At 55.4% G+C, this 278,802-nt stretch overlaps 8 protein-coding genes across 28 annotated transcripts; 1 reads left to right on the forward strand and 7 right to left on the reverse strand.

The window, feature by feature from the left end:
* Positions 1–16,566: 16,566 nt before the first annotated feature.
* WFIKKN2 (WAP, follistatin/kazal, immunoglobulin, kunitz and netrin domain containing 2) lies at positions 16,567–21,019 on the reverse strand. The gene is made up of 2 exons (XM_075559637.1): positions 20,813–21,019; positions 16,567–18,087 (listed from the first exon to the last, which is right to left on the reverse strand). Exons 1-2 carry the CDS (start codon positions 21,017–21,019, stop codon positions 16,567–16,569), a joined length of 1,728 nt encoding a protein of 575 aa, XP_075415752.1.
* A 34,332-nt stretch (positions 21,020–55,351) lies between these two features.
* Positions 55,352–82,159, reverse strand: LUC7L3 (LUC7 like 3 pre-mRNA splicing factor). Of its 6 annotated transcripts, XM_075561605.1 has the most exons (13): positions 81,924–82,159; positions 73,248–73,314; positions 70,273–70,312; positions 69,898–70,042; positions 69,507–69,581; positions 68,442–68,546; positions 66,096–66,257; positions 65,200–65,483; positions 64,607–64,767; positions 60,973–61,113; positions 60,762–60,867; positions 60,251–60,316; positions 55,352–59,432 (listed from the first exon to the last, which is right to left on the reverse strand). In XM_075561605.1, exons 1-12 carry the CDS (start codon positions 82,020–82,022, stop codon positions 60,292–60,294), a joined length of 1,410 nt encoding a protein of 469 aa, XP_075417720.1. In that variant the 5' UTR covers positions 82,023–82,159; the 3' UTR covers positions 55,352–59,432; positions 60,251–60,291. The 6 variants fall into 6 exon arrangements, 5 of the variants coding, with proteins under 5 accessions (XP_075417720.1, XP_075417717.1, XP_075417721.1 ...); XR_012786481.1 differs by having other exon boundaries at positions 60,251–60,867; XM_075561602.1 differs by lacking the exon at positions 60,251–60,316 and having other exon boundaries at positions 55,353–59,432.
* A 6,363-nt stretch (positions 82,160–88,522) lies between these two features.
* ANKRD40 (ankyrin repeat domain 40) lies at positions 88,523–100,852 on the forward strand. Its single transcript, XM_075561622.1, has 5 exons — positions 88,523–88,829; positions 94,560–94,708; positions 95,183–95,659; positions 97,929–98,110; positions 98,537–100,852. Exons 1-5 carry the CDS (start codon positions 88,696–88,698, stop codon positions 98,681–98,683), a joined length of 1,089 nt encoding a protein of 362 aa, XP_075417737.1. The 5' UTR covers positions 88,523–88,695; the 3' UTR covers positions 98,684–100,852.
* Positions 100,853–101,406: 554 nt separating this feature from the next.
* ABCC3 (ATP binding cassette subfamily C member 3) lies at positions 101,407–153,411 on the reverse strand. Of its 2 annotated transcripts, none has more exons than XM_075561620.1 (31): positions 153,258–153,411; positions 139,082–139,258; positions 138,573–138,698; positions 138,209–138,346; positions 136,843–136,968; positions 136,605–136,666; positions 135,875–136,000; positions 133,879–134,064; positions 131,041–131,218; positions 130,793–130,954; positions 129,516–129,608; positions 127,961–128,164; positions 127,682–127,828; positions 127,257–127,344; positions 126,931–126,997; positions 126,585–126,711; positions 126,324–126,500; positions 123,321–123,488; positions 122,873–123,062; positions 120,790–120,895; positions 120,548–120,695; positions 120,249–120,456; positions 119,722–120,032; positions 118,383–118,582; positions 118,135–118,261; positions 117,046–117,147; positions 112,369–112,515; positions 112,127–112,285; positions 111,564–111,730; positions 107,850–108,044; positions 101,407–102,811 (listed from the first exon to the last, which is right to left on the reverse strand). In XM_075561620.1, exons 1-31 carry the CDS (start codon positions 153,300–153,302, stop codon positions 102,703–102,705), a joined length of 4,566 nt encoding a protein of 1,521 aa, XP_075417735.1. In that variant the 5' UTR covers positions 153,303–153,411; the 3' UTR covers positions 101,407–102,702. The 2 variants fall into 2 exon arrangements, with proteins under 2 accessions (XP_075417735.1, XP_075417736.1); XM_075561621.1 differs by having other exon boundaries at positions 139,082–139,204; positions 153,258–153,350.
* A 9,605-nt stretch (positions 153,412–163,016) lies between these two features.
* CACNA1G (calcium voltage-gated channel subunit alpha1 G) lies at positions 163,017–227,347 on the reverse strand. Of its 12 annotated transcripts, XM_075561619.1 has the most exons (37): positions 226,346–227,347; positions 219,180–219,291; positions 218,894–219,027; positions 218,239–218,336; positions 216,174–216,333; positions 215,399–215,699; positions 215,145–215,237; positions 212,355–213,147; positions 209,454–209,824; positions 196,198–196,349; positions 195,085–195,270; positions 194,874–194,988; positions 194,635–194,790; positions 190,614–190,698; positions 190,339–190,532; positions 188,949–189,380; positions 188,121–188,221; positions 187,848–187,971; positions 186,174–186,242; positions 185,884–186,068; positions 185,034–185,160; positions 183,223–183,348; positions 182,327–182,416; positions 181,569–181,761; positions 179,718–179,771; positions 174,941–175,092; positions 173,990–174,099; positions 172,122–172,255; positions 171,817–171,887; positions 171,620–171,698; positions 171,410–171,531; positions 170,786–171,136; positions 170,002–170,145; positions 168,321–168,455; positions 166,775–166,952; positions 166,318–166,487; positions 163,017–164,310 (listed from the first exon to the last, which is right to left on the reverse strand). In XM_075561619.1, exons 1-37 carry the CDS (start codon positions 226,579–226,581, stop codon positions 163,576–163,578), a joined length of 7,068 nt encoding a protein of 2,355 aa, XP_075417734.1. In that variant the 5' UTR covers positions 226,582–227,347; the 3' UTR covers positions 163,017–163,575. The 12 variants fall into 12 exon arrangements, with proteins under 12 accessions (XP_075417734.1, XP_075417724.1, XP_075417733.1 ...); XM_075561609.1 differs by lacking the exon at positions 168,321–168,455 and having other exon boundaries at positions 181,548–181,761; positions 212,355–213,096; XM_075561618.1 differs by lacking the exon at positions 179,718–179,771 and having other exon boundaries at positions 181,548–181,761.
* A 5,098-nt stretch (positions 227,348–232,445) lies between these two features.
* On the reverse strand, positions 232,446–241,290 carry SPATA20 (spermatogenesis associated 20). Of its 3 annotated transcripts, none has more exons than XM_075559292.1 (16): positions 241,099–241,290; positions 240,107–240,286; positions 239,955–240,019; positions 239,637–239,791; positions 239,411–239,554; positions 239,131–239,332; positions 238,255–238,385; positions 238,054–238,158; positions 237,755–237,829; positions 237,457–237,666; positions 237,184–237,376; positions 236,535–236,703; positions 236,081–236,292; positions 234,465–234,664; positions 232,926–233,006; positions 232,446–232,757 (listed from the first exon to the last, which is right to left on the reverse strand). In XM_075559292.1, exons 1-16 carry the CDS (start codon positions 241,137–241,139, stop codon positions 232,587–232,589), a joined length of 2,334 nt encoding a protein of 777 aa, XP_075415407.1. In that variant the 5' UTR covers positions 241,140–241,290; the 3' UTR covers positions 232,446–232,586. The 3 variants fall into 3 exon arrangements, with proteins under 3 accessions (XP_075415407.1, XP_075415409.1, XP_075415406.1); XM_075559294.1 differs by lacking the exon at positions 241,099–241,290 and adding an exon at positions 240,839–241,090; XM_075559291.1 differs by lacking the exon at positions 241,099–241,290 and adding an exon at positions 240,413–240,823.
* Positions 241,291–245,062: 3,772 nt separating this feature from the next.
* Positions 245,063–255,155, reverse strand: EPN3 (epsin 3). Of its 2 annotated transcripts, XM_075561623.1 has the most exons (10): positions 254,917–255,155; positions 250,935–251,599; positions 249,966–250,084; positions 249,317–249,397; positions 248,964–249,089; positions 247,971–248,058; positions 247,267–247,536; positions 246,976–247,098; positions 246,620–246,859; positions 245,063–246,467 (listed from the first exon to the last, which is right to left on the reverse strand). In XM_075561623.1, exons 2-10 carry the CDS (start codon positions 251,458–251,460, stop codon positions 246,133–246,135), a joined length of 1,908 nt encoding a protein of 635 aa, XP_075417738.1. In that variant the 5' UTR covers positions 251,461–251,599; positions 254,917–255,155; the 3' UTR covers positions 245,063–246,132. The 2 variants fall into 2 exon arrangements, with proteins under 2 accessions (XP_075417738.1, XP_075417740.1); XM_075561625.1 differs by lacking the exon at positions 249,317–249,397.
* A 1,201-nt stretch (positions 255,156–256,356) lies between these two features.
* On the reverse strand, positions 256,357–277,634 carry MYCBPAP (MYCBP associated protein). The gene is made up of 19 exons (XM_075559295.1): positions 277,492–277,634; positions 268,972–269,099; positions 268,002–268,155; positions 267,786–267,889; positions 266,876–267,068; positions 266,589–266,704; positions 265,783–265,933; positions 264,699–264,814; positions 264,508–264,623; positions 263,931–264,042; positions 262,934–263,123; positions 262,309–262,496; positions 261,159–261,305; positions 260,207–260,569; positions 259,713–259,834; positions 258,861–258,976; positions 258,247–258,392; positions 257,879–258,049; positions 256,357–256,494 (listed from the first exon to the last, which is right to left on the reverse strand). The coding sequence occupies exons 1-19, from the start codon at positions 277,565–277,567 to the stop codon at positions 256,414–256,416; spliced, it is 2,790 nt and encodes a 929-aa protein (XP_075415410.1). The 5' UTR covers positions 277,568–277,634; the 3' UTR covers positions 256,357–256,413.
* Between the last annotated feature and the right edge of the window lie 1,168 nt (positions 277,635–278,802).

The raw sequence follows: 278,802 nt of genomic DNA on the forward strand, positions 1-278,802 counted from the left end.
CCACCCCCTGCACAGAGGGAGAGAGCGGTGGAACTCTGCTTCCTTGAAGATGAGGGAGCCTTGGCCCCTTCTTCCCAGAGGTCACTGGCCCGGAGCAGATTTGTGAAGGTGAACCAAAAGGTGTTCATGCGCATATAAACTGAGACACAAGAGGGCTTGGGTCTTTTGAAAATAAATCAATAGGTTGTCTTTAAATTAAGTCTGCCAAACAGGGATATTCCCGACACTGTGGGTGCCAGGCATGGGAAATGTGCTGCTGTAGATGTTCTCAAGCTAATGGCGTGAAATGCTGGTGGGAGACCTTCCTTCGCACCTTTCTTCTTAACACAGAACTAAGAAGCGGGCACATCAAAGGCTGGCCTGGAAGGTGTGCGTGTCAGAGCAGGATCATGCTAGGGCTTGGTCAGTGAGTGGAAAACAGCATTCTTAGAAAGCAGAACGGTAAAAGGATTGCTGAATGAGACTCATGAAATTGCTTAATAGATCAGTCAGGTGATGTTTAATGTTTGCCCCAGAAGGTCGCTTGAGACCAGAGTTGTTCTGCTGTGAGGGTGTATCAGGAAGATTTTTATTTTGTTTTAAGGACCTCGGATTCGATTGCTAGTATGATTGGAAGACAAATACAATTCTTGTGTCGTTGAAGTCATTCTTTGATGTCTTCAGTTATGGTCAAATAGCAAAGCGTAAAGTGCTAGGCTGCTCACCGAAAGGTGGTCAGTTCAGATCCACCAGTTGCTCTGCAAGAGACCAGTGTGGATGTCGGCCTCCGAGAGTTGATGGCCTTGGGCTCCCTCTGAGTCCGAATCAACTGGACAGCACCAAGTGCCTGCCCACCCCAGCTCTGCCCGGTTCAGGATGGAGGACTGAGGCCGAGAGCCTAATGAACTCATCCAGGCTGCATGTTTCCTGTGCTCAACCGCTGAGGGGTGTGGCCTCAGATGGTCTGGGGGGGGGGGGGGTGTACCCTTTCTGATAGACGTCCCCGCACTCAGCACTCATGAGATCGCTCCAAGAGTTCTCAGTGACCGCAAGGCTGCACGGGAAGGGTCTGGTGGAAGGCCATTAGCCGAGCCAGAAAGGTGCTTGGTGGCTCCTTGCTGTGACCTATAATCACAGGCTCTCAAAGTATCCTCAGAGATCAGGAAATGGCATCCATGCTCTAAATCCGGGGCTGTTGTGATTCAATCACGCCATCTGCTTCTCTCCCTGGAGCCATTGAATGGCTCCCTTGGCCTAAGGACTAGATTGGGGGGCCCACTGCTTCAAAGCAAAATTGTAAACACGGACCTCCTGTGGCTGATTTCACACACATTCCTGATCTGTGTTTATTGAGAAAGGCCAGGTGAGCTACCGATCCCCACCAGCGTGCTTGTGGTGCCTATGATCTGTGTTTACATGATTCTGAAAGCTACCTTAAAGCAAACCTTGCTGTTGCAGGAGCTCCACACTTACACAATCCAGGCTCTTTCTGCGTTTATTTTAGACCATTAAGGAAACCACAGGAGCTCATATTTCAAACTGGTTCTGAAAGCCTTCCTCAAAGTCAAAATATATTTTGGCTTGAAATAAGCCACAGTTGCAGGCGCACCCACCATTAGGGACTTTCAGAGTCCCTCAGTGTTCCTACCGAGCTTGTTTCAGTGCAGGGGAAACAAGGCCCGACTTAAAAACCGCTCAGCGGAAGATCTGTAGTCTTTATGGGGATTAAATTCTATTAATACCAAATGTCTACCCTTTCCATTTGGGGGTGAGGATCCAACTCAATTGGGCCAAATACTGCTAAAATTATGAGATGGTTCTGGGAGGCCTCGTTATACAAAAAAAGACTTATTAGAATTTGAATTACAATTAGTAAGCCTCTGGCAGCCATTTCTCCAAGTTTCAATTTTAAGAGTTCACATTTTAGAAACTTACCTTAATACATATACCACACTCTATTAGTACTTTGAGATCATCTCATAATTGGACAAAACTTAGAAAACATTTAAGCAGATTTATGTCTGGAGGCTGCTTGAAATGATGGGTCTGTTTCCCTGGTTAACATAGTAATTTTAAATCATTTAACTCTTAGGTGGCTCATTTTCCTCAACTGCAAAATGGGTCGAGCGTTATCAGAGTGTGTCCTTGGAGAGCCCTGAGGAGGAATCACTTGGGAAGGTTGCCAGTGAAGAATCGAACGCGTGTTCGTGTTCACAGGGGCTTACAGTCCTGGGAACTCAGGAGCTCCGAATCTTATCCATGCATACTGCTCTTTGAAATCTGAAAACAAAATGATACAAAAGTAAATTGTATCAACATGTTGTTATTCATTCATTTGTATCAAAGGGGAATTGAATCAAAATTCTGTAACAATATCCCAAACATTTTCCTGTCCACATTTCAGTGAAACACACCACTAGGTTAGTCTGTTTAGCTCTGAGGCACTGAAGGGAATTGGTGTTTCGACATTCTTTTTCATACAATCAGCACATTGATTTAAACCACGGGTCCTCCAACTTTTTAAACAGGGGACCAGTTCACTGTCCCTCGGACCCATTGGAGGGCCAGACTATAGTTTAAAAAAAAAAAACCAACTATGAACAAGTTCCTATGCACACTGCACATAGCTTATTTTGAAGTTAAAAAACAAACGGGGCAAAAACACCCACCAGGCCGCATAAATGGTGGCCCGCCGGCCTTAATTTGAGGACGCCTGATTGAAACAGCCATTAATGCAGAGAGGTTTGCTAAGAGCGCCGAGACTGTTGTAAAACAAAGGGAAGTGATGGCTTCAACTTAAACAACTGTCTGAGCAATACCACGTGCCCCCCCCCCAAAAAAAAAAACAACCCCAAACCAAACACTGCCACTGAGTCCATTTCAGCTCATAGTGACCCTATAGGACAGAGTAGAATTGCTCCTTCGGGTTTCTGAAGTTATAAATATGTATAGGCATAAAAATCCTAGTCTTTCTCTCTCGGAGTGGCTGGTCTCAAACTGCGGGCCCACTCGCAGCCCAGGAGGCCACCAGAGCTCCTTGGCTGACCGACAGGAGGCGTGACCATGTGGCTCTGGTGGTAGGCCCGTGGTCAGGATAATGGCACCGCTGCATTTCGCAGGAAGGGAAGAGGAGGAGGCCTGTGCCGCTGGAGGGGAAACACTGAGGACTTGGAAGGCAAAGCCCACTCGGCCCGGCATTCTGAGCACACTACTCCACTGATAGAAGACGGCTGTCTGCAGAACAGAGAGCAGGTGTGAAATATTTTGGGACCGCCCTGGGCGTCCATTGCAGGTCACCTCCCTTCCGCATACGCTCCTCAAGGGTTTCACAAGCAGTGATGGAGAAACCACAGCGACAGAGCGCACTGCATGCTGCGTGGTGGTTGCTGGGCTTTGCACTGAACGGTAAAGCCAGACAGAAACCTCCCGTCCAGTCATCGGGTGGCAGCTGTCTGAAGGCTGATGCCCTACATGTCCTCCCACAGCTCTTGAGGTCTCCGTTCTCCTTCCTTGGTACTGTCGAGAGAACAACGGAAAACGTGGAGCCCGGGCTGCTTCCGGAGCCCACAGCTGGCTTGAGACAGCCCTCAAAGCACTCTTAGTGGGAGCCACGGCCTGCTGCTTTGGGCCTGGGAGAAAGTGGGACGTGCACATCAACGGCACCAGCATGCCTTCTGGGCACCGGCAGAGGAAGGTAGTTCAGTTGAGGGTGTGGCTTACGAAACGGAATTATATTAAACTCAAACTCACCGCGGTCAAGTCCATTCAGACACACAGTGACCCTATAGGGCACAACAGAACCGATCCTGTGGGTTTTCGAGGCTGTAAATCTTTACAGGAACAGAAAGCCTCGTCTTTCTCCCATGGAGCAGCTGGTGGGTTCAAACTGCTGACCTTGTAGTTAGCAGCCCAATATGTAAACCCCCTATGGCACCCAGGCTGCAATGGAATTAATGATGAATATCAACCATCTTGGTCTGGGGTTGGATAACCCCATGACACATGTTCAGCAGTTCCTAGCCACTACTGGTTTCTCTTTTATTTAAACACCTTTATTAGCATGTAATCTACATAGCATACAATTCACCACGTTTCTGTTTTGAGCTCAGTGTAGACAGCCTCCTCAGATGGTGTTTCCTCACTCCAGCCCTTCATTCTGGTGAGGATGAAGCTGGGGGCTTTGTTTTGTAATGAGCATGCCCTCCCCTGCCCACCCAGGCGCGCGTCTCCCCACAGAGCTCACCGCCTCTTCTAAGTTACTTGTTACCCCAGGTTCTGGTAACTCCTTTCTGTTTCCAGGAAGCACAGTAAGGGTCAGTACCATTTCAGTACAAGCTTCGATAGCTGTAAGACCTGGGCGGCCGTGCTCAAACCTTTGAGGACAGTCCGATTTTTGCAGGGCGATACCTGTGAAAAGGGCTTCCTTCACCCAGGGAAGCATCACATAAGAGTCTTATAAAAGATTAGAATAAGAGGGGCGGGGAGAGAGAGAGAGAAATCTCCCTGGGCCGTAAGTAAGTGTTGGACTACTGACCACAAGGTAGGCAGTTCAATCCTACCAGCTGCTCCACAGGAGAAAGATGAGGCTGTTTGCTCCCATAAAGACAGACAGCCTCAACAGAAAGAAACAAGACCCATACCACATACCTATATACAAAAACAAATTCAAGATGGATTAAAGGCCTAAATATAAACCCCGGAACCATAAAGATCGTCAGTGAAAAAATAGGGATAGACTTAAAGGCCCTAATACAAGGCACAAATACAGTACTGGGCATAATGAAAAATATCCACACGATGGAAGACAAGAGAGAACTGGAACCTAAAAATGTGACATTTATGCACAACAGAAGACTTCATCAAAGAGACCAAAGAGAAGCCACAGATTGGGAAAAAACATTTAGCAATGATTTATTAGATAAAGAGCTAATTTAAAAAATCTAGAGAAACTAAAACACCTTAATATGAAAAATACAAGGAGGGAGGGGGGAAATGAGGAGCTAATGCCAGGGGGCTTGGATGGGGAGTGGATGCTTTGAGAATGATGAGGGCAATGGATACACAATGATGTATGTATGGATTGCGATAAGAGTTGGATGAACCCCTAATAAAGCAATTAAAAAATAAGAAAAATACAAATAACCCAATAAAAATGGGTACAAACATAAATAGACATTTTATCAAAAGTGATCAACAACCATGAAGAAATATCCATTTTGTTAGCAATGAGAGATACTACCTCACACCACTGTTAACAAAATATTTTAAAAACCGAATAATAAATTCTGGAGAGGATGTGGAAAGGTTGGAACACCCACATATTGTTGGTGGATTGTAAAATCGTACGATCACTGTGGAAATCAGTATGGGACTTCCTTAAACACAAATCCTGCATTTTCTCTACTTGACAACAGAACACGAGTAGACACATGCACACCTGTTTATTTCAGCAATTTGTATAACAGCAAAATATGGAAGTAATTAAAAACTGACGATAGAGGGATGGATAAACTGGTACAGTCATCCAATGGAATATTATGCATCCATTAAAAATGATAATGAGTGTCAAACACCTTCAGAGGAGGACAAAATTAGAGAACTGTATGCTTAGCAGAGTCAGTCAGTCTCAGAGAGAGAAATGTCTTCTGACATCATTATTATAAAGGAAAAGAAAAGTGGTTTTCACACCAAAGGATAAGAATTTGGGGACAATACTGAGGGCAGGGTCAGGGGAAGGGGAGGACGGAGGGACAGGAAATTATGGAGGATGGAGGGTGGGAAAAGAAAAAATAGATCTAAATACAGGCATATATATATGTAAATATGTATATATGTGATGATGGGGAAACAGATCTATGTACATATATTTATAGGTTTAGTATTAAGGCAGCAGATGGACCTTGGGCCGCTACTCAAAGTACTCCCTCAATGCAAGAACACTTTGTTCTAGTAAACTGGCATTTCATGATGCTCACCTTCCCGATACAATCACTGAAGACAAAACAGGTGCATAAGCAAATGCGGTGAAGAAAGCTGATGGTGCCCAACTATCAATAGATATAGCATCTGGAATCTTAAAGGCTGTAAGATAAACAAGCAACAAAGCCCACATGGAAGAAGCACACCAGCCTGTGTGATCCTGAGGTGTCGATGGGATCAGGTATCAGGCATCAAAGACCCAGAGCAAAAATTATAATGTGAATGAAGGGGAGTGCGGAGTGGAGACCCAAAGCCCATCTGTAGGCAATTGGACATCCCCTTACAGAAGGGTTGTGGGGAAAAGATGGGCCAATCAGGGTGTAGTGTAGCAACGATGAAACATACAGCTTTCCTCTGGTTCTTTAATGCTTCCCCCCACCCCCCACAGGGAATACAAGACAGATAAACTCCTTGGGATCAATATTGAGCATACCAGAAGGGGAAGGAGAAGGTGGGAGGAGAAAGGGGGAACCGATCACAATGACCTATCCCAGGGGGATGGAGAACAGACAAGGAGGTAAAAGGAGACATCGGACAGTGCAAGACATGAAAAAATAATTTATCATTATCAAGGGTTCATGAGGGAGGGAAGGGGAAGAAAGATGTGTTAGTCTGGGTACTTTAGAGAAACAAATCCACATAAACTCATGTATAAGAGAGAGTTTTATATAAAGCTTACGTGCACATCAAGAAAACATCTCAACCCAGTGCTGCCCAAGCCCACAAGTCCAACATTAACCCATTAACCCATATATCCAATACCAATTCACAAGGTCCTCCATCTCACAAAACAGGCTCAATGATGCCGACTGCAAGAGGAAAGCCGAGTCAGTGAATGTGTAAACATCCCAGTGCTGGCAAGGGTCTCCACACGGCTGCTCCAGCACCCAGGGCTCCATCGGGGTAGGTCCATGTGGCTTCTCTTCAGGGATGTCTTGTAGGAAGTGAGCCTTGCCAGCTGAAGCAGGGAACTGGCTAAGGCAGCTGCACCCTGGTCTGACCATCAGAAAGCAAGAGATCAGAGAACTAAAAAGGTGAGGCTCACTGAGCCATTTATCTCTCTGCCCTTCAATTAACCCCACATGTGTTTATCTGCCAGGTTGGCGCAATAAACTAACTAACTCAGAAGGGAAAAAATGAGGAGCTGAGACTAAGGGCTCAAGTTGAAAGAAATTGCTTTGAAAATGATGCTGGCAACCTATGTACAAATGTGCTTGACACCATGGATGGATGGATTGTGATAAAAGTTGTATGAGTCCCCAATAAAATGATTTATAAAAAAGAAAACAAAAGCAAAAACAGGAATACTGTTTCCTGGAGTCCTGTTCCTGCTTCCATTCGATGAGCTGAGCTGAGCTGTGCTCATCTTTGTAGGCGTTATATCTCACAGAAAGGAGAACAACAGACATACATGTAAATGAAGAAAACCCCTCAAAAATCAAAGAAGGCCACAGCCTTGAAAACCCTCCTGACCTCTGACCCCTCGGACCTAAACCTCCCTCTGGGTAGAAAGGCAGTGAGTGGCTTGCGGTGAGCGTGCAGAGCCCTTGATAGGCTCAGCATCTGGAAGGGTAGCACTTCCACTCCCAAAGTTCATGGTCCTTCACCGCTGTTGCACCGTGTGACCTCAACGGTAGGTGGACAACAGCCCTTGGCCACAGCCATCAAGTCAATGCCGCCTCTTGGTGACCCTATAGGACAAGGCAGAACTTCCCCTGGGAGTTTCCCAGACTGTAACTCTTTACGGGAGTAGAAAGCCTCATCTTTCTCCCAAGGAGCTGGCTGGTGGTTTGAACTGCTGACCTTGTGCATCACAGCCCAACAAGTAAACCACCATGCTGTAAGGACCTAAAATGTACTTTCATGCTTTTTACACCAAGCATGGCCTCCCACTGGCTCAAAAATCAAAAAGAGCCTATTGCCACATGTCCATTCAACACAGTGACCCTATCAGCCAGAGTAGACCTGCCCCTCGGGTTTCCTAAGCTGTAACTCTGTAAGGAGTCTGCATCCTTCTCCCACAGAACGCCGGCTTTGGTTAGCTGGGGAGTGGCTAGCTCCCAAAGCACCAGGACGCGTTCTCACTCCAGGCACTGCTAGGAAAGAGGAATCTGCTCCAAGAATACAGTGGACTAAGAGATCAGCGTTAGGGAGAACGTGCAGTTTTGTGGATCCACTTGATTTGAAAAGCAACCACTGACAGACATCTGGCATTCCCAAAGTCATTGGCCCTGGCTTTTCATGATAACCCCTGCCTGTTCCTTTGTCCTACTGCAGTGGATCACTGAATGACTGGTGTTTCCAAAGCAGAGCCACCCATGATGGAGAGGAGTCAGCAGAGATTAGCTTCCAGCAGACTAAGACGAGGAAGAAAGGGCTGACAAAATGAGCTGGGAAAACTATGGTACAGCAAACACTTGTCTGCTGTAGCGCCAGAGGTAAAGCCCTTGGGTGGCAAAGGGGATTACAGCAGTTGCAACAAGGGAGCCAACATACAGGTAAGGGCCCCCTTGGCTCAGGGCTGGGTAATGCCCGTTCTGTTCCCAGGGCACCGACTCAGTGGTAGCTAACAGCAGCGCCCATGTGATAGTCCAGGGGTAAAGCCCACACAAGCAGTGCTCCTGACTGATCATCCAAGCAGGTTCCTAAATTCTTTCTCCAACCAGGTGTGGCCTGAAGAAAAGCCATCAGCCAGGTGCGTCGGCCAGGTGAGCTAGGGGCAGAGCCCTAGGGAGCGTCTGGAGAAGCTTAAAGGGAACACACAGGTAGAAGCACCACGCTATTTCAGAGAATGAAGCAGATGGAAGGACAGGCCATCTCCATCCAAGGAATGATCGGATCCAGTCATGAAGAGCAGTGAGGTGTGGGAAGAGCTGGGAGGGCACAGGACCCTGGGATTCCCAGCCCACTGGAGGAAGAACGTCTTCCCTTCATCTGAAGAGAAAAGCTTTGGGTGGGGGTGGGGGTGGGGGGTAGATAAAAGGGGCAGAGGAACTCAGAAAAGGAAGTAAACCCTCCTTGCCAGCCCTTCATCCCAGGGAGAGAGGCTGCCTTTGAATTGAGACAATTGGGGTTTTTCACTCTTTCCAACTTTGTCCTAGAAAAATAGACTCATCCCACCCTGGGGGAGGGGGAGGGGGTGAGAGGACCGGCAAGAAGTCCAAGGGAAAAGTGTTTGGAGGGGCGCGTGGGTGGGGAGGAGGGGCGGATAGGAGAAGCACTGGGATGACTGGGTTCCTCTTCCAACATAATGTTTTTCCCTTTAGGGCTCATGCTAGAACCCTCCTCAGGCTAGAAGCTCCCTCTAGAGGTCATCTTATTTGTTTTCCTGGCTTTATTGGGAAAAGAGAGAAAGAAAGAAAACCGAAAAAAGAGCTTTTCTAATTTTTGGTTTGAATCGTAATCACGGAGCTTCCCCACAGGGAGTGCTGGGGCACAGGCTGCTGTCCTCCGGATGGGCTGTTGAGTGCACAGACTCAGAGAGCTGCTGGCTCCCAGCTGTCCCCCATCACTGCACCTCCCGGGCCCAGGCCGCCAGGCGGTGTGGAGCTCAGCTGTGTGTGTTCCAGTCAGGCCTCTTGGGTGCTTGCCAGACCTTGCAGTTTGATATGAAGCAAAGGACCAGGCCCTGGAGGGAGAGATGGGTGCAAATCTAAGCCAGAAGTGAACAGACGCAAATAACTTGTCTCCTGGATCCCTTCCCCAGGCCTGGCTGACGCAGGCTGCCCTAAGTCTCTTTTGTTGTCATCCACCGAGAATACCGCCACCAGTGGGCCAAGCGCCTTCACGTGACCTGGGAGTGCTCCAAACAGCTCCGGGGCCTGTCGGAGCCGTGCCTCCCACTGCCCTCTCCAGCAGACACGGAGAACTTCCCTCCCTGAGGGAGAGGCTCTGAGCAGGAGGCTCCAGTCCACTTTCAAATCCCAGGAGTCTAGTAAGCCTGACTCCTGCAGCATCCGACTCTGCGCTTTGGGGTCAGACTTGGAATTGAAGCCCAATTAGCCTGTAGTAGCTTTGCCCTGTTAGCTTCAGTTTCCCAAAACGTAAAAGGGGCTGAAAAGGCCTACGTGCTAGCGTCGCTGTCAGGCTTGTGTCTGCTATCGGCTACTCCTGGTGAGAGGGGACTTGAAGACTCTTTCTCCCTTCCTATGGCTTCGCCTGAAGCCATCTGTGCAGCCTATTGGGGCAGGCAGATGTCCCCAGACCTGGCTTTCCATGACGGCCTCAGGAAGGGAGCGGGCCTGGTGGGTCACCAGTGAGCAGGGAGGAAGGCGGGTGGGAGCACATGGTACAGATGTGGAGGACAGAAGCCCAAGGCTCGGCCCTCTAAGCAGGACTGGATTTGGTTCCCTGGTGGTCAGGGACCTGGGGCAACTTCACCTGAGCTTCAGTTTCATCTCCTCTGAACTGGAGCAAATACTGAAGGAGGTAAATCATAGCTAGCTCGCAGCCATCAAGTCAATGCTGACGCCCAGCAACCCTGTAGGACAAGGTAGAACTGTGTCTGTGGGTTTCTGAGACTGTGACTCTTCAGGGGAGTAGAAAGCCTCTTCTTTCCACTGTGGAACGGCTGGTGGTTTTGAACTGTTGACCTGTGGTTAGCAACCCAAGGCAGACCCCACTATGTCACCAGGGCTCCCTATAGCTCCTCTAGGGTTATACATATTCACGTGGGGGGTTGAGCTCCTGTTAAGTTGTACCCCATTTTGGCTGCGATCCACATGGCCAGCAGTTCAAAGCCCCCAGCGACTCTGAGGAAGAAAGACCGGGGGGCGGGCGGGGGTATGTGTGTTCTACTCCCGTAAACAGTTACGGTTTCAGAAACATATAAAGGGGCACTGTGAGTCAGCACTGACTCTGTGTCAGTGAGTGTAAGTGGTACTCAAAGTTGATGGCGGGCATTAGCCCTGCCCCTGGGCAGCTGATTGGTGAAGGGTACCCACCTTCTAAATGGGAGCCCAGAAGGCACATCTCCCTGCCATGTCCCGTGCCAGCTGCCGTGTGCTCATCCATCACCAGCTCTTCCTCTGAGGTCACAGAGGAAGTGGGCGCTCCTGGTGGGCATGAGGATGCGCTGCGGCTGAGTCAAGGACCGCCTCCCGTGCCCCAGGGTCCTGTTGACACGGGAGTGGTGCTTGAAATGAGGGACTAGCTGGAGCTCAGCCCCTCGCTCTAGGCTGGGGAACTGAAACCAGGAAAGAAGGCGTCCTCTTCTCTTCAGCTGCCGAATCCTGCCTCTCACCTTGCTGTCCAAAGCCAGCTGTTAGGGGAGCGGCCATGGCCAGGAGCATGCAACAATGACCCCACCCACCCACGCCGACCTGGGAAGCCCCAGGACAGTGACTCCTGATGATCAGACAGGACACGCTGGTGACAGGAAGGCGGCAGGTCTGGTGGGATCTGCCACGCGTGAGGTGAGCTAGCCCAATAATCCAGAGCTGTAGGGCGATGTGAGGAGTCAATGGACACGATCCGGTTGCATGTCAACACCCACTCAGAGCTGTCAGTGTTCAACGCCCACCCTGCTCTTCACTCCTGCTGAGGGTCCTCAATAACACCCAGCCCCCTGCCGCCTTCCTGTTGCCCACAGACAGGAAACACACATTCCCTTAGCCTCTGCCTCCTTTAGGTCAGAGCAAGAAGTGGCCATGTCTCCCATCCCAACGCCCCCGTGAGCCACCAGGCCGTCGCCTTGAGAGGTGGAAGAGGCCAGGAAGCTCCAGAGCCCCCACTATCCTGACAGCCACCCTGAGAAAGCCCCTCTTCTGGGAGAGCCTGGCCTTGGTTTTGTCTCAGGGGTGGGGAGTGGGGTGGAGGGGAAGGTTGTGTGTGTGAGTCGGAGCTTAGTCCTATTTCCCACTTGTCTGAGTGGGCAGCTGGGGGCCTGCGTGCCAGCTTTCTGGGCCTGGGATACACAGACTCCAGCCTGCCCCGGAGGCAGAAGTACTGCGGGGCTCAGGAGCCAGAGCAGCCAAAGGAGAGAGGAGGTCCCCTTGCTCACCTGCCCATCCTCACCAATGTCCCTGCTGCCAGCGGGAGGTTAGCAGGAGGGGCATTTCTTCCTCCTGACACAGTGCTGCAGAGGGGACTGTCACTTGACCCCGGGCACATACCAGAATGAGGCCATGGCCAAGAATAGGACCCAGGATCCCTGCCGCCCTGCCAGCATGACTCACACATTCCCCAAGGAGGAGGGAGGTGGGTGGAGGAGGTATGAGCAGTAGAGGGAGGATTAAGAAGTTCTCAGCAAGGACAACCTTGTTGTCTGTTAGCCAGCAGCACAGCCCAGCCGCTGCTCCCAGCTCCACCCCTCGGCCACCCACAGGACCCCCAGGAGCAGAGCCTCCCACCACTGCTCTGCCTTGCAAGGGGAGAAGGAGACGGGGACTTGGAGAAGTGGCCTCAGCAGTTAGGAACAGCCAAGTCTTCCCCAAGGAGCCAAGTCCTTTGGGATGAGCAAGCCTGGGCTGATGTCTCACCCAGGAATCTAGGCCATGCCTGCTTCTGTGTGTGACGACACCATGTCACATGTGAGGCGGTAAGCCAGCCTTGGGGTGGGAGGTGTGGACGGCCAACCAGAAGGAGACTCTTTGGGGACATGTGGGGCCCTGATGAGATGGCTGCTCCTCACATGTCCTGGCCCGGAGTGCGAGCCTGTTTCATTCCGGGGAGGGGAGTGAGGGCGGGTGACATGCGCCTGGAGCACTCTGAGGTCAGGCTGTGTTGTGTGCCAACAACTCTGACCCGAAGCAACCCTATAGGCCAGAGTGGAATTGTCCCCCACGGTTTCCTAGGCCTCAGCTACAACTCAAAAGGTCAGTGGTTCAAACCCACGCAGTGCTTCCTGGAAGCGAGAGGCGGCAATCAGCTTGCATAGGGATTTGCAGCCTGGGAAGGCTTCTGGGCACTTCTACTGTCCTACAGGGTGGCCATGAGCCAGGTCTGTTGTACCCTTCACAGGGAGGGTTGCCAACCTTTCCCAGCAAGTCTCTGCTCACCACTGGTGTTTCGGTTACAGTCAAGTGCTGCACCATTGCGCCACCAAGGGGCCCAAGTCTCTTTGTCTAGGTCCCAACTCTGGCTCTGCCACTGGCCGGCTGAGTGGCCTTGGGCAGGTTTCTCAGCCCCTCTCGGCTCAGTTTCCTCATCTAGACCGTGCTAACGGCCCTGTGAGGAAGACAGCAGGAGACGCTGGCCGGTGCCTGGCACACAGTGGCACACGCTCCTTGTGGATGTTGGCAGAGACGCGGGACAGCTGGGAGGGGCACTTCTCCCGGCTTCAGGAAGTCACCACGGGGCGATGTATTTATTCCGTTCCACCCCCTGTCCCGGCACTCAGGCCCCACTGTCGGGGAGGGGTGACATCAGACTCAGCAGCAGCTGGCAGACAATGGGCAGAGTGTCCTGGGTGGCTGGAGGTGCTGGGGGTGGCTGAGAGTGGAAAAGCCAAGCTCAGGTGCCCTGGAGGCCTCTGGGCCAGAGACAGCCCACTAGACCAGGAAGCTGAGAGTCGAACAGAGAGGGTTTGGGATGGGAAGAAGAATGGGGGGGTTGTGGAGCCCAGTTAGATACAAGAAGAGGAAGCCGGTGTCCGGGGTGAGCTGTCCTCTGGGGCCAAGGAGGCCTTGGACCTGTCAGAGGCCCAGTCTCACGGTACTTCAAGGCCCAGCTTCCTACACAAGATGCAGTGGTCTCCCGGGGCTGCCTGGCCACCAGACACAGGACAGCAGCTCCACCTTTACGGAACACAGTGTAGATGCCAGGCGCGTGCACGGCCCGGGGAACAGAGAGGACTCGGACTTGGTTTTAAGGATGAATAATAGGTAAAGACCACACAGTGGGCTCAACCTTCTAACAGATTCTAAACCAGTGTGTCCATGTTTTCTGGGCCTGCCATCAGCCTGCGAGGCTGCTGGGTTGGATGTATCTGAGAACCACACAAGAAACCATCTGAAATAAAGACGAGCCCTGGGTGGACTCTGATGCTGGGACACCCAGGCGCAGAGGGAGGAGGATAGGGCTGGAGGTCCTGGGCCTGCCTGACACCAGGGGACTGTGAAGGTGAGGAGCAGGCATAGGGCAGCCTGCCCGGACCAGTCTTGTTTCCTGACTTTACAGGTGGACAAGGTTCATGGGGTCTCACTCCTCCAATGCCTGTAAAGTGGTCTCACTAGGCCTGCTTTACAGACAGGGAGACAGGAGGCCCCGAGCCCAGGGTCAGGCCTAGGTCTGACCCCACAGGCTGGGTTTTCTCACTCCACCAGGCAGGCTGGAGTGTAACAGGGACCCCAGTGTGTGTGGGTCAGGGTGGGGAAGAACTGTGTGTGGTCAGTGAGTTGTGAGCTCACAACCCTAACAGAGAAACAGAACAGGGCCTTGGCCCTGCTGTCCAGCCTGGCCCCAGGGCTCAGTCCTGTATCTGTGCAAATCACAGGGGGATTCGGTGACAGGCGAGGATGTGAGGACCCAGGGTTCGAGGCTGATGTTCACACCACCATGGTGGCCAAGTTCTGTGGCCAGTGTTTCCCCACGGCCCCTTGAAGATCCCCAGTCCTCTGTCTCCCTGCTCCAGGCCTCCCTCAGGCCCTGTACTAGGGATCCCCTCTCAAAGGGAGATGGGCTGGGTTGGACCTGATTCCACCTCTGGGCTGTGGCCTGAGAAGACCCAGGAAACTGTTGGGGGCAGATATGTCTTGTGTGACGCCGGTTTGCAGCCTGGGCCTTCCCAGCAGCAGGGCACCATTTCCTGAGAGGGTAGCGGGCACGCACAGGGCTTTGATCCAGGGTCTCCTCAGGGCTGGGCCTCACCCAGCAGCCCCCAAGGAAGGGAGACGGGTGCACACCCCTTCTCAGCCGAACCACCCTCCCCTCCCACCACCGTCTCCTCCACCTTGTCACCCCCAGACCCAGCTCCCTCTGTGGCTGGGGTTGGTTTCTGTGCCTAATTGTCATGGAGTGGGGGAGCACCAGGGTGACAAATCGGAATACCGACTCTCCACTCCACTGCATCCCACTCCTGCGCCTGTGCTGCGACCAGTCACTGGACACCCTTTTGCTCTCTTGGGCTTAATCCAGTGCCCTAGAGACCCCACATCTAGAGTCTCTGAGCTGTCAGGCATTCCTAAGGCAGGGATCCATCCGCCAAGGTCGTCCCAAGGCCAGGCTTCCCTTCCTCAAGATTACCAAAGGCAATTCCGTGCAGCCCATAACGCAAATGAACCACACCAGGACTCTGGATACAATGTAGCCTTTTAATGGGATGCCTTGCCAGGACCTGCTGCAGCTGTGGAGGGGCTTGGACAGATGAAGGGCTGAGGAGGGGACAGCATGCGGAGCTGACAGTCAATTCCCCAAATCTTCCCCCCTAGTGATGGGGTCCACACAGGGAGTCTGGAAACACACACACACACCACACACACCACACACACACACACACACACACACACACACACACACACACCACACACACCACACACACCACACACACCACACACACCACACACACCACACACACCACACACACCACACACACACACACACACACACACACACACACACACACACACACACACACACAAAAAATATCCCCAGGAGCTGCTACATCCGGGAAGGGAACCCATCCTCCCAGGCCAGCCCTAGCGCCTCTCGCTAGATCCCTCTGAGTACCACCAGATGGCAGTCTGGAGTAAAGCGGCTTCTCTAACCTGCCCCCCCTCTCCTCCCTTCCTGCTGTCTTAACTCACTCCTGCACTGCCCTGCACCCTGGCCCTCTCTCTTCCTGGACCGAAACAGATCCACTGACTTTCATCTGCTTGATTTCTAAGGAAACCGGCCGCATATGAAAGCATGCTGTCTGTCCAAGGGGACCCTCTGACAGCCATGGGCTGGTCCTGGGGGGATTTGTGCTGGGTCACTCGGAGTTGAGCCGGATGTAGACTCTCTCTGTGGTCAGGGAACTTGGCACGTAGGCAGGGTTCCGGGAGTAGCCATTGAGTCAGAGGGAATGGAGCTGGACCAACAGAGCATCCCAGGCAAGAAGTAGCCTGTGTCCTGCTAGTGGGTTGGGAGTTTCAGAGACTGTGGGCCGACAGTGCAGACCCCTTGTCCTAGCAGCCTGCGCTCGCGGAAGCTGTGTGCCTCGTTAGTGATGCCTGTCTCCTGCTTCCCACTGTCCACAGCCCTTAACGTGAACGGGCTGTCTGACCATTAGGGTCTGGGGCTGTGGGAGAATTTGTCCAGATGGGTTCATGGGACTTCCTTTCTGTCCCTGCCTACCACCTTCACTCCCCGACTCTCAGTCAACCCTTCCTGTGACTGGGCGCAGCCATCTCTAGAACCCTGGCGGGGGATACCTGGGGGCAGTGGCCAGTGAGTATGCCAGCAGCAAGGAGGCGGTTGTATGTGTGGTGGTACACAGCTCTTTTTGCCCCCTCAACTCAAAAAGACCCCAGGACAAGAAGTTGACCTGGATCCCTGTGGTGACGTTTCTGTCCAATGTGGGTTGAGATTTCCTAGCTACTCTGACCTTGCGTGGTTGTCCGACTGCAGGTGTTGGGCGGGGCGGGATGGGAGCGGGCCAGGTGGGAAGAAAGCAGGCAGGGTGGGGGCTCAGGGGGTGTCCAGGAGCTCCTTGAGGACGTCGCAGGTCTTCTTGTGCACGATCTCACGCAGCTTTCTGACCCGTCGGGCGCTGGACATGCCCACGAAGCTGTCGGGACGCAGCACGGCCATGCCGCCATCCACCTCGCCCATGATGATGAGGGGCGTCTCTCCCGCCGTCACGTTGGGGCAGGGGCAGGCCCAGTCCATGTGGAGCATGGTCACCTCCAGGGGCTCCCGGCCCAGGAACTGGAGGCCCATCTTCTCATCCTTGAGGACCTCGTCCACGGTCACCAGGGCTCGGCCCGCATCCGGCTCCTCGGTCAGCTCAGACACTCGGCCCAGGATGACAAAGTCGCTCCGGCAGAAGCTGGTGACAAGCTTCTGCCGGGGCTTGCAGGCCCGGCAGCGCTGGTTGCCCCGCGGGAAGGGGCAGGACTCCTCGCAGGCCTCCCGGCTCTCGAAGTTGTTGCCATTGCCCTCACAGCCGCCGTAGACAAAGGACTGGCACTGGCCCGTCTGGCCATTGTAGGCCCAGCGAGGGGCATAGGCCTTGCAGGGCCCCTGCAGTGCGGGCAGGCTGCACACGGCCCGCGGGCCCCTCATGCAGGCCAGCTCGCAGGCCTCGTAGGTCTCAAAGTGGTTGCGGCCATGGTCGCAATGGCCGAAAGTGAAGGCGAGGCAGTTGCCGGCCTGGGTGTCGAAGTACCAGCGGGTCTGCTCCTCACCACAGTCCTCGCTGTCCGGGGGCTTCAGGCACTCGACGGCGGGGACGGCCGTGCCATTGGCCCTGCTCTCCGAGGTGCCCGCGGCCTGGCCAGCCCTGACCACGGACAGCGGGAAGTCCGCGCGCAGGACCCCGGCAGCATTCCGGGCCGTGCAGGTGTAGATGCCAGCGTCCTGGGGCTGGGCATTGTAGATGACCAGCTGGGCAATGTTGGTGACCACCACGTTGCCACGCACGTGGTTGGGCCGCAGGATCACGTTCTCCCGGTCCTCCAGCTGCTTCTCCCAAGTGACCTCGGGCCGGGGCCGGCCCACCACGTCGCACAGGAAGCTCACCGTCTCGCCCACGGTGACCGACTGGTGTGCGGGGTGGTTGAGCAGGGCCGGGGCTGCCGTGTCCAGCGCCGGCGTCTCCGGCGAGGCTGTGGTGGGGTGCACAGTGGTCTCGGGCGGCGGGGGGCTGGTGTTGGGCCAGGTGAAGTGGTAGCGACAGGTGACGACGGCCAGGGTGATGCCCTTAGAGCAGGCTTCGGCGTCCATGTAGCAGCGATTGTAGTAGGTGAGCCCATCAGAGGCGCAGGTGAAGCTGGGCTCCTTCTCGCAGCGATCCCTGCACTTACACACGGGCTGGCCGTCCCAGACGTCGCACTCGGAGCCCTGCTGCAGGCACATGAAGCGGTCGCACGTGGCCTCCCTGGGCATGCCCACCGGGCCCTTCTTCCTCTTCACGTCCATGTAGCGGGCCGCCACGCAGCTCCTGGTCCCGCAGACGTTGGGGCAGCACTTCTCATAGGCCTCACACTCCTGGAGGGAACGAGGCAGAGGCTTGAGCAAGAAGGGGGAGTAGGAGACCCCGGGTAAGGGGATCAGGAAGCAGCAGTGCTTACCAGGAGCCACGGGCAGGTCAACACACTGGCAGGGGGCCTGCCCGCAGCACCTACTGTCAGGAAGCATTTGCTCACCTATTTCACCTTCTTCACACGCCTCAGAGGGGGTACAGCCATGAACTCCCCTTACAGGTGAACGGGACTTGTCCCGGGTCACACGGGCAGCAGTGTGGGAAGAGATCAGCCGCAGTTGACTGAACGGCGGCGTTTGTACAGAGGAGAGTGCAGCGGCTTAGAGAGGGGACACCCAAGTCGCCGCAGTGGGAAAGTGGAAGGCAGGCTTCCATCCCCAGATAGATGTGATTCCAAAACTCCTTCGTCACAGAGCTACCACAACAGGGCCCAAACTCGCTGCCATCCAGTGGATGCCGACTCATGGCGACCCTACAGGGCAGGGTGGAACTGGCCCCGTGAGTTTCTAAGACAGTCCCTCCCTATGGGAGTAGGAAGCCCCATCTGTCTCCTGCAGTGCGGCTAGTGGGTTTGAACTGCTGACCTTCCAGATCACAGCCCAACACACAGTCACTGCACCACCAGAACTGGAGGTGTCAGCAGCATGGCCCGCATGCTTGTCTCTTTTCCGTTCCCTGGCCAACTTGAAGTTACCATGCCAGCCACAGAGAGGGCAATGTCCGAACCCGCAGGGGCAGGTGTTTGAGGCGTTGTGCCCTGCCCTCCCCTCCCCTCAAGGAGACACACTCCACAGTAAAGACTGATGAGTGCCTTCCCCCAACAGCCCCCTCCCCCTAACTAGTTGGCCCCAGGTCTGTCTGATAGAGTGGAACTGCGTCCCACAGGACGATCTTTGGAGATGGCTGCTGATGAGAGGTGCCTCTGAGTGGATTCCAACTGCCAGTTTTTTGGTTAAGAGTCGAGCGCTTAACCACTTGTGCCACCACCCAGATTCTTCCAAAGCAGGTGTGCGGGTCCGAGGATGCCAGCTCTGGGCACCATGGGCCATCCTAGGCACGGGTTTCCAATGCGTGGGAGCATTTCACAGGGGAGAAAGAAACCCTGTGTGGCAAAGGTCAGCAGGACCGTCAGCAAGGACTTAGCGGCCGTAATCCCCTCTGCTTTGCTGTGGAGCCACGTAAGGCATTAGTTTAATTCCCTGAAATTAGCAACGTCCTCCTGGAGCTGGTACAAACAAGGATCTCACGAGATGCTTGCTTTCAACAGTAACGCGGGTGCCCGCTGGGCAGGCGGCCTGGCCCGCTCCTAATCCTCAGGCCTGGTAGTAACTGTGAGTCCCTCCCACGGGGGGGGGGGGGGCTGGCCTCCTGTCCTCTGGACTTGACTTTCATTTCAGCCTCTCTGACATTCCACATCGGCTAAGCAAGGGGACAGCCCCCGCCCCGACGGAGTGGAGCCGGTCCGCTCGACTTGTTTACTGTTTCCCCCTCCAGCTCAGAATGGGGACTCTGTTTTGCAGCCCTTGTTTGGCATGGACTTCTGGGTCACCCCAGGGGAGGCTCTGGGGCAGGGATGGCAGATTTCAGAGCTGGGGCCTGAGGGGGTAAGACCTGGTATGGGAGTCGGGCGCTGGAAGCAGGCCCGGGGTTCTTCTGTTGTTAAGAGACTGAGCAGGCAGCAACTTTGAGACTAAGAAGTTCAGTTAGTCTCAGGACCCCAAAGACGGGGTCCTCGGGCCTGAGGAAACCTAGAGGGGCCCTTGACTGTCACTGTGCATGTCAGGACCAGGGATATACCGTAGGTGTCCAAGTACGCAGCCTCACACAGAATCAGGCAGCGCCTCCTCGCTGCCCCCAAGTCCCTGCCTTATCAGGCTGTGCCCTGCAGCTGGCTTTGGGCCCAGGCAGTGGGCTCATGACATGACCTCCAGGCAACGGGAACCCTCGGCCGCCCTTGACTCCTCCTCTCTCACCCCCCTGCCCACTGGCAGCGCGTGGCCTCAGAAACCTGAGAACAGGACTCTGGGCACTGCCAGGCAGAGGTCTTCTCTCGCCTGGTGCCCCGGAGCCCCCTGGGGTGGGAGGAGCAGAGGGAGGTCTCTGCAATGCCCAGCAGCTCTCGGGGATTTGGTGCCATTCAAGAGCTGCGGAGCTGGCCAGACCATCCCTCCAGGAAATCCTTTGCCTGGGCAGGTGCCAGCCCCACCCAGGCCCTGGCGTGAGCAGGCAGCAGCATCCCTTAGCCTCAAGAGCGACCACCCCATAGCCCAGTGTGGTGCCCTGCGACGAGGAGGATGCAGGAACCGGGAAAGTGCACCGCCCCCGCCCACCACCAGGCCGGCCATCTTGCCTGACCAGTAGTAGATCACCTGCGGGGGGGCCATCCCAGGGGAGGTTAGGGTGCAAACAGGGCCAGGTGGCTGGGAGGGCAGGATGGAGCCTCAGCCTCGTTGGCTGTCAGGCTGACGGTTCCAGCCCCACCCCTCCATGGCTGACTGGATCTTTCTAGTGGCCACTCTCACTTGTAAAGGGGATGCCGGTGCCTGGCTGACATGTCTCTGCCAGCCCATGCTGCGTGCCCAGTGCCACGCTGGCTGGTGAGGCCAGGAACCCGCGATTCCCAGCCCCCCATGAGTGTGGCCACCACACCGCCCCTTCTTCTGGGCCGCAGGTGCCAGACAGGCACACTCCTCGTGTTCCCCTGTGGGCACTGCCACAGCCCCCACTCACCTGGTCAGTCTCACACTCGCGCTGGCAGGTGCTCTGGGCATCCACCCACAGGTTAGGATTCATGTCATTGGGGCAGATGCCAGCGTGGGAGTAACGGATGGGTGGCAGGGCCCCGCCTCGCGGGGGCACCCCCAGCAGCAGCAGCAGCAGCAGCGGCACCACCTGCCCCCAGCAGGACAAGAACCGGCAGGGACCCAGGGCCCACATGGTGTGGTTCGGTAATGGCCAGAGACCTCCCTGCGGATGCCGAAGCCCAGGGCCCACTCAGGTCTCCTGCTTCTCCAGGGACCGCAGACACCTGCCCTCGATGCCCCAGCAGGCTCCCTCCAGGCGGGGGTAGGGGTTGCAGCTCAAGCTGCCTGAGTCCGTGCAGCCTGCTGGGCCTGCCGGCTTCAGATAAAAGGAAGATCTGGGCGGAAACTCCCTCTCCTGGGGGTGTGCAGCCGCAGCAGGGGCCCCGGCTGGGTGGTTCTCCTGGGCGCAGCCAGGCCGGGAGGGAGCCAACCTGACGCCTGTCACAGGCTGGCTGCTGGAACCTGGTCCGTGGCCGGTTGCAGACTTGTTGCAGGAGAGCTGGAAGCAGTTGAGGCGGCTGTATCTGGCACGGTGGGGCACCTGCTTGATTTTGAGCTCCAGGAGGCTTTTAACCCCTTCAAGGGCCAGAAATGGCATGTGCTTTGGGGGGAGCTGGCTCCAGGACACGAAAGCTCCCAGTAAAGCTGGGATTTATTTCCCTTTCCCCACCCCACCTCCCTGTGGCCGGGCCCCCTCCTCCCCTTCAGCCACCTCTAAAGAACACACAATCGCTTGTTACAAGGAGGGACCTGCAGCCGCTGCGGGGTTAGCATCGCCAGGCCTGATAGTACATTTGAGAGCAAATGACGTGGAAAAACAACAAGTTCACGGCCACTCCAGGGCGGGTGTGAGCACTGTGCTCTGTAAGCAGACGCCTACCCCAGCAGCTAGGCCTTGGTAGGGGGCGTGGGCGCCGACCGACCGCTACATATCTCCTGGTCCCAAGCAGTTCGCGTCTCAGGTTCCAACCTCCGTGTGCATTTTCCCCAAATCATTCCAGAGATACATACCAGATATGCTCCGCTCCCTGGCTGCCCTGCCGGGAGGGATCACATTCCTTGCTCCTGGGGTGACACACTTGTTGGTTCCAGGAAAACCTACATGGTACCAGGGTCTCCAGAGCGAGCGGGGACCACCCAGCTGCCCTGGTGAATGACTGCCTTGGCTTCCAGGTATGACCCCTCTCCCAGGGACCAGCCCTCTGCGGCTGTGACCCCTCTCTCCCTCCTTCCACAGAGGCACAGGCTCAAGGTCACACATGTCATAATAAGGCCTTATTTATTGGACTCTTACAAATGTGCCAAAGGAGCCCTGGTGGCACCCTGGGCTAAGCATTGGGCTGCTAATCAAAGGGTGGGTGGCTTGAACACACGAACACACCACCGCCCCACGGGAGAGCACAGTGGGGGTCTGCTGCTGCGAAGACGGGCAGCTTTGGAAACCCCACGGGACAGTCCTACAGCGGGGTCTGCCCTAGAGAGTGGTCAAGAGCTGAACACACCAAATGGCCTGGAGCTTGGTTTCTGGTGTATGCGTCCTGCGCTGTGGGCCATTTGCTTCTGTCCTCTGTGTTGTAGATTTGAAGATGCATGAACAGAGAGGGTAGGCAACTTTGCCCATGTCACACAGCTCCAGGATCCCATCAGGACCACAGGTAGTGGGCAAACCAACCTGCAGGGGCCCTTGGGAGGAAGCCCGCTGACTCCATTCATCTGTCCGAACTGCCCCACGGGGTTTTTATTGGTCTGCTTTTGTCTTTTTGCAGACAGTGGGTTGCTGTATGTGTCGAGGGCCCTGCAAGAGTCAGAAGCTTTCAGGGAACTGGCACGACTGCGCCACCACTTGGCAGAGAGGAGTTGTCTGGAGCACACCACAGGCAGGTGAGCAGACTGGGTGCCCCGTCACATGGCGCGGTGAGGTGAGGTGGCCACATTCCCCCGAAGAATGAGGGGCCTTTTCAAGGCCAGACCTCAAACCAGTAATGGAGGAACCAGCTGCGAGTGCGGCAATGGAACTGCAAGTGACCGGGAAGGCCCCGGGCCACGCTTCCATCTACAAGACGGGAAGCTGAGCGCTGAGTCCCGGCTCCTCCTTCCTTCCTCCTTCAGGGCTGTGGGACCTGACTTTGAAGGGGCAAGACCTTGTCCACCTTGCAGCCTTCCCTTGCAGCTAGAGCCGGGGTTTCTTCACGCAGGGCCGATTCCTCCCCAGCCTGCGGGTCCTGCGTCAGGACCTGCCTCTTCTGCGCCTGTAGAATAGCTAATGAAAAGTGTCAGACCCTAATCCTCTAAATTATTGGAATAAACTTCCCTCTGAGGCCGGTCCCCATAATGAAGCCAGACAGCAGGCGACGCCGGCTGCTTTGACTCTCCTGTAATTTTATAAACCCGTGTTCCAGCTGTTCTGAGCAGGGCTGCGCGCGGCCTCCTTTGATGTCTCAGAGGGAAATAGACGGTGACATATTTCCAGGCAGGACTGAGAAAAACTGTCACAGCCCCCTTACGGGAAGATGAGGATCCGGGGAGAGGCAGTCGCTTTCTGAAATGCCAGGCTCGGGGTGAGGGGCTGGACTGGTGGAGAGAGGGCCCTCCTCCAGCTGGAGAGGGGGGTGCTGCGCCTCAGCCTCTCCCTCCCCAGGCCTCTTCCTGGCTGCCCTTGCTCTGAGAGCTCTCGAAACAGGGTCGGGGGCCCCAAGAACACTCCCGACTCTCCCTCTCAGTCCGTCCAAGTCCCACCAAAGCACAGCTCAGAATAATAAATAACATCTGAAGAGGGCTGGGAGCACACCCTGCTTCACGGGCGGGCGGGCGGGCGGGCGGCATCATTCTTGACCCTCACGCCAGCCCCAGGATGCAGGAGGCAGGGCGTGGTGCTTCCCTTGTGCAGAAGAGGAAGCTGAGGCAGGAGGGGTGAGGCTGGGCCTGTCTGGGTCCCCTGGCCTCGTGGAAGTCCCCGCTCACCCAGCATCTCCCTGACCCCCAGCCCAAGGAGCCCCCAGCTGCTCCCCACTAGGCCCCTTGGCGCCCCTAGACCACTTGTAAGCTGCTTCAGGCACCCTTTGAAGTCTTCTGGGGGGCCTCCCTCAGAACTGCTGCGCCCCTCCATTGCTGCCCTATCCCTCCTGTGTCTGTGTGTCTGTCTGCCTCACCCTCCTCTCTCCGTGGTCCTGAGGGCCCAACCTCATCAGTCCTTGCTCCCAGCAAGGGTCTCCAGCAAGGCTTGCTCAGCTGCCCACTCCCACTATCCACTAGGCCTCCCACTCCTCAGGCCTTGCAAACTGATCAGTGGGTGTCCCCTGTCCTTCTTCTGCCCCAGGAACATTAGGCACTGCTTAGCCCCTTGTGGTGAGAAGTCAGGAAGGGGGCTGGCTCTGCTTCCCTCCACCACCCACCTCTACCCCCTACCCCACACCATTATGAGAGAATCGAGGGACTATGGGTCCCTCATGCCCTCCGAGGTTCAAGACCTAAGCTAGGTGCAGCCAGCAGGAAGTTACACCCAGAGGAAGAGTGAACTTAGGGTGACCCTCACCCCCAGTTCACCCTGAGCATAACGCCACAGTCACCAGGGCAGGGTCTTGACAGTAAGGCTGACACCGCTTCCAAACCAGCCGGGCGGGAGGCTTCAGCTAGGCCCAGGGCACACACAAGCACACAGCCTCAGGGCGCCTCCACCAGCCTTCCTGTGGCCCTGCAGCGGACGACAAGCCTGCAGAAAGGAGCCCGGGAAGGGTGGGAGCCGAGTCCCCGCCGCCGACCGAGAGGTTGCCAGATCTAACCCCATGGCCCACTCCTAGGAGGAAAAGACTTGGCGACTTTTTGAAAACCAAACAAGTCTGTTGCTTTCTGAACAGATCCCAACTCAGACTCACTCATGGCCACCCTAAAGGCCAGAGTAGAACTCCGCCCCACGGTTTCCAAGGCAACAGTGCCTTTCCCCAGGGGGCACACACAAGTGCTTTAACCACTGGGACATGGGGGCTCAGTGGGTCTGCTCTGTCCCATAGGGTCAGGGTCTCTGCTGCCAGGCACATGGACAAGCTGTGCTCCAAACACCCCCCCCACTGGCCCTTACGGGCTGGGGCACACAGGAGGAAGGGGTATGGGTGTGGGATTTGCTACACAGACGTGGGTTGGGTGGACCTTGCAGCCCGAACAGGGAGGGGTCTGTAACACCAGGGTGAAGGTGGTCCCCCAAACTCTCTCCTTCAAAGGCCTCACCCGCAGCATGGCCTCCAGGAGGTGCCAGGGAGGGGCATTCCTAAAGTTAACCACCAGCAACCATTCTTGGACCCTCCCTTCCTACAAATAGATGAGGGAGGTCCACCCTCCTGCTCTAAGCACACTGGGGGGACAAGAACACAAGGAGCAGGAGCTGGGGTGCTGGGAGAGGTGAGTGCCCAGGGACTCAGAAGCAGGGAGCTCAGAGGGGTTTACAGAAAGCCCAGGCTCCTCCAGGGGTGATTAGACAGACCCTGAGCGGAGCTGGGGAATTCAATAAGGCAGCTGGCTCATTACCCAGCTGGGGACCCCCTGCCGGAGCCGCCCAGGCCTGGGTTACATTACAGGCCCTGTGGTGAACTCTCCCCTCAAAGCTAGACTGTCCCGGCGTTGGGATAATTACTGGGGCCTCAGCAGATGGTGGAGGTGGACGGGGGAGGCCTTCAGCTGTGGGACACGTGAGCCCCAGCATCTGTGCAGAGCAGGACATTGGAGGGTCCACATCGACCCCAGAGGAGGCGGCCTAAGAACCACAGGGCTGATGGGGTGGGGCAGGGCCAGGCCCCGGGCCTGCCCTGGAGCCAGGCAGTGAGGGTGCAGGTGTCTGAGTGGGTGAGGGGCACCAGCAGAAGGCACGCTCCAGTCCTACACAATCCCAGGTATCTTTGCAGCCTCAGACTCAAGGAACCCCACTGTGCAGTGGGCTGAGCGCCCAACAGGAACCCGGAGTCCAGAGGTGGCCTCCTCCTCCCTCCCCCTCAGAGGCCCCTCCGAGCTCCACCTCTGTGAACCCATGCTCTGCTCGCTGTCTCTTCCAGTCCGGCCTCGGTGGAGTCGGCTGCAGACATCGGCCAAGACAAACATGCGCTGCTCCGCTTCACACCACTGGCTCTTGAGGTGGTGTCTCAGCAGTGGACGGACTGGTGCGTCATAAGGGAGCGTGATGGAAGCCCTTCAGCTGACCTTGTCTTCGGGCTTAGGACGAGTCAGGACTCAGAAACAAGGGCGCCGCCTGGGCTGCCTTTGGGCTGGGAGATGGGCCGGTCTTCTGAGCCAGAGGAACGTAGGCTTGAAGGAAACCGCCTTCAGCAGACCTAGACCAGAGGTCTGCTTGCTTACCCAGTCACTCAGCAAGCCGTGATGGGCACCTATGGTGTGCCCTGACAGATCCCTGGCATCACTCTGCTGCTAACTGACAGGTTGCCCGTTCTGACCCAAAAGGCACTCCCTGGGAGGAAGATGGCACCAGCTGGATGTAAAGTTTACATCCTTGAAGCCTAGGAGGGCGCTATTCGTTAGAAGCGACCTCATGGTGGTGGATTTGGTTTAGTGGATGGCCTGCCTTACACTGGAGATGAGACTCACTGCCATCGAGGCAATGCCAACTCATAGCGACCCTATCGGACAGGATAGAGCTGCCCCTGTGGGCTTCCGAGACTGTCACTCTTTGCACGAGTAGAAAGCCACATCGTTCTCCCAAGGAGTAGCTGGTGGATTTGAACTGCTGACTTTCTGGTTAGCAGCTCAATGGGTGACCCATGATGTCATCAGGGCTCCTGGGAAAATGGTTGTAAACAAGACCCACTGGCCTCCGTTCTCGGGGGTTTGAGGCTTGGGTGGGGACACAAGGATAAGGCACACACGCACAAAAGCAGCGGAATGACCGTGGCGAGTGCTTGCCACTCGGCATCTGGGGCCAGGTCACCCTCCTCCGCTTGGTCCGCGTCCCACTGGGGCCGGGTGCAACGTCGCCCGGAGGCCACGCTCACCACCTGTCCAGCTCTAGTTTCCGGGAAGCGGGTGGGGGTGGGGTGGGGTTCAGACCCTCTTTCCTATTTCGAGGCAGTGATGGTAAAGCTGGGACACGGAAGATAAACCGCAGCTGGCTGGGCAAAGAGGGACTGGCGCATGCAAAGGCTCTGAGGCAGCGCGGGGTGGGAGACGGTCAGGTGCCTGGAGGCAGCGAGGACACACCAGGCCAAGCCAGACTCAAGGGGGCCATTTCAGATCCATGCTCTACGCCACCCTTCGTGGGAAGTCCTGCTGTTCCCCTCATTGGTGAGAAGGGCTTCTTGCATTTTGACCTCTGTTTTGAGTAGGGGTTGGGGTGGGGCTGCCTAGTGAAGAGCTACAGTACAAGAAATAGCAGAATTGAAAACATGCAAATAAATTATGATTCACGACAATAAACATTATGCATTTGAAAAAAAAGGATCCATTATGAAATCTGTGACGGTTGGCGACACCGATGGACACTGAGCTAGGGATAGAAGCGGGATGGGTCCACTCATCAGAAACCACCCCAGGGCTTTCTGCCAGGGAGGGCCAGGTGGAGGTGGCCACCAGATGGTCTCTGGAGTCAGCAGCAGGAAAGGGGGTGTCAGCTGGAGGATGGGGAGAAGGCAGGAGACACCTCCAGGGAGTTCCCATCCATACCTTCAGGTTTGAAGCCACGGCAGTGACCTTAACTCCACCACCCTGCCCAAAGCAGCCTGAGGCATGTGAGGATCAGGGGAGGCAGACCCCACCCCTGAGGGCTGAGGGGATGAAGGTGTTGGGGTGAGCGTTTCGGGGTGCTGTTTCATAATCAGGGGGGTTACTATGGTCCACAGCCACTCCTCTCCTCAGTCAGTGACCACATCTCCCTTGGGTCCTCAGCCTCTCAGTCACGCAGTCCCTTGACCTCTGCCTCTGTGCACTGGGACGCCAGCCTGTGGCTGTGTCTCTCACTCCCACAGCGTAGGCTCTGCTCCCCTGTTCCGGCTCCTGGTGGCCTGGCCTCAGCCCCTGGCCTCAGCCCGGGTCCTCTGTTCTGCTCCATAGTGCCATGCCACACAACTTTGTGTCTCTGGTCTCGGTTGCTGCTGCTTCAGACAGAGATCTCGGACGTGATCTCCTGATGGTCTTGGGCTTTCTCTGTGCTCGAGATGGCTCTTATCCCTAGAGGGATGCCCTGGGACATGGGGTCAGGGCTGACTCTTGACCAAGGCTGCTCCCTCTGGAGTTTCCCAAGTGTACATCTAAGACAGCATGGCCGATGGGCCCCCGTCTGCATGGTGTCAATCCAGGGCCTCGGGAGTAAGCTAGAATGGTGACCAGTAGAGCGTTAGAGCAGGAGGTTCCGCCAGGCTTCCGGCTTCCTGCGCCTGGAGATCAGCCGGACACACTTTCCCTCATGGACTGAATAGGGAAAGCCTAAGCAAGACCTTCCTAGTCCATCTAACTATTGTCGCGAGGTGGGACGAATGGGCGGTCTGCTTCAGTGCATCGTTAAGCATTTGCTATCTCTGGAAACATGAATGAGGAAAGGGACTCTAGACCGCTAACCCGTGTGGTTGCTTGCTTTCACAGAGTCAAACCCCAACTCCTGGGGGTCTCCTGTGTAACAGAGCAAGACGCAGGAGAGGCCGAGCCAGCTCTGCGGCCATCAGCATGCTTGAGTCATTGCCGCCTTCCACTCTAGGGGACTCATTTTCCAGCGTGACAGCAGACTCCAGTTCATTATGATCCGTAGGGCTTTCATGGGCTGGTCTCCAGAAGTAAGTCACCAGGCCTTTCCTCCTGGTCTATCTTCGTCCAGAAACCCCCTGTGTCATGTCCATTCTGACTTAGTCCGCTTGACCCTGTGGACCGTGGACGATGACCTTGCTGGTAGGTGACACATCGGTGGCAAAGCTACCAGCATCACAGCAACAAGCGAGCCCCCGCAGAGCCACAGGACCAGGGCCAGGAGGTGTGGCCCACCAAATAACCCCACCCACCGCTCTGATTGCTGAGGAGGAGACAGGGGTCCACAGACAGGAAGCTGTGGCTCAGCAGGCAGTGACACTGTCTATACAGAGTTTTAGCTGTCTAGAACTCCGCTTTCATTCACGATTTCAGAGATGCGCTCAGGGTACGAGCCCTGAGCACCAGACAGGCACCTGGAGAGTTTGTTCCACTGGCCCTGATCCCCTGGGGTGAGCGCAGGATTAGTCTTTTCACGCACACCCCACCGGCTGCAGACTTGAATCGGACAGTCCAGCACTCTCCAATGACAAGGTTTCCGTCCCTCAAACATTTGCACAGTAGCCTGAGGAAGAAGACATGCCAGCAGGGAGGAAATGCACCTGCACCCAGGGAGCAGGCAGCCTCCAGCAACTGGATTCGCCCCCAGCTGGGGCAGGGAACCCCAACTGGCTACATAAGCTCTGCTGCACCCTGATCTGCATCTCCCCTGGGATGGGTGTTTGGTGGACGGAAAATGCAGAGGCTCTGGAAGTAGAGGCCCAGGCATGGAGTGTTCTTAGTTGAAGGCCAGCACCGAAGTTCTCCTGCAGCCTCGAGGACCCTCCCCACAGAGCCGGAAACCACAGGTGGGGCTGACAGGCGCTTCCAGCAGCCACAGTGTCTATCCCTGAGAAGCCCCGCATCGCTTGTGCTCCGGGTCCTGCTTTCCAGGCTCCAGAACACACCCACCCACCTCCCTGGGGACTCCACGCCCTTCCAGCTTCCCCAAGGACAGATGTAACCACATGGTTCATCCAACGAGATATGATTTAACCAGGAAAAAGGAATGCGGGTCCCTGCCTGCCACCACATGGATGGACCTTAGAGATGGTGTGCTGAGTGGAAAAAGCAGTACACAGAAAAGCCACGGGCTGCATGGTGCCGTCAGTATGAAAGGCCTACAGCAGGCAAGTCCACAGAGGGAAGGAGACTGATGCTCACCAGGCACTGGGGGGTGGGGGTGGGGTGGCGGAGACAGGTGGGAAGATGGGACCCATGGCTTCATGGGTGGGGTTTCATGTCAGGGTGACGGAAGTCTTCTGGGACTAGGTAGTGGCGATGGCGGCGCATGTACGTGCATGGAAAGCCGTGTGTCCACTCACAAAGACCTGCTGTCAGTACTCACACACCCTGTGGCGAGTGTAGGGATCTACAAGCAGCCACGCGGTTCGACCCGGAGGAGAGTGGACCCATGGATCTGCGTCGCTTTCACAGAGGATCCTTGTAAGGATAGGCTTACTGTTGCTGCCACTGTACCCCTGAACACGGTGGAGCATGTAGGAGACAGTCATGAGAACTTCTGAGGCAGGACCAACGACCTGGAGGAAATGGGTTGCTGGACTTGAGGGATCAGGGCCATACCCTTGAGGGGCGCAGGGGGTGAGTCTCACAGAGCTCACAAAGACAGAGCTCTTCCCCCTAGCTTGGTGAGTATGACAGCTTGTCAGCTGTCATCTGAAGTGCAGCCCTTGGTCTCGCACATGCAGAGGAAGGAGGCTGGTGAAACTCACAATCCACACGGAAACAATGAGCCTCATGGACTACTGGACCACATCCGTCTCCACAAACCTGAGAGGAGAAGAACTAGACAGTGCCCGACAGGCACAGCCCACTGCTCTGAAAGGGATCACACGGGAAAGGCCTGGAACAGGACTTGGATCACAGATGGTCCCAGGCTGATGGTCAGATAGAGACCGATGGGCCTGGGACTGAACTGCCCCCTGGGGTAGAATAAGCAATTTATTCCAGATCAAAAGGGCAGCGTTTGCCTGAGGACAAAGCTCAGCGGGTTAGCAGAGGAGGGATGGAAACGGGACCCACAGGGGGATACGGGCTGAGTGATGGGGCACTGAGGCAGCAGCAATGGGCGATTCAAGTCAGAAGGTGTATGAATTGCTGACCGCAAAGCACTGATCTGGCCTGTAAACGTTCCCCTAATGCACAGCAGCAAGTGCCGTCGTCTGTTTCCTGTAATTGTGCAGCCCTAGAGGGAGGCTATGCCGAGGAGAAGGACTGCCAGGTGATGGGCCACTTTTCAGTAGGCTTTCTCACTGGAGGCTCCTAACTTCCACCAAGAGACTGGGTGGAACTGGAAAGTGCATGGCATACCCTTTCTTGTAGGGGTGAGACCATGCAAACAAGGTGTGTGGGACCCTGAGAAGATTGCTCAGCTTTGCCATCCCACTCAGCTGACAGGGAGCCGCCCCACAGGTGGCGGGAGGACCTCACGCCCATCGGGAAAGATGAGCTGGGAGGGGTCTCTCCTTTGGACGCGGGATCCCGGGGTTGAGAACCTCCCAGGCCACGGGGTCAGCAAACTTTGAGACAGGAAAGCCAGCCCTGTGCCTCACAAGTTTTCCATTTTCAGAACCACATGTACATGCCGAAAGAGCCGAATATGGCGGGCAAGCCGATGTTTGCCGGGCCTACCCTGGACCCACGAGGCAGAGAAAGAGCGGTAACACCAGAGGCCGTGAAAGAGAGCAAGCAGCCCAGCAGAGGATGAGCAGCAGCAGAGGCAGGAGAGAGCTTTGTGACACTTGCCCAGGCAGGACAGAGGCCAGGCCAGTCAGGCAAAAAGGCCCAGCAGCCGGAGACCAGGGAGAGGCCTGCCTGTGAGCCTGACTGAGACATTGTCCTGACTGAAGAACTGTATCCAGAGACATTCCTGACCCTGAACTGTGTCCTGTTAATTCCCTAATAATAAACCCCATCATTGCGAGTTCTGTGTGCCCACTGCTTGAAAAGGATCCCAGCAGAAGGTCCTGGGTAGGGTGGGAGAAAAAGCGTGGGGCAGAACACAAACTCGTGGAAGAAACCAGGCTTACTGCTTGGAGAGGGCAGATGGGACCGTCAAGACCATGGCCCTTTGTCACCCTTCAGGTCCGGACCCTGGCTGCCCCTGCGTTAGAATGATCACGTGTGAGCCTCCACAGGAGCACAAGGCCTCCGCTTTCCCCTGTAGAGTCGCTGGTCACTTTGAACACGGACCCCGTGGCAGGCAGCTCACCACGCAGCCCGCTCTGTCATCAGGGCTCCGTAGGCGGGAAATGCTTAGGACGGCAGTCAGTGAGACTTGGAGAAATTTCTACCAAGCTTCTTTGGACAATGGCCTGCGTGCGGACTTCAGGGCGTTCCCAGTGACCAGAAGCACCCCCCCCACCCCCACCCCTGGGCTATTCCAGGCAGAGGGCGGACAGGGCTGGGGGGCTCTGGGCAACCAGATGGGGAAGACCACGGACTGGATTTAGAGAACAGCAGGCCCGGGGACAGTGCGTCAAGAGAGGGGCAGGAGCCACAGTAGGAAGGGCTTTGTGGCCCCTGATGAGGGCATGCTCTTCAATGCTCACCCCCTCCTTCCTTCCGGCAGCCTCTGGGGCCCAGTGGCCATCAAGTCTTGTTGCTGTGGCCTCCGCCCATGCTCGTGTCCGCCTTGTTAACAGCCCAGCTCCTGATGCCCAGGACGAGCTCGTCCACTGGCTCTGTCTCCTGTCCAACTCAGCGGAGCCCCTCAGCATCACTGCAACCAAGAGTCATCTCCAGGTGTCCCCCAGGGCCTCTGGCTCTTCCCTGGGACGATGGGTGTGACCAACCAAGGGCGTCTGCAGAGCGGTCACTCTGTCCTCATGGTCGGGGACCCGCCTGCCCAGAGAAAGGACTTGTTAACGGCGCTCTGCAGAGCAACAGGCCATCTCTGGCTCACATTGGACCACATGTGTCTGAGCATCTCTGTGCTCCACTGGGCTTTCCGGGGTTGATTTTCCAGAGTAGATCACCAGGCCTTTCTTCTGAGGTACCTCTGGGGGGCCTTGAACCTCCAGCCTTTGGGGGAGCAGCTGAGTGTGTTAGAGGAGGAACAGGCCTGGGGTAGTCTGGCAGAAACTCCCTGAGTCTGAGCTCAGACCTGTGTGTAGCTGAGCCCCTCCACCCACCCTGCTTGTGAGGCTCTGGTGGCTCCTCCCACACGGGGGTGGTGAGGCCGCCCCTCCCCCAGGCCCTCTGTGGCTTCTCTCTGCTGTGCAGTGGGAGGGGCTGTGAGACCACCCTGATCATGGCAGGGAGAGAGCAACTTTCCAGTTGAGTGACTACCCACAGGGTCCTCCCACTGTGCAGGGAGCCAGGACTCCAGGTTAACCCCTCCCTTCCCGCCCCTGCAGCGGCCTATGCTTAACCATTTCCTGCCCAGTGTACACACAGGCCGCTCTGTTCTCTGCTGCAGTGGATGGAGAGAGGTGCCCATCCCCCTAAGCCATGCCATTCTCCACAAGGACACTGACCGCAGGCCTGCCTGCATGACTCACGGCAGAGCAAGCGGTTGGCGCTTGACTACTAACCTAGAGGTTGGTGGTTCTAGCCCACCCAGAGGCCCTGCAAAAGAAAGATCCAGCAGTCGTGGGGGGAGAGAGGACTGCATGGAGCCATTCTAGTCTGAAACGCATGGGATTGCCTCGAGGCAGAACCAACGCCGGGTAGCAGGAGTTTCATTTCGTTTCCTGCCTTTATGTCCAGGCAATCTGTCCATCCACAGGCCCCTCTGTTGCAGCTAGCACCACAGTGACAGGCTCCAGGGACCAGGGCCAAGGGTCATCTCAGGAGCCTGGGAGGCTGCCTGCTCACACGGGTGACTTTGAAGTGTCCTACAGACCCGTGCTGTGTACAGACCACTGCCAGGTCTGCGGGTGTTCTTTATCCAGGTGTAGGGCAGGTCCCGAGGCCCAAGGCCAGGCTGCTTCAAAGCCTCTAACAAGCCGCTGGGGCCACCCTGCTCCAGGGAACCACTGACGGCTTCAGACCGTTCGTGCAAACCACCAGCACCAGTCGCCAATGTCCAGTCGATCTGACCCGAGGCCCGGGGATGTCAGAGTGGGACTCCCCGGCCCTACTCAGATCCTCCTTTGTCAGCACCACACCCGCCCCGAAAAGGCCCCAGGGCTGGGGTATTGGTACCTCAGCCCCCATGGGGACTCATGGGCAGTCCCACATCCTCACATCAAGCTCGTGTGAAAGAAAGTGTGGGAGAGGGCAACGAATGTATAAGGGTGCTTTGCTCAATTGATGTATGTATGGATTGTGATAAGAGTTGTAAGAGCCCCAATAAAAAGATTTATTAATTGAAAAACGAAAGAAAGTGTGGGAGATAGCAGGTGCGTGAGACAGTGCATGTGTGTGAGTGTGAGGCAGTACATGCATGTGTGAGTGTGCGAGAGTGCCTGAGGGTGAGAGGGACAACACCCTTACCACAACAGTAACTGTGTCTGAGTGCACAGCTCAGTGGTATCCAGGACATTCACACACTGGGCTCCAGCACTTTCTCGTCGTCGCCCAGGAAACCCTGTCTCTCCGGTGTGCCTCTCCGGTGTGTCCTGCAAGTTTGGAGCCGCCCTCTCATGGTGGTCCTGACCAGTTTCCCTTCTTTGGAGCGATGTCCATTCAGGCCTTTGCCTATTTTGTAACTGGGTGGCTTGTCCTGTCTGTCTGTTGCGTTGTGGGGATCAGGGTGCTGTCTTGTGTGACTTGGGCCCTGCTAGGGTGTCTCAGGAAGTCAGCCCCACAGCACTGATGTGCATCCCAGATCGGTGCTGGTCCTCACGGGCCATTTGCACAGAGCCAGGCCCCACCTCTCCTCCGGAGGGTCCTCACAGCTCAGACCCTGACACCCAGACTGGGTGCCGCACTGCTGATGGGTGAGGAAAGCCACTCCTGATGCCCCCGGGCTCCACCGCAGGACCATACCATTCTGCCCTGCTGAGAGCCCAGCCTCACTCAGGACCAACTCTGGTCCCACGGCCCCTGCTGTTGCTGTTTGCTGGCAAACGCCATTTTATCAGGGGAAGACACTCAATCCCTCCCTAGTGTCGAACAAAAGTGCTTGAGCCCAAAGCCCGCAGATGTCCCAGGTCACGCAAAGCACAGCCATTTCCCGTGGGTCCCCTGGCTGAAGTGGCCCTGGGACCGGCTCCCTCCCAGGGCCGGGTTCTAACACTTCCTGCCATCATTGTCCTCAGCCATTTCTCTTTGCAAGTTCTCATTGTCCTGGCCTTGAAGCGGCTCCCACCCACTGGGTGTGTTTCCTTAGTCTTGGTGGCCCTCAAGATCCCGGTTCCATTGGTCCCTGGGGGTTCTCCAACCTCTCTGTAAGTTAGAAGACATGTGGGAGACCCTCTCTAGACGTCTCCCTGCCAGGCCCAGGGCAGCTAAACAGCCTGACACGGCACAGTTGCCCTTGAGATTGCACGGGAGCAGTAGTTGCTAGGGAACGTTGTGCATGTGTCCACACGCGGGGGGCCACTGGAAGAGGAGGACCTGCTCTGAGGGGGGCTGTCGGGTGTGCACTGGCTCTGAACATGGTGGGCCGGTGTGCTCACTTACTCAGGTCAAAGTTAGTGGCTGAGGACAACCCAGATCTGTTAGCTCACTCCTCTGGATATCAATCCCCAATCCATCTACTGGGCTGACGTGAAGAGGCAGGATAGTGTTCTTTCTTGAGCCTTTAAGGGCGCATCTGTGGCCTTGCCTTTTCCAGCCTCTAGTGACCACTGGAATTCCTCGGTTTGAGGCCCCCTGTGTTAGTCCTGGTGGACTAGAGAAACAAATTCATAGACACTTACATGTGTATAGGAAAGAGCTTGATATACAAGAACAAATGAATATTGAGAAAACATCCCAGCCCAGTCCAGATCAAGTCCATAAGTCCGATCTTAGCCCATATGTCTGATACCAATCTATAAAGTCCTCTTCAGACTCATGAAACACATGCAATGATGCTGGATGCAGGAAGATCACAGGCCAGAGAGTGGATAGTCTTGTGGATTCAGTGATGGTAGAAGCATCCCAGTGCTGGTGTGGGTTTCCACGTGGCTCCTCCAGGTCCAGGGTTCTCACTGCCATCAGCATACCTCCATGTGTCTTGTCAGTAGAGAGTCTCTCAGGGAGTGAGCCGAGAGAGAGAGAGAGAGAGAGAGAGAGAGAGAGAGAGAGAGAGAGAGAGAGAGAGAGAGAGAGACTCCCCTACCAAGGAGGAATACCAGAGTTCCCAGAATCCTCAGGAGAAGACCATGTCCACACAGAGGCCTCATTGGCTATATCCTGATTGACAGCCTAGACTCCACCCCTTCGCTTTTAATCCTCAAATTGACACCAGATTATGTAACACCCCCCCCCCTCTCATCTACCTTCATAGGTGGCAATGGCAGGGTGAGTCCTGCTCACATTGTGTCACTCCAAGCCCTTGTCTGTGGTCAGCTCTCCTGTGGGCCCCTCTGACTTTTCAGGACCTTTATCAGTACGGGGAGAAAGGCCAGGCTTTCCACTCCTGTACAGAGTTACCGTCTGGGAAACCGAGAGGGGCAGTTTTACCCCATCCTGCAGGGGTGATACGTCTCGGCATCCACTCGGTGGTAGTGAGTTTTCGTTCTGTATTCATGATTACGTAGGAGCCATCTGGACCATGCAGGCTGCTGCCCCCAGCTCATGAGACTTCATCACACCGGCAGAGTTTTGCTGGCGTGTGAGGTAACATATTCACAGGCTCCACCGATGAGTGCGTGGCCGTCGGCAGGGCTCGTTATTCCACCTCCCACAGGCTGTGTTAAGCTGCTCCTTCCTGGAAAACTACCCAGTCCCCCACACCAAAGGTCCTGGCCAGGCCCACTCTGCCCCAAGTGGAGGGTCTTAGGTGCCCCTCTGCAGACTCGCCAGGCAGACTCGGGGTCCTGACTTGGAGCAGCCCCGTGGGCTGGAACAGGGTCGCCCACAGGGCTTTCAGGACTCCAGGGTGTCCGGCAGCTAAAGCCCTGGGCCTTCTCCCTGGGAGTTTCTGGGTGTGTTCAAACTGCCAATCTTCTGGTTACAGCCAAGGCACTTAACCACTGGGCTACTGGGATTTCTTCAGGTGTCTAAAACCAGCGAGATAAGCCAGGGCTGGTCCAACAGGCTGAGATGTCCCACCCAGTCCAATCCGATTTGTGAGAAAGGGCCTCAGCCAGTGACCGAGGGGCTCATGCCGCTGTCCCTGTGAAGCTGCGCCTGGAGGTCTACGACGGAGGGGCACACAGCGGGGTCTCCCTCCCATCCCACCAGGGTGTGCTGCCCTGTGCCCACAGTCAGACCTGACATCCTCACCTCTCAGTGGGCCAGCAGTATGCCCTCAGGCCGACGAGCTTCGGGGTCAAATCAAGCAGAGCATGGCCTTAATCCGACCCGGAGAGAATGTGGCCATGAGGAAGCGGGTCCTCAGGGAGCCCCAATCCATCTGTCCAGCTGTTCCCGCTTTGTTTTAGGGACTGTTTCTCAGACTAATCCCAGGTGGGGCTGTCAGGCGTCCTAGAATCTGAGTGGAGCCAGAGGTCTTGGTGTTTCCCACAAGTGGAGAGGCTGGGTCTGTAGGGGAGAGAAAGCTGGCTGTGGGGGAGAGAGTGGCAGAGAAGAGTCCAAGTGGGCTGGGGCTGTGGGCACTGCCAGGCACAGGAGCTCAACTTGCTGCCCTGTGGTTGGGTGACTCCAGTCAACTCTCCTTAGCTCCTTCCTGTTGAGTTTCTGTCCATTTGAACCCAAAGCATCCTGACATCACCGGCCCTCTTCTTCCCCAAGACCGAGGTCTCTGTGAGACCAAGACCACGCGGAGTTCCCCCTTTGCCCAGCCCCCGACCATAGCTCCGTGGGACCCCTAGGTGTTTCATTTACTTCCAACGTCCTGGAACACAGCTCTTCACCAAGCCGGCCCTCTGGCACACAGCTATGAGGAGACCCTGGGTCCAGAGTTCAAGGGCCCCCCCCCCGCCTCCCCTCCCCCCCGCAGCACTCTGACCCCTGGTGGTGGACTGACCTTCAGCAGAGGGGATTCCCCAACAACCTCCCACCTGAAATACCTGTACCTTTGAATGTCTCCTGAACGGGATCCTGCAGGGGTCACACACCACCCACCTCAAGGACGTCCTTGGGTGCCGCTCGCTCCATGTGGTCTTGAGGGAGTTGCCGACGTGGGAAGTCAATCCAAGGGCGGTGCCTCCCAGAGCATTGGCCGGGCCCTGTTCTGTGTAGCCAGGTATTTAGCAGGGGGCGCCTGGTGAGACCCGGCAGGGGCGCACCAAAGGACGCATTGAGTGCAACTGTCTGATTAGCAATCCTCTCTCGCTCCTTCTCATCCCAAACGGTGGCAAGCGAAACTTGAGAAACAACAGTTACAAAAATATATTTTTAAATGTCCTTTAAAAGGGAACAGTGGTCCAAACGATAACCTTGGTTAAAAAGAAACAAAGCGTTGTGGTGAAAGATGGTTTGACTTCTGCTGATGGGAGCAGCTGACACCCTGCTTGCCCCGGTCTTTAAGTACAGTGAAAGCCAACTGGTCTAGCCTGGGCTGTAAGTGGGAAGTGCTTCGCAGGCTGCACAGCCAGGCCACATAGAAAGCATCCCTTACTACCTTCTCCCCACCCACCATGTGTAGCTCCTGTAGGAGATGGAAGACTCTATGAAAGGGAAGGCTCCTATCTTACCAATCAAATGGGTCCAAGAGGGTGCTATCTGCAGGAGAGAAGGGATCCCCCAATGTAGACACCCCAGGGCCTCAGGCTTTCTTAGAGGCAGGCTTACATGTCTTTCCTGACAGGTTCACACAATAGGACAGTTCACGGTCTTTGAAGGGTTACAAGAAGCATTAACACCTCAGCCAAGTTATACACAGATCGGAGGGGAGGATGGGGCCAGGAACATGAAGGAACTGATAAGTTTGCAGACTGCTGTCTTCTGCAGCTTTGGTCAGGGAACAGGAGGCAAGTGTCCTTTATCTCAAGCGGAGAGACAGGCCACCCACAGCTCCATCAGCTCCCACAACTGAGCCATCAGCAGGCTCCACGGGCCATGAACCCTGGCAGGTGGCAGTCCCATTTGCCTAAGGAGAAAACAACTTCCTGCCCCACAACTTCATACCTCGATGCCCTGGTGGGACGGTGGGTAAATGCCCAGCTGCAGGTCCAAAGGTTGGGCATTCTAACACACCCAGCAGCTCCAGGAGAGGCAGGCCTGTCCATCTGCTTCCCTTAAGATGACAGCCCAGGAAACCCAATGGAGGAGGAGGATATGGGATGTACGGCTAATTGCCTTCACGAGAAAACACCATATGTGCCATGAGACCAGGTGAACTGGATCGTGCCCAGCTCCATTCCTGAACATCCTGATCAAAATGGGGGCGGGATGCAGAACAGAATTTACCATTCCCCGAGACTCCAGACTCTCTTGGGCCATCAAGGCGAACCCCCTGAAACTATGATCCTGAGATAAGCTTTAAATCTCAGAGCAAAAATAGCCCCTGGTGTCTCCTTAAAGCCAAACATCAGGTCAGCTTAACTAGTAAACAATGTCTGCTGTCAGTCTTGTGCTCTTTCCAGAACGCTCTATCTGGCATTGGATTGACAACAGCAACTCAAAAGATGAGACAGGCCCCTCGGGGCAGCGAGTGTGTGTTGATAATGACAGAACGAGAATGGTGCTGCAACTCAGAGTGTCACCGGTGTCCCTGAACAGGAAGTGGATGTCTTCCTGTGGGCATCTCTGAGTTCTCACCGCTAGCACCTGTGAATGGGGCGTGATTTGGAAATAGCACCACATGGTCAGACTCGAGTAGGGTGGGTCCTCACCCTATCTGACTGTTGTCCTTATAAGAGAAGAGGAGATGGAGGGACACACAGCGCCATGCGGGGACCAGAGTCTGGAGTGATTCATCTGCAAACCAAGCAGTGTCAGCCATCACTTGAAGCTTGGGGCGAGCCAGCCGTGACAGCTTCTCCCTTGGCAGGAAGCTATGCTGTTACACCCTTGACTTCAGACTTGCCCTCCACAGATGGATTGGCACGGTGGGGGCAACGACGGACTCAAACTTGGTAATGAGGGTGAGGATGGCACCGGACCTGGCAGTGGTCACCATCAGTGGAACCACCTCAGTGGCCTCAACCAGCACCCACAGCCTGCACACTGCGAGGGGAAGAGAGGCTGAGGTGTGTATACCTCTGGTTTTTGGAGTTTGGTGGCATCCACCCGTTTGAGGGGAATACAGTGGGTGAGGGCACCCCCAGCATCTTCTCACCCAAGTCCCGATGCATCTGTGTCCTGGAGCCCCTCTGCCTGTTCCACAATGTGGACTTGGGATTCAAACAGGCCTGAGCTCTCAGCCTTCTTTCTGCCACTTCCTGAGTGAGGACCAGTCTAGCTCCATGCCCGCCATCTGTGAAATCAGACCCCTAGGCCGGCCCGGGATTGGGACAGACGCCGATCCTCCCCTGGGACTTTCCTCACAATGACTTGCATTTCCCGAATGCCCTGTGTTCTCTCCAGCACGAGAGGCTCTCCAAACATCCGGCTCATCAGCTCAGCTAACCCACAGGTTGGCGGTTCAAGTCTACTTGAAAGAAAGGCCTGGCTTTGTAGTTTCCAAAACTCAGCCAAGGAAAGCCCCGTGGAGGACAGACCTACTCTGACATGCACGGTCCACAGGCCTCAGGATCAACTCTAACCACTTTCTGTGCGTGGGTCCAAATACCCACCGGCCCCTCCCCTATGTCCTTTGCAGACCGGTCCCTTCAGGTCTTTTAGGACAGTGACTTCTCTGGACAGCTAGACAGCCCTGTTCTGGATTGCATCTGAAACCCAAACTCCTGGACTGGAAGCCCTAGGGTATCAAGGCTTTTTAGCCGGGCTGCCAGCCACTGGGCAGCAGTTTGATGCCACCAGCGGCTCCCTGGGAGACAGAGGAGGCCGTCTGCTCCCATAGAGGGACAATCTCAGAAACCCACGGGGCTGTTCTAGCTTGTCCTGTCGGGTCGCCATGAGTCAGCACCGACTGGGTGGCGGTGGGTTTTGCTCGGTTCCACAGGAGAGGTTTCCGTTTGCTGTGTTAATGAGCTCAGACCAGAGCAGGTACATCCTAATCCTACTCCCTGAGTTACAAAAAGAGCAGAGCAGAGGAAGAGACACACCGGGAGACGACAGGCACCAAGGAACACCAGGGAGCCCCACGGAGCAGCGTGGGCAGACAGCAGACACCAGGAGCTCGCCTCCAGACTGAGAAGAGTCCTTCATGTTCCTTCAAGCCACCCACTGGGGGTCCTGGGGCAGCACCAGGTCAGGAAGAAGACAGCTCCTATAGGCTCTTCACAGAAGGGTTTGCCAGCCCCAGGAGCCGGGCATTGACAGCGTGGGGGCAGGGTTTGGATGGTCCCGGCATGGAGGTGACATCCACAGTTCATGCATTTCATTGGCCAGAACTTAGGCCCCAGCACCCCCTTGGTAAAGAAGGCCGGGGAATGTGCTCTTGGTATGCCACTGAAGGGCAGAGAGACAGGCTGGGTTACCAGCTGGCCAGTCTCTGCCACCAGCACTGTCCGGGCTGGCTTCCCTGCTTCAGAAATGCCCACCCCATGTCCTCAGACATCACCTGACACCTTCCCATGCACACCTGCTCCGTCTTTCCATGGCTCATCATTCAGTCCATAGTCCATCACTTCCTCAAGTTCCCAAACCAGAAATCCCAGGAATATGCCTAAAACTTCCCAAGCCCTCAGCTCACATCCAGTTGCTCATCAACACGTTTGATCTGAAGTCACCCAACTCCCCCTAACCCTACTCTGTGCTCCACCCTCCATGGTCCCAGTCCAATTAGTCCCCCAAGTTGTCTCTGCCTCTGGGTGGTGGCACTCATTTGACTAATGCTCTTAACTGCTGGCTAACCAAAGGCTGACATTTCCAGTCCCCCAGCAGAGGTGTCTCAGAAGGAAGGCCAGTCAGTGAACAGCCTGTGGGGCACAGCTCTGCTGGGGGCTGGGGGGCTGGAAGCCTGGGGGCGTGCCAGGAGTTGGAACCCCTTCAATAGCAACAGAGACAGCCTGTCTCTCTGCCCCAGCCAACCAGGGACCTTGTGCACAACTGCCTCCCTTGGCACACCTTCCAAACCCCCCTCACCTGTGGCTCCCCCATCCTACAAGTGGGATAGGAGTCTTCAAAGACCAGGGCTCCACTCCCCATTCCTGGCAGGATAAAGCACCAGCAGCACAAAGAACATTCTTTGCATAGCACAGACTCAGGCCAGTCCAGAGAGAGGAGCCCCTCTCCACACATGGAGACTTGCCCAGTAAACAGAGCAGCCACGAGCGGCTCCCAGGCGCTCTGTCTTCTGGTGCCTCCACGGCTGCCTGTCCCTTCTTGCTGGATGGAGAGCTCTGGCTCCCAGAGCTTCATAATCAGGATACTTTCACAGATGTCACCTGCCCTTCAGTCTTCCTGGAGGACAAAAGATCCCTGCACCCCCACCCAGGAAGGTCCCTGTGGATCCACCCCTCCCTCCTGCCTTCCAAGTCATACTAGCCACCTTGTGGGACAGAAGAAAAAACGGAGGCAGTCCTCAGAGCTGTGAGGGCGGGGTCTTCCTTGTCCAGCCCCGCTCCATCTAGAGCAGTCCGTCTCCATCAGGCACCCGAAACACAGATTTTTCTGTGGAGCGCTGGGGCAGACTGCGTGGGGTCAAGGCCCTGCTCGGCCCAGTTAGACTCCCAAACAGCCCTGATGGTGCAGCCATTATAGCGCTCAGCGGCTAACCTGAAGTTCAGAGATTCAAATCCACCAACCTCTCCACAGGAGACAGAGGTGGCAACCTGCTTCCATAAGATTGAGAGCAGCGGTTCTCAACCTGTGGGTCACCTGATTCATAACAGCAGCAAAGTGACAGTGATGAGGTAGCAACAAAAATGTTATGGTTGGGGGCCACCACCACATGATCAACTCTGAAAGGATCGAGGCATGAGGAAGGTTGAGAACCACTGACTTAGAGCCTTGGAAACCTTACGGGGCAGTTGTGCTCTGTCCTACTGGGTTGTTAGGTAGCAGGCCTGGTTTTTTGGTTTGGTTGAACTTGGGCAAGCTACAAAGCCAGGCAGCCTGGTCTCATCCTTGGAAAATGATGCCAGTGAGAGGCCCAAGGTCCTGAACCCAGCGCCTGGCACACAGTGCAGTAGTCAGCCACTGCGCTTCCTTGCTGAAAGGGAGGGGGACCTAAAGTATTCATTGATGAAGATCAAGGACCGTAGCCTGGTTCACAACTCAATGTGAAGAAAACCCAAATCCTCACACCTGAACCCCTAGGTAACATCATGAAACAGGGATGAAAGACACAGTTCATCCTGTTTGGCTCCACAACCAATGCTGGTGGAAGCAGCAGTCAAGAGATCTAATGGCATGTTGCACTGGGTGAGTCTGCTGCACAGGCCCCTTTGGAAAGTGTTCTAAAACCAGGAGTTTTAGCCACTTGAGGACTACGACGGCTGACCCAAGCCAGGGTATTTTCAATCACGTCACATGTACGTGAAAGTTTATTCAGTCACATGTACTGAATAAGGAAGGCCGGAGAGGAACTGCCGTGTTTGCATCGTAGTGCCAGCAAAGCGCACTTAAAGCATCACAGACTGCCGAAAGGACGAGAAATCTCTCCGAAGGGATACAGCCGGAGTGCTCCTTAGAAGCGAGGCTGGCAAGACCGTGTCCCAGAGACTTGGGACCTGTTGTCAGGAGAGATCGCTCCTTGGAGAAGGACGTCGTGCTTGGCAGAGGGGAAGGCGGCAAAGAGGAGGAGGAGATGGACTGACACCGTGGCTGCACCAACAGGCTCAAACATAACAATTGCCAGGCTGGCGCTCAGCCGAGCAGGGTTTCACTCTGTTGCACACTCCCGACGGCCTCCAAAGGAGACTGGTGTCGGAATGGCCTAGAAACCCTTAGTCTGTGAGATGCTGTCACCCACCTGGCGGGTTTTCCAGGCAGCCTGCGCAGTACTCGAGGTATCCAGCTGCCTCGACAAGCAGGTTTGAAACGGCCTCTTGGCAAATGCTCTTGCGTGGAAATAGGTGTGTACACATTTGTGGTTTGGGGTTGCTTAGCATCCCTACACTGTTGATGGGGTGACAGGGATCCACCCTGCAGAAGCCAAACCCCCACAAAACCAGTACACTGCCTCTGATCCTGACTCACCGTGATCCTGCAGGGCAGAGCAGAACTGCCCAGAGCTTGAGGCTTTAAATCGCTACGGGAACAGACTGCCACAGCGCGTAAGTGTGCAACAGCATTATGAGAAAGATCCAACTATTGTGAGAATCACCGAAAGGTGACCCACAGACGCGAGATGAACACGTGCTGTTGGAAAAATGGACTTGCTCAAGGCAGGGCTGCCACGACCTTCAGCACACAGCACTTCATCACCCGGTGCCTGCAGGGAGCTTGGGAGCTCCTGGTCCACGCCGACAATGTCCCAGACTAGGACTTTGACCATGAGATGAGACACCATCTGGCAGTCTGGTGGTCAAGGCCCAGCAGCTCACTGGGAGGAACAGCTGTGGCCGTGATGTTGACAGGATCATCTGAGCTAGCTCCTCCCTCAGCTCTGGGCTGTTTTCTGGGGTCCTGCCCAGTTGCTGGTTCCCCAAGCCTACCTCGACTCGATGAGTCGCCTATCCTCCTTTTAGAAAATTCCTCCCAGGCTGAAGCTCAGCAACGTTGTTTTCTGCAGTTTGCAACCAGGAACTCTGACTCACCTCCCTTCTCCCAGGCACTCAGCACTCACCCTCAGGAAGGCTCGCTGGCGCCCATGGCCCCACCCCATAGCTTCTGAGGAACACAGACCTGCCCTGGGGTGCCAGGTGACTCAGAAACAGAAGGCGAGGTGTGGCAGGCGGCTCTTGGCATTAAGTAGGGTGCCATCCCGCCCCAGCTGTTCCCTCCACAGGGCAGCACCGGGCTCCCAGGGAGGGGGGCCTGGAAGCGGAGAGAAGCAGAAGCATGCTCGGTCTTGAATGTTGGTCCAGAGGGATGTGCCCCCACCACTCCATCCCACCTCCAGAAACATGGACGATTCCCAGAACACCCCAGCTGAATTTGCATGTGAAGTGGGCATGGCTTGTGACTTGTCTGGGCAGAGAGGGTTGCAGACAGCCTCCCTCCAACATTTCCCACAGAAGTGGTTGACAGGGGGTTGATTCTCAGGCTGGAAGAGGTTTAGGGTCAGGAGGAAGTGGAGCCAGAGCCAGATGGACTCTCTCGGTGAATGCCACCAGGTATGGATGCCAGCTGTGATGGGCACCAGCTGACATTAGCAAACTGGCTAGTGGACTCCAAAATCATCTTTCTGATGCCAGCAGAGGGAACAGTGGCTATGCCTGACGTCCCCTCTCTATGAACAGCACTAACCAAAACCCCAGGGACAAAGAGGAGGGACAAAGAGGACTTGGCAAACCCTGAATTCTTGAAGAAAAGGTTTCTGCCCTCATGAAACTTGGGAAACTGAGATGGAAACTGAAGTCACTTGCAGGACATTGAAATGCTCACGTGTCCTGTGAAGTGTGCCCGGTACAAAGAGGTCCTGTCCGAGGAACCCAGCAGAGAACAAGGGCAGGCGGGCTCATGCTCTGGAGAGCTCCCGTGACCACTGTGGAGAGCAGGCCTTGAAAGTCTCGGGAAACTGACCTGCCTTCATCAATCATTCAGTGAGTCAGGCGCCACGCCACATGCTTTGTGCGCCTTATTTCTGCAAACTGAAAATTATTGTTTCCGCTTTACAGATGAAGAAACTGGGGTGCCTGCCGAGGGATTCCAGGCAAGTGGTCAAAAGGCTCTCCCCCAAGGCAGATCAAAAAAGGGCTCCCTTGGGCAAAGGGGAAGACCGCTCCAGGGCTTTAAGCAGGAAGAGTTTGTTGGAAAAGGTGGGAAGTCAGAGATCAACAACAACAAAAACAACTCCATTCTGACTGACAGAGACCAACATTAGACTGGAGAAACAGGGTCTGGGAGGAAACTCAGGTGGGAGAGGGCGGCCCCTGGTGTTGGTAAGGAGAATGGCAGCTCAGCAGGGCTGACCTGGCCCACCAGCGGCCCTGCTGGGGGAAGGCAGCTCCAGGAAGTGCCACTCTAGGGGACCTGGGTCTGTGGGGACAAAGGAGGAAAGAACCCAATCTTCACCGAGCTCTTACTGTTTGACTAAGAGAAACAAGCCTCATATGAACGAGTGGGCAAAGATAGGGAGGCAGAGGCAAGCCCAGGGCTGGCAGCGGCCACATAGGGAGATGAAAGTGGAATTCACCTCGGGGAGAATGACCTGGGAAGTGGCAGCTCTGCCGACAATGCTCCGGGGACTGAAACAGCACCACGTGGCAAAACACAGAATACGCAAGTCCAAGAAAGAACAAGGCAATCCAGAGGACAGAAGAAGAAACGATTTGCAAATCCTATGTCAAGCCAAAGGGCTTGGATCCACAAGATACAAAGAACCCATACAATTCAACAATCCAAAGGATGAGCCCATTTTAGAATGGGCAAGGATGTGTGTTCTCATCTATGTGTTGTGCCCTGGGTCAAGGCATTGAGTGCAGATCATCGGGTTGACCCATCAACTCAGACGCCCCCGTTTCATCTTCACTGCAACCTCCTCAGTGTCCTAGCGCTGACCTCCCACCCACTACCTGTCTGCTTCCTAACCCTTTCGCATTCTGGTAACATTTTTACATATATTAATGATACAGTATTTATATATACTAATGATAGAGTGTTTATATATACTAATGATACAGTATTTCTATATACTGATACAGTATTTACATATACTAATGATACAGTATTTCTATATAATGATACAGTATAAATAGGTACGTGGTGGATGGACCAACAAGTTGAATGGGCATCAGAAGTGAAGGGAAAATATACCCACAAAGATATATGTTTATATAAACATGAGAACTTATCTTCAATGTAAACAGGTCCATGAATGTGGTGGAGTAAACAAATGGCAAAGCTATGACATAATCCAACACCTACAGGGAAAGAGTTTCTGGGCCTGGGGGCTCAGGACCACGGCCTCAGAGGACACAAGGTCAACTGTCCCAACACTGCACAAAGACAATGTGCGACACCCTATTGGGTGGCGAGTGGCAGGTAGAGTATTGAACATAAGCAGTTGGCAGCCTAAGTAAGGCACACCTATTGGTTTCTCCCTGCCCGAAAGAAGGGGGAGGAAAGTGCAGACACGTGGAAACAATCCAATGTACTAATGGACCATGGACCACGAGTCTCCACAACCCTGAGACCAGAACTAGATGGTGCCCAGCTACCACTGCCAACTGCTCTGAAAAGGATCCCATTAGAAGGTCCTAGATAGAGGGGAGAAAAAAGTGGAACAAAGCTCAAAATCATACCAAGAAAACATGCATACTAGTCTGACTGAGATTGGTGGAAACCAGCCCTACCCACGCCACCCCCCCCACCCCACCCCCGCCACCCGACTATGGCTTTAATCACCTTTTCAGTCTGAACCTGAACTCACTCCCATGGCTCAATTTCAGTTAACAGACAGACCGCTAAGGGGGACAGTAACACTAGCAAGGTATGTAAACTTTCAAATAATCAACCATTTGTGATCAAGAGGGCAGTATTTAGTCAAGAACCAATTTCAGAAGGATTGAGAAGGCAGGTGGGATGAGCAGTACGGAGGTGACTGCAGAGAAATGGGATGGAACGCACAGGAATATTGAATGCAAACGTGACCATCTCGTCTGTAAACTCCCAATTCACAAATGGGGGGCGGGGGTGGGGGTGAGGAGCCAAGAAAGTTCTCAGAAAACACAATCACTCCTGACTACCCTGTGAGGGAGAGGTTCCTAATGCCTTCCTTTCCAGCTGAGAACACAGGGACTAGAGAGACGTTAAGTAAGCTAGTTCAAGGTGTCATGGCTACTAAGAGGCAGAGGAAGACTCAAGTCCACATCCATTCCACATTGTAGCCACCCTTTAGGGCAGGGTACAATTGTCCCTGTGGGTTTCCAAGGCTTTCTTAGTTTTAAAATAATTTTACTGGGGCTCATACAGCTCTCATCACAATACATACATCCATCGTGTCAAGCACATTTGTACACTTGTTGCCATCATTTTAAAAACATTTTCTTTCTACTTGAACCCTTGGTATCAGCTCATTTCCCCCCTCCCTCCTGCTTGATAAATTGTTATGTGGATCATTGTGACAGGTTCCCCTTCTCCCACCTTCCCTTTACGCTATTGGTCCTGAGGCATTTATCTGCTTTGGATTCTCTGTTTCCAGCTCTTATCTGTACCCATGTAATGCTCTGGTCTAGCCCAAGTTGTAAGGTAGAATTGGGATCATGATAGTTGGGGGGGGGGGGGGAAGCTTAAAGAACTAGAGGAAAATTATATGTTTCATTGGTGCTACACTGCATCGTGACTGGCTCATCCGTTCCTTGTGACCCTTCTGTAAGGAGATGTCCAGTTGTCTACAGATGGGCTTTGGGTCTCCACACTGACCTCCCCCTCACTGGAAAGCCTCATTTTTCTCCCAAGGAGCCACTGGTGGTTTCCAACTGTTGACCTTGTGGTTAGCAGCCTGATGTGCACCCCATTCTACCACCAGGGCTCACACCTGCATTACAAGGACGCTTTTCAGTTTCTGGGTACCCTAATCAGATCCATGGGGAAGTGTTTGTCAACACAGCTGGCCAGCAAGGGGGGTGGTGCATTCTTGAGCTCTGTGTTGGGTGAGCAGCAGAGGCATGGGAGGCATCAGGACAGGCCCAACTGCTAGAAAGCCTTGCCCGGAGGACTCAATTACCAGGCTATAGCACCAAGCTCCCTCGAGGGCCCAAGCTCTGGAAGAATGGTAAAACTGTAGCCCTGGGCACTGAGACCAAACTCAGGCATACACCGCCTGGAGACTGGACAAAGGAAAAGAGGGTTTCCAGAGCTCTAGTTCCTCACCAGAGCAGAATGCACATTTCCTTCTGGGGAGCCACACTACTTGGGCTCTTGGTCAGCAGCCAGCAGCACCACCAAAGCTCCTTGCTTGTCCTGGGAAGGACCCCATAGACATTGAATTTCTAGCAGACATGGAGACTAATTCCCTTCAGTGGAGGAGCACTGCTGGGGCCCACTAGGAAACCCTGTGCTCACCACCTGAAACGCTCAGTGACTTGATCTTTGGGTCTGTCAGTAGTCAGATGGAATAACGGAGCATGTGCTGGAGGCTCAGAGCTTCCCTCACCTCCAGAGCCTGGTCATCCCGGCCTGTCCCTCCCTGACGCACACCTGCTACCACCCTTGGACTAAGTCCCTTGTTCTGCCGTTTCTGTCCCTGGTAGGTGCACGGAGGAAGAAGAGGCTGGGCCAGGCATAGTAAGGCTAGGTGACTGGGTTGGGAGCAAGACTGTTCCTCACCCAGGCACCCAGCCTCCAGATGGAGACTGCGAACCCTCTGGGGATCTGGTCCTTGATAGGGAGACTGAGATCGAGGACTACTTCCCTTTGGCACGGGGCTCTGCAAATCCCGTGGCTGGCCCTGGTCACATCCAGCCTTCCACGTCCTGGATGGAATAAGTTCCTTCCCCTTCGGCCTCAATGTTCGGATCTGAAAATGGGAGTAAAAAATGTCCACAGCCCCACTCGTTTGAGGACAACCTTCTTCAAAATTCAAGTCTGATTATGACGTCCTCCTGCTAAAACTTGACTAAATAGCCTGGCAAAAGACCCAACGCTATCATTAATAAATGCAAAGCAATTCACATGATTTTTAAAGTATCCACATTAGAACGTAAAGACTGGTAGCTTGATTTTAATAATATATTTTATTTAATCCAATATAGCCAAATGATTGTGATTTTTAAAATGCCAGTCTTCAAACTCCGGTGTGTATGGCATGCGTGTTGCACGTGTGTCCTTTCGCGTGGGGCAGGGCTGGCCATCCGCATCTCATGCTGGCACTCCCTCTTCCAGGCTCCGTGCCCTGCAGCCAGGGACCTGCGTTGGCATTTGTGCCCTCAGCGGCGCCTTTCTCCCTGCCTACACGAGCCCTGCTCCAGCTGTTCCCATGCTCTCGTCCACCTCGCGCCATGGACCAACTTCTCAAGCGGCCAGACCTTCAGGAAGCCACTCTGGCCTCCAAATCTGGCATTCTTTATCTCACCCACTACCCAACATCTCACATTTACAATTGTAAAATGTCTTCTATTGTTTGCATTAGTGATGCATGTCTGCAGTAAGAAACACAGATGTGAGCCAAGAGGAACACTGGGTGCATGTTAACTTGGCAGTAATGTCATTTGGCAGTTCACTAATAAGTTACCTTCCATCTTGTGAGGTGATGTGCTCAACCTCCATTTTTGCCTAACACCGATTTTTACAGAACAATTGGTACTTGGGACCTAACCATGTTGCTAAGTGATGAGTGGATGTCTTCATCATGCCAACGTTGTTGTAACTTCACACCTGTCTCCTGTGCTAGCCTCTAACCTCAATGATAAACCACCAGTTCTGTCTTCTCTACAGGGTTGAGCACAGGGCCCAAGTCCATTTTCAATGTGTGGAATAAAACTGGGTATTAAATAGAGCTGGGTGCTAAAAAAGTATTCAACAAAGGTTCATTCCTTTCCCCTCCCTTCCTGCTAGCCACAAGGTCAGCAGTTCAAAACCACCAGCTGCTCTACAGGCTAGATAAAGCTTTCAACTCTGGTAAAGACTTAAGTCTCAAAAGCCCATGGGGCAATTCTACCCTGCCCTCTAGGGTCACTGTGCCATCAACTCGATGGCAGTGAAGTCCCTAACCATGTAATCCTGAGCTAGAGAACCAGAGACACAAAGCACTTAGAATACTTAAGTAGAAACCTTAGTTAAGTGCACAGATTATAAATATTTCTTCCCCAGATTATGCACCATTTAAGAAAATCGTCTCAGCTCATTTCCCATGATTTGAGTGATTAAGGAAAATTACTCTTCAAGTCTTAAGGTAATTGCCTTTCCTGTGACTTTCCCCTGCACATTGAGAAGGGAGGCAGCACTGTTCCGGAGCAGGAAGTGAAGACAGGGCACCATTGTCCCTTGTCAACCAGCAGACCTGGCAGAGAGCCAAGCTTTCCTCAACTCTTCACCTTTCAAATTCTTTTCCAGGTGAGTAGAAACACAGCAGTTCAGATCCAGTTGCCAAATAACCCAGTTGATGACGTCAAACCCTCTATTGGTACCACTTGTCTAGGTGAGAACTCTGCCTCAAGGCCATGTTGTAAAGTCAGTTCAGTGTTTGGCTTCTTCCACCTATAATCCATTCTGCTTCCTCTCAGAACACTAAGTTTGAAGAATCAGATTCAATCTCAATGTCCAAAAAGATGGTAGACGATCTTACTTCTCAGGAACTACGGAGCCACCGAAGGAAGTCTGAAGTAGGAACCACAGGAACTTGAACTTGTGCACAAAAGCTTATAAAAGGATGCAAAGTCCCAAGGCCGCCTATTTCCCATAAGCTTTCCAATAACCAGCACGCTCTTAACAACGCCCACGTATTGCCCAAGAGTGACCCATTTAAATAAACTTTGGATATTTTAAACCCTAGACTGGCTTCAAACCAGATTTTGTTTGTTTGTAGTGGGCAAGCACCCAGCATTTGAAGAAAAGCTTCCAAAAATCAAAGTGCACATTGTCTAAATTACCATTCAAAGATGGCCTGCAGCGTTTTAACAAGATTGAAGCGCCATAAAAGGCATGCGTTTTTATACACTGCCTTTGAGTCTGTCAGAGCTGGTGCTTAACATCAGCATTCAGCCGCCAAAGAAAAACTACACTGAAATTAAACTGGACAAGAGCTATTAAAACCTGCCAAGAGTGGCTGCAAAATCCCCACACAAGTGGACATGAGTTACCACTCTGCTTAGAAAGCTGGAATGCCCATTCCTGAGACTGGCCTTTGCATGGATAAAATGACGTTAGTGAAGCCAATCATCCAGTACTTGTGTCTCCACATGGAAACAAAACTGGCAGAGGCTAATTCTCTTCAGTGTAACCAAGAGGAGAGGTCATCCTCAGCCTGGTGCTGGTGTAAACTGTGCACACCCTATTCATCAGGTCTTCAAACAAGATGACGTCATGGTCAAAGTGTGACTCTAGGCGGCAGTCTATTGATTTATGAGCAAGTGGGTCTTTGCAACCTCGGCACTGTTCCCATCTCTCAGGTTCAAAGTTCCTCTCACAGTAACTTCACAAGCGCCATCTCTCTTTTGGGGCATTACTGAGTGCCCTCCCAGCACTCCTATATTCTTGGGAGAACAAACGGAGGGATGCTCTCTGTTGTAAGGGAGTTTTGAGTCCACTGAGCTTCCAGAAGTAGCTTTTTAAAAAGGGCATCCGTTGGCCAAGTCTTTGGAACAGTATTCAGGCTGGTTCAACAGTCCCTTAGAAACCTCCAACAGGGACAAAAAGAATGGAGGAAATGAGTAGCTGGCCGATGGGATAGAATAGAAAAAAGATACTCTCAACTGCTACCACGAAGACCATGTTCAGAAGTTAGTAATACAGAGCTGGTGAATTGTTAACAAGTCCCCGGAAACGCAGGCATTTCATTCTGGAGCGTGGCAGCCACTGTACCCACCCCAAGTCAGAGGAAGATTTTATTTAGACAGCAGAGATGACCTGTGGCGTCCTGTTTGAAATCAGAATACATAAGTATCACCTTTGGCTTTGGAACTTACATTCTAAGTTAGAGTCGGGTGCAGATGCTGCACATTAACTCCGGTTTCAGGATAACCCACGGAGACAACTGTTGACCATAGCAAGTAAAGACTGTAAGGTTCCTACGTCACAAGCCAGACACAGGTTGTCTCTGGTGACTGACGAGGTAGCAGAACTTACCTTTTTAAAATTACTAACAGGTAAGTACAAGATCTCTCAGCATGACCTGGCCCCCTTAAGTGACATCTGCATCCAACCTGCTTTTAAGCAATGAAGCAAGTTATAAAAAAAACCCAGAGACTGCATTAAAGTACTCTAGGCTACCTGCACTTTGCAAGGATTTTTCTAACTACATCAGGTAAAATTACCTGGGCTACAAGACCCCCAAACACTGACCACAAGTATTAACACTTAAGTCTTTTACTTTAAGAATTTGAAGGTATTTCTAAGTCATTATGCATCATACAGACTCACGTATAAACTGAGTTTTTCAGCACTTTAATGCAGTTTTTGGTGGTAAAATTAGGTGCCTTGGCTGATGCTCGAGTATATTTCTTTCTCGCATTAAGGATAGACATTCTTGGGCTGCAAGATTTTCAGGAAGCAAACACAAAAACCCTAACAGTAACACTGTAAAAACAAAAAACAGAACAAAAAAGATCAGGAATTGGGAACTGGAATCAGTATTTGCTCAGTAATGTAGCCTGAAGCACATGCCTATTTTGCCCATTTCCTTGCATGAATTCTGGACTTGTCTCCCCAATGTCTTTGGGGTTAGGAGGGACCAGCAGTTCACAGTGCTTTCACAAAGCCAAGGTCTGCCACCTACCAGCACATTAACTTGGTGGGACTGCACCCCAATCTTGGCCACTGGCAGGCCTGATTCTGTCGGGGCAGCCAGGTCTCTCACCCACTGTGGGCAGGGTGAGCTAACAAACCGGAGGACTGGCTTGTGGCATCAGCTCAATCAATGCTCCCGTCTTTAAAAGCACTTAAAGGTGCTCAGTGCCTGTTGACTTTGAACTCCCCAATGTACGACTAGAGTAACTAACGATGTTGGCAGAAGTTCTCTTTAACTGAACAAACCTTGCAGAGCCGTGAAGGTAGAGAGAGGATTAAAAAGGAGGTGCCCTCACTAGCATCTAGCCGAAAGGCAGGTTGCAGTCATACCCTGTGCTGGGTTCCTAACAGCCTTCCTGAAATTCTTCTGGGCGCCCTCACACTAACTTCTAGTTGGTAACTACTTTGAAGCTTGTCCCAATATAGCCACCACTTTCGCAGCCCTGCTGATACAGTGGCTATTCTTCTGTGCTGTTAACCACAATGTCAGCAGTTTGAAACCACCAGGCAGGAGAAAAATGGGGCTTTCTACTGCAAGTCTTGGAAACCCACTTGAGCAGTCCTACTGTCCCAGTGTTACTACGAGCTGATATCAACTTGATGGCAGTGACTTTTTATCCACCCAAGTCACACTCGTTGTCATTTACACATACTGTGGCGACCTCAAATCCGTGAAGACACTAAGCTTTCCATGAAATAGATTGCTCTTTAACTCAATAAGCCAGCTTCATTGTAGTGGGGGATAAGCAACACAAAGGTTGATACCTGAACTTGTCTTCTGACCCAATCAACCCACTGCCCTTAATTGCCAACTCATAGGGACCCTACCCATCTAGTCCCCAATACTGTGACTTTAACAGGAGCAGCCAGCTTCAATTTCCCCCACCCCAGAGCAGCATGCGGGTTTGAACCCTGATCTTGCTGTCAGCAGTCCAACACTTAACTCACCACCACAGGTTCGCTAACAACAAAAAGAAAAGCATTTTCTGTGGTACAGAGCGCCTGGACCACCTCAAATCCTGGATGGAAAAACTTCCAAACCAAGCCCGCATCTGCTGATGTCAGAGGATTTCAATAGACAAGCTAGTGCCAATGACACCGCTGAAAATATTTCCAAAATCACTTAATTTTCCACTCTTTTCTAAATGTGCAATTTCATATAACATGAAGTATTCAGGGAGATATTCAGGATGGATATTAATGGCCTAAATCACCATTCATTTTAAAAAGTTTAAAAATAAATATGGGTGTAAACTTTTATCACTTAAAATATAAACTGTGAGGAACTACATCAATTATAATTTGAATAGGAGAAATTTCACTGAGGTTCCAGTAGAAAACGTGTTACGACACAACCGACCCACATTCCTAACAAGGGGCGGCTCTGAGTCAGTACGTGGCCACTTTTCCACCCTGCTCCTGGAACTCAGAACAAATGCCTTAATACCCGCCTCCTCAGGCATTGGTGGGGAAGTCTCACTGTCTTCTCCATCAACTTTTGGAAGCCTCCCCATAAAGGCTGGATGAGGGAAGTGAGCTGCCTGTCTTGTAGCCTGATGTCTGAATTCAGATTCACAAGCAAGGAATCCAAGTCTCACATGAGGGATATGTTGGGGAGGGGTGGGGGTAGCTTGAGAACAATACTGTTAATTGATGGTATGGTTTTATTTGAATCTCACATGTCTAGAAGAAAATCTTAACCATCTCCTTGCTTTAAAAGTAAAACCATTTTTTCTTACCACACCTCGGTACCTAAGATTTAGAGCCTGGCCATTATCCAGGGAAATGGTTCTCTAAGTGTGAACAAAGGGGAAGATGTGCTGACCCAGGGCTAGGTCCCTGGGTCTTCTCAGCTTAGCTCGATTCTCTTACTGGAATGGCATAAACCTAAGAGGAACGCTTCCGTGAAGGCTGCTCAGACCGATAAAAAGCATCAGCTCCCTGGCTGGCACCCAAAGGAAAATATTGTCAAGATACAGATAAGATCTCACAAAGAAAACATCCACTGAAGTCCTGTCTCTGCACTTCAATAGCATCTTTTAAATTTGTGACTCAGACAATTTCATGACATGCACTGCTTATATTTCGATTAGTCACTACCAAGAGCTTTTCCCATTTAAATTTTATTAAGAAATACCACACATACAAAGCACATATACAATTTAAAAATGCCTGCCCACATACTTCCCACCTAGCTTCAGAAACAAACATCGCCAGTTTCTCTCTAAATGCCCTCTGTCCCCTCCACCCCAATCCCCAACAACAACAATGAACTCCATGTTGATCATTTCTTTCCAGTTACCATGTACAGAATTGGCTTGTTTTTGACCTTCACAGAGATGGACGTCATAGCAGATGCATTCTTCTCTGATTTTGGGGGGTGGTGGGGTGGGGGTGGTGGCAGCATTGAGATTCATCCATGTCCACTGGTGTGGCTGTAGTCCACTGTAGAAATACACTAGAATGTCTATCCGACGAGCTGCTGACGAGCACGCGGCTCTTCAGGCTGATTGCTTTCTTTTCCTGTTACAAACGATGCTGTTGTGAACATTCTCACACAGATCCCCTGGTGCGCTTTTGCATGAGTTTTGCAAGACTATTACTTAGCATAGACCGCCACAACCAAAGAGATGAAATGCTTGTTCTCAGTTATGCCAAATTCTTCTTCAAAGTAGTCATTCCTAAACATTGATGTGAAACCTGTTGACACCGGCCCTGCTTGGAATGGCTGAGGGGAAGATCAAGGAACTCATTCAAGCTCCATTTTAAAAATAGAAAGTTCAAAATTGCAATACAACAATGAAAACCACATCTATTCTGCTTTGGCTTCTGTGAAATGTACTTTAAAAACTACATGTGAAACTTTTAAAAGTGCTGTGTCCTGTGTTCCAAAATAAATGTTTCTAAATATATTTGGTGAAAACAGCAAGATTCAGAACAGATTAAACGATCATATAGTTAAAAAACCCTCTACATACTCATGTCCCTCCTTATTTGGAAGACGAGATTAACAGCAGAAGCACTCCGAGCAGGAGGGCAGGAGTGGAGGGGAGACATCCTTTGCTGAGCACTTCTAATGTTGACGACTTCACCATGTGCAAACATTACAATTGTCATACAAAATTCCAAAAAAGTAGCCACCTGGGGATCTTTCACAACCAACCCAAACTCCAATCTCAAACGTGAAAGCCAACCTGAATGAAGTCCCAACCCGCAGTAAGTATATACAAGAAATTGCTCAGGGTTTTTATTTTTGTTTCATGCACATTAGATATTTTAAAAACATATTCACATCTCATCTACAATGCATTGCGTTTTAAAAACAGAACGGATGCAAGCTCAAAAACCCATCACCATAAAATTTTCAGTTTTTCTCTCTAGAAACTTTAATCAGAATGTGGCTGAACACAACTCTTATGAGGTCAAAGCGTTTGAAGACCTTGAACTTGGTTATCTCTGGGACATTAACTATATTAAGAAACAACAAGTGCAGGTGAGAAACGCTCTAAGCAATGGTCTAAGTACAAACAGCCCCTGGCTTGCAAACTAGAATTGATCCCCTATGTGTGTCTTTAGGTCGAGTCTGCAGGTAACTCGGCACGGGTGTATGTAGTTATTTTAGTGCAAGAAAAAGGCTCGAAGCCTTTTTAGTGACTTACAAGCTGCCTGTGCAGATGACTGGTGAATCTGTTTCATATGTGCAATCATTTAAAAATGAGACAAAACTACACGTTAACAGGGCAAGTCCAATTTATCTCATTTTTGGGAAACGTCTATATACACACCTAAAGTAGGTCATATGACTAGGTTATTATAATCCAGACCAAGAAGGCAAAACAGACACTTAAATCCATACACGGAAATAAACGTATGGAATGCTTGAAGGAAAGGGGTCTGGTTTTAACATGGAGAGTCCACTTCTACATGATCATCTCCTCTGCTTTGCCTGGTCCCTTGAGGCACAATGGGAATTATACTATCAGATAAGTATTATTTATACCTCGAAGACTGACAATTAAGTCCATTCAATCTTATTTGATATTAAGGGGTCCTAATCTTTTGGAGATGCATGCAGAAATAGGTACAGATTAAGTATTGTATCTGAGACCTGCTTCAAATAATTCGGGAAACAGGGCAGGGGATACACACATGCATACACACGAAGACTGATCATGAGCTACTGTTCTACTTGTTTTAAATTACCTAAAATAAAATTGAAAATAACTGATTCCATGCTTAGGTTAACTTGCTCCTCTAGACTGCTTTCCAAAGGGAAAATAATGCATGGTAGAAACACGTATTTCTTAGATTAAATTAGCACCTGCCCTCTACATTGGATTCCTGTGAGTTTGGTTAGCAATTGTCAGTTCCTTCTGAGCCAGTTCAACTTTGATGTAGTGGGAGGAAGGGAACACAACACAAATCCCATCTCTCAATCTCCTGTGTGTGTATGTGCACGCATGTACACATGCACTCACAGATCCTAAGCACAGATGCCCTAGAAGACCAGGCCTTCCCCCTTCAAGTCCTATGTAAGTTCAGTAGTTATCAATGGATTTATTTGCTGAACTTCATTAAAGCTATAACTGCTCATTCTAAACGAAGCAGAGCAGAATAAATCTGTCATCTTAATGTGTTAATAAATTTGTCTTGTTTTTCTAAATACTTAGTAGTACAATATAATAAGCTATCATTTACTCTTAGAACTACAATTTTGTCAAACTACGAAAAGCAGAAATTGGGAACTTTGTGGTTTGTTAAGATTTTGTCTTATTCGTGTGAATCATCTCTTACAAACTCAGGATAACCCGCTCACCTACAGCTGCATCTCTCCAGGTCAGCTAGGAAAGCCGGGGGTGCTCAGTGCCCAGTGTTTCCTCAGACACGGCCCCTGAAGTCAGAGCTTCAGAGTTCTCCAGAGCACAGGAAGGGGGTGTGCCAGTAATTTCTGTATGGTCATTAAGCCTATTAAAGCAAATACAGTGGCATAACACTGAAGTAATAGACTACGAAGCACAGCCTGGATTACTTTACCTAGTTACCTCTCCATCAACATGAGACCAAACGACCTTGGTAAAGTCACTTAAGCCATGAACTACCCAGATTCCCTACTTCTATAAATGGATGCCAATATCTGAAAATTATAAACCACTGGAATTTCATACTATTATTGTACAGTTGGTGTTGGTGGTTATAAATAGAAACATACTGCCGACTTTCCTATGTGACATAAAATGGTCAGGGGCTAAGAATCAGATTATTTTAATATCTGCTACGTTGCACTACACACCCCACACAAATAAACACATCTCTAAGCTGACAAAAGATTAGAAGCTATATCTTGATACAGAACGTAAAACGGCCCAAAACCAGTTGAAAGTTCTTGAATGCTCTTCTACCCCATTAATGCATAGCTACAGAATGATAGTGTTTGTCAGCATATTTTCGATTTTGTACTATTAAAGAAACCTCTCAGGGATGTAAAAATATATTCCAGTTCATGGTATGTTTTCATCATTAAAAGTAAAATTAAAATATATTTATAACCACCCAGAATTGAAGCACCATTATTTAAAACATTGAATTGGAAATTCTGTAAAAATTAGTCTTAAACAGAACAAATCGGATAAAACTGTACACCAACACCTCTAGTAATAGTGTATCTGTTATATTTAAAACAAGGGACTACTTCAGAGTCAATAACTTTATTAGAAAAAGATTAATACTAAATCTTTCCAATGACAGAGACAATCAAGTTTGTAACAGAAAAGTCAGAGATACTTTATTTTCACGTCTAAATCCAAAAGCTAGGTATAGCAGTTGTAAAAATGGAATCTCACTTAGTCTGATTCACACAAATACTAACGTTTAATCCTGTTTTCAAAGTCCAAGAATGAAAACTTTTTAATTAAACACTGAGCAAGCCACATGTTTTGGGTAATATTTCTTAAAAAGTCTTAAGGAAAAAAATATGATACAGGACCTAAGTTTTCAGTGGCATATATTCTATTAACACATGTTCTGAAATCTGGTAGGTCACTTCAGTCCTGAATTAATTTTTAATAATTAAAAAAAAAAACCCTAACTGAGCTTTATACTTTTTCTATGCCACTATAGCTTTCTTTCACCTCATTTTAATGTCGATCTTCACACTCTGCCGTTTTCAGTATTCTTGCAAAAATCTTCGAACGGTAGTCCTACAATGCAAAATTTTGGGGAAAGTGATAATTAGACAACATGTAAAAAGCTAATTTTTATGACTAATTATTGGCCCAATCACTAACTGCTAATTAAAATTACCATACGAATATGGGATGTTTGTATTCTTGTCAATGATCAAGGCATCAGTGTGGTCCTAAAGTCACGTGCCTGCCCATGTACCTGCCTGTGCGTCAACAAGACTCACAAGACTTAGCACTAATGCTTCCCGAGAAGGGGAATGCCAATGACTAGATGACTAATTGGTACTTCCTTTCATTAGAATCACGTGATCCCAGTAGCCCAAAGAATGAGATTTATAGGTTTTAAGAACACTTATTAACATCTGGCTTTTAGTAGTTCTTAAAAACCTCAAATTCATTCTAGAGTCCATCAGTGCCTTGTCTTCCATACTGCAGGTGTCTATCCTTGCTAGTCACTGTTGCTTTAAACACATCAGCCAGTGACTGTTCCTGTACATCTAGGGCTGATTGCAAATTCTCCTACACAGTAGGAAATATTAAACACATACCTCTTAAAGACTTGAGAATTGCAATGAATGTAACAAGGCGAATAAAATGAAGTGTTTATTGTATGTAAAATTCGATAAAGAAATCTAATTCTGGCACCACTGCATCCCTACATACAGTCAAAAAAAAATTCCATTCTGTTAACATTTGACTTATCGTTTTCACACAATCCACAAAAAACCCCTCTGCGCTTCTCGTAGAGAACAAAAAGATACAAACATTAAGATCACAGGCAACAGCATTCAAACATGGATGTGGGTAGAGAAAGGAGTACCTGGCATGAGTACCTGCTTAGTTTGACTGAATCCTTGATTTTTAATTTGGCTTTTCATGGGCCGCTCACAACACCAACGCTGTGTGAGGTATGGTAGTCAGCTGCAATAATTCATAAACCCTACACTTCCATCAATCCAATGCTACTGGCTCTCGAGTTACAGAACAAACTGCATTAGAATGCAAGGCAATAAAGCAAAAAACTAGAAACATCCTTGACAAAGAAATACTAGCAGTTTAATTAAAGCAAAGTAGTCCAACATGTGCCTCAGAAATATTTAAGTTTTTAAAGCATGTCTCTGCCAATGTACCAACACAAGATGGACTCAATACCAAAAAGAAAAAAAACAGTTCAACCTTTTCATTAAAAAAAAAAAAGAAAGAAATGACAGCAAAATCCCTAAAAAAAAGGATAATTTAACTTTTCAACGGTGACTATATTACAAATGTGGGTGGATCATTCCCAAAGAGGCACACTAATGGGGCACGAGTCTGCTACAAAAGAGCTGAGACAAAACAATGTACCTCAAAAGGTTTTGCAGGACTACACTGTCTTTTCCTTCAGAAGAGGCTTTTGTTTGTCTTCTCACTCGGCTTAGCTCCATCTTCGTCTGTGCATACTTACGCTGCACTGTCAAACAGTAACAAAAAGCCCTAATCAAAGTGAGAAACAATACACTTACCTCCGTCTGATCTGAGGTCTTATCAGATCAGTTTTAATTGGACTGAGTGTCACCTTCAGATTTAATGTCTTCACTGGTCCCATTGACCTCATTCTTAGTATCACTTTCCTTCAAGTCTGTGTTTGTGTCTTCACTCTGCGTTTCCCGACTACTGGACTTCACACTACTCTTTTTATCATCAGTTCCCCTCTTTTCTGTCATAAAAGAACACATTGACCATGGATTTTAAAACAAAATACAATACAGACACAAAACTTTGAAAAGTGAAACAATCAAAATAACAATTCTCACACACTGCAAGTGTTTAACACAATTTGGTGAATTTGTCAAAAAAGTTTCAAATTTAAAACTTATTGAGGAGGGAGGGGGAAAGGAAAAGAGTTAAGATGATCAGAAGGTAGAACAGTAGGAAAGGTCACACAAGCTGGTGGAAACCTCTTACACGTAGGTAACTCCAAATCATTCCGTCTTCCATTAAATTTCATTTTGAGTAAAAGTTATAAAACAAATAGGGGCAAGGAAGAGCACATAAAAAACGGTGTTGACATGGGGTTAACAATTAAGCTAGAAGGGTAAAAGTAGTAATCTCAAAAAGTGAAGAGTTGGCATGTTTTCCCAATTATAGTTTTTTAACTGCAAGAGATTTCTTCATGAACATATTTCAGTATTCAAGAGGAATAAGCTTTAATTGAGAAAATGGACCTAAATCCCAATCCAAGCAACCCAAGTAAATCTACGACCTGAAAGTTGTTTTCCCAAATAGACAAATTAAAATTCAACTCAGTTGCTGAAAACAGTAAAATTCACCTTTTTTCACTACAAGGGAGACGGATATCTCCGGACAGAGGCAAAAATGGCAGAGCAACAACAGTCTAGCCTCTTAAATTCTAAGCACTGTCCTAACAGAAGATTTCTAATGAAAATGTTAAAGTAGTAACTTTCCTGATAAAAATTTCCCTTTCAAACGAAAAACATCTGGAGAGTAGTTAATAAGAGACACTGAGGGCATTGCCTTTTATACAGATCCTGGAAAAACACCTGGGAGAAGAATGGAAATGCAAACAAAACATGGTGTAGGAGGGTCAATGATAAGAATTGAAGGTCTAGGGGTGTGAGTGGTGATACTGGGAGGGTAGAGGGAGAGGGGGTTGGAAAGAGGAAACTGATCACAAGGATCTACATGTGACCTCCTCCCTGGGAACAGACAACAGAAAAGTGGGCGAAGGGAGACGTTGGACAGGGCAAGATATGACAAATAATTTATAAATTATCAAGGGCTCATGAGGGAGGGGGGAGCGGGGAGGGAGGGGGGAAAAAAAAGGACCTGATGCCAAGGGCTTAAGTGAAGAGCAAATGCTTTGAGAATGATAAGGGCAATGAATGTACAGATGCGCTTTACATAATTGATGTATGTATGGATTGTGATGAGTTGTATGAGCCCCTAATAAAACGCTTAAAAATAAATAAATATAAAGAAATAAATAAAATAGATTTTTAAAAATTGAAGGTCTTATTGTCCACCACACTTTTAAGAAGCACAATCCAATGTGCAAGCAGATACATGCAGACAGAACTTGCACTGTGGGACCTGGGCCAGGCTGTGTGCTCTAACTGACCTTGTGGGAAAGTCCTCCCTTTGTGCCTTATGGGCTTCTCCATGCACAGGTAGCTTCACTGAGGAAGGGTCATCTTGTTGCCCCGTAGAGGACTAGTAGTAAGTTCACTAATCTTTATCTTCTGCCCTATGTAAATGTGGTAGATTTTAACAGTCCTAAGGACAGCCACAATTATGTGGCAGATTTAGGACTATGGACAAAAAAATAAAAACTCTCTTGTCAACAACAAGTACAAGGTAGGAAAAAAAAAGTTCTAGAATTGAATATGGTGATAATTGTAGAACTCTTCTTGATAAGACTGAATTATTGAACTGTATGACATGGGGAAGTGCTAATAAAACTGTTAAATAAAAAAAAAAGAAACCACTCCCATTTGAAGATTTAAATACATTGCTTTCATCACAACACCTGGCACAAAGAACTTGCTCTTTACTCATTTGCCATTTTCAAATGCCTGCTACTGCTAGTATCTGGCCCCAAATGCTAGGGCTTGCTGTTATTTATATACTTAGGACTATGTCAATGGCTATGTGGCATTTTCCAAAGCCAATAAATTACTGCACATCTAAGAGAGATCCAAAGTTAAAGATTAAACCTACAAAGGCATGCCCAATCTTTCAAGACAAGCCTGACACAGAGCTTTCTGTGTCAAATCTTTCTCAAAATTCCATCAGGAAAATCCCCAACTTTCCATGGTCACATTCTAAACACTACTCAATTTATTTTCCTTTAAAAGGTGTTTTTATCAAGCTCTGTTATGTCACTACTACGGACAATTAGGATTACACGTATGTAAATGCAAGACATTTTGTTACATCCAGAAATTACACAAAACCGCTTGGTTTTGAGTCAGACCCAGTGCCAATTACTTCTTAACATGGATTGCAGATCATTATAAAGGCTACTTGCCATTTTTCCATAAACTCAATTATTTTAAGTAACTAAGTGATGATATAAAAAACAGCAATCAAAATGACAACAAAATTATGGGATTGAAAACTTTCTTAGAAGTTTTAAAAATTTGATCTGACACTCATATCTGGCTCCTAGAAGCTGAACTTGCACCTCATCAACATACTATACAAAAAGGTCTTGCAAAAAAATTAGGGGAAACTTTCTGAAACAAATATAAAACCAGTTAACAGTTTATAGCAGTTTCTAAATTTACATTCTTAAAATATTAAAGTTTTAAAGAGACACCCATGTTTCCAATTGCTACATTTTACAAAAGCAAGGGTTACACATATAAGTATTTTTAAAAGAGAGGGAACATTTAGGGAATAAAACAAAAACCAAAATTATATATCCACTATGCATGCACAGTCCACCTTAGTCTAGGAAAAACCTGAGGCACGAAGGTAGTTCTACCAATGATGCCAAGCACCACATCCAACTTTCAAATGCAAAGCACAGTCACGTATGATGTGACTGATCACACGCCACACCACAGGTAAGTAGAACAAACTGATGCATGCATAGGTAAGAGGATCAGAAATAGGCCCTTTCTTATTTCTATAGAAGCCATGCAAACAGCCCAAAAATATTTTTAAAAAGCAAAGAATGGAAATGCAGAAACGAGAAAAAAAGAAACGATTTTTTCAAAATGGCCAATTAAATTAAAAATGAGAATACACACTAAAGACAATCTTTAAAAAGTGCATTAATAGTACTAGCGGCTCAGTAAACCAACTGCTGGGAACCCACAGCAACCGCGGGAAAGTGGTTACTACTGGAAATTCAAAAGCTAATTATGAAATAAATTGATTGCTGTACTACAGGACCAATGCCATAATGTACATTAACTTTGCAAGGCACACAGTGAAATAAATTTGAAAGAAAAAATATCGCATGGGGGTGGGGGGAGCATTAGAGCTGATTGTGATGATGTAATGTAACCCTTTTAAAGGGCAACTTAATTACAGAGAAGTATGATATGTGAACATTACATCAAAAAAAAAAAAAAACACAACTACTTAAAAGCAGTTTTGCCCACATCCCGAAATAAACTAAGTGGGAGGCAAGAATATGATAACACAATGTCTTACTGAACTAAATTCACATGTAAACGAACCTTTTTCCTTGGATTTCCTATCTTGTTCTCTGTCCCGACTCTTGCTTCTGTGCTTGTAAGACTTTCGGTCCCGGCTTTTGGACCTTCTTCTATCCCGACTACGAGATCTGTGTTTTCTTTCTGATCTATCGTGGCTTCTGCTTCGTCGTCGATCTCGACTTCTAATTTAAAACACAAATAAAAGCAATTTCAGCTATTACAATGAAAAAAAAATTGTTGAAAAATTACCTACCACTGAATAGTAAGATTACATAAAACTGAACCTCAAGAAGCAAATAATATTAAAACATTTATATTTGTGACTCTACAGAATTTAGACTTTCAAATCTACTTAGACCAGTCAAAGAGCAAAGAAGTTGTCCTGAAGACAGAATCTTATTTCTCATGAAATCCATGCTAACGTGCTTAACTCCATTTAGTTTCTCTTCCAAGGAGTGGGAGAAAGATGGGGCTTTCTACTTCGGTGAGTTACAGCCTCAGGATGGTTCCCTGTCAGTCAGAATTATGTAGGTTTCATCCCAAGGAGTTATATGAATAATCACGACCACTCAGTGTACACTCACCATGTGCTACCTTAGGGTTTTTTTATATACCTGCTTCTCCTCCTTTCGCGACTTCGTGATCGCTTGTGGTCCCGAGATCTGCTGCATCTCCGGTCAGAAGTTCGGCTGGAGTGTCTGCTTCGTGAGCGACTTCTCTTTCTTCTTTCTCTGTCACGAGCCCTTTCTTTTTCTCTTTCTTCCTCCTCTCTTCGTCTTTTCCTTTCTCTTTCTTCCCTTTCTCTCTCCCGCTCCTTCTCTCTTTCTTCTCGTTCTTGCTTCTCCTTTTTCAAACGTTCATCCCGATCAGGCTCTTCAGTTCTTTTTCTTAACTTTTCCTGAAGAAATGGAGTTGATTTTATACAATTATAACTTTAAAGACACTGTCAAACAAAAGTCCTCTAGTGCGAGGCTATTTGTACTAAATTTACAAAATGTATCCAGCTCCTGGTGATGTAGTAATTAATTACAAGTGGGGTTGCTAACCACAAAAGTCAGCAGTTCAAAACCACCTGGAGAAAGGCAAGGCTTTCTATTCCAATGAAGAGTTCCAGGTTCCAAAACATTCAGTTTTACATTCCAGGATACACAGGTGTACTATTTGGGTGAAGGGTAAAACAATACTCAACAAGAGATGGGGGAGAGGGAAGGAAAAACGCAAAACAATGGGAGGTTTGATGAATTGAATGTAAAACTGATCGATGATCTGCCCCATAAACCTTCATGAATTCACAGTATTTTAAACAACGAAACAATCTTTTGAAACAATTCCAATACTGCATCTAAACAGAAGATCACCATTACTTGATTAGACCCCCTTAGGAGTATTTCTCCTCTCAAATTTCTGGCACTAAGAACAAGACACAAGAAAATGCAGTTCTGCCAGGAATGACCGCCGCTTCAAATAATCACACACCAACAATGGTTGGCTATAGGGCTTAAACACTCACCTTCAACTCTTCGACCGTAGCTTTGATTTTGGCATAGCCCATGTGCTGCTTCCCCATCAAATGATCGTCTACCCGGGACTGGGCATCCCCAACTATCAAAAAGGCCCCACATACTTCACAAACTTCCATTTGTTTCTCTTGTGCAGCAAAACTTTCAATTGTCTGAAACAATACATTGGTTATTATAAGAATATCAGAGGAAAAGAGAATAAAGTACTCAACAAAGAATATTTAACATTTAGAACATTCACCTTTCAGAAAGCTGCTTTTTGTTTATTTTTTTAATGCTACCTATTTTAGAGGCTGAATTCATTTCTTACGTCAGATCAAATGGCTCAACGTAAGGCCTCCACATTAACTACTAAAGATATCTTTTGGAATAAAAGTCATTAATCACAATTCTTATGTTCTCTATTCAATATCTAGGAACCAATGACCGATCTTACTCTATCAACAATATCCAAAGCGTATATATTACCTTCTCTAATTAAAACAGAAAAAGGAATATTTTGTGTATAACTTTGAACTAAAACATGTTCTGAGAAATCATCAACAAAAAAAAAACACAGGGAAAAAGTTCCACTGGGTAGAGCTATCGTAGCGTGCATTTTTCCCACTAGGCAAGCACCAAGGAACTGTGCTCAGTGACTGCGCCCAGTGGTGTCACCTGGGAAGGTTCTCTCTGGTCATGAAAGCAGTTTCACTCAAACCTTGTTTTTTTGTGATGGCTGATTGAAGAGAACAGCATCTGGCTGTGAAATTTTGTTTCCTGCTTGAGAAAAATACCGGAGAAACTGTTGTGGTATTAAACAGAGCTTACAAGGACAGCACTATGGGAAAAACTCAAGTGTACAAGTGGTTTTCTTGTTTCAAAAAGGTGAAATCCTGATGGATGACAAATCTCATTCTGGACATCAGTAAACTTCCTAAAGGGGTGAAAATCCTGACAAAACTCATGTTCATGTGCTCATAGACTGACGACTGACCACTGAAGAGATGGGGGTGTCATCTGGACTGTCTGGGAACAAGAAGGGTTGCTGAGCAATGTGTCTTAGGTTCTGACAGACTAGGAACAAAAGGGTACAGTGGAAACATGCCGTGCTTTAAAGGAACAGCTCTGAAGCAACCCAGACTTCTCCCCCCAAGGGTATTACTGGTGATGAGACCTGGTGCTATTCTTACAACCCGAAAGCAAACATCAATCAAGTCAGTGGAAGACGCCATTGTCACCTCACTCAAAAGCAGCTCATCAAGTGAAATCAAAGATCAAGATAGTGCTCATCTGTTCTGTTCTGAATGTGAGGTAGATAATGAATATAGAGTTTGTTCCACTAGCTCCGACTGTTAATCAAGCTTTCTACTTAGAGGTTCAGAAAAGATGATCTAACTGTGCGACAAGAGCCTGGTTTGTGGCAGACGGGGAACTAGTTCTGTTACCAGGGCAATGCACCTGCCCATGCGGCCAGCTCTGTGCACCAGTTTGAGGAGAGAACAAACAACAGCATGCCTCTCTTGCCACACACACCTTACTCACCTGACCTCGCTCTGTGCGACTTCTTTTTGTTTCCACCAATGAGAGGGACATGAAAGGAGATTTGAGGACGTAGAAGAAAAAAATGAGGGGGAGGTGCTGTCAGCCATCCAAACAGATTAGTTTGAAAACTATTTCCAAGAATGGAATCACAGATTTGACAAATATATTAAGTGTAATGGAGAGTACTTTGAAGGTGCTAAGGCTTTCTTTAAAAAAATGTAAATACATTGCTTGGAAAAAATTCCAGTTTGGGGGTATCCCCTTGTGTATGTAATTTAAACAGACTGAGTTGATACTTATGATTTGAAAAAGGGTTGGCAAACCAGCAGCCAGAGGCCTGATTTTATAAGTAAAATAGCTTTATTGGAATATAACTCCACCCATGTATTTAAGTATTGTCCATGCTGTCATACCACCACACACTCAGTGGCTGTCAGGGACCTACGGCCTGCAGACTTAAAACGCTATGTGGAGGAGACAGTGGTTGGTGTAAGATATGAAAACAATAATAATCTATAATTTATCAAAGTGTCACAAGGGCAGGGGAAGGAGGAGCTGATACCAAGGACTCAATAGAAAGTAAGTTTTTAGAAGATAACGATGGCAACATATGTACAAATATGCTTGAAACAATCAATGTATGTATTGTTCTAAGAGTTAAGCGCCTCCAATAAAATGATCTTTAAAAAACAAACAACCCCCCTCCATGTGGATTACCAACTCTCTGATTAAAGGTGCTTGAACAATAATAAAAGTTCCAAGTAATTCTACTGAACAAGCCGAGAAACTGAGAGAGATTGTTAGTTACTCACCGAAGTTGTGGATCTAAGTAATTCTCTCTCTTCTTTTAACTGTTCAACTAATTTCATCATTCCCTGGGCTTCTTCTACCTTTCCCTCAGATCCTAGTTCTTCAATCTAAGGGAGGAAAAAGAAAGAGCACAGTCAACCCTCCTTCCTAATCAAATTATCCCAAGTATTTTCTTTCTTTCTTTCCTATGTTTCTTCTTCTGTCCCCCATTCTTTACTTGCACATAATGGTTGGTTTAGGCGTTTTTTGGTTTGGTTAATTTTGTTTTTGAAGTCTTCTTGGGTCTATCTAACCCTCTTATGGTTAATGGATCGGTGCATAGCCCACGACACCACCAGGGCTCCTATCTACCCCCTCTTATGTAGGTAGTACAGCTTTGCTGATGTAAAACTGACTTACAGTAAACTGAACATTTTGATAAATATTTTACATATACCTAAACTTGTGAAATCATCACCACTCATATACAGAACTTCTCACCCCTGAAAAGTGTCCCTATACCCCTTTTGTCCCCCATACCAACTCCAGGCAACACTGATCTGCTTTCTATCATTATAGATTAGCTTGCCGTTTTCTAGAATTTTATATAAAAGGATCGCATAGCTTGTATCCCTTTATTCCTGACAAGTATTTGGAATTGCATAATATATGCCATAATTTATCCATTCTCTATTAATGGACATTTGGATTGTTCTAGTTTGGCCATTTTTGTTTGCTAATTATAAAGGTACTATGAGGATGGATATAAAATTCTTTGTGTAGACTTGCTTTCTTTTCTCTTTGGCAAACACCTAAGGTTGAAATGGCTGGTGGTATGTTTTAACTTTCAAAGAAGCAAGCTCCTTTCCAAAGTGTTTCCTTTCCCTCCCAGCTGTAGAGTTCAATTATTCCCAGTTGCCCGAGCATCCCTATCAACTTGACACGGTTAGTCTTCTTCATTTTACTCATTCTGTTGTATGAACAGCATCGTTATGGTTTCGTTGGAATTTCTCTAATGAACAGCAATGCTGGACATCTTATTAGTTGACATTCTTGTACTTTTAACGTGACTGCATCATCATGCTCACCTGCTGCAGGAGGACATCAATTTTGTCTGTTAGAACCTGGATTTTTTCTTCATTTTTGCCTGTTGGGCCAGCTGCCTGTTAAAGGTAAGATAATGTGTTATCAACAAGTAAAATTAAGACATTATACTCAAGCCCTCCTCACAAATTTGCAACTAATGATTGAAATGTTCAATTATAAATTATCTTTAATTTGTTAATATTTCATCAGTTACTACTAAGCATATTCGAGAGAAAATCTTACAATGAGCAAGATCAAATTTACATTTAGTAATAAAGATAGAAAGGGGGGTACAAAAGAACGCAAAGTGACGAGTAAAACAAATCTCAAATATATAGGAGGCTGGGTTTTCAGAGACCAAGAGTATTTTGCCAATGTCTATTTCTTGCTTACCCCAGATGACTGCTGGTTCTGAGACAATGCCAAACGAGCATGGCCTCGTCTAATTCGCCGTTCCACTTCTGCAAGTAAGCTCTGCAAGTATCGGAGAAAATCTCTCTCATAGCCAACTTTCATAAAACGAGAACTCTTCTCATATCTGATAATAACAAAAAACAAATTCTCACATATTTTAGCTAGCCTCGATTTTTGGCTGACAATTAAGCTCAGTATATATATAACATAAACTGTTAAGAGCACAAATTTTACAAACAGGCACATCTAGAGGCTTGACTACCTGGGATCTCTGTGAGCCTGGACTCGGATCAAGTCCTTAAACTTTACCTCTTGTTATAAGCAAGTGACAATATTTTAAAAGCAGAAACTTACTGTTTTCGTAAATTTTCATCATGAATTTTTTCGCATGGACCTTAAAAAAAAAAAAGAGAAATAAGAATACATCTACTGATTGTGGTAACAACCTCTACACATTATAATTTTTTTAAAAAAGGAGAAAAGGTACACTTGACCACAGAATAGACAATACACTAAAATACTAATACTAGACAGTGAAGCCATATGCCAAAAATGCATGTGCATTCAACTCCTAAAGTTCAGGTCAGTACAATGGGGAGCAGAAAACATTTTAAAAATAGAAAACTATTCGTTATTGTAGCTACAGAACACTGTGAAGTGAGTAGATCACAGGTTTGAAGCACCGATAATTCATTAATTCAAACATGCATGGTATGAAGTTGAAAGGAAGCAAAGAGGAGCACTCTTGAGAAAGTAGACTGACACAGCAGCTGCGACACTGGGCTCGCGCTAAGAACGGTGGTGAGGATGGCGCAGGACCAGGCAGCGTTTCCTTCTGTGGTGCACAGGTTGCTATAAGCAGAATGGACTCAGCGGAACCTAACAAAACATCATTTACAATTTCTTCTGAACTACTGCAGTTCAGCTATGAAAATTATTTCTAAGCCTGCAGTAAGTCCAGTAGCCGTCCTAAGAAGTTTCTTTTCTGCTCTGTATTGGATGCAGTTGGCTGGGGTTGTTGACTTAGTTTCCACGCAAATTCTGAGGTTGTTTCCTAAGAGGTCCATCTTGAGACCTTAAAAATGTCTCTTTAAACTTTATACCAATTTTTGGCTATATAAACAACCTAGGTAAAATATTTATTTCACCGAGAGAGAGCCCTGAGGGTACTTCTCCGACCTCATGAGTCCATTGTTGCTACTTACATCTGAAGCCACTTGGGAGTCACAACCCTGTGACCTCCATCCTAACCTGATACCTCGTTTGACTCCACTTCACTTTTAGTGTGCTTTGCAAATGGCACTTTTAAAACAAAAATGAAGGTTTATGTCAACCATGAATCCTATGTCCAAAAAATCTACAAAGTGCTATTTTTTCCACAGCATGTGCTCACTGTCTCTGGGTCACATTTTGGTAATGTCAAAAATATTTCAAACCTTTTCATAATGCTGTTGCACACTTAACAATATAGTGGAAACACAACTTGTACATGCACTGGGAAACAAAAAGTAAATGTGACTCACTTTACTTCAGTGGCGTCTGCCTATAATTTGAAGTTCTACAGTGATATGCCTACACATGAATCTCATCATTCAACTGTTCTGGGAGTTTGAAAGATACATTCATATCTTCTTTTCTACAGAACATTTTTCTTACACCATTTCTTAATTTCCTCTCTTTCCTGATATCTATCTAGAATTCAACAGGCATTAAAATTTCTAAACCGATTCTTTTAATCTTTTCTGTCAACATTCCAGCAAATTTCTGTGGTTTCATTTTCAAGTTGTTCCACTTGTTTCATATTTGTCCATTTCAAATTTCTAAGTTCTTTTTAGTGTCTTTTGATAGCATCTGATGCTGTCTAACAAAGAGCTCTGGTGACACTGCGGGCTCAGTACTGGACTGCCCACAGGTGGATGGCTTATCCCCATCAGCCACTCCAGACAAAGATGAGGCTGGATGTTCCTATAAAGATGCCAAGTTCAGAAACCCTATACAGACCAATGAGTCAGAATCGACACAAGGGCAGTGGGTCTGGTCTGTTAATATTCTTTCTGATAAGAGTATCTTATCTCTGAGAATATTTAGTTTTTTTGTTTTGAATTTTTTCTTCTGCTATCACTTTTATCTCCAATTCCACTAAATTACTTCTCTGTTGATTTTTCTTAATCTTCCGTATCGTAGGTTTTCTTCAAATGGCTGGCTGGAGTTCCTTGGTTGGCAGATCTAAAAATTTGACTCGAAGTTGGTCTGTATAGTGTATACAGGATTGGTCAACCTTGGTTTTATTTTCAAGTCCTTCCACTGCTTCTTCTCTATGGATTTACCACAGGAAGGCCAGGCAGAAAAAGACCTGCTTTCAGGAGCTGATTTTCTAATGTGATCCTAATACGTAATGGCAAGCAGCCTGAATAGGAAGTTCTCTCTTATGCATCCAAAATGGTACTAGTTATACACTATCCTTAGAAAATACTTATTAATCTCTAGTAAAAACAGCCTTGGTGGCAACTGTCAGATTAACTGTTGTCAACCACTAAGGCTAGTGGTTCAAACCCACTAGCTGTTCCTTTGGGGGGGGGGGGAGCGGGGGGAGGGAGAGGCTGTATACTCCCATAAAGATTTACTAAGACTCAGAAACCCTAGCTAAATCACTATGAGTCCTTCCTTCTCCAGTAGAATATATGAGTTGGGAAGTAGGACCACCCGATGCACAGGACCAGGGAGCCTAACCAACCAAGCAGTTAAGTAGTTCTCCAGCAGATGTTTGGCAATGTCTGGTAATATTTCTGGTCATTGTAACTGGAAGTTTCTACTGGCATCTAGTTGTTTAAAGGTCAAGGATGCTAATCATCCTGTACACATGACGAAGAATTACTCTATAGTCAATAGCCAAGTGAAATGCTAACCTAGACAAACCTCTCTTCTTTTCAGCCCCCATAACTCAACACTGCCTTCTATGGTACCTGGTGCCTCCAAATTCTGAGCCTGTCCAGGGTTCTGCTGATCAAGGGCTCTCTGTTCTGTTGAGTTTGCTGTTAACACTTCCATCCACTTGTCACTTTCCAAAATTTGTTGACATCTTAAAGATATCCGCTTCCATTTACACTTTTTTTTCTTTTTCATTTTATTGAGGTTTGGGGAGGGAGTGGAAATAAACATGTATATTTAAGTCACTAAGTTCAATCAGACTGGCATTTATTAATACATTAAAAATTTTAATCCAAGAAGCAAATTATCACCAAACCTTAAAAAAAAACTTTTCAGAATATAAAGAACCAGTTAAAAAACATAAATTTGATGAAACATGCGAGGGAAAAATATGCACTTACCAAGATCAGAACGTGTATTAGTAAACAATTCCGCAGGGCAAAATCCACAGAGATAGTATTTACAAACCTAGTGGGGGGAAAAGAAAGTACTTAACTTCTCTATTTTAATTATTGAGTCTTAAAAATTATAGTACAGAAGGATGCTAAGTAACTATTTTCTTTGTTACCAAAACTGTTAAAACTATCAGTTAAGCAAACTGAGTAATGACTTTGAGACTGCTAGTTTCAGGAAAAGAAAAACGTGCATTAACTGGCTGTTGCCAGCATTTTCTACTGTAAACATTCACCCCCCCACACACTCCTCCCACAAAAATCAATAACAAATACAGGAAAGAAAACTAAATATAACAGAAAAACTTAATTATAAAAACAAAAGGCTTTGTTTTCCTTTGTTATTAACCAAGATCAATGTACAGATTGGAACTTTAGAATCAGTCTAAAACAGCTAGCACTCAAAAAGTCTTAATTAAGTTCATAAATATTTAGTTTATGTGAATAGTACTTGTTTGTAACCTGTCATTAGTATCTTTATACAATTATCTTTTCCTCAGAATCTACTCCATGGCAGCGAGTTTTTAAAATACATTAAAATATATTTAATAAGGAGTTATGGCTCAAGCTGCTAAGCCCAAAGTTGAAGGTTCAAGCCCATCAGCCACTATCGCGAGAAAGAGAAAGCGTTTTGCTCCAGATTTAGCCTTGAACACCCTATTATAGGCCATAAGTTTAGTTTTTCTTGGATATACACTATACCTGAATAATTTTTCAAAATATTTCTATACTTTTCTTATGTGAAATGTTATTAAACTTTGCGTTCACTTTAAATTTATTGTGATAAAATGCCAATATTCCAATTAAAAAAACTATTTAAGAATGCATTTGACAGAGGAAGAACAGGAACAAGCCACAAACTCCTGTCACCATGTATGCCTACTGTCCCTGATTACACAGCTCACAATTACCTACCAACTTGTCCAAACTAATGTGGTGCTGGGAACACAACACTAACAGGTTATGGGACAATTTTGACAGCATCTATGAAAATGTAAAATGTACAAGCCTTCAACCTAGTCATTATCTTTCTAGGAATTTATATTACATGTGGCTTAAAGACGTATATATTCTGTTCATCAAATTTTCGTTGCTAAGGCAAAATACTTGACAATTTGTAGGAAATAAGGCTAATTTATGGAAGATTCATAGGTACCAACAAGGCAAAGATTCCTACCGTGTATCTGAAAAAAGTTGTTTGAATATATTTTCAAATGGTTTAGGGGGAGGAGGAAGGGACTCTCACGTTTTACTTCTAAGTTAAATCTACATCTGTTTTGGCAAAAATGTTTACTTTCCTTAAAAGTTTAATAGTTTAAAGGTGGGGGGGGACCCAGAAAATAAGCAAGTACAATTAACTTTCTTAAATACTAATGAAATAAATTTTCATGTGATGGGTTAGAGGGTAAGGTATAAATAACACTTTTAACTGGAGAATTGCTAAGGCTTAAGACTTTAACAAAAACCATCCCTTTGGGTTTTATTTAAGGCCCAGGTTTTGTGGTCTTTCCCCCCCCCATTTCTTTTGTGTTTTTTAAAAAAAGTATCTTGTACATTATACAGTTAATCTCAACAAATTAAATCACTAATAATATACCAATAAGCCTCCCATAAATGAGTCTCTTTCCCTCCCATCCCTCTATTCCTATCCCTTCCCTCTCCCTGTTTCCACTCCCACTACTGGCCGCCTTGTACTCCTCAGTCTTGTCCTTTGGTGTGAAAACCATGCTTCCTTAAAAGTGTTGATGCACAATATTCCATTGTATGGATGTACCAGTTTGAGTGTCCACTCTGCTATTAAGGAAATTGCTCCAAGAAATACACATATGCGCCTTTTCCGGCGCTGACGACCGCTCGGCGATCATGCCTCTCGCAAAGGATCTCCTTCACCCCTCTCCCAAAGAGGAGAAGAGGAAACACAAGAAGAGCCTGGTGCAGAGCCCCAATTCCTACTTCATGGATGTCAAATGCCCAGGCTGCTGTAAAATCACCACAGTCTTCAGCCATGCACAAACAGTGGTTTTGTGTGTTGGCTACTCTGCTGTCCTGTCAGCCGACAGGAGGAAAAGCAAGGCTCACAGAAGGATGCTCCTTCAGATGGAAGCAGCACTAAAAGGCCCGGAGTCGAGATGAGTGGGAAGTCATTCTAATAAACCCATTTTGGATAAAAACAAACAAACACACATATGCATATGTCTGTTGGTGTGTATTCCCGCTTTAGGATATATACCCAGGAGAGAAACTGCTAGATCATAAGATACGTGGGCTTATATTTGCACTTGTTTAAGAAGTGCCAGGGCAGGAGCCCCAGTGCCATCTATAGTGCGTTACACGTTGGGCTGCTAAGTGAAAGGTCAGCAGTTTGAAACAGATGATGTCACAGGAGGAGGCAGACAGTAACTGATGTGGGGGAGGGGAGAGGGAGTATGGGCAGCATGGTGAAGTTTCAGGAGTAAACAATGAAGGTGGAAGAGGGCACTACAACGGAATGTGATTACACAACTCGTTTTTTGAAAAGGCTATTTAATCATGGGGAGAAAATGTTCTAAAATTAATTATGGTAATGATTGTACAATACTATGAAAATTGAATTGTATGATACATGGATTACATGCCAATACAACTGTTAAAAAGTTCGTCTCAGAAGCCCAGAGATTATAGGGTCACTAGAAGTCAGAACTGACTCAATGGCAGTAGGAAGTGCCATACTGATGTACAAGAAATTCTACAGTCCCACCAGCAATGTTAGAGTGCTTCATCCAATCTCTCAGCACCCCTCTCGCATTTATTATTTTCTACAAACTAAGACTGCGTTATCATTTTATCTTTCTATACCTAGCTGAATATAACAGTAAGCATGTAATTTCTAAGCTAACCAAATATTAGAAATATTGCCTACATTATTTTCGTTAAATGGGAAACAGAATCACTTGAATGCTTGTCTACTTATTTTATGCCCTAATGTTCAGATCACCTACATTACTGAACCTAGCAACTATGTCACATATAAATGTCTTTATAGACATTCACAACCAGAATAGACACGCCAACTAAAATCTAGAATCTTATAGAAACCATAGAATTTCAAAACTAAAAATGACCACCCTTAATCGGCATGTATTTCTCCATGATTATAAAATACTATTTCAACACTTGAGTGGTCCATGTATTTATTCATTTAAAACTGAGGAATATTGGAAAATAAAGAGCTTTAGTTTTCAGTCACTAGCATTAATAGTTTATTCTAATTGCAACAGGTTAGACGCAAGTATCTTATTTTTAGTTAAAAGATGTTAATTTGTTTTAAAAAGATAAACCCAAAAAACTAATTACATTAATATTTATAATAAAAACATTCAGCTTCTGATGACGTTTTAGTGTAATGTTTCAACTACACCATGATGACTTGCTAACGTCATTGCGTGCCTATGCATTTCTATTTTATTACACATCTTGGCAGTCACTCATGTTCTACTGATTGCTACACAACCTTTTGGTGCAATTTCATGTGATTATCCACAGCAGTGAGATAGCAAACTTCTCTCCTGCTGAAAAGCTTCAATTGTTTCCCAAAGTAAATTCACCTTTAATAAGGCTCAAAACCAAGGGTCCTGGTCCTGCCCACCATCTACACTGCCCCCAACAAAATAAAACTCCAACTGTGACACTGCAATTTCCAGATGCCCATTGTCTCCAACTCTTTCTTCCCGCAAGCAATACCTGTCTTCTCTAATTCCTACTGAATTCTTTAGAATGTAAGCAGCAAGGAACCTGGTTAGATACAGTGATTCAAAGCAGGCAGCTGCTTAGCAAAGGGTTGGTTGTTTAAACTCATTGGCTACTCTGTATAAATAACTATGTGGCAGCGTGCTCCTAATCCCTCCTCTCCTCCAGCAAAACAACAGCAACAAAACAAAACAAAACCCACAAATTCTAGTTTCTACTCTATGGTTTAGGCACTCTTTGAATAAGCATTGACTTAACAGCAGTGAATTTGGTGTCTCGGTGCTGTTTTTGGGGTAAGGATCACTGTGGGAGTGACCTGAGTAACTCACTTTCCCTATGTGTACCAGTCTAAGTGTCCTGCTTTCTGGGCCGTTTTCCCCCACTGTGGCAGTAGGACACCAAGCTATGAAGGCACATTTACTCTTTCATACCCACCACCAGACCAATGTGCTTATGTCTAGACTTATTCTGTTGCACATACCATAAGAGTACACTTCTGTTGAACAAATGAATACAGAAATTTTCCCTTCTTACTGGAAAGAAATGATAGGAAGCACTGTACTAGTTTTAAAAGTCAGTGTTAGGCTACCTTTTTCCCTGTGAGAAAATCATGTTGAATGGCCAATACAAGTATATTTCTAAGTACATATTTTCAATAAACTTTATGGTTGAACTAACCTAGTGGTATAAAACCAAGCACATTGCTCTAGATAGAGTACATTTTAACTCCTAGTACAACTACCCTACCGCACAGGATTTCCCAAGGACGACCCTTGACAAAAGCAGCTATCTTCTGCCCTAGGAGAGGCTGAGGGTAAAGAGCCCAACTCTCCATGATTAGCTGCAGCTTTGACCACTGCAGCACAACCTGGGCTCTTTCCTAGTAGCACAGCTACTTTTATATTCTTGAGCAAAACACAGAAATCTCCCAACTCAGACCCTAAGTGAAAAGTACTCTAGGAAGGCAATGACAAACATATGTTCCTTGTTGTTGCTGTTATCTGGAGGTTAACAGTAATAGTTTCATGCAAAATACAAATAGGTGGATAGTGGGTGTCAGTGAATCCCTGGAACCATATTAAAGCCCAAAATACCTTTAATCTCTGAGCTGTAGAGGCAGCAATCCACTATACCCACACTCACACAAACAAAAAACACAAGCCACAATGGGGGACTTGCAGAGACTCAGCCTTGATAGTGGTTGTACATATGCACCATTACAGACAAAGGCATTTGCATTCCCGATCTAGCCCTCACTTAAACAACTTCTCCAAGCCCCACTTGAGACCCAACTGCTATCAGTCAGATAGTACTCAGGGTGACCTAGTTCCATTCAACTCTCACTGCCATCTTGAATTCCAACTCAAAGGCACCCTACAGAGCAGAGTAAAACTGGGTGCCTGAGAGGAACTCTTTTTAGAGTCTCCCTGGGGGTGGGGACTGGTGGTTCCCAACTGCTAACCTTTCAGTTAGCAGCTCAATGAATAACCTACCACACCACCAGGGCTACCAGTGACCCTGTAAGGCAGAGAACTGCCTCCGAAGGTGGTACGTCGTGCTACATCCGTTTTTCTACAGAGCAGCTGATGGGTTCAAACTTAAGGACCTTTCACCTGGCGGCAAAATGGCTAACCACTGTGCCACCAGGCCTTCTTGATCCGGAAGAGGGGGTAAAAATAGTTTCAAAAGCCACTACCATTTTAATACATTTGAAAGTTGACAAGGAAAACGAGGAAGGTCCTCAACAAGATGGACTGCCAATGGGCTTAAGCACAGGAACAACCGTGAGGTTGGTGCAGGCCGGGGCAAGTGCTTCCTTCTGCTGTGGGTCAGAACTAACTGGATGGCACCTAACAACAACAATTTAATTGTGCACATCTACAAAAGTAAAAGTACAAAACCAATTGAGGTAGTTAGTTCACTGTGCCAACCTGGCCGATACCAACACAGATGGGCGGAGGGATAAGAGGCTCGGTGAGCCTCGACTTTCTAGTTCTTAGGGTCTCTTGCTTTGATGGACCAGGGTGCAGGCTGGCTTAGCAGTTCCCTGCTTCAGCTGGCAAGACTCACTTCCTGCAAGCCATCCCTGAGAAGCCACATGGACCTGCCCCGATGCAGCCCTGGGTGCTGGAGCAGCCGTGTGGAGACCCCTGCCAGCGCTGAGATGTTTACACATTCAGTCGGCATCATTGCGTGTTTTGTGAGCTGGAGAAGGACTTTGTGGATTGGTGTCTGACACATGGATTAATGTTGGACTTGTGGGCTTAGGCAGCACTGGGTTGGGATGTTTTCTTGATGTGCACTTAACCGTTATAGAAAACTCTCTTATACATTACTTTCTGTGGATTTGTTTCTCTAAAGTACCCAAACTAACACACCAACCAACATAAAAACCCTAAAAAAAACCAAAAACACCCTAAACCCAGGAAGTAGTGGTCCACAAACTTTAGAACACAAGAGGAACCTGGTTTTAAAAAAAGGTAATCTCAGAGAGTGAGGTTCAGATATCTGCAAGGATGACTCAGATACAAATAACCAGCTACCACTTTTAAGACTATGGAAACGTTTCCTTCTCTAACTTTCTAAAGATGCCAACCTTTTTAAATAAACCATTGCACCTGGTCATCGCTATTTCATCAGTCACGGCAGGAAAAAGACCTGGTGATCTGCTCCCTCAAAGATGACCATTTTTAAGGAAACCTTGTGGGGAAGGTTGCAGAGTTGAAACTGGACAGCACACAAAGGACTCCACCGCAGAAAGGGCGGGTTCATCTACCTGGAGCAATGTGACAAAGAAGAAGCTGCAGATGAAATTAACAGACCCTCACTCAGTGAAGGTGAAGCCTAGAAGGTGTGCTGGGGCTGTAAATCCCTCAGGGTTAAAGTAACAACCAACGGCATACCAATACACAATGACCTGGCTGTGATATCATGAGCTTGTACTATATCCCAGTTACTTTCCTTATTTAGAAAAGGCTGTGTGCTTTACTAGTTAACACCACCAATTTCCCCTGAAGATAAGCATATGATAGATTAGTAACTGAGTTTTTCCAAATCTGGAATGGATGCAACCTGTCATTAAAGGCATAAAATACTCTGGTGACTAGCACTAAAACAGAAAGGAAACAGATTTCCTATGATTCTGGCAGACTTAAAACCTACATTGCCTCATCCTAGCCAATGTGAGCCCACCACATACAATGAAATACAATCAAAACGGTTTCCCCCTAGCAAATGCTGTCCAAGGCCAAAGGGGCCCCGACAGAAGACTGTTGCATTTCTGTGCAGGACAATTAAAAAAAAAAAAAAAAGGCATCCCAATGAGTCAAAATTGATTTGATGGCACTGAGTATTGGTTTCCAGTTTACTGAAAATACATAAATGGCCTATCTGTATACAGGTAATTTTTTTGGGGGGGTGGGGGTTTGTCTTCACCTTTTCAAAGTTTAGGTTACCGAGTTTGGTGGGGGGAGGAGGGCTTAAGTTAAAATCACTTTATGGTGGCAGACAGATGCCAGACGGTGAAAGTAGAGAGGATCAAGACCAGTCAAGTCACTTAGGATTCTGACACTGAGTGGGCAAAGCCAAAAAAGCAGACCACACCATTCAAACTTCTCCTCGAGGTCAATGACCAATGTGATTGAACACAGTAAGTAATGCACACAGGTAATTCTACCCTAAGAACACTTTCACACTATTTTGGAATCAGGTAATAAAGGACTCTCTGGTAGCAACTTCTTTTCCAATACTGCCAAAACAGATACTCAGGCAAAACCGCCACCTCACTGCCACCGCGTCAATTCCGACTCATGGAAACCCTACGCGCCAGGGCAGAACCCAGACTTGCAGTAACTCCTCACAGGAGTGTAAAGCCCAGGATCCGTCTTTCTCCCGCGGAGCTCCTGGTTTCGAACGAGTGACCTAGCGATTCTGCCCCAACACGTAACCACTACGCCACTCATCCCAAAGTCCACCAGAAAAAGGGTAAGCAGCTGATTTTTAAAAATCATTGTTTTGGGGGCTCTTACAGGTCTTACAACATTCCATACATCAATTGTATCCAGCATAATAGCAACTAATTTTTTAACCGTTTTGTTAAGTTGCTACCTTTATATTGCGATTAACAACGCTTTAAAATTACCAAGTGGTTTGAGTATAACGGCAAAGTAAGAACGAAACATTTTGCAGCAAAGACCGGAAAATCAATGACACGTTGAAGGTTCGAAACCAGAGTAAAACATTTGCAACACCTGAAAGTTATTACCAGAGGGCCGGTTCCAGAGTTGTGAAGAGTGTCCAGCACTAGGGGGCAGGAATTAGGTCTAGTTTCGCCAACGTAACTTATCAAGGGACCCGGCGTGAGCCTCCAAAGCCTCACCTGTGGGACCAGGCTTATGCTATTTACCCAAACTTCTCAGAATAAAAAAAAATCCAAATTGAGTTTGATGTGGAAAAAAAAAGATACCGTTATCACTAGTTGTTGTCAACACCACAAATCTCGGAAGTTATTTTAAATTTCCATGTCCTCACACAAGGGCCCCAAATAGGACCTCACTGACCAGCCCCACTACCGCGCTTTTGTCTCGCCAAATAACGGGAGAACTTGCCCTCTCCCCTATTTCATAGGGGGGTGAACACCCCGAACCCGCCAGCTCCAGTCCCCTTCCCGCGTTCCACAGCCTCCGCAAGGCGCTTTTTCAACGCGACCAGGGCATCGCTTTGGTTTCCCGGGTACCAAGACAACCACCACCCACCCGCTCGTCCCCACGTCGGGGCGAACTTCGCCCTCGGGGCCCACACGCCCGGTCCTCCCGAGCCACAGCACACCGCAGGCCCGGCCCACGCCTGCTCCCCTCCCCCACGGAGCGCGGGCACAGGCTCAGGGCCCACGGGACTTACGCTCTCGTGGTCCCACCGCACGTTGCTGCGCTTCTCGTCCGGGGCCAGGTTTCGGTCCCGGCCCATTAACTCATCCAACAATTGCGCGGCCGAAATCATGGTGCTTTTATCGGGCGGCTGCTCCCACCAGCCCTGGCACCCGTCAAAGAAAACACCAGCGACTCGACTGGCAGCCCCCTAGGCCCGCTCTCAGGCCGAAAAGCTTCCTCCACAGAGAAGCCGACAACACAAAATGGCCGCCGCGCGGCCGCCTTCCCAGCATGCCGCGCGAGCACGCGCGCCCGCGGAGACGTGCCCAATCCCGGGCGGCGGGGACCCGCCCAGTTCCCGCCTCCCCGGGGGCGGGGCCCGCCGAGGCCGGGCTTGGCCCCGCCCCTCCGGGGGACCGACGCGACCTGCGCTCGGAGGAGCCTGCGCATGCCAGAGGCTTCCTCCTAGCGTAGCGCTCCCGCGACCCGAGCTGCTGCACAGTGAGCTATCAGACGCTACGTCTAGAAGCTTCGTCCTCTGCCCGAGCAGAAGAAAAAGGCCGTGCACACTCTCCTTTTGTCCCACGCGGAGCGCAGGGTGCCATCTTCCAGTGGAGGAAGCTGATCAACACTCTGATTCCGTGTTCCAGCTGCATTCTCCAGTCGCCGGGCTTGGCGTCTCTTTTTACCCAGCTTTCTCCTCCCGCCCTGAAGCTCCGGGTGGGACTTTCCGCGGTGGGAAAACTAGTCAAGGAAGGAGACGTCAGTTGCTACAAAATTACGCAAAATGCGGATATGCAGGCCTAAACTCACTGCCACCCGGTGTGGAAGTTTTGTTTTAATTATTGATAAAATGTATTCAACTAATATCCGGATACTGTGCTTGGAAGGAAAAAAAAAAGAAGCCTTAGCGTGGTGAGTTGAGCATTGAACTGCAAGCCACAAGGTCAGTTATTGGAAACTGCCAGCCGCTCTGCCAACAAAGAGTTAAAAGGCTCAGAAATTCACAGGGACACTTCTACCCTGCCCTTAGGGTTTCTATGAATTGGAATCAAATCAATGTCTGTGAACTTGACATTCCTACCCCTCTTCCCCCCCCTCCCCCGGTTCTGGAGCCTTGCAGGGGTCCTCAAACTTTTAAAACAGGGGGCCAGTTCACTGTCCCTCAGACCCGTTGCAGGGCCAGACTATAGTTTAAAAGAAAACTGAATAAATTCCTATGCACACTGCACATATCTTATTTTGAAGTAAACAACAAAACAGGGCAAAAACACCTGTGGCCCACTGGGCTGTACATTGGGTTTCTAATCAAAAGGACGATTGTTCAAATCCACCAGCTGCTCCTAGGAAGAAAGAGGAGGCTGGCTGCTCTGTAAAGGTTTTACTGTCTCTGAAACCCTATAGGGAGTCTCTGAGTCTGAATTAACTAGGTGACCGTGGATTTAAGTTTGGATTTTTGGTGCTTGCAAAAATCTCTGAATCATTCAAATACAGTCCATATAAGAAGTAAATCATGGAGGAAGCACACCAGCCTACGTGCTCATGAGATGCCAAGGGGATCAGTTAGCAGGCATCAAAGAACAAAAAAATCATATTGTGTGCTCACCTCCATGATACGATCGCCGAAGACAAATAGATGCATAAGCAAATATGGCGAAGAAAGCTGATGGTGCCTGGCTATCAAAAGATATAGTGTCTGGGGTCTTAAAGGCTTGAAGGTAAACAAGTGGACATCTAGCTCAGAAGCAACAAAGCCCACATGGAAGAAAGCACACCAGCCTGTGCGATCACGAGGTGTCAAAGGGATCAGGTATCAGGCATCAGCAGAACAAAAAATTATATCAGTGAATGAGGAGGGGAGTGCGGAGTGGAGACCCAACGCCCATTTGTAGGCCAATGGACACCCTTACAGAAGGGTCTCGGAGAGGAGACGAGCCAGTCAGGTTGCGATGTTGCTACAATGAAAAATACAACTTTCCTCTAGTTCCTAAATGCTTTTTCCTCCCCCACTGTCATGATCCCAATTCTACCTTACAAATATGGCTAGACCAGAGGATGTACACTAGTAGGAATAGGAACTGGGAATCCAAGGCGGATGATCCCTTCAGGATCAGTGGTGTGAGCGGCAATACTGGGAGGGTGGAGGGAGGGTGGGTTAGAAAGGGGGAACTGATTACAAGGATCTACATGTGACCTCTTCCTTGGGGGATGGACAACAGAAAAGTGGGTGAAGGGAGACATCAGATAGGGCAAGATATGACAAAATAATAATTTATAAATTATCAAGGGTTCATGAGGGAGGGGGAGGGGAGAGAGAGGGGAAGAATGAGGAACTGATGCCAGGGGCTTAAGTGGAGAGCAAATGTTTTGAGAATGATGAGGGCAATGAATGTACAAATGTGCTTCACACAATTGATGTATGTCTGGATTGTTATAAGAGTTGTATGAGCCCCTAATAAAACAATTTTAAAAAAGAACTAAGTCACATTTGGGGCTCACACTTAAGTTCTAGCCCCACTCTAAGAAAAGTTAGTTCTTGGGGGGAGGGAGCACTGTAACTGGCTGTGGCTGCACTTCTCATTTTAAGGCAATTTAACCATGGGGGGAGGGGATGCTCTAAGATTGATATGGAATGATTGCACAATTCTCCTTGCTATGGTTGAACGATCAAACTATTGAATTGTATGACATGTAAATTATGTGTCAATAAAAATTATGTGTTATAGAAAAAGAAGAAAACTTACAACATGGCCCTGCTCAGTGCTGTCCTCAGGAAGATATCACTGAAGATAATAGGTGCTGTAGCAACGTGTGATGAAGAAACCAGAGAGTGTCAGGCTATCAGAAAGAGCAGTGTTTGGGGTCGGACAGGGTATCTTAAGACAGGCAGCCATCTAAGTGAGCCGTCAACTAAGTCTACATGGAAGCAGCACACCAGCCTGTGGATCCCTGGACCATACATAATAGCATCCAAAGGATGGAATGGTGTTGAAGCTTCGATTACGGACACCTGTTTGCAGAAGGCCATGACAGTGGAAGACCAAAATTCATTTGCAAGATCCCCACATGGATTGACTCCAGTGAATCCCCTCTAACCTTAGCCTCTGGGAGTGAGCAGCCTTGTTACCAGAGAGAGCATTGTAAAGTCTATTGTGACAGATGTAGTTTGGTTAAAATGTAATACCTTATCCTTTGATCGCCCTTTTGACCCATTTTAAAGTTGTTTCAGTTTTTAATATTTTCTGTTTTCTCTCTTTTTTTAAAAATCATTTTATTGGGGGCTCGTACAACTCTTATCACAATCCATCCATCCATGGTGTCAAGCACATTTGTACATTTGTTGCCATCGTCATTCTCAAAACATTTGCTTTCTGCTTGAACCCTTCATATCAGCTCCTCATTTTCTCCCCTCCCTCCCCCATGAACCTATGATAATTTATATATTTTTTTCATGTTTTACACTGTCCAATGTCTCCCTTCACCTATTTTCCTGCTGTCCATCCCTGAGATTCCAACACAGTACCAGGAAGCTTCAGAAGTTCATGAAAAAAAATGTCATTATCTTTTAATTCGCGACCCCCCTCCCCCAAGCTTTTGAAGCCCTCTCACCTGTAACAGGTGGGAGGTAGCTCTTATTCACTCCTGAGCCCATCACAGTCGGGCTGCCAGTCCCACCATTCCACACCACTTCCCTCTCCAAGGCCACTAGCAGTTTTGGGGGATCACATTCATCTCTACCTTTTAAGTGCTTTTCTGTCTGGACCTTTCTGGAGCAGTCAACCCTGTAGGTCCTTTCCTCCGAACCCTTCCATCCTTTTGGGTTCCTTACCATCTGGCTGCTCCTCTTCAGTTCTGTTGGAGGGTGTCTCCTCTTGGGTGCTTCATTAACACTGGGTCTTCTTCAGAGCTCCGTCTTTGTCTTCTCTCAGTGGTTAAGAAGGCACTCTCATGGGGCCATCTCCGCCATTCCCATGACTTCACCTAGCGCCGTTTGCTGGTGACGGCTATCGCCGAATCACCAGCCCAGATCTCCTGCCGGAAGCCCTCACTCCTGCACACAACTGCTGACCGGGCGTCGTCAGTTAGGTGGACGGAAGTTGGACACAAACTCAGGCGCTGGAGCTGCGCTGCCCGAGCTCAGTCTTGCTCAGGCTCGCACTCCAGCTGTATGGCACTGGGCCTCGCATGAAGTGATGGATCCATCTTACAGGGTTATTGTGAGGCTTACATGAGAGAATTCCTATTCAGCACCAAGCACGATGCCCGGCCGTGAGTGACTATGGATGGTAGCCGTTGTTAAAGTGGTCCGTAACAGTCTGTAGATTTGAAACCGAAGTCAGCACCAAGCGCACTGCGAACCGGCTCGTCAACCTTGGTCCCAAATCTCAGGAGCTGGTATCACCAGCTACCCAGTCAGAAACGGGGGCGCCCTCCTTGCTTTCTGATCACCATCCCTCCCCCTCCTATCTGGATCTCTTCCTTGACTTCACCATGCTGTAACATTGCTACCATTCATGGAGGTAGCTATGGCCAGGCGTTACCCAGCAACAGTTTCCAACCATGGTGTGAACTAAGTAGAGGATGATCAATCTGGTTTTGCAGATGCAGAAACTAAGGAATAAGAAAAGTAACTCATCCCAGATTGCAACACTGGGAGAGCTGGGCTACAAACCCAGGCATCTGGCCTTAACCGTCATACTGCCCCCACCCCCCCATTATGCACACCCTTCCAACCTTCTGCTAGGGCGCGCCTATGATCATTCTTGCGCTCTATTATTTGCCTTCGCAGGATCTCCCTGTTAGACTGTGTGCTTTGTGAAACCAAGGATTCAGATTTGTTTGCAGCAGAATCCCCATCGCCCAGGCTGGTACTGGGCAGGCAGTTGAGATAATGCCACGGAGACAAGACAAAGTATAGTTTACAAACATGTAAGCTCCAGCAGAGTTCAATGTCAGAGATCAGCCACCCGTGTGCACTCACAGACGGACGGATAGGAGGAGTAGGGGGTAGTTTGTGGAGAGAGTACGGTGTTTTGATGTGAGGATAACAAAGCAGAAGATTGGACAGAAGTAGAGGGTTAGTTTGAAGAAGATACTAGTATTCCCTGATTCAACACGATTGTAGAACACATGCTGTCGCGAATCCTTTTAAGGAACGAAAATGAAACCCAAAATGAACTTTGATAAGGGGAGTGCACAGACTTTGGCATGCGGTCACCACCAATTTTTTAAGTGTTTTGTTTTTAAGAATAGCAGCAGGGAGGGAGGGGGACGGGGAAAAAAGGGAAACCGAGCTGATTCCAGGAACCCAAGTGGAAGGTGAATTATGTGAATGACGAGTGCAACGAATGTATAAGGGTGCTTTGCTCATTTATGTATGTACAGACTGTGATAAGAGCCTTATGAGCCCCAATAAAAAGATTTAAAAAAAAGAATAGCAGCAGCCCCCATCCATTCTCATACTACTCTTAAGATTCCAGGGCCAGGCACAGCAGCTTCAGATGGAGGATCACACCAGACCGAAGAATTTAAATTTGGACCAATAAAAATGTAAACTTGAGAAGCAGAGTTCTAATTTGTCCTGGGGGCACTTTGACTCCGCAGGCTCCAACGGAACCCCCAGGGGTGTGCTGTTGTATTCTGTGAGTTACTGTATCATAATCAACAAACTGGGGCTTGGTTTCTTTTTAACAGTAGCAAGAAACGTGAGGCTGTGCACATGCTGGGCAGCCCCGAGAGGGATATGAAAACCCAGGGGCTATTTTTGTCCCTTCCTGTTTCACCTTCCTTTGTTCAGCCTCCCTCCCTTCCTCCCCAGGTGATGTCCTTAATCCTCCTGCCCCCATCCACAAAATCCCATCTGTGCCACATTAGTGGATCTCTCCAAGGCACCTGGGTCCAGCAGAACAATATCCCTGCCCCCACCGGGTAGAAAAACCAGTGCCAGCGCAGGCACTGCGCCTCCTTAGACTGATTAGGCAGGAGTCAGGAAAGTGCTGCATGGCACTCTGTGTTTATGCACACATCTTAGTTCTTCCCGGAGCTCCTGGGATGGGGACCAGAACGCCAAAGAATCCTGGATGCGTTTTCCTTTTTCCCCTTACACGGCCTTCGTGATGGGATGTGTGATTAACGATGACTTAGACGCAGTCACAAATGACAGTTTGTGAACTCTGTGTACAGCATAAATATTTCCTTCCCAAACCCAAGGCAGAGATGTAACGCAGCAATGGAAACAAATGTTCTTCACTTGAATGCCGCCCCCCCCCCCCAGTCAAAAGAAGAGAAACAGTGTCATCTATCTCTGCAATAATGGGCATATGATAGGAGGATCGCTTTCAGCTCATTTCCCCATCCTGCTGGGGCAGAGTTGGCTCACGTCAGGAAAAAGAGCCAAACAAACTGGGGGGAACACACACCCCAAAAACCACCCACCAATGCTTTTGATGTCGGGTCAACAGCCTGCGCCAGAGGATAAGGCTCTCTGGCTTTCAAAATAGCCTTTTTATCCCCGCCCCGCCCCGCCCTCTGTCCGTGGGTCGGTCCCCGGGAAGCCGCGGGGTGGGGAGGTCTAAAAATAGCCGTGACGCACGGCCCGGGACGCGCGGTTACGTAACCGGCGGGCCGGCGCGGGAACGGAAGCGCGCGGGCCGGTGTCCCCGCGAATAGGGTCCCCCGGAGCCGCCGGCGGGAGGGCGGCCGGGAGAGGCCCGGGCCGCGGGCGGCAGGAGCGGAGAGCCCCGCGCCTTCGCCATGGCGGGCGGCGCGGCCGGGCCGGGGCGGCGCTGACGGGCGGCGGGAAGATGAGCGCGCTCCTGGAGCAGAAGGCGCAGCAGGAGCGGCTGCGGGAGGCCGCGGCCCTGGGCGACGTCCGGGAGGTGCAGAAACTGGTGGAGAGCGGGGTGGACGTGAACTCCCAAAACGAGGTCAACGGCTGGTGAGTGGGGCGCGGGGAGGCCCGGGGTCGGCGCGGGGAGGGGGGGCGCCGGGCCTGCGGGGCGAGGCGGGCGCACGTCCTGCCCACGTGGTCCGCCGGGCCGGGCCGCGCGCCCTGCGCCGGGTCCACCCCGACCACACCGGTGCAGGAGAGCCTTGCGACGCTCGGCGAGTGCCTCCTGCCGGCGGCGGCCTGCCCGCCTTCCAGCCGGCGTTCTTGCGCCCGAGATGCTTCTGCACCGCCCGGCCGCGCCCAGAGCAGAAGCCCCGGGCACATAGGCGGCTGGCAAACAAACGCCAGTTCTTCCCTGCAGACCTGGAGGAAACCACCGCATTCCTCTGCTGACTCTTTGTAGCAACGACCTGCGGGGGGGGGCGGGGGGCACAGATGCCCCTTGGGGGAAGGGCTCATTCATGACCTTAGAATGTTTTCTTTGGTTTTCTGACCCAAGTTCAAAAACAGCTCTGGCCACCGAAGGCTTCCGTTACCTGCCCCCCGAGGTCGCGCCCTTCTCAGTTTCGTGGGGCGCCTCGTCTCAACGTGCTGGTGGCCAGCTCTCGTTTCAAGTTACTGCATGGCTGGTGGGTTACCTCGTGCTCTCTGCATTTAAAAAGTGAAGTTTTATTTGCGCCCCGTCAGATAGCCCTCCTGTTTCGCTAATGTCGAGTTAAAGGGTATTTGCAAATATTTCTGTTTACAAAGTTCTGAAGTCCGACAGTTGGAAGTAGGCCATAGCACATCAGAAGAATAACTTGCCCAAGGTCACCCAAGTGTTCCCTTCTGAGCCTCCTGTGTGGCTCACCAGCTGTAAAGGACCATTTCGGCACCAGGAGGCAGTGTTGTGTAGAAGAACGAGCGTGGTCTTGGCTGTGCGTTCTTCTCCAGCCCTGCTTAACTGTGGCCCCTTGGCACTTACTTCATTCGCCATCACTTCCAGAAGAGTGTGGGGTGCACCTAATGAGATGACATATAATGTCAGCAGTTAACCTTGACCGAGTTTGCAAGTGTCTTACATGTGTCACTTGGAACTACTGAGGGGGCGGGCTATTGCTCTTCTCCCCATGTTCACACATGAAGAAACCGAGCCCAGAATGGCTAGGTCATAGTGCTAAGGCCAGACGATACACAGTCACTAGTGGAGCGGGAAAGCTAACGAGGCATCGGGCACTAAACCCTCCCCGACCACAGTGCCTACCACGAAGTGCATCCGAAGGAGGAGTCCTCTAACAGATTTCACGCCAGAAGATGTCTGATGTTGGGGCTGTTGTTAGAGGCGGTCGGGTCGGTTCTGACCCATCAGGCCCTGTGTACCACAGCACATCGCTGCCGGGTCCCAGGCCAACCTCACACTGTTCTTATGCAGGGCTCATTGTTACAGACACTGTGTTCCTCTTTCTCGCTGCCCCCCCCACTTGCCACGCCTGACGTTATTCTCTAGGGACTGGTCTCTCCTGACCACATGTCCGAAGCATGTAAGACGAAGCCTTGCCCTCCTGGCCTCTAAGGAGCACTCTGGCCATACTTCATCCGCGACACATCTGTCTGTCCTTTCCGCAGTCAGTGTGCGTTCAGTATTCGTCACCAGCACCACCATTTCAAACGCATCCCATTCTTCTCCGATCTCCTTATTCAACCTTCACAGGCCTAGGGGGGCACTGAAAATACCATCACTTGGGTCAGGCGCACCTAGTCCTCCAAGGAACATCCCTAATTTTCAGTACTCGAAAGGGGTGCGGCAGAGTGACCTCATGCAACACGTCTTCTGCTCTCTTGACTGCTGCTCTGTGAGCAGTGATTCCGGAGCCGGGCAAGACAGGCCTCCAGCTCAACACATCCATGTTGTATTTTGAGTCTTCACCTGCCTTCCGTCCGAAACCGGCCTTCTCCCAGTCTCATCGAATGACAGCTTCCTTCTTTCAAGGACTCAGGCCTAAAACCTTGGCGCTTTCCTTGCCTCCTGTTCCTTCATCCCCCACATCCAGCCAATCACGGTATCTTGCTGACTCAACCTCAGGTAGAGCCGGAAGCTGATCTACAGAATGTAGCTCGTCACTGTCGACGGTCCAGCCTCCGTCGGCTTAGCGGGGTCATCGCAGTAGCTCCTAGCTCAAAGGCGCGTGCACTGTGGGCCGTGTGAGTGACTGTGGACGTTGCAGAAAACCTGGCAATAGTCAAGCGCTACTGAAGGCGCAGTGACCTAAATTCACTTCAAAATCAAACACGTAGTGAGTCCCAGGTGTTTCTGGAAGTGCTTGCCCATGTTGCAGATTTCTTGGGTCAAGAGAGGTCGACAGTGGAAAAAGTTTCAGAAGCCCCTGTCCCACTAACACGGACTTAAAACCGGCAGAATCAGTCCCCTTGCTCAGCGCCCTCTACTGGCTCTGTCTCACTCCCAAGGAAAGCCGACACTAGCTCCTCCGAGCCTCCCTTCTTACTCTGTGCCCCATCTTTTGGGAATTGCGCACAACTAGCTCCTGGCGGTTCTTGGAACACAGGCACTTGCTGAACCAGGCCTTGGCCTCTTCTTTCTCTCTCTGAAAGGCTTCCCCACAGACCACATGGTCTGCTCTCTGCCTCCTTTGGGTCTTGCTTCATTGTCACCTTGGTGGGGCCCTCCCTAACCCCTCAGTTTAACATTGCACCATACCTCCTCCAGGCCTCTAGCATTCCTAAGCCGCTTTCCCTACTTGGTCCCTGTACTAGATGCTCTGCTTTCTTACCTGCTCACGAGCTCACCCTCCTCGACTGTAAAGTGGGAGGAAGGTGAACAGATCCTTGGAGGGTGACTTTGGGGCGCTCCCTGACAGCAGCTGTGAAGCTTGCTGCCCGCCTTGCTTCCTTTGTTGTCGTAAAACCAGGGGCCGGGAACCGGGGTGTGAAAGGATCCTCCAAAAACGTACTCTATCCGAGGGCAGGAGAGGGCGGGCTTTCTGTTACCGCCGCCAGGTCCGCAGTGGTGAATGCAGCCGGGCACGCTGGTCTGCATGACTGGCCACTTTGAAGCAACTTGAGAGCCGTCAGAGTTGAAGTTCAAAAGTGAGAAAGGATGAGGGTTCCCACCTCCATTGCAATCCAAGTGTCGCACACGGGGCTGAGCAACAAGTGTGTCCGCTGCCTCGCTGCCGTGGTTTTGAGCAAGGCCCACGTGAGCCGCACAGCTCTGCGCTGTGAATGGGGTGCTCCGGGGGGCTGGCGCAGGGCTGTGGGGAACGAGCACTAGTGGCTTCAGCCCACTTCCCATGGTGATGATTTAGCAGTTGATTTGTCCCCGACTCTGTCGGCCCCACTGGCTGTAAATTACCTCCTTCACTTTCCAGCTTGCCAGGAGCAAGTGATTTACAGCCAGCGAGTGAGTACTTTATTTCCAAAAGGGAACCTATTTTTCTCATCATGCTCCATTCATTTTGAGTGCTCGCTTGTTCTAATCCCTCAAGCTGACACCCCGGTTAAGCACCCACAAACCCAGTGGAGGCTGCAGCCTGCCCAGCCTCGGGGGGTCCTCGGAGCGCTGGGCACCTTGCCCTTGGTCCACTCATTCGGCGAGGAGTAACGAAGCACCCGGTACTTCGTTATCTTCACGGAGCTGACCGGAGAGACGCCGAGATCAAGCCTTCCAGTTCCCCAACTGGCAGTCAGGTTGTGCAGGAGCCTGCAGCAGCCTTCCAGGCTAATGAAACGCTAGTGAGTGATAACTCAGAGGCCGCTTCGAGGCGTCCGTGGGGTCACGCGCAGCACGCCGGCTTTCCCACACGCACAGTGTGCAGCGGGTGCAACCCCGCTTTGAGATGACTGACGAGGCATCCCAGAGGAGGCCTGGGAGCGTCGTAGATTGTGTGGTGGCTGCTACAGTGCACAGGTGAAAGGCGGGGCTTTCTACCCCTGAGCCAAGTTAAGAGTCTTGGAGACCCACGGGATCGCAGTGACCCAGCCCTCAGGAGTGAGCAGTCCGTCCACGCCCGGGCTTATCCAAACAGAACCGCTTTCCACGTGCCTCTGCTGCCGAGACAGTTCAGCTACAAAGCTGGCAGAGAGGTCAGCCCACGAGGTCCTGGTGTCTGTGTGGGATCCCAGTGAGGTGGTCTTAATGGATTGTCTCAGAAGGACGTGGGATGAAGGCGGGCTTGTTACGAAGATGTTTTCAGACAAACCTAGGCTGCCATGATGAGCAAAAGGTCAGGACAGTTGTGCCAGGGACTTTGTCCCATCGCGGCAATGCACCTGCTCGTTCACGAGGGTCACGGGGGGCTGCCCTCGTGAGAATTTTGTTGGGAAACCGTACCCCAACCATGCTACAACTCTGACCCTGCGGACTGCTTTTTGTGCCCCAAGTTCAAAGAGCAGTAGAAAAGAACACGCTTTGAACCCTTGGAGGGTGCCCACGCCGCCTTCTTGATGTGTGACTCCCAGAGCTGGGCATTCTTTGCCGAGGGTGAGGGAGAGGGGAGGCCACCCACAGAGCTAGATGGGGGATGCCTTGAGAAACAGGAGCGCCACATTGTGATCCTGGTTCCCTAGCAGTCCTTTGGGGCTCGACCAGATAGGCTCTGTTCCTCGTCCTAGCTGTGTTTACCTAGAACAGCGAGTGGTTCTCAACCTGTGGGTCGCGATCCCTTTGGGGGGGATTCCTCGCAGTAGCAAAATGACAGTGAAGTAGCAACGGAAATAATTTGGTGGTTGGGGGTCACCGTGATATGAGGAACTGCTTGAAAGGGTCCTTAAGAAGGTTGAGCACCACTGGTCTAGAAGCTCTGAAGAAGTTTAGCTCTTTCCATCAGTTGAACGAGGCCATTTCAAAACAGACAGAGGAAAAACATTTTCTTCTCATAATACGCCATCAGCTTTGGCAACCGGGGACAAATTTCGAAGCCCTTCATTTCTGTTCGGAAGGGGCTTTTGCTGGCGCCCTAACGACATATTTTCTGGAGCATTAAAATCACGACTCGAGCGAGCACCAACCTTTCTTGCGTGCGCAATGTGAATGATGAGCTTCCACCTCGGTGAGTCGGATGGATACCTTAGAGATCTGCTTCTGAAGGGGTTCGGTCGGGGCGTCCGTTTTCACAGTGCTCAGGAACTCGAGCGTGTGTGCGGCTCCTTACGATGAAACAGATGACGAGGGAGTTGCTGCCTTCTGGAAGGAGCTGAAGAAGCCAGGGGGTTTTTTTAATGGAAATTTGGAAGTGCTTTTTTAAAAAAAAAATGTAATGAAGGAAAGAAAATTACAGAGGAAGAGCGGAGGAGCAGCTGAGAGACTCAGGCTTGTGAATTTTCCATGGCCTCACAGGCTTGCAGATAGGAGATGATTATGAGTCTGAGCACCTCTAATCACCAAGCGGTGTTTGATACCGGGGAAGTGCGCACCCACAGTCCCTCACAAGGACGGTGGCAAAATGAAAGCACAGTTTGAAGAGCCCGGGGCAGCACGGCGGCATCACTGAAGCGATCCTCTAGCCTGCGGGAGCCATTGCATTCAGAGCCCAGAGGACCGATTTGTTCTTCCCAGGGGCCAGAGATGAAATCCGAAAGTAGGCTCCAAACATATTAAATATGTTGATCATCTGCTTTATAGAAAGAAAAGTTGGAATGACCAGGCCGCTTCCTGAGTGTGGCTGAACCCTAACAGGGCTTGCTGCTTCGTTAGTAGCCTTGAGAATTTGTAAAACCCGATCACCGCTCCTCTTTTTAAACTTCTGTGCCCCCGCCTTTTTTTTCTTCCTGAAATCTGGGCAGGACTTGCTTACACTGGGCATGCAAGCGCAACCATGGCCAGGTGGTTTCCTACCTGCTGCAGTCGGGCGCCGACAGAGAGATCCTCACCACCAAGGGGGAGATGCCAGCTCAGTTGACGTCACGGAGAGAAATCAGGAGGCTCATGGGAGGTAAGTGGGTGTTTGGGCCGCTCTGGGTTCCATCAGGCCCCCTGAGAACTATGTGGTATTGTTGGCTGGGTTCTTGATGCCCACCAAATCGCTGGTCTGTGTGTGAAGCCTGATTACCATGTCGAAGCCATCGGTCCGTGTTTTTGGAAAGCATGGCCAGGGAGGGTGGCTCTGATTGGAATCTGTCTAATTGAAGCCAGTATGGAGAATGGTCATCACACCCCCAAGGAGCTAGTCTTTCTCCTCGGACTGGAGGAAGCAATGAATACTGACGAAACTATTTGTCACGTACCAAAGGTCAAAGGCTTCTGGGATTGGCCAGCTCTTAACATGTTCTGACCATCACATTGTGTGGTACTCGAATGATATGCCAATAAGCCTGCTAAGAATAAAGTAAGAGCTTCTAGTAGAGAGGCTCTTTTTCCCTCGGGATACTAAGGGTCTGTCCATGCTGTGCCTCTGCTTCTTTTCAAGTCGAAGAGGATGGCGAGGATGATGGCAGCCTCCCCCAGCCGAAGGAGTCCGAACTGCCCTTTGTTCCCAACTACCTGGCCAACCCGGCCTTTCCTTTTATCTACACTACCGACGACGCAGGGGATCCTGCCCAGCTGCAGAACGGGGACCCCTCCACGCCCCCTGCATCGCCCCCTGCAGCTGGCACGCCCCCCCTGCTCCCTGCTGGGGAGCCAGCCCTGCTAGGGGTCTTTCCTCGGGAACACACCTCGCTGGCACTGGTTCCGAATGGGGACGTGGCTGCCCCTGCTGCCATGCTCAGAACACCAGAAAGCACAAAACCGGGGCCTGTTTGTCCAACCCCAGGGAGTCAGAGCCGGTCCCTGTTCTCTTCCAAGCCACCTGTGTCTCTGGACCCTCAAAATGGGACCTATGCGGGACCAGCACCACCATTCCAGCCACTCTTCCTCACTGGAGCATTTCCATTCAATATGCAAGGTAAACCGCCTCCTCACGTCGGGGCATTCCTTCCTGGGGTTCTGGGTAGTGTGTGCATAGGGTATAATTTATACACAGTGGGCTGTGATATTATAAATGTAAGACTAGCGTAAGGAGCTCTCTTACTCAGATTCACAAGTGAATTAAGGGTATGTTTCCAAAGGACGAGGATGTTCTTGTCTAGAGCCAGGGCCTGTTATCAAATCTAGGAAATGAAACCTTGATGTAACACTGCTGTCTGATCCCCAGTCCATATTTAAATGTTGCCAGTCTTCTTAGCAGTGCCCTGACTACCCTGCTGCTCCCCAGGGCTAAGCCAGGATGACTGCATTTAGTTAGCGGCCAGGTTGTGTGGTCTCCCACAACCGGGGCCCATTCCTTAGCCCTTGATCAGTTCTGACCTTGAAGGTTTCGAATAGCTCAGGACAGTCATCCCGTAGCAGACTCTTGGGTCTCAGCTTTCCTTTCCCCATGTGTGTCAGTCAGGCCTCGTGGACGCCGAGTTTTTCACCAGGTTTTAATCCCTGTCATGGTCTTGATGTCCGAATGCTCTCCGATTTGGCCAGCAGGAGCCTCCTCCTCTAGCTGACTCCGTCCAGTGTCTTTGTCATGTCTCCTTCAGCCCCTCCTGTCTGGTGCCCCAGGCGCATAGTAAACTCTCCCTGTGCCCACCCTGCATCAGCCATTTCTCCAAGGAGCCCAGGTCTTTGTGGATGGAGACTGGGTTACAGAAACCAAGATGTGGGCCCCAGCATGCCATTTCTCTAGGAAAAGTGCCTCTCCCAGAGAAGTCAGGACGTAACTGTACAAGCTCCTAGACAAACACACATGCATTTATGTTTACATATCAGCGGAGATCTGCCTCTCTGACTCTGTTTAACTCTGTCTGTTGTTCATTCTCCAAACCATGAGTTCATCCTGATAGCTCCAATTCCATTCCAACCCCACAGTTGGGTCTTACCGCCCGTGCACTTTGTCCTCAAATTAATGCTCACTTCCTGTTTTTAAGGGCCTGTAATATGAGGGCTAACTGGCCACAAGTGCTACGGTAGCTCCATGGATGAGAACTGCCAAAGGCACATAGTTGCCTGGCTTGGGCCATCTTGGCAGCCAGGCTCAGACTCCAAGGGCAGACCGCACAGGGCCTTTACCTAGGAGTACCGTATATACTCGAGTATAAGCCGACCCGAGTATAAGCCGAGATACCTAATTATTACCTGGGAAACCAGAAAAACTGATTGACTCGAGTATAAGTCTAGGGTGGGAAATGCAGGATGTGAATTAACACAGAGACCAGAGGGGAGAGAGGGAGCACAGCCACAGACACATCCTTACCAGTTCAGCTGCCGGCGTAAGTGAATCACTACGGGCGCTTCTGTGAATTGGAGCCGTCCACGTCATAAGACAGCTCTGATTGGTTAGATGTGAGTAAACAAACATTCAAAGCCCTGCAGTGTCAGCGGGGCTTTGAGTGAACAGCGGAGGAACGGCAGTCATCTGTGAGATGTTACACCTTGCTGGGGTACCACTGACCTGTGTATAAGCCAAACCTGTTTTTCAGCACATTTTTTGTGCTGAAAAACAGGTTTGGCTTATGCACAAATACATACGGTAATCATCCCAAAGCCCCACTCTCCCATCTTAAGGACTACTGCATTCGGCTCACAGGCCGACTTCCTTACCTGTGTGCTTCTTTGTTGTGTTTATTCCAATCCTTCTAAATCTACAACTGTCCCCCCCCCCTTTTTTTCTTTACATTACCTCCTGTACCCTTACCTGCTTTCCAACCTCTTCTCCTTCCTGTTTATGTGCAGCTTAAACCGAAACCCATTCGCTCCTAAGCCTTTCCTCCTTTGAAGGGTAATGTGAGTGAAAGTGAACCTTCCTCACTCGACGGGAGGCCTGGTGGGTAGTGCAGTGGTTACAGATTGACTATGAGCTGAAATGTCTGCAGTCAGAAAGGAGAAACCTCAGGGGCCCTCACAGGGGCGGCTCCTACCCTGCCTTACAGGGTGGCTCTGAGTCAGCATCGACTCGATGGCAGTGAAATTGGCTTTTGGTTTGGTTCCTCACTCCTGAGATGATCCTACCCACCTTTTTATGCAGGACCACAGTCTGAGCTGTCAGACAAGCCAACACGGGGGCCAAGCAAACCCTGCTGGGGGTACCGGCGTTGGGAGGGGGAGTGTGGGGGGACAGGACTGAGTGTTACCCATGCCGGAACTGCTCAGTAACACCCCACCCTCACACGCTCTTTCCTCCCCGTCAGAGCTGGTACTCAAGGTGCGGGTTCAGAACCCTTCTCTTCGAGAAAATGATTTCATTGAGATTGAACTGGACCGACAGGAGCTCACCTACCAGGAATTGCTCCGAGTGAGCTGCTGTGAGCTGGGCGTTAATCCAGACCAAGTGGAGAAGATCAGAAAGTTGCCCAATACTCTGCTAAGAAAGGTAAGAGACCTGTCCAGCAGGGATGGTTGCTCTCTGCACTCAGCTGCCTCAGTTGGATGAGCCACAGCTGGAGAGATGTGAAGGCTCGAAGGGTTTTTTACCAGGTGTGCTCCATCACCATGTTTCCTGGCCCTGGGCCGGGGCTCCAGGGACACTGGCACTTTTGAGAGCTGGAGGCCACAGAGAGCGATTCTTCAGGCACAGGTACCTATTTTCAGATGTTTTACAAGGTAACCTAGGGAAATCGTAGGCAGATCCATTCAGCCCACCTGCCTCTTCAACGAAGCCACCTCCTGTAGCTCTGTTCTGTATGATCAGAGGGTTTTGCTTCGTAGGTTTTAAAACGAGCCAACCCAGACATTAACAGCACCCCAAACGTGTAGACAAATGGCTCCTCTTAATCTGTTTGACCTACTTCTGCTGTAGGACAAGGATGTTGCCCGACTCCAAGACTTCCAAGAGCTGGAACTGGTTCTGATGATCAGTGAAAACAATTTTCTCTTCCGAAGTGCGGCGGCCACACTGACAGACCGGCCTTGCTACAATAGGAGCGCGTCAAAGCTGACTTACTAGTGCTGCAGGACCGTCATCGCCGAGGTGCCACGCGTGCCTGTCACCTTTGGGCCAGGAAGCCATTGGTCTGAGCCGAGGCCCGTATCCTACACGTCTGCCTTGGATGGCAGGGAGTGGCCCGGTGCCCTGCGTAGTGTACACTAACACCGCCTACCAAGGTGGGAAGCCCCGACCCCCATGCAGTGGTGCCATCCTTGCCAGCCTCTTGGTGCACAATAAACCTGCCCCCGCGAAGCGCCCAACAGCTGCACCGAACCCCGGAGAGGCCCAAGCCCCAGGGTCCCTTCTAAGCGGCCTTTCCATAGCTACAGTGAGAGCAGGGCCGAAATGGAGCCTCTCCTGTGGCCGGCACACGTGACAGACGGGGGTGGCCGAGTGTGGTGTGGCATGCTTCCAACTCCTGAAATGTGAACGGCTCGGAGGGCGAGCCCGGTTGTGGACAAGCGACTCTTAGTCTCTCGTAGCTGTGAGGTTCCATATAACATACTCATAAATGTTACTCAGGTTAAAAGTATTTAAGAATACAGTTACCTAATTGTAAATAGGCTGTTAACCAAAAGGGCCTCCCCTCCCTCGTCCCGTCCTCTGTAACACTTGCGCCTGCGTCCTGTCCGGTCCGCCATCAGTGTCCAGTCCGCCATTGCTCTGGCGGCGGCTCGGCAGTAACTCCCTTCGTGGCCGCTAGGGGCCCCCCTGACGCTGCCGACAAGCGCAGCGCCCCTCCCCTCCCCTCCCCGAGCGAGTCCTGCCACCGACTTGTTTAATTGCACCAGAAAACAATGAGCACAAACATTGCCGTCCGTGTTCTCCGCTCTTATTTTCCACTGGGAATGAAAAGCAATTTTTGAGACTTGACTCGGTTGCTGTTTTAAAGGTTATTGTGGGAAACGGAGCTAAAGGAGTTGGCATCTTTATTTTTGTATCAAAGATAAAGGTTATTTTGAAATTATTAGGATTTTTACACAACTCTGGAATCTGTTGCTTTTGTAAACTAATTGTTTGACCTAGGGATTTCTTACCCACCCCCACTCCGGTCCCGCCCTGCACCCCCCCCACCAATCCACTTAACTCAATTGATAGTCTGCCAGACTGAGTCCTAAAGTCAATGGCAAGACAAAACAAAACAGAACACCAACCCTGATTAAACTCTGAGCATGCCACAAGAATATATTTTTAAAGAATGCATCAAAGATTCTCCGTCCACCCGTCCTTCAGTGTCACTAATGTGAAAAGAAAGCCCGTGTCCTGCTGAGGGGCCACCGCAGGGTCTCCCAGCCAGTGGTCAGCGCAGGGCAGTGCATTCCTGGGGCCCTCAGACTTTTCCCTGTAGTGCCTATGTTCCCAACCACCCAGAACTGGGTTAACATTGTGTGGGAACTCTAGTCCAGGGAGAAGCTGCAGTGCAGCTCCTGCCTAAGTCAATGCCCAGGGGGTTTCCAAGGCCAACTTCAGGGAGTCATGCTATTTAGTGAGTTCATTGTATTCTACCAATTACTGACACTGGCTTCATGGGAGAATGAAGGTGACTTACTGCCCCCTCTGTTTTCAGGTAGAGAGCACCCTCGTGTTTCAGCCAGGCAGAGGCCAGTTCACCTAGGTATACTAGTGATTTTTTTGAGGGGTGTTTGTGCGTGTGTCTTTGTTTTGCAAAAAAAAAAAAAAAAAGCTTGTTTCTATCTTGGGGAAAAGAAATTCAGTATTCATTCATTCATATCTGAGTTACTGGGGCTAAACCTCCATGCAGATGATATTATATAGAGACTCAGAAACAGTGGAAGCCCCCGGCAGGAAGGAGGGTGACAGAGCATTAACCTGGTCTTATAAAGGCTAACCCAGGTTAGGGTGCTGGGCAGGCCTGGGGTGGCCCAGCCGGGTACCGGCTTCCCTTCTGCAGGTTCAGGGCGTCTGTGGCCCCAGTGTTTCCACAGTCGGTAGTGTTGGTGGGAGATGGAAGTCTTAATCTATGCATTCAGAGAAATATTTTTATATGCTTTGTGTAATTTATAACAAGGATTTTTTTTTAGCTTTGTTAACTGTGAACTCCCCCTCCTCCCCTGCATATCTGGAGCATGTGTTCACACTGTGTGTAAACAGTCCCTGGAGAGGTTTTCTCTGCATCGCTAACTATTCAAACAGAACCAGTGTTATTAAAATGAAATATTAACCGACCACGCCCATAGACCTTCATTCTGGTTTCCCAGCTAGTCGCAGAAACTCAAAAGGACAGGCAAGCCCCAAGGAAGCCAGCCGGTCACCACCTGAGCCGTCTGTGTGTCCCTCCTCGGCTGCTGCGGCGCCCCAGCTCTGTCCCCCTGCCCCCACCCACCCCGTGGCTCACGGCAGTCAGCTTCATTTCCCCTGTGAAGCTGCACCAGCTAGATGGAGGTCACCCCCTATTATCCAGGTTTTTGAATTATCCTATTTACTTTGCACAACTGAGCCTCTCCTGTGAGCTGTCAGTGCTGCCCTCAGCAGCCACAAGGAAGCCTGCTCCCTGGGCCTGGGCAGGGGTGGCAGGGGGTGGGAGGTGGGGGCGGGGACGAGGAGCTCACAGCCCTATACCTTCAGAACTTTGGCCGAGAGAGGCCACGAACCTGTGTTTCTGTTGGTTTAGAGCAGCCAGAGCCTCAGAAAGCAGACGTCATGCCAAATTGACCTAATAAATCAGAGAGCAAAGCGGAGACCTTTTCTTCACACCAAGGAGAGGCAGCACCATTTGGGCGTTTGTGCTTTCAGACATGCTTTATCACAAGGATGGAAGTCTCCTTCCATAGGCTCAGAAACAGCCCATCCTGGGCAGAGGCAGCCTGCCCCTCCCAGGGGAAACCAAACCAAAAAAAATGTGATTAACCTTTAACAAATGGTCCTGCAGCAGAGGCCGCCCCAGAGTGTACAGAAAGCCCAGATCTAAGGCTCCATCTCCACACCTGCTCGTCATCGTGGGGGAGGAGGGGGGGCAGCCGGCTGCAAATAAGAATCAAAGCCAGGGGGAATGAAAGGTAGAGCCCCAACACGAGCAGGGTGACAGGAAAGATGTGCATTTCCCATCGGAGAGGCCTCAGGCAGCTGGACTCTGAGCTGAAGAAACGAAACCCTCAGGTTGCGACCTGAGATCAAACTCACCCTCACCTTTTCCTCACCAGCCAGGGCAGGGGGCGGCCTGGGGCTTCTCTTGGGGCTGGCACGCCCCAGCGGGCGGAGGTTGGTGGATGCTGCGTGGGGGTGGGGGGGCACTGCGGTGTTTATGGGGCCCGTCAGGAACAGACTTGGGAGGGATGAGGAGCGGAGCACCAGGGACTCCTCGGCGCCTGGAGAGACCGGCTGGAGGGATGAGGTGTTCACGGCAGTTCTCCCAAGCGCTCGGGTCAGACCTCACGGGGCCTTATTTCTCACCTTTTTATACGACCTGCACAGCAGAGCAGGGGCTACTGGCACTGGCCCAGTCAGTTCTGGTTGTGAAGACACCATTTCCAGCCAAAGGGTTTGGGGGCCAAAGCTTTCCATGATGCAAACCCACTCCCCACCCCTCCAAGAAGAGGCGCTACCCCAGACCTGGTGCACCGGCCCAGAGAGGTGAGTCCATCTCCTGCCAGGGCTGCATTTTTAATGGGCCCCAGCCAAGTACAGGCTTCGGTTCTTATAGGCGGCCTGGTCGGGCAGTCTTCAGGGGCAAGAGGAAGAATTTTCTTTTAAAAAATACATATGAATAGGGGGAAAAAGAAAAATCATGGCAGGGAGGGAGGGTGCTTCATAAAGAGATGGCGAGCCGAGCCGTGTGGAATTAACACCAGATTTGGGAATCGGGCCTGGGGACTAGTCTGGGCTCTTTGCCTCAAACGGTCTGCGACGCGGGCACGCTCCACCTGTTGGGTTGCACTTCCTCTCCGACAGCAGCCAGCACAGGGATCGGCCTGCTGTGGGGCACTGTCCTGCCCTGAGTCCAGTCCAGTCTAGTCCATATTTGGTACCATTTCCTTTCTGGGCGAACCTGAGGGGTGGCCAGGAGAGAATCCCAGGGGTCAGGCAAGCCCTGCGTCTTTGGCCATCCCATAGAAGATGCCTCTGGTGGCAATGAGGTTGATGGGAGAATCAAATTCGGCTATCGTCCCGTTGTCCAGCACCAGGACCCTAGACAACAAAAAGAAATGGTGTAGTCAGGTCCCTTCCAGCTGGGACCTGGCTGCGCAGTCCCACCCTGCCCCTTCGTGGGGACAGCTTAGGCCCTGCCATGCTAGGCCGTCCCACCCACTTGAATCCCCACCCGGCCCTGCACCACCGCTGCCACTACCACCTGTGTGCGTGCTGGCGTGAGGCCGGTTATTTGAGCCTCTCCCTTTGCTTCCCTGGTAAATGAGGCGGCTTCTAGGATCAAACACGGGCCTGTTCATCTCTGCTAGTCGGGGCTCTGAAAACCTTTCCTAATGAGCCCTTCCCTTCTCTGGGGTCACAGGACTTGGGGCGGGCTATGCGCAGGGAGCCACGGGCCTACGAGCTGGGCCCTGCACACATCCACGGCTTTGTGCCTGTTCACAAAGGCGCGGCAGGAAACCGCGCCACAGCAAGGCCTTGCTGCTGGAATCTGGGGCTGCGGCTGCCAATCTGACTGCCACTGACAGTGGGTCCCTGACTCCTCCCCTCTCCCCCCCAAATCAGACTAGAAACTCCTGCCATTCAAACACAACGCCCACCTGGTGCAGGGCTCAATGGAAGGGGGTCAGGGGCACCCCAGTTGCAGAGAGGACTCTCCATGGGGAAGCCCAGACCCTACTCTGACTCCCACCTGCTGGCTCCCGCAGCTGGGCCTGGGAGGAAGCCCCTTTGGCCATCCCTGTCCCCGTCTACCACCTGCCAGTGGGCCCCTAGCAATCTGCCTTCCTCCTCCCCCTTTCCACCTCCAATGAGGACCTTGTTCTGAGGATTAAGACTGAATGCTTGATGTGATCCACAGGGCCTTCCCCCCCCCCTCATCCTGGTTTCACTGTCCCCTTTGCCTCACCTGCTGTGTCCCACCTCAGTCGACATCTGCCTCAGGGCACTTGCATGAGCTGCCTCTGCTGTCTGAAAATGTCAGCTCCTTCTCTGGCCCCATCTGCAACTCCTACTCATTTTGGGGTGCCCAGTTGGCTCTTTCTCAAGGGAGCCTCTCCTGGCCGCCCGTGGACCAGCTTCCTCTGGCCTACAGACCCAAGACCCCCTGCTTCTTCCACACTGGCTCTACTTCAGTCTCAGGGTTATTTAATCATTTCTGCTTGATCTACTAGAATGAATGAACACCCAGCAGGTCCAACCCTGCCTGCCCCCCCCCCCCACTTCCCCCAGGTCATTCTGAGCCTCACACCCTCAGGGCTGCTGGAAAATGAACGATGTTCAGTCAGCTCTGAGAACAGATCTCTGCCCCAGCCCAGGCCCTGGTCTTCACTCAGAGTCTGTGCTTCCTGACCAGCTACCTTGCTCCTCCTGGATGGAAGTGTGTGTGAGAGAGGGGGTGCTCCCCATATGGGGTCAGACAAGGCCTGACCCTTTGGCTTGCCCAAGGCACCCCCCTCGTCTCTGCAGGTGTTCACCGAATGAGTGAAGGTTCACCACACACCTTCAACACAGACCTGCTCAAGCCTTCTACCTCTCCTTTCCCCCCAACCACGTCTGCATGTATTTAAGGGGGCCAGCCTGTCCATCCACTTTCATGAACCTTTAGACTGCACCCCCTTGGCGTTGGACCAATGAGAAAACAATTCACAGTTTTCCCTCCTGGCTGTGTGGTCTGCCTCCCTACAGAAGGGCACGACCTGTTCCAGGGCAGGGGCAGGGATGGGCAGCAAGCTGCATTTCCCAGGATCCCTTGCACCTCACAGCCATTGTTCCCCTGACTCCTTATAACAGCCTTGAGAGATGCCATCATTTCCAGGTGAATTGTGAGATGCCCAAGGTCACACACAGTAATTGGCAGCAGAACTGGGTCTGGGTCCCAAGCTCTCTGAGAGTCCAGATCCCTGTGCTGTGGACCACAGGGCACCAGCTTGTGATGGTGTGACCCAGACACACACGCAGGGCCCCGTCCACTGCAGGCACCCAGGTATCGAGCACCTTTCCAATCCATTTTCTAATCTGCATTGTTGTGATCGTTGGGTGCCATTGAATGGGTTCCAACTCACAGCCACCCTCTCCCACTGTGCAGCCATACTGGGTCAATCTCGCTCCATGAGTGAGGCCCTTCGTCTTTCTCCGCTGTGCCTCTGCTTTACCAAGCGCGAGGTCCTTCTCCAGGGACCGATCTCTCCTGACATGTCCAAAGTAGGGAAGACTTTGCCACTAAGGAGCATCTGCCTGTACAACTTCCCAAACAGACTTGTTGGTCCCTGGGCAGTCCTTTCATGGAGCTTCGCCAGCACCACAATGCAAAAGTTTCGAGTCTTCTTCTGTCTGCCTTATTCAGTGTCTACCTTTCACATGCACACAAGACCACTGAAAATAGTGTGGCTTGAGTCAGGCGCATCGTAGTCGCTCTGAAGAGGTCTTGTGCAGCAGATTGGCCCAGTGCAACATGTCTTTTGATCTCTCTCTCTCTCTCTACGTCTTTTGATCTCGCTCTCCTTTTGAAGTCATTTTGTTGGGGGGCTCTTACAAATCTTATAACAATCATGTGATTGTAGTAAGCACACTTGTACATATGTTGCCATCAACATGTCCAAAACATTTTCTTTCTACCTGAGCCCTTGGTATCAGCTCCTCTCTTTTCCCCTCCCCCTCCCCTCGTGAATGCTTGATTTATTATATATTATTGTTGTTGTTGCGTGTCTTATACTGTCTGTTGTCTCCCTTCACCCACATTTCAGTTATTCATCCCCCTGGGGGGTGGGTTATATATCCAACCTTGTGATGGGTTCCCCCTTCCTCCCCCCACCATCCTCTTCCTCTCATGATATCGCTACTCCCACTACTGTTCCTGAATTCCATGTGTCGAGAGCTCTTGTCTGTACCAATGTGTATACTCCTGTCTTGCCAGATTTGTAAGGTAGCACTGGGTCATGGTCTCTTGATGGCTGCTTCCGTGAGCACTGATTATGGATCCAAGCATTGATTATGGATCCAACTTCAATCTTTTCTCCATTTATCGTAATGTTACCGATTGGTCCACTGGTGAGGATTTTGGTCTTCTTTACATTGAGTTGTAATTCATGCTGAAGGCTGCCATCCTTGATCTTCATCAGCAAGTGTGTCCAGTCCCCCTCACTTACAGCAACAAGGATGTATCACCTGCATATTGCAGGTTCCTCCAATCCCAATGCTGTGTTTTTCTGATTCAGGGAAGGTACAGTTCCATCCATCTCACAGGGTAGGAACACCATAGCAAATATTGCCATTCTGGCTCACCAACCCCGTAGAAGAAAGTAGAACTGCCCCCAACGGGTTCCGAAACTGTGGTTTTAATGATCTCAAGGATCTAGGCTGATAGCTGAAAACACCAGGGAGAAGTTTCCTTGTTTTTTCGACTACGTAAAGGTATTCAACTGTGTGGGTCATAAACTATGGATACAATTGCAAAGAATGGAAATTCCTGACCACTCCTCTGTGCTCATGTGGAAACTGTACCTGGAACAAGAAGGAGTGGTTTGAACCGAACACGGGGTGCTACTGCAGGATTTAGAATCGGATGCATCAGGTTGTAGCCTTTCACCATCTTTACTTAATTGCAGGCGCATCCCTGGCCTATGTGAAGGAGAGCGCAGTATCAGGATCGGAGGAAGGCTCGTTAGTAATCTTCTCTACGCAGATGACACAAGTGCTTACTGATGATGAAGATCAGAGACTCCAGTCTGGACTACATCTCAATGTAAAAAAAAAAATCCTCACAACTGGACCAATAAACAAAATCATGAGAAATGGGGAAAAGATCCAAGATGTGTAGGATTTCATTCCACTTGCATCTGCAACCAACACTCACAGAAGCAGCAGCTGAGAAATCAAACCATGTATTGACCTGGTCAAATCTACCACACAACAGCTCTTTACAATATGAAAGCACAGACACCGCGTGGAGGACGAAGGTGCTCCTGGCCCGAACCAAGATGCTTTCGACCGTCTCACATGCCCGGGAAAGCTGGGCAATGCCTAAGGAAGACCGGAGAGGAGCGGATGCCTTTGAATGAAGATGCTGGTAAAGAAGGATGACTAGGCAGTGGGCTACTAGAAGGGCTATGGAGCCCTCGTGGCATAGTAGGTTATGCATTGGACTGCTAACTGCAAAATCAGTAGTTCGAACCCATCAGTCTCTTTCAAGGAGAAAGATGAGGCTTTCTGCTCCCTTAAAGATGTACAGCCTCAGAAACTGAGAAGAGGAGGCTCTATTCAGTTGTACAGGGCCTGGTGTGTCGGAATTGACACGATGGCAGAGAGTACGAGGGTGAGGGACCAGAAGAACGAACAAATTTGCCTTGGAGAAAAGTACAGTCAGAGTGCTCCTTGGAAGCAAAGATGGCGAGTCTTCGCCTTGTGAATGTTGGACATGTTATATTAGGAAGGCCCACACCATGGAGAAGGACAGCATGTTTGGCCGAGGGCCAGGGAGGAAGAGGAGATGGACTGACCTGGTGGCTACAGCACTATTGTGAGGATGACAATGACCATGTAGTGCACAGGGTTCCCATGAGTGGGAACCAACATGTTGGCACCTGACAACCCCCCCGCTGCTATCAAGTTGATGCCAATTCAGAGCAACTCTCTGGAGAGTTGGAAGGCGGGAAATCTTTACGGGCGAAGATAGTCCCAACTTTATCCTGTGGAGGGGCTGCTGGGCTTGAACCGTCGACCTAGCAGCTAGCAGCCATTGGGATAGCAGTGCCAATGAACTAACTGCTGGTGCTGGGAACACTGGGTCGATGGGTACGTGTGGGCACACAGCATGAATAGGAGGCAGGATGGGCGTGGCCTGTGCATGACTCACAAGGCCTGGGGTAACCCCAAGGTACCCCTCCCCACACATTAGTAACCCCAAAGGGTCTCCTGTGACCACCCCTATCTCCCCACCGTACCCAGGTAATTCCACTCTATCTGGCTCCTAATCCGGTTATTAGGAGACCCCAGTCTGTCCTCCGTGCTCTAGACAACCCCATGCAGTCTCCTCAGCCCAGAGAATCCTAATCGGTCCAGCTCCTTCCGCAAGCCCCACCTGGTGTAGTCCATGATGGTGTTGAGCCGGTGTGCGATGGTCAGCACTGTGCAGGTCTCAAACTGGGTGCGGATGGTGGCCTGGATGAGGTCATCAGTCTCCAGGTCAATGGCAGCTGTGGCCTCATCTAATACCAGGATGCGGCTCTTTCGGAGCAGGGCGCGGGCCAGGCACACGAGCTGCCGCTGGCCGACACTGCAAATGGGGAAGGCAATCACTTGCAGCCAGGCGTCCTCAGTCTGCCTCCAGGCCTTCCTGCCCACCAGTCTCTGTTCCTCCCCCACCGCCTCAGCCTGCCTCTCTGTCACCTCTCCATCTCTGCTGTCCCACGGGCTTTGGGTGTAGTATGACACGGAAACACCCAGTCCCTTTTGGGCACCTCCACGTTATATTCTACTTTCTTTGCTTTCTCTCCATGCTTGCTCTGCCTCTAGAAGAGCAGTTCTCAACCTGTGGGTCGAGACCCCTTTGGGGGTTGAACAACCCTTTCACAGGGGTCGCCTAAGACCATCAGAAAACATATATTTCCAATAGTCTTAGGAACCGAGACACCGCTCCTCTATCCATCTCCAGGCGAGTCTGCCCACATGCAGATACGCCCACCTATGAGTGCCTGCGTGAATACTGTTACCCACGCTACACCATGCTTCAAGGTAAAATTTCATTGGTTTGTAATTAGAAATAAATATAGTAATATATAATCACTTACTGTTTTTGTGATGAGTCATTATGCTTTCTTTAATGATGTTTGATTTGTAACAATGAAAATACATTCTGCATATCAGATATTTACATGATTCATCGCAGTAGAAAAATTAGTTATGAAGTAGCAACGAAAATAGTTTTATGGTTGGGGGGTCACCACCACATGAGGAACTGTATGAAAGGGTCACGGCATGAGGAAGGTTGAGAACCACTGAGCTAGAACCATGTCTCTCTGCTTCATCCTATCAGTCGCTTACACCTTAGCAAGAACACACTTAAGCATTGGACTGCTAGTTGCAAAAGAGAGAGGTGAGACTGTCTGCTTCCTCGGGGAGCTGTCGCCCTACGGAGCAGTTCTACTCGGTCCTAGAGGGTCACTCTGAGCCAGAATCAACTTGATGACAGAGCCGTTAGGAACACGCTTAAGGAGCCATGTGGTACAAATGGTAAAAGTGCATGGCTGCTAACCAAAAGGTTGGAAGTTCAAAGCTACCCAGCGTGCTCCACAGAGGAGAGAACTGGTGACTGGCTTCCCTAACGATTGCAGGCAAGGAAACCCTGGGTGCAGTTCTGTTCAGTCACACGGGCATAAGGAGTAGGGACGGACTCAACAGCACTCAGCGATGGCAGGAACGGGCTGAAACGGTTCCCTGGGGCCCCGGGCTATCTCGCTGTGCCTAATGTGGAGTGCAGCCCCCCGCCCCCATGGAGCACAGAGGAGAACCGAGGGCATCTGTCTGTCCCTGTGCCTGTCACCCGAGAGGGGAGGTGGGCCAGGGTGCAGACGTTCAACCTCTGGCCTTGGAAGACTTGGCAGCCAGAGCCTGCGGACAAAGGAGGGCTGTGCCGCTCCCCAACCGCAGGCAGCACTGGGGCACCCCACACCCAAGGACAAATACCTCAGCCCTTTCCAAAGGGGTGAGTCACCACCGCAGGAGTGAAGGCCAGGTTTGCGCTCAGGCCCATTCCCGCAACTAATGAAGCTTTTGGCAACAGAAGGGGCTGCCGCATGGAATTCAGGGCTGATTTATGGTGGGCCTGGCACTGGGCACCAGTTATACTTGAAGTGGCTGTGAGCTCGGGGGAGGGGCAGGGCTGGCGGTTTCCGTCTCACATGCTGGTGTGTGTGTGTGTGCGTGTGTGTGCGCGCGCATGCATGAGGTAGGACTCTGAGAGGGGCTCACTGCCAGCGGGACAGGAGACTGAGCCGGAAATCAGCTCTGGGCTTAAGGTCTGGGGTTCCCCCTGCTTAGCTTCCCGGCTCCCTTCAGGGTGGTGATGGAACCAAGGGAGGTGGGGCTTCAGTAAAGGAGGTGGCTGAGGTGCAGGAAGGAGAGATTTAGAGTAAAAGCTCCCCTCCACGATGCCCCCCCTCCCCACACTCATGGCCCTGCCTTGCTTTTCTGTTGGCTGATCCACTGTGGACCATGGACCTTGACTTTCGGAGCCTCACTGGGACCCCCAGGGCTGGAGGAAGCGCTGAGCTGGGGATGGGAGGCTGAAAACTCTCACACCGTTGTGGGCTCAGCTGGGAAGGTGGAAGGGCTGAGCCTACACAGGCTGGTTTGCTATTTACGTTTGGTACTTACAAAAAAACGCACCCCATTCCCACATCCCCCCTCCTCTGCCCCCAACTGTTCCCAAAGTCAACCCCAGGACATGTTCCAGGGGCACAGACAGTAAACAAGAGTGCCCAGCATGTCCCCCCAGCGTCCTCTGCCCTCCAACCGAAACAGTGGCCGGAGTGGACAAGTCTAACTGAAATGGACCTGGAGTCCTTCGGTGACAAACAAGTTCATCTCAAACAATAACAAGCAAACAACAAGCCCAGGCTAAGTGCTTCCTATGTCCTCACAGTGTCCCCCGACCGCTCGGTCCACGACAGTCACGGGGCACCTGGGCCTGCGGAGCACCTGACACGCGCCCGGTCAGCCCCGGTGGAGACTTGCTGCCGGAGAAAAACGCACACTGGGTCCAAACAGAGCACCAACAAGGACAACGCAGCATCTCTAAGGACGCTGGTCCTGACGGCGTGTCAGAAGGCGCGTAAGCGGGGTGCCGGCCCAGCAAGTCCAACTCCTAGTGACTCGATGAGTCAACTGCTCCTCAGTGTGTCCGCACTGTCGGGCTTCACGGAAGCTGAGTGATGCTGCTGGTCTCCTGGTGCGGCTGGTGGGTTTGAACCCCCGACCTTGTGGTTGGCAGCCTAGTGCTTAACCACTGTGCTGCCAGGGCCCTTGAAATGGGCATAGTTAGGCTGGACTGGGCTACATAAAAAAAGACTTACATATAAAGGAAAACTATTTAAACGTGCAATTCGGCAGTGGTCAAATACGGTTTCGCATACAATTTCCTTGGTGGCTGTTCACTTTTCAAAATTGATTGTGGCTACTAGATAAATGCTAACCACACGCGCAGGTGGCTCCCGGGAGATTGATTTTGGAGAACATGGCGTTAAAGAAGCGTGGGCTGGTCTTAGCCTCCCTGTGGAGGGAGGGTCAAAGAGGGACAGAGAGGCTGACTGAGCATCCTGCTGCAGACCCGGAACTGGCACAGGTGTGAGCATCCTCATACTGGCCCCTCTCTCCTGCATGCACTGCCCCAAGGCTGGGGATGTGACACCCTCCGTGTCCAGGCCAGGCTGGGGAGTCTGCCCATCCTCAACTATAAGCCAGACTCTAACCATCTGGCAAAAAGAAAGCACTCTTACCTGGCCCACAGGTCCAGCCCAGAGCTCCCCCCTCCCAAGCTAAGCCTAGCCCAGGCACAGGGCTTTGGCATCTGCCAGGCCTGGTTCACATCCCAGGCATGCCTTCTCCCGGCTGTGTGACTTGGGCCAAACCCCTTTATCCTCTCTGGGCCTCAGTTTCCTCATTGTGACTCGGGCTCATGGACCACCTCTGGGCTTGGGCAAGGAGTGAGGGATGTCCATAGAGCATGCCCGATACTAAGTAACAGCCCCCCCACTCTCTAGCCCCAGCTCTCGCGCCCCCATCGGTTTACTGTTACCTGAGGTTCTCCCCGCCCTCAGAGCACTGGAAGTCAAGGCCCGCCGGCTGGGCGCTCACAAACGCGCGCAAGTGGGATAGCTCCAGAGCCCGCCAGACTTCTTCGTCTGAGTAGTGACCGAAGGGGTCTAGGTTCATCCGCAGAGTTCCGGAGAACAGGACGGGGTCCTGGGGACACAGCAGGGCCCCAGAAGAAGCCCAAAGAGAGCGAGTGAGGTCACCCATTCCCACGCTATCCCAAGTCCTGCGGGGCAGATAGGAAAACTGCCTGTGCGGAAGCGATAAACTCCGGCTTTGCCAACCACAAAGCCCTCTGCTAAAGCAGGAACGGAGCCGCTAATCTGACTCCAAAGTGCCCAGTCGGCAGAAAAAAAAAAAAGCCCCAGCGGAACCTGAAAACCCTGAACCAGAACTCAGGGCTGCGCAAAAAAGGGGTGGGGTTCCTCTGGTCGTCGGCCCCGCCCACTGTCCGGGATGACGCCCCCCCGCCCCATACATCCGACCCTGCGTGGCTGAGTCCCTGCTGTCCACCCGCAGCCACAGAACGGGGTGGGCGCGGCTGACCTGAGGGATGATGGTGAGCTGAGAGCGCAGGTCATGCAGCCCCATGTCGGCCACGTTGAGGCCATCGATGCTGATCTGGCCCCCTGCGGCCTCCAGGATGCGGAACAGGCAGAGGGTCATGGAGGACTTGCCGGCCCCCGTGCGCCCCACGATCCCCACCTGGAGTGGGCGGGCATCACCAGGATGAGGTTGTGCAGAAGTCTGAGCAAGGACTCAGGCTATGGCACCCCCAACTTTCGTACCTTCTCGCCACCCTGCACGCACAGACTCAAGTCCTTCAGCACCAGGTCCAGGCCCGGCCGGTAGCGCACAGAGTAATTCTGGAACTCCACTTTGCCTTGGGAGGGCCAGCCGTGCGGGGGGCGGCGGCCCTCCACCACCCACGGAGCCTAGACACAAGAGGTTCAGTATTAAGGCAGCGCCTCTTCTCCTGCCTGGTCCTCTCCCACCTTCATTCCCTCTCCCCAGAGCCCTCTCAGCCATCACCCACTGTGATCCCCAGAAGGAGGGGGGGCTGGCATTCCTGTGGCCCAACCTTGTAGCTCAACAAATCCCTTATTCCTCAGGGGCTGCTCTCAGTGCCCATCTCCTGGTGCATCATCTCTGTCTGCCCCAGCAGCTCCTCTCTCCGTTCATTATTCTCAAGCGGCTACTGTGTACCAGGCCTTGGGGACACTCTGGGGAAGAGATACAGTCCTTGCCCCTGTGAGCGTCATATTTTAGTGAGGAGATACACACACTCACTCAACAAATAAGCACATCTCTAGGTGGGAGCCCTAAAGGCGGCTGCTGCTCTGTACAGGGCAGTCAGGGAGGCTTCTGGGAGGAGGCACTATTTGAGTCAAGACCTGTCGGAGGGGAAAGCACAAGCCAAGCGGATTTCTGGAAGAGGGACATCCAGCAGAGGAAACCAAAACCCAAGCAAACCCACTGCCATCAGGTTTGTGTTTCCAGCTCTTACCTGTACCCAGTGTGCGTGTCTGGTCTAGCCAGATTTGTAAGGTAGAATTGGGGTCATGATAGTGGGGGGGGAAGGAAGCATTAAAGAACTAGGGGAAAGTGTGTTTCATCGGTGCTACACTGCACCCTGACTGGCTTCTCTCTCCCTGTGACCCTTCTGTGAGGGGATGTCCAGTTGTCTACAGATGGGCTTTGGGTCTCCACGCTGCCCTCCCCCTCATTCACATTGATATGATTTTTTTGTTTTGGGTCTTTGATGCCTGATATCTGATCCCTTCGACACCTCGTGGACACACAGGCTGGTGTGCTTCTTCCATGTGGGCTTTGTTGCTTCTGAGCTAGATGGCCGCTTTTTTGTCTTCAAGCCTTTAAGACCCCAGACTCTTATCTTTTGATAGCCGGGCTCCATCAGCTTTCTTCACCACATTTGCTATGCTGATTGGCATGGTTTTAAAGGCTCCTTTTGGGGGCAGAGAGGAAAATCGACCGGGGAAGGGAAGGGCGGGCAAAGTAGGGAGGTGAGGTAATAATATGGATAGGAGGTGGTGGTGGCTTGGAGGCAGGACCAGCCGTATAATTTGCAGAGCCCAGTGCGAAATGAAAATGTGAAGCCCTTTGTTAAAAAATTATTGAGAATTATATGGTGGTGGCAGCAGCAGACCATTCAATCAAGTGTGAGGTCTTTCTCCGCCACAGGGCTCCTGGAAGAAGGAGGTCCTGTGGGATGGAGCGGGTCACACACTCAGGAGCCAGCCCTCGAGGGAGGCAGAGGGGCCCGTGGGCCAGCAGTCATAAAGCAAAGCAAATGCAAGCAGCGGTTTTGCGCGATGGTGCCCAAGAAGAAAGGTAGCAGGGTGAGGGGGTGGAATATTTTAGTCCAGGAGGAGAGGATCATGGGTATAGACGGGGGACATCTGGAATGGTGGTGGGTCTGAAGAATGGAGACAGTGATGGCTCAGGGGTTGAACTCTTGCCTTCCGTGCAGGAGACCTGACTTCAATTCCTAGCCCAAGCACCTCACCAGCAGCCACCACTCACCTATCAGTAGAGCCTGGTGTGTTGCTATGAATCCGAATGGTTTCAGTAGAGTTTCTAGACAAAGACAGACTCGGAAGAAAGGCCTGGAAATCCACCTCCAAAATGAAAAACAACCAAACCAGCCAGTGAAAGCCTATAGAACGCTGCTGGTTGTTTTGATTGAAGAGACTCTAGAGCAGGGGGTCTCCACCTTCCTCACGTCGCGACCCTCTCACACAGCTCCTCATGTGTGGTGACCCCCAACCGTAACATTATTTTCGTTGCTAGTTCATCACTGTCATTTTGCTACTGTTATGAACCGGGCAACCCCTATGAAAGGGTCATTCGACCCCCACAGGGGTCGCGACCCACAGGTTGAGAACTGGTACTACAGAAGCATACTGATCCAAAGCGTGCGTGTGTGTGTGTGGGGGGGGGGGCAAGGGGAAATGTAGGGCGGAATTTCTACATCTCATGGGATCCAAATTCTCTGGTCACAGATTAGATTAATCCCCAAAGCTATTTCCCTGAGATCATCTTAAAACCGTGAGTCAACCATGTTCCCTGACGATCTCTTTTACACAAAACCCCAGTTTAGCTTAATTCGTTCGCAAGGAAGGGCTGCCTTGAACATTGTCCTCCTTTTAGGAACCATTTCCATGGGGTCAAACTGAGGCGGCCACTTGAAAGGTGAGAGGGGCACCTTCGGGGGCGGTGGCTCTGCATTAGTGGTGAGGAGCACCTCCGGAAAGGAGGGTGGGAATGGGGGTGCAGCTTGAAGGATGGGGTCAATACCACCAGTTACACAGGCAGACATTGTTGACTTGGTGTACGCCCTGCTGTGTATACTCTCAATGATGACAAATAAAATAAACAAGCAGCAGCACCAGGAGAGAACCCTATAGCATGGTGGGGTCCAATCCATAGGGGTCCAGGTGCACCGGGGGCAGAACGGACAGCAGCTAATAGCAACCACAGCCATGAAGAGACAAGATCAGGGGACCCCAGATGGGAGGGGCAGTTCCTGGGAAGGATGGAGCTCCCAGGTGGAGAAGGTTGGGAAGCTGGACAGGAGCATGCCCTGGAAGCAGACAGACGAGGCAAAAACAAGGGTCCCCAAATCTCTGAAACAGAATGCTCCAAGCAGGACTGAGAATCCTACCATGCGAACATCACTGAGAGGCTGAGTTGGATGAGGACCACAATGTGTCCCCCTGGCTTGGGCACCCGGGAGGTCCCTGAAGAGCATTTTCAGTAGGGTGACTGGAGCAGAAGATAGACGAGGGAGAGGGAAGTGAGGAACCATGGAAACAAACAGAACACCTGCTGTCCCCTCTGTGGGAATGCCCTCAATGCCATCAGGAGTGGACTCAAATGTCCCCTCCTCCAGGTGGCCTCCCTTGACCACTATGCATAGAGCAGCAGGGGCATGCCTCGCTCCTGCATGGGATCACCATACCATAAAGAGTTGTGTTTCTTTGCTGATGGTCTGTTTCTCCTCGCTAGAGGCAGGAAGCTCTGGGGCTCGAGGGGAAATGAGGAGGTAGATTCTTCATAGACAACCCTCTGATTTCTAAGTCAGCCTTGGGACAAAAGTGAGCAGGGGATGGGGCAGTCGCTGACGAGAGACGTAGGGAGAGGCAGGCAGGGGCTGCTGAGTTTGTCTGACATCACTGGTTGCAGGTGGTTGGCAGGCACCCAAAAGAGGGCACAAGATTCCCGAGACAAGAACGGAAGGGCATAACTGAGAAAGCCCTGGGGCTTGGGCGTTCGTGAGAAGTCGTGGGGCTGGACTTTGAAGCAAAGAGGGGCCTTGGCTGTTCAGAGAGGGAGCAATAGATGAGGAAGATGCCGGCGGCCTTGAACTCAGAGGCAGGGAGGCTGTGGGAGTTCGGATCGTCTGACCTATTTTTTCGCCAAGTGGCAAAAAGCAAGGTCCCCAGCGGAGAGCAAGGAAGAAGGCGATGTGGGGGGCTGAGAGGGGAGGACGTTTGAAACTGTGCTCTCTGAAAGCAGTACCTCATGCTCGTTGAGGAGGCTGAGCAGGAATGCCTGGGGTGCTGTGTGGTTACAGTATTTGTGGCAAAAGCCGTGAATTTTCTCCAGCAACACGTTAGCTGCTTAGCGCAGGCCCGAGGAGGGCACACTGGCCGCCTCACCTGGGTTTGGGTTTTGTTGGTTAGACCACTGAGGGCCAGAGGGATGAGTAAGCGAATTGAGAGCATTTGTGTTGATGGCCTTTAGAAGCGAGGCTGGACAGGTTCCAGGAGGGAAGGCCAGAAAGAACTGATGAACAGAGACAAAGGAGGGTCTAGGACTGGGCCTCCCCACAAGGACAGAGTACTGGACACGTGGGCTGGGAGGGAGGGGAAGGGTGGTCTAAAAGTAGGGAGCCCGACGTTCAGATCTCAGAGATGTGTGGCCTCTGAAGGAAGGGGTCAAGGTGGTAGGAGGACAAAATCAGAGGACGACCCCCTTTCTCGAATAAAGGCTGTGCCATCGCCCCTCTGCTCCTTCAACCAGGCTGATCCCTGTGGTTGGAAAAATCACCTTCCCACTGCCTCATCCCTCCCCATCCTGCCGTGTTATCTAGTCTAGAAAACCCTGCTTATCCAAGTCTCAGGTGGTCTTCCAGGTCACCCCAGCTCAATGACCTCCCTCTTACCTGTGCTCTGTGGATGCAACAACCCTGAGCCCTTTGTGTGTCTCAACAGCGCTCGTGGAATCAGAATCTGCTTGAGGGTAGAGGCCCTGCTTTGCTTAGCTCTTTACATCTGGGAGCAGAGATGCTCAGTAAGGGCTGAATGGACAGATGGATCACCATCTGTCCATTGGTGGATGAACAGCTAATTGAACAACTGGTCTTGGCAGGGAAGAATGGCGGGCCATCAAGTCCCTCCCCGGGTATCGCAGATCCATGCCTGGACTCACCCCGTACCTACCTCAGTCTCGATCTTAGTGTACTCCTTGACTCTCTCCACAGCCACAATATTAGACTCCAAGTCTGACATCATTCGGACCATCCAATTCAGAGCAAATGTCACCTGACCAAAGGGACTGGGTCACGTGAAGGGAGAATACCGCTCTCCGCCCCCCAGCCACACAATGATTTGGGGAAGAGCGCAGTCCCCTCTAACTCATGCTTTTAGCCCATCTTCGACCCAGGGGGGCCTGCACAAGGCCACAGAAGCACCCCCTGGCGGGCTGACTCAGCCGTGCGGCAGGTGGTGGGAATCCAGACTTAATCAGAGACCACACCTCGCTCTGTATTTCTCAAACCTGAGTGTGCACAAACCTTGCCTCGGCACCTTGTCAGGAGGTAGCTGTGTGGCTGACTGCAGGCACAGTGCTGGCTGAGATTCTGCATGTCTAACCCGTTCCCAGGGGCTGCTGCTGCAGCTCTTCCATGGACCCACACTTTGGGTACCAGGGAGTCTTGATAGGCATGGAGATCTCCAAGCCCTCCCCGGGCCTGCGGCTGAATCAGATCCTGCATCCTCTCAAGGCACTTGGGTGATTCATAGATGCACTAAGTTAGAGATTAAAGGTCTGTCTGGATCAGACTGCTCTTTATTTGCTAAAGCACTCAAGGCACCAGCCACCTGAGACTCTGAAAAGGCCATCTGCTTTGCACCAGTTCCATTTGCAGGCTCCACGTTCTGCCACAGCACAAGCGGGAAGCCGGGCCACCTGCCCGGCCTCCTGCACCTTCTCTGAACTTTCTCTGCAGGTAAGTGAACATGAAGTGCATTTGAGCCCTACATACTCATTCCAGAACCTCGGCCAGGTGACTGTGCCTGCAGCCAGGACGTGCCCTGTTGGTCCTTTGAGGCCAAGTTCAAGACCATTTCTCCAACTGAAGCAAAGAAACTCCTCTGGGTTCTCACAGCCTCCTGTTCCCCCTCCACATGTCTGACTCTGCACGGTGAACCCTGCTGGAGCTGGTGTCACCCCACCCTCTGCTGGGAGCACAACCCAGGAAAGGCTGTGCCCAACTGCTGGACTGGACTGGAGCCCGGGCCCCTCCGTACCTGCAGGGCATAGGACACAGAAAGGCCCACCAGCCCTGGACTCAGGCTGCTTCTCCCAATCACGGCAAAGAAGGCAGCGAAGAGCACAACGCAGTTCCCCACAAACTCCACTCGGATCCCCAGCCACCTGTGGGGATGGGCAAGAGGCCATGGGATCGGTGCAGGAAGGAGGGTGGGCCCAGAAAAGCACAGACCCTGGGGGAGGGGGTGGGGGCGTGTTGGAGGAGGAGGGTGAGTGGAGGCCTGACCGGTTGGAGATGATGTAGGCGTAGTCACTCCTTTTGTTGATGTCCACCTTGGCATCCCCCAGATCCACGAAGTCCTGGCTGCGGCCGTAGGCCCGGATGACGCTGGCCCCAGTCACTGTCTCTGAGAAGTGAGAGTAGATCGGGGACCGGCTGACCGACTCCAGGCGCTTTAGCTGTCTTGAAGTGGCCACATAGAAGCGCTGACAGGCGTGGGAGAAAGCTTGAGGTCAGGACTCAGGGGCTCCCAGGCTCTCCGGGCCTCCTCCCAGCCAGCCCCACTACCCAGCTCTTACCCTCCCCTGCCCTCAAGGGGCACCCTAAACTCATGCCATCCTTCCCCTCAGTTCCCTCTGCTCAGTCTCGAGGCCCCTTCCTGCATGCAGCTTTCCTGACTCCTGCTTGGCATGGGGCCTTACCCTCTGCTGGGAGAGCCTGGATGGGCCTTGTATGTCACTGACCGGGCCCATCTCCATGTCACAGTCCTAGTAATGTGCTCACACGAATGTCCAGTGTGTGTAAAGTGTGCACAAAGGAGATCATTTTGTATGCCTCTCCTTAAAAGCCCTTCCCCTGTGTTGTCTAAAAGTGGGCCCCACAAAAACACAGTTCTGTCGCCAGCTTCCTGCTTCTGCTCTGTGGGCCTCAAGGTGGGCAGACCTGTGACTGAGCTGAGCTGAGCTGAGCTGGCCGGCGTGTGGTCTGATTACCTGCAGCCCCGGATGAGCTACTGCAGGGCAGGCTGGGAGCACCTGTGATTGCCTTTCACTGTTAGCTGTGTGTTACACATGTTGACGAACTCTCTATGGTGACGACGTACATTTGCATCTCTAAATATACACACGAGTGTGTTTAGACACGTATGGAAAGATAACATGTCTCCATCTGTTGGCTGCAGCAGACGCTCCGCAGGAGAAAGATGAGGCTTTCTACTCCCGTCAAGAGTTTGGTGTGTGTTTTCCCTTGGTAATCTTTTATTAAAACAGAGCCACAGGAAGAAGTTCCGGGGCTGTCACAGAGCTACCCAAGGTCGCGTACCTCGTTTTATTCCTTGCAGCGGCCCTAAGAGACAGGTCCTAAAGATGATATTTTATGGGCAAGGGGAATGACTTTCTAAGGGTGAAGGAATTGACTACGACCCCCCACAAAATCCTGATCGGAGTCCCATACGCAAAGACCACGCCTTCCAAGAGCCACGCGGCCCATCAGAGAGCCCACCCACCAACCAGTCTCCCTTGAGACCCACGCTGAGAGCCACGCCCCAGCCCACCCCCTCCGGCCACGCCCACACAGAGCTACACCTCCACGCGCATCACGCCCTCCTGGTTTGGGAGCACCACACCTGCACGTAGATGTAGAGAGCAGCCAGGGGCAAGATGACCACGGCAAAGAGCGGAGTGCTGGTCACAATGACCACGAGGGTGCAGATGGAGTTGAAGAAGACGTCGAGCAACATTTGAATGGTGGGGGCCAGGACCTCATCGATGACGTAGATGTCCTTGGAGAAGCGGTTGAGGATCCGGCCTGAGGGCGTGGTGTCGAAGAAGGACTGCGGTGCACGCAAGCTGTTGCTCAGCAGGGCCTGGTGAAGCGATCTCGATGCCTGGACCCCGCCCAGGGCTAGCAAGAGGGCCGCCAGCAACACCAGGAGCCCTGGTGGGGGGCAGAGAGCAGACTGGCTCACCTGGGCTAGTGGATGAACGTAGAGGGGTGGGGAGGGGCAGTTTGGGTGGCAGAGAGTAGGCTAAATGGAGCGAAGGAGGCCCTGGGGCCGTCTTGGTGATGATAGTGCAGGGAGGCTCAAAGGCAGGGTGGGATGAGGGTCCCATAAACACCCCCCCGGGAAGGTGGGTTGCACACCCCCCCTACCTTGCAGTATTCCCAAGCTGGCATAGACACCCAGCCTCAGGGAGGTGTTGTTCTGGGTGCCTGGCACCATGGCCTCGTTGGTCCAGGCGCTGAGCCATACGTTGGCTCCAATGGTGGCTGCACTTTGCCCCACGTGCAGGAGACAGATGAGCAGGATGGTGCGGAGACCCATGGCCTTGGCGTAGGTCCAGAAGACACTCATCTTCACCTGCAGCCAGCGGTGGGCGCAGAGGACACCCTCGGACCAGGACAGCTGGAAGCCAGCCCACCCTCGCTGCCTGCCCCGGCCACCAACTCACAGTGCCCATCTCCTCCTTCTCCTCCTGGATCAGCACCCCCTTTGCCTTTGCCTCCGTTGCCGGCGCCCCCTTCTCTGTTGAAACCAGGCGTTTCCGGGACACGGACCGCCCGATGCCCTCCCCATCCGAGGACATGGAGCTCAACTGTCTGCAGAGGGAGGCAGTCAGGCCTCTGACCCGCTCACAGTAGAGGGCCCGCCTGCACCCCACCTGGCCGGGCCTGGGGAGCCCCGATAGCTCACCTCATAAACTGTTTCCGGACCTCGTAGATGACAGGCTCTCTCTCGCTCATGTCAGTGTGGTTGCTGAGTGTGTCTTCCACCAGCAGCACCTCCTCGTCCTCCAAGGCTGCAGAGGGGCGGGAGGAAGGAGGCGGGGTTGGCACCCTGCAGAGCCCTGGCATCCCTCAGATCCCATGCCAGTGAGCAGGTCGGAGTGGACAACCACGTGAGGACCGAAAGGCAGACAACAAGGACCAGCAGGGCCGGTGGAGGACAGGACTCAAATATAAGGCCGAGGAGCTTGGGTTCCAGAGTCGCACTCCAAAGAAAACCCCCCAAACCCCAAACTCCCTGCCATCGAGCCAATGCTGACTCGGAGTGACCCTTTGTGGGTTTCCGAGACCGTAACTGTGTACATGTGGAGAACGCCCACTTTTTCTCCCTCGGAGCTGCTGCTGGTTTCGAACTGCAGACCACAGCCTTGGGTGGAACCACTACTCCACCAGGGTTCCCGGAGTCATGCTGGCTGAGCTTAACTCCCCACCCCTTCCTGGCTTTTCTCTGTGAGCAGGAGTTTCTTCAAGTATAGGATGGGGACAATAACTATAGCTACTTCCTAGCACCTCTGTGATGACTCCAGAAGGGAGTGTGTGTCACATGCCAGCATCAGACACCTTGCTGCTGCTGCTGCTGCGGCTGCTGCTGCTGCTGCTGCGGAGAGGGCCATCAGATTGGTTCCTTCACAGCGACCCTTGCACAACAGAAGAAAATGTTGCCCAGCCCTGCGCCAGCCTCCCAATTGTTATCTTTGAGCCCATTGCTGCAGCCGCGGTGCCAATCCATCTCCTCAAGGGCTTCCTCTTTTCCACGGCCCCTCTACTTTATCAAGCAGGAGGGGCTTTCCCAGGGACTGGTCTCTCCTGATGAGAGGAGACGGAGTCTTGCCGTCCTCACTTCTGAAGAGCATGCGGACGCTACTGCTTCCAGGACGGATCGGTTTGGCCTTCTGGCAGCCCGTGGTACTTTCAATCTTGGGCCCCAGCACCATCCATCATTCAAAGGCTCTGGTTCTTCTGTTTTCCTTCTTCAATGTCCAACTTCCACGTACATGGGAGACGCTCGAGAATACCATGGCTTGGGTCAGGCACACTTCGGTCCTCAAAGCGACCTTGCTTTTCCACACTTTCAATACCTTGGAGCTCGGCTGCTGCTTTCGTGAGCGTGGATTGTGGGTCCACGCAGGGCAGACTCTTGAGGACGCCAATCTTTCTACTTTTTTCCTGAAGCCACCTGTGGGTCCAGGCGTAAGGACTTGGGTTTGCTTTACTTTGGGTTGTCACTCATACCCAAGGCTACAGACCTTGACTTTCCTTCGTCAGCAAGGACTTCCTGCCCTCCCTGCTTTCAGCAAGCTTCATCGTGCTATTCAGGAGCTCCGGGGGCCTCATGGATAAGCACCCAGCAGCCGCTCACGGACCAACGGGGAGTTCTCTCAGCCGCTCATGGACCAACAGGGGGGTTCACTCGGCCGCTCACGGGCAACAGGGGGGTTCACTCGGCCATTCACGGACCAACAGTGGGGTTTACTCGGCCACTCACGGACAACGGGGGACAGGTCTCTGGGCAGTTCTACTTGGCAACCCAGAGTGGCTGTGAAACAGAAATTGATTCCCTGGTATTCAATGATGCTTTGCTAACTGTACACATGAGTGGAAAGGGTAACCAGCCGGAGAGCTCACGGCAGGGGCTGGGAGCCAGCCTAGAGTTTGGGGTTGCTTTGGGGAGCTAGAGAATCCTGTGAGCTTGGAGAGTTCCTTACGTCCCACCAGGACAGGGACCTTTGAGGCTTGTTCACTGCAATGTGTCTGTGCCTGGAAGCACAGTCCTTGCTCAGGAAACATTTGTGAACAAATAGACCACCTGACCAAGAACTTGCACATGGATCCAAGAAGCAACTCTGGCTTATAAGCTAGGTCTGGGTTCTTGGACCCTTTGGACGTCTGAGACAACAGGGAGGTGGGACTTGATTCCTGGTGGCCCAGAGGCACTCAGGGACCAGAGCCAGGACACCGCTGGGGATGTGCACGCTCGGGGTGGCTGGTACCAGTTCTGCTGTCCTCCTGCTGCCTCTCGTCCTCATCGGGGGCGTAGTTGCAGATGAAGTCAGCGAAAGAGCCATTGCGTTGTAGCAAGGCTGGGTAGGAGCCAAACTCAGACACCTGTCCGTCAGCTATTACTATGACGAAGTCCATCTGGGGCAGGAAACTGATTCCGTGGGTCACCAGCACCCGAGTCTGGGGAGAGAGCAGCGTCTCTCACTCCTCTGTCCCCAGCGTCCCCTGCCCCCAGCCATGAGCCATGGGGAGACTGGGAGGTGCCTGCATGCCAGCAAGCACCCGCAGGGTCCCCTCCAACCAGGCACCCGCCCAACACCCATCCCGACTCCTGCTTCTCAGACCTCCTGGTCTCCCCAAGGCTCTCTTCCTCTCCCCAGTTCTCTCCCAGGGCCCTTGATCCCAACGTATCCCCCTTCTCCCCATCCTTAGTCTCACCTTCCTGGCCAGCACACCCTCTGGCCCAATGACTTGGTCGAAGATGTGCTTGGCCACGTGGGAGTCCACCGCTGACAGGGGGTCATCCAGCAGAAAAACGTCAGCGTCACTGTAAACAGCTCGGGCCAGGCTGACCCGCTGCCGCTGGCCCCCAGACAGGTTAATGCCCTAGTGGGAGCAGGGGAGTAAATGCTGGGGGGACAAGAACCCCGCCACTGACAACACACAGGGCATATCATATGCCTGTGCCCTTGAAGCACCCTTGAGGGAGCTGTGAGTAGCTGGCTCGAAGTCCTCCCGGCCAGGTGAGGGTAGCCTCCCGCTCTGCCCCGCCCTGCCGTCTGGATACCGTGCCTGCCACTTTCAGACTCTTGAAAGTCCCAGGAGGCCCTTATTAGGCCTATTAATCTCCCCCCACGCCTCCCAGAGGGTTGGCAAACAGCTTTCATAATAGCACTGATCCCGTTTGGTGTTCACATCAGCCCTCCCTGTGCGGCATCATTAGCCCCAGCCCCCCTTTCTAGATGCGGGAGTTGGAGACCAAGATGCTAATGGCTTTGTCCGTGGTGCTGCGCCATTGAGGGAAGAAACAGGGATGGGAGCAGAGAGCACCACCCTCAGGTTGTCCAGCTGCTGAAGATGAGGTGAGCTCACACCTCCAACTCCCAGTGGGGAGACTGAGGCATGTGGTGGCAGGGCTGGGCCCAGAGGACAGAGGGGAGGGAATGCAGACTCCCACCCCCCCCAACATCCTGTATTTCCTCGGGCACAGGGGTTCCGGGAGGTGTGCTCCAATTGCACGCACGCACCGCCACCACTGCAGCTGTGCTGGCTGTGACATTGGACATTATGCATCCCTGGGTGGGTGTGGGTGGGGGTGGTGTGCTTCTGACTTCCAAAGCAAGCAGTCCCTTCCTATTCCAAGTGACTCCCTGTGACAGAGTAGAACTGTCCCTTAAGGATTTTTGTCTCTCGTCTTTATCAGCAGGTCTCTCTCCCAAGGAACCACCAAACCAAACCAAACCAAAGCAAAGTGAACGCCCTGCCACTGAGCCGACTCCCAGGGACCCTATAGGACAGGGCAGAGCTGCCCCTGTGGGTTTCCCAGTCTGTCGCTCGTTACGGGAGTAGAGTGGCCGGGCAGTCATCGGCCTGCCTCGGGGCCACTGCGCCTACAGGGCTCCTTCCACAGGGAGTTTCCAACCCCACCCGTTCAGCTTGCAGCCAAACACTTAGCTGTGGTGCCACCAGAGCGCCTGGCCTGCGCTGTGCTGGGAAGGAAATGAAGTGCACGCCACTGAGCTGCTCGGGACGCTTTGCATCGGGCATGTTCCCGCCACGGCATACTAGCAAGCCACCGGCCCATTCAACAACAAAACAAAAAACCTCAGCTCAACCAACGGAGTGGATTCCGACTCCTGGTGACCTCCCCACCCGCCAGGTCACTGAGGCAGACGGCTCCATGGGGGGCATTGATGGCTGTCTCACAGAAGCACATCAGCAGGCCTTTCCTCCCCAGAGCCACTGGGTGGTGGAACCTTTAGGGCATTCTTCAGGGTGAATGCTGGAGTCACCCAGGGACTGCCGCCGAGGTGATGCCAGCTCACAGCACCCCTATCGGTCAGGGTGGAGCTGCCCCTGTGGGTTTCCAAGACTCCGGTTCTTTATGCGAGTAGAAAGCCTCCTCTTTCCAGCAGATCGACTGATGGTTTCCCATTGCTGGTCTTGTGGTTAGCACTATGCCATCAACAGGTGTTTAGTATAAATCGCATGAGCAGATGAATGATGAACTCCCCTTCCTCGGCTGTTAAGATAGGGTTAAAAATGCTGATTTTCCTTATATGGCCGGATCAATGCCAGGCCGGCTTCTAGCAGCGAGTGACCTTGAATCTCCCACACACACCTGCGGAGCCGACCAGAGCTGGCTATGTAACCTGTCAGAAGCTTTGCAAGTTTTTTCCTTTATTGTACTCACGGCCCGTTTTGTGCACGGCCCGTTTGGCTCAGTGCCCGCTTTGCTCTTGACCCTCCACGGCCCATTTAGCTCAGTGCCCGCTTTGTTCTCGGCCCACCGCTCTGCACCCGGCACCAGCAGGGCCTGTTTGGCTCAGTGCCCGCTTTGTTCTCGCCCACCGCTCTGCAGCCAGCACGAATACACTCGGAACCAGGAAGACACCCTACATTCCAGAAACCCGGACATACCTATCCATATATAAACATCACCCCTGGAACCTGCAGCGCGACTCCTCCGGCCCAGACACTGTGGACCGTGGGACTTCGCCCAGGCTGGGTTTTCCTCCCCAATAAAGCCTATTTGCTCTAGTTCGACTGATTTGGTCTCTGGCGTCTCTCGATTTCCTTACATCCTTAATTCAGCTCCCCCATCGGTGCCTTCCCTGCACCCCGCCCACCTCATTCTACCGAACCCACCACCAACCCGCTGTCGTCTCCACCGCCAGGGCTCTGTGGCTGACATGCCCCAGCGGGCGTGGATCCAGAACACCATGCTTCCAGAACACGTGCTGTTTTCAGCCTCATAGTGACCCCAAAGGACTGGGTAGAACTGCTCCGTAGGGTTTCCAGGACTATATATGACAGCAGGCAGCCTTAGCTGCATGTATGCATGGACAGATGAATAAACGTGGATGTAAGTTGAGCTGCAGGCAGCCCTGGTGGCGTAGTGGCTAAGCGTTGGTCTACGATGCTTACGACCGGCAGTTCAAACACACCAGCAGCCCCACAGAAGAAAGACAGGGCTTTTTACTCCCATAAGCAGTGACAGTCTTGGAAACTCACAGGGTCACCATGAGTCAGCAACACCCAATGGCAGTGAGTTTGTTCCTTTGTATTGGTCTCAATTTCATATGCAGGAAACCACATAAAACACAAACAGCAAGCACTCAAGCAAACAAAACAAACCCCCAAAGACTCGATGGCGGTGAGTGAGCGTTTGAGCTGAGTGGAAGAGGTGGGGCTGCCTGGGGCAGGGAGGGGACCCTGTACCTTCTCTCCAATCTCCGTCTGGTCCCCGCCGGGCAGCACCTCCAGGTCAGCCACCAGGGCGCAGGCCTCTAACGTCCGTTGGTAGCGCTTGGAGTCTAGTGCTCGGCCAAATAGCACATTTTCTTGAAGCGTGGCGTTCTGGATCCACGCCTGCTGGGGCACGTAAGCCACAGAGCCCTGGCGGTGGAAGACACTTCCCTTGACGTTCAGCCCAGGTCGGGCCAAGCACCAAGCCCTTCCCGGAGTCCCTGCCGCCTTTACCTTCACAGACACCTTGCCTTCCAGCTTCTCCATCTCCCCCAGCAAAGCAGAGACCAGGGAGGACTTTCCACAGCCCACTGGCCCCACCACGGCTACCAGCGCCCCCTTGGGCACCTGGATGTCTAGGCTGGGGGCAAAGAACCCAGGAGCACAGTCAGAGGCAGGCCGGATCCGGAGGTTTGGTTCCCAGCCTTCCACCAAGAGGCTCAGATTTCCCCGCCTCCAGTTGCTACTCTGCCTGCTGAGGCTCTTCCACATCTGGGCCAAAGACTTGGTTGGGTGCTTCTATGGGCCCAAGCTCGGGTCTACCTTAGGCAGCTGAGAAGGGCCTGGGGGAAACTGGTACCTGTGCAGGGTGGGGGGCAGGTCCTGGGCCCAGGTGAAGGTGCCATTGTTTATGGTGATGGCATCGCCTGGGAGGATGTAAGGTTGCAGGGTCAGGGAGCCCGGGGGCAGGAGAGGGAAGCCTTTAGATACCAGGAGAGAGAAGGGCAGAGCATGTGGGGAAGGAGCAGGGGGTTGGGGATGGGGGTGGTTGCAAAGATTAAAGCAGAATGTACACAGAGAGAGGAGGAGGGGGCCCAAGTGAAAAACGAGGAAGTTTGGAGCCAGCTGAGAATGTTCTGGAGCAGGAGCAGTGGCAGGGGCAGCCCCGGGATAAGCTCTCTGGACCTGGGGAGATGGTCTTTCTCTCCACACACTCAAGGTCAAGTTCATCTTGGCTCAGGAAATGCTGGATCCGCTTCAGAGACACGCTGGTCTGAAGGAGGCTTTGTGTCAGGTCTGGAGGGAGTCCTGGCCCTACCCTCTCCACCCGCTGCCTCCTGCTGGTCTTATTGAGCTCAGCTCAGCTGGGCTTCCTCCCACACGAGAAACGTCCGTGCCGTTCATGGCCCAAAGATCAAGACAGGCTGGTGAAAACTGAGGGTTCCTGACCAGATCGCCTCTCAGCCCGAGTCACCCCTGGTCCTGAAGACCTCTATCAGCCCTGAACAGCCCTCCATCACCCCCAAATGCCCCCTCCCCAGAAGCCCTCCCTGCTCCTGGCCCCAAGGAGCCCTGCCGGGACCCCAAGGCCCCAGGTCCACCCCCGGTACCTGGACCATGGCGCTGATGAGCTTGGGCAGCATGCTGAGGGGCATCTTTAGGATATTGAACAGGGTCAAGGAGACAAAGGCCTTCTCAGCGTCCAGCACGTTGGTCTGGTCCACAGACACGTACACCCAGAAGGTGATCAGGGTAACCTGGGCAGCGGGGGTGGGGTGGGTCATGAGGGCAGCGTCTTGGACTCCAGCCATGGCCAGGGCCAGGGCCCCCCGGGATATGAGCTGGCCCAGTGGGAGGGAGGCAGGAGCCCTGCAGGGGGAGAGGCTCACCAGGAAGGGGGTGCAGATCCAGGTGAAGGTGGAGATGGCGTGCAGGAAGGTGGCCTTGCGTAGCAGCTGCAGCTCGTCCTTCCGGATGCCCTCCACCTGCTCCAGGAAGCTGGGCTCCCAGGCGTACAGCTTCAGCACCTTGATGCCGCCCAGGACCTCATTCATCAGCTTGATGCGCGCGTCCTTCAGCTTCATCTGCTCCACCTGCGCGCAGGGCAACGGCACGCTCGGTGCCCCTCCCCAGGTCTACCTCTGGGGGCTCAGACAGCCAGACGGGTGCTTCCCCTCGGGCTACCCACCCCAGCCCAGCTCTGCCGTCGTTAGCTCCCGCCTCCCCGCTGCCCGCGGGGTTCTAGAGCTGGTCGAACTTTCCTTTCCTTCTGATTAGGGCACTTTGCACACAGGCCCTCGTTAGACGGTGAGCCTTCTGAGGACTGAGCTCCTCACTGACCTCTGCCCCCGGAGCCTAACTCAGGGCCTGCCACCCATTGCCTCACAGTCGATGCCAATGCATAGCACTCCACGGCATTTTCTTTCTCATTTCGGGCCCCAAGTCCCCCTGGGGAGGCATGGGACTAGGAGTCCTCCCAGAAACCAGGGAGCCCATCTGTGCCACCCCACCCAGGGGAGAACCAGACAGGCTGTCCTCAATCCTGTCCCCCAGCCTCTAGAGGAGACCCCCTCTGACCACGCAGCTTCTGTGTCCACCATTAGATAAGGGGATGAACTGTGAGGGGGTGGCTGGGGGAGAGCGCCAGCCAGGGAGGGGAAGCAGGACATATTCCCTGGGGGGCTGATTGGAGAAGGAGATCACCAGCACTTTCTTCCTTGGGCCCCCCAGTCTTTCAGATCCCCAGAACCACATCCAGCCCAGGGCCATGGAGTGGGCTCTGACTCAACTCAGACAGTAGCTCCCAGGGACACCCACGGCCTCGGGTACCCCTGTTCTGAAGCGCCCGCTGTGTGCCAGGCTGTGTGTGTCAGGCGGTGTGCCGGACATGAGAAATACAGTCATGAGAAACTCGGACAAGCTGGCCGTCTGATGGTGGAGGCAGGCTTTAAGCAAACAATTACCCAAATGCACGCTTATTTATCAATTATTATGTGTGCTCAGAAGGGAAATCCCAGGATGCTGCAAGAGAATAATGGCGGGAGGCCCTGGAAACAAGTTTAGATGGGCATCGGGGCCTCTTGGAGAAGCCACACCCATGCAGAGTGAGGGGAGGGGAAGGGGAAGGCAGGCAATGGGTGGGCAGAGGAAGGTGTTAGAGAGCACTCCTAGAAGGAACCCCAGAGGTCCTCCAGAGCCTGGCTGATGTTTGGCCATGGCCTACAGATGAGGGCTTCAAAAGCAATTCGGGGGGCGTGGGGGAGGGGCGGGATGTCAGACAGCACATGGTTCAGTCCTTGTTCGTGAGGACTACTGAAGACTTCAAGGAGGTTTGCAAACGGATGTGGCTGAGCGCCACCCATGCCCAGGAAGCCAGGGCCAAGTTGAGGATGGCAGGTAAATGAGTCCTCCGCCCAGCACCTGGCCGCCGCTGAGGGCACCCACCTGGATAGCCCGCATCTTCATGGCCACAGCTCCATTGAGCGGGATCAGCAAGACCATCAGGGCAACCCCAGCCAGGATGGAGGGGCCCAGGTTCTGAGGAGGGTGACAGATAAGACAAACCGTCCAAGTCAGCAGCCAGACAGGGCTGCCGGCCTGGAGCAGGGGCACGGACAGGAAGCCACAGACAGCCAAGGGGATGGAGCAAGTCGGACGTGCGGAGGCCAGAGGACCAAGCCGTCTGCAGGCCACCAGATAAGGACAGCAGACCGTGGTGACAGATAAGGACGTACCAGCAGAGAGACAGATGTCCAGACACACGGATGAGGACAGCTAGAGTCACACCCATCACCCTGCCTCCAAGTCCCTTTCTTCTCCCCGGGCTCCTCTCCCGGAGGGAAGGGTGCTGGCAGAGCCGCTGGCAGAGCCAGTCTAGTCAAAGGCAAGCGTCTGGAACAGCCTTACTGCCATCTGGATCAGACTCCCTCCTTGGCCAGTTGACCTCCCTGTAGACCGGACCTGGATTTCTCCTGGGGGGCGAGTATCTCTTTTTCCTCCCTGGCTTTGTGAGTGCAGATGGGGTCTTTTTCTTCTTATGCATCATTGTAGTCCTGTCTATACTACGATGATTTCATCCTTAGGGCGATTTTGTTTTCTTTTCTTTTTTTTTTTGATTTTGTTTTCTGTTGGGTCTCCCAGCGGTGACACACAGGCAGAGTGGATACATAATGATAAAAACTGATCCAAGGGGTCACAGGGCATCCAGGGTGAGGGATGGGTGGTCCGGAGGGAGAGGGGATTTGGGGAGTAACTAATGAAGGTGGGAAGGGGGAGGGAGCGCTAGAATGGGTGTCGTGATTGCATAACTCATTTTAAAGGTGATGTAGCCATGGGGGCGGGGATGCTCTAAGATTAATGTGGTGGTGACTGTACTATGCCCTTTGATGTGATTGAATGGTTGAACTATTGATTTGTAGGATATGTCAATTATGTGCCAATAAAACTGGTGGGGGGGGGGGCAGGGAGGTGAAAAAACACACAAACTCAGTCACAGACACCAGCGGCCTTGTGGTACTCTTGCCCCACCGACAGTGGCTCTCAGAAAACTCACCACCCGCAAGTCTGTTCTGACTCATGGTGACCCTGGAGGGTCACTACACCCCCTGCCAATGCCAGGCAAGCTCTTGTGCCAATTACATGGCCCCCCGGCAGACCCCTCTCTGCTGCTTGAGCCTTCTGCAATAAGAGGAAGTGGCCACAGGGCAGGGCACGAGAGTCACCTGCCAGAGGAAGTAGATTGCCAGGGTGATCTGCAGGGGCGTCGACCACAGCAGGTTGAGGAAGGGGGCAACATCCGACAAGCGCTGGGAATCAACAGACATGAGGTTGACGATTTCTCCCAAGGTGGACTCTCGCTTGACTGAGTTGGTAATGACCAGGGCCTGCAGGGCGACAGCAGGAGACGGATGAGGTCCGTGAGCCTTTGTCCACATTCCAGGGCCTCCCACCCCGGCCTGCCCCAGCTGACCTTCCTGTAGATGACGCCGATGACGGCCGAGTACAGCCTCAAGGCCTCCCCGAAGATCTGGCGGTAATACACGTTCAGGAGCACCGTCTGGGCCACCGCACACATGAACATTAGCCCGGCCACCAGGAAGCCCCACCAGTTGGGGGCGGAGGGGTTTGAGATAAACTGGATCAGGATGCTGCCCGGGAGGAGAGGGGAGAGGTGAGGGGTGTGAGCGGGGAGCCGCCCCAGGGCTCCCTCCACAACCGCCCACCCACGTCACGCTCAGTCCCCACTCCACCTCCGTCCTCTGCGACCTTGCCGCTGGGCTGCCACCTGCTACACGCCCCACCACCCTGGCCAGGGGGCTGCCCAGTGCCATCCTGGGCCCTTCCCACCTCGGGCCCTTCCCCACCACCAGCCTCATCCGCTGGCCTTTCGGTTCTCAACCTGTGGGTCAAGACCCCTTTGGGGGGCAAAGGACCCTTTCACAGGGGTTGCCCGATTCATCACAATAGCAACATGACAGTGAATTAGCAACGAAAATAATTTTATAGTTGGGGGGTCACCACCACATGAGGAACTGTTAAAGGGTCACGGCATTAGGTAGGTTGAGAGCCACTCACCTAGAACCTTCTCCCGGGCTGCTGAGGGCCCTAGAGGCTGTCACATTGTCACCCAGACTCTCGTGCTTCGGCGTCCCCCCTCCACACACACACACACCATCCAGGGTCTCCTGACTCCCCACTGGGCCCCACCTGGGCAGCTGATCTGTTAAATTGAGCACTCACTTTAGCCACAGGCTTCTCTCCAAACCCTGCACCTAGCCTGATCCCACCCCTGAGCCCTGGGTCCCACCCCAACTTTCCTCAGGAGCACGCTCCCTCACCACGCCCTCTTTCTCCTGATCCTCACTGTGCTCATGGCCACGGCCACTCTGTCATCACCTGTTGACATGACCAATCTCCCCACAACCCCATGGGGCCCTCCAGCCCCAGCCAGACTGGGCTAAATTGTAACACACACACACACACACACACACACACACACACACACACACACACGGGCGCGCACAAGCAGGAGCATCATGGGAAGGTGGAGGCAGAAATGGGAGTGGTCTACGATAAGCCAAGGAATGCCAAGGCCTGCCAGCAGCTCCTAGACGCTAGCAGAGTGGCAAGATCCTCCCTCAGTGCTCCCAGAGGGAGCACCACCCCCTGCCTCCTGCCGACACTTGGATCGTTCCTGGGCTCTGGCCTCTGGAAGGTGGAGGAAACACCCTAGGTTTGAAGCTTGCTGCCGTTTGTGGTCATTTTCTTGCCTGCGCTCTAGGAAACGAGCCTGGCAGGTCCTGTCTCCACAGCAGAGCGCTGAGCTCCGAGTATGCCCCTCTGTCCAGCCCTTGTCCTCAACGAGCCACTAACAACCTCTGAGGCCCTCTGTGGCTGGCAGACTTGTCCACCAAGGCCCCACCATCCCTGGGGACCCCGCCTCTTGTCCCACGGCACCATTCTGTTTTTGGACATTCATTTGCCCTCTCACCACTTCCTTCCCCCCAGAGTCTCCTGGGGCTATGTCTGGAGCATTCTCCCCTGGCACCCATGTGAGACCCAGGCTTCCTTCTGGGTGCCCCTGAAATGCTACCCCTGGGAATCTCCCTACAGATGGGCTATAGCACCTCTGGGTCAACATGGCCAAGGCTGACCTCAGTCACCCTCCTGCCCCACTCTGCAACAAGTCACCCTGAGCTTAGAGTTAATCACCTCCATCCTTCAGTTACCAGTGACCCCTAGCCTCCCTGGCACTCACCCATCTCTCAACCAGTTCCTGGATCCCTATCTCCTTCCTGGCCTGGGCATCTCACACCCGACCTGGTTGGCTGACTTCCACCGGGCTATCTTGCCCTCTGTCACTCACACTGCTAATAGGAAGAACCTTCTGGAACACAAGCCAGACATCCCTCCCAGGCTAAAAATCATTCCCAAACACTCCCAGTGCTCCCTCTCTCACTTCCTGTGTCTGCCCCTGCCTCTGGGGCCCCTGTCCCCAAAGGCACCCAGAGCTCCCGACAGGTGCTGCCTCAGGCCTTAGAGACTGGGCCTGACCACACTCTCTGCTCCTCCTCCTTCCCTAGTTAGCCCTCGGAAGGGCTAACTAGTTCCTGCCCACTCTGTCACCCTTCTTAGCAGGCAAGTGTGCCCTGCCTCTCCCTCCCTGTCCCCCGGGGGTTCCCAGGCACCTGAGCATAGCTTGGCCATCATGCTACCCTCATGGGTTCACACGTCAGTGACTCCCATGCAATGGGTGTGCAGCCTCTGTCTTACTGATCCCGCATCCCTGGCGTCTGCCGCCATGCCGGCTACCTTCTGTAAGTGCAGCCAGGTGGATGGGTGTGTGGTGAATGCACACAGGGAGAGGTTGGGGCTCTGTTGCTAAGCAGCTCTCTTGGCCACGCCCTCTGAGAGCTGCTTCTAGGTGGAGCCACTCGTGACAGGTGACAGAGCTTGATGGTGGCGAGGAGAGCACGCTGGCTGGAGTTGGGGGCCCTGGACTCAGTGCCGACTCTGACTCTTCCAGCCATGGACCCTTTCATGGACAAGTTGAGCCATCTCCCTGAGCTCGTCCCAAAGGACCATGGGGTGGGGTGGGGTCTCGGGGATATGCCCCTGTGACTGACACACATTTCTCTACCTCCGGTCCAAAGAAGGTGCCCGTGAATGGGGAGACTGAGGCTCAGCAGAGAGGTGGTGGGCTGGGGCCCACTGCCCCACAGGCTGCTCCTCCCTCTAGAGTCAGCCCCAGGCCCAGCCCGCCCATGCCCCCACCTGGACAAGGACTGTCGCAGGGGTGTGGTGAGACCTGAGTAGCTGGGGGTTGACGAAGGAGAGCAGGTCCTGGATTAGCTTGAAGCCAGAGCTGATGACATATCTGGGGCCAAAGGTGGCCACCAGGGCCTTCAGAAAGGACGGCTCCCGGGGCCGGGCCTGGCCCCCCACCAGCACCTCTTCCTCGCCACCTGAGACCTTCTTGAACGCAGTCGAGTATCTGTTCAGGGGAGAAGGGGCAGCAGGTAAGAGCGGGCCCCTGCCAAGGGCAAGCAGGGTGGGTGGGGTGGGGGTGGGACTGCTTTCTTGACTCTCAGAGCTGGGAGGCCACGGCGACCTTCTGGGGGACTGCATTCAGGTGCTAGAGAGCATAGGAAGGGATGCCCTGCCTTCTACCCAAAGGCTGTGAATATGAAGCTCAGCACGTCCCCGTCGCTAGCCCTGTCCTGGAGGAGCCCTGGTGGTTATGGTCACACCTGGGCTGTGATCGCAAGCTCACCAGCAAAACCACCAGCCTGCTCAGGAGAGAGGCCAGGCTGCCTATTCCTTAGCCCTAGGGCCCAGAAGCCAGTGAGGTTTTGGATTCCTGGGAAGAGTTAGTCTTGGAGACTCGCAGGGACCATTCTAGCTATAAGTCGGCATCGTTGGCTTTGTGACCCCTCTCCCTGAAGTCCGGGTACCACAGAGGGTCAAGGGCTCAGCTGCTCATGGAAAGGCAGGCCCTTTGAATCCACCAGCCGAGGGAGCGAGATGTGGCCGTCTGCTGCTATGAGGACTACAGTCTAGAAAACTGGGGCAGCTGTTCTCTGTCCTCAGAGGAAGCCCTGGCGGCAGAACTGCTACGCATGGCCTGTGATCCGTGGTCGGCAGTTTGAAACCACCAGCAGCTCCACGGGAGAAAGCCTGGGCTTTCTACTCCCGGGAACAGTTGGTGCGGGAAAGCCCCAGCGTTGACGTGATGGCAGTGAGCTCAGTGTTTGTGGCTCTCTGTCCTACAGGATCCCTAGGAAGTGGAACTGACCGGACCACCTCTGCTTGGGTTGGCCTTTTCTGTGTCGCCAGGTCTGTTGCTGGTGGGGGTTGGGGGAGAGGGGTGCTGGGTGGGGGTGGAGGCATAGCCATAGGCTCAGTCATGGGGGAGCTGAACAGGGAGAAGGTGGGCAGCAGGGAAGGACAGAGAGGGTGGATACAGCTGGTGGATGGGGACATGCATCTTTCTCAGAGGCCCTGCTAACCAAGCCAAGGCCCTGGCCTCTCTCTCCGATGCCAGCTGTCCAGATTTCTGGTCTCCTGGGCATGAATGGGCGAGGAGGAGCTCAGTCCTGAGCTTAGGGGTGGGGAGGAAGGAGAGCACTGAGCCCTTCTCTCCTAGCTAGGGAGGTGGTTGGAGACATGTCCCAGTGTGGAGGCCACTCAGGCAGAGGGTCATTTACCAGGCCTGTTCCCCAGCCAGGAGGCACCAGCCTGGGCCCTTTCTTCCTCCCGAGGGAGGCCCTGGAGCCCGCCTGGAGTCTGGCTGAGCCGTGTACTGCTAAGACTGTCACTTGGCTCTGCACCACAAAGGGGCCTCAGGGCTGTCAGAGAGCGGTGGGCCTTAGTGCCCCCATGTGCTGTATGGGGGTAACTGAGCTGACACGCCAGGGCTGGGGAGTGGGAGGTGAGCCTGTCTGCACGCTGGGGGCCATGCCGGGAGTGGAGCAAGAGCTCCAAAACCGACGGCCTTTTTCCTGCCCTCGGAGTGCTGGGGAGAAGCGGCCTCAGCCAGGCCCGGGCCTCCACCTACTGGCCCTGATGGGGCTGTTGCCTGTCGTCCAGTGAGGTCCGACCTGCTGGGACGGGCTAGAACCGTCCTCCGGGGTTCAAGCCTCTTCTCCGTCAAGTGGCTGGTAGGTTTGGACCGTGGCAGGTCCTTACTCAGGCTCCTCGGTGGTCCTGTACTGCCTGCCACAGGTGGGCTGTGCCCGCTCTTCTCCCTGGGGTGGGGGGCAGGAGCTGGGCTGGAGGGGCATGCTGTCCAGGGCAGAGCTCACCGTGCAGCCTGCTGCTGCTCCCACTTCTCCAGCAGCCGCGTCACCACCACATGGGTGCGGTCGTTCTCATTCAGAGACCAGAGGTCCCCATACTCCAGGGGTCGCCGGTAGCCGAGGATGGCCATCCTGCGGTGGGGATGGCAGAGGGGGCCCCCAAGTTGCCCGAGAAGCCTGGCTTGGGGGCATCTCCAGAAAGGAGGGTCTCCCCTAGACGATACTCATCAACCTTTTGTTGTTCCCCGACCCTGTCTGCTCCCCGGGCTGTGGCTAAGCCAGGCGAGGCTCAGGCTGGTGGAGTCAGCCCAGCCTCGGGTGCCTCCTTTGTGCAGAAGGGTAATGAGCTGTCAACCCAGGTCACAGACACAATTATCCAGCCCGAGCCACTCACAGGGGCTGCCGAGGAGATGACAAGCCGCAAGCTCCCCGGAGACTGAAGAGCTGGGGACTCATTCTCATCTACTCCCTGCTCCTAGCCTGTCCCCCTAAACCCGTCAGATCCAGTACTGGCCTGTGGCCTGGGTGGGCATTGAGCCAGGCCTCCACTCACCCCTGCAGCCTAAACACACAGGCTTTCCCACCCTGGCCTGTCCCATGCCTGTGGGGGGGCAGACCAAGCCAAGGACCACCCAAGCTCAGCTCATCAGGCACTGAACTTCTGCCCTTTCTGGCCTGGCTGCTCCCCTCCCTCTCCCCCTCCCTCTGGCCCAGGCGGCAGGAAAAGTCAGCTCACTTGGTGAACCACCAGAAAGTCAGACGGGAGAGGAAGCCGGCACTGGTCTCTGGGCTGGGGTTCTAGAAGGCGAGAGAGAAAAGGGGGAGTCAGGAGTGGCCCTGGTTCCTCCCTGCTCCCAGGACTGCAGGGGTGGCTCCTCTCATTGGCACCCCGCCTCCCTTGGAAGGGTCTTGCTGGTGGGGGCGTGGGGTTCAGATGGATAGCACCATCACCCTGGCTTCCAGGGGAAACTCACGGCGTCGACGTTCTTTGGGGAGAAGAGGGGCGGCTTCTCTCTGAAGCAGGACAGGATGAGGGCAGAGAGCAGCAGGGCGAAGTGGATGTAGAAGGTGGTGAAGCGGAAGGGGTCGGTGATCCTGCCCTGGAAGGAGAAGGGACCCTGGGCTGGGGGTCTTGGCCGCGAGAGAGCTTCGGAGTATCAGGGTCCTGGGGTGCAGGCTGCTGGGCCCCTAGGGCACACGCCCAGATGCTTCTGGGAGGCGGGGTTGGGTGGAGTAGGGCCGCTGCTCGGTGGGGACTCTCCAAGTACTCGGGGAGCATCATCGGGGGGGGGGCGGGGGGACATTCAGTGACCTTTGTAACCACGGGGTGTGGCCGGCATGGGGGGTCTCATGTGTTGTTGCGAGGCGTCCTCAAGTGGGTTCCGACGCACAGTGACCTGTGCGCAACCGAGCAAAGCGCCACCATGCCAACAACGGTCCTTGGGTTTAAGCCCAGTGTTGCAGCCACACGGAGCACAGTGTCCTTCTCAGGGACCAGTCTCGCCTGACAACAAGTCCAAAGTGTGTGAGGCCAAGCCCCACCATTCCTGCGTCTAAGGAGCCTCCTGACTACTTCTTCCCAGATTGTTTGTCCTTTCAGCAGTCCACGGGACTGCCAACACTCTGCCAGGACCCTAAACCACACTCAGCGATTCTCCCTCGGTCGTCCTGGTTCCCTGTCCCTCGTTCACACGCACGTGAGCCCACCTCGGGCGGCATCGTGGGCTGTGCGCTGGGCTGCTAGCCTGGAGGTCAGCAGCTCAAAGCCCCAGTCGCTCGGGAGAGGGGCATCTTAGTTTGTAGTTGAACAAACCAAGCCTCAAGGGAATGAAGGAACTGGCCCCAGACCCCATTAAGAGCATGTTGAGAGGCTGGGATGAAGACCTGGGGGGTTCACTCGACTGGCCCCCACAGTGTTCCAGACCTTCCCCCCACCACCGGGAGTGGGCATCTTCTCTGGGGAAGATCAAAAGAAGGTGGGAAGAGAGAGAGAAACAAGAGGACAGGGCTCAGGGTGAGCCTTCGCACCCCCCACACCCATCGCCTAGATGTCGAACGACGCTGCAGCAGACACCTGCAGGGGTGGGGGCTACAGAGCAGCGCCAGCCCTCCACGATCCCACCCACCACAGGCAGCGGCAGAGACCTGGCCCCTGAGGTCCCCTGCGTTACTCTGGCCCCAGGCCTGCTCCCCAGCCCAGCCTGTTCCCTGTACCCACAGGGCAAGAGGGAACAAGAGCCTGAAAGGGGGCTGAACAGCAGAGGGCTCCAGGGAGCGGGGAAGGAGCTGCCACCCCAGACAGGCTGAACCTAGCAAGGTCCCCTGGGTCCAACCCCTTACCTCAGCTACAGCCGACAGGATCTTGGAGCGGAAGGGGACAATGGCACAGAGCACACTCAGGAACCAGAAGACAGTGAGGACTCCTGAGGACTGGACGCCCCGGAGCCGCTCGTACTGGATCAGCAGGGTGGCCAGCAGCTGTGGTGGGGGGCGGTGGAGGGGGGAGGCGGGGAGGCAGGGAAAGCCCAGCAGATCACATCCATCTGTATCTGTCATGCCCGCCACCTCATCCACAGGTGAGGGCCACATTCCTGGGGCCACACCATCCTCCCCCCACCCCTAAGGTGTCCAGCCCTTCTCCTCAGAGCCCATGGTCTCCCCCACCCCATCTGGAGACCCTCTGTTCCCCGGGCCCCACACTGACCATGGTGAGCCCCACCACCAAGGGGGTGACCAAGAAGATGGGGGCAGGCGCCTGGCCATGGATCAGGCCATGGAAGGAGTAGAAGAGGTCTGCCCAAGAAACACACCACAGCAGGGCGCCCAGCACCTGTGGACAGAGCACGGGTTGGAGGTCCCTCCCCCTCCACGTCTGAACCCACCACAAGGCATCAGACCAACCTGGGCCTGGCTCTCTGGACTGGGCGGGGCACTGGCTGGAAGCTTTGTGGGGTGGGGGCCGGGGTGAGGGTGAGCCTTGCTGGAGGAGGAGCTTGAATGTCCCCCAGCAGAGAATATCCCAGTTGGCCACATCATCAGCTGGTGGGCTACCCAGGCCCAGTGCTGCAGGCCAATGAGGCGGGGAAGCCAGGAGCACCAGAACAGGCTGGGGTGGCAGCAGGCCCAGGCCCAGAGTTACACAGCTGATGGGACTAGTGGGTGATGGGTTCATTGAAAGGAAAATCCCCAAGCCCAGCCCCCCTCGGCCCTTACCGTCTTAAGCCTGCAGAGGTGGGAGAGGACGATGTAGCCGCCATGGTAGCGGCGGAGGTAGAGCAGGTAGCAGGGCAGGGCAGCCCACAGGTAGATGCAGGGGGCCCAGGCCAGCAGAGAGTTCTGGAAGCAGGGTGTGAGGTCAGGGTTGTCTGTGTGCAGGGACAAGTTGGAGTCCTGGGGACAGAGAATGAGGCAGGGCTGGGACAGCCTCCTGGAGGGAGGTGCCAGGCCAGGGGAGGGGAGGGGGGCAGGAGCAAGCAGGATGAGCATGTGTGTGGGAGGGAGGGGGTGCAATCTCTCCAGGGAGACCATGGGGTCCACCAGAGCCTCCCTGTCCTCAGCTTCTCTCTCTCAATTGTGGAGGCATTGTTGGCGGCGCAGAAGCGCATCCATTTAAAACGGACAAGCCGAGGGGTTTCGGCCATCCACATCCAGGAAACCACGCCCATGTGAAGATGCAGGGCATTCCTCCCCCCCAAGCCCACACCAAGTTCCCTTGTGTCCCGTCGCAGCCCTCCACTCCAGACCAAGCGACAGAGAAAGAGCGCACTTTCTGTCCCTCTAGGTTCCCACTGTCTTCTATAAAACAGATCACTTCCTTCTATTTGAAAATGTTATGCAAAGAGATAAGGGGTCAGGTGATGTGGTGGGTTGAGTGCTGGGCTTCTAACTGAAAGGTCAATGTTCAAACCCACCGCCTCTCCAGGAGAGGGAAGTTAAGGCTGGCTGCCCCTGTTAAGACGCACAGCCTCAGAAACCCTAAGGAGCGGCTCTGCTCTGCCCTGTGGGGTCACCATGACCTGGGCTAGCTGGATGGCAGCGGGGCAAAGGCCCAGGAGCTCCTCTGGAAGTTGGGTAGTTGTGAGTTCAAAGGAGCAAGAGAGGCGCGGAGGACTTTGTAAATGACAGGCCCAGAGTGACCCGCCGGAGTGGGCGCGACCCCTCTGGTCTTTGAGGACCTGCCAAGTTGCCCCTAACTCATGGCAGCCCCATTGCGGCCAAGTAGAACGGGGCCCAGATAGTTCCCAGGGGCTGAGTTTTCCAAAGGAGACCGACAATCCTTTCTTCTGAGCAGCTCCTGGTGGACGTGAACCGCCAAGCTTTGGGGTAGCAACCAAGCGCGTGAGCCATTCTGCACCCAAACCAAACTCCTTCCCATTGAGTCGGCTCTGACTCATAGCCACCCCTTAGGACAGGGGAGAACTGCCCCTGTGGGTGCCCACGACGGAAATTCTTTATGGGAGTAAGAGAGCCTCATCTCTCTCCCACGCATTGACTGGTGGGTCCGAACTTCTGACCTTGTGATTAGCAGTCCAACGTGTATGCGCCATGCAGGGCTAACTGCGCCTAAACACTTCTTTTTTTTTTAAAGAGGCGGGGCGTACACCCATCGGTAGTCTCATACTCCACTGAGATGGTTTTCTCCAAAGCTGTCAGCGACCTCATCTCCCTTGGCCTTAACTGTTCTCTACAGAAAGCTCAAGAAATAGAAGCAGATACCCGGGTAGCCGTTGACTCCGGGCAACCCCATGCAGAGAGGAGGAGAAGGTGTCCTAAGGGCTTTCGAAGACTTGTTTTGTTTTTTTCCAGAGTAGCTTGCCAGGCCTTTCTTTGTAGGTACCCGAGTGGACTCGGAACCTCCACGCCTTGGGCTAGTGGCCATGTGCTCAGCCACGCCTCCACCAGGGCTCCTCTAACACCTAAGCAACCTCGAACCGACTTTCTGTTTCCATAGATCGGCCTCTTCTAGAGCCTCCCTGTTAATGGGATCTTGTCGTAGGTGGCTGTTTGTGTCTGTATTTTTTTTTCATTGAACATGCTTTTAAGCTTTATCCGTTACCGCACCTATTACTACTTCTTCCCTTTGTATCGCTAAGCAGTGTTTCATTATATGGTGACATGGCATTTTGTGTAGCCGTGCATTCATGGACGGGTATTGGGTGGTCCCCACCATTTGTCTATGGTGAATAAAGGCATTTCGTTGGGGCATACCTGGGAGGGAACTTTGGGTCAGGTGGCTGATGTTGGTTGCCACTGGGTGGACCCCAGTTCATGGCGACCTCACGTGTGCAGAGCAGAACACCTCCCTCCCTCCATGTGTTTTTCAGGCCTATGACCTTCCAGAAGCTGACCCTCAGGCCTGTCCCCTGCAGTGACCTCTGGGGGAGATTTGAACCATCCAACTCTTGACTCACTGTTGAATGCGTAGCCATTTGTGCCACCTTGGGAGTCTGGTCATATGGTAGCCATGCATTCAGCAGAGACACCAAAGTGGTGCGGCCCATCACTCCACAGAATAAACAACCTGGTGTTCTTCGGGGGTGGGGTGGGGGGGTGGAGGCATGGCTGAGTGTTTGACGGATGTGGGGAAGGATTGGACAAGCAGCCTGAGTCCTCCTTGCCAATCTACAAGGATTCCTTTCTCTCTGCATTTCTTCTTCCTCCTGGGTCAGCCTGTAGACTTGGACTGTAAGTTCTGGCCCTGGGCCTTGGTTCTGTCCCCATCACATCTGCCATCAATGCTTGCAGTCAGTACGGAAGGGCCCCAGGCCCACGTAAAGAGCTCTAATCCTGCCTTGAGCCTCAGCTCCCGCTGTCTATGGCCACCCGATGTCTTCCCCATCTGTCCTCGGACACTTCACACTCAACACCCCTCAAGCCCAGCTTGTCTACTACCCACTGCCAGGACCAGCCTTCCCTAGGGCCTTGCCTGCCTCTGCCAAGGGCACCACCCATCTCCCAATCACTCCGAGGCCCATGGAGGCACCAGGTCATATTGACTCTGGGTGGAGTCGAGATAGCCACCAGTCTTGTGTTTGAGTCTGGACTCCACTGCTTCTAAGCTCTATGACCTTGGGTAAGGTTTGTGACCACTCACTAAAATGGGCCTTGGTTTCTATGACTCCCAGCTGGCCCCCCTTACCCAGCCACTATTCTGGCCCAGGCGCTCACCAACTCACGGGGCATTTCAGCCAACTGCTGGTCCTTTCCTGCCAAAGCCCTAGGGCCCCAAATCCTTGGTTTCCTTGGCTGGTCCTCCCCTGGTGTCAAAGAGGCCCAGGGCTCAGTCCTCTCCTCTCTGCCTCTCCTCCTCCATCTGCCATCTGCATGTCTCTTCATCCACGGCTCCCAAGTTCATCTTTCCAGTCCCCCTCACTCGACATCCAGCTGACAGCTCTGCTCCACACTACGGTAGCCTCCAAGCCCCTGCACAGAGGCCTCCTCCTGCAGGCAGCTGCCCTGGCCACCCGGACTTTCCCTTGGTGCTGTCCTTTAAGGCCTTGGCAGGGCCGTTAAGTGGTTTACTACTAGTGATAAAGGGCCCTGTGTTTGCCCAGTGTTTTATTACAGCACTTAGGCAGTCATTCCCTGCCTGTGGGCTCAGAACACCTCCCAGAGGTAGATGGGAGGGGGTTGCTTGACCAATAGGTAGATGGAGATGGGATTGGCATCAGGCTTATGACACTAGCTGGGGTCCCCCTCCACAGGCTGCCTGGACCTACACCTGTGAACACAGCCTCTCAAGAGCAGTAACAGGGCCCTTGGGGCAGGCCCCGGGCCCTCAGGCACTTGGCCTCTTGCCCAGACTCTGACTCCCAACCCATCCTTTGTGCATTCACTGAAGGCCTAGAGAGGGCGGAGAGGGCAGAACCAGGTGAAGGGTGTGGCAGGGAACCACCTCTCTGGAGTGTGGGAGCTCCTGGCACAGCTCTTAGGGTGGCAGGGGAGGCAGGTAGGGAGTGGGCACAAGAAGGGCCCACACAGAAGACCTGCGTGACTTGGGTGAGCGCCTGTGACTCTGAGCCCCTGTCTGCACGTGTGCGTAACAGCGGCTGCAGGGGGGACAAGATGCGGAAGCTCCTGGAGGGGAGCTCCAGGGCGGTGGGGGGTCAGTGCCCTGGGCTGCCTGCCTGCAGGGACCTGATCTGTGGCTACAGCCAAGAAGACCCAGGTGGCTGTTGGTCTGGACTCCTATTCTTCAGATGGGCAGAGTCCTGCCAGGGGCCAGGGCAACCACTCACGCCTGTGCCCGTGCCTACCGGGAGCCCTTGTGAGGGCATTTATTTGATACGTCATAAGGCACGCGTCCAAAATGGAGTTTCTGACATCTGCCCCTCCCCAGCTAGACCCGCTCCACCCCAGCCTGCGCACCTTGGTGGACGGCCACGTTGGAATCCTTGACCCATACCTTCATCAAGTTCTGTCTGCTCCACCTTCAAATCAGGAGGTTGAGTCATAGAAAATTGCTACAGTCAACTGTTCTTGTCCATCAAAGACTGACCACGTCCCCCTTCCACTCTGTCGCCTGCTGGAGCCCCACCGTCATTGGCTCTCTGGGCTACCTGCTCCCACCCCTGCCACTCCCACCCCCCAACACAGCAGCCAGAAAGACATCTTTCTGAAAATGGGGAAGACCCTCCCCGCCCAAACCAAACCAAATTCAATGTCATCAAGCTAACTCAGACTCATGGTGGCCCTGAGGGACAGGGCAGCACTTTCCCTGTGAGTTTCTGAGACTGTCACTGTTTTCCTCTTTCTGGAGGTATGCAGGGGAGCCCTGGGGCAGAGTGGGGACCCTGTGGGCTTCGATCTGCAATGTCAGCAGCTGGGGGGAGAAAGACAGGCGGGGAGCTTTGCACCCCTGTAAAGAGTGACCGTCCAGAAACCCCAGGGGCAGTGCTGCCTGTCCTACAGGGTTGCTATGAGTCAGCGTAGACTCAATAGCAGTGAGTTTGGCTTTTGGTTTTGGTTGGTTGTTTGGGGTGGGTTTTGTTGTTGCCCTCCCAAAGAGAGGCTGATGGTTTCAAACTGAGCACACTGTGTATCACCCACGACACTGCTTCCCAGGGCTCCCCCTTTCCTTCAACGCCAATGCCAAAGCCCATGCAGCTCCCGAGACCCCCACTTCTTCCTCCTGAGCCCCCATCCCCTGGCCTCAGTGCTGCTCAAGCATGCCAGGCCTGCTCCCACCTCATTGGGGGGGTGGCACTGTCCCCCAAGAGCCACATACCTCACTCCCTCCACACCTGGCAGGTGTTGCCCAGGTCTCAGCTCTACAGGGAGGTCCCTGGTATCCATTCTGGTCCAAACTGTAGCTCTCTCTCTCACCCTGTCCCTGCACCTCTGTCCTCTTACCCGTGTCTTTCACCTGTAGCCCCCTCGTTCCCTCCTGGCCTACCATATATATAATCGACTTATTTATTACGTCTCCTGGTTTTCTGTTTTCACCCATGAGAGAATAGCAGCCCCGGTTGTGTAGCGATTAAAAGCTTGCTGCTAATTCAAAGGTTGGCGGTTCAAACCCACCAGCTGCTCTGCAAGAGAAAAATGTATCATTCTGTGTGGGGGGAGGTCAGATGCTTAGATATTCTCCCGGAAAGCAGTCGCTGCCAGACTGTTGTTTCACCCCACCACAGAGATGAGCCTGCTCCCTGCTGCTGGAGACAATGGATGACTTGCCCCTGAAGCTTAGAACCATTAGCTTGGTTCCTGTAGGTGGGGTTTACACCCTACTGCTCATGGTTCCTATGGAGATCCAGAGAACAGGTCAAAGTTAAGCTGCCATCCTAAATCCAGGATCCGGCCATCTTGTCCCATGTGTACCCCCAATCCCTCTTCCTATTGCGTGTCTGTCCCTAGACCACCCCCTCTCATTACTGTATTACCTATGACACAACCCCTCCCTATGACAAATGTCTTCATCTGTAATGAGGGGGCTTGCATGTTCCCAGAGAAGATAAAAGCCTTGGTGAGCATTAAAGATTCTCTCTCTCCCTCCATGTGGACCACCAAGCAGAGCTGAGGTGAGCATGCTACCATGAATTGTGTCTGACTCCATTTGTTTCAATATATCTCTTCTATCTCTCATGCTCTCTATAACTTTACTATGATCTTTACTTATTATCGCTGTACAATTGCGCCTACTGGACCCGTCATGATGTGTCAGGGGCTGACTTCCCCTGGCAATTCTATTTCTGCACAGCCTTGGAAACCCGATGGGGCAGGGCCTTGCTCTGCCCTCCAGGGTCGCTCTGACTTGGACTTGTGGGCAGTGGGTTCCCATTAGAATATCTGCTCTATGAGGGCAGGGTTGCTCATTGTGGGTACCCTGGCATCCCCCACTGCCTGGAGCAGGTCTGGCCTCAGAGAAGAAACTCAAGATGAATTCAGAAAGAACAAACAAAGGAGCAAATGAGTGGAGCCCCCACCCAGGAGCCGCAACCTCTACAACTGAGTGCCCACCAGCAGCTCACACTGTCTCTACATCCCAAGGTCACATCCCAGCCACCCAAGGGAGCCTTCAACCCAAGCAGAGTGAAGTGCAAAATGCTGGCAAGGCCAGTGGAGGCCCTTCTCAAAGCCCACTACTCTCCCACCACTGAGTGCAGGTGGGACTGATGGTCCCTTTTCCTGATCCCATAAGCTTTAGGGCCTAAAGCCTTCCCCCTTGCCCCACCCACTCCCCTGTCGGTACAGCAGCAGCTTGGAAGCAGGAGCGGGTCCAGGGCTCCTCCTCTGTTGTCGCCACCCAGTTTCCATGGCAACAACACTTTCCTTAATAATGCGATTGGACAGCTGGATGGGGCTGATAAGGCATAAGGTCCAGCACCCAGAAGGGACTGGACAGTCAACACTCCTTTCCTTCCTGGGAACTGAGGCTGGGATCCCTGCAGACCAGCCAGCGAGGGACGCACCCCTGCCCTAGCCCTGTCACGGCCTTCCCAGCCCCTGGGCCCCAGGTCGTGGCCAGGCCGGGGCTGTGGACAACTCTGGCAGGAGGAGAGTAATGATATCCTTAATCTGGTGTGCTGTGGGAAGGGAGGGAGCCAGCGTCGGCGGCCCGGCGATTTCTGAGGTCTCAGATTGTCAGCGGGAAGGGACCGCAGACAAGATCATTTATCTCCTCAGAAACGGGGTTGCTGAAGGGCCAGCATGCTCACTGAGACACGGGGGCTGGGAGGGGACACAGGGGGTGGGGTGAGGGGAGGGCAGGCAGTGCTGAGCTGGCCATTGCCTCACAGATCGCACTGACCAGCTTGCTTCTGGAAGGGGCCGTGCCAGCCAAGAGCACGTGCTGTGTGTGTACCAGGGGGAGTCCTGAGTGGCACACAAAATTAAGCACTCTATTCCTCGCTGAGGCATGGGTTAGAGGGCAAGCAGGGGTGTCAATGAGGAAAGGGCTGGTGGTCTCCTTTTGTGTCCCCCAGGGTCACCCTGAGTCGGGTTCCACTCATTAGCAGAGGCTGGACTGGCCAGTTCAAGAGCCAGGACCCAAGAGAAGAAGCTGCCCGTGTCCCCACCCATGGACCCCAGAGTTCTAGCCAGAGTCCCACGCTCTCCCTCCCAGGAGGGGCTCAGCACCAGCACCTGGAGCACAGGAGCAGGAAACCAAAAACCAAACTCGCTGCCACAGAGTCAGCAACGCGACTCCCTAGGACAGAGTAGGGCTGCCCCTATGGTTTTGTCTTTCCGGGAGCAGAAAACCTCATCTTTCTCCCAGACACAGGAACCCACCCACCTACCTCCGCTCCTCCTCCCCCAACCCCACATCAGCTCTTCTAGCCACCCTTGAATGACTTCCTGTCTGCCATTCTGTTACAGGTTGGAGGAAAGGGGTTGCCGTCCCCTGAATAACAGATTAATGGGGATCCTGGGAGCCTCCAAAGTAGGAACCTGAATATCCAGTTTGAAGCAGAAATGCAATCAGTTAAGCTCTCCCTCCACCTGCGCGCTTCCCCAAGGCAGCTCCATCCCCAGGCCCAGAGCCAGCCACAGCTCCAGGTGGGGGTGGGGAGAGGCCTGGTTACCCTAGTAGTGGCACACTCAGGCCTCGCCCTCCCCCAGGGGTCTTAGTCCACCTGCCACCCCTGGGACACCTCACCAGTGTCAGCTGGAGGACTGGCTGGGCCGCCCCCTTCCTGTGGGCTGGCCCCAAACTCTGGAGACGTTTCCCTCTTCCTAGCCAGCAGGCCAACTTGGCCTAGCTTCCTCCCAAATGCTGCCTCCCTGACTCACTTCCTTCCACAAGACCCAGGCCTTGGGACAGCAGCCAGCTTGCAGTCACCAGGGGCCACATCCCCTGTCAGAAGCCAGGGAGTGAGCTGAGGGGGATGGAATTCTAGGGGCTGTGCCTGCAGGGGGGTTGCTGAAGCTGTCAATCTTGTGGAGAGCAGACAGCCTCATCTTGCTCCCTCAGAGCAGCCGAGGGGTTTGAACCGCCATCCTTGCAGTTAGCAGTCCAAGGGTTACCTAACTGTGCCCCCATGGTTCTGACAAACTGATACACGGGAGGAAAACATGCAGCTAGAGGTGCCTGTGAAAGAAGGCTCCGTGGGGGACCTGCTTCCCAAGCATCAGAGACGAATGGAGTGCAGTGTGCTGGGATACCCAAAGGTCACTAGGAATCAGAATAAACTGGGGGGTAACTGCACTCCCCACCCACCCCTACCCCCACCCCCGCAAGCTACCTGCACCCTTGCACCCACCCAGGAGCCCAGCCTCTGCCAATTTCTCCACAGCTGTCACAGGAGAAAGATGGGGCTTCCTATTGCTGTCAAGAGTTACCATCTTGGAGGCCCGTGGGGCAGTTCTATCCTGTCCTCTAGGGTCACTATGAATTGGCATCGACTCGGTGGCTGTGAGTTTGGTTTGACTTGCCACGGTCTCCAGTTGAGTGGCAACATTGAAAGCGGAACCTTGTCCATTCCTCATGTTTGTGTGGTCACCCACTCATACGGGGCCACAGCCCAGGAGGACACGCGGGAGACCCTGCCTCTCAGGAGCCTGCAAGTGCGGTCCTGCTGGCAGAGTGAGTTCTGCACTGTGCTGCTAACTCCAAAGTCAGTGGTTTGAAGCCACCGTGCCGGCTGCCCTGCAGGAGAAAGAGAAAGCTCCCGTAAAGAGGTACAGCCTTAGAGACCCACAGGGCAGTTCTGCCCTGTCCTATAGGGTCGAGATGAGTCGGAACCAAGCGAATGGCATGGAGTTTGAGTTTCACCATCACCCTTGGCCTCCAAACTGAGCAGCTCTAGACCTGAAAGGGACCCTAGAGTCCACCTAAGCACAGCTGGAGCCCGCATGGAGAGAGGGACTCACCCAAGGTCACGCAGCTGGTGAGTGGCAGGGTCAGGACCTACCCAGACACACTGGGCTTGAGGTCCAGGGAGCCAAATCTCCAAGGAATCAGGTCTTGAATAGCAGACAAAGGGGTCCCAAGAGAGCCTTCCCCACGCCAGCTGGAACAGCCGGTGATGTTCGGGCTCTACCAGGAGGTGTTTCTACATAGGTTGCACATCTCAAGCAGGCAGACCGAGTACCAGGAGTGTGGAAACATCAGGGAAGGAACTAGCCAATGTCCCTTCAACTCTCCCTTCCCTCTTCCCAGTTGACACAGGGTAGGACCCACATCCTCCCCTGGCTCGAACCCTCTCTCCAACACCCCTGCCTAGTGGTCACCAGCCATGTGCTTCTATGCTCCAGGTGACAAAGAACCCACTACTTTTTAGGACAACTGATGGCCAGGGCCTTGGGATTTAGGAGCTGACACCAGCCCCTCAGGAGGCTGCCCGGGGTCAGCGGATCAGGGCCAATTCTGCGAAGAGATGGAGCCCTGGCGCTGTGTGCCTTCATCCCCAGGTGCTCCTCCCACCTCAATTGCTCACATGGGAGGGGGACTAATCCTCCAGGATGGGGACAACAGGGCTGCAAGGAGACACCACCACCTCCTTGGGCCGGGCAGCTGGGGCTCACAGTCCACTCATTTGGAATTTATTCCCATGGAAACTTACAAGGCACGCTTAGAGATTTGGCAACCTGCCCACAAGAGGGTAGAGGTGAGAGAGAAAGGATTCAAAATGAGTAATAAATCGTTCACCTGGTGCACCCTCTGTGTGTGTGTGTGTGTGTGTCCACAGGACCATCGGGTTGCTTCTGAGGTCTCTCACCCTCAGGTTTATTAACTTGGACCAAACCAAACCAAACCAAGCCAAAACAAACGTCCTGCCATCAGATCAATTCTGACTCAGCAATGCTACAGGACGGAGCAGCGCTGCTCCATCGGCGTCCAGGGCAGTCGAGCGCTATGAAAGCAGATTGCCTCGTCTTTCTCCCTGTGGGGCTGCGGCTGGGTGGGAACCACCGACCTTCGGGTTAGCAGTCCAATGCTACACCTATGGCCACCAGGGCTCCTTTGCTGGGCGAAGGCTGATGAATTCAGCTGGGATCAGTTCTCTTCTCCCCAGCAAGCAGCAGAGATGGCAGGCCCCAGCCCAACAATCCTGCCTAGAACTTTCATGAGTCCAAACTTCCCCTTCTAAATCCATTTCTCTTCTGCTTCCCTCCTCTCCCAGGAGAACAGCAGGGCCTGCCACCCATAGCAAGTTCTCTACTTCTCAACATCGGTTCACGTTCTCCATCGCGTTCCATGGAGAACCTTAGGAGGTGGGCTATTATTTCTCCCTTTCACTGATGAACACCCCAGGCTGTATGGAGTGAAAGAAAGGCTTCTGGAATCAACAAGTGGCCCAGAGGGCCTGGAACCCTGCACCGTCTCTTTCTTACTCCCAGCTTCACCTCCTACAAGGTAGGACACCTGTAGGCTCAGAGAGAAAAGGTTCTGGAACAGGTCTTCCTGAACAATAGGCAATGCATGGGAGATGCAAAGCAGGCCCTTTGGGGCCACCTGAGAGATAGCAGGGGCTCCAGGCTCCGTGCCTCAGGCACTCCCTGGTCTCATCTGGTCCACCATGCAATTGGGACTCTCCCTGCTCTCTTCACTCCATCCCCAGTCATGCTAGCTAGGTGTAGCCTGGAACTAGCTTCCTGGAGCCAAGAGAAGAAGGTGGAAGATCAGGAATCCTGGGACATCGGAGGTGGGAGGTGGGGAGAAGTAACCATCTGAGGAATCCTGGCAGAGACCCCACAATAATTTATCAAGGGCTTCAAAGAAGGGATTCACCCCTAGGATCTAAATGCAGATAAATTAACTCTCACTGACGTGCAGGACTTGGTACCTGAGGTGAGGTACTAGACATGAGTAGCAAGTTCAGGGGCCAAGAGTTAGTGCCCCAAGGGTACATAGCTAGGTAATGGCAATGTCTGATTTGCATCCCAGAGGCTCTACTCCTTAAGCCAGTACTCTGTACCTGACTATCACATGACTTTGGCAAGCCCATCACCTCTGGACCTTGTCAGTGCACCCAGATTTAGGAGACGCTAAATGGTTCACATCCTAAGCTCAGACACTTTTGGATCCTCCACTGACATGGATCCAAGGATCTCAGAGTTGGAGACAGGGAGTCCTGGGCTGCCTGACTGCAGGTGCCGCTCAGCCTGGTTTCTGCACGGTGCTGTGCTCTCTGGGTTTAGGGGTCCACCCAGCATCAGAGGCTCTGGCATTTGAGTCTGGGACACAACCACCCCTTTTGTTTCCAAGTCCTCGGCCTGGCACCCAGTCACCATGACGATACGGTAGCCACCCAGTCAGTGATCGGTGAAAGGAAGCACATGTGTCAAAGAACAGCTCTGAGCAACCTTTAAACCTTGGTGACAAGTGAACAGGATGGACACAGAGGGAGTTCCTGACAGGCTGGCCCCAAAGGGCAGTGGCAGAGAAGTTGCACCATCTCAGATGAGCCCTTCAGTGACCCCGAGGAAAACGCAAGTCCCCAAAGACACTGCGTTCTGTTTTACTGACAGGTCTCATGATTCAATAAATGCCTGCAACCCCTGGCCTAGCCCATTCCAAACACAGTCAAGGGCATGGTTCCTGACTGCACACATGTCTTCACACACACACTCCAGCATGCACACCCACACACACAAGGACACACACATTCTGCACAAACACATACCCGGCACATGGCATCAGGAAGAAATGACAACTACTCAAAAGGGGACAAAGATCCAGCCATCAGGGGGCCTCGTGAGAGCGGCCTGGGCCTCCCATCCCTGGCCAGCCATGCCCCAGCCAGGCCTGTACAATGGAGACAGGGTGCTGGAGCTCAGTCACTGCAAGTCAAAGGTGCTGCAGAGAGAAGGCGGGGGAGCCGAGAAGAGCCCTCTGAGGCTGTGTCCCCTCAGTGTGACTGAATGGTGCTGGGGGCCCAGAAGCCCTCTGATCTCTTAGCGAGGGACTTGACACGAGAGTCAAAAGGCTTTCCTCGGTTACTCCAACCATGCCTCTCTCAGGATCGCCCTTTCCTCATCTGTAAGGAGGAGACGGCGGGATCTGGAGAAAGCCCTGGTGGCACAGCGGTTAAGTGCTCGGCTGTTAATCGAAAGGTGGCTGGTTCGAACCCACCGGCCACGCTGCAGGAGAAAGGTGTGGAAATCTGTTTCCATGAAAACATACAGCCTTATTCCATGATGCTCAAGACAAAGCAGTTGCGTAAATGTGGTGAAGAAAGCTGATGGTGCCCAGCTATCAAAAGATATAGTGTCTAGGGTCTTAAAAGTTTGAAGATAAACAAGCGGCCATCCAGCTGAGAAGCAACAAAGCCCACATGGAAGAAGCACACCAGCCTGTGTGACCATGAGGTGTCGGTCAGATCAGGTATCAGGCATCAAAGATAAAAAAAAAATCATATCATTGTGAATGAGGGGGAGTGGGGAGTGGAGATCCAAAGCCCATCTGTAGGCAACTGGACATTCCCTTACAGAAGGGTCGTGGAGAGGAGACAAGCCCGTCAGAGTGCAGTGTAGCAACGATGGAACATAACTTCCTCTAGTTCCTAAATGTTCTTAGTTCTTAGTTCTTTAACTTTCCCCCTCCTCCCCTCCCACTACCATGACTCAAATTCTACCTTCCAAATCCGGCTAGACCAGAGCATGTACACTGGTGGGAATCCAGGGCACATAAACCCCTCGGCACGGGAATAGCAATACCAGGAGGGTAAGGGGAAGGTGGGGCAGAAAGGAGGAACCGATCACAATGATCTTCATATAAACCCCTCCGTGGGGGACAGACAACAGAAAAGTGGGTGAAGGGAGACATTGGACAGTGCAACACATGAACAAATAATAATAATTTATAAATTATCAAGGGTTTACAAAGGCAGGAGAGGAGGGGAGGGGAGGGGAGGGAAGGAAAAAATGAGGAGCTGATATCAAGGGCTCAAGTAGAAAACAAATGTTTTGAGGATGATGAGGGCAACAAATGTACAAATGTGCTTTTTTTGATGTATGTATGGATTGTGATAAGAGTTGTGTGAGCCCCCAATAAAGTGATTTAAAAAAGGAAATGTACAGCCTTGGGAAGCTAATGAGGCAGTTCTCCGCTGTCCGTCCCACAGGGTCACTGTGGGTTGGGATCACTTGAAGGCAGCGGGCCTGGACCAGGGAGCCCTGTGCACTCTGAGTGACGGCGCTTCTCAGAAGCGGCGTTGTTTTTGACGAATTGAAGGTGTGGGGCCACCTTCCAAGCAGTCCCTGCAGCAGCACGTCCTCAGCTCTCTCTGCCACAGCGCGGCATTTCTCACAGTCGTGCACACTTTGGAGATGAGTACAGTGTAAACACAGCTTTTACAGCAGGTACAGGGAAGCCAACATCCCCCAAAGACTGGACTTGCTTTATGGCCACCCCAGAGCTCTGGATCACCTTCCAGAGCCGCTCTGTCACCCTTCGCAGACACGGGGGAAAGGTGTGGGCAGAGGGATGGGCGCACCTGTGGAGCTAGCCTAGGAAAGTCTCTAGTGAGCAGGGGACCTGGCCACCCTGGGAGTCCCCAGCCAGGTGTGGACTTGGGCACCGGAGCCCGAGCTCCTGGGGCAGGCGCTTAAGGACTCACCAGGAACAGAGCTGATGTTTAAATGCCCCTTCAGCCCCCTTCTGCCCCCTGCGCTTGGAGAGAGGCCAGGTGGCACGTGGGCACCCCCTCCAGTCCCGGGTCCCATCCACTGCGCCCGCCTGCCAGTCTTGCTTTTCCAGGCTCTTCCGTGCGGCGGGGGTGGCAGGAGAAGGCATGTCCCGCGGGGATGGCAGGTGAAGGCATGTCCCCAGACACGAGGGGACCCGCCTCTAGGTACCCCTCCCGGCACCCCATTCACCCCCCACCCCCTGCGTCCCAGCCCTTCTTGGGGGCTTGGCCGGTGAGCCGCCTCCTGGGCACTTCCTGGTCCCCACAGGCCAGCACCCACCCCACCCCCCACCACCCTTCCGAGCCTGGCGCCTTACCCAGAACTTGGAGCCGAGCTCCCCAGAGCCGCACAGGGCGTCCATGGAGCCGGGGCGCCGCGGAGAGAGGACCGGCCCCGGTCTGGGCTTTTATACCTTTCACGAGGCGGGCGGGCAGCACCGTCCGCCCCGCGCCCCGCCCCGCCCCGCCTCCCCAACCCTCCCGGGCCCGGGCGCCCCAAAAGGAGGGGCTTTGGAAGGATCTGGAGGGGGGGGGTCAGCGCCTTCGCCCTTGGCTAAAAACCTCTGAGCCAGTGGCGCCTGGAGGGGGTTGCTCGTGGCCGGAAGCAGGCGGTCAGCCCTGCTCCCGCTCGGGACTTCCCTGTGGCAGCCGGTGAGTCAGAGGAGACCTGGCAGGGTCTTCAGAGCCTCCAGAAAAGTCCTTGATGGGTCACCATCGCTCTGGGCCTCGGTTTTGCCACGCGTGAAATGGGAGGGTTTGTGCGCCCTCCCGGATAGGTAGGAAGATGAGGGGCAGGGCTGTCTCCACTGAATGCCCACGGGAACAATGAGCTGGCCAGGCCCCAGGAAAGGGGTCTGGAAGAGATCAGGCGCCCACTGGACACCTGCGGGCAAGAGCCAAAGCTGCACCTGCCAGACCATGGTCACCTGGGCATGCACACTAGAAGCCAGCAACCTGGTGTCACACTTGCGCCTAAACGCAGCTACTGAGCGCAGCCGAGAGCCCTCCGGTAGGGATAGGAGGGAGAGCAACAATGAGACCGAGGAGCCTCACGTTAGGACACTACTTTTTTGTTCTGTGGACTCTTTTTTTCGGGACATTTTCCAAATGATTTTTCTCGCTCCCCTGAAGCAGCCACTTTCAGTCGAACACTCTTGTGCTGCCCCCGGGAGGCCTCGCACGCCTTCCAGGGGTGCCGTGCCCTGTGGAGGCAGACTGGCAAGAGAAACTCCATGTTTTAGCTGCTGAATGCCCTGCCTCCTCTCCCCTCCCATCTCGGAAAGCCCCACTAGTGATTGGTTTTAGAATGCGCTCTCTTGTTCCCAGGTTCAAGACAGCACGGTTTAGTTTAGACTCTTCTCCAAGCTCTTGTTTAATATTGTTCCTTTTCATTGTCGTCATCTGAATGGTGTAGTTAATCTTATTATAGTCAATGTTGGGCTTGTTTCTTTGATCCGGAATGTACCTTGTGATGTTTGTTTGTTCCTCTGGAAGTTACCAGAACGTGATACTCAGTGCTCTACCCTGTCACGCCCCCAGCCCTAAAGAATAGAAACATTAATTTTGTTTTCTGCTTCTGTCCACACTTGCTTAAGTGTTCGACGAAGGATAAATAGTTTTTGTTTTGTTTTTTTGCCTTAAAAGATGGGCTGAAATGTGGACTTGGGACTGCAACCAAAGAATCGCTTTTAGATTCTAGCAGTCTGGTTATAATCGAATAAAGACCCTTCTAAATTATCAAGACATTATAGTGGCTATCATTTATTTGAACCCATAACATTATCTGAGACTGTATTACCCAAAACTTCCCTTTCCCCCATAAAAGTTACTTGAGTTTACCTAACATCCACACAAGTGGCCTGAGACAGCCGTGGTCATGCACTATGCTGGTGGGTGGCTGTCGGTGTGCAAGGGAAGAGGGGAGGCCAAGGCCAAGGCCAGGCCAGGAGCCTTCCTGTGAGCCTTCCTCCTGCCTCAGAGTTCCTGACTCCCGATTTGGCCCTGACCTTTCTGGGATTTGCATTCTGGTCCATCTGTCTGTCTTTCCATCCGGTAGAAGCAGTGCTGTCCTGATACAGAGACCTGGTGGCATCATGGTTACCTGTTGGGCTGGGTCAGCAGTTGGAAACCACCACCCACGGCTCGCTGGGAAAGAGTTAGCATCTCACCCCTTAGGGGTGCGGCAGGGGAGGTTGGGGGGAAAGGAGAGCTGATAATGATGAGTCCGAGATAAAAGACACTGAGTGTGGTGATGGCTGCGCACTCTTCTTGATGTGCTGAACTATGGAATTGTCTGGTATGTGAATTATTTGCCAGTAAAACGGTTGAGGGGCGGAGAGTTACGGTTTGGGAAACTCTACCCTGTTCTGTAAGGTCACTATGAGTCAGCATTTTTGGGATGGAAGTGAATGAGACGGATTTCATAGACTGCAATGGGGGAGGATTATCGAGGTCTGTGGAGCTTTCAGTGAGGAGAAAAATGGGGTGTTCTGTTGCCATGAACCAGGGGTCCTCAAACTACGGCCCGCGGGCCACAGTGGCCTGCCGAGGACATTTATCCAGCCCGACAGGTGTTTTTTCCCGTTTGGGGTTTTTTTACTTCAAAATAAGATAGGTGCAGTGTGCATAGGAATTTGTTCATAGCTTATTTTTAAAACTATAGTCCTGTCCTTCAATGGTCTGAGGGACAGTGAACGGCCCCTGTTTAAAAATTTTGAGGACCCCTGCCATAAAAAGTTACAGTCTTGGGAACCCTCAGGGGCAATTCTACCCTGGCCTATGGGGTCACTGTGAGTTGGCATCAATTCGATGGCAGTGAAAGTTTCTAGTAGGCTGTAAGACACGCACCATGTAAACATCCTCCTCTCCGGGGCTCGAAGTCTGCGAGGGACACCCAGGAAGTGTCCTTCCACACCTCTTCCTCCTTCGGCTGCATGTGACTCCACACTCCTCATTGTAGATGGATTTGGGGTCAGGGACCTCCGGGTCAGTCTTTCTCTCTACCCCTCTCTCCTGCCTCCCTCGCTCTCTGCTCAGGACCCTCAAAGCCAACCCAATTTCTTCTTGGGGCCAAGAAGGAATTCTCCCCAGGAAACTCTCCCCCCTCCCCTACCCCATCTCCCCCTGGGCCTCGCACCCCACCCAGTCCCCATATGCAGGACCTGCCCAGACTCACCCAGGTGCTCCTACCTTGGCACTGGTTCTCAGGGGGAAGGCGTTGGCCCCCTTGGGCTGCTCTGCAGCAGGCATGTGTGAGAGTCAACAAGCTAGTACAAGAGCAAGCCAAAGTCACCAGAAGGGGAGGCCCTCTGGCTACTTTCTAGCACAACAGAGATGTGAGTAGGTACCGGGAAGGGGTGGGAGCCAGTGGACAAGATTCCCTCTTCGCAACGGCTGGACCAGAGGCCCCACCCTCTGCCCTGGGTCAGCCCCCCAGTCCTTCCTTTGTCTGCCCCCTTCCCCAACACCCCCCTGTTGTCTCTGGGCAAAGTCTTACCAGTACTCCCCAACACTTGTCACAGTGTGCCTGGGTTATATTTAGTTGCGAAGAACCTGTCTTCTCTGCCAGTCTGAGAGATCCCCAAAGGCAGGGACCGACTGAGTCACCTCCAACCCCCTCTGCATGCCTCGGGCAGGAGGTGCCTTCTGTGTGCTGTGTGACCTTGACGAGCCCCTTGATGTCTCTGGGACCCAGTTTCTGGAGCACCTTGGGGTTGATGGCAAGCCCTGAGAGCCTAGGGTTCTGCAGCCTGAGCAGGCGGGAGCCCTCCACCTTCTCCCCGTCCCTCCCGCCCCCACCACGGTGTCAGCACCCTTGCCTGCCCCACAGCCCTCCTGGTGGTCCTACTCTCTCCCCTGACTCTCTCTTCCCCTCCCCATGGGCAGCCCCTGTTTCCCCTCCACTCCCGTTCCCTTGCTAAGCCTCCGGAGGCCAGAGACCCCAGATGAACCAAGGAGATTGGCGTGGGGAGATGTTCTTTCCAGGGCTCTTGGAGAGACACGTCTTCCAAGCCGGCCTCCTTCCTGAGTTGAGTCCCCCAGGACCAGCCTGGGCTCCCACCTAGGGCCCTCCAGTCCCAGGCCTGACCAGGCCACCCAAGAGTTACAGCTCTGGTTTGAGTCTAGCAGCCTTGGCTTCTAGCTTATTGTTGGGGCTGAAACGTCTTTCCTTCAGCCCAACCTTCCCTTGTTGTGTCTGGAGCACCATCCTCAAGACTGAGGCAGTGGGTGGGAGCACTAAAGATCATAATTGGGGCCATGGTGATCTTTGCCCTCCTCCTCCCCTCTCTCCAGGCATTGGGGCTCACCTGCCTATCTCCTTCTGGCCCCTCATGGAAGGTCCCGTCCCAAGGAGAGTAAGCACATGGCGTTCTGAGGGGGCCTCTCAGGCAGTATGGGAGGAGCCTCTCATCTTGGGAACCTGGCTGTTTCCTGGAAGTCTTATGTCCTCTGGGGCACTGGCACTCCCAGGCCTGCCTTTGAGGTCACTGGGCAGATTTCCTCCGATATGGTTTGGCATATCCCTGCCAAACTCCTTCAAGAGTTTGCTCAAATCTCCCCACATCCTGGAAGCTGTGGGGTACAGCCTCATGAGGAAAGGGTCCTTAGGAGCAACTATGCAATTATGGAAAAAGGAGACAGAAAAGCAGGGTGCAGGGGACTGATTTCCAATATCTGGAGGAGAGTCCAGAGTTTATTCAGCAATGGGGTTATATAGTAATGACCCCTCCCCCCAGCCTCCAGTTAACACAACAGAATGGACAGTGTTAATCTTGAACCTCCTGAGCTCTTTCGGGGAACGCTTCATGGTAAACACCGGGCAGTGAAGAGACAGGAGAATAAATCGTTCCTTAAGTAAGAGGGACAGAGAAGCTGACATCCTTTCACTACATAGGTGAGGCGCCCATAGGAGACAGCTTTATATTAGCATTTTAATGGAGGGCACTTGAGATCTTTCTCCCTGAAGGTGTATTTGGGGCATATCCACTGTCTCGGGACTGTGGCGGTGTGCCTGGTCGCTACTGCCAGTTTGCCGAGCCCTGTGGTCACAAGTGGTCAGTAGGCCACTTACACTTTCTTCCAGGCCCCCACTTGAATGCCAGTGTCCCCACCCCCACCCCTCCCAGACCCTCTCCTGGTGACAATCGCTCTCCCCCATCTTGTCATTAGAGGATCTTGGTCACCTTCCCCCACAACGGTGAAGACAGTGAGGCGAGGGGCTGAGTGCTGCTTGTCGCAATCTTCAGGCCCAAGGAGCCCTGGTGGCGCATAGTGGTGGGGCTTCTAACCACCGCAAGCTCAGCAGTTCAAAACCACCAGCCATTCTGCGGGAGAAAGACGAGGCTTTCTGTTCCCCTACAGAGTGACCCTCTTGAAAGCCCTCTGGGGCAGTTCCACCCTGTCCTCTCGGGTCGATAGGAGTCGGAATCCACTGGAGGGCAGTGAGTGTGGGGTTGGGTATCCTCAGCCCCCAGCGCAATGCTTGGCCAAGCTGACCCTCAGGGAATGTCCACTGACTGACTACAACTTCCCAATGGAGCCCAGGTGGTGTAGTGGTGCTGTGTTGTACTGTGACCCATATGGTCGGCAGTTCAAAACCACCAGCAGCTCCTTGAGAGAAAAACTGGGCTTTCGACTCCTGTAAATAATTGCAGTCTCAGAAACCCACTGGGGGTCGTTATGGGTCAGCACTGACTCGATGACAGGGAGTTTTGAGACCGTTTCCCCAAGAAGTTACAGGTAGTGGCATTAGGGATGGCAGTGCCCACTCTGCTTCTGAGGGTGCTGCACGAAGGTATGTCCAGTGGGGGAGCTCCCGAGGGGAGCCTAAGGAACCCCAGGGCTTGGGCTATGGCAGAGATGAGACCCTTGCTGCTCCCCGCCCCACTCCCAGCAGACGGCAGCTCTGGCAAGATGGGCTGCACCTCCCCCTCCCCTGGCAGCCAGCACCCCGGGGACCCCTGCACCAGGACTTTCCTGGCACGATGGAAAGACGGATAATTGCAAGGTAGGGCTCAGAGTAGGAGTGACAAGCCAAGAGGAGAAAAAAGCAGAGCAAGGAAGGGGGGCCGGCGGGGGGACAGGGAGACCCAGGGACAGAAAATGCCACAAAGGGGGAGAGTTGGATTGGAACAGACGTGACAGATGGGGAAGGTGGGGGCGGAGCTGGCGCCTGGTCTTCGGCGTCTCTTCACTGCGTGGTTTCTTCCTTGCAGGCCCTCTGGTTCCTCGAGGGCCTGGACGCTCGCCATCTCCAGCTGCCCCTTCCCACCTCACAGGCAGCAGGCACCAGCTTGGTGGGGGTGTACAGCTCCCCCACCCCAATTGTGGCCCTCCACAAGGCTGCCCGGCTACCCCTCCACCCCCCCCACACCTCAACTGCATTTGCATCTGATTTAGCATGCATGTTGGGCTCTGAGGCCCGCCTGGCTATGCAGTTTCCAAAGCAAAGAAGCATTAATGAGCTCTGCGGCCACGCCAGCAGGCCAGCAGCTCCGTTCCTGGAGTGGGCTGAGGCACATGGGGTCCAGAGCCCAGAGTGCCTTGTGGAACTCCCTCCTGGGCCCTGCTGGGGGCTACCTCTTGGCCAGACCTTTTCCTGTCCCCACAGGGGCTGGCAGACCACCTCCAAACCCACTTTGAGTATCCCTCCCCTCCAGCGGGTTGCTGCTCCGAATTTGTCCTGGGTCCCTGGCCTTCAGCCGGGGCCTTGGGCAAGGCAGGCTCAGCGGTCAGGTTCCAGCCTGGGCTTCGCTTCACACAGACCAGTCTTCCTTCCCGGCCGGTCCATCTGTGTCCTCGTTGGGGGCTGGCACAGCGACCTGCCCCTAGAAGGTGGCCACTGGTGCTGGCGTCCTCTCCTGGTTTGGCCCCTCTGCAGCAGGGGGACTGGGGTGGCACCAGGTGAGGTTCCTCATGCTGCCACCTGGTGTCCTTAATGAGCCACTAGCCCCCAGCTCCACAGGGTGAACCTTGCCACTGGACGGGAGGGTAGAGAGGGGCAGGTTTGGGGCACCAGGCAGTGATGGGAGTAGCTGGGGGCGACAAGAGTGGGTGAGGCCTGGGTGGGATAGGGTTGAATCGAGAGAGGGAGAGAAGCGGTGGGGGAGAAGAGGAAGCTTGGGGTGAAAGGGGAGGGCCTTGCAGGAAAGGGTGGGGCTGGGGCTGCAGAGCAGGCTTGGCCATATGTGGGTCAGCCGGAGCACCACCGGGAGGAGGAGGAGCACACAGAGGTGCACACCTTCACGGAGTCCTGTGGCCAAAGGCTGGCCTCCCACAAGGTCTCTCAAAGCCTGAATGTGCCAGACTGGGAGCATGGGTGCATATTTCTATGAACACCAGGTACCTGCTTTAGAAAAGGCCTCCCCCAGGGAGCAACCCCACTAGGTCTGTCCCCTTCCCTCCACCAGGTAGGGGGTGGAGTGGGGAGGGAAGAGGCTGGGGTAGGGTGAAGGCAAAGGCAGGAGGCTGGCCTGTGCCAGTGCTAAATCGCAACCCTGATATTGCCTGGCTGTGTGACCTTGGACAAGTCACTTAGCTTCTCTGAACACACTGCACCCCCGCCCCCGCCCCGGCAAAGCTGGGGAGAGCCGTGGCCCCTTCTCCTGCTGGAATGTTGAGAGGAGTAAGTGAGAGACTGCACATGAGCCTCGGGTTTGTTTTTAGCACCAGCTCAGCCCCCACCCCCACCCCCACCCCCAGATAGACCTTTTCCTGGAGTCTTGGGGGTGGAGGAAAGAGAAGCAGTTGAGCCCTGAGGTGGGGGGGGGGCTGCAGCCGTTGACACAGAGCCCTCTGAATTCCAAGGAGAAGGCTGAAGGTGAAGCATCAGGGGAGATGCTCTTACATCCTGAGGTCCCCCACGCCCCTCAGAGCCCCCTTTCCCAGCGTCCCCCAACTGGTCTCCTTCAGATTTCTCACCCCCACCCCTGCCTCCAGGAGCAGAATCAGATAACCACCCAAACAGACATCACAAGATTAGCATCACCCTAATTGTTAGTAGTGTTAATAGGATTCAGCAGTGTCACAAGTGAGAGGGTCACAGGTGTCTCCCCCAAGCCTAGGATCGAGTCCGAATCACAACTACACTATGTCCCCTCCCCCCAGGCACGGCTCCATTCTGGACAAACCCTGCAGTCTGTGGGGTCAGCTAGGGGCGGGGAGCAAGGGACTCTCTCTCTGCACATCTCTGGAGAGCAGCCCAAACCATAGCCAGTACCCCACTAAGGTGGCTTCGCGATTCCTAAGAACAGAGGGGCCCCCCCCCGAGAAGAGCCAGGTAGGCTCAGAGTCACCCTAAGTTGGTTCAGGACTGCTGCGCTGTCCACCGTGCCTGGTGGACAAGGAGGACCTGCAGGAAGGCTTGGGGCAGATGTCAGTCCTCCATTTCCTCTTGTCACAAAGGCGTCCAACCACCAGAAGGGAAAAATGACCCCAGGCCCCCCTCCCCCTACCAAACCCAAATACTCCACCCTCACATGGGAATGGGCAGTTACCAGAGTCTGTGAAAATAGACAAGTCGGCTCTGCAGGCCTGAGGCACCAAACCCCACGAATGTTGTCCTTTTGCTTTAAAAAAAAAAAGGGGGGGGGGAGGAAAGAAAAGGCAGCTCTTAAACCGACTCCCTCATCCCAGCAGAGGGGCGGAGCGAGAGTGCAACACCCTTGCACACCCCAAGAGGGTCAAGCCAGGAGCTTGCTTAGCGATGGGGTGCAGGTTTTGTTCCAACAGAACAGTTTCCCCAAATCACTGCCACCAAGTTGATCCTGACTCACAGCGACCCCTAGAGGGCAGGGTAGAACTGCCCTGTGGGTTTCCAAGACGGCAGCTCTATTGGAGCAGAGAGCCTCACTTTCTCCCGAGGAGAGGCTGGTGGTTTCGAACTGCTGACCAATAACCACTAGAAAAAGCACTTCCCAGCTTAGAAAGCCTAGGAGTGGGCGAAACATCCAGGCCTGTGTGGGGCCGACATGGAGCAGCCAGGTGCTCCCAGCTCCTTGCTGGCAAGTTAAGAAAGTTCAAGAACCCTGGGGTTTGAAGGCCCCAGGGGTATCCAGCGCTCAGGGACTAGATTGGGGGCAGCTGTTGGAGTGGTTGGGAGGGGACAAAGCACCTGAGCTTGTGCCTGGTGCCTGGGGCGCTGCCTCTTTGCAACAGGGTTTGAGCCAGTCTTGGCTGCAGTGGCACAGCCAAGTGGCAGTCAGCCACACGGCTCCCCCCACCCCCTGCTGGCTGGCTCCCACTGGGCAGGCAGCAGTAGACCATGTAAACACCTTGGTGGAGATGTTCTTCACCTCTCAGGGGCCCGCTCCCTCCTGGCAGCCTGGCCACCAGGCCAGACTCCTTCCCCTAGGAGGTCACCTCTAGACAAAGCCACAGGGCCCTTGGGCTGCCAGTCAAGTGCCAGTAGCCTTGGGCCATAGGGGTGGGGGCATGTTGGAGGGGCCTCCTCTGGGGCTGGAAGCTCAAGTCCTGACTACTCAGGTCACAGAGCCAGAAGTACTTGCCCCTCCCACAGGAACCCAGCTGCAGACCCTCAGCAGGGGAGGCTACCTTCCCAGCCTGTCAGGCCCCCTATTAACCAAAACAGCTTCATTAGGCCCATTTCCAGCTTCCAAAGTGTGGCCCATAGTTGTCAGCAGCATGAGAACTAAGCTGGAATTACTGGCATTCACAGAGCTGTCTGGCTGAGAAGGCGGGTGTAGGGGGTGTAGAGTCCAGCTTCCCAGCTCTTCCTTCCCCCCAGGACTTCTCTCTCCTCCTTCATCCCTGGGAGGAGAGGCTGCTGTAAGCCAGTGGCCCTCCAGTTTCTCCAAAGATAGGCCAGCAGACACACACACAACCCCCTCTGAATCCTCCCCTTCCCACCCGCTGCCCCCACGCCCGTGCAGTGCCGCCTGGAGAGGCCTAACTCCTGCCCCTTAGCTTGTACTCGGGACCGTGCATAACTTTTATTTTGGAAAATTACTTTATTTTATATATAGAGATAGATATATAGGTAGATATGTATATATGTCTATATAAAAAGATTCCATTTCATTTGTAAAATCTTTTTTTCTGTTCATTTTCTCTCTCTCTCTTTTCTCCCCTGCAGAAAATGAGGATGGGGTTAAAGGAGAAAATAAGTGACATGCCAGTTTCCAATGTGGCTCTCGCTGTCCGCCGATGATGAGCCGGCACTGTCCTCCAGGTCCCAGCTTGTGCTCTGCAGGAAGAGGGACTATAGCTAGGCAGGTCACGCGGGGGATGTCAAGTAGCCAAGAGACAGATGCCTTCGCCTCAAAAATATTCTGAGACACATCAAAGTAGAAGGGAAAACAAGTCTCTTCGGTCACAAAGTGTCGTACACCCCGCGTGGACTAGATTCAATTAATTTAATAAAATAGAATATACATAGAGATTCTGCACAAACGTATTGCTTTCTCCCAGCAAGTCCTGGTGTCGGGAACCTCAGCGCATGGGACCTCTCTGTGCCCTGGCTCGGCGGCCAGGGCGGAACTCCTGTGTGGCATGGCCCAGCATCACCGAGGAGGGAGGGGTGCCTCCCGTGTCTGTGTGGACATTTTCAGGGCGACAGCCCAGGAGGAGGAGCTAGGGCTTGGCACCCAGTGGAGGAAGGTAGAGTGGGAGCAGGACTCAGGGGTCCAGGTCTGTTGGGTCAGAGGCTAAACCAGAGAGACTCAGCATGTCTTTCTTTGTGGGGGGTGAGGCAGCCATGCTGTCGGGGGGGCCCGAGGCTGAGGGGTCCTTGGAGTCAGTGGACGGAGCCCTACGCCGGAGACAGACGCCAGGGCTGGGTGGGGGCCGAGAGCCCTGGCCTTCTGGAGGGTCTATGGAGATACTGGGTGGGCTGAGTTTTTTCTTAGGCCGGCTCCCTGGCCCCCCAAGAGGCTGGGCCCCAAAGCTGGTGGGGCTGGGGCCCAGGTGGGGCTGGGAGCCGCTGTCCAGACAACTGACGGCGATCGAGTGCCTCCTCTGCTCGTCCAACCAGGAGGCTGGCGGGTGGTGGCAGCTCTGGGTCTCCACGCTGTAGCACTTCTTCAGGTCCCGCGGTGAGTGGGGCTCCTCCTGGCTGCCCGTCGGCAGAAGGTCTCCGGAAAGCCAGCTCAGCTCCGTGTCCAGCTCCAAGCTGCTGCTGGTCTCTGGGGGGGCCCTGGCCCGGGTGGGCTCTGGGGCTGGATGGTGGACTGAAGGGGGCGTGTGCTTCGAGATCTGGCTGCGGGCTTGGGCTTGCTGCTGCAACAGGATGCTTGTCCGGCCCCAGAAAGAGGCGGCCCGGGCCCGCGGTGGGGAGGGCCCACTCACCTCTGACAGCAGGTCTTCCCCGCTGCCCAGGCCCTGCATGTCCAGGGAGTCAGTCCTTATTGCTGCCTGCACGAGCGGGGAGAGCAGGGTTCAGCACTGGGCCTGCTGCTCTGCCATGACTGGCTCCTCAAGCCAGCTGCCCCTACTCCCACCCCCACTCAGCTGTAGGACCACCTGAAGCAGGGGGACAGGTAGTTTCTCTTGCTAGGAGATGGGGGTCGACCGCCATCAGGCCGACCGCCATCATTCACCCCCCAGGCCTCCTCCCCTGCTTTGACCTTGTCTTCCCTCCAGGGTGCCCTGGCCTCCCCTAAGCCTGCAGCACTCTCTCTGCAGCTGCTGCCCAGATGCGAAGCAGCGCCCAGTCCAGCTCTGCTCCGCAGCTGGCTCCTTCTTCCTGCAAAAGCTCCTCTCCGGATGGGCCCAACCAGTGCGACGAAAGGGAATATCCTGACCACCCCTACGGGAGACTGAGTCCTTGCTCTGATCCTCCCGGCAGCCCCAAGTCTATGACCTATTGCTCCATTTTCCAATGCCCTAAATGTCTTCCTAGTGGACGAGGGCAGTGTTGGAGTACCCCATAGCAAGAGAAGCCTGGATGTACTTGTGCTTGCTAATCTGTAGGAATGATTTCACTGCATCAGAGATTCTGCTTCTAGGTATGGCCGGCATCCACCTCTCTCCCAACCTCACAGAGGCCGCTTAGAGAATCAAACCTCCATCCAACTTTATAATCCCTGAAATGGCTAGTGGACCCAATAAACCAGGTAGGCACCGGCTGACTTGTGCTTACTTATTGATCTGTACTGAACGACTCTGTGATGACAGTTCACACCTGATGAGTGAGTAAGCACAATTCAGCCCGTGCCTACCTGCTTTCTGGGGTGATCCAGTCCTGACTGTGGGAGACTCTGGGTGGTGCGAATGGGGTTCACAGGGTCGGCTGCTGACTAGCTCGCTAGAGGCACTCAGAAGAAACATCTGGCAAACGGTTTCCCCCAAATCAGCCGTTGTTCAACTGATGCTGAATTCACAAGGGCAGCCGCATGAGCCCGGTGTCATGTGAAGTGCAGGTGAAGAAGTGCGGGCAGGGACCCAGAGCAGCACAGAATTAATGAGAATGTTGTCACAGGGTCGGACTTGGCACTGGTCAGCGCCTCTGGTCAGTTTGCAGAGAGCTCATCGGAGGGTAAACTAACCTGCGGTGTCAACGGTCAACCCAAACACAACAAAATGTTCTTGGAGAGCAAGCACAGCCAAGTTGGACTCTCAGAGACGTAGGCCAGCCAGGGGTGGGAACCAGGCGGCAGGTGTGTAGGGAGGACCTGTCTCTCCTGTGTCTTGTCTCCATCATGGGGCCAAGGCCGCTCAGCGGGTGTTTGCAGGGTGGACGGAGGAGGCTGCACTGTCCGCCCTGGCTGCCAGGCTATCACGTGGCCATACTCATACCTACGCGCACGAGTGGGCTGTGCCACAGGTGAGGCAAACGGGCCTCCCTGGGTTGCGTGGGAGCCCCTAAGGCAGTGGTTCTCAACTTTCCTCATGCCGCGGCCCTTTCAGACAGTGCCTCATGTTGCGGTGACCTCCCACAACCATAAAATTATTTTCGTTGCTACTCCATCACTGTCATTTTGCTACTGTGATGAATCAGGTGTCCCCTGTGAAAGGGTCGTTTGACTCCCAAAGGGGTCGTGACCCACAGGTTGAGAACCGCTGCCCTAGCGTATGAGCTCCAGAAGGTGGTCTCTGAGTTTGGTCCAAAGCACACACATTTAACCTGACTTGCACCCCTCAGAGCAAGGGGGCCTGCTGTGGGGCCTGGGTTTTCCCTCCAACGTAATCTGCATCTTGGGCAACCAGCAGCCCCCTTGGGCCTTGTCCAGGGCAGAGAGAGGACGCTCCAAGAGGACACAGCCGACCCCAGCTCTCGTCAGCACAGTGTCCCTGGACTGAGGGCTGAGTGGAGCATGTCCCTAGTCGCAGCACAGGTCCCAGAAGAAGGGCCGAGCCAATCCTGATCATTAGCAACCGTCCAGGATGCCTGGCCATGCCCGCTTGGCCACACCTGCTCACCTGGCGCCTGAGTGGCCGTTGAGCCAACGGGGAGCGGCCTGGTGGGGGAAGTTTGGGGATGGCACCCCAGGGGGGTGCGCTGTGGGGATGTAGTAGATGGGCCCCATCTCTCAACAGCTGCAGGACGTAGCTGGAGCCCGCGGGCTGGGAGTGCACAGACAAGACTGAGCCTAGGGGTGGGATTGGGGGAAGCAAGAGGGGAGAGAGGAGGTGGAGGGTTAACGGGGCTGGGGTCACACCTGAGGCCCCTCCCTCCTCTTCACTGCTCCTGCCCTCACCACAGAACCGAACTCTGGACTAGAGCAGAAGCTGGGTACCCCTTTCCGGTTGAGGCCTCCCCAGAGGTAGGACAGAGACCTCTCTGGCTGCCTTAGTGCTCCTTGCTCAGGAAGGGGTCTAGGCAGTGAGGGGATCTCCCTGTAAGAGCCTGCTCCAAGCCTGCCCCCAGCCCTGGTACCTGACTGAGCTTTGGGGAGACCCCAGGGCCTGCACCCAGGGAACCCCGCAGCAGTGCTCCCATCCCGGCACATGTAGCTGTCGTTGGGCAGGGAGTGCGTGCGGCTGACCCCAGACTTCCGGACGGTCAGCAGGTCTGGTCCCAGGGTGACCGGCACCTCCGTAGCCTGGGACTCCATCTGCAAAAGGAGCCGGGGAAGATGGTGGGAGGAACAGGAGCACCCAGATTTGGTAACCGATGCAGCGCTGGCCCACAGAAGCCAGGGTCCCTCCCAGGACAAGGCGGTGATGGGCATGGCGGGGGAGGAGCGGACACGCAGGAGGAGGAGGAGGAGGGGAGCCCGCCCCCACACCCGTCCACACTGCCCTGTCTAGGAGCCTCCTGTGGGGATGGCGGAGGGTAAGGAGGCAGCCCCCAGCCCCCACCCTGCAGTTGGCTGGACAGCTCCTTCTAAGGGATCCGCTCTGAGGGAGTCTGGGGTCTTGAGGTGAGGTCCTGGTCTAGACAGAGCACAGGGACAAGGCTATGGGTATGGGGCCCTGGAGTAGGGGTGGGAGCAGGAGGGGGGCATCAGCAGGAGACTTGGCAGCTGGGAGAACCTAGAGGGAAGAGGGTCTTCCACTTCATGGCCTCCCCCTCATGCCCAGGTGAATCAGCTGAACCAGCCCCAGGGGCCTCTTCTCTCGGTCACTGACTGACTGGTTTATGGCGGTGAGGGCTCTGTGAGGACAGGCTGGGGGACGAAGATGCTTCGCCGCATCTGGTCAGGGAAAGGTGCCAGGAGCCTTTGTTCCGGGTGGAGGTCCTGGCTGGCCAAGGGATGCTCTCAAGAGTGTGCTTGACCCTTCCCTCCAGGGTTCCCTGAGGCCCTCATTCCTATTCTCAGGGAGGCTTGGGTTCCTGTCCCCCAGGAATGACAAAGTCAGGGTGTAGTCTGAAACCTTTGCTTCCCCTCCCAGCCCCAGATTCTACTTCTGGGAGGCCCTGTCTGTGGACAAGAGCCTGTCCTTTCAGATCCCTACTGGGAACAGGGAGCCCCTGGCCCTTCTTAAGTCCCAAGAGGAGGAGGAAGGCTGCTCTGAGTCAGAAGCGCCAGGAAACCAGAAGAGGGTGACGAGGTTGCCAAAACACACAGACAAGATTGGTGGAGAGGCAGGAACACACAGAACAGTGACAGAGGGGGCAAGAGCAGCCCCCAGGTGGAGGCGGGCATGGCGGCGGCAGAGATGTGGCTCAGGCCCACTGCAGCGTGGTGAATGTCTCATGTTGAGGGGAGAGGCAGCGGAGAGGGCGGCAGGAGGACAGCCTGGCTAGCACAGGGCTCCACATACAGGGACCGACTGCATCCAGCATCCCTGCGGGGTGTCTGGTCAGCTACCCGATGGATGGCCCTGCTATTTGGGGGCTGTGCCACCCCTGGGGCTGCCCCTTTGTCTTTCAAGGCAAGATGCCAACCGAATCTGATCTGGCTTCTTTCGGTGGTATCTGGAGCCCTGTGTGGCTGGGGGTGGGGTGGGGTGGGCAGTGGGGGGTCATGTGTATGTACATTGCTCTCCGGGGCACTAAGTAAGAGTGTGTGAGTGTCGTCAGGCAAAGCGTCATCCGTCAGAGCTAGAGAACAGGACGGTTCAGACACAATCTCTGACGTCAGAGATAAAGCCTCCATCTCAGCTAGAGGGATCTAGACAGGGAGAGACAGGATCAGGCATCAGAAGCCCGGACAGGGCACATGTGTACACTCACTCATGCCAGCCCCCGCTGGCCCCACCCCGTCCCCTCTGTCACCACGCTCGGGCACAGAAAGGCATCCCCAGTCTCTCCCCACCCCTTCCCCAGTCCACTGGCAGGGCCTCCCCTCACCCACCTCGCCCCCTGCTCTCCACAGTGAGGCGGCAGCAGGCGTCCAAGAGCCAGAGCCAGCACTGACAAAGCCTCATTCTAAAGATACCCGGGAGCCTTCACAGCCCCCTCCCACACTACTGCCACCCAGGGAGGGCGCGGGCACGAGGGAGGGCCTTCGCTCTCATCAAAAGGATACCACACACACACACAAAAAAAAAACAGAGAAGAGGAAAACTGAAGGCAGGCCAGCGAAGCGCCCTCTCTCCTCTCCGCACAGACAGAGCGGCATGGGGGGCGCCGAGGACAATGAGGCCAATCTGCTGGCTGCTTCTGCCTATTGTCTCTGCTTCCAAAAGCCTGGCAGGACTTGGCCTGCCCCCAGACTCTGGTTTCTCCCCTCCCAGCCCTCCCCCTGCCTGCCTGCCTGCCTGCCGCCCGCCTACCCTCTCCTCAGGCTGACCTGAATGGGGCTTCCCCTGTGGATGCCACACCATCTGACTGGTTCACCTGGGGTCTGCAGGACCCTTGATAGGAGCAGCCGGTCCTCCAGGGTGAGCTGGCTGTCCTGACACCATGCCATCCCACCCTCTTCTCTCCCTCTGGCTCTGTCCCGGGGCCTGGGGAACGGACTGGCTTTCCCACTATCAGTCCAGGCTCACTGCGCTCCGGAGACAGTCCCAACACAAGGGCCGAGGCCAGAGCCCGTCCCACATGCAGACCACCGTGCCCGTGTCTGAACTGCACAAAAAGGCTTCCCAGGGGCCCATGATTGGCTCTGGGCGCACCCATGGGGGCCAAGGAGGGGGAGGCCTTCTTGTCTCTAGCTGACAAGTTCTCCCTACTCCTCCCCCGGCTCCGTCCTGCCTGGGAGGCGGGGTGGGGAGGGCTCTTACAGGGCAGGGCGTGGGCAGGCTGACTAGTCACAGGGGAGGAGGGATTGGGGGTGATGGACCCATGGGCACCGAGTGTTGTGCACACCAAGTTTCCCGGGATCCACTGCCATTTGCTTCCGGGACAAGGTCGGGGTCCTGGCCTTCTCCCATGGGCCCCGCACCTCTCCACCCGGAGCCCAGGCCCTGCTGCTAGCCTCCTGTGTCCCCACCCTCTGCTACTCTCCCAGTGCCCCCTTGTCCGCTCCACCCTGCCGTCTTCCTTGGAGATGCCCACTTGGCCTCCCTGCCCTCCAAATACGCGTTCCGAAGGCAGCGCCCAGCCTGGAGGGACGCCTGGCTGCCTCCTGCCAAGTATGAAACTCAATGGGGACCTGAGGCTGTTCTGGCTCGGGTCACCTGGTGGGCAGGGCAACCTCCCCCCCCACCACCCGCCTCCAAACCCCCTAGAAGCGTGGAACAGCCCGGCACGGTCAGGGGAGGGGGCACAATAACCTGTGGGTCGGAGCCGCCCCGGCTGGGGGCGGGAGGGAAGGCAGAGGGCTGCCCCCCCAGGCCCGCCAGCTCATCCATCAGCTTCAGCTCCCCATCCAGGGAGCCCTGGATCAGCAAGGATATGGTGTCAAACAGCTGTCTGTCCTGGGAGGCCAGCCCAGGAGGGCACGGGGCAGGAGGCAGCAGTAAGTAGTGTTGTGGTAGGGGCCGATGGGTGGACGAGAGACACAGAGAGAGAGGCGAGAGGGACATGTGTTGCACACGCGTGCGCGCTCGCACACGCATACACACACACACACACACACAGGGCGTTGCAGAGACAGACACCGAGAAGGAAGGGTTGATGGAAGGGGGAAGAGATGGGAGGCAAAGATGAGAGCAGTCCACAGACAGAGGGGGCGGCGGGAAGAGAAGAGAGTCAAAGATTGAGGGATGGGAGGGGGATTAGCCAGGAAAGGCGTTTGGCAACCAGGCACAGGGAAAAGAGAGACAGGGAGGAAATTGAAAACTTAGCCTTGAACCTAGGAACCTCAGCGGGGGTGGGGTGGGTGGGTCTGGGGGGCAGGGGGTGTCAGGCCAGGCTGGTTTGATGGGTGTGGTGGGGGGCGTGTGGCAGGCATGAAGTCTGGGCTGTCAGTCCTCAGCACCCAGGACAAGCCCTGGGTTGCTCTGCCCATTGTCCTCCCCGCCCCGCAAGCACAGCTCCGGGCAGCCCTCCCTCCCCTTCGCTGTTCTCAAACCGGGCCCTGGTGGGGGTGGGGGTGGGGGTGGGGAATGCGCTCACCGTGGGGTGCTCGAGGGAGAAGCGGGAGGCTGCCCTGGTGTGGGCTGCAGGGTGCAGGGCTCCTGGCTTGGGGCTGTCGGGGCCCTGGACCCCAGGCCAGAGGAAGGGGCTGCCTAGCGGCGAGTGGGGCTGCGGGCTGAGCGGCTTCAGCTCCAGCTCGGCCTCCAGCTCGGCCTCCAGCTCGGCCTCCTCCTTGGCCTCCTTGTTGCTCTCCTCCAGGTGCTTCATCAGGACGGCGATCACCACGTTGACCAGCACGAACTGGGCGGTCAGCACGAAGGACACGAAGTAGATGGGAGAGATGACCGTGTTGTAGCAGGTGGACTCCTGGTCGCAGTCTCGCAGGGTGTCCTGGGGGCAGGGCACGGAGCGGTCATGGGGAAGGGGCTCACTGGTGCCAAGGGACATGGCAGGAGGGGGCCCTGCTGGGGTGAGGGTAAGACCCTGTGCTGGGGATATGCATGTCGGAGCCAGTCCTCAGGAGAGGGGAGTTCCGGGGAGTGGGGGTGGGGTGGAAGGTCCCCCGCCTTGACGCGTGGCCAATTCATTTTCTCCAAAGAATTTGGCGTGAGAAGTGGGGCTGTCTCCTGGCCCTGGGAGTCCCCTTGGCGGCGCGGCACACACCTTCATGATACCGTTCCAATTGTCCCCAGTGGAGACTCGGAAGAGGGTCAGAAAGGCCATGCCGAAGTTCCGGAAGGTGGCATGCCGGCCCAGACCCTCACACGGGTGTGTCTCGTCACACTCTGGGGGAACAGGAGAGGTTCAGGTGAGCCTAGGGTACCCCCTCCGTGCCCGGCCGTGGCTCCTCCGCCCTCGCCCACCCCAACTCACCCAGGTCTCCAAAGAGCTCCACGCCCAGAGCTGCAAAGATGAAAAACAACAACATGAAGAGAAGTCCCAGGTTCCCCACCTGGAAGAGAGGGAGAGAAAGGGCAAAGGTGCGCTGGTATGCCCAGGCAGCAAGCACAGCCCCAAGCACCCCACCCCCGCTGCGGCCCCGAGTCGGATCGCCCCCCGCGTCCAGCTACCTGGGGCAGGGCCTGCATCACCGTGTCCAGCAGCGCCCGCATGCCCACAGCCATCTTCAGCAGCTTCAGCACTAAGGAAGAGGACAGTTGTGAGGCGGTCCCTCAGGGTCCCAGCCACATGGCCAGGCCGGTGAGATGACTAGTGCAGTAGCTCCACCCCCACCCACACCCCCACCTTTGCCTTCCACAGAGGCTGGGAGGAAGCTCTGTGAGAATCCCTAGCTGCCCAGTCCCTGGCGGTCAGCCACAGAGTGGGCCGCTGCTGTCTTAGTCGTTCCAAGAGGGTGGATGCGGTGGGCACTGACCTCGCGCGATACGCAGTACTCTCATGATGCGGATGATGGTGGGGTTGATGGGCAGCGAGGCGTTGACCTCGATCTCCTCCAGCGTGATGCCCATGATGGATAGCAGCACGATGGCCAGGTCCAGCTGGTTCCACCTGGAACTCCCAGGACATGGCTCTCTGAGTGGGAGCCGGGCTGCCTGGGAGTGGGCTGTGGCCTCACTTAGGCTGGAGGGGGTGGGGGCAAGCCCGTCTAGCCCCCCCTCCCCCACCCCTAGTCTTGGAGAGAAGCAGCGTGACTTGGGTAAGGTGCAGAGCCAGGGAGCCGTCGCAGGAGGTCTAGGACTTTAGCTCATGGGTCTCTGCTCGGAATCGGTAGCCGTTTGCTTTTTTATTTAGCACGTGCAGGGTGTCAACTCTGCCACCCATGCCAGTCTGTCTGTCACCCTGTGATGGCTTTCATGTTGCTATCGCGCTGGGAGTCATGCTACCGGCTCTGCCGATACCAACAGAGGTGGCCATGGTGGGCAGGGCTCAGCAGCACTACTAGACGAAGTCACACAGGGAGGAAAGGCCGAGCCCTTTCTTCTGGGAATTAACCAGGAAAGACTGCAAGCCGCAACTGAACACTGTGTGACGTGCCGGGGCTGGGCCGTCATCAGAAGGGATGAGCTGCTAAGGAGGCCATCATGCTTGCTGAAGGGGAGCGTCATGGGTGGACATATTAGCTGCAACTACGGGTTTAAGCATGTCAGCAATCTTGAGGATGATGTAGGGTTAGGTAACGTTTCTCTGCTCTATAGAAGGTTATCCCTCTGTGGGAGTCACCTAATTTTGTGTCAACTTGAAGGTATGTGTGTAGGGGTGGAGTCTAGCCTGTCAATCAGGTCACAGCCTGATGATGCCTCCTGGTGGGCGTGGCCTTCTCATAAGGAGGATCCTGGGAACCTCCCCGCCCCCCCTCCCTCTCTGTGTCTTCCTCTTCCTGCTGGCAAGTCACTGCCATTGGATCCATTGGAATTTTCACCGACTGGCCTGTGATCTTCCTGCATCATTGCATGTGGCTTCATGAGTCTGAAGAGGGTCTCATGGACTAGTGTCGGACTTACATTAGACTGGGCTGGATGTTTCCTTGATACACAATTACTCCTTGATATAAAGTTCTTTCTTACACATATATGAGTGTCTCTAGATTTGATTTGTTTCTCTAGTCAATCCGGCTTAACACAGCACCCGTCCATCCGTCCATGGTGTTGGCTACATGCCAACACTGGTTGAGAGGTTCTATAACTCAAACCCACTCATTGCCATCAAGTTGATTCTAACTCAAGGGGCCCTGTAGGGCAGAGTAGAGCAGACCCATGGGTTTCTGAGGCTATAAATATTCACAACAGAAAGTCTCATATTTCTCCTGAGGGGCCGCTGGTTTCATTCAAACCATCAACCATGTGGACCGCAGCCCAATGGCATAAACACTACACCACCATAGGGATCAATAATTCTTACAACTTGAGAGTATTGTTATCCCATTTTACAATGGCAGAAACGGAGGCTCACAGAAGTTAAGTAACGTACTGAGGGACATCAGCTATTAAGTGGTGGAACCAGGATTCAAATCCGGTTCCAGGCAGCCTGGCTCCCTCCAGGGTCTGCCCCATCTTGTCCTGTTCCCTCATCTTGCCCTTTTCCCAGGCCCTGGATTCCCACCCACTGGAGCCCTGAGTGGGTCCTAGAGTGGGGACTGGACCTCGAGAATAAAGGAAGGCCTTCAAGCGATAGGTCTATTTCCCCCGAAGACCCGGCGCCTCCCGGTTCCAGTCCCTCCTCTTGCACTCAGTTCTGTTTTGGAAGAGCCGGCCCCTTGGCCCCTCCCTCCAGGTCATCACTTACCTGTCTTGGAAGAAGCGGCGGAAGCCAAAGGCCACGAGCTTGAACACTGACTCCAAGACAAAGATGACGGTGAAGATGTAGTTGCAGATCTTTAGAGCCTCATCCAGGACCTGATAGGAGGAGCACGAAGCGCGGTCCCCTAAGGCTGTGGTGGGAGGCCTGCCCCACCCCGTCCAGCACGCCCCCATCCCTGATCTGGGAGATGGGATGAGTCCCGTGGGACTCTTTTCCATCCCCACCATGATGGCTGAGCACTGAGCACACCCCAGGGAGGAGCAGGGTCCTCGTTCATGTGGATGACCCACACCCTGCCCTACAGGTCTCCTCTCTTTGAACCTGCTCCTAAGGGTGGTGAACATAGCTGTCCCCCAGACTGAGAATCTGGGCCTGGTGGCCTTTCTTTATGTGGGTAGGGCACTCTCACAGGTTGCTGCGAGGGCTGGCAGTTAAGCACTCACCACTGGGCCACCAGGGTTCCTCCCAGAAGGGGCCTTGCACATTACTATTTAGCCTCCTTGATTGATGGGTGGGGAAACTGAGGCCAGAGGGCAGCTGAAGGACAAGTCAGAAATATGGTGAGGTCACACATAAGTTTCGGGGGGGGGTTTAGATGTCCAACAGGACCTCACACCAGCAGGGCAGGTGCTAGTCTGCCTTCTCCCCTTCGAAGGACTCAGAGTCTGGCACATGGTGGGCGCCCGCTAAATATCTGCTGAGCGAAAAAACCAGGTCCTCCACATGCTAGCTGTGTGGCCATGGCCAAATCCCGGAACTTCCCTGACCCTCAGTGCTGTAAAGCCTCCCAGGATCACGGCCAGAACACAGGAAGAACCCATGAGACTTGTCCAGCACCCACCAGGCACCGGAGCTCTGGCTGGGCCTGGGCTTGTCTCGCCCTGAGGGCCCCCCCCATGGCTGGAGATGGTGGCCAGTGCCGGTGGCTGCGCCTACCTGGGGCTGCTGGTAATGCTCCATAGCCATGGTGACCACGTTCAGGCCAATGACGCCCGTGATGAAGAGGTCCAGGTAGTGGGTGGTGCACAGGTGGTGGACCAGCAGCCGGAAGCGGGAGTAGTCTGAGTAGTAGGGCTTGCACTGGGCTTCTGGGGGGCAGGGGAAGGGGTGGAGGATAGCAGAGCCACCATCAGGTCCCCTTCCTGAGCACCCCCTCCACCCACAGGCCCCCCAAAGCCGCCAGCCTCTAACGCCAGAGCTGAAACATTCCACGGTCACCAGCACCCTTGGCCTCCCCATACTACTAGCTCTTCTGGGGGTGGGAGGAAGCCCTCTGGGCATTCCCCGTTCCCTTAAGCATCTGCTCTACTGGCTGCAATCTCGGGCACAGGGGAGTCAGGACATGCATAGCTCCCCATCCACATTAGACACCGGGTGAGCCTCTCCCCCCGGGAAGCCTCCGGGAGCCGCCAGCCCCCCAGCCCCTCCTGATGCTCTTGGCTCTCGGTGTTGCACGGTGAGGTCAGATCAATAAGATGAAAAACAATCAGTCTTCTCAAGCTCAGAGGAAGTGCCGTCAACCAAGAGGCAAAGGCTCTGGTTTCTCCAGCAAGTTCAGCCCCTCAAGGGGAGTGGAGGAGATTACACGGAGCTGGGATTTGGAGATAAAACCGGAGATTGGAAATTGGACAGCGTCTTGGCTGGCTGCACTCACCCACCCACAGGGCCTGGGGTGGGGGTGGTGGGGCTGAACCTGTCCCCTCAGTGGGGGAAGGCAGCAGAGAGCTCGCTAGGCTCGCTCACCCCAGACTCCAGTGGGTGGGTGGGGGGGTTGCCATACCTGACGGACTCACCCAGTTTCTAATGAGGCCATGCCCGGCTGGCCCCGGTGTCAGGGCACCGTCAGGATGAAGGCTGGGCTGGAAGCACTGTCTGAGATCTGTCAGAGGCGTGATCTTTTCTCTTGTAATTAGTGGACCACTTCATTATAGAAATCATGGTGCCAGGAGGCTGGCCTGCTTTGCAGGCAGAATAAATCTGGGGGCCAGGAGATTGTGGGGCTCTCCTTCAGGGGCCAAGGAAGAGCCAGCCCCAGCTGAGGGAGCACGCGGGGGTGGCAGACGGGTCTCCCAGCTGGGCACTATGACGGGGGAGGCTTGTGGTTCCTTGGGAGGCTTGAGAAGCCTCAGGTCCCAGACAGCTCTTCCCCCACCTCGAGAGGCCTCGGGCAGAAGTCAGCCAGTAAGGGCTGTAGCACCTGAGGCTGCTGCCAGCGGCTGGCTGGCACAAGGGCAGCAGGAAGCTCAGGCCCCCAGGCCAGCTCAGGTCTCACTGTCCTTTCCCATGCAGAGAACCACTGAACAGAGAGGGAAGCTGAGGCAGGGCCTGGGCAGGGCCCACACCACAGGCCGAAGGAAGAAGAGAGCCCAGGCTCGGCTCAGTGCTTAGCTGCACCAGATGCCCATTCCAAAACACACACACACACACACATACACACCACACACACACACACACACACACACACACACACACACACACACACACAAAACCCACCCCCGCCACTCTCCAGCATCGGCCTCCGAGTGTGGATAACCGAGAGGCAGAATGTCCAGAAAGCTCCAGCAGGCCTTTTAAAATAAATCTGAGATGGGTCAGCCAGTTGTGGGTTTGGTGGGGCAGCTCTGCTGACCCCCAGGAGTATATGTTTTGGGGGGGAGCCTGGGAGAGGGGACGAGGCCACAGGTCATCCACACAGCGATGGTGGGGCGTGGACAGGGCGGGCAGGCCGGCCTCTTCCTTCCTCAGTACCCACAAGGCCCAGAGGGCGCTAGCCACCCCAGTTGCCTTAGCTGTTGGAACTCTCTCTGCATTAATCTCCATAAATGCCGAGGGCACCCGATCCCATTATGCTAAAATATGAATGGAGAATTAACTAAAATGTTTGAATACAATTAGGTTAGAGAAAGCGGCTCCTCATTAGCCCCATTATTAGCAGAGGAGATGATGCTGAGCTGAGGCTGGGAGAGGAGCCTGTCCCCTCTCCCCTTGCCACAGCCCTTGAGGGGCTCAGCCAGGGGCCCTCCTCCAGTGGCCCAGAGGGAAGGCGGAGGGTAGGATCACTGAGAGGGGCACCTGCTCTCAGCTCCAAGACCACCCGGCCATTGCGGGCGGTACAAAGGACCCTCCGTCCTGACCCAGACCAGCAGGTGCCAAGGAGGCTGCGCACACACCGCCCTCCCCCACCCCCACGAGAGCGCAGGTTCAATGAACAGCAGGGCAGGTGATCAGCCCAGCCTATAAGACCAGAGAGTGACCGACCTGTCCTGCACACTGAGAGGCTTAGACCCTGGACCAGCTGCCAGGGAGGCTAGGGCATGAGGCCCAGAGGGTGCCCTTGGGTGAGATGGATGATGCCACCCCACCCTGCTGCTCCCCGACCCTCTGTTTTGGGTTGGTGGGAGTAACAGAGCCCCAGAGCGTCTGCTGTCCAGGCTTTTCATCCCGGCCCAGGGAGGGGCACTCTGGCATCTTGGCAGGCCTGCCCCCACCTCCCTGCCAGTATGAGTTGTGGAGAAAACACCAGAGTCAGACAGCAGGGAGAAGTGCACCCCAAGGACCCCAGCGCCGCAGGAGGGTGATGCTGTGGGTGAGAGCAGCAGGCATGGTGGGGGAGTTAGTGAGGGGCATCACGGAGTGGGCAGAGGGCTCACAAAGGGCAATGCAGGGGTAGGAGGCCGGGGTCCCTCCCAGGGGCACAGGCCCCCACAGCAGATGCCCTATTTTCAGCAGCAACCGTCAGCCTAGACACTGAGCCCCAGACAGAAGGAAGGAGGGAAGGTGGGTGGCTGCCCTGGACAGGGGTGACACCGGGGCTCAGGAGACCAGGGCTGGGTTGGGAGCCAAGGCATCCCTTGGGGCTGGCACCCAGCAGCTGAGTCTCTGCTTCCATCTTGTCAGGCTCATTCCCACGACCACCTAGGGCAACCTTGCTGCCTACCCCCGCTGCCTTTGCGGGGTGGGGGTCTGACCTGGTCCCTATTGTTCTTTTGGGGAGGCCAGGAGCCATGGAAATGCAGGTGCTTAGGTCTTTCCTAGGCCATTCTCTCAGTTGGTCTGGGCTGGGGCCCCGGGATCTGTGTTTTTCTAAGCTCTTCAGATGACTGCCCCTGACTGATGCTGCCCCAGCTCTGCCGTGGACCACGTGCCCAGGGGTGGGTTACGGGGTGGTCTGACCACATGCCTGGGTCTCCTCCTTACCACTTGGGGATGCCTGTAGCCCCAGAGGTTGTGAGCAGGTTCGGGGACATAGCTCTCTGAGGAGAGGCCTCTGTGGGCAACCCTCTACTAGAGGAGGGGTTTGGGGGTGAGTCCATCGGACCTGTGAGTCTAGAAATCAGATACACCCATAAAGAGGCAAGGTCGCCTCTTCTCACCCCCCCCCCCCAGCAAGAATTCCCAATAGAGGCTGACAAAGAGGCGGGGAGGGCGGGCAGGCGATCCAGACATCTATCAACCAGAGACCCCCATACCCCCAGAGACCAAGCACCACAGCTCAACGCCAGGGGGCAGCTGACATCCATCCTCCCAGGCCTCAGTGGTGAGCGGCTGCGTGGTAGGCGGCCCCGGGGAACTCCCGCTACCCAGAGCCACCCCGGAAGTCCCAGAGCACCACAGGTGGGGCAGCCCAGTGCCCTCAGGGCAGAGGAGAGGAAGGTACTGGCCCGTGACTCAGCCTGAGAAGGCTGTCACACAGGGGCAGTTAGGTTCTTTGCAATATTTCTGAAACGTAAAAGGACTCATCTATTTGACTGGTAAGACCCCACAGATGAATCTAACGGCCAAATAGTCTTCATCTTTTCCTCGTCCTTTCTATTACGGCTGCTCCGAAGCTCCGGTTAGCAATTAGACGGTGCCTTTGATGAGTGAAAGCAGCAACACGTAAGTCTCTGCTGTAGGGTCCTGAACTTCAGAGCGCTGCAGTTACGCTTTCAGAAGGGGCCTGGGTGAGGGGGCGTGGGGATATCAGAGCACAACCAGGCTCTGACCAGAGGCTCTTGGGTGGGTGGGCGGCTCCATCTGGGGCCGGAGCATGTATGGGGGTCAGGGGACTGGGTGCAGGGAGGGCAGGCCGGCCCAGGTGGGCTTTCCGCGACACGTGGCTCTCGGCTGGCTCTGGCTGGCTTGCTCATGCAGAGACTAAGAACCCCCTGGCTCCCTAATGGCTGGCTTTTTGGAGAAGCGCACGTGGCCATCTCCGTCCCTGCTGTTTGTAATGACGACGTTCTTACCGCGATCACTTGACTATTAATGAGCCTGTTCAATTATTCATCGTTACATTTTTGAAACCAATCCTGCCCCTTTCTGCTCTGCTCCTCCTGCTCCCTTGGATCAAAGCCCCCCCTCCCTCCAGACAAAAGGAGGTGGGAGAGATTTGCAGCCCTAATAACTGGACAACGCTGTGAGCCAAGGAAGGGTGGGGAGCAGGCAGGGCAGGGGGCATGGCAGGGGGGGGGGCCTGGGCCCCACAGCCTTTGCAGAGACATCAATTCGCACAGGGGTCAGCTGGAGGGGCTTGACTGGACCCTCACCTCCTGCCTAAGGAATGGCGCAATGCCCCTTGTCCCGCTCCCTGCCCTCTGGTGGGGGAGACACCCTCAACGAGTCACCAAGAGGAAACAAAGCACGTGCCGTGCACGAGGAGGCCCTGGGGGACAGGCTGAGCCTGACAACCCCCCCGGCCACACCCGGGACCCCACAACCACAGACGCAGTACCTGGTGCCGCGCTGGCTGAGCGGCCGGAAGCAATTACCCCGTCCAGCATTAGATCTAAAAGAACGAAACACGACATCGGTCACTGGCCGGACCAGGTGGGCTGGCCAGGGCGCCCTCAGCAGCTCACGTCCCCTCAGAGTCAGCCCTCTCTCAGCCTAGGATCTGGGTAGGCTAAGCACAGGTGGCTGGCTCTAAGCCTCAACACCCTAACTTGGGGGACAGGCCACTGGAAGGGGGCGAGCTGATCCACCAACCGGGCAGGGTCACTGTGGGGGAGGGGGGAGGGGTGGGCCGCGGTCCTTGTCACGGCCTCAGCAGCCCCTGGCCTGGCGGTACACCTCATCCACACACAGCACCCTGGCCAGGCAGGGTCCCAGGTTCTCCCAACAAGAGTCCCATCTGTAGATGCCCTGCAAGGATGGGTGAGGGGACGGAACAGGGTCAGAATGAGGTTGTAGGGGGCAGTGCCTACTTAACTCCCCACAGCCACAGGACGAGTGAGAGAGACTCCTACTGCACAGCTGGACAGCCCATGGGGACAGAGACAGCGTGTCCACGCTGCCCGAGGATGCTGCCCCCTCATCTCCCTCCTCCAGCAGCCTCACTTCACAGAGGGACACCTGCTTGGCACCCCCCCTCCCGCCCCCAACACCTTCTCCTCAGCTTCTAGGTACCTCTCACACGGCAGCAGGAGCTCCAGGGCAGGGAGGAGAAAGGGTGCCACGTTCCCTAGATCATGAGAGGATCTTCACATGCCACCAAGCCAAGGGGAGCACCTCACACACCACCCGCCCACCACCAATGCACATACACTTCATCCACACACACACCACCCGCCCCGCCCCTTCACCCTCTACACCTAACCACATCCCATCCGACTCATCTTGCGCAGGAGAGTCAGTGAGAAGGGGAGCGAGGAGGGAACCTTCAGATGCAGCCACAGACACCCAGATACACACACGCAGACAGATGCAGAAAGGCCTCAGGGACCATCAACAAGACCCGCAGAGACCGGGCAGTGGCTGAGAGTCAGGGGCCCGCTGAGTGCCAGGCAGACAGGAGGGAACGGAGTCCCAAGGCAGTAGGCAGGAGCAGAGCCCCCTGCAGACACACCTGAAAACAAAGTCCTTCCTGGACTTCTGGTCTTGCCCCTTCATGCCAGCCCACCCTCGGCCGGAAACTTGGGAGGCCTCACCTCCACCTCTCGCCCCTCCAATGACAAAAGGTGTTGGAGTTCACAGCCAATGGGGATGAAGGGCAAAGGCCAGCAAGGAGAGTCATGAGACCTCAGATCTTCCCTGAGCAGGAAGGGAAAATGTTTTACATCTTGGCCCAAATAATAATAAAACTACCCAGAAGCCCGTTTGCAGAGAGGGAGGGAAGTGGGCCTGGGGTCATTTCTCACACTGTGTCCACCTACAGGTTTGGACCAAGGTCTTCCCCAGCAGCTGCCGACCCTGGACAGGCCCAGGGTCACAACCCTTGTAGCTGGGTCAATCCCTGGGGCCTTGGATGGAGGCGTTGAGCAACGCCCCCATCAGGCTCCCTTGGGGGAGGAGGGACTCCTCTGAGAGCGAGGCTGGAGGGGGCCACACATCAGCTCCCATCTGGGAAGCGTGATGCTGAGGCCCAGGGAGCCCCCAGGGTGGGGCGAGGGGCTCCCCTCCAAGGGCTGAGCTGGTCTGCTTCATGCGGGCTCTTAAGGCAGACATGCTCTCGGGAGGACGGGAGGGGAGGAGGGGTGGAGAGCCCCTTCTCCCTGCCCCCGGCCCTCTGCAGTCACAGGCCAAGGTCAAGCACGACCCAGAGAGAGGTGGAAAGACTACCGACCAGCCATCTGCTTCTCCTTACTCCTTCTCCTCTTCTCCAGTCTCCGCAGCCGCTTCTCCTCGCGCCGCCGCGCCTCCTCCACCTCCTGGTGCTGTCGGCACTTGTGGAAGTTCTCCACCACGACGCCCACGAACATGTTCAGGACAAAGAAGGCCACGATGAGCAGGAAGGAGATGAAGTAGAGCAGCATCCAGGGGTTGTGGTTCATGATGGGCTGGTGGGGCGCAGGGGGCACAGGGGCGGCATCAGCCCAAGGGGACCCCGTTTTAGGTGCCGCCCCTGGCACCCACCTGCCTTCAAACAAAGGTCCACACACGCAACCGCTGCAGGGACCCAGCAGGTGAGGTGGATGAATGGTGTGAGTTCGGCCTAGGGGTGGGGGTGTGGGCGGGAGGGAGGGCTGGGGAGGACTGGGGGAAAGTGGAATTGCGTGCTCTGACCCACAGAGGGTCAGCTGCTTCTCTGTCCCCGCTGATGTCTGGCCCAAGGAGACACACACCCAGAAGCCCCCCCGGATCTTTTCCAGATTCCAGGTCTGATGTGACATTCACTGACGCCACTTAGCACCCATTTAGAAGCTACTCAAGGGCGTTGGGGGTCAGTAAAGCACACAGGGGTCCAGCCCATAGGCCGCCACTCTCCTCTTCTACTAAAGACCTGAAGCTCGTGGGCCAGCCTGCTTGTTCTCTCTGCCCAGGGCCTGAGCCCACAAGTCTGTACTGAGCCCCTCCTGAGTGACTTCAGCCCACGGATGGAGTCTGCCCACCTCAGCCCTGTACCTGCTGGTCCACGCCCACAGCATCCAGTCCGTCGTACATGATGTCCACCCAGCCGTCCTTGGAGGCCAGCACGAACAGCGACATCAGGGCCTGAGGAGAAGGTGAAGACCATGAGAAAGCGAGGACGTGTGGCCGAACCATATTCCACCACTGACATCAGGGGGGGGGGGTGGTGGTGGTGTTGGTGGTGTGTGTGTGTGTGTGTGTGTGTGTGTGTGTGTGTGTGCCTTGAGAGCCACCTTCTAGGTGGCTGGAGCACTCTCTGCCCCAAGATTACATGGCTGGGATGCAGTCAGAAGGACAGATGGATATCGTCAAAATCACTGCCTGGCAGGGCCAGGGACCCAAGCCTGGGAAGCCCAGAAACCACAGCAGGAGACTCTAGGGCAGGGCTGGGGGATCAGCAGCAAAGCAAAATGAGCTACTCCATTTCCACAGTTCTCTGCTTCTGGATACACAGCGTGAGGGCAGGGGTCCTCACCCTACAGCAGACCCAACAAATCTAGACATCCTCTCATCTGTCCTACTACCACCAGAGGAGCCCTGGTGGTGTAGCGAACCGCCAGGTCAGCAGTTCAAAACCACTAGCTGCTCCTCGGGAGAAAGATGAGGCTTTCTACTCCTGTAAAGAGTGACAGTCTCAGGAACCCGCCGGGGCAGCTCTGCCCGGTCCTGTAGGGCACTGTGAGTTGACATCTCCTCGACAGCAGTGAGTTTGGAGTTTGACATTTGGGAAGCAGACCACCAGCTGGGTGTGAACTGCCGACCGCTCAGCTAAGGGTCCCTGGTGCCTCCCAGGGGCTGCTGCACCTCTGAGCAGGGCTAATGGGCCTTGGGCTCTCGGCGCTGTAGGTGGTGGGGATGCTGAGGGCTGCCCGCCCTCCCTTGGGGCTCACCTGGCCGAGGTTGTCGAAGTTGTACTTGTGACGGACCCACCGGTAACTGGCCTCGGCACAGTCGGACTTGTTGGTGATGTTCCTGGTGTCCTCACCTTGGCACACGAAGAACTTCCCTTTGAAGAGCTGGGAGCAGAGAGACACACACAGCAGACGGCGGGAATTAGGCTGTGAGTACAGGCCGTCAGGACGCCCAGAGCTCCGCCCCCCGCCCCCCCATGCCGGGTCCAACAAGCTCTGGGAACACCTTGGGTGAAGGTGGGCCAAGCAGTCTGGGCTCAGTCATGCCTGGGGACCACCACCCGGACCCTTCCTCTGAGCTCCTGGGAAGGCAGGTCAGGAGACAGGGAAGCAGCTAGTCACCGGGGGTGAGGGCAGTGTTCTCCAAGTTTGCCCTGGACCAGCAGGCTCAGCATCCTCTGCGAGTTTGTTGGAAATGGCACCCCCATCCCCCCCACTGTAGACCTGCTAAACTGGAAACTGAGGAGTTGTCCTCGTTTTACTCAGACGAACTCACTGCCATTGAGTTGATTCTAACTCATAGCAACCCCATAGGGCAGGGCAGCACTATCCCTGTGGGATTCCAAGCCTGCAGCAAACTCTTCACGGAGTACAAAGCCTTGTTCTCCCATGGAGCAGCTGGAGCAGCTGGTGGTTTCAAACCGCTGACCCTGGAGTTAGCAGCCAATGCGTAACCACTACGCCGCCAAGGCTTCTGTGAGAGTAACCAGGCTCCCAAGTCATTTGTCTGAGAATGGCACTTGACCAGTAGGCGGCAGAGGTGGGCTTGAACCTGGGTCTGTCTTGCGAGCTCTCCAACTCCTCCCATTCCAGCCCAGGCTTCCCACGTGCCCTGGCTCTGAGTGGGAAAGGGATTTGAGGGGGGCGGGGAGAGGGCCAAGGGGTTTGGGCAAGCAGGCATCTCCCACTCCCCGAGACTGAAATTGCAGTCCTTCAATCCTGGGCCGGGGAGGCGGCTGGAGGAGGGGAGGGGAGAGGCATGAGGGCAGGAAGGGGTGCTGGGGGGGAGGGGGAAGAGAGGGTACACAGAGGTACCACATCACTTTGGCAAATGGACCCCAGCCTGCCTCCGGGGCTAGAGAATCTCTAGGAAACGGCATCAGCCTTCTTCCCAAGGCGGAATTGGCCATCCCAGGAAGGGAGGGAAGGAGGTGGGAACCAGCCACCCACCGGCTCCCACGCTGCCCAACAGCCAGCTGTTTACCCTGCAGCTGAGACATCTGGAGCTGGGGGCACTGGAGGGCAGGAGTCGGGGCTCCCGGGCCCCCAGAGGCACCCACTAAGTTCTGTAGGCAGGTCCCACTCCAAGTTCCCTCCCTGGGCTCTAGGCCAAGTCCCCGGGCAGCCCCACTTCCTGCCTCATCCAGGGTCTGCACACTCCTGCCTGCCAGCACACTGCTAACCTGGCCCAGCTGTCTGGGCCCTGGATCCAAGGCCTGGCCTCCAGCCTGCCAAGCTCAGGCAGGCGTGAGAGGGGAGGGGAGTTGGGGGATCCAGGGGGAGCTCCCGGAGCAGGGCGAGGGGCGGGAGCAGCAGCTACTGCAGACGGGCCTCCCTGCCGAAGCCCTGGTCTACTTGGGGCCCTGCTCTGGGCCCCCAGTGTTCTACAGACTGCTCAGGAGGCATGGGGAGCCTGAGGCCCAGGGCCTCACAGGTGGGTTGTCGCCCTGTCTACTCTCTGGAAGGAGGACAGAGACAAGGCCTTGAGTCTTAGGACCCAAGGGCCAAGAGAGGGCACTCCTCAGGTCTCTCGGATCGCTGGACCCCCATCCTGGAGGGTCCCCACAAACCTGCACCCCTAGGATGCCAAAAATGATGAAGAAGGCACAGCAGATGACCACGATGTTGCCGATGGGCTTCAGGGAGGACATCAGCGTCTCCACCACCAGCTTCAGCCCCTGCGCCCGGCTGATAACCCTGGGGGTGGGGAGAGAGGGGGGTAAGAGGGGCCCCCCGACTCTAACACTGCCTGAGACGCTGCCCTCAGCCCCACCCTAGCTCAGTGTCCCCCTTCACCCCCCAGAGTAGAGTCGCAGGGCACCCCCACCCCATCAGGACCACATCCACACACTCTCCCAGTAGGCTATAGACAGGGCTCCTCCAAATGAGTCCCTGCCAGCCTGGGGCCCAGGGCGATGACCAGCCCGACATACGGTGTCTAAGGGGTGCAGTGTCCTGGGAGATAGCAGGAGGCGAGGGGCCACAGGGCGAGTGGGCTGCCACAGAGGGGCAAGTGTCAGTCCTGAGTCTGTGGGGCCATCGTCCAAGACGCTTGGAGGTAACGTATAGCTGAGGGTATTCTGAGAGGCCAGGCATCCTGTTAGGGGGTGGTCCTCAAGGGGGCCTTAAGTGGGGAACGCCAGCAACAGGAGTCTGCTACCTCACAAGGAGGAGCACGTCCCCACCAAAGGCTTGAAGGGCCCTGGAGTCCTACGCGGGCCCCACGCCGGCATCAAGGGACCCTCGAGAGTGTGCTGTCTTGGAGAGGAGGCCGGCGGTGCCCCCGGGGAGGGAAACCTGTTGTTGGTGTGTGACTGCATATGACCCCCGAATGACAGAGGGGCCAGGGCAGCCCGAGGGGACAGGGAGGACGTGCTGGGGAGAGGCACACAGGCTCGTGCCACTCGGGCGGGCGGGCACCTGAGCGGGCGCAAGGTGCGCAGCAGACGCAGCACCCGCAGCATGCCCAGGATCTTGGTGCCGCTGTTGGAGACCATGGACACCAGGATGTCGATGACGGAGATAAGCACCAGCAGCCCATCCAGCACGTTCCAGCTGCTGCGCAGGTACGCCTGCTCCCCGAAGCACCAGCCCAGCGCCACCACCTGGGACCACAGGCCGCCATGTCAGTCCCCGGGCCCACCCGAAGCTGGGAACGCATCGTGCCACGCCCGCATCCCGGTCCCCCGGCCACCCCGGCCCCCGCTCACCTTCACTGTCATCTCGGCCAGGAAGACGGCGGTGAAGATGTAATTGGAGAGAGTCAGGAAGATGCGTTCCTGCGGGATGGGGATGGCAGGTGGGCCCAGGGGGCAGCACATGGCCCGTGGGGAGCATGTCCTCAAGGGCCCCAGCGGGGCCAGGGGAGCCTTGCACCTCCATGGAGTCTCACCCTGGCCCCTGAGCAGACCCTCCCCTGGGGTGTGGCCGAGGGAGGAAGTGACCCCTCAGTACGACTGTCATGTGAGCATATCTCAGGCTTTACCCCTTGACTCCTTCCTGAACACTGGATAAACCTGGTCTCTGTACCGCCCCCCCCCCGCACCCAACACACACACACACACACACACACACACACACACACACACACGTGTGCACTGTGCTCCTCTCCTACCTGCTCCCGGGCCACGGATTCTGAGGGGCGCTCTAGAAACAGACCCTCGGAGCAAGCAAGCAGGGGGCCGGTACTGGTACATGTATGATCGGGCAGGGTGGGATGAACACAGCCTAGTCCCCTGAGGACTGAGCCCACTGGGTGGACTCCACTGGATGACCATGGAGGGGACACAGAGAGAGGCCACAGGCATAGCTGCATGTCAGAGAGACAGGCGCACAGAGAGGGCAGAGCCAGAAGACACCGGACCGACCGTCCAGGCCAGCAGATGCGGTGGCGGGTGGAGGCTGTGGTGACAGAGAGGAGAGCTCTGCTGGGCAGCAGGCAGGGCCTCAGGGTGTGAGTGTGACCAGCCAGGGCCCCAGCCCAGCAGCCCTGAGCAGCCTGGACGTGGGGCAGGGTGACATGGGAGGGTGTTTGCTCAGCCACCTACTCCTAGGCTGCCCCCTCCATCCACACCCAGCCCGCCCTGATCCCACCCTGATGGAAAACAGATGCTGCGACAGCCAGGCGTCCTAAACAATGGTGTGGGCAGCAGCAAGGAGGGGTGGGGGGCGGCCCCTCCGGCAACCCCCAAGCTAAGCAAGTGGTACACAAGCCATGAGGGGAAACAGAGGCACCCCACCCAGCCACCCTGCTAGGACTCGACTCATGCAGCGGGGAGGTTGCTTGTGCCACCAGGCTGGGGAGACACAGCCCAGAGAACCCCCAGAGTCATTCATCCCAGCGAGACTCGGGACTACTGACTTCCTGAGACCTGGCAGAACCAATGTACCCACTGAGGGCTGAGAGCAGATTCCCTTCCTGCTGAGTCTGCACCACCCACACGGGGTGAGACCTCCCCCACATCCATGCACAGCTATGGGGGGCCCCTGAGGGCACTCAGCCTGTATAGGGATAAACCGCTGGCTCTGTTTGCCCCATCTCAGGGTTCCTGCCACCCAAGCATGGCTGTGGCCTTCCCACGGGTGCCTCTGAGCCCCTTGCTCACAACAGCACGCTGGCGGTAAACCACCTGGGACGCATGCTGTAGCACTCTCTCCTTGGGAAGGGCCCACTCCCCACTTGGGGCAGTGTGTGACAGAAGGGAAACTGAGTGGGGAGGCACGCAGGAGGCACTTCGGGGAGTTGGGGAGCCCTAAGCTGGGACCCTGGCTCCCCCTTCCCTGGCTCTGGGCCCTTCGCCTGCCTCCCCTGCTAGCGGTGCTGACAAGTCAGGGAGGGGCCTGGCACACCCACAGCCCTGGTGCAGACTGTCCCGGTGACTCACGGCGCTGTGGGGGTCGATTTTGGGGCGCTCCATGGCGATGGTGATGCAGTTGAGGAAGATGATGACAAGGACGACGTGGTCGAACATCTTGTGGGTGATGATCCGGTGGCACAGGAGACGGAACCTGCCCCAGAACAGAGCCAAGGCTGGGCAGGAGACAGGGCTGGGCAGCAGTGTGGGGGATGCCCGCAGCCCACGACCTTCCCTGGGCCCCCAGAGCACCCCTGCTCGGGCCATGGCAGGGCTGGGCAAGGTTGGGGCCTCCTCACTCACTTTGACTGTGGAGGGAAGATGTAGGCTGACCAGGCGTCCCGCTCACGGCAGCAGGCAGGGAGCTGGGCTCGGATCCACGCCCGCATTCGTTCCCCTTTGCTCTGTGGAAGGGACGCGGGCGGTGAAAGGGCCCAGGCCCCCTCATAGCCATCCCAGCAGCCCCTACACCGGCCATTTGTCTTTCTTCTCTTTTGTGATCCCTGAATCCATCTCCCCACCTCCCCTAGAGCCTCACCACCCCTCACCTCTCCCTACTTATCTCCTCTTCTCTCTTCTCCCCTGCACACCCCAGCCCGGCCCAGCCAGGCCCCATGGCTCTCCAGCTTCCTCATCCCTGCCTCCAGAATAGCCCCTACCTGTCCTCCCTCGGTGTCCCCCTGCTGGGGCTGGAAGCCATCCTAAGGATCAAACATTGTACCCACCACACTGTCCGTCCAAAGAGGACACAGGCCCCTCTTCTCTTGCTAAGCTGGGCCCGCAGTCCCGGGCCCCTGCACCCCACCCCAGGCCCAGGCGGGTGACAAGGGGGCTGGAGGAGTGTGAGTGAGTGGGTAAAAATGGTGTGAAACAGATGAGAGAGGGGCCAGGGAGGGGCCGTCCCCTCGGAGAGGTGAGTGATGGGTCTGAGTCACAGGAGAGGCCATGAAAGATTCATCTGAATCTGCCCGCGACCGTGCAAAGCCACCCGAGGAGCGGAGGGAGGCAGGGCTGTGGAGCTCGGTTCCCAGACAGACGGCACCCTGAATAGCACAGAGAGCTGGGGGTGGGGCCAGCTCTGGGCTCTCTCCAAGTCAGGGTGAGGACCCACTGCACCCCCAGGTGCCTCACCAGGTTACCCTCGTCGTCAGCATCATCCCCATCTAGTGGAGGCTCATCCGGGTGTGAGGCCCGGGCCAGGCGCCCAGGGGCCGATCTGCCATTGCAGTCCTGGTGCTCCGAGGATGAGCTGCGGCCGCTAGCCATGCGGTGCAGCCCGGGCACCTGCAGGGTATCCGGCAGGTCGAAAGATCCCTTGGCTTCCTGCTCCAGGGAGCCCCCAGGGTGCCGGGCGCTGCCCACCGGGCTGGCCCGCTCCTCTTCCGAGCTGTCCTCCTCATCCTGGCTCTCCTGGCCCTTGCCGGACAACAGGGACCGCCGCTCCCCACTGGGGCTCCTGCGTTTCAGGCTGGGGGCACGGCCCAGGCTGTTTCGACTCGAGCGCCTGCTGGCCCAGCTGCTGGCAGCACTCCAGGGGCTGTGTGGGGAGCTGCGGGTGCTCGGCTGGGGGGCAGGCAAAGCAGAGAGGGTCTCAGCCATGGTTGGGACACACACACACTCACTCACTCACTCACTCACTCACTCACTCACTCACTCACTCACTCACTGTGCATCCCTGTCTCCCATGAGCCTCCCTGCCACCACATCAGGCTTGAGCAGGAGCCTGGACTCTGAGGCCTAAGTTCAGATCCTGGCTTACCCAGGACAAGCTATGTGACCTAAGTCTCTCATTTATCCGGTAAGAGGCTGTGTTGCCACTGGCCATATAAAACCACGGTGAAAGACCCGGGCTCAGGCACTGGCCTCCTGGGTGAAAATACAGGCTCTGCCACCTACCAGCTGCGGAGTTTTCAACAAGCCACCTGGCCCTGAGAGGACAGAGTGGGGAGGAGCTGGGAACACAGCTCACGGGGTAGCCGAGCAGGACCTTCCTGCGCACACTAAGGGACAGTGCTCAGAGTGTGTGGTCCAGAGGCGATAAACAGATGAAGGATTGCTATGATCAAGATCGGGGATGGTAGGAACTGAAAGGCTGCAGGTTCGAGTCCATCAGAGGCAACTCAAAAGACAGACCTGGTGATCTACTGCCCAAACACCAGTCAGTAAAAAGGCATGGAGTTGAGTGCTATTTTGACACACACGACCATTTGGATGGCAAGAGATCTGACTGGTGTTAGGAGGCAGGGAGGACCCCTGCCTGCCTTCTGCAGATGAGGCTCAGCGTGTGTGCTTGAGTCTCGCTCACGGTTCCTCAACTGGGAATCAGAAGAGGCAGGATTTGAACCCTGATCTTTGGCCGACTGACAAGTCTCAGCCTTACTGGCTCCCCTGAGGTTTGTCAAGGCACACACAGGCCCCTTCCAGCCCCTGGTCCAGCCCTTGGACCTGCCTCACCTTCACCATCTCTTTCTACAGCCTTTTGTCCAGCTCCTCCCACCTGGCACCCAGGTGCACCCCGTACCGGTGACTTCATCTCATGGGCTGCTCCAGGCTCTGCAGACCAGCAGCTGCTGGTGCGGCGGGAGGCGGGGCCCAGCGGCTCCCCCAGGCCCGTGCTGGAGCTCTTGGGCAGTGACATGGGGGTGGCGGCCGTGTGGATGATCAGAGGGGGGAGTAGGCTCCTCTGCAGCTCCGGGTGCTCTCCCAGGGACATCACTACAGGGGAGAGAGGGGGTACCCTCTAGTCCACGTGGGCTGGCCCAGGCCCAGGGCCCACACACCCAGAAAGGTACTTACGGGCCAAGCGTTTCTTCTTGTCCCCATCGCCGTCCAGGCTGGGCGAGAAGAAATCAGGCTCAGACTCGGACTTGGTGGCATCTCCCTAGGACCAAGGAGCAGCAGGGGGCCCGTTAGGGACCTGGCCAGGGCAGGGGGAGGCGGAACGGCTGAAGTCTCCATCCTCACATGAACACACCACAAGGAGGCCACGGAACCAGAACCACGGCACAAAGCATGCACCGGTGCACGGCCTCCCCAGACACCCCCACCCCCAGACCCTGACACCTTGGCCTGCCACCAGCTACGGCTCAGAGATGGCCATGGCTAATCCCACAGCCCAGAGCTGCACCAGCCTGGCCGGGCTTGACGCCAAACCTGGCTGCGGTGGAAGAGTCACCGGGAGGCCAGACAGGCCCAGGGAACCTGGGGCCTGAGTGAGTTCCAAATGGCCACGAAGACCCTCAGGCTGTCCCTCCGTGGCCCGCTGCTTCTCTAGCCTCAGACCTAGGAACTGGGAAGGTCGGTCCAAGAATTCCTTTGGCCTTCCAACTGCCCCAAGCTGGGCCATTCCCTTGGCCCTGTTTTTGCCTCTGCCCCAGTCTGGTCTATGGGACAGAGGTTTCTTCCTGCTTAGCAGGTCAGTAGGTTCCCCAGTAATTACACACTTCTCCTTAAGAAGTTATTAAAAACGACTTGATTGCTACTTTTGATAAGGGCATAAATATTGCGTAATTGGCATCTCAGGGGGTCCTTTTCATTAACTCAGTTTACATCCCTAATGAGGCCTTTAATTATCAAGTGGGATCTCCAGGGGGCTGCTCGGGATGCATAGCACTGTGGGGTCCCACAGGAACCCTGGGTTCACCCCGAATCCGGAGCCAGTGCTGGAAGCAGCAGGGCACAGGCTCAGAGCAAAGCTGGAGGAGGGGCGTGTCCTTGGGTCCCAGTGGACTCCAGGGCGGCTTACAGACCAGACTCAGGAGTGAGTTCGATGTTGGTGCTCTCTGGCCAGAGGACAATCTCCAAAGAGCCGCGCTGGGCCAGGGCAGCTGGTGTAGTCTCCAGCAGGGGCTCAGAGCAGGGAGATGGTGGGCAGGCATGCGGCCACCAGTCTTCACTTCACCGAGGCCCAGTGTCCCAGACTCCTCAGGACCCAGGGTGGACACCACACACAGACACACACAGGATTCTAAGTCCCTTCTTTCTCTGGCCAACCCACTGGCAGAACAAGGAGGCCCCCCTTGTATGTCCTCAAGGGAGAAGGGACTTAAAATCGAAGCAAATCTCACAACACCAATGACCACCACAGGCTGCACAGTAGCTGAGCATCAAGGACGAGCACAGAAACACAGGGCAGCAGGGGTGGGGTGGGACACGGGGCACAGGGGCATGCCGACTCGGGTTGCGTACCTACCCCCTGGGAGTCGACAGGCAGCTGAATACAGCTCAACTGTCCACTCGCATCTTCCCGTTTGCTGATTTCCTACGGGGAAAGGGGAGGCGGGGAGGGGCGCTGTCACCCCCGGGGCCCGGGCTTTCAAAGGTGGGCATGGAAGGAAGATGGAGATGGGGAGTGAGGGCAGGCCCAACAGCAGGGGAAGCGGGGATTAAGAGGAGCCAGAAGACCTTCCAGAATTCAACCTCAGGCCCTTGGGCCAGAATGATTCTGGAAGGCGAGGGCAGAGGCCACGCAGGTAGATGGCGACCGGGCAGGAGAGGTGAGGGCGTGCTGGGTGGCATCAGTAGCTTCACTAACGCTAGCTCGTGTCCCCACAATGGGAGAGGCAGGGACCGCCACTGCTCGATGTCCTACAGGCGATGACCTGAGGTTCAGAGTCCACCCAGAGAGCAAGAGGCGGCCCTGGGCCGGGACCCTGAGTCCGCAGCCCTGCAGACAGCTCACGGCTCTGCGGCTTGGAGGCAGGGCGCTCGGCAAAGGAGGAGGAAGGAGGAGAGGAGCGGGGACAAGTCGGAGGGGGGGCGGCGGGAGCGAAAGCAGGCCTCTGCTTTCAGGCTCGGCCATGTCCCTTCCAATCACCACCAACTCAGCAGATCTGTTTGGGATGGGATGTGACAAGTCGCGGTGGGACAAGGCGATGATGTTGTTTAATATCAATTAATGGCCTCACGCCGGGCCTGCTGCCTGTTCATTTAATTAAGTGTGTGCATGACAAATACCCAGGGATCCAAGGCACTGCCCCCCTGCCATCAGAAAACCCACAGCCCGCCCCTGCACCACCCCTTCCACCTCTTGGCAGGATGGCTGAGCCGGCAGGGGGTGGCCCTGAAGCCCCCCTGCTGGTGGAGGCCCACAAAACTGGGGCAGCCACTTCCTCCACTGAAGTGGGGTGTCTCACTGGTGGGGGAGAAACACAACGGCAAAACCAGTCTCCCTTTCCAGACAACGGGCCCTGGAAAATCCACACAGGAAAGGGCAGCAGGTTCCACGGGCAGTGACCCCCCCACCCCCACCCCGCAGCACAGCCTCTCACTTGGACACTCAGTCCCGGCAGAGGGGGCTGATAATGCACTGGAAGCAGCCCCAGCCTGAGGCCCCCCTGTCCCACACTCACTTCTCTTCTGAAGGCTGAAGAGGCTGCAGCAGCCACCCCCCACCCCCCCTCCACCCCCTGCCTGGCAGAGCCAGAATGACCAGGCCAGGCTGGGCTGCTCTCCATTCACACGCAGACGGGGCTGCTGCCTAGCAACCTGGACCAGCTCAGCTGCACTCAATTTAACAAGGTGTTGTCTGGAAGCGCTGGGAGGGGCTGTGGGGCCGGGGCTCTCCAGGACAACTGAGGACCACATATCCCTGGAAGAACAGCCGGTAAGGGGAGGGCACGGGAACAAGGAGAGTTCTGTGTCCCTTAAGGGCTCCACAGGAGTTGTCCTGGGGAAGCCTTGACCAGAGGAGCTAGTGGCTCTCACCTCTGAGTGCCCCCTCCCACTGGTGAAGGGTGGCAGCTGAGTGGGGGCTTTCAGAGAGACCCTGCCTCTTATAGGAACAGTGTGGCACCCTTTAACCGGCAGGGCCAGGAAATCCCAATGACTGTCCCATCCCCAGGAGGGGGCTGCCACCCTGGCATCACCAAGGGCCCAGAGGAGGAGGAGACGGGACCGTGAAGCGCTATCGAGTTAAAACGGAGACGGCACCTCAACAGCCGGGCCGGGCCCGCGGGGAACAGCCCTCCCTGGCAAGGCTGGGAAAGGAGTCGGAAAATAGATTTTTGTTTTTCCACCGTGTGCGGGTATTTATAGACAAGGCCCCAGCGGGAGTTTCCATCCGGGTCACCCAACGAGAACTGGACCAAGCGCCGCTCCCACCCCACCTGGAGCGTTTCTAGGTTGGGTCAACCTGCACGCACATGGCACTGGGAGGCAAGGCGGGTGCGGGGAGGCTCAGGGGAGTGAGGGTGGGGAGTAGAGACAGAGCAACCTGTCCGGCAGATGCTCTGTCTGGGCAGGCCAAGGGCAGGCTCGATGTAAATCCATATTAATCGATGACGCTGCCTGTGACGACGGCAACGGGGCCTGGGCTGGAAATAGGATGCTGGTCTCTGCCGTGCCTGCAGCTAATTGGGCTCATTTCTCACCCCGGCAGCTCAGCCCTGCCCGGGCCCTGTGGCATCTTCATCAGGCTCAGCCACGCACAGAGGACTGACCTGCACACAAGCCAGCCAGCACCCCCCCCCCCGCCCCTTGGCTCAGCTGGTCAACAGTTCCCTCCATTGTCCTGGCGAGTGCTCTCTCGGGGAGCCAGCTGGTGCTGGGCAGTGCACACACTGATCTGGCCTGACTTTCTGGCTGACCTAACCGGGGAGGCCCACTGGCAGGAACCCCTCGTCCCAGGGCCCCACACAACCCCTTGTCTCCCAAGTGATGAGGGCCTGGGTGAGACCTGGAGCTTCCCGCTGCTGGTCCTCCCCGGCTCCGTCTGAACATGGCTTCCTGTGGGACCTCCCAGGCCTCCACAACTTGGCAGCAGCGGGAGGTGAAGCCCTCCTGGAAGCAGGACTGTTGGGGGCAGGGGGTTGGTTACCTCCGCCTGGAAGCCCTCCACCAGGATGGCCACCAGCAGGTTGAAGAGCACGTAGTTGCCAAAGGTCATGAGGGCGATGAAGTAGAGGGCGGCCCAGGAGGAGGTGGAGGCCATGCCGTTGTAGAGGACCTTGTTCCAGTCCTCCTGGGTCAGGATCTGCAGGTGGGGAAATCAGGCCTTGACCAGGCTACTCTCCCCAGTCTCCAGAGGGCCACCCCTCCGTGGTCACAGATTCGTACCTGGAAGACTGTGACGATGGCCCAGAGCAGGGAGTCAAAATTCTTCCGGTCTGGCAGCGTGTCCCCGTCCCGCTCAGAAGCAAATTTGCAGCCAAACAGGTGCATGCCCAGGATGCTGAAGACACATGGGGGGGAGGAGGGGCGGGGTCAGGCTGGCACTGGGCCTGTTGGCTCCGAGGCCCCACAGCCCTGCGCCGGGCCCCGCCCTCACCTGAAGATGAAGATGAAGAGCATGAGCAGCATGCAGAAGGTGGCCACGTTGTCCATGGTCTTCATGAGCACCACCAGCTGCCGCTGCAGCGCTGGCAGGAAGCGCACCAGCTTCAGCACCCGCATGAGGCGGAAGGTCCGCAGCACCGACAGGCCACCCCCCTGCTGGCCCACGATCTCCCACACGCTGCAAAGGGGGCGAGGAACATGAGCAGGCTGCTTCCAGCGCCTCCCCTGTGGGGGGACCCAGCGGCACCTGAGGGCTTGGCCTGGCCCTCTTGTGGTGAGAAGGTGGGGCCTCCCGGCTGGACAGTGCAGGGGGAGAGATCTGAGGGCCAGCCCTACCCCCACTTCCCGCCAGAGGTCATGTCCCAGCAGCTGACGCCCTCTCCCTAAACCATGCCAGCGCATGGGCATCAAGCTCTAGAATGTTTGCTTTGTTCTCTTTTAATGAAATCTAAAGCCCATTCCAGAAAGCAATAAAGCACTGCTCTTGGCCCTAGGCCTGGGCGGGGGGAAGGGGGGCGGACAGGATGGAGCAGCGTCCCAAGGTCCTAGAAACCCTAAAGCAATCTGCTGGCACCAGAGACCCAAGCTCTGGGTAAGCAGGAACAGTGGGCAGCGCCGCATCCTGCCCTCTGGCTGCTCTTCCAGGCCACTCTTCCCCAATCCTGACCTACCCCCGGCCAGGGCAGGGCCGAAGGTGCCAGTGCTAGGTGAGTAAGGCCAGGCTGACGAGAGACTGGAGTCTCCCTTCCTCCCGGGGCGGGACAGGCTCCAGACGCCTCCCCCAGAGATGGGGGTTGTGGGGCTTCAAGTCTCTTGGCTGTCCTGGGCCCTGTTTGGGAAGCCGGAGGGGGAGGGGGCTGAGTGGCAAATCTAGAGGGTGGCAGGCAGGGACAAGGGGGCTCCACTCGCTTTGTAGGAGAGCCCCCAGTCTCTTGCCATTCTGTTGCATCGCAGACTTTCCGAAGACCCTTGCCTGGCAGGTGTCCTGGGTGCCACTTGTGTGTGTGTGTGGTGGGGGGGAGGGGGGTGGGGGAGGCGGCAGCGGCAGCAATGAGCAGTCCCTGTTGGCCGAGGCAGTCGCCCATCCCCGCCTTGCGAGCCCTACCTGATGACAACGATGACCCCGTCGAAGATGTTGTAGGGGTTCTTGATGTAGCCGAAGGGCCCGTACACCAGCAGCTTCAGCAGCATCTCCAGGGCAAAGAGGCTCGTGAAGACGATGTTGCTGATCTCCAGGGCGTTGGTGAGCTCCTCGGGCTGGAGGGCGGGGTGGGGTGGCATGAAGCAGCCCCAGCTGGGCCCGGAGCCCCCCATCCAACCCTCTGAAGCACAGGACTGCAGGGCAGGAGGCACAGACATAGCAAGTGTGTGTATATGGGGCTGAGGCTGCTGATGCCCAGGACCAGTGAGGCGATGCAGGTAGATGCCTACCCCAGTGAAATCTGCAGACCCCTTCTCTCCCCTCCCCCAAATCTGGGTCTCAAATCCTGGGGTTCTGTGGCTTCCCCCTACCTCCTACTGGGGCTCAGTTTAGGAGCCCTGGCTAGCAGAATGCACATCCCCCACTGCAGCCACACAGCCTCCAGTGTTCTAGTCACACAACTGTCGGCTCTGCTTGCCTTACACACACACTCTCTCTCTCTCAGGCACTGGCGAGAGCGAGGACTATCACAGGGGCTGAGGCAGCTGGAGCCTCGGCCTGAGTCTGGGTGGGACACCTGGGTCAGCTCCCAGCCGATTCTACCAGCACTCTGTGTGACCTTCAGCAAGGTTCTCAACCTCTCTGGGTCGAACGTAAAACACTGGCGGTAATGGCTTTCACGCCAGACCCCAGAGAGGCCATCGGAAGAACCAACAACCCGCCCTGTCGCATCTACAAGTGCAGCTCACTCGTCACCGGACTCCCTCGCTCCTCCTTTCAATATTACAAACACAAAACAAAAACCCCGAACACCAAACTTAGTGTTACCGAGTCAGTTCTGACCTACAGTGACCCTCTAGGGCAACACAGAACTGCCCTAGGATCTGGCAGTAAACAAACTCATCTTTCTCCCCCAGAGCAGCTGGTGGTTTTGAACTGCTGACCTTGTGGTTAGCAGTCCAATGTGTAACCCACCAAGCCCCTTTCCCAATATTACGTGCCTTCTCTGCGCTGAAAGGAGCCCTGCAGGTGGCTGTGTGTTTTGCATTGGTGAGCTAACTGCAAGATTGGCAGTTCGAACCCCGCAGCTACTCCACGAGTGAGTGATGAGGCGGTCTGCTCCAGTCTTAGAGACCCTATACAGAACAGGTTCCCGATCTTACTGGGCCTACGCCCCTTTTCAGAATATGAAACTACTCGGCACCCCTCTGGGGATGAAAAATATTTGTAGGACGACCTGTACTCCAGGTTACAGTATAGTCTCTGCGTGTGCAGCACCCCCTCCTCCCGCCATCATCTGGGACACACTGCACCTCAGATCGCCAAGAGTCAAAACTGGCTGGACAGCAATGAATTGGCTTCTGTTTGGCTTATTAAACGTGGTTGGTTTGAGTCCACCCAGGTGCCCTGGCAGAAAGCCCTGGTGGTCTAAGTCTGAGAATCAACCCCTGACCACCCCACGGAACAGGTTCAGCTCTGACCCAGGCCCAGCAATGGTCCTGGGGGGCCAGCTGTTTGCGTTTGTCTAACTGAACGTTCGGGAGCCATGGTGGCGTAGCCAGGCTACAGGTTGGGCTTTGAACCACAAGGTCAGCAATTCAAAACCAGCGGCCGCTCTGTGAGAGAAAGACAAGCCTTTCTACTCTCCTGGAGACTGACAGTCTGACCTTGTCTACAGGGTCGCTGTGAGCCAGACGGGACTGGGGGACAGGGAGTGTGGTTTTCTCGTTCTCTGAGAGATGGAAAGACTGGAGGCTCAAACCTGCTGTGGAAGAAGACGCGCCATGTAAGAGAAAACCAGAGCTCTTGCTGTCGTAAAGTCGACTCGGACCCGCCACAGACCTATGGAGCACTTCCACTCTGTCATGCATGGGGGTGTTGTGTGCCATGATCCCCTGGGCAACAACTGGTAACCACATGCCGAGCCGTGAGCCAGATATTAAAGGAGCTACAACCAAAAAAAAAAACCCCCAGCCAGGCGTGCCTGCGTGCTCCTTGCCTCTCGGGAATGCAGCGTCTGGTCTAGCTAGAAACAAGTTGTACACACACAACTTTGAATAGCCACAAGAGGCCATGGGCGCTCTGGTGCCAAGATACATACTCCAGGCAGAAAGTCCAGGGGCTCGGGGAGAGCAGGTGCGGGGTGTGGGCCCTGGGAAAAGCCAGTTTGGGAGGCAGCACTTGCAATGGGCTCAGCAGGAGGAGGAGGGGGTCTCGCCAGGCTGAGGGAGGGTGCTGCCGGTGGAGGAGGCAGCCAGGGAAATGGCTGGGCACAGCAACGAGCCTGGTTTGGGAAGGAGGAAAGGACGCCGCTAGGCTGGAGACATGGGCACAGGTGGGCATAGTTGGCTGTCAAGTCAATTCTGACACCTGCCCACCTGATGGGAGTCCAGACCCACCAAAAGCCCAGGCCCCCGAATAGGTGTTCCAGGAATCTACATAAACAAATGACCCACTGAAATCGGTCTGACACCTCCCCCTGTGGTCCAGCTGCCTTATCTGGCCGGCAGCCCGGCAGTTTATCCAAACATGGGGCCAGACCAGTGCATCCTAATGGCCCATCTGTGGGATCAGCCCAGGTGTGGCTGGGGGAGCGGGAATGAAGGGTCTCCAACTAGCAAGCAGGTGGGGCTGTTTAGGAGTTCAGAACCAACTCAGAAGACGATAAACTCCCAAAGGATTCTTCCCAAAGTCGGGGGGTGGGGGTGAGGTTAGGGTGGAAGCAGGGCCACGAGCTAGCTGTCTAGTGGGTGAGTGGCTGTCATGCGGGGGTTGGTGCTCCAGCAGAGTCCTTTAGTCCATAGTGGGCTTGGGGACTGGAAGGGACAGCGCCATCCGACCTGACCTCGGTACTGAGTTACACGTTACTGAGTTACCTAGTTACTGAGAGATGGAATCTTCAAGTCCCTCCAGCACTGTAAGTGAGGTGCAGGTGGGGAGGAAGGGGCCATGGTCAGCATCAGAGTTGCCCACTGAGCACCCGGGCCTCAGAGCCTCACCACCCATCCCTGAGAGAACCCCTCCCATCCAGCTTGCTCCCAAAGTGTCTCTAAGCCTCCCTGTCCTCGCCTGCCTTGCACAGGGCCCTGTCCATGCACACAGCATTCCACAGAAGGGCGAGGACACTGGTTCCAGGTCAAAGGGCAGCAGAGAGAGGGAGTGGGACCCAGGCCCACATCCCTCCCATTCCAACGATAACAACCGATACCAATCGCCAGGTTGATTCCAGTGCACAGGGGACCCCATGCGTGTCAAAGTGGATGGTGCTTCCAAGGTGAGGGTCCCTATGAGCCAGACTCAACTGGATGGCCGTGAGGGAGACCTTTCAGAGGCAGGTTGACGCCCGTTGGTGGGCTTGAACCAGGAACCTTTAGTTAGCAGTCCAGTGCTCCATCCTACACTAAGAGACAGGGAGGTTTCAGGTCCAACCCGGGAGTGACCTTGAGGGGTTTCTGTCCACATGGGTGGGTGTATTTTCTAGACATTAGAATCTAGAGCTATAAGATAGTTACAGTTCGATGAATATTAAAGATCCTCATCCATCCATCAAGTTCACTGTGACTTGGAACTGCCCAGGGTTTCTGAGACTTGACACCTGCTGGGACGAGAAAGCCTCATCTTTCTCCCGCAGAGCGGTCTGTGGATTAGAATCACTGACCTTGTGGTTGGCAGCTCCATAGATAACCTATGGCTCCACTCCAAACCCACTGCTGTCAAGTCATTGCTGACTCATAGCAACCCTACAGGAAAGAGTAGAACTGTCTATATCAGAGTAGAAAGTCTCATCTTTCTTCCACGAGTGGCTGGTGGTTTTGAACTGATGACCTTGTGACCTTGTGGTTAGCAGCCCAAGGCAGAACCCACTCGGTCACAAGGACTCCTTTTCATGTATGTATTTATGAAGGCCCCATTCCAATGGGCTAATTGTATGATCCACGAGGGCTTACGAGCCTACAATTGTTGACAGGAATAGAAAGCCCAGTCATTCTCCCAAGCTGCTGCTGGTGGGTTTGAACTGCCGACCATGCGGGTTGCAGCCCAACTATAACCATGTAACCCCTACTCCACCAGGGGTCCCTTGGGGTTCATTTCCAATGGGCTAATTGTATGGTATGTAAATTATGCCTCAAAAAACTGTTAATTTTACATTTTTTTAAAACTCAGGTAAGACTTAAGAAAACAAACTTATTTTCGGGATGCGAGGACCACAGCAGCTCCCTCCGTTTGAGTCTTAAACACACAACTAGTACTACACATGTGGAGGGAGGCGGTGGTTGTCATTGCCTGATGTTGCCACGACCGCTCTCAGCAGCCCGTACTCCGTGATGCTGACACAACCCCACTCACACAGCCCCCCACCCTGAAGTCCCCTGGGAGGGCTGGTGTCCTGCCCTCCCCCAGCCCCAGCGAGGGAGGCAGCGAAGGATCAAGGGCCTGGGAACGTCGAAAGCTAGCGTGTCTGACTTGGCCCTGCCCCCTCTCTCCTCTCACTAGCCCCACACGGCTCTGTAGAGATTGTACCCTAGGGAGTTTGGGGGGGGCTGTGAGCTGAAAGGGGCTCCATGCCCAACGCCACGAGGTCAAGCCCATTCCCTTCCAGGTACCCCCGCGGCCCACAGAAAGCAGCCCTCCTGCCCCAGACGGCCATGTCTGCCCAAGTTCCTAAACTGGGGGCTGGGAATGTTCTGCAAACACAGGCTGAGGACACAGAGACACCCTCTTAGCAACACGGTTGCCCCAGGGACCAGAGCCGTGGTCACAGTCACTGTAGCAGCAAGGGGGGAAGGGACAGGACTGGCTGCTCATGGGCCAAGTCCCTTGGCTGGCCTGTCCCTCTCTGGTGCTCACCACCCCACCCAAGGGCCAGATGCAACTGAACTGCCTTAGCAGGCCGGGGATGGTGGCTCCGGAAGGCCTGGGTCTGCTGTGTTCGCCGTCACTCCGTGGGGCCGCATGAGCCAAGTGAGGAGTGGGCTAGGCGTAGTCAGGTATCAAGACCAGACTGATCGTCTTGGATCAGAGGGTGGACGGGACCGGTGGGGCAGGCAAGGCTGCACAGCTGGTCTTGATGCCAGTCCAAGCCGCTGCCACTGAGGCTTCTGGGGGAGGGGAGGCCGTGCAGAGCTGTGTGGTAGGAAGATTAATCCGCTGCTGAGGTGACAGCACCCGGATGACTTGGAGGGATAGACAGAGACTGATTAGGGGTTCTGCGGCCGTCTAGGCAGGCGGCCCTGGAGTCAGCACTGGAGACAGTGGCTGTACCTTTCACAGGGACGGTGTGGGGGGTCTATGACAAGCGGGGGTCCTGCCCGTGCCCCACACTCACCTTTGTGACCACTGCATGCTGGTTCTCACTCCTGGCTCACCTCACCCAGCTTGTGAGAGTCCAGGCTGCAGTTCCCCACTCCCCCAGGAGAGGGGGTCCAGTCCAACCAGTAATGGGCTGAGGGGTGTCACTGGGTCAGGGGAAGGGGTGTCTTCCAGGAGACCGAGGAAGTGAGGGGCCCCAGGGTGGCAGGAAGTCTCTAGGAAATTCTAGAAAAGACTACCCAGCCTGCTTTCCACCACCCCTGGGATCCTGCAGCTTGGCCCTTCGTCTCTGTGGGCACAATCCCCCAGCATCCATGGAACCCACCGAAGTGGTCCTCATGCTGCCTAACCTGGGCAATGCCCATGGGTAGCTCTAGCTCCCTGCCCTCAGCCTCTTCCCCAGGTAAACAAACACAACAAGTTGGCACTGGGCACCTACAAGGCTCACCCAGCTTTGAGTCAGCCACCCCCAAAGCCAGGCTACCTAAATTCTGAAGCTGTGTTGCCTACTCCTATGGGGGCCACTCCAAGCTGCCATCCAGAGGAAGACCTTGGGGACTCCTGCAGGGCCCAGTCTCCACCCCTCCTCTCCCCATCCGTAGTCACTGCTCCGGAACTGGAAGTGCTGAGTGCAGCTGGAGCTGCGGAACCATGCTGACTGGGCAGGTGAGCCCCCACTGGATGCCTCCACCCCCAGGCCCTTCCGAGTCAGATTGCAGCTCTGCCCCCAGGAGCTGCCTTTTTCTTTTCCAGCTTGGGAGCTTTTATTTGTTTTTTAAAAATGCTGAACAATAGACCCAAGTCTGGTGAAGTTCCCCACCCCCACCCCTTGTCTTCCCCCTCAAACACGGGCACTCAATTTGTCCTGTTCGCTGCTCCTCCATGGAGCAGAAAACAGCCCGGCAGGGAAGCCCTTGGGCCCTGGCCTGAGAGATGGGTTTGGGCTGGGGGTCGCATGCAGAGCCACAAAGTCCAGGCTTGTGCCCGTAACCCACAGGCAGCTCTGGTCAGAGCCCTTGTCCCTTCTGTCCTCGGTGTCGCCTGAGGTTCCGGGGATGTTCGGCAGAGGAGTCCGGAGCCTCTGGACAGCGACAGAGCTCAGAGCGAGGATGCTGGTGGCTCCGGGGGGGCTCCGATCAGGGCTGGGGGCTTGAATGGGCACTGGGGCGGGAGGCAGCCAGAGCGGGAGGATGAGTGGTGGTGATGGCTGGTTGGAGGCCAGCCGAGGCTGGCAAAGCAGGATGGATGCCGTGGGCAGGGGTAGCCTCAGCAACGGGGCTGGCCGGGGCAGGGAGGTAGGTGGGGGTGGGGGCGCAGGGCAGAGGCCATCCCTCAAGGCACAGCTGTGGAGATCCCTCTGCTCACCCCACACTCCTTTTCTGCTTGCTGGCTCCCCCCTTGGTCCCCAAAGCCCTTTGTCTCTCACCCTCTTCCTCCCCTTAAGGGGAGCCAGTCCCCCCTCCCTGCACCGGGCTCTGAACCAGGTACCCCTGGTCTGCCTCCCTGGGCTGTCATGGCACAAGCATCGAGTCTCAGTCCTCTACCCCCTGCTCTATCAGAAACCCACCGCATGCACCCTCGCCCATCCCGCCCTGCACCCCGTGACTGCAGCTTTGCCAGCTTTCTCCGAGTGGCCCCGTGGTAAACTGAGGGCTGGGATGAGAATGCACGCAGCTCGATCCTCTATGCACATCATCACGGGTCTGGAAAGCAGACTCGAGTGGGGATGGCCCTCACCGTTATGAGACCTAAGTCAATTCTACCACACGCTCTCATGACTGGACATGGGCCCTCCATCAACCCCCCAGAAAGGAACTGATTCGTGCGCCTGGCTGCTCGGGGCCTGAGGAGGTCTGTAGAGAAGCGTAATCACGCTCTGTAGCCCAACCCACCGTCAACTGCTGCAAACTCTCTTGGGGTCACGATTGTCTCCTGGGGAGGGCTCAGGGGCGTCCGAGGTCAACCAGCACTAGGCCAGGACACTGACTCCAGTCATTGCCGCTTATGATGTCACCTACTGACCATGTAATGTGCTCACTGTATGATGCGCATGCCTTTTGAAAGATTTGTGAGCCCCATTCTATAGACCCGTTGGAAAATACATTCTCTCTCTCAGTCCTGACATAGGGACCAGGAGCCCCTGTGCCGCGTGTCTGTCTTATTTTCCACAATTGCAAAGTGGCTCCCCGAAAACCCGTTTGAGTGTTGGGGACTCCACACCCCGATATGCCCCCTCTGTGGCCCAGCCTCCCCCAGCTCTTGTAGCCCTGTGCAGCCCCTCCTGCCCCTCTGAGGCCTTCTCCCAGGGCTCCCTGCTGTCCCCTGCACTATCAGACATTCCTCAGAGTTCAGTCTGAGCTGTTCCCTCCCCCTTTCCCTCCCTCCCTCTGCCACCAAACCCCTCCAACTTCTCCAGCTGCCATCAGGGGTGCAGACAACACTGAACAGCCCCCCTCCCAGCCCCCAGTCCTGCCAGGCTGCCAGGCTGGCCCCCAGCCATCTCCGACTTAGCACGTAGCCTCCTCCCCCAAACTGGCTCCTTCTCTCAGCTTCCTGTCATTCTTGGGATGCTGTCTGGGAACTTGGGGGCCCTGGAGCATCCACTAGCCCTCCCAGGCAGCAGGTGCCAGGCCCCTGGGTTCTGGCATTGCTGCTGCTGCCCCGTCAGCCCCTTCCTCCCTGCTGATAACTGCGCTGGGCCGTCACTACCTCTGGTTTGGACACAGAAACAGCCTCTCCCTACCCCCAACTGCCCCCCCCCCCCCCGCCTGACAGCCTGCCCTTCAGTACTGCAGGGTTCCCATGACCACCTACTCAGACAACCATGTTATGACCCCTACATTCCCCAGCCAGGCTGCTGGAGCCGTCCCTGCAGCCAGACCTCTCAACTCCCCCAAGCCCTGCTGCTATAACCCCCACTTTTCCTTTGAGGCCTGTCCCCAAAGCCACCTCCTTTGGGAAGTCCTTTCTAAGCCCTCCCCCTTAGGTGCCGTGCCCCGCTTGCACCTCCGTACCACATCTGGACCCCGACCCACCCATGGGGGAAAGATAAGACTTTCTGCCCCAGTGAAGTGTTTCAGTCTGGGAAGCCCCCGGGGCAGTTCTGCCTCACCCCATAAAGGTGGCTGAGTCAGCTTTCACTCAATGGCAGCGACTGGGCCAGGTCAGTGATGGGGTTAGCCCCAAGGCCGGGTCACTGCCCCAGTTTCTCAGCAGCACCCTCTTTCTGGAGGCCAAGGGCTCCCGGGAGCCCCATCGTCAGGCTGGGGTGGGGTGTCCCCCAATCCAGAAGGCTGGTGGTTCGAGCCCGCCCAGGACTGTGGGAGGCAAGGCCTGGCCGCCCCCTCCTGGAAAGAAAGGCTGTCATTCGAGGGTCACTGAGGCTCCAAGCGAACCCGGCAGCGACAGCCTGCACATGGGAGTGGGCCCCAGTGTCAGAAGATCCCTAAGGAGTGTATGAGCCCCCAGGAAAGGTAAGGCCACATGGAGTCCACCCCTGCCCCGCCCCCAGCCTCCTCTGCTGGACGGCCGCCCTCACTCACTTATAAATAGAAACCGTCCGTGGACACGTATCTGGAGTGACAGGGCAGACCCAGACACTGAGCAATGAGCAGAGTCATCGCCTGGCCTCCCTCTGCCTCCGACCGCCGCCCCCCCCCCCCCCCCCCCGCATTACCCTCTGTAGGCCACAAGACCCCTGCACGTCCTGGACACTCTCACACCACTCCTCTGGAATGTGAGGTTAACACCTGACCCCCAAATCCGAGCGGTAGGAAATGGTAGGCAGGTGTGTCCCCAAGACTTCATGCCTGTGCCCACCCTCCTCCTGTGGGGCCCTGCTCAACTCAGACAGAGGCAGGACACAAGTTCCAGGAGCCCAACAGTCTGCTGGACACAGGCCTGGAATGTCTCATGGGCACATGTCTGCAGTATGTCCCCAGCCCAAATCTGCTCACCCACTAATTCTCTCGACGCACACAGCAACCTGGAGGGTGAGGGGCTCCTTGCTATCTCCTCTTCCCCAAACAGCCCGCTGTGTGAGTCCCGCAGCCCCAGGGACAAGGATGCAGGCAGAGCTGCCAGGACCACCGTGGGAGCCTTCTTGACAGCCTCCCCTGGCTCCCTTCTGCTCCTCGCTTGACTTCCCGGGGACTCCTGATAAAACACACCTGGGTTACATCCCCGACCTGCTGGAAACCTTTGTTTCAGACAGACCACCTTCTGGCAAAAATTCAGCCCCTTTCCCATGCCCCTGAGAGTTATTCTGTTTGGTTCTGTGTCTCCTCCCTAACCTCACCTCTTGTCATGTGCCCATCTCAGCCCCACTCCAGGCCCCTCTGGCCCTCCCTCTTCTGTACTCCAGGAAGGCCCTGCCCTTTACCTTCACTGGGAGAGCTCAGTGGTCACTCTGAACCTCTTGCCCAGCCTGCTCTGAGCATCCTCTGAGCATCCTCTGAGAGCAGGTACCACCGCCTGTCCACCTGCCAGGGGCCTCCCTGAGAGGATGGATGGGGCCGCGGGCCCAGCGCATGCTGGAGCAGAAGTGTGCATGTCTTCCCAGCTCCCTGTTCAGTGGCATCCTGTCTGAGTATTAAAATTGGCTACGATGGAAGGATTTTCACCATGGAAATTGGCACAAACTATAAGTTGGGAATTTTTTTTTAAGGCTGGATGTTGGGTGGTACAAATGATTCATGCGATCAGCTGCTTGGCCGCCCATTTGAGTTCTACCCACAAGTGCCTTGGAAGAAAGGTCTGGTGATTTACTTCTTAAAAGTTGGCCGCTGACTACCCTCTGGAACACAGTTTTGTTCCAGCACACGTGGGGCCTCAGCCAGGAGGAGGAGGTGCCATGGCACTGCCCAGACCCACTCTGGGTGCCGGGATAGCTGTGTTGCATAGATGGATGGATGGACCAATGGATGGATGGATAGACAGATGATGGAATAATGGATGGATGGATGGATGGATGGATGGATGGATGGACAGACGGGTGGATGGATGGTTAATGGATGAGTAACTAGATGATAGAATGGATGGATGGTTAATGGATGGGTGAGCAGATGGATGGATGGTTAGTGGATGAGTAACTAGATGATAGAATGGATGGATGGATGGATGGATGGATGGATGGATGGATGAGCAGATGGATGGATGGTTAGTGGATGAGTAGATAAATGATAGAATGATGGATGGATGGATGGTTAATGGATGAGTAGCTAGGTGATATAATAATGGATGGATGGACCAATGGAGGAACGGATGCACGACGACAGAGAATGCATGAATGGAGGGGTGCAGTCACACCACCACCTTATACTGCCTCCTAGCAGGCAGGGCACACAGACATCTACTCATCCCTCATCAGATCACAGTTCCTACTGGGAGCCACTCCCAGTGTCCTGTGCCCTCGTCCTCCCCAGCCTCCCTGGCAGCTCGGTCCTCTAGTTCTCCACCATTAGGGTTATGAGAGGGGGGGAGCAGAAAAGTGGGGGCAACATAAAACCTGCCTCGGGCTGGGTGGGACATGACAGGCGAGAGGTTGCTGGGGGAGGGGGACAGGAGGAGCATCATCATCCGTGCAGGAAAACAGACGGGTGGGCAGCGTGGGTGATCATGGGGAGGGCAGCAGTGAGGGCGGGAAGCCGGGCTGGGCTACTCTCCCAGGGAAACATCAGCAACATGTCCTCCAGGCCCCCAAACCCGATCTGATCAATACCAAGATCGATAGACACAATCACCTCATTAAAGCACTGCAGGGAAGCCGTGAGCCTCCGGCTCAAGCGCCCGCCACCATCAGGGGATGCTCTGCCGGCATCGCTTGCTCGCTTCCTTCATGTGGCTCCAGCTCTCCTTCCTGGGGAGTCCCCTCTGAGGTTCCCCTCTCCCCACAGTTTCTGTCCGTGATGCATTGAGGTCTCTGTGCCGGTCATCTTTCCTATACCTCTGTGCCTCCAGACGGCTTCTCCCCATCTCTCTCCCTGTATCTGTCTCTGGGTCTCTGTCTCTCCACCCAGGGTCCAGTCACTCTTCTGTTTCTCTGTCTCTCCTGCCGTGTTTCCGTCCATGATTCCCTGCCCTGCTCTGTGCCTCTGTCTCTCAGCCCCCGCGTCTCTTCCTCTCAGCACCCCTCCCGGCCTGCTGAGGCTCCAGGGCCCAGATGGCAGGACGTTTACGCCGCAGTGCCTGCGAGTGCAGGGCTATGGCTACTTTGGGACTTCTTCCCACCCCCAACCCATGAGCCTGCCGGGCCGGCCACAGTCAGTCATCTGCCCCACCTGCTGGGGACTCCCACTCATGCAGAAGGCCCCTTAGCAACCAGGGACAGGTGTGAGCTCCTGCCTGGGGTGGACTATGGACCACCACTGAGGAGGGCTCCTGGGCCAGGAGGTGCTGTAGGCTCCCCGACCGATGACTTTAACTGCCTCTCCAATGGGGTGTCCTTCCTGACGTCTAACTGTAAGCCCTCTTGCTGCGGCTTCATCTGCCTTTGGCCTGTGTGACTCAGCTTCTTCCCAGCACAGTCAGTCTCCACCAGCAGCATCTGGCTGGGCAGGGATGGCTGGGCACACCCCCCTTAGGGGGAGAGGGCACTCAGGAGGCACCCCTTCCAGGTCATAGCCAGAACTGGGCGAGGGCAGGGAAGGCTGGAAACCAGGGTGATGAGCTTAGAGGCTGCCGCCACCTGAGTCCTCAGAGCAAAAAGGGCTGCTCCCACCCTTCCCCACCATGCTGGCAGAGCACCTCACCCCAGGAGGCTGGCAGAGTGAGTATATGCACACACACCCACGCTCTACGTGGCCCAGACACAACACACCCACCTGCTGACACCACAGCCGTTCCCACCCCCCAGTTGCCAGGAGAGGGAGGGAACTGGGCACAGGTGGCTAGGGGGAGGGGAAGCTGCGGTATGAGGAAGGGTCCCAGGGTGATGTGATGGTGGATGCGGGGGCTGGGGAGCTCACAACACCCAGGCATGGAGGTCAGCAGGGTCTGCGGACAGGTTTTTCAGACCCCTGAGCAGTGGGCACTTCTGCTGGAACCTACACACCCCAGCTGGGAGCAGACTGGAGCCTCCTCAGCCATGGGTGCCCCACCCTCTGGCCCTCACACAACCCTGCCCCTCCCCCAGGTGGAGTTGGTGGGGTAGGGGGCGAGGGCACGGGGTGTACACAGCTCCAAGTTCACACTTAGGGAGTCGGCACAAAGGTGCAGCCCCCTAGCCTCACTGTCGGGGCGGCAGGAGAGCCAGAGCAGCCCCACCTCTACCCTACCCCCAAACCCACCTCTAGCAGCCACCGGGCCTACAAGGCAGGGCTGCTCCCTCTTCCACACGACAGCCTTTCAAATATGTGAAGACAGCTCGCCTGTCCCCGCTCAACCTCCTCTTCCCCTGACTAAACAGCCCGGTTCTTAGAACGATTCCTCAAACGCGATGGTTTCAAGTCCCCTCACCGGGCTGGGCAGCACATCCAACAAGCAAGCTGTACCGTGTGGCTCCCAGCATGCCGGCCAGCCAGCAGAGCGGAGGCCAGACTGCCTCCCGCCCCAGCTCCACAGTCCTCCCCAGCCTGCCAGCTCAGCCTCCAGGCAAGCCCTTCTCCCCCACAGACGGCTCATCGGGGACCCCCACCCAACACACCTCCTCCCCAGGCCCTAATCTTTCCCAGTGACGAGTCTCTGCAAAGGGTCCTCGGCTCCGTACTAGCGCTCAGCACTGGCCCACACCCTCCCCAGCTCACCTCCTCTAGGAAGCCTTCACAGATGGATCACAGGCAGCTCAGTCCTGCCTCTGCCCAGGAGTCCAGCATGCACCCCCTGGCCCCGCCCACCCCCCATGGCCGCCCCGGTAGAGTGGACAGTGGGGAGGAGAGGGTGCCCAGTCGCCCTGGCCCTGGCCTGGGCCCTACCTGCTCGTGGTACTCGATGCCCATGCTGAGCGTGTTGACCAGGATGGCGATCATGATGCCCCGGCCAAAGTACTTGCTGTCCACAATCTTCCGGAAGGTGTCGCAGACCAGTCTCCAGAAGGCCAGCACAGAGCTGGGCCCTACGGCCAGCCCCAGGCTGCGTCGCCTCTGGCTGTGCGGGTCCTGGGGGTCACCATGCTGGGCATCCTGCGTGAACTCATAAACTGCCTCACTGTCAGAGTCCGGCACCTCTCGGTCGGCAAGCTCCACCTCCCCTGCCCGGGCACAGTAGGGGCAGCTGTCTGGGCCACAGGCTCCACTGTCTGTCTTCAGACACGGGCTGGAGATCTTGCAGGAGCTTTGGCAGGCACCTGGGATGGAAGGTTAGAGGTCAGAGGAAGTGGATCTCTCACCTGGGTGGCCCCGCCCTTAGAGCATGTATAGAGTGAATGGACGTCTGGGTTAGTCCAGGCATACAAGGACCAGCACTTAACGGCTAGGGGTGGGGGTGGGGGCTGAATGCCCTGCACAGTGGACAGTCTAAAACAAGAAGCCTACCAACAAACAATAAAACCCAAACTCCCTGTCGTCAAATTGATTCTGACTCACGGCAAGTGACCCTGTGTAACAGAGAGTTTCCAAGACTACATACAATCTTTACCGGAGCAGTCAGCCACAGCTCTCGCCCAAAGAGCAGATGGATGGTGGGTTTGAACTGCCGACCACCTGGTTCTCAGTCAAGCTCTTTAACCACTTCAGCACCAAGGCTCCTTTTGAACAAGGCCTTCAAATGCCAACAGCACCCCAGTTGACAGTGACTGATGGAGTATCTGTCCCAGGGTAGGCAGACAGGTGACCTTGATTGTCCTTGGAGCTCCTGGGCCTCCTCTATGTCCTCAGAACATCCTGCTCCCTGGATCACATGCCAGACACACACATACCATCTGTACACCATGCGTGTGTACACACTAATGCCAGCTACCAACATGTACACAAGCACACGTACACACACCAGGTATGAGCACAGACGACACCCACGTGCATACCAGAGTGCAGACGCAGAGCAGGCACAGGCAAACACACAAGCACACGTGTGCACGTGAATACCCGACACGCATATATGAGTGCACGCACACACACACGCACAAACACATACTGGATGTCCCCAACTGTCCACTTAAATCCAGCTTTGGTCACGGAAAGGAAGCCTGGGGGTGCAGTGGTTATGTGCCAGACAGCGAATGGCAAGTCAGCAGCTGTAGACCACCAGCTGGTCCCGGGGGCCCAAAGGTTGCAAAGACTGACAGCTTTGGACACCCCCAGGGCAATTCTACCCTGTCCTCATGGGTCGCTATGAGCCGGCATCCCCTTGATGGCTCTGAGTTTGGTTGAGGTTTTGGGTGACAGAATCTGAGAACCGAGAGGCACCTCTGAGACCGCGTGCCGGTGCTGAGGCACCTGGACAAAAGCTCCCCTGACTGAAGGGGAGGGGTCGGCAGACACCACCGACCACGTACTCAGGGGACCCTGACTCCTGTCCCCGCCCGGGGCAGTCAGTGGGAGAGCTGGCTCAGCACCCTTCCCTCTGTGCCTGATGATGGCACTCTCCCGTCCCAGCCCACATTCCCACACAATATCCCACAGTGCCATGCACCTGGACAGTTGCCGGAGACTAACCTACCACCCTTCCCAGGTCTGAGCTCACTACCCACTGGGGCTCCACCCATCACACTCGTAGCCCCCGAGGACTGGCTGTTCCAGCCTGGGTCTGTCTGACCAGGAGGGCTCCTTCCCTTGGGAAGCCCGGCACCGGGTGCAGTCACCCCCCACTCCCGAGTCTCATCATAAGCGTATCTAGTGTGGGCCTTCAAGGTGGATGCCCTGAGTCCACAGCCCAGCCCAGCTCCACCCCTGCACACTGTGGGCAAGTCCCACAACCTCTCCAGCCCCCATGTCCTCATCAGTAAGACGGGGGACACTCGGCAAGTCCATCGCCGTCTCAGCTGTGGGCAGGGTTCAGTGGGGTTCAGCTGCTACGCACTGGACGAGCACACACTGGGGTCGGTGTGTGCAGAGCGGGGCGAGCAGTAGGGTCTCGGCACTGTTGCTGGGCACCGTCGAGTCAACGTAACTCCCAGCCACCCGTGTCAGAGTAGAACTGGCCCGTAGGGCTCTTTACAGAGCCGCCAGGTGGCTTTGAACTGACCACCTTTGGGTTGTTAACCAAACACTTCGCAGTAGTGTCACCTGGACTCTCTCATGACATGCTGGTTACTGTGGCTACTAAAAGCAAAATCTAACTCCCATGGCAGTCGGGTTGATTCCAGCTCAACATGACCCTCTAGGGCACAGCAGAGAAGCCCTGGTGGCCTAGTGGGTTGTGCACTGAGGCTGCTGACTGCAAGGTCAGCAGTTCGAAACCACCGGATACTCTATGGGAGAAAGATGAGGCTTTCTACTCCGCAGAGACTCTCAATCTTGGAAACCCGAGGGGCAGGCAGTTCTCCTCTGTCCTGTGGGGCTGCTCTGGGTCAGGGTTGACCCGAGAGCCACGAGTGAGCAGAGGACAGAGCAGGCTCGCCCTTCAGGGTTTCTCAGGACCCAAGTCTTAATAGAAGCAGCTGCTATCAGAGCGGCTGGAGGGTTTGAACTTCCCACCTTCCGGTTGACAGCCGAGTGCTTACGAGCGGCGTCACCAGGGCAGGTCTTGATCCGAGCCCAAGGTGACAAGAGAGTCCTTATCAGCATCACTGCTAGGAGGATGTGCAAACCCTCACTCCCGCTTCCACAGACCAGTGAGTCCGGACTCAGGAAAACCATGTTGTTTGTTGCATGACTCCAGGCAGAACGGGGCTGGAGCGCCAGTCTGGGGCCCGGCCCGCACCTGCACCCCGCGCTCACCTGTGCTCTGCGTCTCCAACAGCTTGTGCATGGAGCTGTAGGGCGCTGGGGGGATGTTGAGGCTGGTGAGGGTGGGCGGCCCGGCGGCGTGGGGAGCCACCTCGACCAGCGCCTTCTCCTTCTGCACCTCTGGCGGCGAGCTGGTGTGCACGGTGGGGTACACCTTCCCGCTGGCCCCCGTCCTGGCCGATGTCTCCGATGGTGACCTGGGAGGGGGCAACTGGCAGCGCACGGGCTCCAGGTGACAGTCGGCGTGGTAGAAGCTGTGCACAGACTCTGTGCCCCCCGGAGGGCCCGCAGACACAGCGGGTGTGGAGGGTGAGGGCGGGGGCAGCATGAGGCGGCGGGACCCGCTGGCTTCCCTGTCCTGGATCTGCGGGCTGGACCGGGGGCCCCTCAGCGTCCCGTTGCCCAGGTGGTAGTGATGGTGATGGTGGTGGTGGTGGTGCACTAGGTGGTGGACAGATGGACGGCGGCGGGAGCGAGAACAGCTGCTGCCGGCCTGCGCTTCCTGGCCCCCGTGGGCCACTGGGCTGCTCAGAAACCCGGCCCGCACGCCCGCCGCCCGGAAGACCCGGGCCAGCCTGCGGGCGCCTTTGCGCAGGATGTACACCAGGTACTTGAGCAGCTCCTCGTAGCAGCTGCCGGGCTCCGAGAAGCTGGCCAGGGTGCTGGCATTGGACAGGAAACGCACCCGCTGCTCGCGCATCAGCTGGCTCTCCCGCTGCTTGGTCTCCGAGAACTGCGTGGCGATCACCACCAGGCACAGGTTGATCATGAAGAAGGAGCCCACCTGTTGGGGTGGGGACAGGCAGAGGAAACATCCTGAAGAAAAGAGCGTCCCCACACCAGCTGCCGGGCACAGGGCACTTCCTAGGAGTCAGGCACCGGCACCGGGAAGAACTGTGTCCTGAGCATCGCCCCATTTTCTCCTCGGGCACACAGTTTACCTCAGGGGCCCCTTGTCACATCTCCATCTGACCGGCCGGGAAACGGAGGCTCAGAGAGGACGTGGCATTGGCCGTCCAGCTCCGCCTGGACCCAAGCACCGTGCAATCCTAAGGTGGTGTCAGCCCCGAGCTCCGCGCCCCCCAACTCTTCTACCCCCAGAGGCTCTCTGAACCCGTTTCCCGGTTGCTGTGGAAATGTATATCGTTTGGAGGACAGGTTGGATCGACCTTTGAGATCTTGGCAAAAAACACCACTCAGAAGGCTCCTGGTTCTAGTCCCAATTCTAGCTGCCTGAGCTTGGGTGAGGCCCTCAGCCCTCAGAATCCTCATCTGACCACCGGGCCCACTGGCCTTAGTCCACTCCTTTCCCCTGGTCCAGGTACCAGCCACGCTGTGGCTCTGACTCGCCCCCCACCCCACTCCCCATCTCCAGGCCTCATTTCCTCAGCGCTCTGAGACGGCCATTGCTAGGATGGACGCCGATCCCGAAGGTAGGACATGAGGACGCAGGGTGACCAAGCAGGCTTTTATTTTCCTCTCTATCTAGCGATCATGATCATTAGCTGCACTGGTGCGGTTCCAGAGAGCTGTCTGAAACGATTTTTCAGGAGGCGTGTGGGAGTGTAGAAAGCAGGCCCCTCACCTGCCCGTCTGCGCCCTTCCCCCCCAGCCCATGGAGAGGAGCAGAGTAAGGGGACATCGCTGCCCCGCGCTGGCCTCCCACCCTGAGTGATGGCTGACTCTACTGGACAGGGTAGCACTGCCCTTTGGGTATCAGAGTTTTAAAGCCATCATGGAAACAGACAGCCTCGTCTTTCTCCCTTGGAGCAATCAGTGGGTCTGAACCGCGGACCTTGTGGCTAGCAGCTCAGCATGTACCCATTCTGCCACCAGAGCTCCTTTTCCTGCAGCTTGTCATTCTCGTTTGCAAGATGAGGACCACACTGCGCATGCCCCGCACCTGACAGAGGGCGGCACTGAGCCCAGCCTTGCCCAGGGATTGGGGGTCGGCATGTGCCAAGCACATCGTGGGGTCAGGGGCACAGAAAATGCCCGCCCTGTCCTCCTTTGGAAGCTCAGGGGTTGATCCCAGCGTGGTGCGGAGAAAGCAAAGAGCTCCGTCCCGTCTGGTTGTGCGTTTATCCCGCTAATAAGGAAAAGGTGCTTCACGCAGGGGCTGGCGGGTCGTCTAAGCGTCCCATAACTATTACCTATAAATGGGAGCCGGCAAGTTGTGGACTGTGAATGGGCATGCTTAAAACTATTAGACTTTGCTGCTTTTTTGCCTGTCTTCTGCACTCATCGGGCCCTGGTTTCTCAGCCATGAGGGACAAGAGGTGGCGCCGTGTTCCTCAGCGTTAAGGGACAAGAATCTGGACGGGGAGGGGGAGCCCTTGCTTGCAGGACGGTTGTTTTAGGGTGTCTCGCTAGCACAGTGCTGCACCCTCCCACACTCCCCACACACGCTCAACAAAATGTCATGGTGTTCCCCGGGCCTCGTAAAACACAAAAAGCTCACCTTCTGCCATTTCAAAAGGTCCCGGAGGTGGGGGACTCTGGGCTTGGAAGCACTCCTTGTACAAAGGTGCAGGATGCAGCTGGAGCCTCAGGGGAATGAATGGCTTGCCCCAGGCCACATGGTGGTGAGTGATAGGGCCAGACCCTGACCTTGGATTTTCCCATGACTCCTTGGTCTGCTGTCCTTTCCGGGCGTGACGGCTGCTCTCACTGTCTGTGTCTCCCCAAACACAGCCCAGACCCCATCACCCTGCCTCTTCCTGGACCCCCGTGGCAGTTTCCCCCAGGATGCCCCCGCCTCGGGCCTGGGGAGTCACTCACGATGATGAGGAGGATGAAGTAGATGAAGTTGTAGAAGGAGTGAGCATCCATCACAAAGTACATGATGTCCACCCAGCCCTCCAGCGTGATGACCTGGGAGGAAGAGCAGAGCGGTAGGCTGAGCCCGGCCCATCCTAAGCCTCCTCGTGGCTCTCCTCCAGGGGCCCGGAGACCAGTCCACCCCTGAGAAGGCCCACTCCCAGCTGGACTGGGCAGCCCGGTGGCCCTGGGCTCCCGGAGCCCAGGCTGCCCACCTGGAAGATGGCGATCCAGGCGTAGCCGATGTTGTCAAAGTTGATGGCCCCCTTGAAGGGGTTGTGCTCCCCGGCGGAGCAGTTGGTGTAGTACTGGTTCCAGTTGACACAAGTGGTATTGCTGGAGCTGTTGTAGGCCTCATAGTCCAGCCCGCACGGTGGGCCGCCGCCCCCCTCCCCACGCAGCGTGGGCACGCTCCGGCAGGACCGCATGCCGTTCTCACGGGGCTGGGAGCAGATGAAGGGGCTCTCGTCTTCGTTCTCAGTCTGGTAATAGCGCTCCAGGTCCACGCTCAGGGGGCTGCAGAGGGCAGGGGGTGGGCAGCGATGAGGCTGGGGAGCAGGGGCCGGCACACAGCTGAGGGTGGGTGGAGGCATGCAACAAGAACAGGGCAGGAGAACCCAGAGTCAGTCGGGGCCAGGCAGGGGTTTGTGGGTGTGGATCGGTGCACGGGCCTGCAGGCATTGGGCCTGGAGGCTAGGCACGGGACGACTGTCTAGAGGCTGATGGGAATCACAGAGGCCCTGTAGTGCACCCCTTCCCTCTGGCTGGACCCCAGACCCATTTAACCAACAGCTCCCGGGGGAGGACCGAGGTCTTCGTAAGCATGACCATTCCCGGGGCAGTTCGATTGAGCAGCCAAGTTTGAGAACAAGCACTGGGCTGGCGAGAGGGGTAGTGGGCAATATCAATAGGAAGGGGCTGTTCCCAGGAGGTCCCAGCCCTGAAATCAATCCTGGGTCAGCGGGCGGGCCCTCCTGGTCCACCACTCACAGACTGAAATTCTCAGGCAGGAAGCACCGGTTGCGCAGCAGGCCGGCCCAGAGCTGGACACCCACGATGCCGAAGATGAAGAAGACGAAGAAGCAGAGCAGCAGGACGTTGCCCAGCATGGGCAGTGTGTCCAGCAGCAGCGTGACCAGAATGCGCATGCCTGTGAGGGCAGAAGGCACGCTGGGGCCGCCAGGCTGGCCAGGCTAGGCTGGCTGCCATTGCCTGGAAGGGTTCCCAGAGGGGGCCCCAGTGTGGCTGAGGCTGCGCTAGCCTGAGTCAAGTTGGAGAGGAGACCCAAAACACCTCTCACTCCCCTGGCAGCCCTTGCCCTCACCCACAATCCCCTGCAGTTTGCCCAGGACCACCAACCAGGACTCAATGGAATGCAGGCTCCCAGACACCTCCTGAAAGCCTCCAGACATAATCCACGCTTTCTGCTTATGCATTCCTACTCCCGACACACACACACACACACACACACACACACACACACACACACACCCCTCTCCTCCTCCCCCCGCCCTACTCTCACCAAACAAATCACCTGATCTTTCTAAGTTTTCACCAGTGTCACTGGGAAACTGAGGCGGAGACTCCAGGAGGGAGGCTGGCAGGTAGGATCTCACCTGGAGATCCAGGTCCTCTGCAGGGGTATCACCATGGCTCTGGCTCTGAGTACCCCCAGTCCCCTGCCCACTGACCCAATCCCCCAAGTAGTACTCAAAGAGCTATAACCTGTCTTCCCAAGAGTCATCAATAAAAACTGTCTCTCTCTCTCTCTCTCTCTCTCTCTCTCTCTCTCTCTCTCACACACACACACACACACACACACACACACACACACACACACACACACACTGAGGAAAGCCACGGAAAAACCTGCCCTCCCCAAAGCCCAGGTAGGAACCGCCCCCCGCCCCCCACCCCCCACCAACCCACTTGGTCTTAAGCCATTGCCAGATCACCAAGCCCTTGTCAAGTAGACACCTCTACTGGTAGGTTTGACCCTTATAGTGCCATCCATAATCCCCTGCTCCCCCAGAAACTGCTGCCGCCACCCCCCCCAACCTCTGGCCCAGCCTTTCCCTCTTCTCTCTCTCCCTACCACCCCCCAACTCCCGTCTTCCCTGCAGCTCCTCTGTGCTCTGAGATCAATTCCACAAGTTTGCATTAAGGGAATTACACCAAGGGTTAGACAGAGGCCTATAAATCTGCCAGCCACCACCTGGGGTGGGAGAGAAGGGGCAGGCATGCCTCCCCCCACCCTTGCGCCTACCGCCTGGAGCTCCTGTCAACACAAACACTAACATACTCAATACCCCATGCCCCAGCTCTGCCCACCCAGAAGGCCTTTATCCAAAGCACGCGCGGGCATGCACACACACACCAGCAAAGGGGACTGCTGTTACACCCAGGCAAGGGCCCCCAGAAACACACCCACACCCCAGGGACCACAGCCGGGGTGGGAGTGCACTGCAGCTTTACTAGGTTGGGGGATTGCATGGGGGCCCTGAGCAAGGATGGGAGGGGGGGGCATAGACGGGGAGCTAGAGCTGCCAAAGCCTAGCTGGCTGGGGAAACCAATGCGGTTTCATTTAGATAATTGTCCCCGCAGTCACTGCGCTGGGCTGGAGGGGGCGGGGAGGAGGACGGCACGACAGGGAGGAGGAGGAGGCACGGAATGGCCTTGTCTTGAGAGCAGGCTTGTCCGGTGTGGCCAGCGAGGTTTCACCAGTGAGACCCAGTGAGTGGCGGGGCCACCAGCCCGTTTCCTGCCCCCCACTTGCTGGCCAACTTGCCTCTCACACCCTGTGCCCACCCCACCCCTAAGTCCACCAGGGCGAACGGTCAACTAGGGAGAGAAAAAGGGCCATCGGAGCTGCTTCGGAGGTCCTGACCCTGGGCTTGAGCAGACAGGCCCGCCCCGCTTCTGAGCCCTGGGAAGGACCAGCTCAGGTGCCAGCCTTGCCCAGGCCCTTCCGTCCATGCCGATCCACGGTCTGAGATGCTCACATCTCCTCTTGGGGCTCTCTGTCCAGGGGCTGGGGGCTGAGGGGACACTCACTAGGCACCCGGTTAATGGCCCTGAGTGGCCGCAGCACACGGACGGTCCTGACAGCAGAGAAGCTGACGTTCTGCAGGTCCAGTGAGTACTCCAGCATCCTGCGGGAAGGGCCCGACAGACACCAAAGAGGTCAAGGAGGAAGCCTGCCCGGGCCTTCACACAGCCTCGGCTCCACCAGGGACCCCGGAGGCAGGGCCCTCTGTCTGGGGACATCCCCAAGCCAAGGAGAGACTGTGGGTGCAACAGGGAGGAGGGGGTCCACAAAGGGACATTGGGATGCAGATTACAGGCCAGCACGCTCCTGCCAGGACACTCCCTGGCCCTTAGCAGGTCCCTCTAGCAAGTGACTCCTCTGACTCAGGTGGCCACCGGTGCATCAGGGCACCTGGGCTCTAGAGTGTTCAGTGGCTGGTTCATGGAAGTAGATCACCAAGTCTTTACTTTGCGACCTCTGGGGAGGTTTGAAGCTCCAACCTTCCAGGTAGTAGCTGAGTATATTAACCAGTTGCCCCTCCCAGGATCCCTCTTGGCAGCCAGGGACACATCGGGAGTTGTGGTTGGGCAGGGGTGGGGGGACAGGGAGCATCTAGAACCCTAATTCTGGGGAAGAGACTGGTCTGGCCCACAGCTCTCCCGCCCCTGCCCAGGCTCTCACCCTGCGATGACTATGAAAAAGTCAAGCCGGTTCCAAGTGTCCCCCAGGTAACACTTTTTCCCAAAGATGCCCAAGGCCACCATCTTCACTACCATCTCCACAGCGAAGAAGGCAAAGATGAAGTCATCAAAGGCCTGGGGAGGGGATAAGAGGCTGCTGAAACTAAGGAGGGGTAGGAAATAGCCTCCCCTCCCCACCCTGCAGCCCCCCACCCTCCCCACAAGTGGAGACCAGGGGCCCTCCTGTAGAGAAGCAGCCAGGGGCGTGACTCCTCCTACTCCCACACCTGCAGGATCTGGCAGCGCTGCGAGTCACAGGCGATGTCCTCACATGGCCGGAACATGCCCAGGGTCACACAGTTGAGCAGGATGACCAGCATGCTGATGCGCTCGAACCAGGTACCAACCAGTCAAGGAAACGGCTAGCCAGGGCTGGGGCCGAGTTCGGTTCTCCACCCCACCCTACCGCCTCTCGCTCGGTGCCCTTCTCACCCCACCTGAGCTAACTGGCAAGTAACCAGGTTGGCGAGGGACCCTGCCCCACACATGGCACCAGCCCCTAGGCCCAGCCCGACGTGGTCATCCCACCTCTCTGGTGCCAGCTTCCGCCTCCCGGGAGACAGGAGAGCCTCAGGCACCCAGCAGCTGCCACATCCCATGCAGGGAGGCAGGCACCAATCATGCTTATGGTGATGCCAGGCATGGAGAAGAGCGGCTGCAGAATCCGAATCCTGTTCTCCTGCCTCGTGGGGAAGACGTGAGAAGCAAATGAGAGAAAGCATGTGGATGTGTTACGCAAACCTCCAGCCGTGTTCTGCCTGCCTGACAGTTTACCGAGCACCTTCACGCAACGCCACCCTGAAGGCTCACGGCAGGCCCGAGAACGAGCCAAGCCAGTGCTCAGAGTCCAAGCAAAGGAGCGGAGACCCAGAGGGCTCAAGTCATGCGCTGAAGGTCACCTGAGGAGCCGGAGGAGAGTGAGGTCTCCCTGCTGCTCACCTGAGGGGCTTCCATCCACCACCCCTCCCCATGGCTGCTGAGGTGTGCAGGGCAGGCTGCCGTGACGGCGCTCCTGGCCCTGGGCGGAGGGGCAGGGGCAGACACCACACAGCAAGAGCGTCTACAGTGCCCTCAGCAACAGTGCCTGCCCCCCCCCACCTTCCCCCCACCACCACCACCATGCCCAGGGTCATGGCCTCAGGTGGTCCCTAGACACATTCTTGCACTTCAAGAACGAGACCCCATCGTCCATCAAGCACAATGGCAACACAAGCCCCTGGCCCAAACAGAGTGGGCAGCCACCCCCTTCACCACCCCCACCACCCCACACACCAGTCATGCCACTGGCGCACCTGTGAGGCTCCCGGTAAACACAGGAGGCCCTCTGGGCTCACTGACTCCGTGCTGCAGAGGGACGGCTCTCGCCGACCCCAGCCTCTCACCCAGAGGGGTCATAGAGGAGCTCCCTTCTAGCCCACGGGCAGCAGCACATACAACCAAAATGACTGCCGGGCCTCAGAAAGTTCCAGGCAGGCTCACGGACAAGTGGGTCGGCACCCCATTTTTCTCAAGAGGAATACATGGGGTATGAGATGGGTGGGGAGAGCAGAGAGGCAGACCAACAGCGAGGGAGTTGGGGAAAGGGCAAGGCCAAGAGAGGGGAGGACGAGAAGGGGGTGGGAGGGTACACCAAGGCAGCCCCCGGTGAGCCCCCCCAAACTGGACTCAATGGGGGAGAAAAAGGGCCTGGGGCAGATGGCCCATCTTCCTGTCTCAACCCCACTTTTGGAACGAGAAGACTTTGGCCAGGCAGGAGAGCCGCAGGAATCCCGGGACCTAAGGGCCTTCAATCCAGATGGTTCCAGGCCTACCTCCGCTCTGCCCTTAACCCTTACTGTGCCTCACCCCAGAGGCCACACTGTTCTCAGGCCTGTCACTGTCCTCCATCCTTCTCCCTTACCTGTCCTCTTCCCTCAAATGCCCCCAACCTCTGCCAGGCACCCCTGTGTCCCTAACCTCTGCCTCCTCCCAAAAGTAAGAGTGACAAGAAAAACCTCTAGGTTTCAAGGGGGTCAGTGGATGGGAGGGAGGAATATGCCTGGGGCTCTGCTTCCATGGAGCAGTTTTCCTGCAGGGAGTCAGCTCAGCAGAGCTCGCCCCAGAATGAGGTCAGCCAGGGGTCACCTGGAAAGAGAGGGCCAGGGCAGGAGCCCCCTTGGGGCCATCAGCTGGAGAGGAAAGGGCACTAGCCCTCAGAGCCCGTCCGGTTCCCCAACTAGCCCCCTCCTCTCCTCTGGGCGACCCGGGAGGCCCCCACAGAAAGAGATGAGCCTCCATGAGAGAGAGAAGAGGGGCTTCCACAGCACCCCCCAGGGCACTTGTTTTTCTAAAGGCAGTGACCTCACCACGCCACAGTTGTCAGTGGGTTTGTCTCAGCTCCCTGCGGGGCTGCCGCTCCTAAGGACAGGAGCATTGTGCTATACGTCACCTTCTCTGCGGGGCTTACAGTGACGGGCGCATGGGCAGGAGCGGGTGTGCGGATGACTGGCTGACTGTCCCTGCCAGCAAGTCAGAGGGGTCGCCCTGTTTCCAGTCCCCTGCCTCCTTTGCCATGATTGCAATGACCTGGGGGATGAGGGGGCAGCAGACGTGATAACCTCAAGGGGTCTGGTCACCTTGCAGGTGCTCGGGTGGGGGCTCCTCACGGCCAGAACCAGCTAGCTTTCAGCCACCTCACCCCAGCGCTCCACTGCAGCAGGCCTCAAGCCCCACTCCTGGCAAGTCACCGTGCTCCCTGGTCCCTCTTGCCCGCTCTCTACCTCTCTCCCTGCACTAGGTGAACAGGAATGGAAATGATAAAAGCCAACGGTGGGACCACTTCAGACAACCAGACCTGAGAAACAATGCACTCTCTTCAGCACGGAGGGGGGTGTCTTTCACCCTTCTCAGGGTGGGGTTGTTTCCCTGGGAACATGGCCCTATGTCACTGTGTGATGTTCCGCGTTACCATAACAACAGGCGGATGTGTCACCAGGTGGTGTGGATTGGTTGCCATGGCAATTAAAGGGACCCTCTCACACAGGAACTCCCCTTACCCCAGCAGCTGTCTACCCTCATGCAGGGAAGGGAAAGTGGGGGAGACCCACAAGTTATCAGGTTTGGGGGGAGAACCATGTGACAAATCTCCCTGACAACCCAGGAAACGGGGGACACTGGTTGCCATAGTGACTATGAGAGACCTGTGCAGTCACATGCCTACTGTTGCTATGGAGACTGTCCAGGCTGGAGTGGATCCCAAAGGGGGAGGGGGGATAGCAGAGGGGAGGATCTTTCTTCTCACAACTTACCATCAAAAGCAGAGAAAAAGGAAGCAGCAGGGAGAGGAACCCCACTTCCACCGCGCCTCCCCTTCCCTCCTGGGAGACAGAAGTAGAGCATGCTGCTCCAGCGAAGATCTCTAAATGGGCTTTATCTGAGCCCCTGCCTATCCAGCAGGGGAAACAGGGAGGGAGGCCTGGGGTCACACCAGGGCACAGAGGGTCTGGATGTGAACTAAGGAGAGAAGACTCTCCAGCCACCCCAATCCTCACTAGGAGCTTGGAAACCGGAGAGGCAGGCATGCGGAGTGGGGAATGGGGTTGGTCCCAGGAATCCTGGCCTCCTAATCAGGGCTGGGAAGATGAGTCGGGGGTGGGTCCTTCATTCCACTCATCCAGGGACAGGCTGGCCTCCTTCAGATGGGAAGATCCCAAGGATGGGGTGGGATGAAGGGACTCCCAGCATAAGGTCAAAAGAGGGGAGTGACGAGCCGAGCCCCCATGACTCCAGTAAGCCTGGCTCCCTATGGCTCCCGCCCCCACCTCCAGGCCAGTGTGTGGGTGTGTGGGGAGAGTGGGTTCCAGCTGAAGTCCATGGAAAAGCCCCACCCAGAGACAGAGACACGAGACACAGAGACACTTGAGAGATGGCTGCTGGAATCCTTAGGAGGGAAATAGGCCAGAAATAGGATTCAAATGTCTGTGACCGTGTGTGCGTGTGTGTACATCTACGGGTGTGTGTATGCATGAGCAGTTGTCTGTTGCCATTCTGGCTGAGGCAGGCAGGGCAGGGTGAGGGCTGGGGCGGGAGTGGGTGAAGAGTGGGGGGGGCTCTGTGGTGGGGGGTGATCCCAGGAAGGACTCCAGCTGGCATGAAGGGTGATGGGGAGTCCCCAAACAGTGCAGTAGCGAAGGATGGGTGGGAAGGTGTGTGCGTGTGTGTTTGTGTCCCAGAAAGAAGCATCCATGGCCTAGGTGAGAAAGGGTGCCGGGGGGGGGGTGTCTTCCCCCCCTATCCTCTGCATGTCTCCCCAGAACCCCTTCTGGAGAGCCTACGGTTTGGAATTGGGAGACAAGATTGGGAAGAAGACAGGACACACACACACACACACAAACACACCGGCCATTTCCTCTGAGGACCAAAATGGTGATTTCTCCCTAGGTAAGGGATACAGGCAGACTCAGGGCACTGGGACAGTGGCAAGGAAGGCTCCCGAAATTCCTGGTGCACCCTCCTCTCCAGACACGCACATTCAGACACGCACAGTGACGCACAATCACCACTCACACTCACTTCTGGGACCCATTAGTGCTCCTGCCGTTCAGGCCTCTCTCCTCCTCCCTCCCCTGCTCCTGGCAGGCTCCCCTCTCCCCCTCTCTCGGCATCCCAAATGCCAGCCTGTGATTTCCAAATGAGAAAAAGCTGTGCTGGGCTTGGAGCTTGGAGGAACTCCTACACAAACTTCCAGATGTGACACAACAGCCAGAGAGGAATGCTCAGGATCTCCTTCCCTCCCGGGAGGGGAAGCACACTCCCTCCCACTTGAAGAAACAGACTGGAAAGTCCACGCCAGACTCCCCTATCATCTGCCAGCAAGCGGGACCTTCCCGACTCCATTGACAATCCACGAGTGACCCTGGTCTCCCCAGGACCCAAAGAGGCCCTTCTGTGACCCTCTTCCTATGCTGGCCCTCCACAGCCGCACAGACACACTGGGAGACGCACACACACTTACAGACTTGCCACTTCCTACCTGGGTCCAGCTCTCCTCGCCAGGCAGCCTGGCTTTTTACAGAGGTGACCAGAGTTGGGTGGAGAAGACCAAGGAACACACCAAGAGTCCCACTAGCTTAGGTGACAATGTCACGGGGAGGGGGGTTGGGGTCCCAGGTATTGAGATGGACCTTGTAGGACCCAGGGAGGCTTCACAGATACCAAAGAGACCAAGAGAGGGACTGAGGCCCAAGAGTCATTTGAGAGCCTCTGGCAGTAAAAATACCATTTCCTTTTGAACTCAGGATGGAGGGGAGTGGAACTGGAACTGGGGACAGGGAGGGGACATGCACGGCTTAGGCAGCCCCCTTAAGCATGACACTGTCCTCAACTCATCTTCAGCCAACCCAGGCAGGGCCGCTCCTCCCGACCTGACCTGCTGACACCCCTGGCTGCGGCCTGCTCTTTCACCCTCAAGATGAGCTCTGGGCTGCTCCTGTCCCTTCTGTCATTCCAGCTCAGCTCTCTTCCCTTGACCCCCCAGAAAGAAGACTGCCCAGATCCTCCACTCACACCTGGAGATCGGGCAGGTGGGGAGAGATGCTGGCCAGGAGGCATGGGAAGGAAGGGAAGGGGGCAAGGTGGGGGAGGGGAAGAGGGCTGATGAGAGATGCCAGGTCCCATTCCTGGTGGGGAGTAGGTTGTTGGACACAGGAGGGATGCTCAGACCCACCCTTCCGAAGGGTCACTCAGTCCCCATGTCCTTCTCTGTCCTGGAAAAAGGGCCGGGGGTGGGGGTGGGAGGCAGAGGAGAAGATGGGCCCATGAGGTGGAGGGGACCACAGACCTCCAAGGTCCTCATTCCCTTCCTACAGCTCCAAGAGAAAGAGGAAGGCCAGGAGGTGGAGAGATGCGTTGGGGCAGTGAGGGGAGCTTCCCAAAGATCAGTGGATGGATGGTAGGTGTGTGGGGAGGGGCCAGCTCACAGTGCTGTGGTGCGCACTAGAAGTAGCAGGGCTGCAGAGTGTGATCCCAGCCCCAAGCCTTCCCCCTTCCTCAAGGCAGAATCCTGCCTGGGACCTTAGGGGTTACCAGAGGAACCTTGGGTACCCTGCACCAGGGTACCAAAGAGCCTCTGAGCTGGGAGGAAAGAACCAGGACAGCTGTCAAGACGTTGGATGGCAGTGCCACCCCCCACCTTCCTTCCGTTGGTAGCTGGACCCACAGGAGAGCCAGGAGCCTGGCATTAGTCAAGCAACACTTTGTGCTGAGGGGGCAGGGGGAGGGGCCTGAGGTGCTGCGGGGAGGCGGCTGGGGTCTCCCCTGCCTCTCCAGAATGCGCAGAGGGCAGTACTAAATCCTTCTTCCTGGAATGTGGGATTTGCCGCTGCCAAGCCCTTCTGTCTTAGACACTCGCTTACTGAATCCTGTCCCCCCAATACTTTCGGAGGTCTGCGGTCACAGTACCTGCTCTGAGAGCTGAGGGGCGAAGTCTGCATTTATGAAAGGGGAGGAGTAACTTGAGTCGACTTCATCCCATCCCCCCCCCTCCCAGCTTGGATCAGCCTTTTCCTCCACAAGCCGAAATTCAGCTTACAAAACTCCCCGACCCAATCTTGGGCACCCGCCGGCATTTAAGACCGGGATGGAGAGCTGGGGAGGGGGGGGGGGAGTGCCGCGGGGCGCCGGGACTGCACGGAAAGGGGTTCGCTCGGCAGACAGCTCCTTCCACCACATCTTGATCTCATTCTGTGCCCCTGACATCAGCCGCGGCCGGAATCTCCTTGTTGTCCCTCCAACCCGGGGTGAGGGGGTGGGGTGGGGGTGTTGGAAGGACCTGGTCCCCGCCCCCAACCTCTTCCACTGGGTCAGTAGAAATCTCAGCCTCAAGGGGCAGGTGTGGAGGATTGGAGGCGAGAATCCATCCGCCGCAAACTTTGGGGCGGGGGCAGGAGGGAAACCCAGGAGATTGCGGTCCCCCCTCCCCCGTCCCCGCAGCTTCCTCCCCTCCCCTCCCCACCCCTTAACTCGGGAACCAAACCCAGCTCGCTGACCTGCGGGGCCGGCTGAGCGGAGCGCCCGGGCTCCCCAAGCTTCCCACATCTAGAGGATGGCGACCCTCCCCTGCCCACATCTGGAAAGTCTCCAGCTGCGACCCAGCGGGGCATGGCTTTCCTGGGCCTCGAAGCCACCCCGCTGAGGAGGGCTAGGGTGTACGCACGGAGATGGGCTCGCCGGGGGCAGCGTGTGGACCTTCCCCTGGCCCCGCTCGCCCTCCGACGCCCCCGCCCCTCCCAGCAGCCCCCCTCTCGTCTCCCATCCTCTAGGCTCACTTCTCCGACTCACCTGGCGATGGGTCCCCTCCGGCGGCACGGCCCGCCCCCCTCTGGGCCCCCCGCCGGCTGTCGTGCCCCAAGGATATGGGTTACAGACCGTGCGGAGACACCAGCTCCGCGGGCGGCTGTCCTGGCTCAAGTAGAAAAAGACTACGGGGGCCAGCGCCGGGTACGGCAGCCCCTCGGCCTCGGAGTCCGCGCTGCCGGGGTCCTTCTCCGCCGACCCCGGCCGGCCCCCGGCTCCCGACAGGTCGTTGAGCTGCATGAAGCTCCGGGGCTGTCCTGACTCTTCGGCTCCCGCTCCATCCTCCTCCTCGTCCATCCTCTAGCCAGCCGGGGCCCCGGGCGGTCCGGAGAGGGGCGAGGGGCGCCCCTCGGAGGAGGTGTCCTCACGCCACCGGGGGAGCCCGGCGGGGGCGCATCCGGGGGGCTCTAGGGCGCAGGCCGAGCCCCCGGGAGGGCCAGTTCAGCCCAGCTCCCCCTGCCCGCAGGGGCATGCTGCCCGCGGGGCGCGGGGCCGCAAGAGAGCCCCGCCCGGAGAGAGTCCCGCTTCCCTCGGGCCCCCCGGGCCAGCTGGCCGGCTACCCCTCACTTTGTTCCGGCTTCTTCGCTTCGCGCCCAGGCTCCGGCTGCCCGATTCAGCGCCACCTTCGGCGAAGCGGCCCCAAGCGGGTGAGAGAGGAGGGGGGCGCACGGCGGAGGGCGGAGGGGGGGTGGGTCCGGGGAGGGGCGCCCTCTCTTCCCGCGGCGCTGCTGGAGCCGGATCTAAGGGGTCAGCATCGTCCCGGCTCCGTGCCAGCGACGGTGTGGGGGAGGGGAGGAGGGCTCTCTTTGGGGGTGGGTTTGGAGGGGGGTGGGGGGCGGCTCCTTCCTCCGCCCTGCGGCCGGCTCCGGGTCCGGGAGGGGCGGGGAGACGGTGGGGGGCCGTCCCGGGCGGGGGTGGAGGCGGAGATGCGGCCGCCGCAGCCGCCGCGGTAGCTGCCGCTGCCGTAGCTATCGCCGGCGCCACTGCTTCCTCCGGCCGAGACGCGGAGCGAGCGAGCGAAAGCGGCGGCGAGGAGCTCGGCGCACACCACAGCTGGATCCCTCACTCCAACTTCAAGCCTCGGCCCCGCCTCTCCCCAGCCAGCCTCTCGGCCAATCGCGGCGCGCCGCCAGCGCCGAGCCGCACGCCCATTGGCCAGCCGCCGTGGCAGTGCGGGCGGGGACGCCGGGGAGAGAACCACAGCTGGAATCCGGTTCCCACCCCAAAATCCAGTACCGCCTCTCTCCCCTCCTCTTGCCTCTGGGTCCATTCCCGAAGACTGGAGCCAATCAGACGGCCTCCCAGACCGAACCCACTTTCCCATTGGCCGCTGGGGTCTTTGGGACTCCCCTGAAAGGAACCCCCCACCCCGGGAATCAAAGGATGGAGTGCGGGGGGTCTGGAGTAGCGCCGCGGGCCGCCCCCCGCAGCCCCCGAGCATCCTTTGTCCAAGACCTCCGAACTGGACCTCAGCCGGAAGGCGGGGCTCAACTCGGGGCCAGCCTAAAGGAGAAGGGAGGTGGGGGCCCGGGGCTGAGGAGTGTGACCGGTGTCCCCACGCGGAGTCCCGGGTCTCCACCTGGGTAATCGCCCACCCGGGAGGAGAGCCTGGGAGAGGGTCCGGGGGAGGCGGAGTGGAGCGGGCGTCCAGGTGTGGGGCTTCGGGATGGAGGGGCCGGGTATTGGAGAAGCAGGCGGAGCCGGGGAGAAGCCGAGGCACCGGCAGCCCGGGCTTCACGGCCTGGTGTCCTTGCTCCCGGGTTTAATAATTCTGCGACGCAGACACTGACCTCCGACCCTAACCCGCTGGCCCGACCTCACCCCGACGCTCCTGGGCTCCATCCTTCGGCGCCCGGGGGCCTTTAAGGAGTGTGGGTCCCACGTCGGGGCTTCCAGCCTGAACACGTGGCCGCGCACAGGTTGTGCCCGAGCGCGGGACCCGGATCCTGAGACGCAGCCGCAGGGCGACGCGAGGGCCCCTGCGAAGGCCCAGCGGGGGCCGCGAGTGTGTGGAAGGGGTGGCAGCGTCTGGAACTTGACCTTACTTCATCCACCGTGCTCCTACACCCACCCTCCTCCCCGGGCAGGGGCTTTGCGGGGCGGCTCTCCCAACACGCCCCCACCTCGCGGGGAGCGGGTTCTCACGGGTCTGCGGCTGCCCGCGCGCACGCACGCACGCGCAGACCCCGGCCCTCGCTCCGCCTCACCTCGGGAGTCGCCCGGCTCAGTCCTCTCCAGCATCCTCCCGCGGCCAGCGCCACCCCCGGAGGCGGTGGGTCCCCGGCCGGCCGCGGAGCACCGCGGGCGTGCTGTCCCTGGTAGGTAGGGGCGGAGAGGGTTAGATCTCGGGAGGCACTTTCCGGCCATCTATGGGGCGGTAGACCCGGAGGGACCGAGCAGCTCAGTCCCACCCCCACCCGGGCACTTTGGGGGCGGCCACTCCACTGCGGAGAGGCTGAGGGATGGCCCAGAAGACCTCCGTAGCTCCCGACCCCTGTTTTTCCGCTGGCGGGAGGCTGCGCCACCTGCACAGCTCACCTGGCACGCCCGCCTAAGCTTGGGGCTGGGGGCATCGCGGGTCCCTCCCGGGAGTGTGGCGGGAGGCGAGCAAGGGCAGGGCGGGCTGCTCTGCTGTGGCCACCCAGGCTGCCCTTTCGTGGAATCCGGGCGCTGAGTTGTGCAAATAAGGCCTGGCTTATTTGCATTTCATGCTAATGAGCAGATCCCCTAAGTGCCTCTGTCTCCCAGCCGCTATCACTGCTCTGATTCCCAGCGTGCAGCTCCCGGGATCTTGAACTTGGGGCCGTTTTCTGGGAAAGGGGGGGCTATTTTTGGTTCTAATGCATGTCTCACACCCTCCACCCCTTGACGCTCCGAAGCCTGCTGGTCAGTTGCCCATCAGGGGCCAGGCGAAGAGGCCCCAGGGCTGGCACAGGAGATTCTCATCACCTCCTCTTTGAAGAGTGGGGAAATGAGGCCAAAGAGGCTTGCCCAAGCCCGATGGTCAGGTTCCCTGCTGGCCAGCAGGCCCCGCATCCATCATCCAGGCCACCCCTGGTCTCTGGGCTGCACTCCGTTCTAGAACATACCCACAAAGGCGCACACCATCTGGACAAACGGAAGGACGCAGCTACTTCCCAGGAACCAGGGCCTGGGGGAGGCCTACCACCCACAGCATCCTGACCCCTGAAGAGACAGGGAAGGGAGGGGCCCTCTGATATCCAGTCAGATACTCAGGTTTGTCTAGAGGGGTGTGGGGGGGTGGGGGGGACGGAGCAGGGAATGGGGGCACACAGAGAAGCCATTTTTTAAAAGCCCTCCAAGGCTCGGCTCAGAAATCACCTCCTGGAGTGGACGTCTCTGAACAAGCAGTGCAGTGCTTTTTTCCAAGTGCCAAGATGCCCATCGTACAGCAAGAGCGACAGCAGTCTCCAGGGCCTCCTAGCACTTGGCCATGTCCCGGCTAGTTGCCGCCCACTCTGGGCTGCACTTCCACACACAATGACCCCATACAGCCGCAGATAACCTCATCTTTCTCCCCAGGAGTGGCTGGTGAGTTTCAGCCACAAACCTTGTGGTTAGCAGTCTAATGCTTGCTGGACAGCGCATAACTCACTGCCATGGAGTCTGACTCCTGGCCACCTTCGGGAAGTAGAATTGCCCCTTTGGGTTGCTGAGACTCTAGATCAGCGGTTCTCAACCTGTGGGTCTTGACCCCTTTGGGGGGTGTTGAGTGACCCTTTCACAGGGGTCGCCTAACACCATCGGAAAACGTACTTTCTATGGTCTTAGGAACTGAGACACTGCCCCTCTATCAACCTCCAGGTGGGTCCGCCCACATACAAGTCCCCGGTGTGAAGACTGTTACCCATGCTGCACCATGCTTTAAGACAAAGTTCATTTATTTGTTATTAGAAATAAATATTTCACAATATATACGTTTTTGTGATTAATCACTATGCTTTGTGTTCGATTTGAAAATACATCCTTCATATCAGATATTTATATGATGATTCATCACAGTAGCAAAATGACAGTGATGAAGTAGCAATGAAAATAGTTTTATGGTTGGGGGGTCGCCACAACATGAGGAACTATATGAAAGGGTCAAGGCATTAGGAAGGTTGAGAACCACTGCTCCAGAGTGTTATGGAAGCAGTCCTTTTTCCGGTAGAGCCAGATGGGTTTGAACAGCTGACCTTGTGGTTAGCAGCTCAGGGACTATCCCACTGTGCCACCAGGAGCCCTCCGACACAGCAGGCGCTCAATAAACCTTTGTGAGATGAATAGCCTTTTGTGTGGTGTGGGGGTGAGGAGGACCAAGAATCTTCTCTCTCTGGGATTCACTTTCCCAACACAGAAGTTGGTAGGTTGGCTTAAGCATTGTCTAAGAACACGTCTATATTTGAGGGGAGACACCCTCCAGCCCTCTCACCTTTGACCCTTCCCAGGAAGACCATCTGGCTGCCTCACTCAGGAGCCTCAGTCATCTTCACACCTCTGCTGCTCTGCTTCCCGATGGTACCAACACGACCTCACCTGGTCACCTAGGTAGTGGCTGCCCCCTTTTTCAGAGAAGGAAACTGAGCCCCAGGGGGATGAAATTTCTTTAAGGATGGCCCAGACCGGGAGGCTGTCTCCAATGGTCCTGCCCCACGGCAGCTTCTCAACAGTCCCACTGGTGAGCCGCAGACAGGGGCGACACTGGAGAGCCCCTGCAGGGTGAGGAAGCAGCTAACTTCCACAGGCCCACCATCTGAGCAAGGGTTTTGGTGTTCTGCCTAGCCCTCTTTAGAAACTGCAAACACTCCCATGAGAACCGCCCCCCCTAGGCCCTATGTCCTGCCTCTGAAGGAAGGGAAAGAAGAGTGTGAGGAAGGAGGGCTGTGTGGAGGGGAGAGTGCACCCTCCTTCATGGCAGGGCTGGGCCCTCCAGGGGGAGAGGCAACTCTGCTGACCTCGAAGGCCGCCCCAGAGAACAAGATGTGCTGAGAAGCTTCAAGCCAGTCTCTTACCCTCTCTGAGCCTCGAATGTCCATCCATGTAGGGCCATTCATGAGGGTCAGTGAGGCCATAGCTGCTTTGTGATCAGCCAGACTGTCCCAAAACCAGGGCCGAGGCTGTCAAAAAGGCCACCTGTGCTTCCGTGTCCTGCCCCTCCCTCCCTGCAGCACCCTGTCCCGGGCCAGGCGTCTGCTCCCAGCCCTCTGCCTTCCTGGCAAGGCCATGAGGGCTCCAGCCAGAAAAGGACCAGCTGACCTTGTTGGCCAGAGCCCTAATCCCCACCAGATGGGCCACAGAGCTTGCCGAAGGTCCAGCTGCCCTGAGAGCTGAGCTCCGTGCCAGTGATCATTGGTGGTGTGTGTGACCATGCAGAGGGGTGATAGTGACTCCCTGCAGCCCGTGGCGTGGGTCGGTCCAGTCCCATAGCTACTGCTTACTCCCACAAGCAGTGGCCTTCTTGTCCCCAGTGGTCTCTTCTGGCTTCTCTGTGCTGTGTGGCTTTGGCTCCATGTGCCCAGGCTCCATGGTCCCTGGCGCGGCTCCTCCTCGTTGCTGCCCGTTGGCCCTGTCACGCCTCACGGTGCCCTTCCCAAAGCATGCTTCCCAGTTCCCTCCCCCAAGTTGTTTAGGGGGGGTCTACAAAGATCTGGGTGCCAAGGACGGACTCATGAGCCTCTCCCTGCACTGACCCAGAGCCAGGCAGGACCTCCAGCCCCACCCACTTGCCTGAGCCACCTCTGCCCCTTGCCTGCAAGCAGCGGGTGGATAACATAGCTCCTGGCAGGGACACCCAGGGTCTGTTGGGGTGAGGCTGAGGATTGGGTGGGTCTCCGAAAAGCAATGTTTTACTCGGGCACAGGCTGCCACTCTGCCAAGCAAAGCTGATCAGAAGCAGTGTGATCTCCCTGCCCCTTCTCCACTCCAAACACTCCCTACTCCCAGCCCCCACTCCCCAGCTCTGCCCTACTCATCCTCCTTTTGAGTCCCCAACCCCTGAGTTTTATTCCTGTGCAGTGTTCACAGGAGGGGGCAGGATTGGCCTGGTGGTGACTCAGGAAGAAGAGAGGGGTTCCCAGAGAAAGGCTGCTGCCTGCCAGGTGGGAACTAGGCCCCCTCCACGCACAAGCCAGGCTGAGTCCGGAGCTCACCTTGGGACACTATGAGGTTTATTCCAGAGATGTGGCTACCTGTGGGGGTGGCAGCGGGGTGGCTGAGGAGGCCTGTGCCCTGGCAGGGTGCTAGTCTCTGGTCAGTTGGGAAACAGCACCTTCCACCTCAGCAGGCAGAGGCTGAGACAGTCACTGAAGCAGCAGTTTGCGCAGCTCACAGGGGTCAGTGATGGGCATGGAGTAGGCCTGGTTCTCGCACACGTAGGCTGTGGCCTGGTTCTCCTGCTGCTGCAGGGTGCTCAGGAAGGGCAGCTGGCGGGATATGAAGCTCGAAGGGTCACCATCGGCCAGGATTAGCACCTAGGGCAGCACAGAGGTGGTTAGGGCAGCATGCAGGGACCCCATGGGGTCCACTGGTGGGCTGTCTCTCCCCCTGCCTCCGCAAGAGCTAGAGAAGGAAGCGTGGGGCCCTGGGAAGGAGGAGACAGCCCGGGGGAGGCAGAGGGTGGTGGCAGGGTCAGGACACACCTTGTTAGGGACGTAGACAGAGTGGACACACTGCAGCAGAGCCTTGGTGTCCTTAGCCTGGGGGTCTCCACAGATCACAATCTGGCCGGAACAAGAGGTCACGGTGTCTGAAGGCCAGCTGTGGGTCCATCGGGGCTCCCCCACCCTCCCTCAACCCTACAGGACTTTCAGCTCCTGCCCTTTCCCCTCTAAATGGGGTCCCCAAAGCCTGGAGTGGAGAGGTCAGAGGTCAAGGAAGGAGGCCTGGGGAGGAGGAAGACTCATCTTGGCATCCTGCAGGCCAACTGCCGATAGGGTTCATCTGACTAAGCGCCGGGCAGGTGGCGTATACACAGGAGGACACAGGGGCAACATCCCCCACACACCCCAAAAACCAGAGACCACCGCCATTGAGGCGATTCTGACTCATCCGGTTTCTAAGCCTCCAAATCTTTATGGGAGTAGATTGCTGCCTCTTTCTTACTCCGAGCGGCTGGTGGGTTTGAACCACCGACCTTTCAGTTATCAGTCCAAGGCTTCTCCGACAGTGCCTCTGAAAAAATTCAAAGCCAAACTTACGGCCATCTTGTCAATTATAACTCACAAAGAAGGCCCCTGTAAGTCCTTACGGAGGTAGAAAGTCTCATGTTTCGCCTTAGGGGCAGCTGGTGGTTTTGAACTGTCAACTTTGCGGTTAGTGGCCCAACTAAGCCACCAGGGCTCCTGGCAGCACCACCAAAAAACTACAAACCAAACTCACTGCCATTGAGTTGATTCCAATTCATAGCGACCCTGTAAGACAGTAGAACTGCCCCTGTGGGTTTCCAAGACTGTAACTCTTTACAGGGGTAGAAAGCCTCATCTTTCTCCCAAGGGGTGGCTGGTGGGTTTGAACTGCTGACCTCAAGGTTAGCAGGTTCAGAACACTGGTAAACAGAGACTTGGAGGCCCATGGCTAAGGAGCCAAACAGAGCAGCGGTGCAAAGTTCCACAGAGCAGCAGATCTCCCACAGACCTGTGCCAACCACACACGGGGCCCGACATCCATATACAGCCAAACATTTAAATACAAGCCAACGATGGTGAAACTGGACACACACAGAGAGACAAACACTCATGAGCACATCCCTGGAAAGGCAGGCATACCGACAGACTTTCTCACAGTCCTGCACCCCCCGCCCAGCAGCACCACACGTAGGGATATACATACAGACACCCACACACAGGTCCAGGTACACTGGTACACAGAAACACACACGGGATTCCACGCTCCCAACCGCCACACACTGGGAGCCCAGGGACAGGCGGGCGGCTGCCATCCCCCACACACATACCTGCTGAGCACCTCCCAGGCTGACCCAGGGAGCCTGCCTCTGACACACAAGCACACACACACTGGCAGATGGCCCCACACCTGCCACAGCTGCTCACACCAGAGCTCTTGGGGCTGGGGACAGGCAGCCCTGGGACCCCCCACCCATCCCTTCTCACATCCTCCAGAGCAACTCCAACTGCCCTGTCGCCCGGGCTCCCAGCCCTGATGCCCGTACCCTACCCCACCTGTTTGAGGGTCTGCTGGTGGGCGGAGAGGGCCCTGACCATCTCGGGCAGCGCCACCGGGACGCGGCGCATGCGGTCTGAGAAGGCAGTGAGCAGGCACACACATTTGTCCAACCAGTCCTTGTGGCCCGTGAAGCCGTGCAGCCGGAGCAGGTTGTGCGCCGATACGGAGTTAGCGCTGGGCTCTGCGCCGTCCTGGTCTGTGGGATGGGGGGTGGGGAGTGACGGTGGGAATCAGTGGGTGGGGGGTGGGGGGATGGCCTTCGGGAGAAGTCCCAGCCCCATGGCTCCCCTGGGCCTGAGAGGTGAACACCAGACCCACCTGTTATTGATGTGCTGCTCTCTCACCTGTTGCCTAGCTCCACTGGTCCTGGGTCGAACTGGTGATCCACCCCCCACCCCCGCCCTGTCCCAGAACGCCTCATCCCTCTGCTGACACTTCCATCCCCCCACGTCAGGATACTCAAGCCAGAAGGGGCATCAACCATGTCCCTCCACTTCAAATCCATCCACAAGTCCTGCCGGGTCTGCCACAGCATGGACCCCAAGCTGGCCGCCTCTCCCGTCAATACATCTACTCTGGTCACCTCTTGAACACCTGCCCAGGCTGGACACCAGTAACAGCCTCCTCACCAGCTTCTCCCCATTTCCCCTGCTCCCATCTCTTCCCAAGCAGCCCCAGTGACAGAATGACCTTGAATCGACACCAAATGGGGCCGCAACCCCCTTAAAGCCCTCAGAGCCGTCCAGCCCTTGTCATGGTCCACAGGCCCTGTTCACCTCAACGCCACACCCCCTTGTCCTGCAGGACGCAGGCTCTCTGCCCCTCGGGCCTCTCGTACACTGTCCCCTCCACCAGGACTCTCTCTAGTGCCTCCAGGGCACTGGGGCTCCTTCCTGCCTGTCAGGACTCCGGCCATGAGCCACCTGCCCCAGGTCTTCCTGGACTCCCTGCCATCTGAGTAGGCCACTCTGTTGCTTCTCTCCAGGCCCTTATCCCCTCGGGCAGCGAATATGCACTGAGCATGCCACGTGTGCCACGATTGCTCCAGACCCTGGGGACACAGCAGTGGACAGACAGACGGTGCGACTCCTAGCGGCTTCCCCTGAACGAGAGGGAGTGGCCACTAGCAACAGCCAAGTAAAGACACACTGGGCGGTGCCTAAATGCCCCTGGGGAAATCAGGGGGCTCACCCCGCTCTATGGGGCCATACTTTGGGCATTTTTGCATGAAACTTTCCTGGGCACTAATTGTGTTCCCAACTACACCATACGTTTCCTGAGGGCAGAGACCACACCGGGCTGGCTCTGAGACATGTGGACCGTGCCGGTTACGGTGTGGAGTGTACACATGGATGCAGTAAGCTTCCGTCACCTAGCTGGAGAGCGTAATGCCAGCCCCATGTTGGTCTATGAAGGAGCTGAGAACCAGGGGCACAGGGGGACTAAGTCCAAGTCAGCCCCGTGGTAAATGGAGGTGGGAGGGGAGCCCAGGACAGCCCAGCCGCCACTCACCCCCTGTCCCCACCGCTTGCTCTTCAACACTACACGCACTTGCATTCCCCCCTGGGTGCAGCCCCCCCACTCACCCACCCCCCGTGCACTCCCAACTGACCGTCTTTGAGGCGCAGGGGCAAGCCAGCCTCCAGCTCGGCCTCGCTGCAGAAGTAGCCACCGCCCCTCGAATCCCAGAAGAGCCTGTCCTGCGTGTCCTGCAGCCTCAGCGCCCACTCGAGCCACGCACTCTCCTGTGAGGCCTCATACAGGTCGAGCAGGCCCCGCACCACGAAGGCGTAGTCCTCCAGGAAACCCCAGTTGGGCGAGTTGCTGCGGGGAGGGACGTTGTGGGTGCTGAGGACAGACGGGGGGGGGCTTCCCCAGAGGGGGCCCTTGACATGCTTGACTTCACTTAACTCCCAGATAAAAGCCATGTGCCCATTTACAGGGCAGGGAGCCAACAGACCCAGGAAGGGGACAAGCTCCCGGCAGAGACAGGACTAGAGGCTTCAGGAAGGAGAGGGCATGGGCAGAGGCAGCTCCCCACCCCCCCAAGCCTGCTGGACTCAGACCTGTGCTCCACCGTGCTCCCAGACCCCGCGTAGCAGGTCCGCATCAGGCGGCCGCTGGCCACGTCAAACATGTGCCGCTTCAGGAACTTGGCCCCACTGATGGCGCAGTTGATGAACTTCTCCATGCCCAGGACAGCCCCAGTCACTGCGTAGCCCGACACCATCAGCCCTGGAGGGAGGAGAGACCAGAGGTCGGGGGCAGCTGGCATGGTGCAGACCCTCCAGATGTCTGCCAGTCCCAACACTGTTCTGGGGCAGCGGGGCCCAGGGTGGACCCCAGTGTCAGGCGCTCAGGCGGCGCACAGCCCTCCTGCTCCCGAGCTCCTCATTGAAACGCTCTACACCCCAGTTTGCACGTCTGTGCATTAGTGCTAACATGCCGAATAAAGGATGAGCGACCACTAGCCAAGGCGCCCTGGTGGCACAGCCGTGACATGTTCGACGGCTAAGCAAAAGGCAGGGGCTGAAACCCACCAGCCTCTCCCAAGATGAAAACCAACCGTGACAATCCCAGAAACCCTGCGGGGCAGTTCTCTTTGGTCCTGAGCCGCCTCCTCCAGAGTGAGGCTGCTGGGCACCACCTAGCAGGTGCCTGGCACACCCCAGGAGCTTGGTAACTACAATCAGGCCTGGGACTCGGCCACCCCACCGTTCCAGGCGGCCAGCATCTTGGAGTCCAGGTGCGGCTTTGGCCGATGTTTCCGGGCCTGCAAGAGCTTCTCCAGCCCTGAACTGAGCAAGGTCTGTACGGCCTCCACATCCAAGCCGAAGCGGGCGGCGGTCAGCTCCTGCGAGTATCGGACGGTCAGCACGTTCTGGCCCTGCAGCTCCCCCTTGGGGTCCTGGAGAGAACAGCCTGGTCTCAGAGAGTCCATGCACCTGCCGGCTTCCTGGGCCGGGCCATGTCCTCACCAGCCCTCACCTGATTGGGGTTGATGTTACCGGCCTCTGTGAGCCCATAGTGCTTCATGAGGAGTTGGCCCGCGGTCAGTGGCTCAGTGGCACCCTGCACAGGCTCAGGTAGCAGCTGCTGGACCTCTTTGATCGTCCACACGTAGAAGGCTCCCTCTTTGGGCCGCATGCCCCGCTCGGGGGCCGAGTCTGCGTCCTCCGCACTGTAGAAGCCTCCAGACTGGGAGGAGGGGAAAGTTGGCTGGCCCCAGCCCTAAGATGGGAATCCCTCCCATAGCCAGGCCCACCTGCCTCTGGTGGACACACACCCGGTGGCTTAGGCTCCGGGACACATACTGCAGGATGCCTCTGGCCACATCAGCGTAGATTTCATCACCAGAGATCTGAGTGGGAGGAAGGAGGGTGGACAGAAGTCAGGGAGGGGGCCTGACACATGGGCCGAGGGTCTGCTCTCTCAGGAAGGGCAGGGCTGGGAGCCTGAGTCATGGGTGGAGTCGGGGAGCAAATTCCGAGTTGACATTGTTTAATAAGAGAAGTCATAAGAAAGGCCTGGGGAGGGGACAGGCTGTGGAACGGTGGCTTTGCTTGGTGGTGAGCCAGGAGTCACCTGGAAGGCCTGGGAGTAGGCCACAGCCAGTTGAGCCTGGTCGTAGAGCATCTTCTCAAAGTGGGGGACGTGCCACTGGCGGTCCGTGGAGTAGCGGTGAAAGCCCTGTGCCAGGTGGGACACAGGGGCTGATGCCAGCTTCTGTCCCCATCCCCTTGCCTCCTGGTGCCCCCCCTCCTGGGAATGCCTGGTCCTCTTCACCTGCCCCACGTGGTCCCGAATGCCCCCATTGGCCATCATTTTCAGGGTATGCAAGGCCATGTGCTGGGCCCGAGGACCGTCCTGAGTCAGTCGATGGCTGAGCCAGTAGGAGAACAGGAAGCTCAGGATCACTGCAGGGCCGAGAACACACAGGTGAGAGAATTTGGGGCCTCTGGCCAGGCGGGGACTAGGAGCTCTGAGAGGGTCAGGAGGTGAGTGGCCAACCCAGAGGCTAGGTTCCTGCCCCAGCCAGAAGTCAAAAGGGAATTGGTCAGCAAAGGATCAGGAGGTCACTGACAAACCCTAACTCTCTGCCATCGTCCAGTAAATACTGACTCACGGGGACAAGTTTCTGAGACTCTAGCCCAGTGGTTCTCAACCTTCCTAATGCTGCCACCCTCTCACACAGTTCCTCGTGTGGTGGTGACGCCCCCCCAACCATAAAATTATTTTCATTGCTACTTCATCACTGTCATTTCGCTACTGTGATGAATCGGGCAACCCCTGTGAAAGGGTCACTCAACCCCCAAAGAGGTCACGACCCACAGGTGGAGAACCGCCGCTCTCACTCTTTATGGGAGTAGACAGCCTCCTCTCTCTCCCGACCTCGCAGTTGGCAGCCCAGTGGGTCATCACGACACTACCAGACCTCTTCTACTGACAAGACCAAAGCCCAGGTCATAGTCACAGGACCAGGGCCAGGCGGGCACTGCTGAGCCCGTCCATACAGAGACGTCAGCTTTCACTGAGCTGGCGGACGGACCAGAAGGCCACCAACGAGCCGAGGGCGAGGCAGCCCCCTGACCAGTCAGGAAGAAGGTGGGTGACTAGAACAAGAAGCAGGAGGAGCTAAGGAGCCTGGCAGGGAGCACTGACCCGGCGTGGGGAACTTAGGGGCCTCCGCGAAGCCTCCGTACTCTTCATCATAGCCCTCGTCCAGCTGCTGGAAGCAGCGGCTGTTCATGGTGGCAGCGGAGGGTGGCAGCTGCCGGTCGCCCATGCTGATCTCGGAGCGGGCCAGCAGGGCCGCCGTGACCCTCTGGCTATTCTCCAGCAGGGCACTCTTGTTCTGCTTCCACTGCAGGAGGCAGAGCAGGCCTGGGGGTCAGCATGGGCAAGGCTCCGCATCCCCACGCCCCACGCCCCGCATACCCACCTGCTCCCGTATTCGCAGCAACACTGTGCGGAAGCCAACTCGGGTCAGACCATCTTCGGGGGGGAAGTAAGTGCCCCCCACAAAGGGCTGGAGGCTGGGAGTCAGCCACACACTCATGGGCCAGCCGCCCCCACTGCTGGTGGCCTGGCAGAGAGAGGGCGAGGGGTGAGCATGCCCCGCATTGGCACCCCACCCCACTCCACCGCTCCTGTGGGAGGGCACTCGCCTGCACGAAGGTCATGTACACCTTGTCCACGTCCGGCCGCTCCTCCCTGTCCACCTTCACGCTGATGAAATCCTCGCTGAGCAGGCGGCCGATCTCCTCGTTCTCGAAAGACTCCTCCTCCATCATGTGGCACCAGTGGCAGGTGGAGTACCCCACTGGACAGGGGGGGTCCGGGCAGCAACGGGAGTATGCGTCACAGGGCCCAACAGGGCCCAAGAGGCCCTGCGCTCTAGTTTGCTGGGGGACCCTGAGACCCAGAAGCTACTTCCCCATCCCCCATGCCTCTCCCCACATCCCAGGGAAGGTGTTTTAAGTTACCTGAGAGGAAAATGGGCTTGTTTTCGCTCTTGGCCTTCTCAAAGGCTTCCTGTCCCCAGGGGTACCTGAGGCAGCAGGGAAGGACATCGGTCAGCAGCCCAAAAGGTCTGGGTGGGCGTGGGGGGCAGGGCTGAGGTGGGAGAGGCGCTCACCAGTCCACAGGGTTGTAGGCATGTTGGAGCAAGTAAGGGGACTTCTCGTGGATGAGACGGTTAGGGGTTCTCTGAGATGCAGATCCGGGGCAACTAGGACGGCTGCCCTTTCCTCCAGCGGGCATGGGCACAGAACTAGCGACTGTCGCACTTCGGTCCTTGTCCCGGGAAGAGCAACCCCTGGCCCCGACAGGTGGAACCAGCAGGTGAGAGCAGAACATCCACGTCCACGTCCACCCTCCTCCCAGACCTAACAGCCCCCTCATCTAGCCCTTCCGGGAATACCCCGCTCCTGTCCTGACCCACCTGTCTGAACCACGGGGGAGAGCGTGGCCTTTGTGCTCCCCCTTGTGTTTTGGGGGGGTTGGGGAGAGGCGGCTCATTGGGGGCTCCGGGCCAGGTTAGTCTCCCCCCCAACCTCTCACACCCGGCAGTGGGAAGGATGAAGCCTGTGAGGTCAGGGCAGGTCACAATGGACAGAATGGATAGAATGGGCCTTCAGGCTCTGTCCCCTCCCCTTTGCGAACCCGTCCCCAGGGCGACCGGGATGGAGGGGCTCTCCCATGCCCAAGATAACCAGAATGGCTCCCACTGTGGGGTAGATGGGGCACTGGCCTGACCAAGAAAGGCTGGTGGTCCCACTGGCAGCGGCAGAGAATCAGAGAGAGAGGGACAAGGGGCTCTTTCCTCACTCAACCCCCCACTCCAGGCACTGTGGGCCAGCTCCTGTACCAGCCGCTCAGGACGCCGAGGGGCTCAGGCCAGTCCCTGACATCAGGACCCAGCCAGGGAGCGGTGGGGACGCTGGGGGGCAGCCCTCAATAACGACGGTCCCAGCTGTAACGGGCAGGGCCAGAGCCAGCCCCGGGTGCCGTTGGAGAAAGGCCCTGGGCCAGGTCTTGGGGTTCAGGGAAGGTTTCCTGGCTGCCCTGTCCTCGAGGAGCAGGCCCTGCGGGGAGGAGAACGTTACAGCGGGGGGCCTCCTCCCGTACCGGATGGCGCGCGGGAGGGGGCGGGAGGAAGGGCCAGGCATGTAGGGCTGGGCCGGCCTGGCACTAGGACGGCTGGCTGGCCGCGGGGTCCCGCCAGCCCGAGTCTACCTGGGGCCTGCCTTGAGGCCCGGCCTAACGAGGGGCAGCAGGAGGCCGCGACGCAGCATGGGGGTGGGGGAGAGGTGGTGGCCGGGAGGCGGACGGGAAGGAGGACGCGAGGCTGCGTGGGGCGGGCCTGGGCACCGACCGAGCTGCCTGCGGGTTTTCAGCGTGAGGCTGGTCTCCGATCGCCCCCCGATGGCCTCGCGCGGGGTTGCAGGCAGGACGGGCCCAGAGGGAACTGCAGGTTTCAGGGGGAGGACCTGGGTCTGTGCGCAAATTGAGCTGAGCACAGGACGACCTCTCTGCACAGGACGTCCTCTCTGCACAGGACGACCCTCCGTGAGGAAAATGTGGAGGCCTTCGGGGACGTTCGGGCTAGGGTCGCCCAGCCCTTGTCTATTTGACGGGAGAAACGAGCTTCTAGAGTTTGACCTGTGCTGTCCCCAAAGTTTTAAGGCCCTGTTTAAATCCTGCCCACTCCAGGACACCTTCCTGAAAAAGGACGGTGCACGTGGTACTTCGTGACTCACAGAAGGGCCCTAGGAGGCCCGGGTGCTCCATTGCTAATCTTGAGGTTGGTGGTTCACACCCCCACCACCTCCACCACACCCAATGGCACCACAAAAGTCCCCACCAACTGCTTGCAGAAAGAGAGCAGCCGAGTCAAGCTATGGAGCAGTTGTGCTTTGGAACACGCAGCCTCGCCGTGCATTAGAATGACCTTGGCAATAACGGGCTCTGTTTTGGGGGGTTGGTTTGGGGGCTCTGGTTTGGGGGGTATGTTGCACGCTTGGCCAGTATTTAGTAAGTGACTGCCAGTTACTGACCGAGCCTGGTGGCACAGTGCTTACTCGAGGTGGGCTGTGAGCCACAGGCTTGGTGCTTCGAGACCACCAGCCATTCCACGGGAGAAAAATGGGGCTTCCGACTCCCATAGATGATTAGTCTCGAAAACTCCTGGGAGCAGTTCTACCCAGTCCTATAGGGTCACTGTGAGTTGGAAGTGACTCGAGGACAGTGAGTTTGGGTTTGCCAAATTCTGCTAGGCACCGGGTATAGCCAGTGGTGGGCACAGGGCCACAAGGTCCTGGCCCTCGTTTTGCTCAGACTGGAAAGGGAGGTAGACGCTCATCTCGCACTCAGACTGGTCAATGTGGGCCATCTCTTCCGAGAAGGGTCATGAGTAAGTATTTCAAAGGGGCGGGGTGGGGGGGGCTCTTTGAGAAAGTCACGTTTGAGTGGCAACAGAAGGGCGAAAGGAAGCAACTTGGAGAGGGGCTGGGGAAGGAGGAGAAGCAGTGTGTGCAAAGGCCCTGAGTCTGGGCTAAGGAGGCAGAAGGTGGGAGGGCTGGGAAAGAACTCAGGAAGACAGGAAGGAGATGAGGCCAGAGGTGGGGAGAGGGTGGTGGGCAGGCCTTGGAGGGCCTTGTGAGCCATGGGAAGCAGTGCGGGTTCTTGATGAAAGATGTTGACGTGCTTTAAGCAGTGGAGTGACTGGATCGATCTGCATTGCTGAACAGGCCTCCTGTCTCCTTGGCGGAGAAAGGCTTGGACAGGGCAAGGCAGAAAGCAGAGCAGTTACGAAGCCCGTGATGGCCTATACCTCTTGGGGCTCGGAGGGTGGGGAGTGGGGATAAAATAGGAAGGACTGGGGTCCAGTGAGGAAGGAAACCGTGTCAGGATTGGGGGTGAGGGAGAGGAAAAATGCCAAGGGTAATTTTTAGGGGGTGGGGGGAGAGCATGTAAGACAGGATGGTGAGGCATCTACTGAGGGAGAGGGACAGTGAGAGGCCCGGATTTGGGGGTGGGAGGTGGGGTTCGTGGAGTCAGTTGTGGACATAATGGTTTGAGGATATTTGGAAACATTCACATGGGGATGACACGGCTTTGGATGGTAGAGGAGAAGCTGACGGGAGGGGGCACCCAGGGGCCGTAAGTATGGAGACGGTGTGGGCATGGACAAGATAGTCTAGGGAGACAGCCAAGGGCTCAGGGTTGAGGAATTCCAGGTAAATCTATCAAAGGCGGGAATGAATGGCTGAGTGGTAAAAGGACAACCAGGAGAGGGGAGTCCCCGAGATGAAGGGGGAGAGGGAGGGCTTGTCCACCCGGCCAAAGACTCCCGAGACGCCAACAAAATGCCCCATGGGCTGTGGCAACGTGGGAGCCATTGATACCACAACCAAACCCACATAGCGACTCCCAGTGACCCTACAGGTCAAGGCAGAACTGCCCCCAGGGGATTCCGAGACTGTGACCCCTGGCAGGAGTGGAACGCTTTGAGTAAGCACTGCGCCAGTGAGGTCAGGCTGAAAAGGGGAGCTGGGTTGACCTGGACTGACAGGTGAAGGGGAGAAAGGGGGGAATCCAGAGATGGAGTGGGGGCTTGGTGCGAGGGAGAAGAGGCAAGGATACTTTCAAGATGGATGGGGCTCTATCGGGTACCGTCGATAGGAAGGATTGTGACAAAAGATGTCAGGGGAAGATCATTCACCCTGGGCAGTCTCTGAAATCATGGTGGGGTTGGGTGGCGGGATCAGCAAGCCGGAGGGTCTGGGGGTGCTTCTCAGGAGCCTGCTCCCGCTGAATGGAATAAGGCTATGATCAGAGACCAGGAAGCCTGTTTGAATGTGGAGGAATTTGGGATGCTGACCAAGCTCTCGAGTGTAGACCATGGGTGAGGGTAGCTTAGGTCAAGGAGAGGTAAGATCATCCTCTTAGAAAAATGGAGTCACTTGGGAGTGAGGCAAGACCTGGGTGAGAAGACTGCTCTGGGACTGAAGTATTTGACGAAGGAGGTGGCGTGGCAGCCCCCGGCGGGAACGCAGCAGGAGGGCCCAATGGCACCTGTCTCTGAATGGAAGGGATTTATACAGAAGAGGAAGATGGTCTAAGTAGCTATGGCAGAGCAAGCTCTGCTCTGTGGAAGGTAAAACAGGATGTCCTGGGTGAAGCGGGGTCCCCCAGAGAGCCAGTTTAGAAGAGGAGGAGGGCCCAGGTGGAGAGGAACCAAGAGTGGGCAGGGGACCCAGAAAGACAAAACTCACGAGTTTGGCAGAGGCTAGGAGGGGGCAGGACCCTGGGATTGCCTGGCAATGCCAGGAATGAGGGCATTGCAGTTGAGTTCATTCCTCCAGGTTCGTCTCAGAAGAGGGTGGGCCTGGGACCAGCGAAGAGACATCGGTCCAGGAGGAGTCACATAACAACCTTATGAGGAAGGAAGTGCTTGTTCCCACTAACACGTAAGGAAACGGAGGCACAGACACGGAGGGCTTAAGTCATTTACTCAAGGTCAGGGCGTAAGCACTTATTACTAAGTTATTAAGGTCAAAACACGGGGCAGTTTCACACCCTGTTGATCAGACTCAGTGTAGGTGCCAACAGTCCTTCACTGGACCCCCTCACCTCAAGGAGACGCATTGTGTTCCTAAAGGTATCATCTCCCCACCTCATGCCGGCCCCCATCGGGTGTATCTGTTCTTTGGAAGACCTGTTTGCTGTCATCATCCCAGAAGCGGGTAGGGGTTGACAGCAGGAGGGCTGTGGAGCCCTTTCCCACTCCCACCTTCCCCAAGCACTAAGGACACACCAATGTCCCATTGTCCTGTGGCTGGGTAGCATTTAGTAGAAAGAGTGGCCATGGTGGTGACCCTCAGCATGAGCAACCAGGCCCCTCACCCTTGGTTCCCAGGCCCCACAGGAGCGCCAGGAGGGGCCAGCCTCCCTATGGGTGGCTGAGATGGCATTTCTTAACAGCCTTGGTGAATGAGAGTGGAGGTAAATGTAAGGTGCCTCAGTGAAACAAAGCTGATGGGTCCCCTTTACCCCCACCCCCATCCCCCACCTGGCTGGTGCTGCAGTTATGTCACATGCCCCTGGCTTGTTGTCTGGCAGCTCCCACAGGACGTGGGCTAAGTAGTTCTTGGATGGCTCCCAGGCCGGCCCAGCCCTTTGCCCACAGTAGTCAATATTTGCTGAAGTAAAACCAGGGCCTAGCCTGGGAGCTCTGGGCTGTGGAGCCAGACTGTCTGAGTCCCAAGGCCTCTTGGCCGACGCTGTGACTTTGAGCACACCGGTTAACCTCTCTCGCCAGCTGCATGGGTGAGGGGCCTGAAGAGTCACGGAGTCAGTCCCCGACCCTGTGTGGATTTTATACTCTGCCGACGCCAACTTGAGATTCATGTGCACCTTAGGCATGGAACCCCATCTTTTCATTTTGCAGCAAGCCTCCCAAATCCGGTAGCCCCCGCAGTAATGAGACTGTCCACCCCCGGGCTTTTAGCGGAAATAATCTGCCCGAAGTGTTTAGCACACAGCCAATGCACAGTCAACATCGGCGAAGGTTCCTTGCTGTAAGTGGCCCCAGGAGTCCCAGTGAACATTGTAAGTGAAGGAAAAGACCTGGAAGAAATTATGCCAAGCTGAAGTCTGTGTGGGGTGGGGTGGGGTGTGGGCAGGTGGAGGGTGCTGAGAGGGTCTATATGAAAATGGGAGCATTTGGGGGGTCCATATTGCTAAGTCGTTTCCACTGCAGGCAGTGATGGCACATTGGCCCAGCCACTGCAGCTAAGACCCCCTCCCCACCTCACACACAAAGTCCACTTTTCTAGAGCTGAGGGCGTGGGTTCCAGTCTTTATTACCAGGCCGTGGTCTCGGCCCCAAGGGAAGCAGCCTGGCTCTGGTTCCAGGAATTGCAAGGGATCCGCTGCAGCCTCCGTCAGTGTTCAAGATGCACAATCACGGCGCCGAGCGATGGCATCGGGGCCGAGTCACAGTCCGCCCTCGCTGCCAGGTCCCGGTCCCAGGTGGCAGCCTCGCCCCGCCCCATGTCAGAGGGGCGGAGCTCTGCTGGAGCCCGACGGGGCGGGGCCCCGCCTTGACTGCTGGGGCCTCGCGCGCCTGCGCCGGCCGACTTGGGGGCGGGGCGGCGCTCAGAGGAAGGGGTTGGTCCCCGCCTGCGGGGGCGCGTTCAGCGGCCCCGTGGAGCCCGACGTGGGCAGCAGCGGCTGCGGCAGGCTCACGGGCTGCGGCGGGAAGGCGCCGGCCTGCGGGAAGACGCTGACCGAGGCGGGCAGGGCCACGCCGGCCGGCACGCTGCTGAGCGGGAGGGGCAGGGAGGTGCTGTAGCTCATGGAGCCCAGGGGCGCCCCGACGGGCCCGCCCACCGCCAGGCCCAGGGCTGGCGACCCGGTGCGCATCTGGTTCAGGGTGGGCCTGCCTGGCTCACCTGCGCCGAAGGGGTTGGTGGGGGATGGAGCACTGAGACCTGCGGGACGACAGTGGATGGGGGACTGGAGCGGGTGGGAGGCATAGCCTTAAACGGGGCAGGGCAAGGAGGGTGGCAAGATGGGGTATTGAGAGATGGGGAGGAGGGAGATTCGCCCACCAGGGGCGGGGCTCTGGATGGGGGTGTCCTACCTGTCAAGAAAGGGTTTCGAGTCTTTGCAGCCTGAGGTGTCTTGACCAACGAGTCAAGGTTGACCAAGGAAGAGGCCGAGGGGCCCAGGAAGGACTCAGGAGTCCTGCAGGCTCGGACCTCCATGCTGGGCTGTGTCAGCGCATCCCCCAACCCATCCAAGTCAAAGGCATCTGGCTCCTTTGTTCCATTTTGCTTGGAACTGGGGATGGTGGGCATGGGCTCTCCAAACAAGTCCAGTTCTGGAATGGCAACGGCAGAGCCCACCGGTGGGGAGAGGGACTGGCCAGGGGGATGCAAGGCAAAGAGCAGGGGCCAGCTCAGCGTGGGCTCCCCCATTCCCTACCCCCCTACTTACCCACTGGGCTGCTGGGCTTCCCCAGGGGCAGGACCTGGGTACCCCCCAGCCTCTCCTTGACCTCTGTGGATTTGGATTGTGGAGGATTGGCAAATGGGTCAAAGGTTGAGGTACCACCTAGAGCTGGCCGGAGAAGAGAGATGGCAAGAAATGTAGGTACCATCTGACCCCTTGCTAGGGAAGTCAATTTCCTCTTAGCAGAGGCAGGAGCTACAGGCATGTTGGCACTGCAGGGAAGGGCGCCCAGAAGTCCCCTGGCCCCTCACCCACTTGCCCGGGCCCTTTGCTTACCAGGTGTGTTAGAAGTCTCCACAGGGGCTCCCCAAGGGTCAGTGCCATTGCTGGGGAGTTTGTGGTGGGGGGAATTCAGTGCCCAAGGGTCTGTGGTGGGTGCTCCAGCAGGCAGCGCTGGGGTCCTGCCCCAGGGCTCAGAGGAGGAGAGCGTAGGGGGCAAGTCCCAGGGCTGGCTTCGAGACAAGTGATTTCCCGAGGGGACTGGAGACCAGGGGTCTGCAGAAGGTCCCCAAGAAGAGCCGCTGGGTTCTGTGCTCGGCCTGAGACCTGAAATGGGAAGGGCAGAGATGTGACCCAGTACCCAGATGTACCCCTCTCTCCAGGTCCTTCCCTGGTAGCCAGCCCAACTTGGGTGTCTGGGGGACCCACTTCACAGATGGGATGCAGACTCAGCCATCCAGCCCACTGGAGTCCACATTTAGCAAATTGTCCCAGGAGCCTGGGTACCCAGTTTGAGACCTCTCAGATCACCTCCCCGTAAGGGAAGCCAGGGAGAAGGCAACAGGAGGGCATGGGTGAATGTCCCCATGAGCTGGCCCCCAGCTGCCACTACAACCCTGTATCACAGAAGGTGAACTGAGGCTCAGGGCGGTGCAGTGAGAGACTTGCCCAGTGGCCCTCAGCTGGTGAGAGCATGTGGCTTGGAAGTAGTGGGTGCTTTGGGGCCAGCCTGGGAGCTCCTTGCAGCCCTGCATGCCCACCTGGGATGTCCCATGGGTCAGCAGAGCAGTGTGTGGAAGGTGGGGCCAGGGCAGGTGCGAAGACGTCAGCCAAGTCCAGGATGGAGGACTGTGGGGGAAGAGGCAGCATGGCTCAGATATGGGTGGGGCCTGGAAGGAGGACCAGCCCTGACCTATCAACCTAAGTCCAGCTTAGTCTCCTATTTGTTTCACAAACATCTGTTAAGGACTGACCCCACACTTTACCTTTTATAGACCAGTTCCTCATCCTCATGCCTGGTTCTCACAACAGTCTTGTGAGGTCAGTAGGGCAGGTAGGTATTGTGCCCATTTTATAGATGAGTCAGCTGAGGCCCAGAAAGGAAGCAATTTGTGCCTGAAGTCATACCCAGGAAGAGTGACCTGAGGCCCAAAGGGGAAGCACTTTGTGCCTGAAGTCAGAGAGTTCCTCATCCATTTACTGCCTGACCCTCTTCCTAAGCTCCCCTGCCAGAAGGAATCAGTGAGGGAGGAAACAGATTTCATGACAAGCTCCCCTCCCTAGGTTAGTGTCCAGGAGAAACTGGGTCACGGTGAGGTCATGGTGAAGATGGGCCTGAAAGGGGCTGACAGCTTTGGGAGGTGGCCTTGCTCCGAACAGCTTCCACGCCTCCCGCCCAGAAAAGATGTGTAATGTGAGCCTGATGTTTTCAGTACCAGGTACCTGAGCCCCCCTCTAGACCCATAGCTTCACAGAATCCCAGTCATGCCCACTGTGTGGAGGAGGAAACAGGCCAGGACAGTGGCTCAGCCCGGGCATGGAGTAGGGCATGGAGTAAGCAAACAGCAGCAAGCCCGCAGATCTTCCATGAAGTCTCTGCATCTTACTTTGTCATCAGCCACTTAGCCTCAGCACCCCCTCTGCCCGCCTTATACTGCTAACGCTATACCAAGCCCTGCTCTATGCTTAGAACAAATACTAATCCAATCTTCCAGGACCTATTAAGCCTGCGCACTCAGGCCCCCCTTTCCTACCTGGCTGGCCTTCAGCTTCTCCTTTCTCTCTTCTCTCTGCGGCTCTCGGGGGGCTCTCCGCCTCGGGGCTGCAGCCCCTGCCCCATTGGCCCTCGGGGAGTCATCTCCCCTCCAGGACCTCACTTCCTGTGGAAGAGAGCCAAGGAAAGCCTGAGCGGCCAGCCTGAACTCCAGAGGGCCTGAGCACCAAGGCTGGAGTCCAGAGGGAAGTGCAGAGGGGGAGGCAGCATGAGGTCAGAACCAGGTGCCCAGACAGCAAGGACCACCAGGTGATGGCACCAGGTGAAGCGAGAGGAGTCTGACAAGGGCCTTGGGTAGCACCTCCACCAGCACCAACACAGGTGTGCTACTACCTTCGCGTGTTCCTGCTGGCTCAGGCGCAGAGCCAGCTGCAGCTGCAGGTCCTCGTCCCTATGGGAGACCGGGGGGACCGGCTGCGAGGGGAGGAAGAGAGGGTGAGCCGGGCCCAATGCTGCCACCCCTGGGACAGGTAGGCAGTATAGTGCAGCCCCAGTTAAGGGAGGGGTAGATGGGTAGAGAGAGAAATGCCCATGTGAGTCGGGGTGGACTGCTCCCCCTCAGACACCAGCATGGGTATGACCTTCCCACCTGCGTCTGAGCTGCACTTTCAACACCAGTGGGGTTGCGCCTTTTCTGGGCCCTCCTGTGCGGCCCAGTTGCTACCTGCCGGTCTGCACAGATCCATAAAGGTAATGGTACAGAAGGCACAGGACTCTCCCTAACTCTTCTTCCGGGGGTGTCTGCATGGCCCCCTGCCTTCCTCTGGTGCCTTTGTGAGCACACCCACCCACTCCTCACTAGGTGGCAGCAACCCCAGATGCCTGCAGCCCAGGCTTGAAGCAGTGAGGCAGTGGCCACCAGGGTCACCACCAGTCCTGTGCTGGCTGCCCTTAGTAGGGCGGAAGCCTAGGAGTCCAGATGTCTCCTCTGGCCCTGACCCAACTGCGGTGGCCACAGGGCTGCCCCAGGAGGAGACCTCACCTTCTCGGCCTCCTCTCGGCTCATGGCCAGGGCCAGCTGCAGCTGCAAATGCTCTTCTCCCGTCGTCTGGGGCCGGGCGTGCTCCAGGTCGGAGGCGTAGCGAGGGGATGAGGAGGAGGCTGCAATGCGTCGGGGCTCAGTGACCACACTGGTACCACGGGCTCCCACTCACCTGGGACGTCCCCACCGTGGCCTACCCGGATGCTGAGGCCCAGAGCAGGGAACTCAAGAGGACCGAGGGAGGCCGCAGCCATCTCCAGGGGGCCAGGCCACTGCTCAGCATCTCTGTCAGGTTTCTGCCCCACCCAGTGCCACAGAGGGCAGCCCCTCTTTGCAGACAGCTCAGAGGGCCGCCTGCCCCCGGGTCCTGCAGTAGGATGTACATCTAGACCCCTTCCTACTTCAGGCCAAGGGGGGCGTCTGGGTCAAACAAGGCCATGGCCCTTCAAGCCCTCAGCAAAGTGTGGGAGCTGTATGAGAGGGTAGGCCATTCTGGAGTATTCCTCAGACCTGGCAGCCCCCACCCTGGGGGGAGTCCAGAACTATCCTGCAGCTCTCCCCCTACCTGGCAAAGTGACCCAACAGACCTGGCCTGGATTCTTGGCACAGCTGCTCCGCCCCATCCCACGATGTTATATGTGTCCAGAGCAGTGCCCCGCATGCGTGTGGTGTGTGGTGTGGTGTGGTGTGGTGTGTGGTGGTGGAGGTGGGTGGGCCCGGGAATGGAGGGGTGTGTGGGCCAGGGCTCCCTCATTCCATTCACACCAACCACCCCCAGAGAACTTTCTCCCTCCACACCAGCTCCCCACAGGGGCAAGTTCATTGGGCACCTACTGCATGCAGGGCGTGGCGCCGTGAACAGAGCACGCTCCACCTTACTGGGTCCTGGCTGGCCGGCCACAAATGGACCTCAGCCGCCCGCCCCTGCCCCCGCCCCCGCCGCTGCCCCTTCCGGATGGGCCCACTCACAGTTGTAGGAGGACGGGGACCCTCGGGAACGGCTGAAGCTGCCCATGCTGACACCCTCCAGCGCCATGCGCTCCTTGGTCTTGAGGGCGTGGCTGCGCTCCTGGCGCAGGCGCTCCTCGTCCTTCAGCAGGGACATGACCTGCTTGACCTTCTCGCGGACATTGACGCCCTGGTCCTTGCCGTCGCGGTCGATGTACTGGAAGTCCTTGAGCGTCTGGATGGTGTAGAGGTTCTCGCGGCATTGGTGGGCCACGCGCTCGGAGCCCGTCTTGAGCAGGTAGTCCAGCAGCGTCAGCGCCTTGTACACGTGGCGCCAGTTCTTGCCGCTGTCATTGAGCCGCCGCCACAGCATGCCCATGACCTCGGCGAAGGCCACCGTGTTAAAGGTCAGGTCCGCGATCTCCGACATGAGCGAGCTGGGCGGGCCCCACGGGTCATTGCTGGTGGCCTCTCGCACCTTGATCTCCGCCTCGGAGTAGTTGTGCACGATGTTCTTCACCTGGCGCCGCAGCGCTGAGGTCGTCATGGCTGGGGACTTGGAGATGGGCGACCCCCGCCCCAGCCTGAGGTGGAGGGCCGAGGGCCACCGTCGTGAGGTCACCGTCTCGCAGGAGGGGCCACCGTGCGTTCAGCAGGGCGGCAGTGTCCTGGCCTTCCACATGGATCTGAGGAAGAGAGGGTCTGTGACTCAGGGGAGTGACCCCCACCTCATGGCCACTCACCTGCTGGCTTCATCAGGCCCAACAGTGCCTCCTTAGGATTGTTCTCTGAGCATCCCTGCACACACAGAGAAGAGGCGGCTCCGGGGAGTATTACAGGACTCTACCAGTCACACAGCTGGTGGGGGCGGTCTGTGCCCTTGTCAAGGACATGAAGGTGACCCCAGGGACGCCCACTGGGCTACCTTTCCAGCTTCCCAACCTCGCTCCCTTCTGGTAGATTGTGAATTTGGGTTATTTCATTCAACACCTCTTTGCTGGGTCCCTTCTCTGAGCCACGTCCAGAACACAGGCCCCGGCCCACCCAGGTCCAGCCGACAGGGTGACAGACCATCACAGAGCAGAGTAACCCAGAGTAGCCATGCACACCACACACGCACGCACACGCGTGCATGGGCACAGGAAATCAGGGAGACTCCAGAGGAGGTGCTGGCTGAGGGGGAGGATAAGGAGCCAGTCAGAGGCCAGGGAGGAAAAGAAGTCCAGGGGACACTGGGAGTTGGGCCACAAGGCAAGAGACAAGGGAGCATTTGGGGAAGGCTCACTCTCCAAGAGATTTTCTAGCCACCCTACCATACTGGAGGCCAGAGAGGGAGATGACCTGCCCACAGTCTCATGGTGAGTGGGTGGCCGAGCCGGACTAACGCCTAGGTCTCCAGAAGACTAATCCAATACTTATTGTCAGTGTCACTGTTTTATAATTAGTCTTATTGTCTCACTGGCTCAGTCCCGCCTTCTAGCCAGAATGTGAGGTCCCCAAGGGCAGAGCCAGTCGGGGCACAAGGCAGACCTCTGATGTCCCCCTGTGGGAGGCATAAAGCCAGTCCCCATCCAGCCCCACCGTCTCCGGACCAAGCTGTCTGAGAAAGTGGACCCAGGTCCAGGGCAGAGAATAGCTTCTCCCAAGGACAGCCCCCCACAAATAAAACCCAAATAAACAAACCGGAATGGCCCTAACACACCCATGCACGCGCACACTCTTACACATACATCCCTACACCAACACACATGCAGACACTCATGAATTCACCAGTGCATACACACTTTCACACTCAAACACACTCACATATACCGTCTCATACACTCACATCCACACTCATTCATATACCAACCCTCACAGTTACACACACTCATAAATCACTGCTCATACACACTCTTACACGTTCGTGCACTAATACACATAAACACATTTATATACCAACTCACACACATCCACACACAAGCACGTTACATACCAACTGAATTCACACACCAACAAACACATTCACACACACTCATAACCAGCTCCCTCTCACACACATTCATACGACACATGCAAACACACATTTATGTACCAACTCATACATACGTTCACATCACACATTAACACACATGTAAACACACTCATTTATATACCTGCCAACTCATACAAATTCATACACCAGCACTAACATACACACCAACACACAATGTAAATGCACACATTCATGCACATTTGTAGCCAACTCAAACTCACATTCATACACCAACACATACAATCACACACATGAATCCCCCAACACCCTCATGCATACTAACCACACACCATCTGCACCCATGCCCCCCCTGGGCACCTCTTGGCTCTGCCCTCTGTGGGCCTCACAGTGCCCAGCTGGTCTCTGAAGGCAGAACTCAGACCTAGGAGGCTACCTGCCCCCACGAAAGCTCTCTGCACCACCACCCCACCACCCCACCCCCCGCACTCTCCCCCTTCCCCAGCTCGCCAACAGGGCAGCTTAAAGGAACCAGTGCTGGCCCTCTTTGAAGCGGCTACCACCCCAGGGCAGGCCTTGGCCGTTTTGTTTTGCTGGGGCCCAGGTTCAAGAGGCTTGGCGCTCATGGGAGATGGGGTGAGTGGAGAGCGCCTGACCGAAGCCGTGCCTACCTTCTGCTTTGGTCCGGGTAGTCAGGCCTTCTGTGGGGACGAAGCCTAGCCACGACTAGTGTAACTCCAAGCCTCCTCGTCACCGGTGACTCAGACCTGCCTTTACCTCCCCACCTGGAGGCTGGCCGTGCTCGGCCCGCCCCAGCACACCTCTCCCAAGGCTGGCTGCGGAGACCAGCCCAACCAGTCATGCATCCTGACTCCTCCTGGGGCAGGCCGGGCCCTGCAGCCGGGACCCTCCCGCCTGGCCCAAGCCAGTGGGAGGGACCTCCAGGCCGTCCAACAGCCCCACCCTCCCGCCTTTTCTCCCACAAGGTGGGCACTGGGAACCTTCTGGACCCACCGCTGCCAGAGCCGGGGGAGGGGGAAGTCAGGAAGCCCGGAGGGAGGTGTGCCTCCCACTCCTTCCCCTGAAGTTTCCGCGGACGCTGTAGGGAAGACCAGGAGGCAGGGCGAGACCGGAGCGCCCGCCGAGGGAGGGGGAGAGGGAAGGAAGGAACTCGGGGAGGGAGTAGCTGGGAGCGCTGCCAGCGGCGTTACAGCAAAGGGTTTATTGAACACAATACGCCCAGAAATAAAAGGGTGAAACAGAAGCCCAGCAGCTGATAAGGCGGTGGCAGCGGCAGCCCCGGCAGGCGGGTATGGAATTACCGCAGTGACCTTGAGCCAGCCCCTGTCAGGTAGAGGGAAGGACACAGAGGCAGCGCCCAGAGGCCAGTTCAGAGATGGGGGGAGAGGGCAGGCAGGAGGACCCGCGGACTGGGGGCTGGGGTCAGAGGAGAACTTCAGGGGAGCTGCCCATCTCAGAGCCTGCTGGGGGACCTGAGGGCAGTGCCACGCCCTTCCCCTCCCCTCCAGCCCAAAAGTTAGGACCGAGGAAGTAGACAGAATCCTCACGGTGGGAGATGGAAAGGACTCCAACACGTGGAGCCCCACCGCCCCCCCTGCAACCCCCAGCCAGAGTCAGCCTCAGAAGGAGCAGTAGGGACAGAGCCCCAGCTTCTCGGGGCAGGAAGGACAGGGTGGTGAGCTAAGTTTCTGTCAACTTCCTCAGCTGGGGGAAGCCCAGTCCTGGGGGCACCCCTGCTGCCTGGAGTCTGTGCCCCTCACAGGGTGGAGGGAACAGGGAAAGACTCCAGCCCTGGGGTGGGGAAGAGCCCCACCTCCCTTCCTGGGAGCTGCAGGGAAGGAGTTACAAGGGGGCAAGCCTCCAGGTGCTCCTCAGGTCCTGCTCGCTTTTCCCTTACTCCTGGGAGGGAGACTAAGCCCCCAGTCCACTCTTTGTCCCTACGTCCCATGGCCCTCACCCCCTCTACCCTGTTCTCCCCCCCCCTGCCACCCAGCAGGAAGGTGAGCTTACCTCTGGTGCAAGCTCCCCTGGGGCGGGCCCCAGGGCCCCGAGCAGCCTTTGCAGTGACCCTCCGACCTGCGTGGCAGGGGGTATCTCCAGATCCATCCACCACAGGGGGGGAGAGGGGCGCCCTCTTCCTGAGACCCACCCCCTCTGAGGAGGTACAGACCCCGCAGAAGGAAGGGCAGCGGCTCTGCCTCCTGCCTGTTGGCCTGGGAGCCAGCAAGCGAGCAGCGAGCGAGCTGAGCTGCGCTGAGCTGCGGACTGGAGGAAAGTTGCTCAGCTGGCCGGGCAGGTCTGCCTCAGCAGTAACAGGACACAAGAGGGAGTGTGGGCTGGGCGAGTTAACCCCTTCCTGTGGGCCAAGCGAGGGGATGCCTGCCTGCTGCTGCTGTCTGTCCCCAGGAGTGCTCATGGGGAGCCAGAGCTGGGGGCCCACTCCCACGCAGTGATAGCTTAACCCTTCCCCTGCCTCTCCAAGAGCAGCAGGACTGATGGAGCAGGGAGGTCACTCTCACCGCCCTCAGCTCTTCTTTCTCTAGACCGGGGGGACTTTGAAGCCTGCTCCTTCCAGGGGCTGTCTCTCCGGAGAAGTTGTAGCCTCCTGGGGGGCACAGGCCCCAGGCCCTAGATCTAACCCCTCAACACAGGGAGAACCTCTTGCTCTCTCTAAATGACCTGATGGGAAATACCAAATGCACATCCAGCAGGCTTCTAGCGCGATGGCTGCTCCCCCAGCTCTCCAGCCCATAATCTGCTCTGTGGGCACTTGCTCTTCCAATCCTGGCAGCTGCACCCAGAATGATCCTTCTCCACACAAAAGCCATCAGGGTGTCAAATCTGATACCACACCATACCTTTCTTTCCAAGCCTCTCACTGCAGCAGCTCCTCTGAGCAGGAAGAAAGGTTAAGTCCAATGGCTCTATTTAAGGTCCAAAAAATGGCGCCCAAAGGTGATGGGTTGAGATGGAGTATAGGTTACTACAGACCCATTGCCCCACGGGAAGATTAACTTCTTATTGAGGACAAGGGCCTCCGGGATCTTGGAGAGGTAGTGGGCCAGATCCTGGGACCCTGGGACCCAGCTGTGATGGGTGGGTCTTCAGGGAGTAAGGCCCCCAGGAGAGTCTGGCCCTCCTAGGCTCTCCATGTCCCACTTACTATTGATGCCTCAGGAAGTACGGCCCCCTAAAAGTGTGGGCCCAAGAAGGACAGAGTGGAGGCTCTCAGGGGTGACACCCGTCTACCGTCTGGTCACCAACTTGCTCTTCCCTCCTCCCACATCTCATCTCCTGGGAGGAGGGCTCCAGGAACTAGAGAGAGGGAATGAGGACAGGGTGTGTAGGACCCAGACCATGAGTTGACCTCATCAAAACCCAACACCCAAGACACAAAGGCACAATGGAAATGGTAGAAATTGGAAGAGTCTTTATTGATGTGTCTCTTCACGGGCTCCCAGAAGGCTGCTTGGATGTGCAAGGCAGTTCCAAAGACAGAAAGGAACGCTACTCAACGTTCTTCACGGGGGTGAGCTCGTCAGACAACACCATCATGGTGGTCACCAGGGCGTCCAGCAGCCCATAGACCTGCAGGAGTGATGCGCACACCACTGGCATGCCGACCAGGCAACAAGGGTGCGCGGAGCTGCCCCACGAGAGAACGGCATGAGTGGGCAAAACCAGTTTCTTGTTTCTGCAAATTATTTTCTTTTTCACGCCAGGCTGGGGCTGATCCCGCACTGTGCTGCTTTCATCTATGGGGACTTACAAGAGCCCTGCTCGGCCCCTCAGGTGGGCTTCTGCTCAGCTCCACCTCCCTTCCCGTAAGAAGCAAATCCAGACGCTGAAAGGTCTCTGGGTCTGTGTGCTCCAAAGGGACAGGACCACACAAGCCTAGGCAAGTTGGTTCTTAATTGCAAAGAGTTGAGGGAGAGTTTCCCCTCTAGGCCCTCAGCGTCTTTTAATTACTCTCTGGACCCCATCAGGCTTTAGAAATCGCCGTGATGTCACCAGGAGCCAATGGAAACGGATTCAGTGAGATCGGGCTCGTCCCTCCAATCACAGTCAGTCAGGCAGAGGTGGACAGAGCCCCTCACGTAAGCGTGTGACGTTGTAATGGACACAGCGTTGTGGACTTCCCCTCCAAACAGCAAAACAATGGTAAAAACCAGCCAAACCGCAAAACACTGCGCTGACCAACACCCAGCCCACCCGACAACAAACATCCTCTTGATCTCTAGGCCCCGCTGCTTGGGACGAGCTTGTGTCCTTCAGGGTCTCTCTCCAGGCTTTGCAGAGCCTGACATTGCTGCCCACCCACCTGACCTCGTGCAGCCCGCAGCCTAGCCCTCGGAGGGTGAGGAAGCAGCAGGAAGAGCAGAGCTCCCACGCTGTCCCTTGGAGTCCCACTCCTAACAGCAGCCATTGTGACCTTTTCAAGCCTACGTCAGACTGTCACTCACTCCTCCAGTCAACACGGGTGGCATCTCCTCTTGGAGAAAACCAACCCAGTCCTAACAATGCCCCTCCCTGGCTTCCAGGGCCCCCCAGAACCTCTCTGCCAGCCTCTCCTGGGGCCTCCCACCCCCTTTCTCCCACCGCTCTCACCAGGCTGGTCCAGGCCTCTCCCCTCTGCCTAGAGCAGCTCTCCTGGGGTCTCCACAGGCCACTCTTCCCTCCCTTCAAGTCCTTACTCAACATCACCTGCTCAAGGAGCCTCTGCCTTACCCTGCCCTGCTGTTCTCTTTCCCATAGTGCTTACCACTCAACATGCCGGATCAGTTACTTACTGATGAGGCCCGGCTCCCCCACTAGCATGTCCTTCACAAGGACAGCTTTGCTTCAGCCCCTGGTGGCTTAAGGGCCTATTGTGTGTCCAGTAAACACAGTGAATGAATGGGGGGCGCACAGGTGGAGCAAGTCTGAGCCAGGGGTGAGGGTGAGGGGTGTGAGTGCGGGTGCTGCCTCTCACCTCCAGGTGCAGCCTGTGGAGGTATTTCTCCATGACCAGGGGGTCTATGGGTTCCTGGGAAGGGGTGGTAATCTCTGGGATAGTCTCTTCCAAGGAAAGCCTGTCCCGGCTTACGGATTTTGTTAATTTCTTATCATCCTTTGGTTTGAGCTTCTTGCTATTGGCACGGTCCTGCTGGGGGAGATGAGACACAAGCAGCTTGCAGCGGTACCCGACTGGAGGTCCAGGGCCTCTGTCATCCAGCAACTTACAGGGAGGGCCGGGGGTGGGGAGATTGGGGCACAGGACCTGCTGTGACCACCCATGGTCCCCAAGCCCCTCCCATGGTGGCCCAACCCTTCTCGGGCCTGGGCCCAATCCTGGCATGCCTCTTTCCCGGGCTTGGCACTTTTCTTATCCTCTTTGTCTTTGATGCCCAGTTGCTTCTTTTCCTGGGCTGCTCCTTTCCGCTCTTCCTTCCCCACCTTCCCGGTGGCCGTCTTCGCCTCCGCGATGGGAGGGGGCTTCTGATCTACTGCAGGGAAAGACAGTGAGATGCTCTGATCCACATGAAGCCACAGCATATGGGGGGTGGGTGTCGGGGGGGGGGTAGTTGGTAAGCACCCTGGAGCCTGGCCAACTGCTCTTAGCAGCTATCAGAGCATTCCTACAGCCTGGAGCCCAGAGCCAGGGCAGTGCCATTCTCCTGCCCCTTTGAGGTAGCACAGCCTTGTGGGGCAGGTAAGAGGCCTGGTCAGGCAAGCAGACCCGGATTGTACACCCAGCCCCAGCACTCACTCCCCGGTGTTGGACAAGGGCAAGCCATCCACCCTCTCTGTGGCTCAGCCTGCAAGACTCAGGAACCGAACGAAGGTGATCTGCAAGGAAGTTTCTGGGCCCATATCCTGGCTGCTTGTCAAAGGGTAGCAGGGGTCACCCGTGGCAGAGGCGACCGGGAAGAGGTGAGGACAATCCCAGGGAGTGTGGTGGAGCCAGTGCTGACCTTGCTCGTCTGGCACATCCAGGTAGATGGTCTCCTTCTCCGGCAGGCCCAGCAGGGCCCTCAGCCACAGGGAGTAACTCACCAGGCTGTCAATCACATCCCGCCACAGCTGCAAACTAGAGGGTGAGCCAAGGCTGGGAACAACCCGAGCAAGAGTCCCAGCCCCAGCCCTCACTGACCGTGAACCTGCAACAGAGCAGACCTGCACTTCAGAGGTTCTGGGGTGAGCAGCTGCCAGGGAAGCAGCCTGACCCTGGCCAGCTTGGTTCTCATCGCATCCCTACAAACGTTCAAACCCCGGGCTACCTTCCTGTGAGCCTGGGCCGAGCAGAAGTGACCTAGTACTGGGCTACGTGGTCCCCTTGAATGCAGGATCTAAAGTCAGCCCCGCCGGAGTGCTGAGCCACATGTGAGGCTGCCAGCGAGGGGCCCCCTGGGCCCTGCTTAAAGCCCCAGCCTGTCCAGGCAAGACGGGAGGAAGGCAAGGCTGTCTGTTCCCGTGACGAGTTGCAGTCCCGGACACCCCCAAGGGGTAGTTCTACCCTGTCCTCTAGGGTCACTAGGAGTCTGAATTGATGCCATGGCAGTGGGTTTTGGTTTATCCAAGTGGGCGCCATCCAAGTGATGGCGTGGCGGACGCCAGAGAAGGGAAAGCTTCCGTGGAATCCGCCTTCTCTTCTGATCATGGGGAAGGAGCAGGGAAGAGGCAAGGAAGGAGACAAGCCAAGTGGTCTACACTGCTGTGCCTGCCCCCAGAGAGCGACAGGCAGCAGGAGGGCTGTCCCAGCAGGTACAGCGGAGCCTGGTGAATCTACAGCAAGGAGGCAGGTGGGGCAGGTCCCGGGCACTCACCAGGTCTGCTGCAGGAAATTGGACTGCAGCGGCCTCTGCTCCTGGCACAGCTCCAGGGCCCCTCTGTTGAGGGTGACTAGAGCATCTTCCCGCTGGCTCTCCTCTGGGAGTGTAATCACTGCCTGGCAGGGGCACGGGCACCATGGGCAACTGGTCTGACCCCAGACTCAAGGGCCCCCTGGGGTTTCCTGGTGGCAGGCATGGCAGAATGGGGTGTGGGAGTATGAACTAGCAGGGGCTGAAGCTGTGGAGGGTTAGGTTGGGTTGGGTTGGTTGGGTTGGTTAGGTTGGGTTGGGTTGGGTTGGGTTGGGTTGGGAGCCTTAGACAGCTGTCCCCTTGAATGCATTGACAAGTGTGGCTGGGCTCAGGACCTCCTGCACCAAGAGTGCATGCTCTCTGGGGCACCAGAAAGCTCTGGTCCTTGGCCCTTGGGGCTGAGAGGGTGCCCTGGGGCCCTTGCTCGGTGGTCAGCCTCGAGGGGCCAGCATAGCACCTTTCTCAAGTCTTCCAGGCAGAGGTTCCAGGCAGCTGGGGGAGGGCTCTCCGACTCCTGGGGGCTCCTGGTGCTCTCCAAGTCGGGGCCCTCTTGCACCAGGATCTCCTCCATGATGCTCTTCCGGGAGACAGGACTGGCTGCCCCTTTGAACGTCTGCAGCATGATGGGTTCTCGGGGGGCTTCATTCTCGGGCTGCGACACTTGGATTTCCACGGCAGGGACCTTCAGGTGTGCCAAAGGGTCAGTGCCCACAGCTGCCTGGGCCGGGCCTGGCTGGGCCTCCTCAGCACTGGGGGACAGGCTCAAGTACTGCTGCCACAGGCCGAGCAGGGTTTGCACCACCTGGTGCTGGTAGTGCAGCTGCAGCAGAAGTACAGACAGTGGCACAGTGTGAGGGCGCTGCAGCCAGGGCCAGCCTGCCCAGCTGGGTCCTCCCTCCAGGGCACCAGGGAGCTGGCAGGAGTGACCGCGGCCAAAGGAAAGCTTTCCTACGCTTTGTGGGAGGGTGTCCAAATGCGACTGGGTGTGAACCAGGGGCTAGGTGGAGCTCTGGTCTCACCCAGAGGGACTCTGGTGGCATAGAGGGTTACCCCTCAGACTGCTGCCCATTCAGACCCACCAGCTGCTTCTCAGGAGGACGCTGGGGCTTTCTGTGAAGGTTTACAGTTGCAGAAACCCATGGGGCCGGTCCTGCTCTGTCCCACAGGGTTGCTCGGGAGTAGGCTTAATGCTTGCTCTGGGGTTGGGGATTCTCACCCAGCCTCCACGTACTGGCTGAGTTCTGTTAGGAATGACTTGGCCTCTGGGCATCAGTTTCCAGAGAGGAAGGTGAGGGTGTAACCAGTGCCCATCTCACAGTAAGGTCCTCCTCCACTCAGTGGCTCCGGGCAGCCCCGGCCCATGGAAGGGTTTGCTCCTGCCAGCCTGGCACTGCACGCTGGGCCTGTACCTGGGGGTTCTTGTAGTGGAACAAGTCCTCCTCCGTGAGGTTGGCGTCCATGGGCGATGGCGCGCGCTCCGGCGTCAGGACGCCCCTCAGCACCTCCTGCAGCATGCTGTCCGCGATGGTGATGGCCTCTTGGGCATTCAGCTTACTCTGGAAGAGAGGGAGACACCATGGTGGGCGGCCCAGACTCTGGAAACCTCCAGGGTACCTGTGAGGGGTGGTGGGCCCCTTGGACTTCGTACCCTTGCACGTGTGAGTACCTGCCATTCGACCCCGCTCTCCCCCACACCTCTTCCCTGACCCCCCAACCTTTGTGTCTTTTCAAAGATCCTTATTCCCTACAATAGAAGGAGGCAGAAGGCGGGCCTGTACTAGAGAGAGCTGCTGTTCCTGCCCCAGCCGGAGGTGGGCGAGGCACCTCCCCAGATCAGGAGCAGAGGGTGCAGGGCACAATGTGGACCCTGCCAGACTGAGGCCAGCGTCCCTCCTGGCTTGGCCACACAGACAGCGCCACAGAAAGGCACAGAGTTGAGGGTCCGGCCTTGCGGTCAGCGGGGAAGGAGGAAAATGGCATGTGATCCAAATCGCCTTTGATCTCGGCTGGCTGCGCCCCAGCTGAAGCAGCTGGAGTATGTTTGGGGGTCTAGGTGGGTTATAGAGTGCAGCTGTCCACAGGATCCCATGGAGCACAAAGTGGGTGCAGCATGTAGCTGCTGGGGGCTGGGGACCCAGGCCTTACCCATGTGCATTCCAGGGGCTAGCTCACTGTGCAGAAATGCAGGAAGGCTCACCCCTCTGGATAGGGTGTCCTTGGGGTTGGGTTTGGCCTGGAAGACTTGCCCTTCACTGTAGCTCCATTGAAGATACCAGGTAGCAGTGAACAAATACAGAGTGGACATGAAGAGCCATGGGGCTACCTGGGCTCAGAGAGGGACTTCGGGCTCAGCCTCACTTCTTTTCTGTTTGGTGGGGGCACGTCCTCTTGCCCGCCCACCCCGCTCTTTATCACAAAGCCCTGGGAAGGCTTGGGTGGGCAAAAGCAGTGGCCTGCTTGTGAAGAGCAGTAGTGGGGGGGGGCAGGGAAGATGGGATGCCAGCCATACTGCCAGGGGGCACTGCCAGATGGGCCCAGAAGAAGAGCCTGGGTGCTCACCCTCAGGAGCTTTCTCTCCTCCTTAAACACGTCCTGGGTCAGGGAGATGGCGTAGAGATTGACCTGCAGGAGGGCCCCGCCTAGCAGAGTGGGGTCAGTTCCGAACCCCCAAGACTCCCGGAAGACTCCAGCAATCAGAGACTTGAAGAAGAAGGTGAACGTTTTGGTTTCTCCAGGCAGGATCACTCCTGAAAGGGTCAGGGGCCAAGGGACCCGTCTGTGTAGACCCACAGAACGGGACCCCCAGCCTTCAGCTTTAAAGTGAACTGTCCAGCCCGGTACCTGGGACTGAGCCCCAGGCGGGGGACAGGGATTGAGAATGTCCGGGGGAGTAAGCCTTTTCATTTTCAACCTGAGAAAGTCCCAGGTCATCCCAGGCCTAGGCCTGTGTATGGGGGTCACCGAACTCCTAGCTGAGGGGACTCTGTCCCCAAGGGGCTGACCTCCCTGGGTTCTCCAGAGTCCTGCCCTCAGCCCAGCAGACGGGAACTGATCACGTTTTCATGGGGAAAATAGGAGGGACTGGGGCCGGGTGGGGAGAGGATATCCACCTGGTGGAAGCTCAGGCAGACTCAGGGCAGAACCAGCTGCGGCCGCTGGGGGCGGGGGTGAAGTGGGGAGGTACCTGGCCGGTTGTTAAAGTAGAAGCGCTGCACTCTGTCTCTCTTCAGGTCCTGGAAAGAGTGGTGCTGGGCCTGCCGCCGCCAGGTGTACGAAATGGCCGCCGTGCCGTTGTTGACCACAGTCAGCGCGGAGGAGGTGGCCTCCCCTTCCAGGGTCTCAAAGACCAAGCGGGCGGCAATGCCCACCTGGCTCTGGGGGAGCAGGGGGTGTGACCGTGTCTTTGCTCAGGCACCAGGGTCATCAACTCGCCCCCTTGGGCCGGGAGCTCGCCCAGTTTAAACGCTGAAGCCCCTGTGCTGGGCCTTCAGAGCCCACCCCTGCCATGGAGTCGACCCCACAGGACAGAGAGCAGCTGCTCCACACGGCTTCCCAGGCGGTCCGTCTTCACGGGAGCAGACTGCCCGATCGTTTTCCCACGGAGCGGCTGGTGGGTCTGACCCTAGACCAGGGCCTCGGACCTTGAAGTAGCAGCTGGGTGCCTAACCTACAGCACCCACCGGCTTCAACAACAGCCATAACCAAAGCTCACTACCATCAAATCGATACCCGGGCACAGCAACCTAAAGGGCAGGGTAGGGCTGCCCCTGTATGTTTCTGAGACGGTAACTCTTTACGGGGGCATAGAGCCTGTCTTTCTCCCCCAGAGCGAACCTGGGAGTTAGCCCCCCAGAGCGTAACCACCAGGGCTCCTCCCAGCTTGGCCACCCTGAATCCTAGCAGACCTGGGGTTATAGCCACAGAACATCCCTGCTTCCAGCACCTCCTGCATGGCTGGTTTATGCACACGCTTGGGGGCGACGCACAGGCTCGTGACCCTCCCTTGGCAGCCTTGTGATTTTATTCTTGTTCGAGTTGCTGTTACCATTTTCAGACGCGCTGAGCATGTGACCAGGCAGACAGGAGGGGCCTCCTGTGATGGACACCGCAGTCACCTTGAAGGGGCACCTCTGGGGGAGCCCTAAGGCTGTGGGGGGTGGGGGGGGGCGTAGCTGCTTCACCTTGTCCTGGGCATTACTGCTTCTGATCCAGCAAGCGGGTTTCCCGCAGAACAGCAGGGACGGGCCAAGAACAGGCATGGGGAGCATATCCGGGTAACTGGTTGGTAAGTCTCTGAGGAAAACAAAAAAAATGAATCACTTGGTTTCCTTGAAGCAGCCTCAGTCTCCCCCAGTCTCCCCCCCCCCCCCCCGCCCCCACACACAGAGGCTACAGAAATAGCTACCAGGAGTCTCCATACCACTGGTCCTGCCCCCCCACCGGCCCCCAACCCCGCTCACATTCCATTTGGAGGGAGGGCCTCAGAAACTCAGGCTCTGCCAGCTCCAAGATCACAGCCACCCGCTGTGTCCAGCAATGGGGGAGGAGGGGAAGGGGGACAGAGCTCCATCAAACAGGATGGGGCGTGTGCGGAAGGCCTGCTAGGAATGGCTGCTGGACACACAGGACACGGGCAGGTGCCGGGAAGAGAGGCTGGGCTGGAGGCCCCTGGTGGGGGGGACCCCATCCTTACCCTGTGGGTGCTAGGAGAAGCCACAGGCTCTCAGCCTCTCTCCCCGGGGCCCAGGCCTGACTCACAGGTGCAGGGAATCTTCCGAGGAGCTTTCCTGCGTGTTGTCAAACTCCGTGTAGTCTTCCACCGTAACAGACGAGAATGGCTGCCCTCGGCCCACCACCTCCAGACCGTCGATGTCCTCCGAGAGACAGGAAGGCCACGCTTAGCCACCAGCCCAGGAGGCTTCGGGCCGGGCCCCGGGGCCAGCACCAACCTCCTTGCTGAAGTCCAGCTCGGCCAGGATGCTCTGCAGCTCCTTACGCCGGTAGATCAGGAACAGACTCCGATCCCAGGTGTAGCGGTACCCGTTGTCCTCCTGGGCCAGTAGTCCTGCAGCCAGCCCCCCAGGACCCTCAGCAGAGGCTGCCACCTTGCTCCTTCCCGACCACTTCTCCAGGACCCTCAGCATGCCCACCCCAGCACCCTTCCCAGGAAAGGGGTCAATGCAGCTCTCCCATGGCCACTGGACCCCAGGCCTCTTTGCCCCAGACCTCCGCCAGTGTCCACTCTGGGCTCTGTCGTCATGCTAATCCAAGAGTCACTGCTCCTGGGTGCTATGGAGTCTATTCGGACTCGGAGTGCCCCCGCACGGGACAGAACCAAACACGGCACCAGCCTCGCAGGTGCTGTTAGGTCTGAGCCCGTCACTGAAGCCCCCCATCCACCTGGCTGAGGGGCTCGCTGGCCACACTAACAGAAGCAGCTACCTTCCACGGGGGCGGGGGGAGGGCCTTGCCCATCACGTCTCACTGACCGCTCTCAGCCCTGTAAGGATTTATGGATGGAGAGACTGAGGAGGTCGGTTGGCATCTGAACCCCGGGAGTCTAGCTGGTAGGCATGTCTGCCCCAGAAGCGAGCCCCGTGGGGAATTATAATCGGGCTCCCGGCCGCATATAAAAAAAGCAAGGAGAAAAGGTGGGATTCATCATTGTAACGTATCATCTCAACGTGTCCTCCATCTAGAAACGATGGCTAACCGAGGTTGCTCCCCTCCTGGTCTTCAGACACCTTGACACCTTGCACTGAGCAAACATCCCCATTCTAACAAGCCATGTGTTACCACGTGTGCATGGGGGGGCGGATGTGAGCTGGGCCACATCCTACACAGTGAGGCTCTGCCTGGCCATCGTTTTTGACTGGAGGTGAACCTGGAACTCTCCTGAGTTACGTGACTTGTCTAAGGCCCCAAGCAGGCAAGTGACAGGAGCGGGTTTCGGACTCACAGCAGCCAGGCAGGTCAGCTTCCCTCCCCACCCCCACACTCGGTCCCACCCCCTGGGCCAGCCACCCTCCTCACCCATCTCCTCCAGGACTGAGTGGGGCTTCCTGATGCGGGGGATGGGCTCCAGGATGCCACGCTGGGCCTTGGTCTTCGTCATGACCAGGCCTGTCATCTCATCTCCCACGTATTCCACTCGGCTCCAGAACCCGCTGCTCTCCGTATGACACTGGGAAGGAAGAGCCGACCACCTGACGCTCGGGGGTGGTGCTGGAGGGAAGGGGGGCTGGGGGGCCAGGGGCTCAGAGAGCTCGAGGGTCCCTTTTGAGGGATTCATCGCTGCCAGCACAGTGCTGGCTCTCTGGCTGCCCTGCCTCAGGGACAACGGCCTGGGCTGGTACGGGCACTACACCTGGGCGCCCTCCTCATGGAAGCTGGAGCCTGAGCTCTTAGGAGGCAGGTGCTTGGGCTGTTAGGAAAACTCAGCACCTTTGGTAGCTTGAAGAAAGCGGGGCGGGGGGGGGGGGGCACCAGTGCATAGCATGCAGAGCCACCACAGGCCGAATGACCTAATTAACTTGTTTCCATCCCCCCAAAACAGACCAAACCAGTTGCTGTCAAGTTGAACTGACTCATCGCAGCCCCTCGTGTGTCCGAGCTGACTACCAGGCCTTTCTCCCGAGGCACCTCTGCGTGGCCTCGAACCTCCAACCTTTGAGCTCACAACCAAGCACTTAGTACCTGTTACCCAATAACATGGGGCCTCAAGGGGCCTGTGGGGAAGTGACATGATCTTTTCATCCCACTGAAACCCCACCCACCTACCCACACCAGAGGATCGATGATAGCATTCAGTCAAGGTCGGAGGGCACGGCAGCGCCTACCTTCCCGTCGTGCTGTGTGAGCAGGGCCCGGTCTATGTGCTCACGCTCCTCCTGGATCTGCCTATAGGTCTCCCCTGAGTGCATCAGCAGCCTGCTGACCGGCTTCCCCAGGTGTCCTAGACAGAGAGAGTCCAGGATGCAGCTGGCCGCCATCCCAGGGCCACAGGGCGCTGGGCACTGCCCGCAGGGAACGGGACACCATGGGAGAAAATGGCACAGCCTCCCTCAGCCCTGGGCAGGTATGGGGCAGGTGGAGGCCAGGTGGGTGGCCTGGCCACCTTGCTTACCACTGAGGGCCTCCTGCTGCTTCTTCCGAAGGGCCAGGTTGCGCCTCCAGTTTTTCAGAAAGCTGTGCTGAGCAGGTGGGGCCCAGAGATGGGCCTTCTTTGCTTGAGGGGATTTCTTTGGCTCTGGCTCTGGCTCTTCTCCCTCTAAGAGGAGGGTCATCAGACAGGGTGGGGTTTGTATCAGGTCGGCCAGCTGAAACACAGGACGTGGGGAGGGGGGAGGTGGTGAGAAGGTGGTGGATGGGGGTATGTGTGTGGGGGGGGTAGCAACCAGAGATTTCATGAGGCCACTGTCCCTGTCCTCCCAAGGTTATGCCACTCCTGAGAGCCCATCTTTCCCAAGACCCCCAAAGGGCTTGGAAGGGGGAAGTGTCTGCACCTGCCTTCCCCCAGAAAGGAAACCTCTGATCTGAGATTGTGGTCAATAGCTTTTAATGGGCTTGATCTCACAGTGGACACTAATTAATACCTTCATCCCCACCCCTTAGCCTACTATCAATCAGAGGACCAGAAATCGGGAGATCAGGTCAGACTCTTCTCTCCGGGGCCCTGTGAGCTGTGGGGAGTCCCCTCAGCTGACCAGACTTCAGGAAGGGGAGGGAAGCCAGGGCTAGGGGTCCCGAGGGAGAGAAGGGAGGGGAGTCTGAGCTTGAGGCCTCCCAGGGGGCAGCCTGCCGGGGCCCATGAGGCACCTCTGTGTCCAGTTGCTGTCAAGCCCTTCCTCCTACAGCCTAAAGTGGCTTCTATGAGATACAACATAAGTGTCAACTAATCCTGGGGCGAATCATTTATCATCTTAGATTCAGGCCTAATACTGTCTCGTGCACCCTGGTCCTGCCCCACCACCAGCAAGTGGGGTGGAAATGATTTCCGGGACTGCCCTCAGCCAGGCAGTTCTGGAGACACGGACCTGGGTGTTCCCTCGGGCAAGGGCAACTCTCTTCAAGTCCTGAAGACTCCCCAGGATGTGGTGGGGCAGAATGGGCATGCTGCCATCCAAGATGTCCCCAGGACCTGGGGGAGACGAGGGAGGGAAAGGCAAGCTGTGGCTATTTGATGAGAGCTCTGGAGGGCAGGGCCACTCCTGCCTGCCAAGGCCAGGAGCGCCGGGCCAGGGTCAGCATACCGGAGTAGTCCAGGGGTTTGGTGGCCACCTCCGGAGTGGCAGGATGTGCAACTAAGTGGCAGACCTTCCTCGAAGGTTCCTGGAGCTTGAATTTCCGGATGATAACATTCTTGGTAATGGTCGGCTTCTCCATTTCCAGGCAAGGGACATGTTGCTGAAATGAAGCACAGCGGGAGGGTTCCACCCGAGATCAGCAGGAGGAGAGATCGCATCCCTCCTCCGTCCTACTTCCGGGTGGACTCCCTGAGGGCCGGGCAATCTGTGAGTCCGGTTCTGCGCATCTGCTCTGTCAGGGGAAAGGCTAAGTCAGGTGGGAGATTGTGAGCTCCTGGAGAGACCCAACAGTGTACTGTGCCTCCAGAGGGCTCCCCGAGGAGGGAGGGGCTGAAGCTTCCAGGTAGGGGGCATGGGGCATCATCCCCGTCCGTGCTTTTGCTCCTGGACTTTCCCTCGCTGAAATGGGGAAGTACATCCAGAATGCTCCTTAGGGGCCAGGACGGCGAGAACGACATCTCACTCATGTACGTGCACGTGCTGTCAGGTGAGACCAGTCCCCGGAGGACACTGGTGACGGAGGGGCGGTGACAAAGAGGAGGGCCCTCGGCGATGAGATGGGCCGACACAACGGCTGCAAAACCAGGGCCTCAACCATAAGCATCACTGTGAGGACGGCACAGGGCCGGGTGTCCTTTGTTCTGCTGTGCACAGGTCAGCCCTCCACCGAAATGGGGTCTAGGGCTGGGGCTTCAGAGGCAGACAAGCCACAGCAGCCCCTGTGATTCGACACGATTCTCAGACGTGTGACAACAGACCAGCGAGGGGGCCTTCAGAGGCTGATGGGAGGCTCCATGCATGCACTGGTTTCCCATGGGCTCAACCACGCCCACCTCTAGGAGGGAGCCCGTGGTGAGAGGGTGGCCTCGGCTGATGTTCTGGAGCAAGGAAGGCAAGCCCTCAGCTGTATGCCCACCTTCTTCAAGTCTTCCTTTGTGATGGCCAAGGCAAGGATGTCATCCCCCTGAAGGACATTGCTAATCGGCTCCGGCTCTTCCTGAATGGGGGGGGTGGGCTGCTCCGGTAGCTTAGCACGCTTCTTTTCTAAAGAGAAGAACATTACAAGTGCTTAAAGAGATCTCTCTGAGTATAAATATATACTTTTAAAAAGTAGATATAAGACTCCATGATGGGGACCGAGCTGGTCATCTGGACAGAGAGCCGAGGGACCTGGGCAGGACCTCCCTGGGGCAACAGAGGTCGCCCTTGCCCACGCCCACTCGCCTCTCCCCTCAGGCCTTCCACAACGACCGACCGTGACCGCTGGGCCTGCGACCACAGGGCGCTCTCTCCGTGGGCCGCAACCTTCCCAGCTACCAAGTGAGAAGACCAGACTAAAGCCGTAGTGCTCAAGTGTCAGCCTCAGAATGTGGCCTCAGAAACTCCTGGGGAGCTTGCCCAAAGCAGCTGTGTGGCCCTCAGGCCCGGGGAGCTGAGTCTTCTCACGTGTCCCGTGTCCCGGGGGTGCTGAAGCAAGGTCCTGTGGGACCACTGGAGCCAGATGTCCCCTTGGCCTCCTTCAGCGCTGGCTCGGGCCACTCTTCTGGTTCCAGAAGACCACTCACAGCTGATTATTTATTTCTCACAATTTCAGTCCGTCAATACCAAGAAAGCACTGGCAGGCTCTGAGCAGGTGTTGTGGGAGAGAGAGCAGGCACAGGGCAGCCCAGTCTGTGAGTGAGCAGAGAGGGTGGTGTGTGACTGGGAACTGATGAGCAGAGATGCCAGAGGAGGCAGGGCAGAGAAGGGGATGGGGAGCAGGCTTCCCAACGGAGACGGAAGGGCAGGCGCGCATCTGTAAACAGCTGGCGTGCACTCTGGCGAGGCGAGGCGGGAAGCTAGGTAGTGGCTGGAGAGGGCCGTGAGGCCAAATCAGGAAGAGCACTAGGAATGTCCGTCTTTGCCCCTGGGCAGTGGGTGGCGGGTCAAGGCGGAGGTACGGCTTAGGAACCTGCTGCAGTCACGAAGTGATTGATGCCGCCGGCCGAGGTAGTCACGCCAGCAGATGTGAGGCCTGCAGCTCCTGGGGCGGCCCGAGCACACCTTTGGGAACACGCGTGGCAGAATAGGGCCTTTCTCCGGTGAAGAGACACTCCTAGTCTCCTTCCCACAGAAATGGGCTCACAGTTTCACGGACAGCCGGTTTCTCTGGCTGGTGCCCGGCCCTCCTCCTGCGCCCTCAGGTGCAGACGGTTGGGTATAAGGCTCACACAAGAGGAAAGGAAACCCAAGGCCTAGTTTTTCTCTACTGCTTCTCAAAGGGGACTTTGCCTCTCCTTTTTACGAGGCAGGGTAGTTTTAAAGAGGGCTGCTAACAGGAAGATCAGCAGTTCAAAACCACCAGTAACCCTGTGGGAGGAAGACAGGGCTTTCTACTCCCGTAAAGAGTTACGGCCTCAGAAGCCCGCTGGGGGTAGTTTGACCCCTTCCTCCAGGGTCTCCATGAGTCGGAATCGACTCGAAGGCAGTGAGGATTTTTTAATCACTAAGTTTTAGGAAATGCCCACATAGCGATGTGGTTTTTTTTTAAGGGCAGGAACAGAATCATTCCAAACAGAATTCAAAACCTCTGCCTTCCACTTTCCTGCCACAGTCTGCGGCAAGGGCATCAGCAGAAACACAGGTGTCTCTGATAACAATGTGCATGGTTCTGTGTGCACGCACGCACACGTACGCATGTGCATGGGTATGGACACACACGGCTGAGCCGCGACCCTGCAGAGCCGCGTGCAGACTCAGCCTTAGGCTTGGCGTTGTTTTCCTGTCTGCACAAAGTCACTCAAGTGGGAGGCCTTCCAAGAGGCCCGATGCCTGTTGGAAGCCTGCTTTGACAAATATTTTAGAATGATTTCTATTTTCCAAGACACTTGCTTCCCCTGTCACTTTTAGGACGGGGTCTCCGTCTTCCCCGAAGATGAAGCCTCCCCAGGGATGGTCTGCGGAGGGATGGGTGCCCAATAGCCCGGAGTAAATCCATACACTTCCAACAATGAGCCCAAACCTCTCCCCCCACACCCCACACCCCGTTTTTGCGTGACAGAGAAACTCATTTTTCAAGTTTGTTTCAGGCAGAAGCAGTCACTGAAACGCTGGCCTGCGATTTCCCTGAGAAGCTGTCCTGACTGCGGGAGTGCTCTTAGGGGCGGAATGTTCTCTTTAGTAAAAATCCTCCAAGGGGACCGGCTTCTGGAGAAGATACAGTCAGTGCTATTCGCTACAGGGAAGAGGGTACGGAAGGCTAAGAGGTGGTCCTTTTCTTGAGAACATAGAACATGCGACCAGCAGGCAGCCCCCACCGACCCCAATCAACAATATGCACAGGTGCTTAAGTTCCTGGCATCAGTGACCAAGGGGGGTCACGAAAGGGGTCAGACATCGCTTCACGGGTTGGTCAGGCTTTGGCGGAGGGGAAGGCCCACCACGGGCCTCCAGGTGAGGCAGAGGTGTTCCCGTCAGAGGTCAGAGGTCAGGACAGAGGCAGCGCTGGGCAGAGCTGGGGGGTGGCCTGGGGGACAGGGCAGTTTTCTTGGGAAGGCGGGGAGTGACATTGGGGACCAGAGAGTTCATATACTGCAGCCGAGCTGTGTGATCGTCCTCCGCCCGGTGGGCGGGAAAGAGGTTGGTCCCAGACAAGGGGAAGAAAGCGAGGTTCCAGAATATCAGGATGAGCCCTGGGGAGTCCTTGCAGGAGCTGCGGAATAGTGGCATAGGATTTGGGCGGTTCAAGTGGCTCACTGCCAAACCCCTCCCTGGAGGCCCAGCCAGTTCCTGCCATTGACCTTGGCCCTATCAAGCCTGGTGCGGAAGTGGGTCCTTTGGCTTAGAATCTAAGCTGAGGGGGGGTGTCTGGTGAGGTCTGGATCCTGACAGTTGAGGGGGTTGAGGAGACCTTTCGAGGGCAGACAGTTGACATCTCTGAAGGAGGACTCGCTAGAAGTGGTACCAGCGTCTGTGGTACCAGGCCAGGCCCCCCTCAGATAAGGGGGCTGCCCCGGGAGGTGGAAGGGAAGGAATCTCTGGAGGGAGCGGAGACCTGGGCTCAGTTTGGCTGCTTCTTGCCTTATCTCAATGGTCTTAATGTTTCCATGTTCTGTCCTCAGGACTGTGCTGGAGAAACCAAAGGAGGCATGCCCAAGCCAGGGCAGAGTTTTGACTGGCAAGTCTTCGCACCAGAGACCAGGCAGCGCCAGGGCCGGGACCCTGCACAGGTTTGCAGCCGCGATCCTGCTTGCCTTAATGCTTTCAGTGCCAAAGCCCCAGAGAGCTTCTCCCCACAAGATGCCAAGCTCCAATCTGGTGACTGGCTGCCTGAGACCGAGGGGGCAATGACACCCTGGAACTGCCAAGCTGTCAGCGGACCTACCTGCTGAGGGGAGGCCGGTGGGGGGGGTGGGGGTAGCCTGCATGAAACACACTGGCTTTTTCCCTCCTCACTCACGGCATGCTCTAGAACTCCAGGGCCATTTAAGCCAACAAAATTTCCTCATGAAAAAGAAATCAATCTGCAGTGCAAATTCTTTCCTTCCTTTATTTACAGCAGAAAGTTCAAATGAGATAAGATCTCCCTGAGATCAGGTGAGCAGAAGGTAAGGTGGAGCGAAGCCCTTGACCGCCCTTGGGGAAGCCATCAGCTACTTCTCCCTGTGACTGTCGGGAGCAGTCAGGAAACAACACTGGATCTGCTGTCCAAACTATGGAGCTGCGGGAGAGCTGTGCTGAAAAGCAGTTGTGCTCCTGCTGGCTTCCCAGGCCACCCTCGGGGAGGCCCTGGCTCCCAGTCCCCCCACCCACCCCGCCCTCTTGACACGCAGAGCTTCCTCAACATATCAACTTCGAGGGAGGCTCTCCCCCGGGTCTGAAGAGTACACCCAGAATGCATGACAGAGCCATGAAGCCCTTTCCGGACCTGGGCCCTGCTCACCTATCAGCGCCCTCTGGCTTCCTTCCCCTCCTGCTGCTGCACACCTGTCCCCTGTGCCCTGGCCACCCACGCCCCCACCTCATCACCCCTCGGACGAAATGGGATGCGCACAGATCGAGATCCTGGGTGTTCGTGAGCTGAAATGGGCTGGGACTGGCCGTTTTGAATCAGAAAATCATCGGCTTCACTATGCTGGGAATGAGGCCCTCAAGAGGCATGGCACTGCATTCACCGCCAGAGGACATTTCAAGACCTATCTTGAAGCACAATGTCGTCTGATGGAATAACGTCTGAGCACATCCGAGGAAATCCGAGCAATACAACTATTAGTCAAACTAAAATTGTGCATCAACTGCTACAATTCTGTTTCTAACCTGGGCCTGCCCTCCCCTCAGGCAATGTGGTGGTCCCTGCTCCCTGGAGGTCACCTTATTGACACCAAACTTAGTGTGGTCACCCGGTTGGCATAGTGTTTTACAGCCCCCAACTCCTGGATGCAAGTAATCCTCCAGCGTCCGCCTCCCGGGTAGCTAGGACGATGGGTGTGCGGTACCACGCCCAGCACCAATAAAGCTAGAGATGAAGAAATTAAGAAATTCCACCAATATCTCCAGTCTGAAATTGGTGAAACATGAAGTCAAGAGGCACTGAAAATTATTGGACATTGGAACGCAAAAGTTCGAAAAACAGAGGAAGGAATAGGAGTTGGAAAATATGGCCTTGGTGATAGAAATAGAGCTGGGGATTGCATGACAGAATTTCGCAAATAACTTGCACACAGCAACACCTCTTTTCACCAACACAAAAGGTGACTATACACCCAGCCTTCCAGATGGAAGACACCGAAGTCACACTGACTACCTCTGTGGGAAGAGATGATGGATGGCTCAGTATCAGTAGCCAAAACCAAGCCAGGAGCCGAATGTGGGACCGACCATCAATTGCTCACGTGCAAGTTCAGTTTGAAGTTGAAAATGAAAGCAAGTCCACCAGAGCCAAAGTAAGACCGTGAGTTCATCCCACCGAATTTCAAGACTATCTCAAGAACAGACGTGAGGCTTAAACACTGGTGACAGATGACCTGATGAGCTGTGAGATGCAGTTAAGAACATCATTCACGAAGAAAGCAAAGGTTATTAAAAAGGCAGGGAAGATCACATTGGACGTCGGAAGAGAGTGTGAAACTTGCTCTTGATCGGAGAAGCTAAGGCAAATAGGAGAAATGATGAAATCAAAGAGCTGAACAGAAATTTCCGAAGGGCAGCTCAAGAAGACAAGGCAAGTCTGATGAAATGCGCAAAGACCTAGAATTAGAAAACAAAAAGGAGGACATGCTCAGCATATCCTAAACCGAGAGAACTCAAGGAAAGCGTTAAGCCTCCTGTTGCAATAGTGAAAGCTTCTATGGGGAAGATCTTGAACAATGCAGAAAGCTTCAGGAGACAATGGAAAGAGTACACAGAATCACTGTACCAAAAGGTACTTGGCAATCTATCATTTCCAGTGGTAGCCTATGAGCAAGAACGCTGCACTAACAGCATCAGCCAAAAGCAAGGTTCCAGAAGTTGGTGGAACAGCCATTGAAATGTTTCAACACACTGCTGAAGCACTGGACACACACACTGGACATACATACGACAGGTGCTTGCCAAGTGACTGGAAGAGACCCATGTGTGCCAATTCCAAAGAAAGGTGACACAGCACAATGCTCCAATTATAGAATAATATCATTGATATCACAGGCTGGTGAAATTTTGCTGAAGCTTTGGTTCCAACCTGATTATCACCAGGGCTGTGTGGGGAAATACTTTAAAATGCTCACTCGTCTTACTCGCTCTTTTGTCTTTTCGTTGCTGGTGTTATGTATGAAGCTACCCTCTTTCAGTTTCACCTTGCTCACTCATCTTCCTTGTTCCCATCCCATCCCCACCTTTGTCTCTGGGTAATCTGGGGCTCCTCCTCCTCCTCCTCCTCCTCCTCCTCCTCCTCCTCCTCCTCCTCCTCCTCCTCCTCCTTCTTCTTCTTCTTCTTCTTCTTCTTCTTCTTCTTCTTCTTCTTCTTCTTCTTCTTTCTCTCTCTCTCTCTCTTTTGGTCCTTTTGTACAAAGATTAGTTTCAATGTAGTCTGTAGCTTCTTTGTAAACCAATTAAAGAAAAAAATTAAAAAAAATGTTTTTGCTGAAGCTCATCCAACACTGGTGGCAGCAGTACACTGACAGGGAGACGCCAGAGGTTACGGCCAGATTCAGAAGAGGCCGTGGAACAAGGGATGATGCCATATGGATCTTGGCTGAAAGCGGAGACTGGAACGATGCTAGCGTGCATCTCATTGTGCAAAGACATCTGACTGGATCACAGCACACAGTGGACTACAGCTCTGAGGAGAACTGTGCTCACGAGAAACGTGCTCATGGATCAAGAGGTAGTTGTGGGATCAGAACAAGGGAATACTTCTGACTTAAGATCAGGGAAGGTGGCAGGGGCGTATCTTTCCACCCTATTTAATCAATCTATATGCTGAGCAATAACCAGAGAGGCTGGATGATATGAAGAAGAGTCCAGTATCGGGACAGGAGGAAGGCTGGCAACATCCTGCCACATGCAGATGGCACAACCTGGCTGGCTGGAAGCGAGGAGAACTCGAAGCATTTGCGGATGAAGATTAAAGATCGTAGCCTTTAGTATGGATTACGATTCAATGTAAGGGAGATCAAAATCCTCACAACTGGACCAACAGATGACATCATGTTAAATGGAGAAGAGATTGAAGTCGTCAAAGATTTCACCTGGCAATGATCCATAATCAATATTCATTGAAGCAACAGTCAAGAGATCAAATGACACACTGCATTAGGCAAATGTGCAGAACAAGACCTCTTTAAAGTGTTAAAAAACAAGGATGTATGTTACTTTGTGGACGAGGTGGGCCTGATCCAAGACATGGTATTTTCAAGTGCATCATATGCATATAAAGGTTGGGCACTGAATCAGGAAGACTGAAGAAAAATGGATGCATGTGAATGAACTATGGCATTGGCAAACAAGTATTGGAAGTACCATAGACTGCCAAACGAAGAATCAGCTCTAGCTTGGAAGAAGCATAGCCAGAATGCACCTGAGAGGTAAGGATGGCAAGACTTTGTCTCATGTCGCTTGGCCATGTGAGCAGGAGAGACCAGTTCCTGGAGAAGGACACCATACACTTGGTAAAGTGGAGAGAGGAAGGCCCTGGACAAGGTGGACCGACACAGTGGCTGCAACCACAGGCTCAAGCATTAAGAACAATGGTGAGGGTGGAGCAGGACCGGGCGGTGGTTCGTTCTGTTGGACATCAGGTCGCTATGAGCATGGACTGACTCGATGGCACCTAACAACCACAACCCTTGCTCTGCCAGCTAAGGCCTGGGTCCCCTTAGCCCCCGACAGTTGCCTAAATCACCGCATTGGGACAGGCTGCGTTCTCTCTCCACATTCTTCTAGCTACTCAGTGTCTGCTCCAGTCTGTTTCCTGAGGGCTGGGTCACACAGTTAATATGGACTGTTCTGGCACCCAGCAACGTGCCTGTGCGTGGCAGACCCTCCACAAGTGGGAACAGCCAGTGCAGAATGGACACACTGATCACTGAGGAGGTGGGCTCCATGTGGGGGAACGCCCCGGTAGTCAGTCTGCTGGCAGGCACCCGCGGTTCTCCTGCCGGGAACCAGAGTAGCTGCAGAGGTCAGGAAGGAAGTCGGGTCCTGGGCCTGAACAACCCGGACAGGTGTCAACCCACCGGCAAGGGCTCCTGGCGGGAAAAGGCAGGCAGACAGAACTAGCTATGGTAGGCATGTCTTCCGGGCTTTCCCGTGGCGATGCCTAGCCGACATTCCTGAAGAACCCTGCCAGGGTCAGGGATGGAGTGGTGGAGTGGTTATGTGTTGAACGGAGAACCACAAGGTGGGCAGACCAACACTAACTGCCACTCAGTGGGGAAAGCTGGGACTTTTACGCCTGCAGTGGACTATAGCCTTGGAAACCCAAGGGGGCAGTTCTGGGCTGCCCTACATGGTGGCTATTAGTCGGCTGACTCAGTGGCAGTGAGTTTGGAGGGTGACTCGCTTAATCACGCCAACATGCTTCCTGCATCCATCCCGTTCCCAAGACCTCTTTTCCTGGCCATGCAGCCTTAAAGTCTCTTCCAGCAGTTCTGCATGCCACGCAGCCAGGGGATCCTACCTCTTGAGACCCACCTAAGACCTCCTTAGGGGCAGGGATCCCCCAGTGGCAGGTGTGTGAGACCCTGAGACCCTGTCAGCTCTCTCCTTCCTGGTCCCTGCGCCAATGCGGGTGCCTGGTGGCCCTCCCCTGAGGACCCGCCCGGCCTGTACATCACCCCAAAGGCCTGGTGCCTTGCGCCCTTCCTTTGGGCACCTGTGTCCCGCACCCCATGAACTTCGCCCGAGTGCTGACCCCCACCCTCCCAGGCAGCCCTGCTGGGTCGGGTCCCGCGGAGCGCCCGCGGCAGCCAGCGCCAACCTTTCAAGGTCTCTGAGGTCTCCGATAGCTTGTTTGTGGGTATTCTCACGCGGGACTCCTTCTTTTGCGCCTTCATCGTGCCACCCGGGCTGTGGACCCACAGCCCCCCACTGCGCGATCCCGCCCGCCCGCGCCCGCCGCGGTGTCCATAACAACCGGGGCCGCGCGCGGGGCCCGCACCCACCGAACAACTTGGGCGGAGACTGCTTGGACGACACCTTCTTCATCATCTTGCCGCGCCTCCTTCCCCGCACCTCCGAAAAGTGCCGGGGGAGGGGGCTGTGACGTCACGCGCGCCCCCGGCGCGCGCCCTGTCGTTGTCAGCGAGGCGGGCGGGGCGAGGCCACCCCTCCCGGGCAGGGTGGGACGTCACCAGGAGCGCGGGGCAGCGGGGGGAGCAGGGACATCGGGGAGTGAGGTGACATGGGGCGTAGGGACTGCGTGACCTCCTGGCCGGCTCAGCCCCCTGTCCGACTGACCTCCCGCACCCCCCCAAGACCCCTGGCACCACTGGCCCTCCCATGACTTCCCAAACAAGCCAGACCTGCACCCCAGTGGGGTAGGAGCCCTAGGGGATGCTGCCCGTCCCGAGTGGCAGGTAGCCCTTGGCCCCTCTCATTTATACACGCCCTGGTTTGTTTTCGGGGAGCGGTCGCGCAATGTGGAATTACTTTGTTTAGGGGGCTGCCATTTGTCAGGCTCGCTTTCAGGATATAAACTCCACGAATGGGGGGCCTCGCCTGATCGCCTTTCAACCCACAGGTCAGCGCGCCCCGGTCGGTCATGCAGGAACGGTGTCGAGCGGTGATTGGACGCTACAGCCAGACAAATCCCAGTCCCAGTTCTCAAGATGGAATACACAGAAATCAAGCTGACTGCATCCATGGAGAGAGATGCCGCAGAAGCTCAATATCAGCAGCTAACACCAGGCCAGGAGCTGCCTGTGGGACAGACTATCAAGCGTTCATACACACGTTCAGGTCGAAGTGGAAGGAAATGAAAACATGTCCCTGAGAGACAAGACAGGACCTTGAGTTTTCCCAGAGGAACAGATTTTCAGATGAATGTCAAGACCGTCTCAGGAACAGATTTGCCGCCCTGAACACGAATGACAGAGGACCCGACCAGCTGGGAGAGGCTGACCTGGACTGGGCTGGGACCTTGTCCCTGTATTCAGTTGCTCCTGTAGATAAACCTCTTTGTCGTAGACACAGGTGCCTCTGCATTTGTTTCTCCAATCCACCGAGACTAACACATCATGGTACCTTGGGAATGGGGTACTGGAGCAACAAATGGTAAAGATGGAGAGTA

Source organism: Tenrec ecaudatus, chromosome 10, assembly GCF_050624435.1.
Source record: "Tenrec ecaudatus isolate mTenEca1 chromosome 10, mTenEca1.hap1, whole genome shotgun sequence".
Taxonomy (NCBI): domain Eukaryota; kingdom Metazoa; phylum Chordata; class Mammalia; order Afrosoricida; family Tenrecidae; genus Tenrec; species Tenrec ecaudatus.

What these genes read in the sequence shown, in the direction of transcription:
- WFIKKN2 (XM_075559637.1), bottom strand. Translation starts at nt 21,019, where the DNA reads ATGTGGGCCCTGGGTCCCTGCCGGTTCTTGTCCTGCTGGGGGCAGGTG. An exon ending in GCGAGTGTGAGACTGACCAG is followed by an intron (nt 18,088 to 20,812) that starts GTGAGTGGGGGC and finishes CGTTCCCTCCAG; the next exon opens with GAGTGTGAGGCCTATGAGAA.
- LUC7L3 (XM_075561601.1), bottom strand. Translation starts at nt 82,022, where the DNA reads ATGATTTCGGCCGCGCAATTGTTGGATGAGTTAATGGGCCGGGACCGA. An exon ending in AGAACCAGCAGTCATCTGGG is followed by an intron (nt 69,582 to 69,897) that starts GTAAGCAAGAAA and finishes TACCTTTAACAG; the next exon opens with GCAGCTGGCCCAACAGGCAA. An exon ending in CTACGGTCGAAGAGTTGAAG is followed by an intron (nt 65,484 to 66,095) that starts GTGAGTGTTTAA and finishes CCATTTCTTCAG; the next exon opens with GAAAAGTTAAGAAAAAGAAC.
- ANKRD40 (XM_075561622.1), top strand. Translation starts at nt 88,696, where the DNA reads ATGAGCGCGCTCCTGGAGCAGAAGGCGCAGCAGGAGCGGCTGCGGGAG. An exon ending in CAAAACGAGGTCAACGGCTG is followed by an intron (nt 88,830 to 94,559) that starts GTGAGTGGGGCG and finishes AAATCTGGGCAG; the next exon opens with GACTTGCTTACACTGGGCAT. An exon ending in CCAATACTCTGCTAAGAAAG is followed by an intron (nt 98,111 to 98,536) that starts GTAAGAGACCTG and finishes CTTCTGCTGTAG; the next exon opens with GACAAGGATGTTGCCCGACT.
- ABCC3 (XM_075561620.1), bottom strand. Translation starts at nt 153,302, where the DNA reads ATGGACGCCCTGTGCGGCTCTGGGGAGCTCGGCTCCAAGTTCTGG. An exon ending in ACTTTCTGGTGGTTCACCAA is followed by an intron (nt 136,001 to 136,604) that starts GTGAGCTGACTT and finishes TCCCCACCGCAG; the next exon opens with GATGGCCATCCTCGGCTACC. An exon ending in AGCTCACCATCATCCCTCAG is followed by an intron (nt 111,731 to 112,126) that starts GTCAGCCGCGCC and finishes CTGTGTCCCCAG; the next exon opens with GACCCCGTCCTGTTCTCCGG.
- CACNA1G (XM_075561619.1), bottom strand. Translation starts at nt 226,581, where the DNA reads ATGGACGAGGAGGAGGATGGAGCGGGAGCCGAAGAGTCAGGACAGCCC. An exon ending in TGGAGGGCTTCCAGGCGGAG is followed by an intron (nt 190,699 to 194,634) that starts GTAACCAACCCC and finishes CCTTGGTCCTAG; the next exon opens with GGAGATGCCACCAAGTCCGA. An exon ending in AACGGCCACTCAGGCGCCAG is followed by an intron (nt 164,311 to 166,317) that starts GTGAGCAGGTGT and finishes CCGCTCGTGCAG; the next exon opens with GCAGCAATAAGGACTGACTC.
- SPATA20 (XM_075559291.1), bottom strand. Translation starts at nt 240,489, where the DNA reads ATGAGCCGCCTCTCCCCAACCCCCCCAAAACACAAGGGGGAGCACAAA. An exon ending in CAAGCCCATTTTCCTCTCAG is followed by an intron (nt 239,792 to 239,954) that starts GTAACTTAAAAC and finishes CCCCCTGTCCAG; the next exon opens with TGGGGTACTCCACCTGCCAC. An exon ending in CCCGGAGCCTAAGCCACCGG is followed by an intron (nt 237,667 to 237,754) that starts GTGTGTGTCCAC and finishes CCCTCCTCCCAG; the next exon opens with TCTGGAGGCTTCTACAGTGC.
- EPN3 (XM_075561623.1), bottom strand. Translation starts at nt 251,460, where the DNA reads ATGACGACCTCAGCGCTGCGGCGCCAGGTGAAGAACATCGTGCACAAC. An exon ending in GTCCCCGTCCTCCTACAACT is followed by an intron (nt 250,085 to 250,934) that starts GTGAGTGGGCCC and finishes GACGCATTGCAG; the next exon opens with CCTCCTCCTCATCCCCTCGC. An exon ending in GAAGCCCAGCAGCCCAGTGG is followed by an intron (nt 246,860 to 246,975) that starts GTAAGTAGGGGG and finishes TTGCCATTCCAG; the next exon opens with AACTGGACTTGTTTGGAGAG.
- MYCBPAP (XM_075559295.1), bottom strand. Translation starts at nt 277,567, where the DNA reads ATGAAGGCGCAAAAGAAGGAGTCCCGCGTGAGAATACCCACAAACAAG. An exon ending in CAAAGGAAGACTTGAAGAAG is followed by an intron (nt 268,156 to 268,971) that starts GTGGGCATACAG and finishes GCTTCATTTCAG; the next exon opens with CAACATGTCCCTTGCCTGGA. An exon ending in AGGAGAGAAAGCTCCTGAGG is followed by an intron (nt 261,306 to 262,308) that starts GTGAGCACCCAG and finishes CCTCTCTTCCAG; the next exon opens with AGTAAGCTGAATGCCCAAGA.